At 38.7% G+C, this 288358-nt stretch overlaps 4 pseudogenes; 2 read left to right on the forward strand and 2 right to left on the reverse strand.

Moving 5' to 3' along the window:
- Positions 1-5654: 5654 nt before the first annotated feature.
- On the reverse strand, positions 5655-13044 carry LOC133755048 (NIF3-like protein 1; annotated as a pseudogene).
- Positions 13045-16238: 3194 nt separating this feature from the next.
- Positions 16239-18153, reverse strand: LOC133755335 (la-related protein 4B-like; annotated as a pseudogene).
- A 197-nt stretch (positions 18154-18350) lies between these two features.
- LOC133755049 (zinc finger protein OZF-like) lies at positions 18351-209009 on the forward strand (annotated as a pseudogene).
- A 10671-nt stretch (positions 209010-219680) lies between these two features.
- Positions 219681-222756, forward strand: LOC133755334 (la-related protein 4-like; annotated as a pseudogene).
- The last annotated feature ends 65602 nt before the right edge of the window (positions 222757-288358 follow it).

The raw sequence follows: 288358 nt of genomic DNA on the forward strand, positions 1-288358 counted from the left end.
ACAAAGAGGGAGGGGGAAGAAAAAGAGACAGAGATCTTAAATTAAAAAATATACAGCCCCAAAGAAATAGATCCACTATGGCCTTTTTTATGAAATGCATTTCTCATTCTCATAAACTCCATATTCTTCAAGATTTTTACAACTGTTAAACTGTTTATATTTTCATAGAATGAAAATCATTGGTGTTCATTATTTTCTTTGAGTTCAGACCCAAACACTTGAAGAAAGAAAATATTATGGCAATTTAGGTACAGTTTTTATGCTTGAGAGATTTCAGTATGTTGTGTATACTCAAACTGCTACAGCTTCATGCCTCCTGCTTCTGAAGCAGTGTATGGTGAGCACTTGAGAGAGACTGGTATGTATTTGCACGTGCATTTTTAATATAAATATGTAACTTCCTTTACACTCTATGTTGCTAAGTCATAATTCACATGTATTGGGCCTTGTAATCAAAGAAGGAGGTACCTTTCTCTGAAGGGAGGAGAGAACTTCCACTTTGACTATGACCCTATCGGAATAAGATCAAAGTCAGCCCACTCTGAAGGCTTCCATAGCCCTGGCAACTCATGACTAGAGCCTAGGGAGATTACTGACGCCATGAACAGGAGTGTCAAATTGTTAAGTCAGCAACAGAAGTCACTGTGTACTTACATCCCATGTGGGATCTGTTCCTAACGTGTTGTCTAATGTGAAGTGATGCTATAACTAGTACTGAAACAGTATTTTTACAGTTTGTGTTTCTGCGTGGGTACAAACTGATGAGATCTTTACTAATTATATACTGAAGTGATCTTCTGTATATAAAGATAATTGGAAATGGAAAAAAAAACCTGGTGTTAAATTGGAAATGGCATAGAAAATTAATTTTTAAAAAATATCATGTAGGATCTCTGTCTTTAATGTGCTGTACACTCTTATTTAATGCTATAACTAGTACTCCAACAGAATTTCTTTTCACTTTGTGTTGCTATATGGGGGCAAACTGTTGAAATCTTTACCTAATATATACTAAACTGATCTTCTGTTTATAAAGAGAATTGAAAATTAATCTTGATGTGATTGGAAGGGGAGAGGGAGCAGGAAAGGGGAGGGTTGTGGGTGGGAGGGAAGTTTTGGGAGGGGGGAAGCCATTATAACCCATAAGCTGTACTTTGGAAATTTATATTCATTAAATAAAAGTTTAATCATAAAAAATGGGCCTTGTAATCTTTGAACCATTTGCAATAATAAATATGTACTGCTACATATTAGTAATATTTACTTTTCTTATATTTACTTCTCTTTTGTAAAGACTATTTTACATTCTTATGTAATATTGATGCATACAAAAGAATATAATTGATATGCTGAGATATAAAACACAATAAACTAGCACTCCAAATCACTTAAGATTGGCACTGTATTTGTTTTTGGCAAGTGCTTGTTCTTTTATTATATATATATGTATATATATAATAAAATAAATATTATATAATATATTAATAACAAATGAATATAATATAATATATAATTGTATAAATATAATAACATATATTATATATATATAAAACCTTGTACATTTAGGAAAAAAATCCCTTAAATGACATCTGATTTCCTGTTTATTCTACTTTACTGAGCTGGCATTGAAAGGGATCTCAGCATTTATTCAATCCTCCCATTACTGGCACTTGTGAAGAGCATTATGGTTATAAAATGAAAGCAGCATTCCCACCTGAAAACATAAAACATAGCAAAAAAAGAATCTTTTACTTAATGGAAACAAGTCTGGGAGACATCTGCTGGGAAGGAATGAAAAGCACAAGTGAGCTCCACCTCTTACTGAATTGGGCAGGTTTTGCTATTGAGTTCCTCAGTTTTCATGAACTTACAGTGTCAGCAGCAAATGATAACATCAACACAACACACATTTTATATTATATGAATTCATGGTTGAAAGAAATTTCTACAAATAGTTTTGTCAAAATATTGTGGTTGCTACCAAAATTAAGCATCTAAAAATGTAACCATCTAAACCTTGAATTATGTCTTTAAAATAAATACTCAGGTGAATTTTTACAAACAGCATTTCAGTTACTCTGGATAAATATAATAAGTCCATATAATTCCACAGCATCTGGTTTCAGAGTCAACACAAAGTCAGAAAATTAAACCGCCATGTACACAATAGTGAATTCACTAAAGAAACCAGCGCTGCTTGCTATGACGCAAGTGGTAGGAGAAGGCCAGGAATGGGGGCAGGGAAGCATCAGCACCCTGTCCTACAGCACAGACTTTGGCACCTGGGGAAATCTAGCAGAGCCTGGCAAGATGAGGCACCCCCAGCCTCCAGGACCTGCTTGGAAGCTGAGATACCTCAGCCAGCCCCAGGGTTCTCGGGTCTAATCTCAGAGCTGGACCCCATTGCCGATCTTGATGCCTTCAGTTCTAGCATCTAAGGCAGCCCACAAGGTGACTGTGTCCCCATGCCAACCCACTTCCCAAAGCCAATGCACCACAAGAAGATAAAAAGATAAAGTTATTTTAAAATGGGCAGTTTTGAGAACAGGTGCAAAATCACAGCACCATTAAATCACAAACAGATTTAGGTTTGCTCACTGTTTCTCAGTCCTCCCTTTCCTCTCTGTTCCCATGACTGCATATTTTGCTGCTATTCTGATGGGGAAAAATGCAAAATGCCTGTTTTCTCTTTTGTGGTTTGAAGAGTTATTTAGAGCTGGACTTGGGATCAAATTCAAGGTTTTCTTTTTCTGTGGAGTGTTTTACCCATTACATCTAAATGCTTGACTGTGAGCATCACTTTTCCAGGCCTTCCTGAGAGGATGCAGTTTATTTCCACAAGTACTACTCAGATATTATCTTTCATCATAGAACACAGCCACTGTTGGCATTCAGCTCATTTTTTTTATCTGTAGACAATAAAATTCATTTGATCTGCCTTCTATATTTATTTTTTCACTTACTATGTTTCAAATGATACATTTTCAGCATTTTGTTTGCTTTCCTCCTGTTACAAATTTTATACTAGGACTAGAGGGCCAATCCATTGCAGTTACTCATAAAGTCTCTATTAGTCTTTTTTTTTTTTGACAGGCGGAGTGGATAGTGAGACTGAGAGAGACAGAGAGAAAGGTCTTCCTTTGCCATTGGTTCACCCTCCAATGGCTGCTGTGGCCGGCGCACTGCGCTGATCCAAAGGCAGGAGCCAGATGCTTCTCCTTGTCTCCCATGTGGGTGCAGGGCCCAAGCACTTGGGCCATCCTCCACTGCCTTCCCGGGCCATAGCAGAGAGCTGGCCTGGAAGAGGGGCAACCGGGTTAGAATCCGGTGCCCCGACCAGGACTAGAACCCGGTGTGCCGGCGCCGCAAGGCGGAGGATTAGCCTATTAAACCACGGCGCCGGCCATTGTATGTCTTCAATAACTGATGTTTTCTGAATTTTTTTTTGCCAAGTTGCAGTTTTTCCTCATCCTAAACCACAAGCCTCCCCATATGTATCACCACAGTGACACCTAGAACTTTAACAACCATTTGCTTGAAAATGGGGTGTTTTCAGAATTGGTGACTAATGATGGCACCATTCAAACACAAAAGGGCTTGGGCTCTCTTTCTGTTTCTCTGACCATTTCAGTTACTCAAGTGTATATAAATCCTCACAGTTCATGTGAATGCAAATTCTGTCATTTAGGGTTAGAAGTAAGTGTAGGGCTAGATATAGGATAAGTATTAGGGTTATTATTAGGACTAGGATGAGAGTTAGGACTGGTGTTAAGGTTTAGAATGAACGTTATTATTAAGGCTATTGTTAGGGTTGGGGTTAGGGTAAGATTTAGAGCTAGGTTTATGTTTAGTGTCGGTGCTAGTATTAGGCTTATGGCAAGAGTCAGGGCTAGTTTTAGGATTAGGGTTCTGTTAAGTTTAGGCTTAGGTCTGGGTTAGATTAAAAGCCATTGTTAGGGTTATGGTTAGGGCTAGGCTTAGGGTTAGGGCTAGACATAGAGTTACATTTAGCTTTAGGGTTAGAATAAGGATTAGGTCTAGGACTAGTGTTATATTTAGGATTAGATTTGTGATTACAGTTATAGATAGGGTTGACTATTGTTAGGCCTAGGGATAGAGCTAGGATTAGGGATAAGTTTAGGTGTAGGGCTAGGGATAGAGTTAGAGCTGTGGTTTTATATACATTATATATATAATATATACAATATATATATATATGGTTATAAATGTATATGGTTATATATCTATATATAATATATAGAGAGAGCTCTGGTTATATATAATATAAAGTTGTAGTTGAAGTTAGGGTCATCATCACTAGGATGAGGCTTAGTCTTTGGTTAGCATGATGGTTATTTTAAGGCTAGTGTTAGATATAGCATTAAAGTTAGCTTCAGGAGTATGTTTAAGTTCACACTGAATGCTAGTTTGTTTTATGGTTAGGCCAAAGCAGAAAGATAGGATTAGTGTTGGGGTGAGATTTAAAATTAGTTTAAGATTAGGGTTATATTTAGTTCTATGGTAAATTTTAGAGTTAGAGCCAGAGTTAGGACTATGGTTAGAGCTAGTGTGATAGTTAAAGTTAGGACTATGGATAGGTTTTAGGCCAGGGTTAGGGTTAGGGTTAAGGCAGGGTTAGGTTTAAGTTTTGGTATTAGTGTTACGGTTAGAGGTGGGGCTCATATTAGGATTAAAGTTAATGTTTGAGTTATTAAGGCTAACTTTAGGGATAGGATTAGAGTTTAGATTGGGTTAAAGCACCATGTTAGGATACAGTTAGGATTTTGGCTAAGTATAGAATTAAGGTAAGGTTATGGTTAAGATGAGGGCCAAGTTTAGGGTTAATGCTTTGTCTAGGGATAGACCTAGTATTAGGCTTCAGAATTGGTTTAGATCTAGGATTAGGTTTAGGGTTAGGGCTAGGACTAAGACTAAGGCTAGGGCTAGGGCCAAGGTAAGGATTAGGGCTTGGACTAATGTTATAATTTGGTTTATTTTTATAAAATGAAAAGCAATAAAGACATAGTAATATGAATACCAATCATATTTTTAAAAGTTCCTCCCAATAAATCTCATGTTGATTCTAAAACTGAGGTGAAAGACTGGAATTTAGGTGGATCTACAGAACATGGACACAGAGACAGACCATATCATCCCAAACTGGCTACTGCCTAAAAATAGGTGTTCAATTCCAAGTTTTAAAGGACATTTTAAAACTAACCAATGGCAGAGACATCTACGTTAACATATCCCAACTATAATTAAACTAAGGAGAGAATTACTTGGTTACTTCCCAAGAATCTTTAGTCAACTGATTTTAGTTGATCTTTCTTAATATTTGTTTTTCATTATGGTAGTTCAGTTATTTCCTTATGAACAATAAAACATTTGTTGAACCAGATAAACTAGAAAAGATAATATAAGGGCAGTTCAAAAGGTTTGCAGAAAATGGAGTTAAAAGTTGTTTATTTTGTGAATTTTTTAATGTATGCAGTTTTCTCAAAATAAACATGTCCATGAACTTTTTGAAGCATCCTCATGCATCTTAAGATACTCTTCCAGAATGATATGTCGACTCCACTGACTTATGTTACACATCCACATGAGTGGAGATGCAATCTCTAGGTTGTATCATCTTGATGTTTCTGTATGCCTTATACCACACAAAGAAGATCCCTGTCCATCTCTGACAGGATAATATTGATCTTATTCTCCAAGTGGGCACCCAGAATATCACAAAGGTCAGTAGGAAAGCCTCATTCAGTATTACTGTGTTCACAGAGGATGGCATTTATTCCTTAGGAAGTAGCATCCAGACCATCATAATGGGACATTCCACCTGTTGAGGTACAGGTCTGCTTCCACACACTGCTCTCAGAACCAGCACACAGGGCCAAAGCTTTGACTCATGATGCTAAGGTCCTTCCTACCCCAAGAGCTACTAAGTAAATATGAATTAGTTTGAGGTGTCTTTTGATTCACTCAATCATGGTTGCCAGGGCAACAGATTCATCCAGGGTGCATGATTGACCCATTCCAGTATGTAGAGCAAAGGCTTCTGCTGTGAAAGAATTTCAGTTCTCTGGTAAAGTTATCTGTTTTGAGAGAGCTGAGCCACCACCTGTATCAAAGTCTTCTCTGTACAATCCAGGCTGATCCTTATTTTTCTCTTCATCAATCCTAGCAGAAAAAGAAGTGACAGGAACACCTTCAACTTCTCTCACTGCAGACACAACTTTATCCATATCTTGGGTATGCTTAATGTTGAATTGTACTCAGTGGTACCCTCTATAGGATAGCCATGAGTTTTGGAAGGATATATATGCCTCGATGTGCAGGCTCTAAGCCCTTTGGAAAACCATTTTTTCAATCCCTGGGGTGCAGCATCATAGGCTGTGTGAAGAGAGTAGATGCCAACTGTGATCTCCAAAGCCCAGAACACCAGGTGCTCCTTTCAGGACATCCAGGTAATATGCTTTATGTGTAGGAAAATAGGTGGAAGGTAGGAAAAGATGAGACCTGCCTTCTTATGCAGAGCCTCCTCCATCACCTTCTCAGTCAAGTCATTGGTCAGGAAGAATGTATTTATAGTTTTTGGTGGGCTTGGTTCCACCAGCAATCCAATATTGTCCCAACTCTCAGCAGACGACAGGGATGCAAAGTCATTCAAGGAGGAAATGAGTCTTCAGACCCATGAAGGAACAGGAAGAATTGCAGTTCAGAGATTACATAAACCAGACTGTCATGGGGACCAGGCATTAGCAAGATGAGAGAAACTCCTGTCCATATTGGTCACTTTCTTTCCTCTCTCTCTCTCTTCTAGTTAGCCTGGTGAACTTTTCCCCACGGAGTTTCAAGCCTCGTTCCCTCTAGTCTCCTCTTTCTGCTTGCCCGCCAGTGTCTCAAGCTATTGAGGTTCGGCTCACCTCGTGTTCCAGCGCTGGTGCATTGATTCTGCCGCTGGTGTCCCGAACTTGGGCTCCCACGCTCTCCACGCAGGTCCACTGTGAATCACTAGTTCTGGAAGAGTTTCCTCTGCTGTTTCTTCCCCTACACTTCCTTGAACCTGCAGTATCTCCACTTTTATTAAGCTGTCCTTTCCCGGACTATCAGTGTGCTCCCTTCCTATTCTGCCATCTTGCCGCTCTCCACCTCACAATGTTTTTGGAAAGACATTCTTGAAAGGGCACTCACAATTTATTAATTGGTAAAGATTAAACACAACTTGGTTTCATGAAGACATTCATTTGCTACTGATTTTGTAAAAAGAAATAAAGTTAGTAAAGATAACATAATTTTAAGAATTTTTATCCAAATAAATTACAGAATTCCAAAGAAAGATCATGTGTCACTAACAAATGAACAATTGAAAAATAATTCAATGATATTAACTATGTTCCTCTTAATACAGGGATACTCTTGGGATTCCATGTTAGCATTTTTCAATAGAGTATCTCCAGATTTTATATACCTAAAATTCCATAAAAAGCATGCATGTTGGATGATTCCAAGATGGTGGAATAGGGAAGCACATATACTAGTGGTAACTAGTTTCAAAAAATGTTGGAAGCACATTATTGAGGAAGAGTTAGAGAAAACTGTGGTGGAAATTCTACAGGAGAGAAATGCCATGGATCTGTGTGGAAGATGCAGACATGAAGCATGAACACAGACACAACAGGATGCCAGCAGCCAAGAGGAGGAGAAAGCACCAGCTTTGGAGAGTGAGGTGAGATCAGACTGCAGCAACCCATACCAGTGGTGATATAGACATAGGGAGACTTTGACGTGAGTCTGGCCTGGAGCTCTGAGGGGGAATGTGTACCCACTGACCCAGTAAAAAACAAGGGGGGCATGTTTCTCTCACTACATTCACTAAACAATGGTGCCCAATAATCAGTTGAGAGAAGGTGTGCACCATTTTGGACAGAAACAGAAGATGCAGAAGCTCTTGTGCACATGCTCAGCACCTGGCTGAGACAAGATGCCATCTTCTAACAGTACCAGTGGCAGCAGCTTGAATGCATGCAACTTGCAACTGATGGGGAGAATTGGAAGCATTTGGTTGGTGGCTATTGTGCATGTGTGTGATCCAGAGATTCTAACAGAAGGAAAACTCCATGTTTCCCATTGACTTTGAGTCTGGCTGGGCAAATTGACTAGAGTCTGTGCACCCACATATTACTGAGGTCCCCGCAATCTCTCAGTGCTCAAACTGTCAAGGCTCTGGGAATGTCTCTGCCTCTCTGTGAATGAGACAGTCTAGCAAGGTGGATCAAATCCTCTGCACCCATTGACAGTGGGAGCCCTGTGTAATGAGACTGTGGAAACTCTGACTGCATAAGAAGGCACAGGATATAGCTGGTTCTCTGGACAAACAATGTGAACTGCTCTACAGGCACTTATCAAAAGAGAAAATTTTAGAAACCACAGGCAAGTGAAAAATGCTCAATATCACTAGTCACCAGAGAAATACAAATCACAATCACAGTGAGGTTTGACCTCACCCCTGTCAGAGTGGCTCTCAAACAGAAATCAACAATCAACAAATGCTGGCCAGAATGTGGGGAAAAGGCATCTTAATCCACTATTGGTGGGAAAATAAACTAGCACAGCTATTGTGGAAGACGTATGGAGACACCTCAGAAACTTGAACGTAGATATACCATATGACTCCGCAATCTTAATCCTGGGAATTAATCTAAGTGAAATGAAATAGGCATATAAGGGGCCAGCGCTGTGGTGCAGTAGGTTAATGCCCTGGCCTGAAGTGCTGGCATCCCATATGGGCACCAGTTCTAGTCTTGCCTGCTCCTCTTCCGATCCAGCTCTCTGCTATAGCCTGGGATAGCAGTGGAAGATGTCCCAAGTCCTTGGGCCCCTGCACCACATGGGAGACCTGGAGGAAGCTCCTGGCTTCTGGCTTCAGATCAGTGCAGCTCTGGCCATTGCAGTCATCTGGGGAGCGAACCAGCAGGTAGAAGACCTCTCTCTCTGTCTCTACCTCTCTCTGTAACTCTTTCAAATATTTAAATCTTAAAAAAAGAAATAGGCATATGAAGGAGCTTTCTGTATCCTCATGTTCATTGAGCTCAATTAACAATAGCTAAGATATGGATTCAACCTAGATGTCCATCAACTGATGACTGGATAAAAAATGTATATATGTATATATATATATATGTATATATATATACATACTTATATATGTATTTATAATAAACAACTACTCAGCTATAAAATATAATGAAATCCTTTGTTTTGCAACAAAATGAATACAATTGAAAACCATTAAATTTAGTGAAATAAGCCAATCCCAAAAAGACAAACACCTTATGTTCTCCTTGATCTGTGGTAACTAATAGAGCAGCAAAAAATGGAACGTATAAGAGTGAAATTGACATTTTGAGAGTTTATGATTTTTTACAGCCCTTGTCTCTACTGCTGAACAACAGTGCTGTACTCTTTACTAAGTATAGGGTGAATCTTAAGAGTAAAAAGTCCACTGAAAGTAGATCAGTGTAGGAAGTAGGGCTGACACTGTGGAGTAGTGGGGAGAACTGTGCCCAGTTTCAGTCCCAGAGGCTCCACTTCCAATCCAGCTCCCTGCTAATGTGTCTGGGAAAGATCAGATCACTCAGGGGCTTGAGCCCCTGCAACCACATGGGAAACTTGGAAGAAGCTCCTGGCTCCTGGCTTTGGACCAGCCCATCTCCAGCCATCGCAGCCATGTGGGGTCTAAACCAGTGGATGGAAAATCTTTCTCTGTCTCTTCCTTCCTTTGTCTTTGTAACTTTGCCTTTCAAATAAAAAAATGAATAGATATTTAAGGAAAAATAAGACAGGGAATTAGAGAGAAAGGATGAGTGAGAATGTGTGGGTGGGAGAGAGGATAAGGTGGGAAGTATCACTATGTTCCTAAATCTGTATATATGAAATATGTGAAATCTGTTTACCTTAAATTAAAAAAAATTAAAAACTGACATTTAATTTCAATAGCTGTGAAATAGAATAACTACAATAAAAAATTCTACTTGTAGGCCAAATAAATTTGAATAGTAATAAAAATGCAATATAATTTTTAAAATGGTCTGACTTTAACATGTATCATCCCAGATGATGTATTGGAAACCTAATACCTGGGACTGGTGCTGTGGCACTGTGGGCTGAGCCTCTGCCTGTGGTGCTAGCATCCCATATGCCATCTTACTAGTCAAAGTGATCAGTTTAAGTTCATAATTGATCATAAAGATAGGATTAAGTGTCAAAGAGATTACATAAATAATATCATTGCCTGATAATAATAATTGATAGAATTAAAAAGCAGAGAATGATCCAACATGGGAAGTAGGATACACAGCAGACTCATAGAATTACAAATGCCCTAAACAGCGCTCTGGCCTCAGAATCAGCCCTTAAGGCATTCAGATCTTGCTAAAAAGCCCATGAGAGTTTCTCAGGCATGGAAAGCCAAGACACCGGCAAAAAATGACCTAAATGAAAGATCTCTGTGAGTGAGATCCTGGTGGAAAGAAGGGGCCATCAAAGAAGGAGGTATCTTTCTCTGAAGGGAGGAGAGAACTTCCAGTTTGATTTTGGCCTTGTCTAAATAAGGTCAGAGTTTGTGAACTCAAGAGACTTCCATAGCTTTGGCAGCTCATGACAAGAGCCTCGGGTGATCACTGACATCATAAATGAGAGTGTCAATTGTTAAATCAACAACAGGAGTCACTGTGCACTTGCTCCCCATGTAGGACCTCTGTCATTAATGTGTTGTAATATGAGAATTAACTGTAAAAGTAATCTTCAAACAGTGCTTTATACTCCCCCTGTCTCCCTCTCTCCCCTTCTCCCTCACTCTCTTCTGGAAAGTCTGACTTTCAGATAAGTAAATCAATAATTTTTAAAAAAGAAACTAAGAAAGCAGAACAGATTCAAGAAAAATACAAATAAATATTTTAATAAGGACTCCAGAACAGACTATAAATGTGCTACTACTGCACTTTTGTCACTATGATGTACTAAAAGAAAAATAATTAATGTATATATTTTTTGACAGGCAGAGTGGACAGTGGGAGAGAGAGACAGAGAGAAAGGTCTTCCTTCTCCATTGGTTCACCCTCCAATGGCTGCTGTGGCCGGTGCACTGTAGCCCGCACACCTCGCTGATCTGAAGTCAGGAGCAAGGTGCTTCTCCTGGTCTCCCATGTGGGTGCAGGGCCCCAGGAATTGGGCCATTCTCCACTGCACTCCCAGGCCACAGTAGAGAGCTGGACAGGAAGAGGAGTGACCCGGACAGAATCTGGTGCCCCATCTAGGACTAGAACCCAGTGTGCCAGTGCCGCAGGCGGAAGATTAGCCTATTGAGCTGTGGCGCCAACCAATGTATATTATCATGTACTAATTTGAATGATTAATTATTGGTAATTAGAATTTAGTTTTAAATAAAAATATTTCAAGTGACAATATTCATCAGCCTAGTAGAAAAAGGTTGAAACAGGCTGGCACCACAGCTCACTAGGCTAATCCTCCACCTGCGGCCCTGGCACTCTGCATTCTAGTTCTGGTTGGGGTGCCGGTTCCGTCCCGGCTACTCCTCTTCCAGTCCAGCTCTCTGCTGTGGCCCAGGAAGGCAGTGGAGGATGGCCCAAGTCCTTGGGCCCTGCACCCGCATGGGAGACCAGGAGGAAGCAACTGGCTCCTGGCTTCGGATCGGTGCAACACTGGCCATAGTGGCCATTTAGGGGGAGAACCAATGGAAGGAAGACCTTTCTCTCTGTCTCTCTAACTAACTCTGCCTGTAAAAAAAAGGTTGAAACAAAGCACTCTCTCTTAATCTCACAAAGTAATGTGAATAGAAGGCATATCTGATTTATTCTAATAGGTCTTCCTAAAATTCACAAATTTTTTTCTGACAACAGTGAATTTGGATCATCATAGAAAATTCTTTGAAGGCTCTTGTTAAATGTGTTCCTCTCTGAGAAAGTAAATTTTACTGGATGAATCTACAAGAGGTAAATTTTTGATTTATAGAACATTGGAAAACCAATATACTTAGTCTCCAATTTCTGATTTACTTTATAGAACAGAAATTACACATATAAATTTCACCTTATCTATTTTTTTAAATTTTTACTTACTTATTTGACAGTCAGGAGAGAGACAGAAAAGTCTTCCTGGTTCACTCCCAAATGGCCACAATGGTCAGAGCTGGGCCAATCCAAAGCCAGGAGCCAGAGATTTTTCTGGGTCTCTCACATAGGTGCAGGGGTCCAAGCACTTGGGCCACCATCCTCTGCTTTCCCAGGTCATTATCACAGAGCTGGATTGGAAATGGAGCAGCTGAGACATGAACTGGCACCTGTATGGGATACCAGTGCCACAGGCAGAGGCTTAATGACTATGGCACGCACCGCTTCCCACTTTATCTAAATTTACAGTAAACCCATGAGTTGTACCACAACACAATTTTCCTTCCTTCCTTCCCTCCTTCTCTCCTTCCCTTCTTCCTTCCTTTCTTCCTTCCTACCTTCCTTCCTTCCTTCCTTCTTTTCTTTTTCTTTCTTTCTTCTCTCTTTTCCTTTCTTTCTATTTCTTTTTCTTTCTTTCTTTTTCTTTCTTCCTTTTTGTTAATTTTTCTGTGTCATGAAGCTTGCACATTGCATCTAGGGACATGGACCAGGGAGAGAGGCTTATGATTACTGTGTGCAAATACTCTCCTCTTGAGGGTCAAAGCATCTGACAAAGTAGCTCTCCTAGATTAAGTCCTCAAGTGCCTCTCTCAATAATAAGCGAGAGAAGGTGTGCTAACTGAAGAACATCTTTGGTTTAATTAACTCTAGGAGGTCTGAGTGTTGCTGGGGTCCTCATTGGGCTATAATAATGGATCATGAATCATTTGAGTGTGACTGTTCACCACATGAATCACTGATGCTGAAAGTTTCCTCTTATCTCTTCCAGCAAGAATCCTTAATGGCCCACACTGCTGCTGGTGCTGTAGAAACTTACAGTGTTGAAGGTGCAGTCCAAAATGGAGGCTGTCATGATGAAATTCTCTGAGTGCACTATTTTAATATCAGGCAGTGGGTTAATGCCCTGGCCTGAAGTGCCAGCATCACTTATGTGCGCCACTTCAAGACCAGGCTGCACCACTTTTGATTCAGCTCCTGGCTCTTGGCTTCCAATTGGCACAGCTCTGGCCATTATGGCCAATTAGGGAGTGAACCATTAGATGAAAGACCTCTCTCTGCCTCTCCTCTCTCTGAGTTACTCTGACTTTTGGATAAATATATCTTTTTTTTAAAAAGTTATTTGGCATATCACCTTTACTATAAAAATCACATCTGAGCAAGGTTTCGGCTCTGGATGCAACAGACTGTCACTGGCTAAGTGATAATTACAGTGTACTGACCTCTTCCAGATGGCAGCAGAACCCACAAGCACAGCCCCTTCTCTGTGATGACACCACTCCACATGCCCACTGCTCTCCTGCATGCTGCTCTTGAGCTCTAGCCTTTTAGTTTGCAACCAACCAACCACAGTTGGCTCTAATCACACACATCATGCTGCAAATATCACATGTTTGAGAGAGGACTTACTGTCACAGACCCACTGGTGTTTGGGGACAGGGATGGCTGAGCACACCCTGGCATCTGCTACTAAGAAATGACACAAAGGGCCCCAGATCTCAGAACTTATTCTTTGAGTGTTTACAGCATCTCTTGGTTTGGTTTGAAGAGGTCAATTATTTCTGAGTTTTTGGTCCAGCAGTCTGACAGCTACCAAGAAATTAATTCTCCCATTCCTTAATCAGGCATTTGAAACTTATTAGCAATATGTGTATTTCTTCATCTTTGAATAATGACTACTTCTCTGAAGAAAACAATGAGAGACACCAGGCAGGTTTTCTCTGGTAGGGTAAATCACACTTAGTAATATATGATTCAAATTAGTAGATCATTTTCCATTTTGACTTAAAGATCCTACCAGTTCCTGCTTACTACGTTGTCTTCAGAACTCTTTCACATTAAATATGACTAATATGCATTTCCATATTTTGAAAGAGAGTATAAAAACATCTCACAGCTTTTAATAAAACTTTCCTTTTCCCTTTTGCAGCAAATAGGCAAAGCCAGTTCAACACACCAGTATGAGAGGGGGAAAAAAAAGCTCAACAAATTAAAATAACATTCAAACCACAGCATTAAGTATGTCTACATCCAGCTCAACATCAACATTTATAATATATCAATAATTTTATCAGATTTTCTCTGTAGGGAACCTTTTTTAAATATGTTCAGATTATTTACAACTGTACAAGCAAAGCACACTCCCAAAGTGCACATATCTAATACAGTACCAACTATTTGCATTTACAGGATTTTTCAACAATCAGAAAAAAGATCACCTGTTTAAGATCCTTAAGGTATATTACAAAAACTGCTGCTAGTTCTTGTACTATGGTATGCTTACTCAGTAAAACTAGTGACAAAATACACACACAGAAACTGAGTAATTATGATCCACTCATGTCAACCTGGGGTGTCTCCATGAACTCTTAGCTGTCTTATACAAAAGTTAAAGCAAAGTCATTTTCAAGTTTAAATGCAATTCAAGCCTTTAAATATTGGATGAAAATATTTTTTTAAAAAAACCTCAGTCTTGTTAAATAACATTTTATGGAATAAACTGTATGGTTACATGTAGCAGGAAATATTTTAATGTCTGCTGCTTAGAATAATTAAAGAAAAATGTTGGGGGCCAGCACCGTGGCTCACTTGGTTAATCCTCCACCTGCAGTGCTGGCACCCCATATGGGTGCTGGGTTCTAGTCCCAGTTGCTCCTCTTCCAGTCCAGCTCTCTGCTGTGGCCCAGGAAGGCAGTGGAGGATGGCCCACGTACTTGGGCCCCTGCACCCACATTGGAGACCAGGAGGAGGCACCAGGCTCCTGGCTTCAGGTCAGCATAGCTCTGGTCATGGTGGCCATTTGGGGGATGAACCAATGGAAGGAAGACATTTCTCTCTGTCTCTCTCTTTCACTATATAACTCTATCTGTCAAATAAATAAAGAGAATAATTTTAGGCATTTTAAGACAAAATAATTTATATTTAAATTTATTATAAACTTGATAACTTTAGTGCTTCCTTGTTCAGAAGTACAACACTTCTAGAAGTGAATCAATGAGACCCTCATCTTGGAGGTAAAAAGAGCAACAATTTTTGTCCTCCACCAGCCAAAGAGGGGAATAAAACTACAAACACTACTCTCACACATAACTTTTAAATCCATGTGCTGATGCAGAGGTTCAGGAAGACATTGTCATGGAGTTAAGATGAGAACTCTTCTGAAAGAGTGCCTGGGGGTTGGGGAACATGGACAGAAATGTGCATGGAGCAGGTGCACTAGGCCAAGAGCCAGAGCAGCCAGCTCACAGGGATCCAAACCATTTCATGATACAACATACTGGCAGCATGTCAGTGGCCAAAAAAGTATATTTTCATTTAGGTTCTATTCACTTGTTTTGAATTGATTTTAGGTAATAGCCACTTGCAATTGAGGGGAGAAGCTGGCTACTTGCTGACAGGATGTCAAAACTCAAAGCTTTCAGGTTTCTCTAGGGTGTTCTCTGCAGATTATTTCTGCCCACTGGATCAAAAAAGGCCTATATGTACATTTATATGTATTTTTAAATGCTAGAATTATTTGTTAACAGTTTAGATGAAAGCACAGCTCCCATGCCAGTATGTCAGCGACCTGACACTGCCAACCCCCTTCCACCTTGAGGCTAAGGCCACCCTTGACAGCCCTCATACATCTGCTGGGGCATCTGAGATACGCACTTGTAGATCAATATTATTAAAAAAATAAAGTAGTATAGTTCCCTTAATTTAGAAAAATTCACTATATATAGCTTGCATTCAGAACCACACAGAGGCTTAACAGAAAACACCAATCTGTTGGGATAAATGCATTTTCTATCCTAAAAAATCAGACTTAAACATCACCTCTAGTTAAGCACCAATTAAAAATAAGGTTTCTATTAATTAAATCCTGAAAAATAGTTTTTTTAGAGGGGGAGAATCTGACTCACAGAAGAAAAAATAACTTGCAGGCATTCCATGGGGCTCACAGATACTGCAACTGCCCAACCAGCCACTCATCCTCATACTGAGTGGGAAAAGTGTTTCATTTGTGGCTAACGCAGCTCTTTGCAACCCCTCCCAGACATAGAATTTTTACTGATGAGACTTGGGGGTAGTGTTCTGTCCTCTGTGAAGACACTTTCCAACAGCTGGTGGTGAGGGCCAGTGCCCAGGCTGCTTCCCCTGGTCTTTGGGGACTCTGGGAATGGACTTGAGGACAGGGGGCTCCCTCTATTTCCACACAGGTGCAGAAAGCTTCTTCTCCTCCTTCCTACAACTGCCATCATTTGACTTTTGTTCTTTTGAGGGTTGCAGTGGAGAAGAAGGTGGCTCTCTACTCGTTCTCTGACAAATCTGGGCATTTGCAATTCTGTGGCAGCTCCATGCACCTGCTCTGATTTACACACAGTTGTAGTAAGGACAGAAGGGAGTCTGTCCACACTGAGGGTTTCCCTCTGCTTTTCTGCCACCTTGGGATCCTCAGGTAAATGAGCTAGGGATGGGGATCATTCATACATTGCTGATACAGCACAAGAAGCCAGCGGTGAGGGCTCTCTGGGGACCACTACAGGAATAGTGTTCCTACTTGCATCTGCATGGGGGCTCCTTTCCTTTGATAATCCTATTATCAAGCTAGATAGCCTGTTTTCAAACAAGTCCTCTGTCTTCAAATTGCCTCAGCTCCAGGTAATGGGGGTAAGTTGGACAGCCCCAGTTCAAAGTTTGTGATGGAGGCTTTGGTCGTGTTGGAGACTGAGTTTGGCTGCTTGTAAACTTTTCCTCCCTTTTCTTCTTATAGCCAAAGGAATTTTTCCTGCTTCTGGGAGGATACTGTATGAGTGAAGTCAGAGGAGAGGCTGCAGGCTTGAAGGTTGGAGATGTAAACCCATGTATAAATCCAGTATTTGGAAATAGTTACCAAGGGTGGATTGAAATAGCTATGCATTAATGACAATGTCTGGGAGCAGTCAGGCTGTACAGAGGAAACTCTTGTTGGGGACTGTATACTGGAGGTAAATAAATGATGTGTAACACTGCTATGTATAAAGGTTCATGTAGAGAGACCTAAATCCATTCTTTGGCAAAAATGGGATTATAGCTATTTCCTTTGCTTTTAGCTGCACTTTAATTGGTTTTCCTTGAAAAGTTTTGACTTTTCGCAGGTATTTGTAAGCCTGTTGTGCATCAACTTCTGCTTCAAATGTAATAAATCAATTATCATTATGGGCAAATTCACAGTTTATAAATTTCAGTAAGTTATTTCCTTTAAATAGTGCTTCTATTTCTTCCATAGGGGTAGATTCAGATATTTCTCGCAATATTACTATGCAATGATTTTGATTTGGCCTTACTTTTTCTGCCTTCTCATCCACCTTAGCACTTCAACAATCAAATCCACACTAGTACTGAGTTTCTTGATATGGTCAAGGTTAGCTACCATTGTAATTTGAGCATACTGATCACTATCCATCTGTGATGTAAGATAGATGGCACTAGCAAGAGTCTCCCTAGATAAACAGAATTCCAATTTTTTTAAGTACTTCTTGAGAATCTTCCTGGCTTTCTGGTTGAGATGCATTTCCTCCTGTTTCACTATTTTCAGGTAGAGATTTGTATTCTGCATGATCCAGAGCCAAAGCATTCATGTCTGTTTTGACTCAGGTAAATCTGGTAATGCTTCATTCTCATGACTTTGTCACCATCACCATTGACATCCAATCCCTGCAGGCTGCAGTCTGCACCATGCCCAGCTGTCTCCTCCCATGCAGCACTCAAACCGACAGCTACACTACTTGCTTCCAAATGTAACATAAGTCCCCCACACTTTCGCATTAGGGTTTAGCTCAGAAACCTTAGTTGTCGGTACCTGACTCAAAGCTGGGATGGAACTTGTTTGAGAAGTGGTTTGAGATATAGGACCATTCATCAGATGAGAGCTGCCCTTGCCCTCTTGACCTCACTGTGCCTGCAGTTTAGCCACAACTTTAGCGTCCTGACCAGAAGTCATGGGTTCCACTAGGAGAAGTTTAATGTAAACTTCAGGATGCTGCTAGCTTTGCCCGCCTTGCCCAACTGGCCTCTGGGGGACTCCTTGCTGCAGCCCCGGTGCCCGGCGACCACGCGACATGGAGGGAGAGCTGAGGAGGGAGACTAGGAAGAGGCGGCACTGCAGCACCAGGCTGGACGCAGGAAGCAAGGGCCGGCATGGGCCGGGTGCAGTGGCGGAAGCGGATTCTTCCCCTTTCGGGCCGAAAATGTCTCAACCTTGAGACTCTGGATCTCCAACACTCCTTCCCTTCGCATAAGAACACACTTAAAAAATCCTTAAAAGGTTGTGTGTGAATCAATCTGGCAGAAATTCACTAAATACCAAGTTGATAGCATCCATCATAGCATAGATGGGAGACTGAGCAGAGCCCAGCATCAAACCACCGTGCTTCTGATAATACAGGGCCCACATTTTCTCAGAAAGGAACACTGGAGGGACCCCCCTAAGGTGGGTCAGAGGCAAAAGTGCTAAAAATATAATAACTGGGCATTCTCAATGAATAGGACTCACTCATGGTATTTCTGTAAGTTTGAAATAATTTCAAAATTAACTACTCTTAAAATGACCAATTTGTAAGATGACAATATCCATATCATGTTAGTAAAGCAGGGGCAGCAACAAATACTATGAAAGCTAAACCTTACCCAATTCTTATTAGGCCAAAGTTGTAAAATTTGTCCCCTTCTAAGCATCTACATGCTTGTGTGGAGACTGCACAAAAAATAGAATAACATTCACAATGCATTTCTTTTTTGGGAATATATTTCTGATAGTTTGGAAACAGCTTGATCTTTCTATTTTAAAGGTTTTGAAAACCCTGTTGCTCTTTAAAAATAATTATTTTATTTTTGTACTTGAAAAGTAGAAATGGGGTGTATCTCAAATCTGTTGGTTCACTCCCCAACTTTATGCCACAACTGGGGCAGTACCAAGTTGAAACCAGAAACCTGAAACACAATCTGGGTCTCTACAAGGGTGGCACAGACTCAATTCCTTTAACCCTCATCACTTTCTCTCAGAATGCACACCAACATGAAGCTGGAGTCAGAAGCAGAGCTGGGACTTTTCCCAGGCTCTCTGACATGGGATGCAGGCATCCCAAGCAGTGGTCACACCACTAGGTCAAATGGCCACTCCTTAATTTTTTATTTAGTTTTTATTTGGAAGTCAGAGAGACTGAGAAAGACAAGCAGCAGAAATCACTCATCTGTTGGCTTACTACACAATGCCCACCACAATCACGGCTGAATTTGATGAAAGACAAGAGTCAGGAGCTTCATCCAGGTCTTCCATATGGTTGACAGAAATGCTTGGGCCATTATCCACTGCTTTCTCAGACAAACTAGCAAGAATCTAGACTGTAAGAGGAGTTGCTAGGACTCAAACCTGCACTCCTCTATGGGATGCCAATGTCAGAAGAGCAGCTTAACCTATTGAATCACATGCTAGTTCCTACATCAATTCAAACCAGTTCACTCATTCTATCCTATATGTATTCAAAGAATGCAAAGCTGGGCATCCCCTCCCTTTCCTTATTTTAAAAGTCTCAGTCCTGCTCCACCTCAGAAGAATCATGGTTCACTTTAAACTGAATCTGTCTCCCAATTTGCAATCCTATTCTGCATCTGAAAAAATCTCTCTGATTTTATTTTAATCTCATTTATGACCATTTGCTTTATATAATCCAGGACTCTCTGGTCTTGTCTCCTTGCCTACTGGTAGATTTGAGAAAATGTTTTTTAATATGTATTTTCACTTCCCTTGGGTGAATACCTGAGCATTAAAATGTTAGGTAAGTGAATGCTACATTTTTTTTTCCTAAAAACTCTTCATTGAATTAGAATCCATATGTCTTACTGCTTATAAACGATGTTCTTCAGAATCACATCCTCTACAGCTTTCCCTCAGATGTCTCAAGCGGGGTCTGAGATTCCTTGGTGACATCCATAATCATATCCCTGAATGTGACTAACTCCTACAATATGGACATCCTTGCTCAGCCAAGGCCATCAGGTCATAACTGTACCAAGTGGGTGGCTCTATGGATAGAAAATTTGAACCATGGTTGGGATTACCCTCAAGTATTTCCCTGTGCTGGCCTTCCATGTGTCTTTCCCACACAATCACTGGGATATGTACACAGTCTGAACAGTCAGTCATTTCAATATATGGGAGTGTCACAGCTATGCTGTGAAATAGCCTGTAGATGTCTGAGTAAAGTGAGAAATTATACATGATTATAAATTTTTGAACTTAAGAATACAAAACTCTTTCCTTATCAGTTTCAAATGCATCTCCTAACTCATTATGAAGAAGTTAAATATGAATTAATTCTGACATATCAACTATGACCATGAGTTAACTATTCTCTGATATGAACATTAGGTTCCTCCACAAAATGACTGAACATTGGAAGAGGCAAAGTGCTAAAGTATATGGTGTTCCTTATGTAGAAAATAATAAATGGGATTTATGTCTGTTTGTGTTAAGGTGGAGAGGATGATGAAACAGTGACCAGCACTATTCAGATTGAACAGTCTAAATACAAAACTTGGGGTTCAGCAGGTACAGCTCTTTCACCTCTATCTCCATTGTGTTCACTGTCACAAATAAGAAGCAGTTCTGGACAGGCTTGGATTCCTGAATTGCTGCAATATGATGATCTTAGCCTGATTTCTTCTGTGGTGAGGATTCCCTTCTCTCTTCTCTGGGGTTTCCAATCATCAGTTATCATTTTCCTTGTATCTGTTACTATTATTATTTACTTATTTGAGAGGCAGAGTTTTAGACAGAGAGAAGAGAGAGGGAGCTCCTCCATCATCTAGTCCATTTCCCAAATGGCCACAATGGCCAGAGCTGGGCCAATCCCAAGCCAGAAGCCAGGATCTCCTCTGGGTCTCCCATGTGAGTGCAGAGGCCCATGCATCTGAGCCATCTTCCACTGCTTTTACAGGCCATTATCAGGGAGCTGGATTAGAGGTAGAGCAACCAGGACACCAACCAGTGCCCATATGAGTACCACAGGAAGAGGATTAGCTTCCTATACCATAGTGCCAGTCCCATCTCCTTGTCTCTTAATCCAGTCTATCTGCTAAATGGGAAACAGAATATTTCCAATTTAATGTCATCTCAACAGTCATTCAAAATATTGTCATGTAACATTTTTTTATTGTTACATGCCTTTTAAATCTATAGCCAGGGGGCTAGCATTGTGGCATAGTGGGTAAAGAAACTGCCTGTGACACCAGCATCTCTTATGGGTGCTGGTTCAAGACCTAGCTGCTCCAATTCCAATTCATCTCCCTGATAATATGCCTGGAAATACAGTGGAGGATGGCCCATATGCTTGGGCCCCTGTACCCATGTGAGGGATCTGAAAGAAACTCCTGACTCCTGATTCCAGCCAGAGCATTGTGGCCATTTGAGGCATGAAACAGTGGAAAGAAGATCTCTTGCTCTCTTTCTCTCTCTCTCTCTCTCTTTTTTCTCTGTGTAACTCTGACTTTCAAATAAATAAATAATTCTTTTAAAAAATCTTAAATCCACAGAAAAAAGTAAATAAAATTACTCTTCATATATTATATGTATTTTAAAAATATGGATAAGAGGAGCCAGCAGATCTAGTAGTTACATGCCTGAATCCTACATTACAGTGCATAAGTTTATATCTTCATCCAGAACCATACTCCAGTTTCCTGTTACTGCAGACCCTGGAAAGCAAGGGTGATGGTTCAACTAACTGGGTTCCTGTCACACATTTAGGAAACCTATATAGAGTTCTTGACCCCACCTTAAGTATTGACACAATCTTGACCATTGCAGATATTTGGGAGTGGACCAGTGACAGGGAGCTTTAAGCCTAATAGTTGATTTTATTCTGCAGCCAATCTTTTACAACTACCTTGATACACAGAAATCTTTTCAAAACCAGACCATTCTGAAATATTTAGTTTGCATGCTCACACACTGATGCTTAATGTGATGACCAAATATCTAATTTGGTCACAGTAGTCTGGATAACAAAGGTTACATGTTGGGGTATGCAAATGAAAGGAACAAAGGACATGGGGTCTCTTCCTCCACAAAGTGTGCACAGACTAACCAGGTGTGGTTTCTTTACTGATAAGGATTATAACAGCCTATTGTAGAGCACGTGCATGTGTTCATAGAACTAAGGTTTCTCTGAAACATATTTAGCAAGATACACTAGATAAACATTGTGAGAGTCCTGAATCCACACTGGTCTGAGGTGTCTCCCCCACTCTTTCTTGGCATCAGAAAGCAAAAACCCAGAGGTGCTGTGCTTATGGGGAGCCTCATCATTCCCACAAATCAGGCCTGAGAGACTTTCTGTGCCTCACTGTTCCCGCAACTGCCCCTAGTTATAAATCAGGCAGACATCCCGTGCCTCCTGGTATCAAGTATCTTCTCCAGCTGCTCCAGCCCACATCCCACATCCCTTTGTTTGGCTTCTCCAACTTATCTCCCACCTCCCTTTGTACAAGTTCCCTATAAAACCCCAGCCCTACACCTGAGCCCAGAGCACCTCTCCCTCTGAGGATACTCCTGGCAGTTCTTCGCCCTAAAACTTTTTCTTTGCTCAGCATGGTCTTGGTTGTAGTTCTCAGTCATGGTTACAAACCCTAACAAGCATGTCTGAGAAAGCAGCTGCGTGTTCTTGTGAAGCCTACATTCTCACAAGGGCTCAATGCTCTTCTTGTTAGTAGGTCATAAGCTATCCTTAATCATTATCTGAGGTCACATGCTGTGTACTAGGAAGAAAATGTCTTCACTAAGAGTGCTCTGGCAGAAATCTTATTCTCCACAGTCACACTTTATCATCTTTACAAACCTGCCTGGGAACAACCAGGTTGACCAGATCTGAGTCCACTGTGTGTGTGAATGAACGTGACTTTTTGCTTCATATCTAATGCTGTTCCTCTATTTTGGATTGCATATATGTTTGTGTGCTTATGCTTTGATTCATAGTAATTCCTCATGTTAAACTGTAAATAAAATAAATGAAATGTTGAAAGAGAAAAAAAGAATTTATCCAATTGTTCCTATACATCCAATAATTTTTTAAGTTTAAATTGGTGAACACAAATGAATAACTCCATCTTGCTCTTCTATCCAACACTCTCATTTCTCCCTCACTCAATGTTGCTCAACCTCCCCCAGTACCTTTAACACTGATTCAGCTCACTGCAGGAGTATCTGTCTCCCCACTGCATTGTGAACTTCTGCCTTCACTCAACTCTATCTTCTGTGTTCACCACTCACTTAAATTCACTTCGATCACTCCAATGGTTAATGAGGGAATTATTTCCTTAGCAATTTCATGACATAGAAGAGAAAAATCAGTCTTTCATGTTTTTTCACTGTAGGAAAATTCTTCATGGAGAAAGAAATGTTAATGTATATGTTGGAAAAATATTATTGATCATCCTCTGGCCTGATACACTTGGACAGAGGTCCTACAAAAATAAAACTAGAACTATATTTATTGGATGCATTTCAAAGTCTCAGCCTAAGATGAGAGGCTGCCCATTTTCTTACAAAGGAGGATCCATTCATAGGACTGAACTGCAGTTGCAACATCATAAACTCAGCAGAGACTGGTGTATCTTCCTGTATTCTCACCCAAAGAGAGTGTGATAACTAAGAAGACCAAACTGGAGAGAAAGGAGACAAGATTGCAGTCTTCCCAACATTCCTAGATAACACCAGTCATGAATCTCCACTCTTGGGAATAGCCTGCCATCAGCCCTACTCACAAGCACCTGAAGAGTGATCAAAGACCAACAGAGGGAGCCCTTTTCTTATCCAGGGTCAGGTAGAAGAGGGCTTGAGTACTGTATCTCACAAGGGCAGGTGTCATTCTAAGGTAAGTGACATATACATGTGTCTACACACACACACCAGATCTCTAGGATTTTTTTTATCTAAAAATTCCATTTCTATTGAATAGCATATCCTTCTACCATCCATAACCACTCTTCTACTTTATGTTTCTAGTATTCTGGCTATTTTATTTATTTTAAAGATTTATTTTATTTATTTGAAACACAGAGTTACAGAGAGTGGTAGAGCCAGAGAGAGAGGTCTTTCATCCACTGGTTCACTCCCCAAAATGCCAAGATAACCAGAGCTGAGCCAATCTGAAGCCAGGAGCCAGGAGTTTCTTCCAGGCTTCCCACTCAGGTGCAGGGGCCCAAGGTCTTGGACCATCTTCTCCTGTTTTCCCAGGCCATAGCAGAGTTCTGGATCAGAAGTGGAGCAGCCAGTACTAGAACCAGCAACCATATGGGATGCTGGCACTGTAGGCAGTAGCTTAAACCCACTGCCCCACAGTGCAGGTCCCTCTGACTACTTTATTTATTTCATATGATTAGAATCTTGCAGTATTTTTCCTTTGGGGATGATATTTGTGGGTAATTTCATTTAGTCAAATATATTCAAGGTTCATCCATGTCATAGGATTTCCTTTTCTTCTGTGCCTGCATAACTTTTCACTGAGTACAGGCCACACTAGAAATCTTGGCTACAGTGAATTATGCTGTGGTGAATAATATTTATACTTTGCTTATACTGAACTTTCAATACTTTTAGATGTATACTCAGAAATGAGAGTATCAGATAACATAAAAATTCCATTTTTAATTTAATTAAGACACACTGTTTTCTGTGCTGATTGTGCCATTTTACGTTACAACAAACAATGCACATGAGGCTGAAAATCTTTGTATCTTCACCAACACAATTGGGTGTTCCATTTTTTTAAAGAACAGGAGCAGGAGATCTTTTTTTTTATTAAACTTTTATTTAATGAATATAAATTTCCAAAGTACAGCTTATGGGTTACAATGGCTTCCCCCCTCCCATAACTTCCCTCCCGCCCGCAACCCTCCCCTTTCCCGCTCCCTTTCCCCTTCCATTCATGTAAAGATTCATTTTCAATTCTCTTTGTATACAGAAGATCAGTTTAGTATATATTAGGTAACGATTTCAACATTTTGCCCATATAGCAACATAAAGTGAAAAAACTACCATTGGATTACTAATTATAGCATTAAATAGCAATGTACAGGACATTAATGACAGAGATCCTACATAATTTTTTTTTCAAATTAATTAATTTTCTATGCCATTTCCATTTTAACACCAGGTTGTTTTTTCTTTTTCATTTCCAATTCTCTTTATATACAGAAGATCACTTCAGTATATAATTAGTAAAGACCTCATCAGTTTGTGCCCACACAGAAACACAAAGTATAAAAATACTGTTTCAGTACTAGTTATAGCATCACTTGGCTTTAGACGACACATTAGGGACAGATCCCACATGGGGTGTAAGTACACAGTGACTCCTGTTGCTGACTTAACAATTTGACACTCTTGTTTATGGCGTCAGTAATCTCCCTAGGCTCTAGTCATGAGTTGCCAGGGCTATGGAAGCCTTTAGAGTGGGCTGACTTTGATCTTATTCCGATAGGGTCATAGTCAAAGTGGAAGTTCTCTCCTCCCTTCGGAGAATGGTACCTCCTTCTTTGATGGCCCTGTTCTTTCCACTGGGATCTCACTCACAGAGATCATTCATTTAGGTCTTTTTTTTTCCATGATATCTTGGCTTTCCATGCCTGCTATACTCTCATGGGCACTTCAGCCAGATCTGAATGCCTTGAGGGCTGATTCTGAGGCCAGAGTGTTGTTCAGGACATCTGCCATCCTATGAGTCTGCTGTGTATCCCACTTCCCATGTTGGATCTTTCTCTCCGTTTTTGATTCTATCAGTTAGTATAAGCAGATACTTGTCTTGTTTGTGTGATCTCTTTGACTCTTAGACCTATCAGAGCTATCAATTGTGAGCTGAAATTGATCACTTGGACTAGTGCGATGGCATTGGTACATGCCATCTTGATGAAATTGTGTTGGAATCCCCTGGCACATTTCTAACTCCACCATTTGCGGCCAGTCCGATTGAGCACGTTCCAAATTGTTCATCTCCTCCCTCTCTTTTTCCACTCTTAGATTTAACAGGGATCACTTTTCAGTTAAAATTTAAACACCTAAGAATAATTGTGTGTTAATTACTGAGTTCAACCAATAGTACTAGAACAACAACAACAACAACAAATACTAAAAAGGATAAAGTATTACATTGTACATCTAAAGTCAGGACAGGAGCTGATCAGTTCATTGTTGCTTATAGTGTCCATTTCACTTAACAGGTTTCCCCTTTGGCGCTCAGTTGTCACCGATCAGGGAAAACAAATGATATTTTTCTCTTTGGGACTGGCTTAATTCACTCAGCAGGATGTTTTCCAGATTGCTCCATCTTGTTGCAAATGACTGGGTTTCGTTGTTTCTTACTGCTGTATAGTATTCTATGGAGTACATGTCCCATAATTTCTTTATCCAGTCTACTGTTGATGGGCATTTGGGTTGGTTCCAGGTCTTAGCTATTGTGAATTGAGCTGCAAGAAACATTAATGTGCAGATGGCCTTTTTATTAGCCAAATAAATTTCCTTTGGGTAAATTCCAAGGAGTGGGATGGCTGGGTTGTATGGTAGGGTTATGTTCAGGTTTCTGAGGAATCTCCAGACAGACTTCCATAGTGGCTTAACCAGTTTGCATTCCCACCAACAGTGGGTTAGTGTCCCTTTTTCCCCACATCCTCTCCAGCATCTGTTGTTGGTAGATTTCTGAATGTGAGCCATTCTCACCGGGGTGAGATGGAACCTCATTGTGGTTTTGATTTGCATTTCTCTGATTGCTAGTGATCTTGAACATTTTTTCATGTGTCTGTTGGCCATTTGGATTTCCTCTTTCGAAAAATGTCTATTGAGGTCCTTGGCCCATTTTTAAGTGGGTTGTTTGTTCTGTTGTTGTGGATTTTCTTGATTTCTTTGTAGATTCTGGTTATCAACCCTTTATCTGTAGTATAGTTTGCGAATATTTTTTCCCATTCTGTTGGTTGCCTCTTCACTTTCCTGACTGTTTCTTTTGAAGTACAGAAACTTCTCAATTTGATGAAATCCCAAATGTTAATTTTGGTTTTGACTGCCTGTGCTGTTGGAGTATTTTCCAGGAAGTCTTTGCCTGTGCCTATATCTTGCAGGGTTTCTCCAATGCTCTCTAATAATTTGATGGTTTCGGGTTGTAGATTTAAGTCTTTAATCCATGTTGAGTGAATTTTTGTGTAAGGTGATAGGTATGGGTCTTGCTTCAAGCTTCTGCACGTGGAAATCCAATTTTCCCAGCACCATTTATTGAATAGACTGTCCTTATTCCAGGGATTAGATTTGGATCTTTGGTCAAATATAAGTTGGCTGTAGATGTTTGGATTGATTTCTGGTGTTTCTCTTCTGTTCCATTGGTCTATCCATCTGTTTCTGTACCAGTACCATGCTCTTTTGATAACAACTGCCCTGTAGTATGTCCTAACATCAGGTATTGTGATGCCTCCGGCTTTGTTTTTGTTGTACAGGATTGCTTTGGCTATTCGAGGTCTTCTGTGTCTCCATATGAATTTCAGCATCATTTTTTCCAGATCTGAGAAGAAGGTCTTCGGGATCTTGATGGGTATTGCATTGAATGTATAAATTGCTTTTGGGAGAATAGACATTTTGATGATATTGATTCTTCCAATCCATGAGCATGGAAGATTTCTCCATTTTTTGGTATCCTCTTCTATTTCTTTCTGTAAGGTTTTGTAGTTTTCATCGTAGAGATCTTTAACGTCTTTGGTTAAGTTTATTCCAAGGGATTTGATTGTTTTTGTAGCTATTGTGAATGGGATTGATTTTAGAAGTTCTTCCTTAGCCATGGCAATGCCTGTGTATACAAAGGCTGTTGATTTTTGTGCATTGATTTTATATCCAGGAGCAGGAGATCTTATTGGCCATTTTCAGGCCATGGTTATGAAAATATCTTTGCATGTGCACTCAAAGTGATGCAGCATTGGGTTTCATTGTCAGTGTGGTGCAATTGCTCCTCACCCAGGGAGAAGTATACGACTCTGTTAAGTACATTTTCAACTTCATGAAATGGTTCTTTTTTAAAAATAAGATTTATTTATTGGCCGGCGCCGCTGCTCACTAGGCTAATCCTCCACCTTGCGGTGCCGGCACACCGGGTTCTAGTCCCGGTCAGGGCACCGATCCTGTCCTGGTTGCCCCTCTTCCAGGCCAGCTCTCTGCTGTGGCCAGGGAGTGCAGTGGAGGATGGCCCAAGTCCTTGGGCCCTGCACCCCATGGGAGACCAGGAGAAGCACCTGGCTCCTGCCATCGGATCAGCGCGGTGCGCCAGCCGCAGCGCGCTACCGCAGTGGCCATTGGAGGGTGAACCGACGGCAAAGGAAGACCTTTCTCTCTGTCTCTCTCTCTCTCACTGTCCACTCTGCTTGTCAAAAAAAATAAGATTTATTTATTTATTTATTTGAAAGTCAGAGTTACAAGAGAAAGGAGAAGCAGAGAGGGAGAGAGAGGTCTTCCATCTGACGGTTCACTCCCCAATTGGTCCCAATGGCTGGAGCTGCACTGATCCAAAGCCATGAGACAGGAACTTCTTCCAGTTCTCCCATGTGGGTGTGGGGGCCCAAGGACTTTGGCCATCTTCTAATGCTTTCCCAGGCCATAGCAGAGAACTGGATTGGAAGTGGAGCAGCCAGGACTTGACCCAACATCCATATGGGATGCCAGCACTTCAGGCCAGGGTGTTAACCCACTGTGCCACAGCGCTGGCCCCTGTGCAATGGTTCTAAAGGTAGGTCTGGTGGTATCATAACCCCATCTGGCTAACAATACTGTTTCTGTTCCAGGTAACTTTCTGTTAGCAAGGTCAAACACAGATTTTTGTCTGAACATTTCTCTAGCTTAGGGTTCACATAAAAGATGAGCACAATCACATCATTCTTCTTCCCATCCTGTCTGCCATGACCTAGAGTGTAAACCTAACAGGCTGACCCATATTTTAACTCTTCCAATAAATTGTTCCTATATGGGACAGAACACCCTACATGAGGCTCCAAAAAACACACACAAAAGGGGAAGTAGTGTTGCAATGCCCAAGTGGGATCAGAATGGTGGCCTTGCCTAGAGTTTCCTGCCCAAATGTCCAAGGTATCAATAATGAGAGCTGAGCCAATATCTGCAGAATTTCTTGAGTCTGGGCCCCTGGAAAGTCATGACAGAGCAGAACAGATGGCTTTCTCCAGTGGGTCTTCAGCATAGAAAGCTTGAGTTCCAGGTCCTATTGTAGAGTTTCATCAAAAAATTGATTTCATTTTTTTTGGCATCCACTTTCATGGGATTCCTCAGCAGAAAAGACCTCTCCAAAGTTTCATCCTCCTTCTGCCTCATGCCATGTCCATAATCACACACATGTATGCCACATAGCCTAATCCAAAAAACTCAGGGAGTACCTGGATACAATTAAGACCCAGCTTTGCAGAGACAGAACTGAGTTCCAAGAGGGTTCCCTCTACCCTCTCAGTTATATGACCCTGAAAAATCACTGTACCTCCTAAAAACTCTGTAGCCTGAGCAATGGCAAGTAGAATGGCAGTTACTTGGAGTTAGGGATGTTGGAATTATAAGAATGTTTCATTCATTGGGTAGAGAATTTCAGTCTCATAAGGAAAAACAGTTCTGAATATTGGTCACACAGCACTTTGCTTATACTCAACACTACTCAACATACACTTAGAAATGCTTAAATGAGAGAGCGGCAAGATGGCGGAATAGGCAGGGAGCACACGATTAGTCTGGGGGAGAGACAGTTTAATATAAGTGGAGATACTGCAGGGTCAAGGAAGAGTAGGGGATGAAACAGCAGAGGAAACAGTTCCGGAACTAGTGATTCACAGTGGACCTGCGTGGAGAGTGTGGGAGCCCAAGTTCGGGACACCAGCGGCAGACTCAACACACCAGCGCTGGAACGCGAGGTGAGCCGAACATCAATAGCCCGAGACACCAGCGGGCAAGCGGAAAGAGGAGGCTAGAGGGAACGAGGCTTGAAACTCCGTGGGGAAAAATTCACCAGCCTAACTAGAAGAGAGATAGGAAAAAAATTTAAAAAAGTGACCGATACAGACACAAGTTTCTCTCTCTCCGCTCACCTCTCAAAGGCGAGCAAGACAGAGCAGGTGCCATTTTGGACATACGTCATAAGCAGGGTGACCTCAGGTCTGCACCAGCCCTGAACCTAGCAGAAAAACCTGACTCTGGGGGGAGGGGTGAAATAACAGGAGATTAGCATCTAACTTGGCAACCCAGTGGGAGACTGCAGGAGAATTGGAGCCCACACTGAGGGCAGCACAGATTCCCTGTGTGGTCCTTGGGAAAGAGCTTGGGATCTCTGGCTCCTGTGGGTATATCATTTGCCTGCTAACTACCTCCAATTACGTTCAGCTGTGCGGAATTACTTCCCTTTTGAATCAAAAAAAGAAAGAGAGATTTACCACACCTAACCTGGGAGTGTCATCTTTGACACACCCTCAGCCCTGAGGAACCAAACACAGCTCTCAGTCCACACTCATCTCAAGCCTCTAAGGCTCCACTAAAAGCAGACAGTCCACTTAATATAGAGCCATAGTGTAACAAGAAAAAACACCACAGTGAAGAAACCAAATATCTTCAACATGCCAAACAACAAACGCAAAAACCAAGCTAACAAGAACAAGGAAGACACTATGAAGCCCCCAAATGAAAAAGACACCCCAATTCAAGATTATGAAGATGATGAGATCGAAGAAATGCAAGAAGCAGATCTCAAAAAATTGATAAGAACATTAAGAAGTTCTCAAAAACAAATTCTTGAACTACAGAAATCCTTCATGGACAAGATAGAAAATCTCACTCATGAAAATGAAATATTAAGGAGGAATCAAAATGAAATGAAACAACTAGTGGAACAAGAAACTGTGTTAGTGACGAGAAATCATAATGAAATGAAGAATTCAATAGATCAAATGACAAACACATTAGAGAGCCTTAAAAACAGAATGGGCGAAGCAGAAGAGCGAATATCAGACTTAGAAGACAGAGAACAGGAAAGGAAACAGGCAAACCAAAGAAAAGAAGAAGAAATTAGAAATCTAAAAAATATTGTCAGGAATCTACAGGATACTATTAAAAAAACCAACATTCTGTTCTAGGAGTTCCTGAAGGCATGGAAAGGGAGAAAGGTTTAGAAGGCATTTTCAGTGACATACTAGCAGAACATTTCCCAGGTTTGGAGAAGGACAGAGGCATCTTAGTACAGGAAGCTTATAGAACCCCTAATAAACATGACCAAAAGAAATCCTCACCACGACATGTTGTAATCAAACTCACCACAGTGAAGCATAAAGAAAAGATCCTAAAATATGCAAGAGAGAAACGCCAGATTACTCTCAGAGGATCTACAATTAACTCACAGCTGACTTCTCTTCAGAAACCCTACAAGCTAGAAGGGAATGGTGAGACATAGCCCAGGTACTAAGAGAGAAAAACTGCCAGCCCAGAATACTATATCCTGCAAAGCTCTCATTTGTGAATGAAGGTGAAATTAAGACTTTTCATAGCAAACAGAAACTGAAAGAATTTGTTGCCACTCGTCCTGCCCTGCAAAAGATGCTTAAAGATGTGTTACACACAGAAACACAGAAACATGGTCACCAATATGAAAGAAGGTAAAGGAAGGAAACCTCACAGCAAAAGATCACAGGAAGCTCAATTTCTCTTTGACATAGAATTAAACTCTGATGCTCTGTTAAAGCAATGTGTTAAAGTAATCTATTATGTTCTCTTGATGTCTGTTAAATTCTAATTGTTCAAAAACAGCTGAATTTGATATGTTTATAATTTTAAACATGGCGACTTAAAGTCTTTTGTCATCCATAATTATATATGATGTGCTGCTCATAAAAGTAAGCGTTATTGGTCCTGTGTTTAGCTGTCCTCCTATAGGTTCCTATGGACTTTTTCCAGCCACTTTTATTGTTTTCAGTACTTGGGGATGGCTCTGTAAACAGATGAAGCCAATAATGTATTCACAGTACCAACTGAGAGAAAGTATGGTTAACTGAGGCTACTAAAAACAAAAAGCATTCAAATCAATTGGCAATCTACAAAAAGAGTTAAAGATTTTAAAAGAAGCTATTATTAAAATTGCTATATTGGTCTACTATGCTATGTTATATGTGTGTACACATTGTATGTCCACATGGGGAAATTTTATTAAGAGTTTTATTTTAAATGGCTTATAGCTAAGATTGTCCATAAATTTAAGCTTCTAAAATCAATCAAAAATACATTTTAATTTGTGTGACCTGAATCTGTGTATCATATGTTTTAAACGTGTTGGTAGAAAGAAACTAAAAACATTTTATATGGTTGTGCTTAAGTTTACTGGCTAAACAAACTACACCATGTTAGATATTTATGAGGTGTTTTCAAATACATGATTCTTAAAATTTATAGAAGGCATTGGACCTTCTGGTAAATGTTTTCTTAAGTTGTTATCTAATGGTTGAAACGGTTTGCTAAGTATTCATGTAATATTGCTATTGTCAGCAAGCGATCTAGGACTTGCTCCCTCATTTCTCTATTCTAAGCCCAACTTGTTCTTTCATTTCTCTATTCTCTTCAAGGTAGGAAACTAATTCTATTATGAAGGAATCTGTAGGATGCACAATTTAATCTTTAGACCTTATAAAAGAGATGGCTAACATTTTTCTGTAATAGCATAGCCAAAATAAGAACTTAAGTAATAATCTCATAGCTAGATTCACTTTGCCATCAGCGAAGTATACAGTAAGTAGAAAAAACCTCCCTTTCAGACCAAAGAGAAAGAAAGTTTTAAAGTGAGAATATGATTTTCCTCATGGGCATTGTCTACCTTAGAAAACTACTACAGTGAACTGATCAGCTCCTGTCCTGACTTTAGATGTACAGTGTAATACTTTATCCTTTTTAGTATTTGTTGTTGTTGTTGTTCTAGTACTATTGGTTGAACTCAGTAATTAACACACAATTATCCTTAGGTGTTTAAATTTTAACAGAAAAGTGATCCCTGTTAAATCTAAGAGTGGAAAAAGAGAGGGAGGAGATGAACAATTTGGAACGTGCTCAATCGGACTGGCCGCAAATGGTGTAGTCAGAAATGTGCCAGGGGATTCCAACACAATCCCACCCAGGTGGCATGTACCAATGCCATCGCACTAGTCCAAGTGATCAATATCAGCTCACAATTGATAGCTCTGATAGGTCTAAGAGTCAAAGAGATCACACAAACACGACAAGTAACTGCTAATACTAACTGATAGAATCAAAAAGGGAGAGAAAGATCCAACATGGGAACCGGGATACACAGCAGACTCATAGAATGGCAGATGTCCTAAACAACACTCTGGCCTCAGAATCAGCCCTCAAGGCATTCGGATCTGGCTGAAGAGCCCATGAGAGTATAGCAGGCATGGAAAGCCAAGATATCATGGGAAAAAAAAGACCTAAATGAAAGATCTCTGTGAGTGAGATCCCAGTGGAAAGAACGGGGCCATCAAAGAAGGAGGTACCCTTCTCCGAAGGGAGGAGAGAACCTCCACTTTGACTATGACCCTATCGGAATAAGATCAAAGTCAGCGAACTCTAAAGGCTTCCATAGCCCTGGCAACTCATGACTAGAGCCTAGGGAGATTCCTGACGCCATGAACAGGAGTGTCAAATTGTTAAATCAGCAACAGGAGTCACTGTGTACTTACACCCCATGTGGGATCTGTCCCTAATGTGTCGTCTAAAGCCAAGTGATGCTATAACTAGTGCTGAAACAGTATTTTTATACTATGTGTTTCTGTGTGGGCACAAACTGATGAGGTCTTTACTAATTATATACCGAATTGATCTTCTGTACATAAAGAGAATTGGAAATGAAAAAGAAAAAACAACCTGGTGTTAAAATGGAAATGGCATAGAAAATTAATTAATTTGAAAAAAAATTATGTAGGATCTCTGTCTTTAATGTGCTGTACATTGCTATTTAATGCTATAATTAGTAATCCAATGGTAGTTTATTCACTTTACGTTGCTATGTGGGCACAATGTTGAAATCTTTACCTTATATATAGTAAACTGATCTTCTGTATACAAAGAGAATTGAAAATGAATCTTTACATGAATGGAAGGGGAAAGGGAGCGGGAAAGGGGAGGGTTGCGGGCCGGAGGGAAGTTATGGGAGGGGGGAAGCCATTGTAACCCATAAGCTATACTTTGGAAATTTATATTCATTAAATAAAAGTTTAATAAAAAAATAAAGAGAGATGATGATGTAAGCAATTATGTTTTAGAACCATGTCAAAATTTATTTGCTGTTTAGTATTAATTCATCAGTTTTACTTACCACATCATTAAATTCTAGGATTCTTAAAAAAAGAAAAGAAAAACTACTACAGAACATGGCTGTGACTATAGACTTGTAGTTCAGGCCACCGAAGATTAGAGATGGGACATGGGCACTCTCTTGACTTGCATCCTCTGGTCTGCTTTAACACAAACCAGGAGGAAAAGAAAGCTCAGCATCAGAAACAATGGGTGGCAGGCCTATTAATGGCTGATCTGTACAGTGATCTGCCCTCAAGGAGACCCAACAGGCCAGTCCACTGCAGTGGCTTTCAATGTGGTAAGCCTGGGCTTCAGCAGAAGTCAACTTGTGAAGAGCCCTGGCAGCTCTGCCAAGAGTTGGATCACTGGAAATGGACCTGCCCTGGAGTCGAAGGATGCCCAGGTCAGAGCCACAGATCTTATTGGCTCTAAGCTGAAAAGCCCTTCACTCAGCCCAACTTCCAAAGTGACCACTGCAGCTGAGGGTATGGTCAAGTAGGGTCAGCAACATTGCAGGCAGAACTGTAAATTTCCTGTTAGAGATGCCACCTGCCTTGACCTGGCCAGCTCTCCTCCCAGGCCAGCCAAGTAATGAAAGTCAACAGAGTGCCTTCCCCTAGGAGGTTCACACCTCCCTTAGGATACACCCCATGTGAAGAGATAGATAGGTCTGGGCCTCTTAACTTACAAGGCCTAAAGCCCACCAGATTATTATCAAGCCCCTTCTATCAGGTTCTATTTGCCTCTCAATCAGACAGCACCTTTCTTAGCTCCTCTAATAATGACTCTGTCCTTTGTTCTAGACCCTGTCTAGTGCACTTGGGCCTCATTCCTTTGTAATCATAACCTCTACTCTACCACCAATGGCTCTACTCCCAACCTGTGTGTACTGATGGTCCTCTTCCCCAGTTAATGCTGTATAATTGTTCAGACCTGGTTAACGGCACTCTTAGGATCATTGGTTACTATCCTCACTCTGTCTTTTATGATCTTGTCTAAATATGATCAGAGTCGGTAAACTTGGAAGGCTTCCATAGCCTTGGCAACTCATGACGACAGCCTAGGATGGTTACTGGTGCCATAAACTAGAGTGTCAATTTGTTGGGTCAACAACAGGAGCCACTGTGCAGTTGCTCCTCATGTGGGATCTCTGTCCTTAATGTGCTGTACATTGTGATTTAATGCTATAACTAGTACTCAAACAGTATGTTTCACTTTGTGTTTCTATGTGGGTGCAAACTGTTGAAATCTTTATACTAAATTGATCTTCTGTATATAAAGAGAATTGAAAATGAGAAAAAAAGAAATGCTTAAATGATAAAATTCATCAGCTATATTTTGTTTTGTCAGTACCACACTAAAGTACATTTAAAAAGTGTTCAAATAGAGGATGGGCTATGGCACAGCTCCAGCCTGTGATGCCTACATCTTATATGGCTGCCAGTTTGAGTCTTGGGTGCTCCACTGGGCATCTTACACTTAGGTGCAAGCAGGTGTGCCTTGTTATGAAGATAAAGACTGTTTGTTCACAGCCAGGGCTAAATCCCGGGGCCTGTGCATTTCCTCAAATATGTGCACACTTGAGCCCCAATTCCTCATGTACCAAAAATTCCACAGCAGGAAGAACAAGTATGACCCTTGCCCCTGCAGCAAGAGCTAGTTCTATCCTCACTTAACACTTGCACTGACAGATGGGACGGATCACTCCCTGAAGAAGTCCTGGGACAATGTTCTCAGTAGAAGACATGGTTTTATGCCAGGGAAATGCATCAGAGCTTGAGGATCATACAAATCCAACCTCATTTGTGCATAACAAAATAATCCTTCTGTTGTATTTCCTTGAAGTAGAAGTTTTTATTTTTTTCTTTTTATTCACCATTTTCTACATCTTGAAAATTGATTGATTCTTCTTCATGGCTCTATGCATATTTTGAATTCCTCATTTTGTTCCCATATTATTCTTGATATTCTTGCATTGTTCACCTCTGTACTTTCTTAGGTTGAACAACATGTATACTCAACCTCAGAACACTACAATATATAAAGCAAATGTTGACAGCTCTGAAGGGATAAACGGCAATGGAACAAACAAAATAGGTCAATACTGCACTTTCAAAATAAAAGAGAATAGGTAGGAAATCAATAAAGAGTGGTAGATTTGAACAACACTGTAAATCAAGTTTTCCTAACAGTTACACAGAGAACATTCTACCTGACAGCAGCAGAACATGTGTTTTTCTCAACAGCTGTTAAAAATTCTCCAGGTGGGATTATCTAATTCAGAAAAAAATATGTCAACAATTTTTAGAAAATTGAAGTCATGCCATTGTCTTTCATATCTCCATTGGAATAAAAATAGAGATCTATTCTAGAAAAACTGGAAAAGTCACACATACGTGGATCTCAATTCACACTGTCAAACAGCCATTGGCTTGAAGAAGAAATGAAAAAGAAAATAAAAAAAATATTTCAGTGGGTTCATTTTGAAGTTTTTTTAAAGATTTATTTATTTGTTTGAAAGGCAGAGTTACACAGAGAAAGAAGGAGAGGCAGAGAGGCAGGTTTTCCATCTGCTGGATCATTCCCCAGATGGCCACAATGGCCGAAGCTGAGCCAATCTGGAACCAGGAGCCAGCAGCTTCTTCCGGATTTCCCTCATGGGTCAGGGGCCTGAGAACCTGTGCCATCTTCTGCTGCTTTCTCAGGCCACAGTAGAGAGCTAGATCAGAAGTGGAGCAGCCGGGACTCGAACTGGTATCCATATGGGAAGCCAGCAGTATAGGTGGTGGCTTTACCCACTAAACCACAGTGCCAGCCCCCATTTTAAGTTTTGAGCTGGGATACATATCAACAATCACAATCCTCAAGTCCAGGCTTAGATACAAAGAGAAACCAGGTGGACATGAAAGGTCACCAATAGAAAAGATCTTTGAATACTGAGAACCATGGGGACCTTTAAGCAGAGCAGACAGAAATCTTCTTACTGCCCACAACACATTTAGGAGACCAGGATGCTGATGCTTATGACCAAGTTCAAAGGCAGACTGCAAAGTCATATATATTTTATATAAAATATAAACATTACATAGTCTGCTGAGCTTTATTTTATAAATGGATTGATTATACATGAGCTCCTTCATAACACTTAGTAAATAACTCAGTTTGCTCATTCAGCAATTGTTCTTTACATATCAGGCACTAGACACTCTTCTAAGTATATGGGATGGAGCAGCAAAAAGACACACAATCAGGAAGGCTGCTTTTTAATAGGTCACAGACCAGATATGAGAAAATGAATAAAACACACTGATGCCATAATAAGTGCTATAAAAACATAAGTGTGGGATATAAAAGAGCTGCTTTGAGTACTCTGAACAAATCAATCCATTTCCTGCTAAAGTGTAGTATCTCCAAATGCTTGATCATGATGGAAGATTTTATTTTGCTGAAAGGCAGAGTGACAGGGAAGGAGATTCACATACATGAGGGAGGAGCAAAGAGAGAGAGAGAGAGAGAGAGAGAGAGAGAGAGAGAGAAAGAGAGAGAGAGAGAGAGAGAGAGATTGCCATTCACTGATTCCCTCCCCTAAATGGCTGCAACAGTTGGGCCTGGGCCAGACTGAAGCTAGCAGTCAGGAACCCCATATGGGTCAAGTAATCGAGCCATTATCTGCTAATTCCTACATACAGGTTAGGAGTTTGGATCAGAAAGAACACAGCTAGGATTCAAATTGGCACTCTGATATGGGATGCAGGCATCATAAGTGATAGTTTAATGTGCTGTACCACAATGTCAGTCCCAGCAACTGAATTTTATGTTCATGTTCTTGATGATTATTTCCTATTCCATTTTTGTGTTGAACCTGTGAACTAAACTGCGGTAGAAGGCAGAGAAAAGTTTATTTTTCTGAGAACAAATGTAGGTTTCACTCAGACTTGTTCCTGGAGGCTATTTAACACATCTCAGGTTGTTTCTCTGGTTGACTTTTCTTCTAGATGTTCCAGTGTCTCAGGATCTCTGACATATTAGTCTCCTTGTGCTCTCCTCTCTGGATTGTCTGTTCCAAGCACTCTTGTTTCCTCACCTACTAAAATCCTCCCACTGTCTCTAACTCTCCTCATTGTATAAATGAAGCCATAGGCTTTTGACTTGGTGCAGGAAAAGTGTCACACATGCTACCTTAGTGGCCTCCATGCGATATCACTTATGACTTCCAGCTTTTGCATGACATGGGTAAGCTCCAGTGCAACAAAACAGCCCAACATGGACTGACCCAACAAAGAACCCACAGACAAGTCACACACCATTCAGATGAGATGTGCATATTTGTGGATCAAGACACTAAACATATTGCAAACCCTCAGCAGTGATGTCACTGTTGCATCCCAGAATCATTTCAACAGAAAGATAAGACTCAAGGAGATGTTCTAATTCAAGCTGTTGAAAGCATGTATCTTTCTTAGACAAATACAAAAATTACAGGAATTTCTACTATCCATATCTTTATCCTTCACCAACATTCATCAACTTTTCAAAGCTTGGTTTATACTCTAAAATGCTTAACATCCATTGTAGTGTCATAGTAAATGTTACTATTGTCTGAAATTTTGTGACAGTGGGCATACTTGATGTGAGATTTCTAGTACATCTAAATCTGTATGACAGATTAACATGGTGTCTTTGGAGTGACTGTTTAACTGCTTGTTTCCAAGAAAATAAGCATTCTACATGACATCCATAGTGACCAATAGAAATCTCTGAAAATCAGGGCCAGCACTGTGGTGCAAATATTAGGCCTCAACCTGCAATGCCACCATCTTGTATGAGCATTCATTTGAGTCCTTACTGCTCCTTTTCCAATCCAACACCCTATAAATATATGTTGGAAAGCACCGGAGTCATCACCCAAGTACTTGGGCCCCCTCATCAACATGAAAGACTTTAATGGAGTTCCAGGCTCCTGGATTTGTTCTGGCTCAGCCTCAGCTATTGTGGCCATTTGGAGAGTAGACTAGTAGATGAAAGATCCCATATGGGATGCCAGCACTGCAGGCTGTGGCTTCACTCGCTATGCCACTGTGCTGGCCCCTGGGCCATCTTCTGATGCTTTCCTAGGCACACTAGTATTGAACTGGATCAGAAATGGAGAAGCCAAGACTCAAATTGGCACCCACATGGGATGCTGGCATCACTAGAAGTGGCTTAACCCACTATGCCACAATGGTGCCCCTCCAATATTTTGAGAGTGCTCCTGGGACAGCGAGTATTTGTCAAGGGGTTTTGTATGTGTCAGACTCTACAGTACCTCAACATGTTACAAGTGTCCCTCATATTCTGAAACCTAGTCACTACTCCTCCAAACCTGTTTCCTCTGAGATTCAGTTTCTGAGCAGGAACACTGTTGCCACAAGAGCCCATCCATCCTCCAGGTCACAAGGGATGCTGTGATGACAGCAGCTTTCAGCTAGCAAGGGGTCATAGAAGACTTCAGCACTGGCTGGGAGTGCAAATGAACATTTAAATTTTGTAGAGACCTGGAATCTGGGGCCTGATCCCAGAGGAGAGAAGCAGCCTCTGTACTACTTGGAGGAAACACCACAAGATTTCCCTGCTGGGACCCCCAAGTTACAGAAAGATGCTACTGCTCCCTTTTCTGAACCTCCAAATGACAGGTTTGTCAGCTGCAGTCTCCTAAGCCTTCCTGTGGCTTCCATAACCCACGTGAGTTATGGAAGATCCAACAATTCACTGGATTTGGAGTTTTACTGCACATCACTATTGCTCCCTAGAAAGTCCAATTGACACATTTCAGTAATTTCTCATTGTGGAACACTTGAAGCAAGTTTACTCATCAGTGTAATATATAAACCCACTGAGAGTGGTTCTGAATTGGAGTGCTGAGGAGCCATTGATGTTTAGCCCTACCCAAAAGGTAAAGATGAACCCTGGGATGTATGTCATTTATGTGTGTGTTTACCTGTTCAAATATCCCCAAGATATCAAGCATTACAGTTATCAAAAATATATCTTGGGTCCACTGCCTGCAGTGATGACATCCTATATAGGCACTGCTTCATGTACTAACTGCTACACTTCTTTCTCTTTTTTTAAAAGATTTATTTACTTATTTGAAAGGCAGAGCTACAGAGAGGGAGAAACAGAGAGAAAAAGAGGTCTTTCTTCCATTGATTCACTCTCCAGATGGCTGCAACAGATAGAGCTGAGCTGATCAGAAGCCAGGACCTAGGAACTTTCTCCAGATCTCTCACTCAAGTGTAGCTGCCTGATGACTTGGGCGATCTTCTACTGCTTTCCCAGTCAGAGCAGGATCAGAAGTGGAGCAGCCAGGACTCAAACTGGCATCCATATGGGATGCTGGCACTGTAGGTGGTGGCTTTACCTCCTACAACACAGCAGCAGCCCCTTCTGCACTTCTGATCTAGTTCCCTGCTAATAAGCCTGAGAATGGGGATCCAGTGGATGTGACATAGAGGACCTACAGGGAGCCCACCGCGTGGAAAACCAACCACGGGAGACGAGCCGAGCGGCGGGAGACGAGCCAAAGAATCTCGCCAGCGTGGGAACCAATGGAGGAGGGTAAGACAAAAACCTCAGAAAGCCGAGACAATGTGTGTGTGGGGGGAACAGAGGCCTCTCCCTTCACTCACCAAGCAAAACAAAGAGCACCGCGATTTTACATATGTAAAGCGCAGCCAAACTCAGTAACTTTAGCAAAACGTGAGAACACATTGAGGGCTGCATAAACTCTTCGTGTGGTCCCAGGGGTAGATCAAATGAATACTCACAGAGGCCAGATTTCAACTACCCTCAACTCCACGCCCAACTGAGTCAAAAGAGAGAGAGAGAGAGAGAGAGAGAGAGAGAGAGAGAGAGAGAGCATTCCAGCAAGGAGCAAGGGAGTGAGCACTCTGGGAGAGTTGCTCTTTGCACAGCCTTAAACCTGAAGAATCAAGCGTAGCTCTCTGGCCACAATCATCACAGCCCCTAAGGATCCAACAAAGCAGACAGCTAACTTACAGGCATAGTATAACGAGAAAAAAAACACCACAGCAAACAAACAAACAAACAAACAAAAACACCATAAATTATCTCCAACATGCCAAAAAACAAACATAGAAGCCGAGGTAACAAGAGCAAGGAAGACACTATGACGCCCCAAAATGAGAAAGACACACCAATGCAAGATTATGAAGATGAAGAGATAGAGGAAATGCAAGCAGATCTCAAAAAATTGATAAGAACATAAGAAGTTCTCAAAAACAAATTCTTAAACTACGGAAATCCTTAAAGGACAAGATAGAAAATCTCTCCCGTGAAAATGAAATGTTAAGGAGGAATCAAAATAAAATGAAACAACTAGTAGAACATGAAACTGAGATAGTGACAAAAAACCACAATGAAATGAAGAACTCAATAGATCAAATGACAAACACATTAGAGAGCCTTATAAACAGAATGGGTGAAGCAGAAGAGAGAATATCGGAATTAGAAGACAGAGAACAGGAAAGGAAACAGGCAAATTAAAGAAAAGAAGAAGAAATCAGAAATCTAAAAAATACTGTCAGGAATCTACAGGATACTATTAAAAAACCCAACTTTCAGGTTCTAGGAGTTCCTGAAGGCATGGAAAGGGAGAAAGGATTAGAAGGCATTTTCAGTGAGATACTAGCAGAAAATTTCCCAGGTTTGGAGAAGGACAGAGACATCCTAGTACAGGAAGCTCATAGAACCCCTAATAAACATGACCAAAAGAGATCCTCACCACGACACGTCGTAATCAAACTCACCGCAGTGAAACACAAAGAAAAGATCCTAAAATGTGCAAGAGAGAAACACCAGATTACTCTCAGAGGATCTCCCATTAGACTTACAGCTGAATTCTCATCAGAAACCCTACAAGCTAGAAGGGAATGGCGAGATATAGCCCAGGTACTAAGAGAGAAAAAACTGCCAGCCCAGAATATTATATCCTGCAAAGCTCTCATTTGTGAATGAAGGTGAAATAAAGACCTTTCACAGCAAACAAAAATTGAAAGAATTTACGCCACTCATCCAGCCCTGCAAAAGATGCTTAAAGATGTGTTACATACAGAAACACAGAAACACGGTCACCAATATGAAAGAAGGTAAAGGAAGGAAACCTCACAGCAAAAGATCACAGGAATCTCAAACCAGATACTAGAAAATATCTTTGGCAAATGGCAGGGCAAAGTTACTCCTTATCAATAGTCACATTGAATGTTAATGGCTTGAACTGTCCAGTTAAAAGACAACGATTGGCTGATTGGGTTAAGGAACAAAACCCATCTTTTTGCTGCTTCCAAGAAACTCATCTGTCCAACAATGATCCATACAGGCTGAAAGTGAAAGGCTGGAAAAAGATATACCATGCCAACAGAAATGAAAAAAGAGCGGGCGTAGCCATCTTAATATCGGACAACATAAACTTTACCACAAAAACTGTCAGTAGAGACAAAGAGGGGCACTATTTAATGATTAAGGGATCCATTCAACAGGAAGATATAACAATTATCAATGTATATGCACCTAATCACAGGGCACCAGTTTATTTAAAAGACTTGTTAAGGGACTTAAAGGGAGACTTAGACCCCAATACAATAGTACTGGGGGAATTCAATACTCCACTCTCAGAGATAGACAGATCAACAGGACAGAAGATCAACAAGGAGACAGTAGATTTAAATGACACTATAGCCCAAATGGATCTAACAGATATCTACAGAACATTTCATCCTATATCTAAGGTCTTTACATTCTTCTCAGCAGTATATGAAACCTTCTCTAGGATTGACCACATACTAGGCCATAAAGCAACTCTCAGCAAATTCAAAAGAATTAGATTCATAGCATGCAGCTTCTCCGACCTCAAAGGAATGAAATTGGAAATTAGCAACTAGGGAATCCCCAGAGCACGTGTAAACACATGGAGATTGAACAACATGCTCCTGAATGAACAATGGGTCATAGAAGAAATTAAAAGAGAAATCAAAAATTTTCTGGAAGTAAATGAGGATAACAGCACAACATACCAAGACCTATGGGGTACAACAAAAGCAGTGTTAAGAGGAAAGTTTATATCAATAGGTGCCTACATCAAGAAATTCGAAAGGCACCAAATAGATGAGCTTTCAAGTCATCTCAAGGATCTAGAATATCTGCAGCAAACCAAACCCAAACCCAGTAGAAGAAGGGAAATAATTAAAATCAAAGAAGAAATCAACAGGATTGAATCCAAAAAAACATTACAAAAAATCAGCCAAACAAGGAGCTGGTTTTTTGAAAAAATAAACAAAATTGACACCCCATTGGCCCAACTAACTAAAAAAAGAAGAGAAAAGACCCAAATCAATAGGATCAGAGATGAAAAAGGAAACATAACAACAGACACTACAGAAATAAAAAGAATCATCAGCATCACCTTAATTCCTAAGCCGGAAAAAGATGCAGCATTGAAAGAGAATTACAGACCAATATCCCTGATGAACATAGATGCAAAAATACTCAATAAAATTCTGGCCAATAGAATGCAACAACACATCAGAAAGATCATCCTCCCAGACCAAGTGGGATTTATCCCTGGAATGCAAGGATGGATCAACGTCCACAAAACAATCAACGTAATACACTACATTAACAGACTGCAGAAGAAAAACCATATGATTCTCTCAATAGACACAGAGAAAGCATTTGATAAAATACAACACCCTTTCATGATGAAAACTCTAAGCAAACTGGGTATGGAAGGAACATTCCTCAATACAATCAAAGCACTATATAAAAAACCAACGGCCAAAAACCTATTGAATGGGGAAAAGTTGGAAGCATTTCCGCTGAGATCTGGTACCAGACAGGGATGCCCACTCTCACCACTGCTATTCAATATAGTTCTGGAAGATTTGGCCAGAGCTATTAGGCAAGAAAAAGAAATTAAAGGGATACAAATCAGGAAGGAAGAACTCAAACTATCCCTCTTTGCAGATGATATGATTCTTTATTTAGGGGACCCAAAGAACTCTACTAAGAGACTACTGGAACTCATCGAAGAGTTTGGTAAAGTAGCAGGATATAAAATCAATGCACAAAAATCAATAGCCTTTGTATACACAGGCAATGCCACGGCTGAGGAAGAACTGCTAAGATCAATCCCATTCACAATAGCTACAAAAACAATCAAATACCTTGGAATAAACTTAACCAAAGACGTTAAAGATCTCTACGATGAAAACCACAAAACCTTAAAGAAAGAAATAGAAGAGGATACCAAAAAATGGAGAAATCTTCCATGCTCATGGATTGGAAGAATCAACATCATCAAAATGTCTATTCTCCCAAAAGCAATTTATACATTCAATGCAATACCAATCAAGATACCAAAGACATTCTTCTCAGATCTGGAAAAAATGATGCTGAAATTCACATGGAGACACAGAAGACCTCGAATAGCCAAAGCAACTTTGTACAACAAAAACAAAGCCGGAGGCATCACAATACCAGATTTCAGGGCATACTACAGGGTAGTTGTTATCAAAACAGCATGGTACTGATACAGAAACAGATGGATAGACCAATGGAACAGAATAGAAACACCAGAAATCAATCCAAACATCTATAGCCAACTTATATTTGATCAAAGATCCAAAACTAATCCCTGGAATAAGGACAGTCTATACAATAAATGGTGCTGGGAAAATTGGATTTCCATGTGCAGAAGCTTGAAGCAAGACCCCTACCTTTCACCTTACACAAAAATTCACTCAACGTGGATTAAAGACTTAAATCTACGACCAGAAACCATCAAATTATTAGAGAGCATTGGAGAAACCCTGCAAGATATAGGTACAGGCAAAGACTTCTTGGAAAAGACCCCAGGAGCACAGGCAGTCAAAACCAAAATTAACATTTGGGATTGCATCAAATTGAGAAGTTTCTGTACTTCAAAAGAAACAGTCAGGAAAGTGAAGAGGCAACTGACAGAATGGGAAAAAATATTTGCAAACTATACTACAGATAAAGGATTGATAACCAGAATCTACAAAGAAATCAAGAAAATCCACAACAACAGAACAAACAACCCACTCAAGAGAAGGGCCAAGGACCTCAATAGACATTTTTCAAAAGAGGAAATCCAAATGGCCAATAGACACATGAAAAAATGTTCAAGATCACTAGCAATCAGAGAAATGCAAATCAAAACCACAATGAGGTTTCACCTCACCCCGGTGAGAATGGCTCACATCCAGAAATCTACCAACAATAGATGCTGGAGAGGATGTGGGGGAAAAGGGACACTACCCCACTGTTGGTGGGTATGCAAACTGGTTAAACCACTATGGAAGTCTGTCTGGAGATTCCTCAGAAACCTGAACATAACCCTACCATACAACCCAGCCATCCCACTCCTTGGAATTTACCCAAAGGAAATTAATTTGGCTAATAAAAAGGCCATCTGCACATTAATGTTTATTGCAGCTCAATTCACAATAGCTAAGACCTGGAACCAACCCAAATGCCCATCAACAGTAGACTGGATAAAGAAATTATGGGACATGTACTCCATAGAATACTATACAGCAGTAAGAAATAATGAAACCCAGTCATTTGCAACAAGATGGAGCAATGTGGAAAACATCATGCTGAGTGAATTAAGCCAGTCCCAAAGAGACAAATATCATTTGTTTTCCCTGATCGGCGACCACTGAGCACCAAAGGGGAAACCTGTTGAAGTAAAATGGACATTATAAGAAACAATGACCTGATCAGCTCTTGTCCTGACTCTAGATGTACAATGTAATACTTTATCCTTTTTAGTATTTGTTGTTGTTGTTGTTGTTCTAGTACTAGTGGTTGAACTCTGTAAATAACACACAATTATCCTTAGGTGTTTAAATTTTAACTGAAAAGTGATCCCTGTTAAATTTCAGAGTGGAAGAAGAGAGGGAGGAGATGTACAATTTGGGGCATGCACAATCAGTCTTGCCCCAAATGATGGAGTTAGAAATGTGCCAGGGGATTCCAATACAATCCCATCAAGGTGGCATGTACCAATGCCATCTCACTAGTCCAATTTTCTTCACATTTGATGGCTTAGATAGGTCTAAAAATCAAAGGGATCACACAAATAAGACAAGTGTCTGCTAATACTAACTGATAGAATCAAAAAGGGAGAGAAGGATCCAACATGTGAAGTGGGATAAACAGCAGACTCATAGAATGGCAGATGTCCTAAACAACACTCTGGCCTCAGAATCAGCCCTTAAGGCATTTGGATCTGGCTGAAGAGCCCATGAGAGTATTGTAGGCATGGAAAGCCAAGATACCATGGAAAAGAAAAAAAGAAGAAGACCTAAATGAAAGATCTCTGTTAGTGAGATCCCAGTGGAAAGAACGGGGCCATCAAAGAAGGAGGTACCTTTCTCTGAAGGGAGGAGAGAACTTCCACTTTGACTGTGACCCTATCGGAACTAGATCAAAGTCAGCAAACTCTAAAGGCTTCCATAGCCCTGGCAACTCATGACTAGAGCCTAGGGAGATTACTGATGGCATGAACAGGAGTGTCAAATTGTTAAGTCAGCAACAGAAATCACTGTGTGCTTACATCCCATGTGGGATCTGTCCTTAATGTGTTGTCTAATGTGCAGTGATGCTATAACTAATACTGAAACAGTATTTTTACACTTTGTGTTTCTGCGTGGGTACAAACTGATGAGATCTTTACTAATTACATACTGAATCGATCTTCTGTATATAAAGATAATTGGAAATGAAAAAAAAAAACCTGGTGTTAAATTGGAAATGGCATAGAAAATTAATTAATTTTAAAAAATTATGTAGGATCTCTGTCTTTAATGTGCTGTACACTCTTATTTAATGCTATAACTAGTACTCCAAAAGTATTTTTTTTCCACTTTGTTTTGCTATATGGGGGCAAACTGTTGAAATCGTTACCTAATTTATACTAAACTGATCTTTTGTATATAAAGAGAATTGAAAATGAAACATGACGTGATATGAAGGGGAGAGGGAGCGGGAGGGGGGAGGGTTGTGGGTGGGAGGAAAGTTTTGGGAGGGGGAAGCCATTGTAACCCATAAGCTGTACTTTGGAAATTTATATTCATTAAATAAAAGTTTAATTAAAAATAAGCCTGAGAATGCAGTGAAAGATACCCAAGGCTTTGGGCCTCTGCACCCTTGTGGAGACCCAGATGGAGGTTAAGACTCCTGCTCCAACTTGTCCCAGACCTAGCCATCACTAATAGATTCTCTGTGTGTGTGTGTGTGTGTGTAATGCTGCCCTTCAAATATATATATATATATATATATATATATATATATATATATAGTACATCAAGCTACTGCCTAAAAAAAAAAGAAAATAAAAACACTCAAAATCAGTGGCTGCCCTTGTGGCACAGTGGGTTAACCCAACAGTTGTGATGCTGGAGTCACGTATCAGTGTGCTAAATTCTGAATGATTGACATTTTGCCCAGTTCCCTGCTGTTCCACTTGGGAAAGCAGCAGAAAATGGCCCAAATGCTTGAGTCTCTGACACTCATGTGTGAGATCAGTTGGTATTTCTGTCTAATGGCTTCAGCTATGTACAACTTGGTTGTTGTCATCATTTGAGATGTGAACCAATGGATGAAAGTTCTCTATCAGTGTGCCTTTCAAATAAATCATTAAAAATAAAAAAATGCATGAATATTTAAGCTTAATGCTAGAAAACATTTGATTAAATTCAGCATCTACGCTTTAAAAAACTGTTAGCAGAGAAGTAAAATATCAGAATTTTCTTATTATAATTAAAATTGTCTCTGAGGAGCCTATAACAATCAGTATAATTAAGATAAGACAATTAAAGCTCTTTTCCTTGGAGTTTACACTGACAAAGCTACCTCTTTCAATTCTATTTCTGCAACATTGTACTAGAAGTGTATTCAGGAAAATGAAACAACAAAATAGAAGCATCAGAAAAATGGATCAATTCTTAAAGAACAAAATTTTAATTTATTTTTACACAATTTTATTTAATAAATACAAACTTTGAAAGTACAACTTTTGAATTATTGCAGTTTTTCTTCCCATAACCACCCTCCCACCTATAAAACATCCCATCTCCTACTTCCTCTTCTATCCTATTCTTCATTAAGGTTCATTTTTAATTATCTTTATATACAGAAGATCAACTTAGTATATACTAAGGAAAGATTTCAACAGATTGCACCCACACAGATACACAAAGTGTAAAGTATTGTTTGAATACTAGTTTTACCATTAATTCACATAGTACAACACATTAAGGACAGAGATCCTACATGGAAAGTAAGTGCACAGTAATTCCTGTTGTTGATTTAACAATTGGCACTCTCATTTATAATGTCAGTAATCACCCGAGGCTCTTGTCATGAGCTGCCAAGGCTATGGAAGCCTCTTGAGTAAACAAACTCTGACCTTATTTAGACAAGGCCATAATCAAACTGGAAGCTCCCTCCTCCCTTCAGAGAAAGGTACCTCCTTCTTTAATGGCTCATTCTTTCCACAGTAATCTCACTCACAGAGATCTTTCATTTAGGTCATTTTTTGCCACAGTCTCTTGGCTTTCCATGCCTGAGAAGCTCTAATGGGCTTCTTAGCCAGATCTGAATGCCTTAAGAGCTGATTCTGAGGCCAGAGTTCTGTTTAGGGCATTTGTGATTCTATGAGTCTGCTGTGTATCCTGCTTCCCATGTTGGACCATTCTCTCCTTTTTAATTCTATCAATTATTATTAGCAGGCACTGATCTTATTTATGTGATCCCTTTGACAATTAATCCTATCTTTATGATCAATTATGAACTTAAACTGATCACTTTGACTAGTAAGATGGCATTGGTAAATGTCAACTTAATGGGATTTGGAACCCCATGGCATGTTTCTAGCTCTACCATTAGGGGTAAGTCAGAGTGAACATGTGCCAAACTGTACATCTCCTCCCTCTCTTATTCCCACTCTTATTTTTGACAAGGATCAATTTTCAGTTGAATTTAAACACCTAAGAATAATTGTATGTTAATTAAAGAGTTCAATCAATGATATTAAGTAGAAAAAGGAAATACTAAAAGGAATAAAATAGTAAGTTGTTCCTCAACAGTCAGGACAAGTGCTGATCAAGTCATTGTTTCTCATAGTGTCAGTGTCACTTCTATAGGCTTCCTTTTAGGTGCTCAGTTAGTTGTCACAGATCAGGGAGAACATATGATATTTGTCCCTTTGGGACTGGCTTATTTCACTCAGCATGATGTTTTCCAGATTCCTCCATCTTGTTGCAAATGACCAGTTTTTTTTATTGCTCTGTAGTATTCTATAGAGTACACATCCCATAATTTCTTTATCCAGTCCTCTGTTGATTTGTATTTAGATTGAGTCCAGGTCTTAGCTATTGTGAATTGAGCTGCAACAAACATTGAGGTGCAGATAGCTCTTTTACTTACCAATTTACTTTCCCTTGGGTAAATTCCAAGGAGTGGGATGGCTGGGTCATGTGGTAGGGCTATATTCAGATTTCTGAGGAATCTCCAAACTGACTTACATAATGGTTTTACCAGTTTGCATTCCCACCAACAGTAGATTATTGTGCCTTTTTTCCCATATCCTCACCAGCATCTGTAGTTTGTTGATGTTGATATGTAAACCATTCTAACCTGGGTGAGGTGAAACCTCATTGTGGTTTTGATTTGCATTTCCCTGATGGCTAGTGATCCTGAACATTTTTTTCATGTGTCTGTTGGCCATTTGGATTTCCTCTTTTGAAAAATATATGTTTAAGCCCTTGGCCTATCTTAAATGTGTTGTTTGTTTTGTTGTTGTGGAGTTTCTTGATCTCTTTGTAGATTCTGGTTATTAAACCTTTATCAGTTATAGTATTTCCAAATAATTTCTCCCACTCTGTCAGTTGCTTCTTCACTTTGATGATTATTTATTTTGCTGTACATAAACTTTTCAGTTTGATGTAATCCCAGTTGTTAATTTTGGCTTTAACTGCCTGTGCCTCTGGGGATTTTTCCAAGAAGTCTTTGCCTGTGCCAATATCTTGCAGGGTTTCTCCAATTCTCTCTAATAATGTAATGGTATCAGGTCATAGGTTTAGATACTTAATCAAAGTTGAGTGGATTTTTGTGCAAAGTGTAAGGTGGGGGTTTTTCTTCATACTTCTGCATGTGGAAATCCAGTTTTCCCAGCACCATTTGTTGAATAGAGTGTCCTTGTTCCAAGAATTGGTTTTAGCTCCTTGATCAAATATAAGTTGGTTGTGGATGTTTGGATTGATTTCTAGTGTTTCTATTCTGTTGCATTGGTCTATCCATCTGTTTCTGTACCAGTACCATGCTGTTTTGATTCAACTGCCCTGTAGTATGTCCTGAAATCTGGTATTGTGATGCCTCCGGCTCTGTTTTTGTTGTACAAGATTGCTTTAACTATTCAAGGTCTCCTGTGCCTCTATATGAATTTCAGCATCATTTTTTGCAGATCTGAGAAGAATGTCTTTGGTATTTTGATTAGTATTGCATTGAATCTGTAAATTGCTTTAGGGAGAATGGAAATTTTGATGATGTTGATTCTTCCAATCCATGAGCATTGAAGATTTTTCCATTTTTTGGCATCCTCTTCTATTTCTTTCTTTAAAGTTTTGTAATTCTCATCATAGAGATCTTTGACATCCTTGATTAAGTTTATTTCAAGGTATTTGTTTTTGTAGCTATTGTGAATGGGATTAATCTTAGAAGTTCTTTCTCAGCTGTGGCATTGCCTGTGTATACAAAGGCTGTTGATTTTTCTGCACTGATTTTATATCCTGCTACTTTGCCAAACTCTTCTATGAGTTCCAATAGTCTCTTAGTGGAGTTCTTTGGATCCCCTAAGTAAAATATCATATCATCGGCAAAGAGGGATAGTTTGACTTCTTCCTTCTCAATTTGTATTCCTGTAATTTATTTTTCTTGCCAAATGGCTCTGGCAAAAATTTCCAGAACTATATTGTGAGTGGTGAGAGTGGGCATCCCTGTCTGGTACCAGATCTCAGTGGAAATGCTTCCAACTTTTCCCCAATCAATATGATGCTGGCTGTGGGTTTTTCATAAATTGCCTTGATTGTCTTGAGGAATGTTCCTTCTATACCCAATTAAACAACAAAATTTTCAAAATATGTGATTGAATCTACAATCTACAAAGGTAATTCAAAACAAACTATAAACTGATAAGAATATTAAGTGATATTAGTGAGTATAAGATGAATATATATCAACTGGCTTACCATTAGCAGCAGGAAAAAATAGCCATTTTAACGGACAAAATACAGACTAGAAAACTTCTATAGAGTATCTTTAAATATTTTTCAAATCATTAAAAAATCAAAATGACCTAAAACAAAAATAAGTCAAAAACATGGAGAAAATGAAAAGCTCAGAATTCATTAAATTTTGAGTAAATTTCATTTCTTATAAAGGAGTTTATTGGAAGCTCCAGGTCATAAGATCCCAGCAGAATCACAGACATTGGAGGGTGGGAGAGATCCCCACTCTCATGTGGTTGAGTCATCAGGAAGGTGACAGCAGCCCCTGCTCTTAGGAGAGTGAGGCCCCAGGAGGGTGAGCACCTCCAGACCTGAGCCCAAGACTCAATCCTCACTACCCCCATCAGCCACAGCCTGGATGAATGGCACCCCTGCTCCCCACCCCTCACAGAAATCTAGTAGGCATGACTCTGATTGGCTGCATCTTCTCGGACATGATGCCTGCTCATTGGCTCAGCAAACTGTTCAATTAGACACACTGGATCAACAATGAAGAACAACATGAGGTATTTTTTTCATGCTGCTAAATACAGCTTCTCCAGTCTGCTGCTTATAGGGGTTCCAGGAGGCTCAGTCTTTGTCATTCTGTGAAGTTCTCTCACTAAAAGAGCCAACAGAAGGATGCCTGGACAGCTCAGAATCTGGAATATGGTGTTTGTGGGGTTAGTTGCCTCATGCTTGCAGGATGGCAGCTGGCATGGGACTCTGGATATCTTCTCATTCCTGAATGTGGTGACTTTGGCTCAGCCCTAGAGCTCTGTTTTTTTCCAAATTATGTGGTTAGGATGTGCAGGTTCTCAGGGAGAATCCAGACTTCATGCATGGAATTTGGGGGGTGGGAATCCATGATTTGTGGGATCCCCTGTACCTTGCTTCTCCTCCTGGATAATGTAATTCCCCTCAGCTAGGAAATAGATCACTAAATCCACAACCCAGTGCTCTTGGTACAGCTCTTCCTAAAGGTGTGAGGCTCTCATTTTGTGGTTGCTGGATATGAGCTGACCCTTGGGCAGGGATATCAGCGACAACCCAAGCAGCTGCCAAGAATACTTTTTTGGAGGCTCTCCCTTTTCTCCCAGCCTTAGCATCAGCTCCCTCTGAATATCTGTTGATACAAAGAAATGGTATTTCAGGGGAGTTGAGAGGCTCCAAGATGGCTTAGATCAAATGTGATACCCACTGAAAATCTTCTTTCTCTGGCATTTGGGTTTCATGACATTTGGACCTGATTTAGGTCATTTGTTCCTGTACCAACTGGTGTAGATAATATTTTTAAAAGATTTTTATTTATTTATTTGAGAGGTAGAGTTTCAGACAGAGAGCGAGGGAGAGACAGAGAGAAAGGTCTTTCATCCTCTGGTTCTCTTTCCAAATAGCTGCAACAGCTAGAGATGGGCTGATCTGAAGTCAGGAGCTACAGAAGCCCCTGGTGCAATTGACAACAGAGAATAAGAATCATAAAAATAATGCAACACAAAGAATTTCTGCCAACTGAATCTGAAATGAAGATATGATTTTCTTTTCATATATGTATATTCAACTCCTTTACTAGGACTAAGTTATTTTCCAAACTAAATGCTTAAGTAAAGCTTTTATTCCTGCCAGTTCCAATTGAGAAAAAAATATGGTTAATTAAGATTATTAAGAGCAAGAAATAATTCTGGTATATAGATAATTTTTGAAAGTAGTTAAATATTTTAAATAGCTGTTACAGAAGTGACTTTATTCTGTCTCATGATTTTTGTTACATATGTGTATAAGTATATGTTGCATATTATGTCTTAATGGTAAAAAAATTCCTTTGAGAGCTCTGTTTTAACTGACATAGGTAAATGAGTGCTCACATAAATTAAAACTATTAAATTAACCCAAATATCTTTTGATTCTGTAGAATCAAAATCAAAGTGGAGTAAGTATGACTAACAGCTAATTCCAGATCTCTTGCTTCTGTACATATTACCTTTGCTTGCTAAAGGCTAAGGGTATATCTTGTGAAACTATGTGGGACTAAATTCCAGGAACTGAGAAAGGGTGTGCCCAAGTGGTCTGCCTAAGTTGACAGAAATGCACTCTGCACTGTAAGCTTACTACTATATCTTGGATTTGTTATTGTTCCTGGACTTGTTATTGTTAATTGTTATCTTACAATCATATTCTGGGTTTTTATTGTTCACTGCATACCAGGGGTTCAAAATTGTGAGCCCTAGTGTACGGCATCCTATAAAAAACTGTGTAACTCGCTGTTAGGGCCTGCACTCTGGTAAGGAGTGTCGGTCCTAACCCATTGCCTTGTCTCTCATTTTCAATAAAATTTGTGTTTGACTGTCACTGGTTTTTGTAATATTCTATTTTAGCTGATGAGTAGATTAAACAATTCATGTGACCTAAGTAAGTATCAACTAGGTTGTTTTAACCTTGGTGATAGATATAACTTAAAACTATTTTCAGAGTCATTGACATATTTTGTGCCTAGGTTTGCTGGTCAAGCAAAAGTTAAACATTTTTTTTTGTGGATACTCAACATCATAAAAGTTCAATTTTGACCTAAGAATAAATGATGCGCATTAGTAGAATAATGTAATGTTCATTAATTCTAACCTCTGGGGTTGTTATTTGGCAAGACATGACTCAAGATTATAACCATACCAGTCTAATATTTTAGTTTCTTTAAAAAATCTATAATTGTTAGCAATAAATTGGTAAACATAAAAGAAATCTTTTCAAATTTTTGTACCATTTGCTTTTTTAAGAACTTATTTATTTATTTATTTATTTTTTATTTGAAAGTCAGAATTACACAGAGATAGGAAAGGCAAAGAGAGAGGGAGAGAGAGAGAAGTCTTCCATCCCCTGGTTCACTCCCAAATTGGACACAATGGCTGGAGTTGCACTGATCAGAAGCCATGAACCAGGAGCTTCTTCTGGGTCTTCCATGTAGGTGCAGGGGTCAAAGGCATGCGGTCATCTTCTACTGCTTTCCCAGGCCATAGCAGAGAGCTAGATTGGAAGGGAAGCAGCTGGGTCTCAAACCGGCACCGATAGGAATGCCGGTGCTTCAGACCAGGGCATTAACCTGCTGCACCACAGTGCTGGCCCCTGTAATGTTTCCTTTTTAAAAATTGTAAAAGACAATGGACTTTTTGTTTACATAAATCATTGACATAAGACAAACCATTTTAGACTACTTTAAACTAATTTTAAATTTTATATGTTCTTTTATTAAAATACTTTGCTCTTATATTAGAGGCTTTTTAGGATTATTTTGAAGGACCCAAAGCTGGCGGGGTCCTTGGTAGCACCCTGGGGACCCAGAAATTCAGACTCCTGACACCGGCGATGCAAACAGCAAGAGGCGGTTTATTTACGTTTTGCACAAAACGGACCCCTCCCTCCTGAGAGAGTGAGGTCCTGGACGAGGGATACAGGCAGTATTTAAAGGCAAAAACCACAAAATTATCTTAAGCAAGTGAATACAAAGGGGAAGGGGGTTTTTGTTTACAGTAATTTCACTTATCTTAGTATACAGCAGTTCTACTTGTCTCAGTACACATCAGTTTTACTTATCTTAACCATTGCACAAGGCGGATTTCCAAACTGCTATTCCCTGTTATCTGCTAAGTTGCAGTTTCCCAGAAACTGACCTTTCTTAAAGCTTTTTAACTGACCTTTCTTGAAACGTCCTAGTTTTTTTAGCAGGTTAGTCTGGTAAATTTTCACAATTTTCCACAAGTCCTTCAATTTCAAAATGCAAATTAAGGAACCAATAGATAGGGAAGAGAAAAATGAGAATGAAAATGTGTCTTGGCACATAAGATGTGTTTTAAATAGCAAAGTGGTAGCTTCAAGACTCGCAAGAGAGAAGGCCCACACTTCCAGGAATGAAAAGTCCTTGCCAAGGTCTTGTGTGCAACCTAAAGGTCAACCAATGAAGATCAGACGCACCTCAACCTTTAACCCCCATGTCCTGTATCTATAAAAGGAGCCCTCCCAACCTCTGATGCATGACTTCCCTGGCCCCCACTCTGTTGGAACTGGTGAACCTTGCTCAGGAGTGGAATCCCAATAAAAATCTGTAAACTGATTCATTTGGCTGGGAAGATTTGTTACACACTGGTCTCCTTGCACAAAGAATGCAGCTGGTATTTGTCCTAACATGAAATAAAACTGGTGTTTGGTAAGGAGAGAGAGGAACAAAGCAGAATAAATAACTTGAGGAATATAAGGGAATATAAGAATGTTACAGATTTGTAGCGGATAATTTTGTGTGAGATTGCTTTGGCTGAGATTAGAAAGAAATTATTTCTATGAGTTTCTCACAACTGAGCATTGTTACATAAGTACAAAGACAGAGCTATGGATTTGGCCAATATGCTAAAGCAATAAAGTTATTTAAAATATGTATATATATATATATAGATATATATGTATATATAGATATTTAGATATGCATACATATTGGAAGGGGAGATGCATATATATATATGTATATATACATATATATATAACAGATATATATCTGTAATAAGTCATAGTGCTTCATTGTGAAAACTATATTAATGTAGTTTCCCTTTTAGCAGTTTCCACTTAATTGATGATTTTCTTTGTCAAATTTCTAGGCATCTCCTGTAAGTTATTTCTTCCTCCTTGGTTCTGACTGTTGTGACCTGACATTAAAACTTTTATTTTAGAAACCTAAGGTTATAGGATAACTTGATTCTTCTGCCTTTTTGTTAGGTAGGAAGTCAGAAATTAACCTGTGTGTGACAAGGGTCTAAGGGAATTGACATCTACAGCAGTCCAGCATTAGCATTTCAAAGTCACCCAATAACATTGCAGGTGCTGTCCAGTATCTGCATTTCAAAGTCCTGCCCACAGACTCTGATAACCTTCCAGGGGGTCCTGCCCCTTCTACCTGGCCTGATAAGCATTCTTCCTCTAAGGCAGGCACCCTAGAGAGAAGTCTCTTGGCCAAGTTAGCCAGGCTTCCCCAGTCTGACTTCAGTGGGAAAATCAGAAAGGAATTTTTTGTATTTACACCTAAGAAGTCCTTTGTTCTGGAGAAGATGGGGAGAAAAAAGGCAGAAAGGCAAGACCCAGCCCCTTAAAAACCTTTGCTTAAATGTGAACTAGGCACTCTCTCAGGTTCTGTCTGGAGAGGCACCCATCTGTTCTTATGTATGTCCCAACCCTAAAAAAATTTTGCTACTTTGCTTTCCACTGCTCTCTGTCTCACAGAGAATTCTTTCTTGCATGAATACAAGGGCCCTTAGCTTCTTCTCCAGTGACATTTCCTTAATGTGTTTAATTTTTCCCATGTAATCAGACAATTTCTTAAGCTTTTGTTTCTAATGTTGAGTCGGAATTTCCCAATCAACGCACAAGGCACAGTCGCAGATGCAAAAGCAGAGGTTTATTTGTTACCAGCCGGCTGGGACCGCCTACCCGCACACAGCCATTTAGCAGTGCACAGGCAAGAGGCCCTCTCGTTTGCATAAGAGAGGTTTTTTTTTTTTTTTGACAGGCAGAGTGGATAGTGAGAGAGAGAGACAGAGAGAAAGGTCTTCCTTTGCCATTGGTTCACCCTCCAATGGCCGCTGCGGCCAGCGCATCTCGCTGATCCGAAGTCAGGAGCCAGGTGCTTCTCCTGGTCTCCCATGCAGGTGCAGGGCCCAAGCACTTGGGCCATCCTCCACTGCCTTCCCGGGCCATAGCAGAGAGCTGGCCTGGAAGAGGGGCAACCAGGATAGAATCCGGCGCCCCAACCGGGACTAGAACCCGGTGTGCCAGCGCCGCAAGGTGGAGGATTAGCCTGTTAAGCTATGGCACCAGCCGCATAAGAGAGGTTTTTATAGCCTCACACTTACAAGGGTGCAGGTCATCTCCTTTGCAGGTTACATTCTTATTCTCTATATGGCAATATATTGGGACCTAACGTGTTCATTAGTTCATTTAAACATAAAGACTATCTATGTTATGTGGCGGGAGGGCCACACAAAGGAGATGGCACAAGGAAGAACTGATGGGAAGCATTGGGTCATAAATTCCAGGGGAGCTGGTGGGGGGTAGGAGGTTATAAATTCCAGGGGAGCATAGCAGGCAAGCAAGCAGCCAGAGTACAGAAGCGGAACTGGCATTTAGTAAGCTAGGGACTCCAACTCCTACACTCCACACTTTTACTTCTGGTATATAAGAAAAATTTCTTATAATTTTATTTTAGACTTAACTATGTGTCTAATTAACTTATGTCTAATAATCTATAGCTCTATGTTTAACATTAAACTATTGTATATATTATGACAATGTAAGCTTAACATATAACCATAATCAGTAAACAACAGTTAATTTAACCATAATCAGTAAACAACAGTCAATATAGCCATCAATATCATAGCAATATCACATCATTAATGTCATGATAGAAAATTAAAGACAGAAATTTAACATGAGGACTCTAACTCAGTATGGAACAGTGGCTCATAATCTTGTCTCAAGATCATCCTTTCTCTAAATGAAGTGAGTTTGTGTGAACCCTGGAACCTCACAGCTTTCCAAATTGTGTATGGAGAGCAAGAGAATCCCCATGGAGAATTCAACTTTCATATGTGGCCTGATTTCCCTAAGCAGAGAAACCAGGTGTCCAGCTCACAACTCTCCTCTCAGCACAGCCCTTCTTAGGGTTCTTGGTCAGTTTTCTTGTTGCTAATAACAGAATATCTGAGTCAGTAAATTAATTAAATTTTCTGGCTGCTGAGGTGTGCCTCACTCAGAACCTTGGAGTAGACTTCTTAGTCTGCATCGCCTCAGAATGATCCCCAATGTGTGCAAACCTGGATAATGTTCTGAGTTTGAGTTCCTTTGTGAATTGTGGGATTAACAAGCTGCTTCCCAGAGCTAGTTTTTTTTCATGTCTTTGTAGAAATTTGTTGCCTTTTAATTACACTTTACCCACATATTTAGAAATTATGTGTCATGATTTCAATGTTAGACATTTTCTTGCATAGAAATCTGAGATTATCCAATGATAAAAACTGAAAGGAAAGAGAAGTGTTGACATTGTTTTCTGCTAAATTTGAGTAAGAATGTTAGCATCCATAGAGTCAGTACCCATTAAAATAAATGGGCCTTGGTCAGTTCAGGTTTTTTCCCAGTTTCTTCCCCTTTTCCTCTACAGAGACCACATCCTGACTCTTTTTGGTGTTTTTGATTGCTTACATTCTGTTTATCTAAACCATGAGTTTCCCTTGCTTTGTATTTGATATTTGTGACAATATCTTTCCTGGTTTCCGTTCCTCATGTGACAATTCTTGGTCAATATTATTTTACATGCCAGAAAAATGCTGTCAGGTTATAGATTGTGGGTAAGCTCTGATTTTGTAGGAAACATTGATAGTATGGGTGAATTAATTGTCTATCTTTTCATCCATATATACTATTTTTGTGATTTTGCAGCATTTGGAATTACCTTACTTATTTATTTTCTCCATCAAATTTTAGCTGACATATCTGCACAATGACATATTGATAACTACTAATTAACCCTGGTGGGGCATTTATACCATTTTATTTATCTGTACTGATTAATAGTGGTCTATATTTGCAGTTTTGTAAGCATTTTTCTAATATATTTTGATGGTCTATTTAGGAACACTGATATGAAGCATCGTAATATCCTCATGAAGAACTGCCTGTTCCTCTCACTATATAAACCTTGTAATTTTTCTTACATAAATCCTAATTAACCTAAAATACATATTGCTTTTACAGGCTTCATTGTGCTGGTGTTATAATGAGCTATGTTTCTGCATATTTTTGATTTAATTAGTTTATATCTTCATTTTTCATTTTTGAAATCTGTATATATGTATATTAAGTTAGAATGATTTTTGGAAATATATATATCAAGACAATCACCATATTTATTATACCATATTCCTATTTTACATAATGAAAATACTCAAAACCTAATGTCTTATTGTAATTAACTATCATTATCATGTTACACAGTAGACTACTTGAACTACTATGCAAATGAGATTTGTTCTCCTTTGACCTAAATGAATTTAAATCCCCTCCATATGTATATACATTTCAGTAGTTTTCCTATAGACAGCACAAAGATGGGTCTGGGCTTAAATTTTCCTATATAAGTTGATTTTAATTAGAATATTTAGATAATAAACATTTAAAATGATTATTGATATAGTTGGCATAGTGTATATCATATTTGTTATGGTTTTCTTTCTGTTTGCATTATTTTTATGTCATATTTAGTAATTGCTCATTTTAAATACTAAAATGCACAGGGAAAAGGATCCTCCAGCTACTGTTTTAATCTCTAAAACTCTACCAGAGTTACAGCTTTGCTAGGCTTAAGATATGTGTGACCCATGTGTGACAAGGGTCCAAGCACTTGAGCCATCACCTGCTGCTTCCCATGGTGTTCATTGGCAACAAGTTGAATCAGAATTGGAGCTATTGTACTCAAAATTGACATTTTGATAAAAGATGTGGCCATCACATTTGATGTGCTAACTGTTGCACCAAACACCCATATTAGTTCTTATTTTAATTTTTTACTTTTTCTTATCATTTTATTTTTTAATTTTTATTCATTTATTTTATTTATGCAATGCAGAAAGAGAGTGGTCTATTATCTGCTGGTTTCATGCTCAAATTCCTGTAACAGTGCAAATTGGCCTAGCCAAATAAGGAGCTAGGAACACAATCTCTGTCCAAGATTCAGTTAGCAGATATCTTGAGCAACCACCTGCTTCCTTCCATGGTGAATATTAGTAGGAAGCTGAAATTGGGAGTTTAGTCACAACATAACTTTGGTACCCCAGTGTAGGATGAAGGCACCAAAGGAGCCTCTTGAAAAATTATGCCAAATGCCCAACTTCTCTTTTCCTTTAAATTGAACATAGTGTAAGATCTCACTTAAATGCATTATTAAGGCACCAGGAATCAAGAATGGGAATAAAAGAAGTAAATATATTGCTGTAACTTCATTTGTTTTTGGTCTTTTCCTTACGTGGTCTGACATCCAAACTTATGCTGCTCTTTCTGATGCATTCTTTCCTTATGAGAGAAAGCAAGAAACAGTGAATGAGAGAAAGGGCTCCTACTCACAAGTTCATTTCAGAAATGCTCACTACCTCCGGGGGTATCAGGTCTAAACCAGAGAGCTGGTAACTCAATCCAGGTTTTCCATGTGGGTAGCACAAACTCCATGTCTTGAGTCATCACATTGGCTTCCCAGCATCTGATTTAAGTGGAAGCTGGAATCAGCATCAGAACCATTTATTCCATTGTGGAATAAATTTTCTTAATTGCCACAGTAAGTATTTATCCCAAACCTGTTTTTAAACTGAGTTTTTAAACATGGAACCAAGGTTGAACATTGTGCCTGTATTTTGACAACAGTGTTCAGAATGAATGAAACAGTATAAAGTGGTGAGGTTGTGGGCAGTGGGTTAAGCCACCAGTTGGGCTGCCCTTGTTTCATATATTTGTGCTTCATTCAAGTTTTGAAGAGTTCACCCTTTCAATCCAGATTCCTGCCAATGCATCTGAGGGGCATTGAATGATGGCTTAAGTACTCATATATCTTCCACACACATTGAGGACACAAAAGGAGTACCTGCCTGACCCATCCTCAACATTTGAAAGCATTGATGTGTGAACCAATGGATGCAAGATCTCTGTATCCCACCTCTGTACCCTTTTCAAGTAAGTAAATGAATCTTAAAAACAGTATAACTGTTCTTCCTTCTAGGTTCAAGTTTAGCTTTGCAACAATGGAATTCATAGAATATCAGAAAGTCTAGCTATAAATCATGCAAGGGATGAGTAGAAAGTCAATTGGCAAGGCAGCCTTGATTTTTAAATTGTAAGATTATTTGTATTTAAACCATAATGATACTGGAAATTACTGGCTGTTTTCTCATGCTTTGTAAATGAAGTTGCTTTGTTCATTACTTTTTGTACATAGCTCATTGTGTATAGAGAAACACCTCATTTAAAAAATTGTATTCAATCTTTGATTAACATGTACTAATTGTATATTATTATAAGGTAATGTACAACATTTGAGAAGTTACATAGCATAACTTAATCAATCTTGGAAACCAGGTTTTCCATTTACTTTCTTTGTGTTGATTGCCCACAAGCTCCTCCACTCCAGCTTCTGATAAAATATATCTTTTTGTGAACTACAATCTCAGCGCCATATTATGGCTTATTGCAACTGGTTGCTTCTTTATAACTCTCTTTCTGTATCTGCTATCTTACCTGCCTGTATCCTCAGTAATCACTCTTCCCATCCTGATTAAAAACAATTATAAATTTATATTAGCTGTTTTTAGACACCACATATGAAAGAGAACATGTTAGATTTATTTCTTTCAATGCTGCTCTTATTTCTCTTAAGTGTCTCCAGTTCCATCCATTTTGCTGCAAATAATATTGCATACTTTTTAATCACTGAATGAGGTTATGTTGACCCTTAACCCATTGACAGACACATAGGTTGATCCCATACCATGGCTACTGTGAATAGTACTATAGTCAACACAGGAAGGGAGGTATCTCTTTGATATGCAGATTGAATTTCCTTCTGACACATACACAATTTTTGGAGAGGTTTATCACTTTTCATTTTTTGAGGAATGACCATATTGGTCTCTATAATGCTCAGGCTAATTTGCATTCTCATCAGTAACTTACTAGGTTTTTCTTTTCTTCACATCCCATCAGCATTTGTTTTTTGGAGTGAGGTGATACCCAGTGTATTTCGATTTAAATTTTCCTATAATTAATTATATTGCATGTATTTCCATATTTCTTGACCATGAATATTTCTTCTTTGGAGAGATGCCTGTTCAGGTCCTTTCACAATGTTTAACATTGTTTGTTGTATAATTTGAGCAGTTCCATATATATATTTTGGGTTTCACTGCTTTATCAAATGCAGAATTTCCAAATATTTTATCCCAGTCTTTTGGGTTTTTAAAATACACAAAAACCATAAACAATGATCAAATCTCAAAGGGCCAATTTCACTCATATACACTACATTTTTGTGATCTGTACATTAATTACCACAAATCACAGAAAACATGCAATATTTATCTTTTAGGGGCTGTCTTATTTCACTGAGCACAGTGGTTGCTAGTTCCACATATTTTGTTGCAAATGACAGTGTCTCATTCATTTATACAGCTGAGTAGTATTGCATAGTGTATATATGCCACATTTTCTTTAACCAGTATTCATTTGGTGGACCTCCAGGTTGATTACATCTCTTAGCTTCTGTGAATTGAGCTGCAATAAACATAGGGGTTCAGGTAAGTTTTCTCTATATTTTGTGAATTGCTGGTCTTACATTTAGATCCTTGACTCAGTATCAGTTGATTTTGTATCAGATACTAGTGGAGGTAATTTACGTTTAGTCATGTCCAGATGGACATCCAATTTCCTCTGGACCATTTACTATTTGCATTTGCTTTACAAGTTAATTTTTATTACCTTGTCAAAGATCCATGATCTGTAAATATCTGTGTTTCTTTCTGGAAGCCTCCATCCTCTTACTCTGGTTTATGCATCAGTTTTTATGCCAGCGATTATGTTGCCTCTGTAGTATATATTGAATCCATGTGTTGTGCCTCCAGATTTGTTCTGTTTCTCAAGATTGCTTTGTCTATTTGGGATTTTTTTTAAATCCATATGAATATATGAAGTTTAGGTTTGTTTTTCTAGATATGTGAATCATTTCTTTGAAATTTGATGTAAATTATATTGTATCTGTAAATTGATTTGGATACTATGGAAATCCTGGGAATTACTTCAAGCCATGAACATGAGAGTTTTTGGGCTCTAATTTCTTTTATCATGATTTTGTAATTTTTTTGTAGAGGTATTTCACATCCCAAGTCAAATTTATTCTAGGATATTTTATTCTTATTATGAATTTAATTTCTCCTATACTTTCTTTGTAAATGGGTTCACAATAGTATAGATATATAAAATTGTTTCTGATTTTTTGTATTTACTTTATATCCTGCAAGTCTGCCAATGCCATTTACCAGTTCTAACGTCCTCTTGGTGAACTCATTGTACTTTTTATCAATAGAATTAAGTCATCTGGATATATAAATGATTTGAATTTCTTCTTTCCTATTTCTATATCTTTTATTTCCTTCCCTTGTGTACTTGTTTGGCCCAGAACATACATTGCAATATTGATTTCAAGAAGAGAGTGTGTGCATCACTTTATAGTTCCAGATCATAGAGGAAATACTTTCAGTTTTTAGTCATTCAATAGGATTTGGCTCTGGGCTTCTCTAATGTATTTTTTTCCCTGAAGTAGGTGCAGTCTAAAAATATTCTGCTCAATACTTTTCTCATACATGGATGCATTATTTTATGTGAATATGTTTTCTACATATATTTAGGTGACTATAATGTTTATTTTTTGATTGATGTGAATTATTGGAATTATGATTCACATTCATATTTTCTCTATTCCTAGGTTACATCTGAATTGATTATGATATCTGATCTTGTTTATATGTTTTTGAATTCTAAAATGGAATCTATTATGAGGAGTACGTTGCATCTATATTCATCAGACACTCTGGTCTATATTTTTTATTTGAACCACAGAGAATCAGAGATAAACGTAGATTTTCCAAATGTCAGTTCACTTTAAGAAATGCTGGCCTCATATGATGAGTTTGGAAAGTTTCTTTCCCTATCATTTTTTCAAATAATTTTAGAAAACATGGATTTTTTTTTAATTTGATAGATTTTAGTAGTGGAGATATTTGGTACTGAACTTTTATTTGAACACTTTTGTGAGGTTTTTCAAAATGAAGAAATTGAACACAGGGGCCTCTATCAGAGGAATGTGCCAGAATACAACTTTCAGCCAGCACATTTTATTAGAGGCTACAAGCAATTCAACAAGCTACCAAGCATGTAGGCACAGAAATACACTAACCAAAGTACACCATATGAAAAGGAAAAGTCGAAACCTATGTTCTGAAGGACAACAGTCATGCAGTACCAGTATCCAGAATCTTATTTACAGTCTTGAGCTCCTGAAACCAGTATTTACCATTAGTTACAGATTACCCACCCTGCTGCCTTCTGCCGTCACATTCCATAGGAAGGGTGTGCACTCACCCAGCCTGCACAGGCAAAGACAGAACTGCAGACATGTCCTATTCCAGGGGAATGTGCTCCCCTAAAAACATTTAGGAAGTATCTTCTACACATGTTATTTTTGACTTAATGTTGTTACTCACTATTGGTCTATTCAGGTATTTTATATATTCCTGGCTCAGGTTTGGTAGGTTATATGTATCCACAAAATAAACATTTTTTTTCAATTTTATAATTTACAGTTGCTGTTACTATTCCTTAGTGATCCATTGTATATCTGTGATATGAATTGCAGTGTCTCCTTTTTATTTTATTTACTTGAATCTATTTTATAAAACCTAGCTAAGAACTGTTCTTCTATTAAAAATCAGAACTTTAACACACTTATCTTTTTTTTTTTTTACTTTTTTTTTTTGACAGGCAGAGTGGACAGTGAGAGAGAAAGACAGAGAGAAAGGACTTCATTTTTTCTGTTGGTTCACCCCCTCCAATGGCCACTGTGACCAGTGCATTGCGCTGATCTGAAGCCAGGAGCCAGGCACTTCTCCTGGTCTCCCATGCGGGTGCAGGGCCCAAGGACTTGGGCCATCCTCCACTGCATTCCCGGGCCACAGCAGAGAGTTGCACTGGAAGAGAAGCAACCGGGACAAAATCTGGCACCCTTTCCGGGACTAGAACCCAGGTGCCAGAGCCGCAGGCGGAGGATAAGCCTACTGAGCTGTGCCCCCGGATAATACACTTATCTTTAATATTAATATTCCTTTTATTTCTGCTCTGATCTTTATTGTTCATTTCCTCGTATATTTGGTTTCTTGTTTTCTAGGATCCTCAAGATGGATACTCTGATTTCATATTTGTTTTCTCTGTTTAGATGTTTGGCCACATGAAACCACAGTTTAAATTTCTGTATTTCTGATAACAATACTGGCATACTAGTTGGCTGCCAAAAATGTACGCAGAGACAGGAGGATATTACCATGCTCTGGTTGCCACAACCCAATACTGTAGAATGTGTTGTTTGATCAAAGCAACATTTTTCTTGTGGTTTAGAGAATGAAAATTTAAATGCAAGGTAATAGCAGGTGCAGTTTCTCCTGAAGCTTCTCTAACTATCACACTGCCACTGCCTTGCTGTATCCTTACATGAGATTTCCTCGGTCCATGTATATACCTTTTTATAGGATCTTAGTTCAATTTGAATCAATGCTTCACAATTATAATATCATTTGATGTTAATTACATGCTTAGAGGTCTTTCTGCAAATAGGATCTCATGGATGGTTAGAAATTTATGAAATAAATTTTGGAGACAGCTGCTTTGGGCCATATACACATACACATACTATCATGAAAATGATGGGTGTATATAGATAAAATCAACATAACATTTTATAAATTTAATAAAATTTTATTAAGAATTTTCTTTTAATTGGCTTATAGATAAGATTGTCCATAAATTTAAGCTGCTAAAATTAATCAAAGATACATTTTAATTCATGTGACCTGAATCTCTGCATCATATGTTTTATACTTGTTGGTAGAAAGAAACTAAAAACATTTTATATGGTTGTGCTTAAGTTTACTGGCTAAACAAACTACACCATGTTAGATATTTAAGAGGTGTTTTCAAATACATGATTCTTAAAATTTATAGAAGGCATTGGACCTTCTGGTAAATGTTTTCTTAAGTTGTTATCTCATGGTTGAAACTGTTTGCTAAGTATTCATGTGATATTGCTATTGTCAGCAAGCGATCTAGGACTTGCTCCCTCATTTCTCTATTCTAAGCCCAACTTGTTCTTTCATTTCTCTATTCTCCTCAAGGTAGGAAACTAATTCTATTATGAAGGAATCTGTAGGACACACAATTTAATCTTTAGACCTTATAAAAGAGATGGCTAACATTTTTCTGTAATAGCATAGCCAAAATAAGAGCTTAAATTATAATTTCATAGCTAGATTTACTTCGCCATCAGCGAAGTAAACAGTAAGTAGAAAAAACCTCCCTTTCAGAGCAAAGGGAAAGAAAGTTTTTAAGTGAGAATATAATTTTCCTCATAGGCATTGTCTACCTTAGAAAAAGTACTACAGAACATGCCGGTGACTATAGACTTGTAGTTCAGGCCACTGAAGATTAGAGATGGGACTTGGGCACTCTCTTGACTTGCATCCTCTGGTCTGCTTTAACACAAACCAGGAGGAAAAGAAAGCTAGGCATCAGAAGCAATGGGTGGCAGGCCTATGAATGGCTGATCTGTACAGTGATCTGCCCTCAAGGAGACCCAACAGGCCAGTCCACTGCAGTGGCTTTCAATGTGGTAAGCCTGGGCTTCAGCAGAAGTCAGCTTGTGAAGAGCCCTGGCAGCTCTGCCAAGAGTTGGATCACTGGAAATGGACCTGCCCTGGAGTCGAAGGATGCCCAGGTCAGAGCCACACATCTTATTGGCTCTAAGCTGAAAAGCCCTTCACTCAGCCCAACTTCCAAAGTGACGACTGCAGCTGAGGGGATGGTCAAGTAGGGTCAGCAACTTTGCAGGCAGAACTGTAAATTTCTTGTTAGACATGCCCCCTGCCTTTTCCTGGCCAGCACTCCTCCCAGGCAGCCAAGTAATGAAAGTCAACAGAGTGCCTTCCCCTAGGAGGTTCACACTCCCTTAGGATATATCCCATGTGAAGAGATAGATAGGTCTGGGCCTCTTAACTTACAAGGCCTAAAGCCCACCAGATTATTATCAAGCCCCTTCTGTCAGGTTCTGTTTGCCTCTCAATCAGAAAACTTGATTGTAGCTTAGACAGCACCTTTCTTAGCTCCTCTAATAATGACTCTGTCCTTTGTTCTAGACCCTGTCTAGCGTACTTGGGCCTCATTCCTTTGTAATCATAACCTCTACTCTAACACCAATGGCTCTACTCCCAGCCTGTGTGTACTGATGGTCCTCTTCACCACTTCATGCTGTATAATTGTTCAGACCTGGTTAACGGCACTCTTAGGATCATTGGTTACTATCCTCACCCTGTCTTTTATGACCTTGTCTAAATATGAGCAGAGTCGGCAAACTTGGAAGGCTTCCATAGCCTTGGCAACTCATGACGACAGCCTAGGGTGGTTACTGGCACCATAAACTAGAGTGTCAATTTGTTTGGTCAACAACAGGAGCCACTGTGCACTTTCTCCTCATGTGGGATCTCTGTCCTTAATGTGCTGTACATTGTGATTTAATGCTATAACTAGTACTCAAACAGTATGTTTCACTTTGTGTTTCTATGTGGGTGCAAACTGTTGAAATCTTTATACTAAATTGATCTTCTGTATATAAAGAGAATTGAAAATGAATCTTGATGTGAATGGAAGGGGAGAGGGAGCGTGAAAGGGGAGGGTTGTGGGTGGGAGGGAAGTTATGGGAGGTGGAAGCCATTGTAATCCATAAGCTGTACACTGGAAATTTATATTCATTAAATAAAAGTTAAAAAAAATTGACAACTACTGCCTTAATTTTAGTCCATTCAATTCTGAGCTAATTACTAATATAATTGAAATAATTTCTTTAATTTGATGACTTATTTTCTGTTCCTCTGTTTCTCATTTATTACCTTAGTTTTTTTTTGTGAAAGATTTTAATGATCATTAACCAATTATATTATTTATTCATTGGGATATAAATAAAGAAAGTCTCCCTCAATTGGTTTACTTTCCAAATGTAGACAATTGATGGGTCTGGACCTGACTGGAGCCAAAGGCTGGTAGTTCATTCCAAGACTTCCGCAAAGGTGGCTGAGCCCTGGTTTCTTGAGCCATCACCACTGCCTACCAGTGTCTGTTCATGTAGGAAGCTTGTGTCGAGTCAGAGATGGGAATCAAATTTAGGTACTTCAGTATAGTACACAGGAATCTTAACTAATTCCCTAAGTACAAAGCTAAAAGCTTAGCTAGAACAGAAAAAAAAGTGCCACAGAAAAAACTAAACCTGTAATTAGTTCTTGAACTTTCTTTCTGCAGAATTACAAAAATAAGTATCTGTTTAAAATGCACTATCTATGGCATTGTGTTATAGCATCTTTGGCAAACAAATGCACTGCATTTTTGCATTAGTTTCCTTTGATTTACAAATAATTATGTACTTGAATTTGTTACTTATTGATGTTTGGATTTGCAATATGAATATCACACATGGCACTCTTTCATATACATTATTGGGATATTTCAATTGAATAGTTCTATTTATGACTGCTATACACTGTACTATTTTTATCAAATAATGACCCAATATATGAATATTTCACATGGTGTTATAAATCTTGCTTCAAATATTCATATACCTGAATAAAATAATAGAATAAGAATGCTTGAAGTTCTTTATATTATCCTACACATATGATTACCCTTTTTAATGATCACAATCATTTCCTGTAAATGAGGAGTGGAGGACATCTGACAGTCATTTGTATGGACTTGCCAAAAAAATTTAATGCAGTAAATCTATATCAGGTTAATTTTTAATTTGATACCATTTTATGCCCTGCAAATGTTATAAATCCAAATGGCCCTCACATAAAAGAGGTTCCCCACCATGCAATTCTAAATATTAATCTTGCATCATTTTCTTTCAGACTAGAGGAGTTATTTGATCATCCTATAGCTTAAGTCTGCAATGATTATGAAGCTATTTTATTGTTCTGAAATGTCTTTTACCTGAATCATATATTAATATTTATTTGAAATACTACATAACAAAGAATCTTTTAAATGCTGGTTCATTCCACACATACTTGTAACTGATGGAGCAAGAACAGGGTAAATCCAGGAGACTGGACTCCAATCTAGATCTCCAATCTAGGACCCAGGTACTTGAGCCATGATATATGGCCTTTTGAAGACAGCATTGATACGAAAGTAAAATTTATGCACGGGCAAGTATCTTGACAATGGATGTGAGCATACCAAGTAATAGCTTGATCCATTGTACTCAAGATCCCTGCACCTGTTCATGTAATATTTTATAATAGTACCCACTAGACATAGAATCAGGCATGGAAGGATACTTTCTTTCACTACATTTATGTATTCCCATTGTTTCTGTGAACAAGCCAGCTGCCAAATGTATATTTTTTTGACCTCGTATGTCATAAGCTATTGGGCCTTTAACGATTTAATTGCTTTTTTTTTTGCATTTGGATTCCTTCAATTTGTTGTTATTTGCCTAGAGTAGTTTTCTAGTTATGTATGCTGATATGTTGATTGGGGGTTTATTGAGAATTTTGAATCTCTAAATTTATGTCTTGTAACTTTTGACATGTTTTCTTTTTTCCTTTTTTTTAACAGGCAGAGTTAGTGAGAGAGAGAGAGAGAGACAGAGAAAAAGGTTTTCCTTTTCCATTGTCTCACCCCTCAAACCCCCAGCGGGCTGCGCCAATCCGAAGCCAGGAGCCAGGTGCTTCCTCTTGGTCTCCTACGAGAGTGCAGGGTCCCAAGGACTTGGGCCATCCTCCACTGCCTTCCCTGGCCACAGCAGAGAGCTGGACTGGAAGAGGAGCAACCAGGACAGAACCGGTGCCCCAACCAGACTGGAACCTGGAGTGCCAGCACCACAGGTGGAGGATTAGCCTAGTGAGTTGTGGCATCAGGCAGACATGGTTTCAACAATCATCCTGAATCATAATATGGCAAATCACATCAGAGAGATAAAATAAGAGATGAAACACACAGTCTCAGGCCTTTTAACATTGGTGCCAATGCATCCCTAAAAATAGAAACTGCTACTTTGGTTATTAAATTCCCAACACATGCTATTTGGTGATATATTAGTCATATTTCATTTTGTGTTATATATTGTTTTCCTTTTTTTTTGGACGTGAAATATGTTGATTAGCCTACAAGTAAGTTTTCACTCTAGTAACTGTATTTTAAAATTGTCGGGTTTTTTTTGTTGTTTGTTTGTTTGTTTGTTTTAGTTCTTATCTATCACTCTCAGCTAACTCATGTTATTTTTACGTACTGGAAGAGAGTTGGAAATCATTCAGCTGCCTTGTTTTCTATGTGTAATATCTGTCTTAATTTAATTGTCTTTTTAATGATTTTCCCCCTGGAGTATGAGGCAAATTTTGCTATTTTCTGTGAGTAATTGTTCTAAATATTGCAAACCATGTGTTGTAGAATTTGTGGATACTGTTAGATTCCTCTGAGTGTTTACATTTTCAAGCCTGTAGGCTTCTTTGTTGGCAAATTGTAGCTTTGTAATAATTGTTTTATGGTTCTCAGTGGTCACTTTGATTTTTGATCTACCTTCAAAAATATTATGACTCTTCATGAGGGAGTAATATTATAATACTATAATTCCAGTTATCTTTTTTCAATTTCTCTTATATACTTGTAATGTATTTTATTTCTACCACCCAATTCGTTTTTTACTATCTTTGGTCATATGGCAAATGACTTTAAAAAGTATGATAATTTGAGAGAAAAATATTAGTACCATCACATTTACAATTCTCAGTGTCTATTTTTATCCAGATGTTTATGAGTTTTTTGATTGGAACTTTTTGTAAATTTTGAAAATGGTAATCCTTGTTATAAGGACTTTCTTAGGACTTTCTTGCTTTCTTTTCTTTCTTTCTTTTTTTTTTTTTTGGACAGGCAGAGTTAGACAGTGAGAGAGAGAGAGAGAGAGAGAAAAAGAGAAGGGTCTTGCTTTTCTGTTGGTTCACCCCCAAATGGCTGCTACAGCCAGCGCACTGTAGCTGGTGTGCTGCACCAATCCAAAGGCAGGAGCCAGGTGCTTCCTTCTGGTCTCCCACGTGGGTGCAGGGCCCAAGGACTTGGGCCATCTTCCACTGTTTTCCTGGACCACAGCAGAGAGCTGGACTGGAAGAGGAGCAACTGGGACAGAATCTGGCGCCCCATCTGGGACTGAAATAGGAAAAGAACCTGGGGTGCTGGCTCCACAGATAGAGGATTAGCCTAGTGAGCCATGGCGCCAGCTTCTTATTTTCTTTTGCTTTGTAAAATTTGGATACCCCCCAAAGTTTTCATTATTCTGATATTAAGGACATCCTGACATTCTTAACATGCCTTTCAGGTTCAGGTATTAATTTAGATAAGACTTCAAACTCACATTCCAGTTTACTATTGAAAAGAATCCACAAAGAGTTAAATAGTGAGGCCGGCGCCGTGGCTTAATAGGCTAATCCTCCGCCTTGCGGCGCCAGCACACCGGGTTCTAATCCTGGTCGGGGTGCCGGATTCTATCCCTGTTGCCCCTCTTCCAGGCCAGCTCTCTGCTATGGCCCGGGAAGGCAGTGGAGGATGGCCCAAGTGCTTGGGCCCTGCACCCGCATGGGAGACAAGGAGAAGCACCTGGCTCCTGGCTTTGGATCAGCGTGATGTGCCGGCCGCAGCGGCCATTGGAGGGTGAACCAATGGCAAAAAGGAAGACCTTTCTCTCTGTCTCTCTCTCACTATCCACTCTGCCTGTCCAAAAAAAAAAAAAAAGAGAGAGAGAGTTAAATAGTGAGCTGCATTTCACAAAGACTGATCTATCTAGCTTGGCATTCTACTTGTTTTCCCTTAGTGAACTGGTTCTTTTGTTACCTAGTTCTCCCAATCACAATTCTTGGCAATGCACACAGGAGTTTGAGAGCCAGTGAACTGAAAGACCCTAATCCCCGCTGGGTCCTTTAGATCGCGACCCCAGACTCAAAAATCCTCAGACCAGACGATGCAAATGCAAGAGGTGGCTTTATTTACGTGTAGGGAACCAGACCGGAGGAACCGTGCCCCTAAGATGGCGCCGACTCCCTGCTTCCGGGTTCTTCCTCATCTCAGGGAGTTCCCGCTCTTGCTCGCTCCTTCCCGCCTTAGATTTCCCGCTCTAGCTCGCTCCTTCCCGCCTTGCCACGAGATTGTCCTATCCCCGCGCTTCTAGCCTATCACCTGATTTGTGACGTGTATTGTGCATATAAACCCTTGCTACGCGGGTGTAAGGGTAGTTCCTGCCCAGAAGAGATCGAAGCTGGATCTCCTGCTTGCCGAGCAATAAAGGAACCCCGTGCAAAGTGTTCGGTCTCTGTCTCTTGCTGGACGAGGACGGCGCCGAGCAGCTGGTGGCCCGTACGGGGAACTTCCTCTACGTTGCCCGGTAAGTAGAAGGTAAGCGAGGTCAGTCTTACCGTCTGGGCCCCGCGAGTGAGGTATATCTCGTGGTTGGAGGGTGGACGCACCCTAAGATAGCGGACGTGTTTCCCCGCTTTAAACTGAAAGAATAGCAGACTTGTTCCCCCGCTTTAAACTGAAAATAAGATAGCGGACGTGTCTTCCCGCTTTAAACTGAAAATGGGAAATTCATCTAGCCATTCAATGTTGCTTAATCCGTTAAAAGCATTATTGCGTAGCAAAGGGATTAAGGTTTCTAAGACCACACTTGTCAGGTTCCTTGGAAGTGTTGATTTCTTTGCGCCGTGGCTCACCCACGAGGGCCAAATAACTCTTGAGTCTTGGGAGAAATTAGGAAAGGATCTCCGGCGCACAGTTAACGATCCCCAGGAACCCGATATCGACCCCGTTGTTCTCCCCTTATGGGAACTACTGCGGGCGTGCCTCCAAGAGGAGAGGTCGGTGGGAGCGGACCGCCCGACTCTTACGGCGGTTCGCGAGGCTCTCGAGGAAGTTCGTTCTCAGAGCTCGGACGGCGCCCGGGACCTCATACAATTTAAGGACACGGGATGCCAGACTTCCTCACTGGCCTCAGGCTCCGAATGTGGCTCCGCCTCCTCTGAGTCTGAGGGGGAAGGGGACGGCGATCCTAAATCCCCGCCTCCTACGTATGCGCAGCTGCGGCAAAAGTTAAAAGATGCCTGTTTACGCCCTCTAGTGCCTACGGCTCCTCCTATCGATGTCGTGCCCGCCCATCAGATTAAAGACGCAGCGCCTCCTACTGGCGGTCATGTAGGCGTGCCTCAGCCCCATCTAACACCCGTGCCGCCATGGCCATTAAACGTCCCAAATGTGCCACCTTTTTCAGGCAGACAGTTTCATCAACAAGCCTGGAAACAGTTGCGAACTGGCGCTCCCGCTGCCCCCGCTCAGGCTTACCCTGTTTTGGCTTTGGGCACGCGAGAGGCCCGGCACGAACCATTGGACATGACAGTATTAAAACAACTTAAGGCTGCGGTCCATGACTATGGACCCACAGCCCCATTCACATTGTCACTCCTTGAATCAGTCGGCCAGTCCATTTTAACACCTAGCGACTGGACCCAATTGGCTCGGGCCTGTTTAAGTCCAGGCGGCTTTCTTTTGTGGCAATCTATGAATACAGAGTGCTGTCATGACCAGGCAGATGAAAATGCTGAGGACGGCCACCCTACGTGGAATGCTGATATGCTTTTAGGGCGTGGACCTTATCAGGCTGACCAGACCCAATTCCCTAGACAAGTATACAGGCAAATTTCCAACTGTGCCCAACGTGCGTGGAGGCAGGCGTCCAATCCAAGTGACTCAGCTAGCCACCTCACCAAGATCGTTCAGGGCACGGCCGAACCCTTCGCTGATTTTGTCGCTCGCATACTTGAGGCTGCGTCGCGTATTTTCCCTTCCGAGGTTGACGTTCAGCCACTGGTCAAACAAATTATTTTTGAGCAGGCTAATAAAGAGTGCAAAAACATTCTTCGACAATATAGACATAAATCTCTGGACTCCTGGTTAAAATACTGCAGAGATACCGGTGGGCCACTTACTAATGCGGGCCTAGCTGCGATGCTGGCAAAAGTCAAAGAAAACAGTCCAAAATCTAAATCGACCCGACCCCCCATATCTTCAGGACTTTGCTTCCAATGTCATCAACCGGGTCACAGAAAACGCGATTGCCCCAATCTCAGCCATGGGTATTCCACGGCACAGCCTTCAGGCATAGAGCCTTGTCGCCGTTGCCGCAAGGGCCCTCATAGGGCAGAGGTATGCCGTTCTGCTTTCGATATCGATGGCAACCCACTTACAGGTAGCGCCCAGGGGCCAAAAAACGGCCAGAGGGGGCTCCCCAACCCAGCGAGGAGCCCCCAAAATCAAATCTACTCTCAGGTTCCACCTCCCGTGTCTGCGCTACACCCAGTGCACCCTCAGCCCGTGCCACTCACGGGTCCGCAGGCCTGGACCTCCGCGCCACCTCCCCTCTCCTCTTAACTCCGGAGATGGGGGTACAATTAGTGGAGAGCGACTGCTCCGGTCCTCTGCCCCCGGATTCGGTTGGATTAGTGTTGGGTCGGTCCTCCGCCGCCCTCCGAGGGCTAGCTGTGATCCCCGGGGTAGTTGACTCTGATTTCACTGGTAAAGTAAAGATCATGGTTCAGGCCCCTCAGGGACCTTTAGTAATCAATCCTGGAGACCGTATCGCACAAATGTTATTACTGCCCAGTCTTCACTCTTTAATCCCAGCTAAAAACCACGTTCGCGGCGCTGGTAACTTTGGGTCCTCTGGCATTAATTTTACCGGCTTACATATGCTTTTAAATGAACGTCCCACTTTAGTGTTGCAGATTAATGGCAAGGACATTAAGGGACTTTTAGACACAGGAGCCGACAAATCCATTATAGCAACAAAGGACTGGCCTAGTACATGGCCTACAAATGTGGCGGAACAAACCTTGCAAGGACTTGGTTTTGCTCATTTCCCAAAAATCAGTGCAGCCTTGTTGTCATGGCAGGATAGCGAGGGTCATAGAGGACAGTTTTCTCCATTCATTTTACCTCTACCCATTTCCCTTTGGGGGAGAGACGTCCTGGCCGAAATGGATGTTGCTTTGGTCACCACTTCCCCTGCAGTACGATCTATGCTACAAAATATGGGTTACGTCCCAGGCAAGGGACTCGGTGTCCAGCTCCAGGGCCACCCTTCCCCCATTGAACCAAAACAAAGACCAAGTAAAGTTGGCCTGGGTTTTTCCTAGGGGTCACTGTTTCGCCTCCTAAACCAGTGGAGCCTTTACCCATCTCGTGGCTAACGGACGTACCCGTCTGGGTTCCACAGTGGCCCCTATCTCAGGAGAAACTGGAGGCAGTCAACACTCTGGTCTTGGAGCAGGTCAACGCTGGTCATTTGATCCCATCCACCTCTCCATGGAATACGCCTATTTTTGCCATCCGCAAAAAATTAGGTCAATGGAGACTCTTACATGATCTTAGGGCAGTCAACGCACAGATGCAGCCTATGGGCCCTGTGCAACGTGGTCTTCCTCTGCTTTCGGCACTTCCCAACCAATGGCCTGTTATTGTAATAGATCTTAAGGATTGTTTCTTTTCCATTCCATTGGACAAAAAGGATACCCCACGTTTTGCTTTTACTGTCCCCACCCAGAACCAGAAACAACCGGACAAGCGTTGGGAGTGGACAGTCTTGCCTCAGGGTATGACTAATAGCCCCACCATGTGTCAAGTCTATGTAGCCCAAGTACTAAAACCTCTTAGAGACCGATATTCCGACTGCAGGTGCCTACATTATATGGACGACCTACTGTGTGCAGCCCCCACAGCAGAGAGGCTCCTGGCCTTATACAGTACACTCCAACAAGTGCTGGAAGGGGCAGGGCTGCATATTGCACCTAATAAGGTGCAATTGTCGTCTGTAGTTTCTTATCTTGGGGCTATAGTCGCCCCTACTCAAATTAGACCTCAAAAAATTCAAATAAAAATCAATGCTATCTCCACTCTAAATGACTTACAAAAACTTTTAGGGGATATCAATTGGATTAGGCACTACCTTAACATTCCTAATGCTGCATTGCAGCCCCTCTTTAATATACTTAAAGGAGACCCGGATCTTGCTTCCCCCCGAACCTTCACCTCTGAGGCCAAACAAGCACTGTCAATTGTCAACGATGCCCTTAGTAAAGCTGCCCTAAAACGTTGGGACCCTGCGGGAGACCTTACTCTTTGGGTCCTCGACACCCTTAAACAGCCCACCGCGGTCCTATGGCAGGATGGGCCTCTCCTCTGGATCCATCCCTCAATGTCATCTACTAGATCTATTAGTTACTATCCCGTGGCAGTGGCGGAGATAACTCTCCTAGCCATTCAGAGGGCTATCCAACATTTTGGACGCGAACCATCCACCATTGTTGTCCCCTATTCCATGGAACAGGTACGTGTGCTAATCGCTTGTACTGATGCTTGGGCGGTTTTAGTCTGCTCCACTTCCGCAACTATTACAAACAGAACACCCTCTGATCCTTTGCTAACCTTTGTTCAGTCTCACCCAGTTATTTTTCCAAAGTCCACATCCCAAAAGCCCTTACAGGGAGCCCCAGTAGTGTATACCGACGGTTCTAAAACAGGAGTCGGTGCATATGTTGTTTCAGGATCTGTGCCAAAAACATTCCAATTCGCTACTAACTCCCCCCAGGTAACTGAACTTCTTATAGTTAACCAAGTCTTCTCTGATTTCCCCGGACCTGTCAATATTGTGTCTGATTCACGCTATGTGGTTAATTCTGTGTCTATCCTTGAGGCCGCAGGACTAGTCAATTCTTCATCCTCCGTAGCGACAGTTTTCCTCACCCTGCAAAAATCTATTTGGAATCGGTCTGCTCCTTTCTTTATTACTCATATTAGAGCTCATTCTTCCTTACCTGGACCCATGACCACAGGCAATGCTATAGCTGATCAAGCCACACGCCCCATTTGGATACTCCAATTTTCTTCCCCAGAAGAGCAGGCTATCCAGTTTCATTCAGAGTTCCATGTAAACGCAAAAACCCTTGCCGCCAAATTCGGTCTTTCTCGTGCTGCCGCTCGCGATATTGTTCGCCATTGTGCCGCATGCCCTACTTTAACCCCTGTGCCTTCGGTGGGGGTTAATCCCCGAGGATTACTACCAGGACATATCTGGCAGATGGATGTCACCCACATATCCGAGTTTGGGACCTTAAAGTATGTTCATGTGTCAGTTGACACCTGTTCCCAAGTAATTTTTGCTTCTCTGGAGACGGGTGAGCGTACCACCCATGTCATTAATCACTGCCTTGCTGCATGGGCAGCCTGGGGCAAACCAAAAACTTTAAAAACAGATAATGGTCCTGCATACACAAGTAAATCATTCCAAGATTTCTGCACCCGTATGCAGGTACAACATAAAACTGGAATCCCTTATAACCCTCAGGGACAGGCCATAATTGAAAGGGCTCATCGAACCCTCAAGGCTTTTCTCTTAAAACAAAAGGAGGGAATTGCCACGGGCAAAACCCCTCGAATGCGCCTCTCCCTTGCACTGTTTACTATAAACTTTTTGAATTTGACAGATCATTCTATGTCCCCCGCTGAGAGACACATGTTAAAGGAGCCATCTTCACGAGGCTATGTCCGTTGGAAAGATGTCCTCACGGGAAAGTGGTACGGCCCGGATCCGGTATTATGCTGGAACCGAGGCGCGGTCTGTGTCTTCCCACAGGAATCTGGAAGAGAACCTCTCTGGATACCGGAAAGATTGGTCAGAAAAACAGCCCCGCCGCCACAAGATACACCTCTATCACCTACGGACGACATCTCCCCCGAGATAACCGAGATTACCACGCTCTCACAGGACGACAAATTGCAACAAAACAACGAGACGTGAGATGCACCCCTTCCGCTTCTTCATACTGGCAGCGGCTTTGCTCCCTGGCTCTTATGCGGGCTTTAACTCCAACCCCACTGCTTTACTGCAGAACGTAGGCAACCCTTGCGACTGCAAGGGGGGGACCAGCAACACCGTACTGCAGCGTACTCACATCGCCACAGCTGATTGTGGGGACAAAACTGCATATCTGCCCCTCCAGGGGATCCCCGGCCTACCACGCGGCTACATATGTGTGCCCAAACCCCGCGTTTCTGATCCCCATAGCAAAAACCACTCCTGTCCTTGCTTGACCTTTCAAGAATCCATGCACAGCTCTTGCGATTCCTCATACTTCCAATGCACTTCTGGCGGTCAGTCGTACTATGCCACCCAGTTACAAAGTACTCGCAGGTCCTCTAGTCCTGACCATTTGCCACAGGTAGTCCATTCATCCCCCTACCTCTCAGCCCCCTGTGTTGGTACGCCTGGACAGTGGGCGTGCTGGCGCACTACGGCACCCGTGCATATCTCTGATGGCGGAGGCCCACAGGACCAGCTCCGCCACCAACAGCTAACAAAGCGATTAAAACCCTCGTCCCCCCATCCCTACTCACGCCTCACATATGGACAATGCCTCCATCAGGCACACACCTTCCTCGAGTTGTCTTGTTCCCCCTCTCATTCATTGGGCTGTATCACCCATCCCTGACGGGGAGCGAAAACTGGGTATGCGAGACCAAAGGTACTGCAGCAGGAGTCCACCCGGGGGTTCCGGGGGTCCTGGGAGAGCATATGCATATGCATGCAGGTTCAATTCCCAGCCTGCCCCAGCAAAAGGGAATAAAAACTGATCCCTAACGGAGACATCAGGGGTTGTGGCCAGGCCCTTGAAGTTCCGTAACTAACGGATCACAAGCACGCTGGGTATGCACCTCTACTCTCTGCCTAGTAAATATTCTCCCGGCCCTCATGAGCCAGGGCCGTCGGGGATGTGATTTGTGCAAAAACAAAAGGAGGGAGATGTAGGGAACCAGACCGGAGGAACCGTGCCCCTAAGATGGCGCCGACTCCCTGCTTCCGGGTTCTTCCTCATCTCAGGGAGTTCCCGCTCTTGCTCGCTCCTTCCCGCCTTAGATTTCCCGCTCTAGCTCGCTCCTTCCCGCCTTGCCACGAGATTGTCCTATCCCCGCGCTTCTAGCCTATCACCTGATTTGTGACGTGTATTGTGCATATAAACCCTTGCTACGCGGGTGTAAGGGTAGTTCCTGCCCAGAAGAGATCGAAGCTGGATCTCCTGCTTGCCGAGCAATAAAGGAACCCCGTGCAAAGTGTTCGGTCTCTGTCTCTTGCTGGACGAGGACGGCGCCGAGCATTTACGTTTTGCGCAAAACGGACCCCTCCCTCCTGAGAGAGAGTGAGGGTCCTGGACAAGGGTTACAGGCAGTATTTAAAGGCAAAAACCACAAAGTTATCTTAAGCAAGTGAATACAAAGGGGAAGGGGGTTTTTGTTTAGTATACAGCATTCCTGCTTATCTCAGTACACATCAGGTTTACTTATCTTAACCATTGCACAAGGGGGGTTTCCAAACTGCTATTCCCTGTTATCTGCTAAGTTGCAGTTTCCCAGAAACTAACTGACCTTTCTTGAAACTTCCTAGTTTTTTAGCAGGTAAATTTCTCCCAATCACAATTCTTGGCAATGCACACAGGAGTTTGAGAGCCAGTGAACCTCATTTGAATCTGTATTAGCATCCTTTTTAACATTTTGTCTCATAGAAGTGAATGAGGAGCCATTTATTGTTGTCTTTTTTCTGCAGATTATTCAGAGTGAGCAGGTACCACAAGAACAAGTACCTGCCACCATAAATCACATTATAAAAGTGCACACAATGTGGCTTAAAGTCATGATGTAGATGAAAACATTGATTTCCAGTGAGACTTTCTAAGTATTGTGAGAACTATCCTGGCTTGGGATCAGCTCAGCTCTGGCTTTTGTGGTCACTTGGGGAGTGAACCAGTGGATGGAGGATTTCTTTCTCTCTCAGTCTCTACCTCTCTCTGCAACTCTGCCTTTCAAATAAATAAAAATAAATCTTTAAAAAATTTGGAATGAAAGATTTTCCTTGGAACAATTGCAGCCTGAATGAAAAGGAACTGATTGGGTGTTGGTTTTTTTTTTTTTTTTTCCATCTCAGTGCAGCTAAATTACAGGGATCTTCTGCTCTTACACACCTATAAAGAATTATAACTCTATGCACCCTAGTTTTCAGACTCAGCCATAGAATAATTCTGCCTACTTTGTGAGTCAATTGAGCAACTCAAATATATCTTTTAAAGGCTGAAAGATAAAAATAGTTCTTGCTTTTGATGTACACTTCTCCCTTAATAGAGACTAGGTTGCTGCACATTCCAGCTGATATTCTTTTCCTACTTCTACTTTTATTGGGAAATATCTATTGACAGGAAAAACCTTTCTATCATAATGTGAAAAAAATTCTTAATATTTAACAGGAAGTTGCTCTTAAAAACTTACCCATTGCTTTGAATTACTTAACTCAGGCATTTCCAACACCTACAGCAGTTTCATGGTTCTTTATATTCACTTGCTAAAAGGGTAATTTACAACTGATTAACTCTAGAATACCTGCTGGTATGTAGTTACCTATGACAAAGCCAAATATATACAGTGACTAATAAAACCTGCTGCACTAGCAATAAAGCAGTGAGATCACACAAACACATATCAGAAGGATTTATGATCAAACCAGATAGTTCCACAATCTTCATAAGGGAGCACCCATCACCTCCACCATGTGGGAATTTGTGATAATGATCTGCCTTCTCTTACAGTGCTCTTACCCTTGATCTATTTTTGCCCAATTGCACTTTTCTCTAATGGTGAAATCTACTTCTTCCAGAACTCAACATTTTAATGTAGAATGATGGTGTTAGGTAGGAAGTCAGTTATGAGCTTATGTGTGTGTGACAGGCCTAAAGAGAAGACATCTATATGCATCTGCATCTCAAAGTCATCCTAACAATGTTTCAGGGGAAGCCCAGATTTCGCATCCTGCCTGCCCTGCCCCCTTCTACCTGATAACCTGCCAGGTGGAGGCCCTCACCCCTCCTGCTTCCTGCCTGATAAATCTTCCACAATCTCCCAGGTGCAGCCCAGTATCTGCATCTCAAACACCCTGCTCCCTTCCTCAGGTCTGATAACATTTGCATCCATAAAGTCCTTTGTTTCAGACCTTCCACAGGAAGAAGCTTCTTAACATTTACATCCATTAAGTCTTTCTTTCCAGGTGGAAGCATGTGAAGACAAAGACCTACTTCTTTAAAAACCCCAGCCTAAATGTAGACTGGGCACTCTCTCTCAGGTCCTGTCTGGAGAGATGCCCATCCATTTTTATGGATGTCCCTACCCTAATAAACTTTGCTACTTTTACCTCCCACTACTCTCTGTCTCACGCCTGAATTCTTTCTTGCGCCAAGACAAGAGCCCTGCAATTTCTCCGGTAACAATGGTAATGTGGGAATTCTATCCATTGTCAATGACTAGAAGCTAACCTCTAGCTCCTCAAATGAAATTTGCCAATGAATTAACAAGAAATTTTAATTCCAGGCCTAGGCAGAGACCAAAAACTGACACAGCTTAAAGTTACAGAAGACTGACATTCCTCCCTTGAACTCCCTTAAAAACTAAGTGTTCTGAACATTTTTTCGTGTGTCTTTTGGCCATTTGGATTTCCTCTTTTGAAAAATGTCTATTGACATTGCCCCATCTCTTAAGTGGGTTGTTTGTTTTGTTGTTATGGAGTTTCTTGATCTCTTTGTAGATTCTAGTTATTAATCTTTTATCTGTTGCATAGTTTACAAATATTGTTCCCATTCTGTTGGTTGCCTCTTCACTTTCCTGACTGTTTCTTTTGCAGTACAGAAACTTCTCAATTTGATGCAACCCCAATTGTCAATTTTGGCTTTGACTATCTGTGCCTCCAGGGTCTTTTCCAAGAAGTCTCTGCCTGTGCCTATATCTTGCAGGGTTTCTCCAATGTTCTCTAAAAATTTGATGGTGTCAGGTCATAGATTTAGATCTTTAATTCATGTAGAGTGGATTTTTGTGTAATGTGTAAAGTGGGGGCCTTCCTTCATGCTTCTGCATGTGGAAATCCAGTTTTCTCAGCACCATTTGTTGAATAGAATGTCCTTGCTCCAGGAATTGGTTTCAGACCCTTGAGCAAATATAAGTTGGCTGTAGATGTTTGGATTGATTTCTGGTGTTTCTATTCAGGTCTATTGCAGTATCCATCTGTTTCTGTACCAGTACCATGATGTTTTGATTTAACTGCCCTGTAGTATGTCCTGAAATCTGGTATTGTGATGCCTCCAGCTTATTTTTTGTTGAACAAGATTGCTTTAGCTATTTGAGGTCTCCTGTGCCTCCATATGAATTTCAGCATCATTTTTTCTAGATCTGAGAAGAATGTCTTTGATATTTTGATTGGTGTCTCATTGAATCTATAAATTGCTTTTGAAGAATGGGCATTTTGATGATATTGATTCTTCCAATCCATGAGCATCGAAGATTTTTCATTTTTTTGGTTTCCTCTTCTATTTCATTCTTTAAGATTTTGTAATTCTCATCATAGAGATCTTTGACATCCTTGGTTAAGTTTATTCCAAGGTATTTGATTGTTTTTGTGGCTATTGTGAATGGGATTGATCATCTTAGAAGTTCTTTCTCAGCCATGGCATGGCATGTGTATACAAATGCTATTGATTTTTGTGCATTGATTTTATATCCTGCTACTTTTCCAAACTCTTCTATGAGTTCCAACAGTCTCTTAGAGTTCTTTGTATCCCTTATAAAAAATCATATCATCTTCAGCCTGGCTGAAGAGATCATGAGAGTATTGTAGGCATGGAAAGCCAAGACACCATGGAAAAGAAAAAAAAGAAGAAGACCTAAATGAAAGATCTCTGCGAGTGAGATCCCAGTGGAAAGAATGGGGCCATCAAATATGGAGGTACCTTTCTCTGAAGGGAGGAGAGAACTTCCACTTTGACTATGAGCCTATCGGAATAAGATCAAAGTCAGCGAACTCTAAAGGCTTCCATAGCCTTGGAAACTCATGACTAGAGCCTAGGGAGATTACTGATGCCATAAACAAGAGTGTCAAATTGTTAAGTCAACAACATGAGTCACTGTGGACTTACATCTCATGTGGGATCTGTCCTTAATGTGTTGTCTAATGTGCAATGATGCTATAACTAATACTGAAACAGTATTTTTACACTTTGTGTTACTGTGTGGATGCAAACTGATGAGATCTTTACTAATTATATACTGAATTGATCTTCTGTATATAAAGATAATTGGAAATAAAAAAAAACTGGTGTTAAGTTGGAAATGGCATAGAAAATTAATTAATTTTTAAAAAATATCATGTAGGATCTCCGTCTTTAATGTGCTGTACACTCTTATTTAATGCTATAACTAGTACTCCAACAGTATTTTTTTTTCACTTTGTGTTGCTATATGGGGGCAAACTGTTGAAATCTTTACTTAATATACTTAATATATACTAAACTGATCTTCTGTATATAAAGAGAATTGAAAATGAATCTTGATGTGAATGAAAGGGGAGAGGGAGCGGGAAAGGGGAGGGTTGCAGGTGGGAGGGAAGTTATGGGGGGGAAGCCATTGTAATCCATAAGCTGTACTTTGGAAATTTTTATTCATTAAATAAAAGTTTAATAAAAAAGAATCATATCATCTGCAAAGAGGGATTATTTGACTACTTCCTTCCATATTTGTATCCTTTTAAATACATTTCTTGCCTAATGGCTCTGGCTGAAACTTCCAGTGCTGTATTGAATAATAATGGTGAGAGTGGGCATCTCTGTCTGGTACCAGATCTCAGTGGAAATGCTTCCAACTTTTCCCCATTCAATAGAATGCAAACAACCCACTGAAGAGAAGGGCCAAGGACCTCAATAGACATTTTTCAAAAGAGGAAATCCAAATGGCCAACAGGCACATGAAAAAATGTTCAGGATCATTAGCAATCAGGGAAATGTAAATCAAAACCACAATGAGGTTTCATCTCACCCCAGTTAGAATGGCTCACATTCAGAAATCTACTAACTACAGATGCTGGCAAGGATGTAGGAAAAAGGGACACTAACCCATGTTGGTGGGAATGCAAACTGTAAAGCTACTATGGAAGTTAGTCTGGAGAGTCCACAGAAACCTGAATATAACCCTACCATACAACCCAGCCATCTCACTCCTTGGAATTTACCCAAAGGGAATTAAATTGGCAATCAAAAAAGCCATCTGCACCTTAATGTTTATTGCAGCTCAATTCACAATAGCTATGACCTGGAATCAACCTAAATGCCCATCAACAGTAGACTGGATAAAAAAATTATGGGATTTGTACTTTATAGAATACTATGTAGCAAAAGTAATGAAATCCAGTCATTTGCAACAAAACGGAGGAATCTGGAAAACATGTTGAGTGAAATATGCCAGTCCCATAGGGACAAATATATTTCCTCCCTGATTGGTAACAACTAACTGAGCACCAAAAAGAAAACCTATTGGAGTGAAATGGACACTATGAGAAACAATGGCTTTATCAGCCCTTGTCCTGACTGTCGAGGGACAACTTAATACTTTATCCCTTTTAATATTTTTTGTTCTACTTAATACTATTGGTTGAACTCTTTAATTGACACAAAATTATCCTTAGGTGTTTATTTTAACTGAAGATCCCTGTTAAATACAAAAGTGGGAATAAGAGAGTGAGGATATGTACAGTTTGTCAATGCTCAATTGGACTTGCCCCTAATGGTAGAGTTGGAAACGTGCCAGGGGATTCCAATACAATCCCATATATTGGCATGTACTAATGCTATCTCACTAGTCAAAGTGATCAGTTTCAGTTCATAGTTGACCATAATGATAGGATTAAGAGTCAAAGTGTTCACATAAAGAAGACTAATGTATGTTAATACCAGCTGATAGAATTAAAAAGGAAAGATCCAACATGGGAAGTGGTATACACAGCAGACTCATAGAATGGCAGACGTAATAAACAACACTCTGGCCTCAGAATCAGCTCTTAAGGCATTCGGATCAGGCTGAAAAGCCCATGAGAGTATTTCAGGCATGGAAAGCCAAGACACTCTGTCAAAAAAAAAAAAGAAGACCTAAATGAAATATCTCTGCGATTGAGATCCCAGTGGAAAGAACGGGGCCATCAAAGAAGGAGGTACCTTTCTCTGAAGGGAGGAGAGAACTTCCACTTTGACTATGAGCTTGTCTAAATAAGATCAGAGTGGTCAAATCAAAAGGCTTCCACAGCCTTGGAACTCATGACAAGGGCCTAGCGTGATTACTGACACCATAAACAAGAGGATGGGAGAGGGAGTGGGAGTTGGGAGGTTTGCAGGTGGAACGGAAGTTATGGGAGGGGAAAGCCACTGTAATCCAAAAGCTGTACTTTAGAAATTTATATTTATTTAAAAAATAAATATACTACACTACACTACCTAAGCCCACAACTGCCATTCAGCTACCAGGGTTTTGCTGACCAGAATTATCCAACATGGCTGAAGGCTTGAAACCCTTACTTTATATTGGTCACCTGTTCCTCACTTGGCTCTCTGGTTTCTATTTGGGCATACTAAGCATTTCCTTAACCATAGGTCAAATGTTTACACTGAATTGTGATCAGAGAAAATTATTTCAGTCAATAAGATATATGCTATTTGTGACCTAGCATATGGTTTTCTGTGGAAAATGTTGTGTGCACATTTCAGTAGAATGCTTGTTTTCTTGAATGGTGTGATATCAGTCAATTAATTGTGTCATTTTATAATGCTCAAGTCTTCATTATCCTATTCAGGCTTTTTCATAGTTTTTTTTTTAAGATTTATTTATTTATTTGAAAGTCATATTTACACAGAGAGGAGAGGCAGAGAGAGAGAGGTCTTCCCTCCGATGGTTCACTCCCTAACTGGCTGCAATGGCTGGAGCTGCACGGATCTGAAGGCAAGAGCCAGGAGCTTCTTACAGGTCTCCCACACCAATGCATAGACCCAAGGACCTGGGCCATCTTCCACTGCCTTCCCAGGCCATAGCAGAGAGCTGTATCAGAAGAGGAGCAAAAGGGACTAGAACCGGTGCCCATATGGTATGCTGGCGCTTCAGGCCAGGGCATTAACCCACTGAGCCACAGTACTGGCCCACATTGTTTTTCTGTCCATTATTGAAAATAGGATATTGGCATCTCCAAATACTGTTTTAGAATGACATTTGTCTTCTTTTTCATAAAAAAGCTGGGCATTTTTGTTAACAAAATATATATTTGTAATTTTATCTAAACTTTTGTTACTATGAAGTGCCCACTATATATCTGCTGTACCACCTTTAATTTTAAAGTCCTTGGTCTATTGTTGAGGTGGCCACCAGTATAGCCATCTATTATATTTTTGTATGTCTTTGCTTTACCTTTGAACTTTTCAACTCTTTGTACCTGTTTTTCAGATTTTTTTCCTCCTTTATGCACTATATGATTTTATCTTTTTTGTTATCTGAAACCGACATGAAAGCATCTGACTTTTTGTAAGATTTCTGTCTTTTTTAAAATGCATAGTAAGAAATAAGTATGTTGGGAACAGATATTTTTAAATCCATGATTTAATTTCTCAAATCCCCACAAAATAAGACAAGCCACATTAAAATAAGGACCTAGGAATCCCTACCAAGTCTCCCACATGGGTAACCATGCAAACACTTTGACCATCAAGCATTGCATACCTGTCACATTAGCAGGAAAATTAACCAAACCAGAGAGTCCCATATGGGATTCAGACATCTCAAGCAGTGACTTAACGCACTGTGACAAATTTATCACCCAAATCTTTGCTTTTTTTTAAAAAAATCTGATAGCAGTTTCACATAGTTAGAGACAGGGTGTAATTTTATTAGATAAAGAAGCATATTTGTAAATTTAGTAAATATATTTAATTGAGCTGGAAACTTCAATAAAAAAAAACCACTTGGAATTCCACTTCTTGAAAAATTATTTTCACTGGACATTAATCAAATGTAGCTTAACCAGATATCTTCTTAATGGCAGGGCCCAATAAGCTGGAGATATGTGCTCATCTCACAAAACAAGTTTATACAAAGGTCTATAATATAAACTCTACAATGAAAAAGACCATTTGCATTTTTCCTCTTGCTAGAGTTGAAAAAACCTACCTACAAAACCAATTACAACATAATTAAAAGGTGTAATAACTAGCTTAGACTATTAGGAACAGATGATGCTGGTATGAATAACATATATTATTCTGTAACTCTTATAAAAAGAATCTTCCAGTTGGTGTTTGTGTTATCAGCAAGAGGGTTAGTTAACATGTGATAGAATGAGTACTTAGGCAAGGTAGAATGCACAGAGCATTTTGCTACTATGAAAACAAATACCATCTATTCACAAGAGAACCAATCAGACTGTTACACAAAGCTTAATGAAAAGACTCACCACACTTGTGAATGTAAAACATTTAATTTAAAAATGTTAACACATTATATGATAGTGGTTATAAAAGCACAGAGTATACTCTGTATTTACTTATTTATTTAACAAACCTATAAATTCACAATGCTTAAGACCAGTATCTTCAACATTGAAAAACCAGACATTCTGTCATAGTGATATATCATCAGATTTAACAGCCCAAATTATTAAACACTTGATCAAAGTCACAACAAGTTTTATTAGAAAAGGATACTGTACAGCTTTATTTATCAATTCCAGCAGCTAATAGCCACCCACAATGTCATTAACATACAGAAATATTCATCATGTGGAGCAGGAAATATGTATGCCTAATGCATAGTAATAACTTGTCACTCCTGAGCAACAGCTCTGAACACTTTTCACATTCATCCTGAGTGAAAAATGGAATTACTTTTCACAATACAAATACAACACATTATAAAAAATCTGCTGCAAAAAGTTATAATTAATTAAAATGCTTTACAGATTTTACTATAAAATGTCATGAAAAAACTACCTACACTGAAACTCTCTCTCCATATCTAGTGAGCCAATCCAATGTCTTTTTGACATAAGCTAACTCTCTTAGTATGGATGGAACACAGGTTAGTATTTCCAAACAAACCCATCAGGTATGCATCCTGGTCTCCTGAAGCATACAACTCTGAAATCTGTGCTATAAAATTTCAGGTCAGTCAAGAAATCCTGGACAATATTTCACCAACTTTGGCAAAGACAGCTTTCAGATGAATAACTTAGCTGATTTCTGTAACAATTTATCTCTTGAAGTGCCAGAGTCCCATGTCCATATCAATGAGGTTTCTTCACCCTATTAGTAGAGGGAAAACTTCCTGGCAGCTATAGTTTGCAGTTATCTGCAGGGGGCTTTCCTACCAGTGCACTTATAAACAGTTTTCTTGGTTTTATCTATGTTCTTTTAACTAACACCAAAATCTCAGGCTGCTTCTAGGACTACCATAGCATTTCTGCTGCCCAGGGAAGTGCCACAGTCACCAAATAAAGAAAAGACAAGCTCCCAATGAACACAACCTCGCTGCATTCAAAATGTGTTGTTTTGATGAGTGTATACATTCTGGATTGATCAGCTCAGGAAAATTATCATATCTATTAGTTCTTGTACTTTTAAAAGCAATTCTTTTTAAGAAGCTATTTGTTTACTTATTTATTTGAAAGTTGCAGTTACAGTGAGAGGGAGGGAGGAAGGGGGGGAGAGAGCAAGAATGAGAGAGATCTTGCATTCACTGGCTCAATCTCCAAATGGCTGCACTTACCAGGGCTGGGCCAGGCCAAATCTAGGAACCAGGAATTTTATCTGGGCCTCCCACATGGGTACAGGGGTCCACACACTTGGACTATCCTCCACTGATTTCCTAGGAACCCTAGCATTTGGCTGGGTCAGAAGTGGAACAGCTGCATTCTAACCAGTGCTGCCTTTAATGGTATATAGATGAAGATTGTATCCAAGGATGGTTTCAAACATACAGGCTAGGAATTTCAGTCCGTGTGTTAGAGTGGTTAAGTTGCAATGTTGAATGTTCATGTATAAGATAAAGACTTATGCCCACCCAGACTCCTAAGGCCAGTCAAGGACCCTTGAGTACTCTGTTCTGGAATGTTTCTGAATAACATTTAAGAAAGAACTCAATGCTAGACTAAGACCTGTATGTTCTTGTCCCAAAATAAAGTCTCCTTAGATAAATAAAAACATACACATATAGCTAATAATGGTCCCAATATATATTGCATAGATAGGTGAATGGGTCTGACATAGTGAAACATAGAAATAAGTATTGCAAATAATCATATTTATTTATATATAAAGTCATTTGTATCTAAAGAATGTGCAGTCTCTTGCCATAGGGAATACAGGAAATCCATGAATGACATTTTGTAAGTGTGTCATGCATTGACATATGCATTATTGAAAAAAATGTAAAATATTTACAAATCTCTAAAACAAGAATATAAAAAATAGAAGCATACACACAAAAATTACAGAGCAACAACACAAACAAATAATATGTAATATCTATGATAAGCATCTTTTTTCATTCAGGAAATTGTTTTATGGGTCCTGTTTCCCTCTACTGAGCGCCATTGAGGTAGAGAATAACTAGGGTGGGGGTCATTTGTTGTCAGTTCCAGCTGTGACCTGGCTGACAAGACACTCTATGACCCAATCTCTTACCCAAGTCCCATATTGAGATAGTGGAGTTTGTGAACCACTCAGCTGAATCAATAGTAAATCCTTATCCCCCTCCACAGATTCTAGTAAAACTAGTTTTTTGTTTTCTGTTTTTGCGTGAGCCCTAACTTCACATTTCTTTTATATACCCTTATCTTGACATAGAGTCATAAAATCACGCACCCAAGGATTCCCTTCCATGATTAGTTTTTCAGCACAAATCCAGTTGTAAAATGATCTTATAATTCAGATAGCCATTTTATGGTCAAGCTTCCCAAATTCAAGGGGGCCCCGGGGCCAAGCATTGTGGCAGAAATATAACCTTCTTCTTTTATCATAGGTTCATAAGTAATGATAGACCAAATTCTCTAGAATGCAGTCAAACAGCTGTATTCAGGGATAGAGTTATCATTTATCACAATGGCAAACTCATAAAAAACAAACAGGACAATTAATGAAAAAAGCACTAAAAAGACTAATACTGGGAATGAAACCAATGCTTGATTATCATATCCTAGTTAATTGTAAGCCAAGTAATATGAGTAACCTGGCCCTCTGGTGATGAAAATAACTACATCCAACCAGAAGTCCTTCAAGGAGACAGAAAAAGGCAATTGCTTTTTATGGATCAGTCACTTCCACTGCACTTACTGTAAACACATTAAAGCTACATGGGCCTGACCTAGAACTTGCTGTTAGTTAAGAACACCAGGAATGGGTAGCTAAATGAATCTCCAGGTGTTTCTTTACCCACAGTTTGCAGAAGATCACAGTTTCCTGTAGAGACTTGATGGTTTCTGTCTGAAAAAATCTATATGCCTGTGTCAGGTTTTGCATGTTTCCTTGGACTATTTTATAGATATTTTATATAGCTAGATACACATTAACTACATAGTTCTATTTTGGGGATTTAAAAGCTATTTTTACCCATATGATTTATTTGAAAGTAAGACGTGTACTTATCCATATGTACCTATACATAATATAGGTACATATATAGGTACTTATGGGTGCCTTACATAGTATGAATAACCTCATATCCCTGATTCAGAAACATATGTTTGAATAAATTTGTATATTTCATGGACTCCTCTGCATATTTACATTTTATGTATAAATTTATGGTACTTCCATTTATATAAATGTACCAGCATATACAAATATATGCATATCTATAAGTTGTACACTTACTTATTTATAATTATTTACGTATGAGTTTACACAGTGTGACCATTTTATAGCAAAAGCCCATGCAGGTCTCTCATTAAATCTGAAGCTGTAGGATTGTAGACAAAAGGACCTTTAGAGTAAGTCCTCTGCCTATGTGTCTAATTCTTTGTCTTGTGTGTGCACATCAGCATCCTAACACTGATGGAGGATTCAAAATGGTCATATAGAGAAAACTAATGTTTACCTCTTCATCTAGTGGAGAAACTCCAAAGCAGCTGTTTGAATAGATGAATTCCTGAGGAAGATCACCTAAATATAGTAATAAAACTATAGAAATACAGTAGGACTGAGAGTAGTCACAGCAAAACACAAAGAACAGGAAGAGAATGAAGTGAAACTGCAGTGTCTGTAGCCCTTGGCCATGGGACTGGGGAATCTCAGTTGCAGGGGGAAAGGATGATTGGGACAAGATAAGTGGAGCTCATTTGTGTGAACCCCTGACATGAGCATCCCTCCTTAGATTAAAATCCAGTCACTGTAGTCACGTAGTTAGGTAAGGAAGGCCTCCTGAAAAACTCACAGCTCCTTTATTTCAGAGAAGGAATTTTCATTGGCCCTTCCCCCAGCTCTCAGAGCAAGGCAGTATTATTGAGGCACCACCTTGAGAGGAGTCACTGTTATTATCCATGCTGTGCTGGAAGACAGCAGCCCTCCCCTATCCCCTTCCCATGGCCTCCAAGGTCATTCCTCTATTCTAGCAAGGCCAACTGAGCCCAACATGTCCAACTGTGACCAACAGAACAACAGTGCTTCCAGCACCCTAACCTATACAGTGATATGCAGTGCTTCAGACAGTGTGGGGCAGAATATCTAAGAAAGGCAGGCTCTGAGACTCTGGAAGTAGAGAAGCCTGCTCCCTCAGACCTGGGCTCCATCTCCTTCCACTGATTCCTTCCCACGGCCACTTCATGTTCTTGCTAAAACCAGGAATTCGATCAGGGTTCTCATGTATGGATCCTCATAGCTCTCTGCACACTGAAATCTGATCTGGTGGCAAGAGTTCAGTGTACAATAGGGAATTGTCAGTGCTGTGAATGGTGTGCACAGCTGGGTGCTCATCCATGGCATTGTGTGCTTACTCTGAACAGTGAAGCAGCCTATTCCTATTGGTATGGTCAGTGGCTTGAGAATAAACTCCCCATGTATCACCTCCAGCAGCCCTCTCAATTGATAGTAAACTGGGATGCTGCCCCTTCCTCTTTTGGGTGTCACTTTGTAGCCCTGCCTCTCATGTAGTGACTGGAGTTCTCCGCCTTATGCAGAGAACTCATGTTCACATTCAGTTACCCACTGCATGTCCTTGTTGCCCTGGATTATGCCTTCTGTGCCTTTAATTCCTTGTTATCTGGGATTTGAAAATTGGCTCTCCAGACCATGATTAACACAGCTTATCACTACAGTTTGCTAGGTTCTATAACCCACTTTCTGTACTCTGCCAGGCACAACACAGCACAAGTAAGGCCTGCCACCAACACCTTAGACATTCTTCACACCAGTCCCCCCTCATGAGACAGTGTGGCATCTATGTAACATGGGTCTTAGTGACAGCACTGAGACACAGAAACAACCAAGAATACTATATAACAACAATCAACTGTAGCAAATAAAGGCATAAGGAGATTATACCACAAAATCTACCAAGAACTAAAGTTAAAACAGTGTACCAAATCAATACTTAGAGACACATCTCCAGGAAAAGCCTTCAACCAGCAAAATACATTCTCTAAAAGCAATGGAAACAACAACGCCCCAGATACATAAAAATCAATGTAGAAACACAAGGGTCATATTCTGCTGCAGTAGCCAACCTTGTGTAAAAATGACTATCAGGGGCCAGCGCTGTAGTGTACAAGGTAAAGCCACTGCCTCCAGGGCTGGCATCCCATCTGGGCCCCAGTTTGGGTCCCAGCTGCTCCATTTCTGATCCAGCTCCCTGCTATGGCCTGGGAAAGCAGTAGAAGAAAAATGTTCAGATCAGGATTCAGATTTAAGTCTGTCCCATGCCAGCAATATGCTCTATTGATTACTTCATTTATGTAGTCTGTTTTGAAATCAACTTTATTTTTTTAAGGTTGTTTTGGTTGTTCTTGGATTACTTTGCCAATTTCTGTAAAAAAATCTTAACAGATTTTAAAGATACTGTATTAAGTCTATAGATTAATATCATCTTAACAATGTTAAGTGTGTAAATCCATAAACATGGTCTTCATTATTTATTTATTTAGTTCTTCATTAACATTTTTTCAGAAATATCTTGCAGTGTTCATTATTTTTCTTGTACTTTTAATTCCTAATATAGCTCATTTGGTGTTCCACTAAATCCAATTGTTTTAATTCCATATTTCAGAAATTTCATTGCTAATGTATGGAGATGAAATTCATTTTTGTATCCTCACTGAAACTTATGACACGTAGTTTTAGGAGATATTTCCCAATCTGAATGTCTTTCATTTTCTTGCTCTATTGTGTTGGATAGTACTTTCAATATAAAGTTGAATAAAGGTAGTGAGGGCAAATATCCTTGTCAAATTTCAGACTATACAAGATAACTACTCAGTGTTTCAGCATGGAAACTTAATATTGGCTTGAGGGGAGGGGGTTGTTGTTTCTGTTTTGCTTTGTTTTGTTTTTGGTATCCCTCATCAGATTGAGGAAGCCCCTTTTTATTTGTCATGAATACAACATTTTTTATTATGAAGGATATTAAATTTTGATAAATACTTTTGTGAATCAATTAAGATAGCCATAGATCTTTTCAAAATCATTTTTATATCTATATGGTGTATTCCATTTTCAGATTTTAAATCATGACCTGAATGTAAATCCCATGTAATGTACAATTCTCATTGTTATTGCTAGGTTTCATTTGCTAGCTGTATTTAAGATTCTTTAATCTATATTCAAAAGAGATGTTGATCTAAATTTACTTATGAATTTTTGTCAAATTTTGACATTAAAGAAATGTTGGCATTATCCAATAAAGTTTGAAAATATTCCCTTCTTTGGGCCAGCTCTGTGGTTTAGTGGATAAAGCCACTGTCTACTGTGTCAGCATCCCATATGGGCACAGGTTCAAGTCCCGGCTGCCCCACCTCTAAACAAGCTCCTTGCTAGTGAGACAGGGAAAGCCGTGAAAGATGATACAAGTTTTTGGGCCCCTGCACCCACATGGGTGACCTGGAAGAAGCTCCTGGCTTCTGTCTTCATATTGGCTTAACTCTGGCCATTGTGTCCAGCAAATGGAAGGCTTTTCTCTCTCTCTCTCTCTCTCTCTCTCTCTCTCTCTCTCTTTCTCTTACTACCTCTCTCTGTAACTCAGTCTTTCAAATAACTAACTAAATAGATAAATCTGAAAAAAAAGGAAAATGTTCCCTTCTCTCTGATCTTCTTTATTTTATAGAAACTTAATTATACTTACATATGGAAATCTTTCTCCTATGAAGTTTTACTTCTTCTTCACCACGTTGACACTATTCTTGCTATATTCTTAATAGTTCTATTCATATTACTAACCCCAAAATACATTGTTAAGTCTATTTGTGCATTATGTGTATATTAAACATAATAAGAACAATTATGTTTAGAGTTTGTTACATTAGACTTATTACTCATGATTTTTGTCTTCTATATGTATTCATTAGATTCAAGTTACCACCTGATGTCCTTTTCCTAGTCAAATAAAGCTTTACTCCTGCCCTCCTTCCTAAGACTGTTATTGTTGAATAGATCACATTTCTGTTCTGGTCGAACAATGCAATTAAATACATGATATTTTAGACAACTGTATTTAAAGCATCAGTAAAGAGATGAGATGGAAACAAATGTGGTTTTATACTTTAATAACAAAATTTATTATAATTTATAATTTAACTATAGTTAAATAATTCAGGCAGAGATCATTTTTGAATGATTCATTCTGACTTCAAGAAGGCATTTGTTTTTTATTCATTTGAAAGGCAGAGTTCCAGAGAGGCAGAGGGAGAGAGAGAGAGAGAAAGAGAGAGAGGTCTTCCATCCACTAGTCCACTCCCCAAATGGCTGCAATGGGCAGAGTTGGGCCAATCAAAAGCCAGGAGTCAGGAGCCAGGGGCTTATTCTGGGTCTCCCATGTGGATGGATGCAGGCATATAAGGACTTGGACCATCTTCCACCACATTCTCAGACACGTCAACAGGGAGGGTGATCAGAAGTGGAGTAGCTGAGATTGAAACTGGCTGCCCATATGGGATGACAGCACTGCAGGCAGTGGCTTTACTTGCTACACCACAGCCTTGGATCACACACCTCTAGCTTTTCTCCATTGATTCTTTTTAAGTTGGCTGGCCTATAACCCAGCACATTGTTCTTACCTAAGAACTAATTTTAGGGACGATATTTTGGTACCATGGGTTAAGTCATTGTTTGCAATTCTGATACCCCATATCAAAGTGCTAGTTTATGCCCCTACTGCTCACTAATAAGTAAATGAATAAAAGTTAAAACAATAAATTACTTATCAGATTGTAGAAAATCTAGAAGTATGACAAAACATGTTTTTGGCCAATTTGCGAACAGATATATACAATCTTTTATATTGCTAGTAATGCAAACCAGAACAAACCTGGATGGGTAATTTGGTAAATGGTAATAATGCTTTATATATATTTCTGCCCACATAAGAGAGCGTTTCAATAGCTATGGGACATACAGTAAAGTACTGTGCAGCAGCATAAAGAATAAAGGTATTTTTATTTTGGTGCAGTGAGTTAAGTCACAATGTATGCCATCAATATCCAATATTGGAATCCCTATTCAAGCCTCAACACCTCTCCTTATGATCCAATTTCCTGTCACTGTGCCTGGGAATGCAGTGGAAGATGGCCTAAATATTTGGGACCCTGTCACTCAAATGGAAAAGCAGAATCATGTTCCTCACTCCTGACTTTAGTCTGACACAGAGCTGGTTGTGTTGTTGTGGCTATATGTGTGTGTGTGTATATATATGTATATGTATATACACACAATATTATATATAACAATATATAACATGTACAATATATAATTTATTTATAATATAATATATTATAATATTATATATTACAATCTATAACATAATCTATAACATATAATCTATAACATATATTATATATATATAATCTATCGCTGTCTATACTTTTCAAAAAAGTTCTATAAAAATAAGGACAATAACTGACATATAAGGTGATTTTCAGGATTTATTGCTAAATACAGAAAATTTATTGCAAAAGATTATCCATAATGCACTTGTTTTCATTAAGAAATCAAAGGGGAGCAGTTGGTTAGCTTAGCAGTTAAGACAATAATTATGATGCCTTCAACCCATATCTGAGTACCAGGGTTTGATATCAGAGATATCATCCAAGTTTGGTTTATTCCCTAAATATCCATAAAAACCAGAGCTGACCCAGGACAAAATCTGGTGTGAGGAACTCATCCAGGCCTTCCATGTGGGTGGTAAGAACCCAAATAATTAATTTGTCCCCTGATGTTTCACAGGGTACAATTATTAGGAAGCTAGACTCAGGAATACAACCAGGACTAAATTTTTAAACACTCTAATATGGGATCAAGGTATCATAAAGGCATCCTAATTGCTAAACACAATACCTGCTCCAAAGTTTCTTTCTTTCAAAAACATAAGGAAAATTAATGAATTCTTATCCAGAATAACAGTGAAAAATGTGTGAAAAATGAAAAAAAAATCATAGTGAAAAGGGAGACATTACAACTGATGCTACAGGGATACAAAAGATCATAAGAGAATATCATAAATGAATATAAACCAACAAAATTGATAATCTAGAGGGAATGGGTGTACCTCTAGGAACATGCAGCCTAACAAAGCTGAGTCAGAATGAAATAGAGAACATGAACAGAACACCACCCTTGTAAGAGACTAAACAAACAATAAGACTAAAGTAAATCTAGAACCTGTACACTCTGTACTGGATTCTATAAAATATATAAATAAGAAATTATAACAATCCTGTAATTTTTCTGAAAGAGCCAGAGTAGAATGTAATTACACATTCACTTTTTGAGATCAGCTATTCTGATTCAAAGGCCAAGTGACAGGGCTGACATTTCCAGGTAGTAAGTTAAGCCCACACTAGCTGTGCAGGCATTACTAAGAGAAGAAAGCTGCAGGCCAGCTTCATTGACACAGATGGAACATTTTTTACAAAGGCTGAACAAATTCAACAGCACGTTAAAAAACATGCTCAAATCAGATTTTCAGAAACGCAACAATTACTCACCATCTGTAAATCAATTAACATAAACATTAACATAGTAAAGAGCAACACACATGATTATCTCAATAAATGCACAAAATACATTTGACAGGATTAATTTTACTCATAAGAACTTCTTTAAAAATAGCTGCAGAAGGAACTTGACAGATTCTGCTAGCTTCAACTCCTCCATCTCTGGACACCCATTCCCACACACTGACAATTTCACGGCTTCTGAGTCCTCTTGCTTCCGCTTCACAGAGCAAGGGACCCTGAGCCACTCCAGAGTGCCCTGTGCAATTGCCTGGATACTTCTGTTATATGAAGATCTAGCATGGTTACATATGGAGGCCCCAGCACACTTGATTGTAGTTTAAAAACTCAGTGACAATTTGTAACATCCCAGCTGCTGTAGTCAATGCACAACCACCTTCACAAAGTGGGGGGTAGTCAATAAGAGTTGTGCCAGGTCACAGGAGTCAGCTACCATGGCTCAGGTCTGAAGCAGGCTCCTCCAAATATGGATTCTTCTGACTGTGGGGAGCTCTTCAGTTCTATGTTCCTGCAGGGATATTCTTATGCAGAGTTTGCAATGCATTTGCAGAAATTCTGCTTCAGGTGTGTTACAATGTACTGGCCATAAATATTTTCTAATTAATTATATTGGTGCACATATATTGGCGCTTTAGGAATTGCTTAATCATAAGATATGATATTCAGCTTTAACAGATATTGTCAACAGTTTCCCAAATGAGTTTCACCAATTTACTCTCCTATTAGCAGCATTGGGTTATTCCAGTTGCTTCATCCTTACTATTTCCATGATTATTTTGTATGCACCTGCTGTCTAATTTTTCTGTTGCCATATTTGTGTTATTTTCCATACAATCTAAAAATACAGAAGTTTGCATAGGCAACAATTGAAATGTTAATGCCATTTTAAATTTTTTCACTTAAAAATATAAACTAAAGGTTATTGCTCGGTAGTTTAAATGTTCCTTGTTTCTTACTTATGTCTTTGAATTAGCAGAAACTCCTAATTTTAATAAAATTCAGTTTATTGATACTTTCTGTTTAAAAAAAACTTAGTATTCTGTATAACCTTTTACAAAGTTGTAGCCCTCTGTGCAAGATGTACTAAGTAATTTTCTCGAACACTGCTGTTCAATAGAACTTTCTGACATTGGAAATTTTCATAAATAAGATTTAATGTTCAAATATGGCTAGTGAAATGGAGGGATTTTATTTCAAACACTGATAATTTTAATTAATTTAAGCTTAAATTTAGATAGATACATTTGGTTACTGCCTGCTGTAGGTTTAGAACCTTTCTTGTTTTAATTTACACAGTTAGATATTCGATCCCTTAAATAGTTTTTTTTTTTTTGGACAGGCAGAGTGGACAGTGAGAGAGAGAGAGAAAGGTCTTCCTTTACCGTTGGTTCACCCTCCATTGGCCGCTGTGGCCCGTGTGCTGTGCTGATACAAAGGCAGGAGCCAGGTGCTTCTCCTGGTCTCCCATGCAGGTGCAGGGCCCAAGCACTTGGGCCATCCTCCACTGCACTCCTGGGCCACAGCAGAGAGCTGGCCTGGAAGAGGGACAACTGGGACAGAATCCGGCACACCGACCGGGACTAGAACCCGTTGTGCCGGTGCCACAGGTGGAGATTAGCCTATTGAGCCACGGTGCCAGCCTCCTTAAATAGCTTTTTGAATATTGTATAACATAGGAGTCAGTATTGATTTTCCCATTTTTACATCTAGTTGAATTTTCCATATATACATCATTATTTAATAAAAAGACTACCGTTATTTCACTATGTACTGTAAGTGACATCTGTGTTACAAAGGAAGTGACCATATACATTTTCTCTGCTTCTCAGCTACTGTATTCCTTAGGTCCATGTGTCTATTTTAGTACCAACTGCATTCTCTGTTAACTACAGCAACTTTCAATCTGAAATCACTTGCACTTGTGTAAGGTCACTAGTTTTCTTCTTCTGCTTCCTGGTTATCATAGGTATTTTGTACCTTTGTACTGTAGAAATAACTTGTCATTTTTTCCCAAAATTCCTTTTCTGATTTTAATTGGCACTATATTGAATCTGTAGATAATCTTGGTTTTAACTACAACGTTTTAATTGCATTTTATTGAATGTATAACATGGGCTTTACTGACATATTGCTAATATTCTTCCATTTATTATATTCATTATTTTCTCTCAATTATTAAATATGCTTGTAGGAGAATGTTGTAGAAATATTGTAAGATTTCATTAGCTATCATATTTAGTACTACTTTTTTAAATTTTTATTTATTTCTTTATTTTTTTATTATTTGACAGGTAGAATTATAGACAGTGATAGAGAGAGACAGAGAGAAAGGTCTTCCTTCCATTGGTCGACTCCCCAAATGGCTACTATGGCTGGTGTTGTGCTGATCCAAATCCAGGAGCCGGGTGCTTCCTCCCAGTCTCCCCAAAGGGTGCAGGGACCCAAGCACCTGGACCATCCTCCACTGCCCTTCTGGGCCACAGCAGAGAGCTGGACTGGAAGAGGAGCAACTGGTACTAGTACCTGGCACCCCAACTGGGACTAGAACCCGGAGTGCTGGCGCTTCAGGCAGAGGAGTAGCCTAGTGAGCCACGGCACCAGCCTATTTAGTACTACTTTAAAAGGAATTTTTAAATATTTATTATTTCAAATATCTGAAAGACAGAGACAGATCTTCTATCTGTTGATTCACTCCTAAACTGCCTGCAACAGGCTAACCTCAGAAGACTGTAACTCATTTTGGGTCTCTCACATTGGTGATAGGGACCCATATACTTGATCCATCAACACTGCCTCCCAAGGCACATGTTAGCAGGCACCTGGAATTAGAAAAGGAGCTGGAATCTGAATCCATACACTTGGATATAGTGTATGGGTATCATAACTACACCACTAAATCTCTCTTCATTATTTGGCAATATAATCACAAAATTTGTATTGTAGGCATATAGAAATAAAATTGAGTTTTTATTAATTTGTATCCATGGTACCTGCTAAACTTCCTTAAAATATTTTAGCTTATTATTTTATTTTTAAAAGATTTTATTTATTTATTTGAGAGGTAGAGTTACAGATAGTGAGAGGGAGAGACAGAGAGAGGTCTTCCGTCCTTTGGTTCACTCCCCAGATGGCCTCAATGACCAGAGCTGTGCCGATCTGAAGCCAGGAGCCAGGTGCCTCTTCCTGGTCTCCCATGCGGGTGCAGGGGGCCAAGGACTTGGGCCATCTTCTACTTTATCCCCAGGCCACAGAAGAGAGCTGGATCTTAAGAGGAGCAGCTGAGACTAGAACAGGCACACATACGGGATGCTGGCACTGCAGGTGGAGAATTAACCTACTGCACTACTGTGCCGGCTGTTAGCTTATTATTTTAGATTTGCTACATATACTGTCATGACATATCCACATGATTTTAATTTAACTATCGTTGCTTTTACTTTCTTACCATATATTTTCTTTGTTAAGGGCTCTGTATTGTAATATAGAATAATGATAATGGGTAGTCATGTAATATTCTTGGCTTTAGAGAGGATTTTTTTAAATATTTAAAATAAAATATTAGGTTAGGTTTTCTTCAAAGTTATTTTACAACATTAGGGATCCCTGTCCTATTCTAGTTACTAAAGACTTTTTTTTCAATTTATCATGTTTTTCTGTTAATGGAAGTGGCTGTATGATTTTGTTCTTTTATTAATATCATGATTTATACTGGTTAATTACAAATTGTAAAATATTTTGTTGGTTAATATTTAAACCCATCTTCTAATATATCCATGTTGATTGTTACTAAGTAACCTTTGTGTAGTCGTCATTATGGCATACTTGGTAAAGCCAGTGCCTATGATGCCGGCATCCCATACGGGCACCAGTTCCTACCCCAGCTGCTCTACTTGCAATGCAGCTCTGGGCTACTGGCCTGAGAAGAGTGGTGGAAGATGGCCCAAGTTCTTGGGACACTGCCACATGAGTGGAAGATCCGGATGAAGCTTCTGGCTCTGAGCATCAGCTTGCTCCAGCCCTGGTTGTTGTGGTTGTGTAGGGAGAGAACCAATGGATGAAAGATACCTTTATGTCTCTTCTTACCTCTCTGTTCCTCTTACTTTCAAAATAAATAAATAAATATTAAAATTAACCTTTGTATCATGGAATTTAGTTTCCTAATGTTTTGAATTCTAAAAATCAATGTTGGGCCCAACACTATGGTATAGTATGTTAAGAGTCCACCTGCAGCACTGGCATCCTGGATCAGTGCCAATTTATGTCTTGATTGCTCCACTTCCAATCCAGCTGTCTGCTCTGGTCTGGGAAACAGAGAAGATTGGCTCAGATACTTGGGCATCTGCACCCACATAGGAAACCAGGAAGAAGCTCCTGGCTACAAATTGGCTCACCTCCAGCTGTTGTAACCATTTCTGAATGAACTCACAGATGGAAGACCATTTTTTCTGCCTCTCCCTTTCTCTGTGTATAACTCTATCTCTAAAAATAAATAAAAATAAAACATGTATACAATACAAAGTGGCTTATAATTGTTTGGTATCAAGGCTCTGTTGACCTCATACAATAAATTAAGAAGGGCTGCTGCATGTTTTTAAGATTTATTTATTTGAAAAGTAGAGTTCCAGAGAGACAGAGGCAGAAAGAGAAAAATAGAGAGAGAAGAGAGAAATAAAGAGAGACAGAGAGATATCTTCCATTCACTGGCTCTCTCCCCAAATGTATGCAAAGGCCAGAGATAGGCCAACCCAAAGCCAGGCCCGGGAGCTTATTTCAGGTCTCCCACACAAGTTCAGGGGCCCAAGGACTTGGGCCATCTTCTACTGCTTTTCCAAGCCATAGCAGAGAGCTGGATGGAAGGGGAACAACCAGGACTTGAACCAGTGCCCTTATGGGATGCTGGCACTGTTGCTTTACCCACTATGTCATAGCACCAGTCCAATGGCTAATGTGTTTTTGATTGATTAGAACTTTCCTTGTTGTGGGGTGCACAGATTAAAAACACATTGAGGCTAAGATCGGCAAGATGGCGGAATAGGCAGGGAGCACACTTTTAGTCCGGGGGGAGAGAAAGTTTAATATAAGTGGAGATACTGCAGGGTCAAGGAAGAGTAGGGGATGAAACAGCAGACGAAACTCTTCCGGAACTAGTGATTCACAGTGGACCTGCGTGGAGAGCGTGGGAGCCCAAGTTCGGGACACCAGCGGCAGACTCAACACACCAGTGCTGGAACGCGAGGTGAGCCTAACCACAATAGCCCGAGACACCAGCGGGCAAGCGGAAAGAGGAGACTAGAGAGAACGAGGCTTGAAACTCCGTGGGGAAAAGTTCACCAGGCTAACTAGAAGAGAGATAGGAAAAAAATAAAAAAGTGACCGATACAGACACAAGTTTCTCTCTCTCCGCTCACGTCTCAAAGGCGAGCAAGACACAGCAGGTGCCATTTTGGACATACGTCATAAACAGGGTGACCTCAGGTCTGCACCAGCCCTGAGCCTAGCAGGAAAACCTGACTCTGGGGGGAGGGGTGAAATAACAGGAGATTAGCATCTAACTTGGCAACCCAGTGGGAGACTGCAGGAGAATTGGAGCCCACACTGAGGGCAGCAGACATTCCCTGTGTGGTCCTTGGGAAAGAGCTTCTGATCTCTGGCTCCTGTGGGTATATCATTTGCCTGCTAACTACCTCCAATTACGTTCAGCTGTGCAGAATTACTTCCCTTTTAAATCAAAAAAAGAAAGAGAGATTTACCACACCTAACCTGGGAGTGTCATCTTTGACACACCCTCAACACTGAGGAACCAAACACAGCTCTCAGTCCACACTCACCTCAAGCCTCTAAGGCTCCACTGAAAGCAGACAGTCCACTTAATATAGAGCCATAGTGTAACAAGAAAAAACCCCACAGTGAAGAAACCAAATATCTCCAACATGCCAAACAACAAACGCAAAAACCGAGGTAACAAGAACAAGGAAGACACTATGACGCCCCCAAATGAAAAAGACACCCCAATTCAAGATTATGAAGATGATGAGATCGAAGAAATGCAAGAAGCAGATCTCAAAAAATGGATAAGAACATTAAGAAGTTCTCAAAAACAAATTCTTGAACTACAGAAATCCTTAATGGACAAGATAGAAAATCTGTCTCGTGAAAGTGAAATATTAAGGAGGAATCAAAATGAAATGAAACAACTAGTAGAACAAGAAACTCTGATAGTGACGAGAAATCATAATGAAATGAAGAATTCAATAGATCAAATGACAAACACATTAGAGAGCCTTAAAAACAGAATGGGTGAAGCAGAAGAGAGAATATCAGACTTAGAAGACAGAGAACAGGAAAGGAAATAGGCAAACCAAAGAAAAGAAGAAGAAATTAGAAATCTAAAAAATATTGTCAGGAATCTACAGGATACTATTAAAAAACCCAACATTCGGGTTCTAGGAGTTCCTGAAGGCATGGAGAGGGAGAAAGGATTAGAAGGCATTTTCAGTGAGATACTAGCAGAAAATTTCCCAGGTTTGGAGAAGGACAGAGGCATCTTAGTACAGGAAGCTTATAGAACCCCTAATAAACATGACCAAAAGAAATCCTCACCACGACATGTTGTAATCAAACTCACCACAGTGAAACATAAAGAAAAGATTCTAAAAGGTGCAAGAGAGAAATGTCAGATTACTCTTAGAGGATCTCCAATTAGACTCACAGCAGACTTCTCATCAGAAACCCTACAAGCTAGAAGGGAATGGCAAGACATAGCCCAGGTACTAAGAGAGAAAAACTGCCAGCCCAGAATACTATATCCTGCAAAGCTCTCACTTGTGAATGAAGGTGAAATTAAGACTTTTCATAGCAAACAGAAACTGAAAGAATTTGTTGCCACTCATCCTGCCCTGCAAAAGATGCTTAAAGATGTCTTACACACAGAAACACAGAAACATGGTCACCAATATGAAAGAAGGTAAAGGAAGGAAACCTCACAGCAAAAGATCACAGGAAGCTCAATTTCTCTTTGACATAGGATTAAACTCTGATGCTCTGTTACAGCAATGTGTTAAAGTAATCTATTATGTTCTCTTGATGTCTGTTAAATTCTAAGTGTTCAAAAACAGCTGAATTTTTATTAAGAGCTATGGGTTATTTAAATATGTGCTTATTTTGAAAGATTTGAATAATCACCTTGTAACAATGATCAAATTTGGTCTATGTTATGTCATGATTTTAAGAAATCTTATTTCAAACAGATAGTTTGGATTTTGAGCCTTCTTGGCATTCTTGACAGGCATTCAAAAATTCAAAGTTTCAAACAATCTGGTCTCTAAAATTTCCAGTAAATCCTGGACTTTGGTTTTTCCAGTTTGGGCCCAACTGAAAAAATCGAAGGACCTATGTCTCTCATCTTATAGAGACACCAACTAATCAGGCTATTTGGATTATATTAGAAGGACTGTCAAGATGTGATGTGGTACCAGACTTTAAGTTTCTATAATGGAAAATGCTATTAATACAAATGTTTGAGAATTAAAAAGTCTAATGATCTTGTGTTACTAGACATGATTGTTATCTTAATGAGAAAGCCCCAGAGGCCTAAAGGGTTAAATACTTGTAAAATCCTACAGGTGCTTTCAAAAATACTGTGAAGTAAGCAAGTGCCTCTTGTTGGTTGATGAGTTTATAATTTTAAACATGGCGACTTAAAGTCTTTTGTCATCCACAGTTATATATGATGTGCTGCTCATAAAACTAAAGCGTTGTTGGTTCTGTGTTTAGCTGTCCTCCTATAGGTTCCTATGGACTTTTTCCAGCCACTTTTATTGTTTTCAGTACTTGGGGATGGCTCTGTAAACAGATGAAGCCAATAATGTATTCACAGTACCAACTGAGAGAAAGTATGGTTAACTGAGGTTACTAAAAACAAAAAGCATTCAAATCAATTGGCAATCTACAAAAAGAGTTAAAGATTTTAAAAGCTATTATTAAAATTGCTATACTGGTCTATTATGCTATGTTATATGTGTGTACATATTGTATGTCCACATGGGGAAATTTTATTAAGAGTTTTATTTTAAATGGCTTATGGATAAGATTGTCCATAAATTTAAGCTGCTAAAATCAATCAAAGATACATTTTAATTTGTGTGACTTGAATCTGTGTATCATATGTTTTAAACGTGTTGGTAGAAAGAAACTAAAACATTTTAGATGGTTGTGCTTAAGTTTACTGGCTAAACAAACTACACCATGTTAGATATTTAAGAGGTGTTTTCAAATATATGATTCTTAAAATTTATAGAAGGCATTGGACCCTCTGGTAAATGTTTTCTTAAGTTGTTATCTCATGGTTGAAACTGTTTGCTAAGTATTCATGTGATATTGCTATTGTCAGCAAGCGATCTAGGACTTGCTCCCTCATTTCTCTATTCTAAGCCCAACTTGTTCTTTCATTTCTCTATTCTCTTCAAGGGAGGAAACTAATTCTATTATGAAGGAATCTGTAGGATGCACAATTTAATCTTTAGACCTTATAAAAGAGATGGCTAACATTTTTCTGTAATAGCATAGCCAAATAAGAATTTAAATAATAATCTCATAGCTAGATTCACTTCGCCATCAGCGAAGTATACAGTAAGTAGAAAAAACCTCCCTTTCAGACCAAAGGGAAAGAAAGTTTTAAAGTGAGAATATAATTATCCTCATGGGCATTGTCTACCTTAGAAAAACTACTACAGAACATGCCTGTGACTATAGACTTGTAGTTCAGGCCACCGAGACCAGAGATGGGACACGGGCACTCCCTTGACTTGCATCCTCTGGTCTGCTTGAACACAAACCAGGAGGAAAAGAAAGCTAGGCATCAGAAGCAATGGGTGGCAGGCCTATTAATGGCTGATCTGTACAGTGATCTGCCCTCAAGGAGACCCAACAGGCCAGTCCACTGCAGTGGCTTTCAATGTGGTAAGCCTGGGCTTCAGCAGAAGTCAGCTTGTGAAGAGCCCTGGCAGCTCTGCCAAGAGTTGGATCACTGGAAATGGACCTGCCCTGGAGTCGAAGGATGCCCAGGTCAGAGCCACAGATCTTATTGGCTCTAAGCTGAAAAGCCCTTCACTCAGCCCAACTTCCAAAGTGACCACTGCAGCTGAGGAGATGGTCAAGTAGGGTCAGCAACATTGCAGGCAGAACTGTAAATTTCTTGTTAGAGATGCCCCCTGCCTTTACCTGGCCAGCTCCCCTCCCAGGCCAGCCAAGTAATGAAAGTTTACAGAGTGCCTTCCCCTAGGAGGTTCACACCTCCCTTAGGATATACCCCAAGTGAAGAGATAGATAGGTCTGGGCCTCTTAACTTACAAGGCCTAAAGCCCACCAGATTATTATCAAGCCCCTTCTATCAGGTTCTATTTGCCTCTCAATCAGAAAACTTGATTGTAGCTTAGACAGCACCTTTCTTAGCTCCTCTAATAATGACTCTGTCCTTTGTTCTAGGTCCTGTCTAGTGCACTTGGGCCTCATTCCTTTGTAATCATAACCTCTACTCTACCACCAATGGCTCTACTCCCAACCTGTGTGTACTGATGGTCCTCTTCCCCACTGAATGCTGTATAATTGTTCAAACCTGGTAAATGCCACTCTTAGGATCATTGGTTACTATCCTCACTCTGTCTTTTATGACCTTGTCTAAATATGAGCAGAGTCAGTAAACGTGGAAGGCTTCCATAGCCTTGGCAACTCATGACGACAGCCTAGGGTGGTAACTGGCGCCATAAACTAGAGTGTCAATTTGTTGGGTCAACAACAGGAGCCACTGTGCAGTTGCTCCTCATGTGGGATCTCTGTCCTTAATGTGCTGTCCATTGTGATTTAATGCTTTAACTAGTACTCAAACAGTATGTTTCACTTTGTGTTTCTATGTGGGTGCAAACTGTTGAAATCTTTATACTAAATTGATCTTCTGTATATAAAGAGAATTGAAAATGAATCTTGATGCAAATGGAAGGGGAGAGGTAGCGGGAGAGGGGAGGGTTGCGGGTGGGAGGGAAGTTATGGGAGGGGGAAGCCATTGCAATCCATAAGCTGTACACTGGAAATTTATATTCATTAAATAAAAGTTAAAAAAAAAACACATTGAGACTTTTGAGGTCAAACTAGGAGTTTTTATTAGCCATCTGGCAGCTGCCTTTTTAGAGAACAAGTCTGGAGAAGACAGCACTGAGTTGGAGTGGCAGGAGGTTTTTAAAGGCAAAACCTACTTTTTATCAGTCATTTAATCATGTGCCTGGGCTTGTGCAAGTAGAAAGAAGGCATACAGAAGCCAGAAGTAGTTAGCCAATCAGCCAGTTTCTTTGTAACCTTATTGAAAAATTTAACAATTCAATTATTCAATTGTTCCTGGTCAGGGTCAGGCATGGTGTCACTGACCTTGGTGCTACCTGTGTTATCTTGTGGCTTTGTCATTATAAAGCAAGCAGATGTACAGAAGCCTGAACTGGGCCAGTTACAAAGTAACATTTATTTTTATGAAGTATAGGCCCTGTTTTTAAAACAACCAAGCAAAATAACCTAGAGTCTATAACCTCTCAGGTGAGCTATACCTTGTAGAAAGTTTAAACTTTTGAGTCACCTGTCACAGCCTTGGTCCATGTAGATGCCAATAGCCAAATGCTACAAACTGGGAGACTTAAACCAGCAGAAATTTATTTCTTAGAGCTCCTTTTTCTTAGAGTTGGGATGGCAACAACCAACTTTGGCAGGTTCCTTTATAGTGAGGGCTTGTTGCTAGGTTCTTCTTAATGTGCTGTCCCAATGTGAAAGAATCAAGGTAGCTCTTAAAGCATCTTAAATCAGGCCATTAATCTAATCCATGATACCTCTGCACTTGAGACCTTATCACCTCACTAAAACCTAAACTCTTCCTACTGTAATAGTGGGAGGTTAGGATTGCAGCATATAGAACATACTGCAAAATGACAGCTACTTTGTGTAAATCACTATTTGGTTTTCCTCCCATAATCTGGAAGAACTAAGAGTAATGTAGCTTTAGAATTCTCTTCTAGAAATGTTTTAAATTTAAATTTCAATATCTGTAATAATTATACAACTAAATCAAATTACGTTTTTTATATTTGTTTTGTAGTATTTTCCTATAAGTTTGTGCATTTAGTCTAAAGTATAAAATTCATGGGTTAAATATGTTCATATTTCTTATTGTGTTAATGTATTCTTTTTGTTTACATATGAGGTATTGAAAAACTTATACTGAAGTGTTCAGCTATCAAAAGTGACTTGATTATTTCTACTTGGAGTCTTGCTTCATATGTTTGAGGCCTATTTTATCTACAGTGTTAATCAAATTTAAATTTGTAATAGCTTTCTGCAAAATTTAAAATTATGAGATTATTCATTCATTTCTGCTTCTGCTGATAGTTCTTGTTTGACTTAAATATCATTCTTGAAAAACATTTTCTGTGGGTCAAGAACTATAGGATAGCATTTATTTCTTTTTTATATATTGAAACAAAATTATCTGTATTTCCATTTTGCCTTAATCAGCTGCTATATAGGTAATTCTTTTTATCTTCCATTTTTACTAATTTTGTTTTCTTGTATGTCAATATTCTGTTAAATGTATCCTTTCAGCTTTAACCTTTGGTTACCTGATTTTTATTTAAAATATACTAATTAGTGTTCTGCATTTCCATTTTTGTCTCATTTTGCCAATTTATCAGTAATTTCTTTTAAAAATATTTTATTTATTTATTAGAGAGGTAAACTTACAGAGACGGAGAGAGGTAAACTTACAGAAAGATGGAGAGACAGAGAGAAAAGTCTTCCATCTGCTCCATTTGCTGGTTCACTCCCCAAAGGGCCACAATAGCCAGAGCTGAACTGATCCAAAACCAATTGGTAGGAGCTTCCTCTGGGTCTCCCACTTGGGTGCAGGGTCCAAAGCACTTGGGCCAACTTCTACTGCTTTCCCAGGCCTTAGCAGAGAGCTGGATCAGAAGAGGAGCAGCCAGGACCCAAACCAGAGCCCATATGGAATATCAGTGATGCAGGTGGAGGCTTATCCTACTATAGAACCGCATCAGCCCCTCAATAATTTCTTTTTATCTCCTAGTTTGAGTAATTTTGTTTTCTTGTATGTCAAGATGCTGTTAAAGTATCCTTTGAGTTTTTAAATTTGATCATGTTTTCTATTTAAAATGTTCTAATTAGAGTGTGTTTAGCATAGTGAATATGATACCTGTCTTCCACATTGGACTACCTAGGTTTTATTCCTGACTCTAGCTTCCTTTTCTTTAGGATTTATTTATATGATGGACAGAGTGACAAACCAAAGGAAAGATACAGAATCTTCCTTCTACTGGTTCACTCACCCAGATGATTCCAATGGCTAATGCTTTGTCCAGGCTGAGACCAGGAGGCTGGAACACTATCCAGGTCTCCAATATGGATGGCAGGGATCCAAGCACTCAGGCTATCTTCTACTGTTTTCTTGGGTGAATCACCAGGGATCTGGATAGGAAGAGGAGAAGCTTAGGTTTCAATCAGCACTCAGATATGAGATGTGAGCATTACAGGCAATCACTTAACCTGTTGCACCACAATGGCTTGTCCCCTTGGCTCCAAATTTTGAATCCAGCTTCCTGCTAATGCAGACCCTGAGATGCAGAGGTAATGGTTCACATAATTGGGTTGTAAGCTCTCAAACTTTTTAAACATAATTGGGTTGTAAGCTCTCAAACTTTTTAAATAGAAACCTTAATCATTCAAAGTTCTATATATTTAGTTTTTTTGTTTCCTGCAAATACTTTTAAGACTGCTTTTTTATTTTTTAATCATTTTAAATGTCCATCTGATAATTTCAGTCTGACTTCTACCAATGTGTTTCTGCTGGGCATTGTTGTGACTCAGTCTGCTCATGTGTCCATATTTTCATATGTGCCAGGTTTTCTTTGACTTCTAATGGTCATTACCCTGAACATAATGTTTTGGGATGTCCTGATATCTTGTATGAATAGTGTTTGCCTTGGAGATAGATTTTTGTTACTTATGCCAGAGCTTAAATCCTACTTCTTGTACTCCACTTTGGTTGAACTTCAAGAGTTGATGATCCTTGGATGCTTAGGCTATGTATTCTCAGCTGTAAATATGTAGGGGCTCAGTATCCAGATACCAATTTTTGAAACTCTTTTACCAATTCAAACTTCTCAGGAGTTACTTAGGCTGAATAATAGATGAGCTTCCTATTGGTATACCTTTACCTGGAGAGCTTTGTCCTTTAGGTTTCCAAATGAATGTGGTTTGGGAATTCTGTTAGACTCCTCACCTTAGGTACATACTACTACTTAATTTCCATCTTCCTTACCCAACATGTTATCTGAATGTATGTCCAAGTGTGTGTTGACAAATAGTTTCAAAACAAAAAGTAAGCTCTATATTCATTCCTTTTTTTAAAGATTTATTTATCTATTTAAAATGCAGAGTTATACAGAGGGAGAGAGAGAGAGAGAGAGAGAGAGAGAGAGAGAGAGAGAGAGAGAGAATCTTCAATCTACTGGTTCACTCCCTAGATGGCTGCAACAGCCAGAGCTGCACCATTCCAAATCCAGAAGCCAGGAGCTTTTTCCATGTCTCCCACATGGGTATAGGGGCTCAAGGACTTGGACCATCTTCTACTGCTTTCCAAGGCCATAGCAGAGAGCCGGATCAGAGGTGGAGCAACTGGCACTTGAACAGGTGCCCATATGGGATGCCAGCACTGCAGGCAGTGGCTTAACCCACTGTGCCATACTGCTGGCCCATCTATATTCTTCTAATCTGAGAGCTACATTACTCCAATCCTAGCAGTTCCCCATTCTCTTGTCAGATTTTTCTATGGTTTAAGGCTGATTGTTTTATGGGGCCAGCACTGTGGCATGTTATGCTAAGCCTCTGGGATGCCAGCATCCCATATCAGGTCCTATACTGTTTGTTCCTCTTTCAATCCAGCTGTTGACTGATGGCCAAGTACCATCAGTGGAAGATGGTCCAAATGTTTGGGCCCCTGTACCCACATGGGAGATCCAGAATTAACTCCTGTCTCTTGGCTTCAGATCATCCCAGTTCTGGCAGTTGTGGCCATTTGGGGAGTGAATAACACATATGAAGAAATTGGCAAATGCTAGCACTTCTTAGGTTTACAGTGTCCTGAATATACATGATATGTAAAAGGAATAATGGGTACAGATTTTAGAATCTGTAAATACCATCTCCCACTAAAAGTAATCAAGAATCTTCAAAGAAATAACTGACTCTAGGTATGGACAGGAAGTACACTAGAACATTGTGTGATTTCTGAAACCAGGGAAACTTTCAAAAACCTCATGGCTTGCTTGGGGCCACCACTGTGGTGTAGCAGGTAAAGCTGCTGCTGCCTGCAGTGCAAGCATCCCATATGGGTGCTGGTTTTTGTCCAAGCTGCTCCACTTCTGATCCAGTTCTATGGCCTGAGAAAGCAGTAGAAGATGGCCCAAGTGCTTGGGACCCTGCACCCAGAAGAATCTCCTGGCTCCTAGCTTCAGATCTGGCACAGCTCTGGCTGTTGTGGCCAGTTGGGGAGTGAAATAGTGGATGGAAGAATTCTCTCTCTCTCTCCCTCTTTCTGCTTCTCCTTCTCTCTGTGTGTAACTCTGACTTTCAATTAAATTAAGAAAAATCTTTAAAAAAATCCTCATGGCTCGTGACAAATAATAGACAGAAACCAACTATAAGAGGTTCCAACTGGTCTGAGAATTATGCAAATAAGGAGAATAATGATGACAATGAATTAAGATACATTATATATTCATAAATATCAGTTATATAATTTCATAATGAGACTGTATAAAAAACACCACCACCAAAACAACTCAAAGGTACCTGCAAATGAAATTAGATATCAACTTAAAGTTTTGTCGCTTAATAAATAAATAAAACCTTTTCTCATGTATTTTTTGCTGATAAAGGAAAAATTAGCTAAAATAGAAATGTAAAAATTGGACAGCTATCCTTTCACAATCCATGCAATAATTCTTTTTTTAAAGAATATTTATTTTACTTGAAAGTAAAGAGTTACACAGAAAGAGAAGGAAAGGCAGAAGGAGATAGAGGTCTTCCATCCACTGGTTCACTCTCCAAATGGTCACAACAGTCAGAGTTATGCCGATCTGAAGCCAGGAGCCGGGAGCTTCTTCTAGGTTTCCCCCAGGGGTGCAGGAGCCCAAGGACTTGGGCCATTTTCCACTGCTTTCTCAAGCCATAGCAGAGAGCTGGATTGGAACTGGAGCAGCTGATTCTTGAATTGGAGCCCATATATGATGCTGGCAATGCAGGTGGTGGCTTTACCCACTATGCCACAGCACCGGCCCTAGCAATTAATTCTTAATGGATTAATTCTTAATGGATAACATTAAATGAAAGGCTGTGATAGAACTTTATGATAGTTGGATTAGAATGGTTCACAAACCCACTGGTCCATGTTAATATCACTAATATTCAAACGACCTGTTATTGCATTACTTTAACAGTAATATAAGGGACTTACACAACACTGTACCTGTAATCCTTTTGAAAAAAATAACTTGAATCATATTGAGTCTCTATGTCTAAATATTAGATTACAAGAATTACAGACTACAAGGGAACATTAAAGGACACAATCAACCAAGATCAGCATATGAGAATTCCTACAAATGATCCAATTTGATTAGTAAATAGAATGAAAAATAAGAGGGGGCATGCATTGTGGTGCAGTGGGTTAAGCCACTGGCTGAAATGCCAGTATCCCATATGGATGCTGTTTTGTGTACCAGTTGCTCTACTGCCATACTTCTGATCTAGGACCCTGCTTATATGCCTCAGAAGGAAGCAGAAATTGGCCTAAGTTCTTGGGTCTCTGCCACTCATGTGGAAAATCTGTATGGAGAACTGGGATCCTTGCTTCAGACTGTACTAGCCTTGACTTTGCAGCTATTTGGGGAGTGAACCAACAGAAGTGTTCTCTCCCCCCCCCCTCATTAGTCATCAACAGAGGCTAAACTCTATATAAAACATAGAATTCAAAATCATATTCCTGATTCACCAGTTTTGAAATAAAACTAGATCAATAAGAAAAAATGCAGGATGGCTTAGGAGAACATAAGAAGTAAGGTCACCAAATCTGGTAGATATTGCTTATAAGCACCTTCATTCTAGCAGAACACTCTCTCTCCCTGTAGCATTGAAAGCCTGCCATCCTGTAATTTGTAACTATCATGATGACTTACAGTACAAAGGCAGAAATATTTTCTAACATAAACCACCAACATGTCCTGGAATACAAAGCAGACAGACCACTAAGTCAGGACCTACACTGGGGAGAATACAGAAGGAGATTAGGAATTAAGACTATAAATTCTACTGTAACTTAAAAAGACTTACTCTCTAGTCATGATTTGTTTACTTAAGATCCTGACTGAGTCTGATTTTGAGCCTGAAAGTGGCAGTTATCACAGCCAAACCATTAAGGCTGCCCAGTTTGTCTCTGACTCCCTGAGAACAGTCAGGCTGGCAGAAAAGAGAGTTGGATAGTAATCAGATGAAACCACCATTCCCATCAGTGGAACTCAGGAGAATGCCTATGATAGAGAATACCATTAACAATTGAATGGGGAAGAATCATTCCTGCTTTGACTCTTTGATTTCATTAGTATAGAGATACTGGTTCCATGAGAGAGCCCAATATAATCAAGTGGTGGGCTAACATGGTGAAGCTGGAACCTAAGCATGGGACCCTGGGATTTTTTTCCAAGGTCCAAGCAGAGGTTGTAGTAATAATATGTCTAATAAGGGGGAGAAAGTGAGTGAAAAGCAAGAGTTAGTTTTTCTATGCACTGAGCTGATAGCACCAGGTTCTGTCGATTACCTGAGGTTTCTTTACTTTAATGATCCAGGACTACAACACCAGCATGGGCCCCCAGGGTGCAGGGTTCCTTAAGTTGATGCAGCACAAAACAAGTCACCTTACAGTGAAACTGAGGAGAAAAACAGGTCAATAAATAATTCTAGGCAAAGGGTAATGTTGAAACAAGAAGTACAGTTACACATGCACACATCCCTGCATGTGCTAACACATGCATATCCCAGGCACATATTAAGGACACAACCAGCCTTCTGGGAGCCCCTTCTGGGAGCTCAGAGACAAAATTTTGTATTTATTGCAGTTTACAAACTTGTAAGACTTCAAAATAACAGGAAAAGATCTGCTAAACTTTCTGTATAAAGGAATATATATATATACACACACATATGTCAGAGTCTTGGAGGGTTTTGTTAATACTAACTGCATACATTGGCTTTTCTCTTCACTTGATACTGGACATAGAGTCAGTTGCTTAGAATTCTCATCAAAAGGAAAATGAAGCCAAGCAAAATGGCAATGCCTACCATCTTCTCCTTCTTTCCCTATCACAGATGTAAATCCTTCCAGGTAGTCTTTCCAGTTCATTGAAGCCAGGAAAGAAGGAGGATGTTTCTTCTGGAGAGTGGCTGATTTCAAAGGTAACAAAGGATAAGGAAAACAAAGAACAAACCTCTTGGCTGACGCTGCAGCTCACTAGGCTAATCCTCTGCCTGTGGCGCCGGCACCCCAGGTTCTAGTCCTGGTCGGGGTGACAGATTCTGTCCTGGTTGCTCTTCTTCCAGTCTAGCTCTCTGTGGCCTGGGAAGGCAGTGGAGGATGGCCCAAGTGCTTGGGCCCTGCACCCACTTGGGAGACCAGGAGAAGCACCTGGCTCCTGGTTTCGGATTGGCGTGATGCGCAGGCTGCCTTTTGGGGGGTAAACCAATGGAAAAAGGAAGACTTTTCTCTCTGTCTCTCTCTCTCACTGTCCACTCTGCCTGTCAATAAAAAAAAAAAAAAACAAACCTCTAATGAGTTTGACTAAAAATTAAAATGGTACTTTTACACTTGGCAAGTCTAAAGTGCTTTTATTTGGTTTTTGATAGGAAGGAAGTAAATATAGACTAATGACTAAAAGAAACCTCCATATTGGGAGATTAATTCCAAACCTGACTATAATCCTCAATCTTCAGACCTAACCTTTTGTTAGGTCAATTATGTTTTCAATCACGTTTGGTGGAACTATAAAGTGATAGGGATGGGCGGGACTGTTTATTTTTAGCACACTATGCAGTAATAAAGGGCCTTCAGTTTTAATCATATTTAATCATATTTTTTAAATTACTATCAGGTTCTACTTGGATTGTACTTAAAGTGGCCACATAATTTATCATTTTCACTGCAATAATTTTAAGAATGAAAGAGATCCATTATGTTGGAATGAGAGTCATAAATTAGTGTTGTGTGAGGAAAACACTTATATTAATTCCCTAATTAGCATTATTGGCAGAAGGATATTTGTTCCTGCATATCTTCAAAATCTATGGTGATCTAGTGGCTAGTTACTTATGAAGTACAAAATACTAATATAATAATTAATAATTTTACTTGCCATCAGTTCTTTGTGATCTGCAATTAAATATATGAGGGAAATGCTATTTGACTGACCTTTTTAAAACATTTATTTATGTATTTGAACGTCAGAGTTACACAGAGAGAGTAGGAGAGGCAGAGATAGAATCTTCTATCTGCTGGTTCATTCCCCCATTGGATAAAATGGCCGGAGGTGCACTGATCTGAAGCCAGGAGCCAGGAGCTTCTTCCAGGTATCCTATGTGGATGCAGGAGCCCAAGGACTTAAGCCATCTTCTACTGCTTTCCAAGGCTATAGCAGGGAGCTGTATCTGAAGTGGAGCAGCCAGGACTAGAACTGGTGCCTATATGGGATGCTGCATTGAAGGTGGCATCTTTACCCACTACACCACAGCGCCAGCCTCAAATATATGCCATTTCATTTCTAAAATGGTAGACGTCTCTGACTGCATATATCAACTCAAATTACACTTTAGTAACTTCTAAACTATAGATTGAGAAGTATGTCTGAGATAACACAGCATTTAAATGGTGGAGTCAGGTCCAGAAAACAGGAAACCAACTTCCTAAACCTAGTGTTCTTTCTCCTGCCTCATGGAAGGTCACTTATTTCTTTCTTTGACCTTAAATCTCCTAGAAAGAATTGCTTGTATTGTTGCAGAACATCACCACAGTAATCTGTGTTAAAACATTTTGTATTTATAGTCTTTGAAAAATTGCTTTCTATATTTGGAGAACTCAAAAACATGTGGAATTGATCAAAGTTCTGCCACAAGGTTCAAGTGGAATGTCGAGGAAAATATTTTTTTTCTTAATGAAAATAGGACTGGGAATGGTAGAGGGAGGAGGGGATGGGGTGAGAGTTGAGGTGAGAGGGTGGGTATGTTTGGAAGAATAACTACATTCCTAAAGTTGTACTTATGAAATTTGAACTCATTATAAAAAAAGATTTTTTGGGGGAAAAATGCAAAATTGAAGCTTCAATCTCTACAGTGATTAAATTTAATATCAAACAACCTAAAATATTGAACAAACTCAGTAAAACTGTGAAACTAATGAAAGTCTGAGTCCTGATTGCACATATAGGATCATAGCTTTTTTTTTTTTTTTTGACAGGCAGAGTGGACAGTGAGAGAGAGAGACAGAATGAAAGGTCTTCCTTTGCCATTGGTTCACCCTCCAATGGCCACAGTGGTCAGTGCACTGTGGCCAGCTCACCACACTGAACTGAAGGCAGGAGCCAGGTGCTTCTCCTGGTCTCCCATGCGCGTGCATGGCCCAAGCACTTGGGCCATCCTCCACTGCACTCCCGGGCCACAGCAGAGAGCTGGCCTGGAAGAGGGGCAGCCGGGACAGAATCCAGTGCCCCAACCGGGACTAGAACCCGGTGTGCCAGCACTGCTAGGTGGAGGATTAGCCTGTTGAGCCATGGCACCGGCCCAGGATCATAGCTTTATAGGTTTATTTGCAGATAGTGTGATCCATGTGACTGTAAGAGATTATATCAACTTGCCCCAAGTTTAATCTTTCCCTCTGTCTGTTTATAACCTGTTGCTTATGGAATTGTCTTCTAGCACAAAACACAGGCTCTAGAACCCAGTGAGTCACCTCAATTTTTTTATTCAATAAACTCTTCAGTCACTAATAAATATAGGCTATAGGTTAATGAAAAGAGAATAAGTGTATTCATTCTATGGTGTAAATGAGTTTCCAGAATAAGTGATCCTTGACAAACTATCTCACACAGTCTGATTGCTACAACAGCAGGAATAAACTCAGTGTAAGTGCTGAGTACATTGCCCATGAAGCTGTCGCACCATTGCGCTCTCATCAGGTCAGGGAAATTAGCAGCATGGATATTGTTAGAGATATCTGGACACTTAATCTGCTTCTTCCTCCCCAGGTGGATATATTGACTTGATATTAAGAGTTCCATTCGAGAACTAAGAAGGACATGTATGTCAACATGTTCTTAAACAGAAGTGCAAAGACTATTATCAACAATCTGAAGAGAGATGGAAATGCCAATAATAAAACCTGTCGGAGGATGCTGGCACTGAGCCTTGCAGACCAGTGAGTCCCTACCAGTGACAGCAGGTTCTTCTGACAGGTGAGAACATAAGAAAATTATGTGAGGTGGATTACTGTATTGAAACATAAAGAATTGCATAAATCAAATGATATTGACCCACAAGAAGTCAAATTCATATGCTTCCAATAAAACTGTTTCAGCCTCATTGCCCAGATAGTGAGTTTAATCTGATGTGTATAGAGGGATTAGGTTTCCTGAAAAATCTTAACCCTGCTGAAACACCATATCCATTTCTTTTTCATCTATTGTTCAATGAAGGGTTGATATAAACTAATTCACAAACTTAAAAGTAAAATAGACTAAGATACCAGAACAGAGCTTAGCAATCATTTTCTACATCAGGTGTGTGGGTTTATCTGTCTGTGTTATGATTTCTCACTCTGCCATAGTAACCTGAAATCAGCCATAATTAGTCCTAAGCAATACATAAATAGGTGTGCAATGTTCTGTTCTGATAAAACTTTATTAATAAAATAGGTGCTAGTCAGATCTAACCTACAGGCCACGGTTTGCCAACCCCTAAATTAGAGTTTACATGATTCAGCAAAAGAGAGCAGATACATCATCAAACATGTGGGGAAACGTAACATTTGGTTGTGACAGAGGAGTTAGATAATAAAAAAATGTGGGAATATAGATAAAGGGGAAAAAGTGAGTGGGAGTAATTATCATCAAATTCTAATGAATACAAATGTTCAAACCTAATAACTACCTTCAATAATCACACAGATGCTTAGTTACAGCTTACAAACTTACAAACGGACAGTCACCCTCATTTTAAAAGGTCACCTACATCAAAGATGAAAGAACCAAGATGCTTGGATGCTTGTGTTAGAGTGTTCTTGCATATTGCTTTGTTCCTAAAGTTGTACCTTCCCACCACAGGAGGGGTTCTCTGCCATCTTGAGGAATAGGAAAAACAATATGCCCTGGGAGTGAGAAACCCTCAAGTAGAGTCCTACACTTAGGAACGGAAGATAATTTTCTAGTCCATGATTCCAAGTTTCCATGTAAAAAATGAAGGGGTTAATTAATTGCCATAGTTTCTCTCAGCTCATATACACTACTGTTTGGTAGTCTGTCTCTCTTTCTTGTTCCAGGAATCCTATATGAGAAAAGCAACACTAAATTAGGATAATTCCCACTTCCAAATAGGAACTCAAGGAATGAAATTCTTTTCATTTTTTGATAAAACATAAGCCCACGTTGTTTTATTGCTTCCCAAACATATTATCTGCTGGCACCAGGAAGAACATAGCCCACAATATCTTTACTGTGTAGGGAGAAATTCTGCTGGAAGCCTGGGACATTATGACAAGAGACAGAATTTAAAACCACATTACTCACAGCACACATTGGCCCTCCTGAAGTTCAACTAAGGGAATAAGGACAGAATTGCCACCCAGCACTAGAGATGATTAGAACTCCAAATGTCACATTCAGAAAACTTGCACCAGGATCCTTGTGTCATGCAATGAATTTCCATTGTTGAGCCAATTGGAGTGACAGAGAGGGGGCACTAGAATTTTCTACACTACTCAGCCACAGAACTTTCTTTCTTTAAAAAGATTTATTTATTTGAAAGGCAGAGTTACTGAGAGGCAGAGGCAGAGGAAGAGAACTTTCATCCATTGGTTCTCTCCCCAAATGGCCAATAGCTCAAACTTGGCTGATCTGCCACATGGGTACAGGGTTCCAAGAACTTGGGCCATCTTCTACTACTTTCCCAGGCCATAGAAAGAGCTGGATCAGAAGTAGAGCACCTGGGTCTCAAATGGGTACTCATAATGTATACCAGCACTTCAGGCATTGCCACTATACCATAGCACCATCCCTAGAACTTTCTTTAAAATAATAAATGTAAGCAAAAGAAAAGTTGTTTTTGGTCCATATGGTCCTATATACACTGAGACTTCAAGAAGTTCATAAAAAAATGGACTTATTTTGGTGCAAAATTTTTGAAATCCATGCATAGCTTGTACTTCATTCTATTTGAGCACTACTGCTAGGTAAAATGGTGCTGTTTCTGGTCAAAAGCTAGGAGAATCTTCCAGGTATCCCATGTGGGTGTAGGGGCCCAAGCACTTCAGCCAAGCTCTGCAACTTTCCCAGGCACATTAGCAGGGGGACAGATCAGAAATGGAATAACTGGGACTCAAATGGGCACCCATATGAAATGTCAACAATACAGGAGATGTCTTTACATGCTGCACCACAGTGTCAGCCCCCACTTTTTATACATTTTATATTTCATCTCTAAAATGTTCATTATAAGTTTAATCATGGGGTGGCACTGTGGCATAGCAGGTAAAGCTGATACATGCAGTGATGGCATCCCATATGGGCACCAGTTCGAGTCCCAGCTGCTCCACTTACAATCCAGCTCATGGCAATAGCTGGGAAAAGCAGTAGAATATAGCCCAAGTACTTGGGCACCTGCATCCATGTGAGAGACCTGGAAGAATCTCCTGGCTCCTGACCTTGGATCAGCACAGTTCCAGCTGTTGTAGCCAAATGGGAAGTGAACCAGCAGATGGAAGACCCCCTTTCTCTCTGCCTCTGCTTCTCTGTCTGTGTAACTCTCTCTGTGTAACCCATGTGATTTGGTGCTTATTAATGTAAGAGGAATTTTTTCCACTTTGATTAGCAGTTTTTGAACTGGCTATATTGTCTATTGAGTTTAATTATTATACACTTTATGTGATTTTTTTAAACATTTATTTAATGAATATAAATTTCCAGTGTACAGCTTACGGATTACAATGGCTTCCCCCTCCCATAACTTCCCTCCCACCCGCAACCCTCCCCTCTCCCGCTCCCTATCCCCTTCCATTCACATCAAGATTCATTTTCAATTCTCTTTATATACAGAAGATCAATTTAGTATAAAGATTTCAACAGTTTGCAACCACATAGAAACACAAAGTGAAACATACTGTTTGAGTACTAGTTATAGCATTAAATCACAATGTACAGCACATTAAGGACAGAGATCCCACTTGAGGAGCAAGTGCACAGTGACTCCTGTTGTTGACCCAACAAATTGACACTCTACTTTATGGCGCTAGTAACCACCCTAGGCTGTCGTCATGAGTTGCCAAGGCTATGGAAGCCTTCCAAGTTTGCCGACTCTGCTCATATTTAGACAAGGTCATAAAAGACAGAGTGAGGATAGTAACCAATGATCCTAAGAGTGGCATTAACCTGGTCTGAACAATTATACAGCATTAAGTGGGGAAGAGGACCATCAGTACACACAGGTTGGGAGTAGAGCCATTGGTGGTAGAGTAGAGGTTATGATTACAAAGGAATGAGGCCAAAGTGCACTAGACAGGGTCTAGAACAAAGGACAGAGTCATTATTAGAGGAGCTAAGAAAGGTCCTGTCTAAGCTACAATTAAGTTTTCTGATTGAGAGGCAAATAGAACCTGACAGAAGGGGCTTGATAATAATCTGGTGGGCCTTAGGCCTTGTAAGTTGAGAGGCCCAGACCTATCTATCTCTTCACATGGGGTATATCCTAAGGGAGGTGTGAACCTCCTAGGGGAAAGCACTCTGTTGACTTTCATTACTTGGCTGGCCTGGGAGGAGAGCTGGCCAGGTAAAGGCAGGTGGCATCTCTAACAGGAAATTTACAGTTCTGCCTGCATTGTTGCTGACCCTACTTGGCCGTCCCCTCAGCTGCAGTGGTCACTTTGGAAGTTGGGCTGAGTGAAGGGCTTTTCAGCTTAGAGCCAATAAGATCTGTGGCTCTGACCTGGGCATCCTTCGACTCCAGGGCAGGTCCATTTCCAGTGATCCAACTCTTGGCAGAGCTGCCAGGGCTCTTCACAAGCTGACTTCTGCTGAAGCCCAGGCTTACCACATTGAAAGCCACTACAGTGGACTGGTCTGTTGGGTCTCCTTGAGGGCAGATCACTGTACAGATCAGCCATTAATAGGCCTGCCACCCATTGCTTCTGATGCCGAGCTTTCTTTTCCTCCTGGTTTGTGTTCAAGCAGACCAGAGGATGCAAGTCAAGGGAGTGCCCAAGTCCCATCTCTAATCTTCGGTGGCCTGAACTAGAAGTCTATAGTCAAAGGCATGTTCTGTAGTAGTTTTTCTAAGGTAGACAATGCCCATGAGGATAATTATATTCTCACTATAAAACTTTCTTTCCCTTTGGTCTGAAATGGAGGTTTTTTTCTACTTACTGTATACTTCACTGATGGCAAAATGAATCTAGCTATGAGATTATTACTTAAGTTCTTATTTTGGCTATGCTATTACAGAAAAATGTTAGCCATCTCTTTGATAAGGTCTAAAGATTAAATTGTGCATCCTACAGATTCCTTCATAATAGAATTAGTTTCCTACCTTGAGGAGAATAGAGAAATGAAAGAACAAGTTGGGCTTAGAATAGAGAAATGAGGGAGGAAGTCCTAGATCGCTTGCTGACAATAGCAATATCACATGAATACTTAGCAAACAGTTTCAACCATGAGATAACAACTTAAGAAAACATTTACCAGAAGGTCCAATGCCTTCTATAAATTTTAAGAATCATGTATTTGAAAACACCTCTTAAATATCTAACATGGTGTAGTTTGTTTAGCCAGTAAACTTAATCACAACCATCTAAAATGTTTTTAGTTTCTTTCTACCAACACGTTTAAAACATATGATACACAGATTCAAGTCACACAAATTAAAATGTATCTTTGATTGATTTTAGCAACTTAAATTTATTGACAATCTTATCTATAAGCCATTTAAAATAAAACCTTTAATAAAATTTCCCCATGTGGACATACAATATGTACACACATATAATATAGCATAATGGACCAATATAGCAATTTTAATAATAGCTTTTAAAATCTTTAACTCGTTTTGTAGATTGCCAATTGATTTGAATTGCTTTTTCTTTTTAGTAACCTCAGTTAACCATACTTTCTCTCAGTTGGTACTGTGAATACATTATTGGCTTCATCTGTTTGCAGAGCCATCCCAAAGTACTGAATGCAATAAAAGTGGCTGGAAAAAGTCCCTAGGAACCTATAGGAGGACAGCTAAACACAGAACCAACAACACTTTAGTTTTATGAGCAGCAAATTATATATAACTGTGGATGACAAAAGACTTTAAGTCGCCATGTTTAAAATTATAAACTCATCAACCAACAAGAGGCACTTGCTTACTTCACAGTATTTTTGAAAGCACCTGTAGGATTTCACAAGTATTTAACCCTTTAGGCCTCTGGGGCTTTCTCATTAAGATAACAATCATGTCTAGTAACACAAAATCATTAGACTTTTTAATTCTCAAACATTTGTATTAATAGCATTTTCCATTATAGAAACTTAAAGTCTGGTACCACATCACATCTTGACAGTACCTCTAATATAATCCAAATAGCCTGGTTAGTTGGTGTCTCTATAAGATGAGAGACATAGGTCCTTTGATTTTTTCAGTTGGGCCCAAACTGGAAAAACCAAAGTCCAGGATTTACTGGAAATTTTAGAGACCAGATTGTTTGAAACTTTGATTTTTTGAATGCCTGTCAAGAATGCCAAGAAGGCTCAAAATCCAAAATATATGGTTGAAATAAGATTCCTTAAAATCATGACATAATATAGACCAAATTTGATCATTGTTACAGGTGATTATTCAAATCTTTGAAAATAAGCACATATTTAAATAACCCATAGCTCTTAATAAAAATTCAGCTGTTTTGAACATTTAGAATTTAACAGACATCAAGAGAACATAATAGATTACTTTAACACATTGCTTTAACAGAGCATCAGAGTTTAATTCTATGTCAAAGAGAAATTGAGCTTCCTGTGATCTTTTGCTGTGAGGTTTCCTTCCTTTACCTTCTTTCATATTGGTGACCATGTTTCTGTGTTTCTGTGTGTAAGACATCTTTAAGCATCTTTTGCAGGGCAGGATGAGTGGCAACAAATTCTTTCAGTTTCTGTTTGCTATGAAAAGTCTTATTTTCACCTTCATTCACAAATGAGAGCTTTGCAGGATATAGTATTCTGGGCTGGCAGTTTTTCTCTCTTAGTACCTGGGCTATGTCTCGCCATTCCCTTCTAGCTTGTAGGGTTTCTGATGAGAAGTCTGCTGTGAGTCTAATTGGAGATCCTCTAAGAGTAATCTGACATTTCTCTCTTGCACCTTTTAGAATCTTTTCTTTATGTTTCACTGTGGTGAGTTTGATTACAATGTGTCATGGTGAGGATCTCTTTTGGTCATGTTTATTAGGGGTTCTATAAGCTTCCTGTACTAAGATGCCTCTGTCCTTCTCCAAACCTGGGAAATTTTCTGCTAGTATCTCACTGAAAAGGCCTTCTAATCCTTTCTCCCTCTCCATGCCTTCAGGAACTCCTAGAACCCGAATGTTGGTTTTTTTAATAGTATCCTGTAGATTCCCGACAATATTTTTTAGATTTCTAATTTCCTCTTCTTTTCTTTGGTTTGCCTGTTTCCTGTTCTGTCTTCTAAGTCATATTTTCTCCCTTCTGCTTCGTCCATTCTGTTTTTAAGGCTCTCTAATGTGTTTGTCATTTGATCTATTGAATTCTTCATTTCATTATGATTTCTCATCACTATCACAGTTTCTTGTTCTACTAGTTGTTTCATTTCATTGTGATTCCTCCTTAATATTTCATTTTCACGAGAGAGATTTTCTATCTTGTCCATTAAGTATTTCTGTAGTTCAAGAATTTGTTTTTGAGAACTTCTTAATGTTCTTATCAATTTTTTGAGATCTGCTTCTTGCATTTCTTCGATCTCATCATCTTCATAATCTTGAATTGGGGTGTCTTTTTCATTTGGGGGCGTCATAGTGTCTTCCTTGTTCTTGTTACCTCGGTTTTTGCGTTTGTTGTTTGGCATGTTGGAGATATTTGGTTTCTTCGCTGTGGTGTTTTTTCTTGTTACACTATGGCTCTATATTAAGTGGAGTGTCTGCTTTCAGTGGAGCCTTAGAGGCTTGAGATGAGTGTGGACTGAGAGCTGTGATTGGTTCCTTAGGGTTGAGGGTGTCAAAGATTACACTCCCAGGTTAGGCTTGGTAAATCTCTTTCTTTCTTTCTTTCTTTCTTTCTTTCTTTCTTTCTTTCTTTCTTTCTTTCTTTCTTTCTTTCTTTTTATTCAAAAGGGAAGTAATTCCACACAGCTGAACGTAATTGGAGGTAGTTAGCAGGCAAATGATATACCCACAGGAGCCAGAGATTGGAAGCTCTTTCCCAAGGACCACACATGGAATCTCTGCTACCCTCGGTGTGGGCTCCAATTCTCCTGCAGTCTCCCACTGGGTTGCCAAGTTAGATGCTAATCTCCTGTTATTTCATCCCTCCCCCCACAGTCAACTTTTTCTGCTAGGCTCAGGGCTGGTGCAGACCTGAGGTCGCCCTGCTTATGACGTATGTCCAAAATGGCGCCTGCTCTTTGTCTTGCTCGCCTTTGAGGGGTGAGTGGAGAGAGAGAAACTTGTGTCCGTGTCGGTCACTTTTTTTTTCTCTCTCTCTTCTAGTTACCCTGGTGAACTTTTCCCCACAGAGTTTCAACCCTCGTTCCCTCTAGTCTCCTCTTTCTGCTTGCCCACTGGTGTCTCGGGCTATTGAGGTTCGGCTCACCTCGCGTTCCAGCGCTGGTGCGTTGAGTCTGCCGCTGGTGTCCCGAACTTGGGCTCCCACACTCTCCACGCAGGTCCACTGTGAATCACTAGTTCCGGAAGAGTTTCCTCTGCTGTTTCTTCCCCTACTCTTCCTTGACCCTGCAGTACCTCCACTATTATTAACCTGTGTCTTGCCGAACTATCAATGTGCTCCCTTCCTATTCCGCCATCTTGCCTTCACCCTAATTATTATACACTTTATGTGATTAATTGAAAACTTGCAAATATGTTGATGCTCATATTGTCCACAACATGTTCCACCACCAGGGATTCACTGAGATACATCCATGATTCATTACTCCTCAACAGAGCATTGAGTTCTCCTTTTTAGTGATGTTTATGATTGGAATATGTTAATCACAGCATGTTTTATCATATTAAGATCATTTATGCTCTATGCAGAAACATTTTGCTATGAGCAATCAATTAAAAATAGAGTATTTGAAAGGGGAATAAGTAGTAAGTTTAGAGTGTAGGTTTCTTAGGAATTTTGACACTGTTAGCACAATTCCAGTGGAGTATATAAACAGTCTAGGACATCATGTACAGGACTTGTTCTCTTCTGAATCAGATGACTTGCTAGAATTATATAGCATAACTCAGATCCTTGAAATTCAGATAGACAACTGCACCAATGAATATTGACTTATAGTTTAATGTATATGTTAAGCACTTTTAGCTGTAATATTTATATTGCACATTTTTATGATCATCCTGTTTCTAGGACATAACACACTTTATGCACATTGTTATATGCAATAAGGACAAAACTGTATATTAAACTTTAATTTTTGGTTTTATAAATTTGTCCTAGAAGAGCAGAAAGCTTCGAAATGATTCAGCTAGCTACAATTGTGATAATGCACACCCATGAAAGTTAGTTTACATCTCGGATTAATCTAAAATTAATAACTGACTATAAAGCATTTTAACATAACTATGATTTTAATGTTGATAATATTAACTGAACAGGTGGTTATGGGGGTAAAGCAAGAAAGGTTATTAAAAAAAGACTAAATTATGATAGTACTCCAATGAAGCCTTATAATGTACTCACATAATCCTGATGATAGTATAACCTGCTATGCTCCTTTCTCTTGAGGGAAATGGTCTTTGGCTGGTAGAATTAACTATACTCTCTTGCCTAACTAGTCCCCAGACAATGGACTTTCTAAAATTGCTCAAATTGTGGCCATTCTTAATTCATGAACTTATGTCAATATAGTATTATAATATCACATATGTCTTAGGGATAGAAAGGAGTTTGCTACCCAGAAATAGATTTGATTTTGGGATTTCACTGCATCTACTCTTCCTAACAGTAGCTTTCAAGACCAAATAATCTTTTCATGCTAATGGGCCCAGCTATGAGAAAAAGTGCTCTGTCTCAAAAGAAATAGTTGCAAGGCCTAGCCAATATGTATTATCAGGAGTGGCAGAGTGTGCATGAGACTGAGTCTGGAGGGTAGAGGAAAAAAGTTAGAAAAGGGAGGATTTCTCAATGTGAGAACACTCATCCACAACAAAGGTTTTAACCCATTATCAAAGGTCCCAAAAGGTGATGGTAATACTAGGATGACATTTGAAAACTTGAACCAAAAACACTCCGTGTTAAGGGAGGTGGAAATACCTGAATTTCTGTGATAGAGAAAGAAACAATCAAAATCTCACAGGAATTATGGTACAGTTCCTAAATTGAGACAGCTGAAAATGTCATAAAATGACTATGTTCTACAAGAGGCCCAAAGACATTCCATTTACAAAAGCAATAAAATTGGCCAGTGCTGTTGCTCAATAGGCTAATCCTCCACCTGCAGCACTTGCACCCGGGTTCTAGTCCTGGTTGGGGTGCCAGATTCTGTCCCGGTTGCCCCTCTTCCAGGCCAGCTCTCTGCTGTGGCCTGGGAGTGCAGTGGAGGATGGCCCAAGTGCTTGGGCCCTGCACCTGCATGGAAGACCAGGAGAAGCACCTGGCTCCTGGCTTCAGATCAGCGTGGTGCGCTGGCCGCAGCGTGCCAGCCACAGTGGCCATTGGTGGGTGAACCAACAGTAAAGGAAGACCTTTCTCTCTGTCTCTCTCACTGTCCACTCTGCCTGTCAAAAAAAAGGCAATAAAATTGGTGTTCATGAGAATGGCACTGTTACTGCTGAGAAGCACAGAGGTGGATCTTTTCTGTGGGTCATTCCTCATGGTAGGGAACATCATAAACACTGGGAACTCAAACAGCAATTTGAATGTTAAGATTCCAAAATAATAGTGACTATGGTAGAAAACAGTGCTCTAGTCCAAGGTAAGTTTTTAAAGAGTCTACCAGTTCCCCTAACCCAAAATGGTTAACCTCTTTGCTCTCAAATTGTAAAATGGAGGCAAAATACTTGGTAATGGGAAGGACCACAACATTGGTTCTGTGGCCTCCAGTGTTAAGAGTAGCTACAAATGAAACCCTCTAACCATCCTTCCAACTATACCTAAGTCAGAATCTATGTTACATGTCAGAAGCAATGGATATTAGATAATATTATCAATTTTGAAAGTTGGTAAATGATACTGGGTTTATATTTTAAATAGTATTATCTGTTTGAGGTCTTCTCTTAAAAATAAATGAAGCAGGAATCAGAGATTGTGAACTCCATCATATCTAGATTTACTTCAACAGTTTAGATAGTTAAAATCAGACAAATACTGGAGAATGATGTTAGACTATCACAAATTCAATGCATGCCAAGGATCAGAAATGGTAAATGTGATGTGAGGAGGAACAATGCCAGATTTCATGGGAAAACATGGGTCCTGCATTAATAATGTTGACCATGAAATTATCCTAAGTCTGTCAGTGACCCAGCAGGGCTTATGTACTGCAATAATGAATTGAAGAGAGCATGCTCTATAATTCAGTGCCCAATCAGGCCACAATTATCTATGTCATGAGTCAGTAAAAGGTAACTGTCATCCAGAGGAGTGCCTGTGGGGTTTCAGACCTAGTATGCCAGTGGGACTACCACTGGTGACTATCTGGTGATTATATGGGTGGATGAGCCTAATCAGTGTTAAGGAAGATCCAGAGGAACCCATGAGATTTCCCTGAAATGCATCAACTTAGGAGCCTCCTTCAGGACAGCATCAAGTAGAGTTTTCTGCTTTTGTTGTGCATGGACAGATTGGGTACCAGCCGGCGGATAATGGACAAAGGGAAGTCAGGGAGAACATCACGTGGTACACTTAGTAATGTGGCAGAAAGCTGCTGCTGTGAACACTCCTTGAATGCTTGTGCTTGGGTATTTTCCAGGGCAGTGAGATAGTGAGAGCTTAATTTCAGGGGCTATTAGACATCAGAGCCAGGAGATTTGGTTTGACCTGCAACGAGGGTTCTTTTAAAAATAATAGCTAAGTCAGCATTTTGGCATAGCACTTAATATAGCTCCTTGGAGGCCAACATCCTAAGTCTGAGTGCACAGGTTTGAGACCCCACTCTACTACCAATACAGCTTCTTGCTAAAATGTACCCTAGGAGGCAGCAGATGATAGCTCTACAACTTGGGTCTCTGCTACCCAGACTGAGTTCTGGGATCTTCACTTCAGAATGGCTCAATCCCAGCTGTTGTCAGCATTTGAGGATAGACAGTGGATGAAAGGTGAGGGAATGAATACAATGAGCTTTTTAAAGTTTTAATAAACCCCCTGGGCCCTTTCTTGTGATAACTAATAGATTACCTAAAAGGCAATGTACCAAAGGGAAATATGAGTTTGAGAACCAATGACTTTGAAAAGCCCTTGTCTTGACTGTTAAGGGAAAGGTCTTTTTATACTATTTTTTGAAATCTTAACATAAAATATAAATTAAAAATCACTTTGTAATCTAAGTTATGCCTTATATATTTGTGATTGTGAAGGTTATCACAGAACAGAAAATAATTTTGAAACACTTATAAATTTGACTAGCTAAACTTTTTATTTTGAAAGTTCCAATACAGATGACACCCTGTCAAAGTAATGTGTAAGGACCGTGATGACATCCCAGTACCAAATTACAGAGTCCTCCTGTCCCCCTAAGACTTGCACCAAAAACTTTGATCCTAATAAAATGCTTTGTTGTTTGCTTGCCTAGTCTCTAACACTATTATTGGCAACAGAAAATGGAGTCAGACCCCCAGAAAGAGGTTTGCTGAGAGGTCAAGGTCTACGCACTGAGACCTTGCTTCCAACAAAATCAGAAAACTCAGAGGAATAAGGTCAACTCTTGGAAGAAAAGAGGAACCAAGGACCACATAAGCAACAGCTCCCTGCCTGCATGAACCATCTGGCCACCAGTCCGGATCCTCCCCATTGCACAATTTGAAAAGCCAAGTGACAATAGCCACACAGCTGCCTAAAGACAGCTCCTGGGCTGACAAGTCCCTGCAAGAAAGCACAGGGAGCCTGGAGTCCCAGGTGCCAGTCCAGGCCCCACACTGCAGACCAGAGCAGGGTGAAGGAAGTGAGGAGCTAGTAGTGAGAGGGGGCCCAGAGAGGACCTCTGTGAGCTCTGTTAGTCTTATGAGGCTTTTCCATCAAATTCTGCCGACTTTGCCTTCCCCCACCCCGCACTCCCTGTCCCCCAGACTCACCATTGCCACGTGTCCTAAGGTGAAGGGAGATCAGGAAACGGCAGACTTTGGTTACCTTGGGAGTTTCCCAGCCATGGAACCTTCTCCCTGGACCTCTCTTTTCAGCCAAAACTGGAAGACTACTCTGGCGCCAACATCCTGCCTGATTGTGTATTGTTCTCCCAATTGCTCCTGAGTGGACAGTTTGGATAGCTGCGGGCAAGCACAATGTCATAAAGAGCACAGCCAATCAGCATCCTCTGTAGGGCAGACATGTACCTTTAGGGCAGGATAGGTGGGAAAAGCAGGGTTGAGTCCTGGGTTCAGTTTCAAAGCTGTGTCCTCCAGGATGCCACCCTCCCAGCTGAGGGAGGGATTTTCACCTGCTGGTCCTGCCACCTGCTGGGCTCCCTTCTTCCTCCTGGGTCTGTGCTCCTGAGAGGATCCTTCCTGAAGGTTGCAGCAGCCTACTTCAGGTCAGTTACAATTTGGTAGCTGTTTCTCGACTTCTGAGTCTTTTTCTTATGATATATTGACACGTTTTTCTTTTCAGTCATGTGTTTTCATTTTGATTTGAAGAATATTTAAGGATGTCACATATTTTAGTCCTTTTTTCCATTTCTCTTGCAGATTTTCCTTCTAGTCTGCCTATTGCCCTTTAATATTGTTTTCTATTAGTTCCCTGCTGCACTTAGTAATCCAATGGATTTTATATATTTTGTGTATTATGAATATGTTGATCTTTTTTTCATCATCAGTTTGTTTTTAGATTTCATGGATCATCTCTGCATATAAACATAATCCAATATATTCTTATTTTGTTGCAAATAAATTGATCTTTGAGCCATATAATTTCTTCTTACTGTTATAGCTCTCTTACTCCTGCACTAGAAAGTTGAAGAATGATAGTGCTGGTATTGTGTTCTAGGCTTATTCCCAGGATGGGGGAGGGGGCATCCAATGATCCTGTATTAGTTACATTGTCCATTGTAGGTTCCTTTCAGTCTTGATCAGAGTAAGGAAGTCACTGGCTTTTATTTTCTTAATGTTCTGCTAGCAGTTTATTTTTTCCTAGAATCTGAACGTTATTAATGGTTTACATGATCTTATGATTTTCCTCTTGTAATTTTTACCTATTTGGATGACTTGCACAAGAACCTTTACTATTGTTGCATTTTTATTACATTTCTCTTGCTATTGACATATTTTCTTATGTAATTTAATTTATTACGTTAATATGTTGCTTAGGATACCTATAGCTTGGCTTATGAAATGGATGCTTTTAAAAAACTTGATTTTTATTTCATGTCCTGGTCAGCATCAATGTTATGCTGATTTTCCAACAGAAATTTTAAAATGTTCTCTGATTTTCTACTTTGTGTAGGTCTGGGAAATGTAGATTTTTTTTCCTGAAAAGTTTGGATCATTCTGTAAGGCTGGGCCTGAAAACTTGATTGTGTGTTTTTCTTGGTTGGTTCTTCAAAATGTGACTCAAGTTTCTGGGTTTAAAAAGGGGTTTTCCTGTTTTATGTTGTGCTTGTGTTTTGTAAATTTGATTTTCAAAATATGGTGGATTTTCATCTTTTCAGTCAAAATTTATTTTCAAGAATTTCACACATTTCTCCTAGTATCTCTATAAAACAGTGATTCTGTTTCAATTACTCAAACTAGTTATTGGTATTACTTTTGTTTTTCTTTCCTCAATTTTATTACTAATGATTTATTAACTTTGTTAACATTTTTTTAAAAAAAAAATCATTGGATCCTATTTATGTGTGATACTTTTTGATGCCATTTCATAGATGTTTGTTTTATTTTTCTTGCCTCTGTTAAATATTATTTCATTGTTTTAATTCATTTTTAGAGATTTATTTATTTATTTGAAATGCAGAGGAACAGATAAGCAGAGGCAAAGAGAGAGAGAGAGAGAGAGAGAGAGAGAGGTTTTCCATCTGCTGGTTCACTCTCCAGAGGGCCACATACCATACAGCTCTTATGCTACTACAGAATTTGTTGTCAGTTTTCCTTTTTCTTTTTTTTTACTTTTTGACAGGCAGAGTGGACAGTGAGAGAGAGAGACAGAGAGAAAGGTCTTTCTTTTGCCGTTGGTTCACCCTTCAATGGCCGCCGCAGCCGGCGCACCGCACTGTTGCGAAGGCAGGAGCCAGGTGCTTCTCCTGGTCTCCCATGCGCGTGCAGGACCCAAGCACTTGGGCCATCCTCCACTGCACTCCCAGGCCACAGCAGAGAGCTGGCCTGGAAGAGAGGCAACTGGGACAGAATCCGGTGCCCCGACCAGGACTAGAACCCGGTGTGCCGGCACCGCTAGGCGGAGGATTAGCCTGTTGAGCCACGGCGCTGGCTGTTGTCAGTTTTTCTATTGCTCATCATTTTTAATGTTTTCTAATATCCCATCTTATGTAGACTATATTAAAGATGCACACAAGCATCAAACAAATTCATTCTAGTGTGTATGTGTACACAGCTGTGTGTGTCTCTGTGCATGTCCCCATGCTTGGCAGAGATAATAATAATGTGAGAACTTCATTTTCATGCATAAGTGTATATGTAAAACTGAACTATGCAAATCTCATGTCTTTCCATAAACTGTCAAATATATACTTATATTCAAAATCCAGTATTTATTTATTTATTTTTTATTTGACAGGTAGAGTTATAGACAGTGAGAGAGAGAGAGACAGAGAGAAAGGTCTTTCTTCCATTGGTTCACTCCACACATGGCTGCTATGGCTGGTACTGTGCAGATCCAAAGCCAGGAGCCAGGTGCTTCTTCCTGGTCTCCCATGTGGGTGCAGGGGCACAAGCACTTGGGCCATCCTCCACTGCCCTCCTGGGCCACAGCAGAGAACTGGACTGGAAGAGGAGCAACTGGGACTAGAACCTGGGGCCCAAATGTGATGCCAGTGTCACAGGCAGAGGATTAACCAAGTGAGCCATGGTGCCAGCCCCAAAATCCAATGTTTAAATTGGTTATATTTTGAATATCTATTTTGCACAGTTGTCCATTCAATAAGTGGTTTCTGTTTCCTTGTTGCAGGGAAGGCATTGTTCATGGTTATGCCATTTGTATGTAACATTAGCATTTTGTTTTGAAAAATCTGAAAGGACACTGCAGCAGTACTGATCGTGAATATCTGTGTGATTTCTCAGCTCATTGTCCACCAACTGACTTCCAAGCCAGGCAGTAATTCTCAATATATTTGCAACAGTGAGACAAATATTGCAAACCAATTGGGAATTTTAGCCTCCAGGAATTAGGGGTGAAGTCAATCTGTATAAAGGAATAGAGACACAGGTGTCCTGGCATGGCTATATGGATCAGGGAGGTCAGCATGTGAAGGGAAGATAATGGCTTCATGCAGAGGGGCTGGAGACTCATGAGGATTGGCATAGGATGCAAGCACACTAGGAGCCACTTGAGGAAAGATGGATGTAAACAAAAGAGATGGAGACCCTGCAGCCAGCCCTTGCTGCAGGCACAAGGATAGGCTTCTAAGAGAAGGCTTGGATGTCAGATTTTTAAATGACAAAATTACAAGGATGAACATCAGTCCCAGCCACATAGGATGGTAAAATTGCTGATAATATATGGGTTTTAGGAGCAAGATCAGAGATACATAAAATCTGGCATAGCTGGAAGACACATGGAGCTTGAGACATCACGAGGCAGGTAGTTGGCAGGGTGTTGGTACAGGACTGGCAAACACAGAAAGGAATAGGGGAGATGTAATATAAATCAGTGCACAGATAAATTTATAGGCTCAAGAGACTATGTGGGAAGACAGAGACCTAATCATTGTGACACCTTTCTTAAGAACTAAGATGAACGATACAGTAATATATGATAGTGAAAATGGAGAATATCATCAATATAATACCTTTAGTAAGACTGTATGACAGAAACAAATAAACAAGGAAAAGTGTTTTTAAAACATATGAGCAGAGGGGTTGGCACTGTGGCATATCAGGTAAAGCTGCCGCCTGCAGTGCTGGCATCCAATACGGGTGCCACTTCAAGTCCCAACTGCACCACTTCCAATACAGCTCTCTTCTATGGCCTGGAAAAGCAGTAGAAGATGGCTCATGTCCTTGGGCCCCTGCACCCACATGTGAGTGCCAGAAGAAGCTCCTGACTCCTTGTTTCAGGCTTGCACAGCTCTGGCCATTACAGCCATTTGGGGAATAAACCAGAGGATGGAATACATCTCTCTCTCTGCCTCTGCTTCTTTGTAACTCTTCCTTTCAAATAAATATTTTTAATGAATTGAGTAGAATTAATAAAGACTAGTAAAATCTTAAGAAAAAGTAAAAATATGCATCACAGATAACCAGTGACAGTAATTCAAACAGCATTGTTCTTGATAAAATTTAGCAAGACAGTTAAAGGATATTCTGAAATGCATATAAATAAGTTTTTTTAAACTTAAACCCAGAGCCACCACATTATTAAATAAATTTATCAAAAATCTCGCATAACATAGGAATCTGCTACAAAAACAAAATAAGTTGAATCAGTGTTTGAAAAATCAAGGGGGACAGCAAGATGGCAGAATAGGGAGGGAGCACACCGATAGTCCGGGAAAAGAAAGTTCAATAAAGGTGGAGATGATGTAGTTTTGGGGAAAAGTTAGAGAAAAAACTGCAGAGGAAACTTTTCTGGAGCTAGGAGGACACGGTGGACATGCAAGGACACGGGCATCCATGGTGCAGGAACCCAGCTGACGAGTCTATGCACCAGCGCTGGAGAGGGAGGTGAGACAAGCCAGCCCCCACAGCTGCAGCAGCCGCCCGCAGCCACCACTGCACTCACTTCCGCCCCCCCAACCCACCCTGGGTTGGGCAGGTGAGACATGCACAAATGAGCAGGGGAGGAAATTGAAATCAAAACAAAGTGAACAGTTCCCACGGGAAGAAGGCACAATCTAGGGGGATGAACTGAGGAATTGAACACACCAGGATCCTTTGGTGTCACCGCCCTCCCCCCAATCAGAGCTGCAGCAGGTGGAAAGCAGCCATCTTGTTTGTTTACATTTGGGCATAAAGGAGAACTCTGAAGGAGGAAACTTCAGGGGTGGAGTCCAAAGGTGGTTGGGAGCTACTCCTCACTCCTTGTGCGGGGGACACAGTGAGGGAGAACTGCTGACCAACGAGACCCAGGCACAGACAGGCATATCAGGGTGAACAAAGGAACAGGGAAACCGGCCACAAGGGGCAGAGCTTGGCACCTCAAAGCCCTGACACCAGCCCACTCAAGTTACCAAAAAGAAAATAACTAAATAAATAAAAATAAATTAATTAATAAACAAACACTAGAAGGTAGAGCAGCCTGCTTACACTGGATTTTGGTACAGACCCACAGCAGCACATAGCAGAGGGAAATCAACCTGAAAATCAAGACAAATGAAAATATCAAAGAACAAAGGAAATAACCAGAATAAGTATATAAAAGAACCTATAAACATGCCAATGGATCAGGTTAAACCATCCATAATAGAGGCTGAAGAAGAAGAATTTGAAACCATGCCAGAAAAAGAATTCAGAAAATTAATAATCAGATTACTTAGAAATAATGAGAAACAGTTTCAAGCTCTGAATGAAAAGCAAGTCCAAGGATTAGAGATCCTAAAGAGAAGCCAGAATGAAATACTGGAAATGAAAAACTCAATTGACCATATAAAAAACACCATGGAATCCCTCAGAAATCGAACAGATGAAATAGAAGAGCGAATGTCAGAATTCAAAGACAAACTTCCAGAAATAATACAATCAGTTCAAACACAGGAAGAAGAAATTAGAAAATTAAAAAATATGGTTGGAGACCTATAAGATTCAATCAAGCATTATAATATTCAGATAATAGGAGTCCCAGATGATGTGGAAAGAGAGAATGGATTGGAAGGCATTTTCAATGAAATAATATCAGAAAATTTCCAACAGAGGCAAATGGATAACAACAGACAAATTCAACTAATAGCCAGAGCCCCAACAGGTTAGACCAGAAGAGAAATTCACTGTGACACATTGTGGCAACACTCAGCTCAGTGACACACATAGAACAAATCCTAAAATGTGCCAGAGAGAAATGACAAATCACATTCAGGGGTAAGTTAATCAGACTCACCCAAGACTTCTCAGTGCAAACACTACAGGCAGGAGACAATGGCATGATATATTCCAAGTTTTAAAAGACAAACAATGCCAACCTAGAATACTATATCCTGCAAAGCTATCATTTATGAATGAAGGGGAAATAAAGACCTTCCATGACAAATAGAAACTGAAAGAATTTGTATCCTCATGTCCAACCCTGCAACACTGGCTCAAAGATGTGCTGCACACAGAAATACAAAAACAAGAACTTCACTACAAAAAAAGCAAAAGTAGAATAAGCTACAAATGAATTTCAAAATACATCAACAGCTCATTTCAGGAAACATGACTTGGAAAAGACAGTACCTAACAGTAGTCACATTGAATGTGAATGGCCTTAACTCTACTACCAAGATGCAGACTAGCCGATTGGATCAAAAAAGAGAATACATCTATATGCTGCCTTCAGGAAACACACCTTATCAGCAAAGATGCACACAGACTGAAAGTAAAAGGATGGAAAAAGATACTCCAAGCTAACAGAAATCAAAAAAGAGCTGGTGTGGCCATTCTAATATCAGACAAAATAGACTTTAACATAAAAACTTTTAAAAGAGACAAATAAGGCATTATACAATGATTAAAGGATCTATCGAACATGAAGACATTACTATTATAAATGTATATGCACCTAATTACAGGGCACCTGGCTACTTGAAAGAATTACTAAAGGACTTAAAGGGAGATATAGATTCAAATATAATAGTAACAGGGGACTTTGACACCCCACTCTCACCAATGGACAGATCAACCAGACAGAAAATCAACAAGGAAACAACAGATCTAATTGACTATAGACCAAATAGACATAGTAGATATCTTCAGAACCTTCCACCCCACAGCCACAGAATTCACATATTTCTCCCCAGTACATGGAACATAACCTAGGATTGACCATATGCTAGGCCATAAAGGGAGCCTCAAAAATTCAAAAAAATTGAAACTATACCATGCAGCTTCTCAGACCATAGCACAGTGAAACTCGAAATCAACAACTGAAGAATCTCTACACCATATGCAAACACATGGAGAATGGACATGATTCTGAATAAACAGTGGATCATCAAAGAAATCAAAAGATTTCTAGAAACAAATGAAAATGATAACACAACCTATCAAAACCTGTGGGATACAGCAAAAGCAGTGCTAAGAGGAAAGTTATAGCAATTGGTGCCTATATCAAGAAATGGGAAAAGAACCAAACAAATGAACTCTCCATGCACCTCAAGGATTTAGAAAAATAGCAGCAAATGAAGCCCAAACCCAGCAGAAGGAAAGAAATACCAAGATTAGAGAAGAAATAAACAGAATTGAAACCCAAAAAAACAATACAAAATATCAACAAAACCAAGAGCTGGTTCTTTGAAGAAATATACAAAATAGACACACCATTGGCCCAACTAACCAAAAAAAGGAGAGAGAAGACCCAAATCCATAAAATCAAAGATAGTAATGGAAATGTAACAACACACAACAGAAATAAAAAAGAATCATCAGAAACCACTACAAAGAGATGTATGCTAACAAATTGGGGAATCTGGAAGAAATGGATAGATTCCTGGACACATACAACCTTCCTAAACTGAGCCGTGAAGATATAGAAGACCTAAACAGACCCCTAACCATGAAAGAAATTGAATCAGTAATAAATGCACTACCAAAAAAGAAGAGCCCAGGACTGGATGGCTTCACTGCTGAATTCTACCAGACATTTAAAGAACAACTAACTCCAGTCCTTTTCAAATTATTCAAAACAATTGAAAGGGAGGGAATCCTCCCAAATTATTTCTATGAAGCCAATATCACCTCAATTCCTAAGCCCGGAAAAGACACAATAGAGAAAGAAAACTACATACCTATCTCCCTGATGAACATAGATGCAAAAATATTCAACAAAATTCTGGCAAACTGAATCCAACTGCATATTAGAAAGATCATTCTCCCAGACTAAGTGGGATTTATCCCTGGTATGCTGAGATGGTTCAATATTCAAAAGTCAATCAATGTGATACATCACATTAACAAATTGAGAAACAAAAATCATATGATTATCTCAATAGGTGCGGAGAAAGCATTTGACAAAATACAATACCCTTTCATGCTGAAAACTCTCAGCAAATTGGGGTTAGAAGGAACATTCCTCAACACAATTAAGGCAATCTATGATAAACCAATGGCCAGCATCCTATTGAATGGGGAAAAGTTGGAGGCATTTCCATTGAAAACTGGCACCAAACAGGGATGCCCACTCTCACCATTGCTTTTCAATATAGTCCTAGAAGAGTTAGCCAGAGCCATTAGGCAAGAAAAAGAAATTAAAGGGATACAAATGGGAAAGGAGGAAGTTAAACTATCCCTATTTGCAGATGACATGATCCTGTATATAGGGGATCCAATGAATTCCTATAAGAGACTATTGGAACTCATAAAAGAGTTTGGTAAAGTAGCAGGATAAAAAGTCAATGCTCAGAAATCAACAGCCTTTGTTTACACAGACAATGCCGTGGCCAATGAAGAACTTCTAAGATCAATCCCATTCACAATAGCTACAAAAACAAGAATCTTGGAATAAATTTAACCAAGGATTTCAAAGACCTCTATGATGAAAATTACAAAACATTAAAGAATGAAATAGAAGAAGACACAAAAAAATGGAAAAATTTGCCATGCTCATGGATTGGAAGAATCAATATCATCAAAATGTCTATTCTCCCAAAAGCAATTTATAAGTTCAATGCAATACCATCCAAATACCAAAGTCATTCTTCAAAGACCTAGAAAAAAATGATGCTGAAATTCATATGGAGAAACAGGAGACCATGGATAGCTAAAACAATCCTTTACAATAAAAATGAAGCCAGAGGCATCACAATTCCAGGCTTCAAGACATACTACTGGGCAGTTATAATCAAAACAGCCTGGTACTGGTACAAAAACAGATAGGCAGACCAATGGAACAGACTAGAAACACCGGAGATCAATCCAAGTATCTATAACGAACTCATATTCAACAAAGGACCTAAAACCAACCCCTCTTCAACAAATGGTGCTGGGAAAACTGGATGTCCACATGTTGAAGTATGAAGCAAGACCCCAACCTTACACCTTGTGCAAAAATCCACTCAGCGTGGATCAAAGAACTAGAGATATGCCACAACACAATGAAACTAATTGAGAGCATAGGGGAAACCCTTCAAGATATTGGAACAGGCGAAGAATTCCTGGAGAAGACCCCAGAGGCACAGGTGATCAAAAATAAGATAAACAAATGGGATTACCTCAAATTGAAAAGTTTCTTTACAGCAAAAGAAACAGTCAGGAAAGTGAAGAGGCAACCAACAGAATGGGAGACATTATTCACAAACTACACAACTGATAAAGGATTAACAACTAGAATCTATAAAATAATCAAGAAACTCCACAGCAACAAAACAAACAATCCAATAAAAAGATGGGCCAAAGACCTTAACAGACATTTTTCAAAAGAGGAAATCCAAATGGCCAAAAGGCACATGAAAAAAATGCTCAGGATCATTATCAATCAGGGAAATGCAAATCAAAACCACAATGAGGTTTCACCTCACTCCAGTTAGATTGGCTTAAATACAGAAATCAACTAACAATAGATGCTGGTGAGGATGTGGGGAAAAAGGAACACTAATCCACTGTTGGTGGGAATGCAAACTGGTAAAGCCACTATGGAAGACAGTTTGGAGGGTCCTCATAAACCTGAATACAGCCCTACCACATGACCCAGAGATCCCACTCCTTGGAATTTACCCAAATAGAATTAAATGGGAAAAAAAGAGCTGTTTACACCTCAATGTCTGTTGCAGCTCAATTCACATTAGCTAAGACATGGAATCAACCTAAATGCCCATCAATGGATGACTGGATAAAAAATTATGGGATATGCACTCTATGGAATAATACACAGCAGTAAAGAAATCTGGTCATTTGCAACAAAATGGAGGAATCTGGAAAATATCATGCTGAGTGAAGTAAGCCAGTCCAAAAGGGACAAATATCATATGTTCTCCCTGATCGATGACAACTAACTGAGCACCTAAAAGGAAACCTGTTGAAGTGAAATGGACACCATGAGAAACAATGACATGATTAGCCCTTGTCTTGACTGTTGAGGAACAACTTACTATTTTATTCCCTTTAGTATTTTTTGTTGTTGTTGTTCTGTTTGTTCTACTTAATACCACTGGTTGAATAATTAATACACAATTATTCTTAGGTATTTAAAATCAACAGAAAAGTGATCTCTGTTAAATATAAGAGTGGGAATCAGAGAGGGAGGAGATATACAGGTCGGCACATGCTCACTCGGACTTACCTCCAAAGGTAAAGCCATCTCACTTTTTAAAGTGATAAGTTTAAGTACATAATTGATCAAAAAGATAGAGTAAGCACCAAAGAGATTTCACAAATAAGACCAGTGTCTGCAAATAATGAAGGATAGAACTAAAAGGGAGAGAATGATCCTGCGGGGGAAGCGGGACACACAGCAGACTCATAGAATGGCAAATGCCCTAAACAGCACTCCAGCCTCAGAATCAACCCTTGGGGCATTCAGATCTGGCTAAAAGGCCCAAGAGAGTCTCACAGGCATGGAAAGCCAAGACACTGTGGCAAAAACAACCTGAATGAAGGGTCTCAGTGACCAAGACCCCAGCAGAAAGAACAGGCCATCAAAGAAGGAGGCACCTTTCTCTGAAGGGAGGAAGGAACCTCCATGGTGATATGGCCTTGACTAAACAAGTTCAGGGTTGGGAAACTCAAGGAGCCTCCATAGCCTTGACAGCTCATGGCAAGAGCCTTGGGTGATTACTGACATCATAAATAAGTGTCAATTGTTAAATCAACAATGAGAGTCACTGGGCACATGCTCCCCACGTAGGATCTCTGTCCTAAATGTGTTTTGCTATGAGAGTTAACGATAACACTACTAGTTGAACAGCATTCTATATCTTGTGCAGTTGTGTGGGTGCAGTCTGTTGAAACCTTTGCTTAGTATATACTAAGTTGATCTTCTGTATATAAAGATAATTGAAAATGAAACTTGATGAAGAGCAGGATAGGAGAGGGAGTGGGAGATGAGAGGGCTGTGGGGGGGAGGGAGATTGGGGGGAAAGCTGCAACAATGCAAGAGTTGCACTTTGTAAATTCACATTTATTAAATAAAAAAGTGTACTATGAAAAAATAAGTGCCGGTGCCGTGGCTCACTAGGCTAATCCTCCGCCTTGCGGCGCTGGCACACCAGGTTCTAGTCCAGGTCGGGGCACCGGATTCTGTCTCGGTTGCCCCTCTTCCAGGCCAGCTCTCTGCTGTGGCCCGGGAAGGCAGTGGAGGATGGCCCAAGTGCTTGTGCCCTGCACTCCATGGGAGACCAGGAGAAGCACCTGGCTCCTGCCATTGGATCAGCGTGCTGCACTGGCCGTGGCGGCTATTGGAGGGTGAATCAACAGCAAAAAAGAAGACCTTTCTCTCTGTGTCTCTCTCACTGTCCATTCTGCCTGTCAAAAAAAAAAAGAAAGAAAAAATAAGAAAGAAAAATCAAAATAATCAATAAACAAATTTGAAAAGCAAAATTTCTGGCCTAGATTTATAGAATTTCTCAAATATACAAGGCAGTAAGAGATGTTGAGGAATGGCAAGATGGCAGAATAGGAAGGGAGCACACTGATAGTTTGGGAAGACACAGGTTAATAAAAGTGGAGATACTGCAGGGTCAAGGAAGAGTAGGGGAAGAAACTGAGGGTTTGGTCAAGTAGGGTCAGCAACATTGCAGGCAGAACTGTAAATGTCTTGTTAGAGATGCCACCTGCCTTTACCTGGCCAGCTCTCCTCCCAGGCCAGCCAAGTAATGAAAGTCAACAGAGTGCCTTCCCCTAGGAGGTTCATACCTCCCTTAGGATATACCCCATGTGAAGAGATAGATAGGTCTGGGCCTCTTAACTTACAAGGCTTAAAGCCCACCAGATTATTATCAAGCCCCTTCTATCAGGTTCTATTTGCCTCTCAATCAGAAAACTTAATTGTAGCTTAGACAGCACCTTTCTTAGCTCCTCTAATAATGACTCTGTCCTTTGTTCTAGACCCTGTCTAGTGCACTTGGGCCTCATTCCTTTGTAATCATAACCTCTACTCTACCACCAATGGCTCTACTCCCAACCTGTGTGTACTGATGGTCTTCTTCCCCACTTAATGCTGTATAATTTTTCAGACCAGGTTAATGCCACTCTTAGGATCATTGGTTACTATCCTCACTCTGTCTTTTATGACCTTGTCTAAATATGAGCAGAGTCGGCAAACTTGGAAGGCTTCCATTGCCTTGGCAACTCATGACGACAGCCTAGGGTGGTTACTGGCGCCATAAACTAGAGTGTCAATTTGTTGGGTCAACAACAGGAGCCACTGTGCACTTGCTCCTCATGTGGGATCTGTCCTTAATGTGCTGTACATTTTGATTTAATGTTATAACTAGTACTCAAACAGTATGTTTCACTTTGTGTTTCTATGTGGGTGCAAACTGTTGAAATCTTTATACTAAATTGATCTTCTGTATATAAAGAGAATTGAAAATGAATCTTGATGTGAATGGAAGGCGAGAAGGAGCTGGAGAGGGGAGGGTTGTGGGTGGGAGGGAAGTTATGGGGGGGTAAGCCATTGTAATCCATAAGCTGTACACTGGAAATTTATATTTATTAAATAAAAGTTAAAAAAATATACAAGGCAGTAAAACACTTCTCAATTTCCCAGATTCATGAAAAGTGGTAGTAAATAGGGAATATGATTGAATTTCTTATCTGAATGCAGTATTACATTGATGCCACAGTCAGATCAAGACATGAACTAAAAAGGAGCTTAAAGAACATATCTTTGGGCCGGTGCCGTGGCTCACTAGGCTAATCCTCCGCCTGTGGCGCTGGCACACCGGGTTCTAGTCCCAGTCGGGGCACCGATCCTGTCCCGGTTGCCCCTCTTCCAGGCCAGCTCTCTGCTGTGGCCCAGGAGTGCAGTGGAGGATGGCCCAAGTGCTTGGGCCCTGCACCCGCATGGGAGACCAGGAAAAGCACCTGGCTCCTGGCTTCAGATCAGTGTGGTGCGCCGGCCGCAGCATGCTGACCACAGAGGCCATTGGAGTGTGAACCAATGGTAAAGGAAGACCTTTCTTTCTGTCTCTCTCTCTCACTGTCCACTCTGCCTGTCTAAAAAACAAAAATAAAAACAAAAACAAAAAAACATCTTTATAAAAAGAGGTATAAATATTTTAAGCAAAATATTAATATGAAGCAAAATATGAAATCACAAGACATCAATAAAAAGCAAAAATGCCAAGGTGTTTAACATTTCTAAATAAATCATGTAAATAAATCATGTGGAAGAGGAACAAAAAAATCACATGGTAACTGCAATTGAAATATAAAAAGCTTTGAATAAAATTAAGCATCTAATCACAAAAATAAATTGTGAGTAAAGCAGTAAAATAGCTATTATTAAAATTAAGATGGGCTGCAAGGCACCTCGAATATAAAGCATAATTGTCATAGAACACTGAAAGCTATTTCCCTGGGAACACAGCTGTACAAGCCACTCTTTTTTTTTACTTTCTGACTCCAACAATGTCCTAGATGTGCAGTAAGGAAATTTGAAAAACAAAAGACAATTTTATGTATAAGGATATGCTTTTAAGCAGCAAACCCATCAATAAATGTTAGTTAAACTATTATATACAGAGATAATCCCATAAAATTCAAAACAAATAAAAACTGACCAGAGAATTATGCAGGATTTCTGTGTGTAAGATCAATATAAAAACCCAGTGTGTTATGACATACCAGTAAGAACAAAAAAGACAAAAATATTTAATTACAGAATACAGAACTACAAGTAAATATCTGTAAGAGAAACAAGATAAAGAGAGGTCAATCTATGTAATGTAATTTTTAGTATCTTAAAAGAGTCCTGGAATCAATATTTTTTTAAAAGTCAAATGAGCTTAAAAAAGAGCCAAGAATATAAATAATATAAAGACCCAGAATACCGGAAAGATTCAGCACTTTGTTACACATGAGAAGATTATTGAAAGTCCAAGGGTCACAAGATTTTAATAGGGTCCTGGAAAAAAGAGGGAGGGGCAGTGCTCTGAGGTGATCATCAGGAAGGTGAGAGCGGCCCCTTCTGTTGGGAAGATCAAGCTGCAAAGATGAGGCAGTTTCAGACATGAGACCACATAGAGCTCCTCTCTTTCCCCACCTGCCACAACCCCAAGCTACTTCCCTCATGCTAGGAGCATTTTGATTGGCTGTGTGTTCTCTGACGTAATTCGTGCTCATGGTTAGGGCAGACTTTAAAATCAGGTGTTCACAGGCAACACTGCTGAACCACATAGCATCTTTTCTGGCGTCCCAATACTAGGCTTTCTGGGTTTGTTCCTGAGAAAGGTCTCAGGTGTTTCACCCATTGCTGCTCTGTGAACTTCCCTCACCACCCTCAGGATCCCTCAGGAGGACGCTGGGATGCCTTGGACGTTGGAAAGTGGTGAGTGTCAGAGATCAGTAGTCTGCGGTCACAGGATGTGAGCTGGGCCAGAAGCCAGGACCCTGATGTCCTATCTTGTGTCTAAATGAAACCTGGGGTGTCACATCTTTCCAAATTGATGGTTATTACAGAAGCCCCATGGAGAAATGAACTTCCACATATGATCTGATATCCTTTGGTTGAGAAATGAGGTCCTGTCAGCACAGCTCTTCCTAGGTTCTGAGTCAGGTTTTTTTTTTTTTTTTTTTTTGATGCTAATAACAGAATAGTACAGACTCAGTAATTTAGAAAGAAATGGTATTTCTCATGGCTTTGGTCCAAGGTCAGAGGGCAGTATCTATTGATGGTCACTTTGTTGGTGGAGGCTTGGGTGGCACAGAGACCATATGAGCAAATAATGCATTTGCAGGAGATTCAAATATGAAGTAGTTTCTATAGCACACACCTGGGAATAAGCAGTAACTCAACAATCACATGAATTGATTTAGCCTAATCACTTCTATAGGGTCCCACCTGTTCCCAATGATTAATCTCTCCTAATTGGGATTAAATGTCTCCACACCCTTGCATGGAGAGTAAAGTCTTTGTAAAGGCCAATCATCCTTCACTGCTCAACCCAAGCTAACAGGTGTGAGAGCTGAAAATCAAATAAACTGTTGAACACACAGTGGTTTCATTGTGCATCCAGATTTGGTTTAGTCAAATGATAGTTTGTAGCATTTGAGAATATCTCAGAAGATCAGATCCTGCTGGCAATAAAATGGTTTATAAATTTGAGAGTTTATTTGTGACTGGTAAAAGAAAAAAATTCTTTTCTCCTCATTTCCTGTCCCTTTAAGACTCAGATATTTCGTGGGCAATATGAGTGGCTATGATTCTGTTGAATACACAAATTTCAGGCCATAGCTAAGTTAATGCTAATAAGATAGCTTTAGAGGGGGATCTCTGGATAACTTCATAACTTTGGAGCCAGAAAATCAAATATGTTCTTTCATTGGTATATGGCTGGGGTGTGTTTAGACTAAGATATTAATCTCTTATGTCTACTAACTCTATATAATGTCAGAATTGAACTGTTGGAAAATCATAGGTGTTATAGATGTGTTGTTTGAAATTAAGCAAACAAACACATTTGGTGTTATGATGGAAATAACCACAGAGGTCACATACTTAAAGTGATTTTAAGTGTTTGATTTCTGGTGAGAATTAAGATCCTGGAGGAGGGAGCCAGTGCAGACTATTGGGAGGGAAAAGTAAAACGTTTAGAACTCTCAGAATTAAATTTTCTGGCTGCTGAGGTTTGCTTTATTCAGTTCCTGAGAGTGAATCCCCTTAGTCTGCATCTCCTGAAAGTGATCCCCAAAGTCTGCGAACCTGGGTAGCCTTTTGAGTTTGGGGTCCCTTGTTACTTTGGGATAAACAGGTTGTTTCCAAGAGCTGAGATTTTTAATATCTTTGTCAAAACTTATTGCCTTTTAATTGCACTTAGTCCACCAATTCAGAAATTGTGTGCCATGATTTCATGTTAGACATATACTCTTGCATAGATCCCAACTATACAGTAATAAAACCTGAAAGGAAAATGAATTGTTGACATCTTTGTTTTCTGCTAAATTTGAATAAGAATGTTAACATCCGTAGAGTCAATATTCAGGAAAATATAGGGGCCTTGGTCAGTTCAGGTGTTTTCCCAATCTCTTCTACTTCTGCCCCCAAGAGCACCAGTCCTGGTTCTTTGATGTTTTTGTTTGCTTACTTTCTGTTTCTCTAAACCATGAGTTTTGCTAGCTTCCACCCACAAACCATCCCATCTTCTACTCACTCTCCTATCCAATTCTTCATTAAGATTCATTTTAATTATCTTTATATACAGAAGATCAACTCTATACTAAGTAAATATTTCAACAGGTTGCAACCACACAGAAACACAAAGTATAAAGTGCTGTTTGAAGATTAGATTTTCTGTTAATTCTCATAGTAAAAAACATTAAGTACAGAGGTCCTGACATTTGAGTAAGTGCTCAGATGTCCAGATTTAATTTTTTTACCACTGTATAGTATTACAGAGTACATATCCCATAATTTCTTTATCCAGTCTTCTGTTGATGGGCATTTAGGTCGATTCCATGTCTTAGCCATTGTGAATTGAGCTTCAATTAACATTGAGGTGCAGACAGCTCTTTTATTTGTCAATTTAATTTCCCTTGGTTAAATTCTAAAGAGTGGAATTGCTGGATCATGTGGTAGGGATACATTCAGATTTCTGGTGTATCTCCAAACTCTCTTACATAGTGGCTTTTCCAGTTTGCATTCCCACCAACAGTGGAATATTGTGCCTTTTCCCCACATCCTCACCATCATCTATTATTGGTTGATTTCTGTATATAAACCATTCTAACCAGAGTGAGGTTAATCCTCATTGTGGTTTTGATTTGAATTTCCCTGATTGCTAGTGATCTTGAACGTTTTTTCATGTGTTTGTTGGCCATTTGGATTTCCTCTTTTGAAAAATGTCTATTGAGATTCTTGGCCCATCTCTTAAGTGGGTTGTTTGTTCTGTTGTGGAGTTTCTTGATTTTTTTTGTAGATTCTGGTTATTAATCCTTTATCAGTTGCATAATTCGCAAATATTTTCTCCCATTCTGTCGGTTGCCTCTTCACTTTCCTGACTTTTTTTTTGCAGTACAGAAACTTTTCAGTTTGATGTATTTCCAATTAATTTTGGCTTTGGTTGCCTATGCCACTGGAGTTTTTTCTAAGAATTCTTTGCCTGTGCCCACAGCTTGCAGGCTTTCTCTGATGTTCTCTAATAATTTTATGTTGTTGGGTCATATATTTAGATCTTTAACCCATGTTGAGTGGATTTTTGTGTAAAGTATAAGTTAGGGGTCTTGCTTCATGCTTCTGCATGTGGAAATCCAGTTTTCCCAACATGATTTTTTGAAAAGACTGTCCTTCCTCCAGGAATTGGCTTTAACTCCTTGATCAAATGTAAGTTGGTTGTAGATGTTTGGATTGATTTCTGGTGCTCCTATTCTGTTCAATTTGTCTATCCATCTGTTTCTGTACAGTACTATGCTCTTTTGATTATAACTGCCCTGTAGTATATCTTGAAATCTGGTATTGTGATGCCTTCAGCTCTGTTTGTTGTATTAGACTCTTTTACCTATTTGAGGTCTCCTGTGCCTCAATATGTGTTTCTATATGAATATCAGCATTGATTTTTCTAGATCTGATAAGAATGTGTTTGATATTTTCATTGGTGTCACACTGAACCTGTAAATTGCTTTTGGAAGATTGGACATTTTGATGATAGTGATTCTTCCAATCCATGAATATGGATGATTTTTCCATTCTTTTGTATCTTCTTCAATTTATTTCTTTAAAGTTTTGTAATTCTCATCATAGAGGTCTTTGACATTCTTGGTTAATTTTTCCCAAGGTATTTGTGGTTTATTTTTTTGGAACTTTTATGAATGGGATTGATCTTAGAAGTTATTTCTCTGTGGCAGTGTCTGGGTATACAAAGGCTGTTGATTTTTGTGTATTGATTTTATATCCTGCTACTTTTCCAAAATCTTCTATGAGTTCCAATAGTCTCTTAGTGAAGTCATGTTGTCTGAAAAGAGGGATAGTTTGACTTTTTCTTTCCTTTTGTATCTCTTTGATTACTTTTTCTTGCCTAATGGCTTTGCTAGAACTTCAGTGCTATATTGAACAGCAATTGTGAGAGTTGGCATCCCTGTGTGGGACTGGATCTCAGTGGAAATGCTTCCAACTATTCCCCATTCAATAGGATGCTGGCCATGGGTTTTTCATGAATTGCCTTAATTGTATTGAGGAATGTTCCTTCTATATACAATTTGCTTAGAGTTAATGACATGAAAGGGTATTGTATTTTATCAAATTCTTTCTCTGCATCTATTGAGATAATATATGATTTTTCTTCTGCAGTTTGTTAATATGGTGTATCACATTGATTGATTTGTGGATGTTGAACCATCCCTGCATACCAAGGATAAATCCCACTTGGTCAGGTTGGATGATCTTTCTAATGTGTTGTTGGATTATTTTGGCTTGAATTTTATCGAGTATTTTTTCTCTATGTTGTTTAGGGAAATTGGTCTGTAATTCTCATTCCCTGCTACATCATTCTCAGGTTTAGGAATTAAGTGGTGCTGGCTTTGTAGAAAGAATTTGGGAGGATTCCCTTTCTTTCAATTGTTTTGAATAGCTTGAGGAGAATTGGAGTTATTTCTTCTGTAAAGGTCTGATAGAATGCAGCAGTGAATGCATCTTGTCCTGGGCTTTTCTTTGTTGGGAGTGCCTTTTTTTACTGATTCAATTTCTGACTTTGTTATGGGTCTGTTCTTGGTTCAATTTTTGTAGGTTGTATGTGTCCAGGAATTTATCCATTTCTCATCGATTTCCCAGTTTCTTGGCATACAAATCTTTTTAGTAATTCCTGATGACTCTTTTTGTTTCTGCGGTGTCTGCTGTTAAATTCCCTTTTTCATGTCTAATTTTATTGATTTGGGTCTACTCTCTCCTTTTTTTTTGGTTAGTTGGGCCAATGGTGAGTCAATTTTGTTTATTTTTTTCAAAAAACCCACTCATGATTTTGCTGATATTTTGTAATTTTTGGATTCAATTTTGTTGATTTCTTCTCAAATTTTAATTATTTATTTTCTCCTAATAGTTTTGGGTTTGGTTTGCTATAGTTTTTCTAATCCTTGAGATACATTGATAGCTCATAAATTTGGTGCCTTTCCAATTACTTGATGTAGGCACTTATTGCTATAAACTTTCCCCTTAAGACTAATTTTGCTGTACCTCATATATTTTGGTAGGTTCTGTTGTTATCTTCATTTGATTCCTGAAAGCTTTTGATTTCTTCTATGACCCACTGTTCATTCAGGAGCATGTTGACAGTCTCTATGTATTTCCTTATGCTCTAGGGGTTCCTGAGTTGCGGATTTCCAGCTTCATTACATTGTGGTCTGAGAAAATGCATGTTATGATTTTGATTTTTTTTAAATTTGCTGAGACTTGCTTTATACACCAGTATTTGGTCAATCCTAGAGAAAGTTCCATGAACTAGAGAGAAGAATATGTATTCTGTAACATTAGGGTGAATATTTCTGTACATATCTCTTAGATCTGTTTTTTTATTTTAATTTTTATTAAACTTTTATTTAATGAATATAAATTTCCAAGGTACAGCTTATGGGTTACAATGGCTTCCCCCTCCCAAAACTTCCCTCCCACCCAAAACCCTCCCCTTTCCCGCTTCCTCTCCCCTTCCAATCATATCATGATACATTTTCAATTCTCTTTATATACAGAAGATCAGTTTAGTATATATTTGGTGAAGATTTCAACAGTTTGCCCCCATATAGCAACACAAAGTGAAAAAAATACTGTTGGAGTACTAGTTATAGCATTAAATAACAGTGTACAGCACATTAAAGACAGAGATCCTACATAATATTTTTTTTAAAAATTAATTAATTTTCTATGCCATTTCCAATTTAACACCAGTTTTTTTTTCCATTTCCAATTATCTTTATATACAGAAGATCAATTCAGTATATAATTAGTAAAGATCTCATCAATTTGTACCCACGCAGAAACACAAAGTGTAAAAATACTGTTTCAGTACTAGTTATAGCATCACTGCACATTAGACAACACATTAAGGACGGATACAACATGAGATGTAAGTACACAGTGACTTCTGTTGCTGACTTAACAATTTGACACTCCTGTTCATGGCCTCAGTAATCTCCCTAGGCTCTAGTCATGAGTTGCCAGGGCTATGGAAGCCTTTAGGGGTCGCCAACTTCGAGCTTATTCTAACAGGGTCATAGTCAAAGTGGAAGTTCTCTCCTCCCTTCAGAGAAAGGTACCTCCTTCTGTGATGGCCGCATTCTTTCCACAGGGATCTCACTCACAGAGGTCTTTCATTTATGTCTTCTTCTTCTTTTTTTTTTCTTTTCCATGGTATCTTGGCTTTCCATGCCTACAATACTCTCATGGGCTCTTCAGCCAGATACGAATGCCTTAAGGGCTGATTTTGAGGCCAGAGTGTTGTTTAGGACGTCTGCCATTCTATGAGTCTGCTGTTTATCCCACTTCACATGTTGGATCTTTCTCCCCATTTTTGATTCTATCAGTTAGTATTAGCAGACACTTGTCTTGTTTGTGTGATCCCTTTGACTCTTAGACCTATCAGAGTCATCAATTGTGAACTGAAATTGATCACTTGGACTAGTGAGTTGGCATTGGTACATGCCACCTTGATGGGATTGTATTGGAATCCCCTGGCACAAATTTAACTCCACCATTTGCAGCAAGTCCGATTGAGTATGTCCCCAATTGTACATCTCCTCCCTCTTGTTTCCACTCTTAAATTTAACAGGGATCACTTTTCAGTTAAAATTTAAACACCTAAGAATAATTGTGTGTTAATTACAGAGTTCAACCACTAGTACTAGAACAACAACAACAACAACAACAACAATAACAAATACTAAAAAGGATTAAGTATTACATTGTACATCAACAGTCAGGACAAGAGCTGATCAAGTCATTGTTTCTTGTAGTGTCCATTTCACTTCAACAGGTTTCCCCTTTTGTGCTCAGTTGTCATTGATCAGGGAAAACAAATGATATTTGTCTCTTTGGGACTGGCTTAATTCACTCAGCATGATGTTTTCCAGATTCCTCCATCTTGTTGCAAATGACTGGGTTTCATTGTTTCTTACTGCTGTATAGTATTCTATGGAGTACATGTCCCATAATTTCTTTATCCAGTCTACTGTTGATGGGCATTTGGGTTGGTTCCAGGTCTTAGCTATTGTGAATTGAGCTGCAATAAACATTAATGTGCAGATGGCTTTTTATTTGCCAAATTAATTTCCTTTGGGTAAATTCCAAGGAGTGGGATGGCTGGGTTGTATGGTAGGGTTATGTTCAGGTTTCTGAGGAATCTCCAGACTGACTTCCATAGTAGCTTAACCAGTTTGCATTCCCACCAACAGTGGGTTAGTGTCCCTTTTTCCTATATCCTTGCCAGCATCTGTAGTTAGTAGATTTCTGAATGTGAGCCATTCTCACCGGGGTGAGGTGAAACATCATTGTGGTTTTGATTTGCATTTCTCTGATTGCTAGTGATCTTGAACATTTTTTCATGTGTCTGTTGGCCATTTGGATTTCCTCTTTTGAAAAAAATCTATTGAGGTCCTTGGCCCATCTCTTCAGTGGGTTGTTTGTTCTGTTGTTGTGGATTTTCTTGATTTCTTTGTAGATTCTGGTTATCAACCCTTTATCTGTAGTATAGTTTGCGAATATTTTTTCCCATTCTCTAGGTTGCCTCTTCACTTTCCTGACTGTTTCTTTTGAAGTACAGAAACTTCTCAATTTGATGCAATCCCAAATGTTAATTTTGGTTTTGACTGCCTGTGCTGCTGGAGTCTTTTCCAAGAAATCTTTGCCTGTACCTATATCTTGCAGGGTTTCTCCAATGCTCTCTAATAATTTGATTGTTTCGGGTTGTAGGTTTAAGTCTTTAATCCATGTTGAGTGGATATTTGTGTAAGGTGAAAGGTAGTGTTCTTTCTTCAAGCTGCTGCACGTGGAAATCCAGTTTTCCCAGCACCATTTATTGAATAGACTGTCCTTATTCCAGGGATTAGATTTGGATTTTTGGTCGAATATAAGTTGGCTGTAGATGTTTGGATTGATTTCTGGTGTTTCTATTCTGTTCCATTGGTCTATCCATCTGTTTCTGTACCAGTACCATGCTGTTTTGATACCAACTGCCCTGTAGTATGCCCTGAAATCTGGTATTGTGATGCCTCCGGCTTTGTTTTTGTTGTAGGATTGCTTTGGCTATTCGAGGTCTTCTGTATCTCCATATGAATTTCAGCATCATTTTTTTTCAGATCCGAAAAGAAGGTCTTCGGTATCTTGATTGGTATTGCATTGAATGTATAAATTGCTTTTGGGAGAATAGACATTTTGATTATATTGATTCTTCCAATCCATGAGCATGGAAGATTCCTCCATTTTTTGGTATCCTCTTCTATTTCTTTCTTTAAGGTTTTGTAGTTTTCATCGTAGAGATCTTTAACGTGCTTGGTTAAGTTTATTCCAAGGGATTTGTTTGTTTTTGTAGCTATTGTGAATGGGATTGATCTTAGAAGTTCTTCCTCAGCCGTGGCATTGCCTGTGTATACAAAGGCTGTTGATTTTTGTGCATTGATTTTATATCCTGCTACTTTGCCAAACTCTTCGATGAGTTCCAGTAGTGTCTTAGTAGATTTCTTTGGGTACCCTAAATAAAGAATCATATCATCTGCAAAGAGGGATAGTTTGAGTTCTTCCTTCCCAATTTGTATCCCTTTAATTTCTTTTTCTTGCCTAATAGCTCTGGGTAACACTTCCAGCACTATATTGAATAGCAGTGGTGAGAGTGGGCATCCCTGTCTGGTACCAGATCTCAGCGGAAATGCTTCCAACTTTTCCCCATTCAATAGGATGTGGCCGTGGGTTTTTTATATATTGCTTTGATTGTATTGAGGAACGTTCCTTCCATAACCAGCTTGCTTAGAGTTTTCATCATGAAAGGGTGTTGTATTTTATCAAATGCTTTCTCTGTGTCTATTGAGAGAATCATATGGTTTTTCTTCTGCAGTCTGTTAATGTAGTGTATTACGTTGATTGTTTTGCGAATGTTGAACCATCCCTGCATACCGGGGATGAATCCCACTTGGTCTGGGTGGATGATCTTTCTGATGTGTTGTTAAATTCTATTGGCCAGAATTTTATTGAGTATTTTTGCAACTATGTTCATCAGGGATATTCGTCTGTAATTCTCTTTCAATGCTGCATCTTTTTCTGGCTTAGGAATTAAGGTGATGCTGGCTTCATAGAAAGAATTTGGGAGGATTCCCTCTTTTTCGATTGTTTTGAATAGTTTGAGAAGAATTGGAGTTAGTTCTTCTCTAAATGTCTGGTAGAACTCAGCAGTGAATCCATCTGGTCCTGGGCTTTTCTTTGTTGGGAGGGCCTTTATTACTGTTTCAATTTCTGTGTCAGTTATGGGTCTGTTTAGGTTTCCTATGTCTTCCTGGCTCAATTTAGGTAGGTTGTATGTGTCCAAGAATCTGTCCATTTCTGATAGATTTCCCTGTTTGCTGGCATACAAGTCCTTGTAGTAATTTCTGATGATTCTTTTGATTTCTGTGGTGTCTGTTGTTACGTTTCCATTTTCATCTCTGATCCTGTAGATTTGGGTCTTTTCTCTTCTTTTTTTAGTTAGCTGGGCCAATGGGATGTCAATTTTGTTTATTTTTTCAAAAAACCAGCTCCTTGTTTGGCTGATTTATTTTCATGTCATTTTGGATTCAATCCTGTTGATTTTTTCTTTGATTTTATTATTTCTCTTCTCCTACTGGGTTTGGGTTTTGTTTGCTGCAGATTTTCTATATTCTTGAGATGATTTGAAAGCTCATCTATTTGGTGCCTTTCCAATGTCTTGATGTAGGCACCTATTGATATAAACTTTCCTCTTAACACTGCTTTTGTTGTATCCCATAGGTTTTGGTATGTTGTGCTGTTATCCTCATTTACTTCCAGAAAATTTTTGATTTCTCTTTTAATTTCTTCTATGACTCATTGTTCATTCAGGAGCATGTTGTTCAATCTGCATGTGTTTGCACGTGCTCTAGGGATTCTTGAGTTGCTAATTTCCAATTTCATTCCTTTGTGGTCTGAGAAGCTGCATGGTATGATTCTAATTCTTTTGAATTTGCTGAGACTTGCTTTATGGCCTAGTATGTGGTCAATCCTAGAGAAGGTTCCATGTACTGCTGAGAAGAATGTAAAGTCTTTAGATGTAGGATGAAATGTTCTGTAGATATCTGTTAGATCCATTTGGGCTCAAGTGTCATTTAAATCTGCTGTCTCCTTGTTGATCTTCTATCCTGTTGATCTGTCTATATCTGAGAGTGGAGTATTGAATTCCCCTGTACTATTGTATTGGGGTCTAAGTCTCCCTTTAAGTCCCTTAACAAGTCTTTTAAATAAGCTGATGCCCTGTAATTAGGTGCATATACGTTGATAATCATTATATCTTCCTGTTGAATGGATCCCTTAATCATTATGTAGTGCCCCTCTTGTCTCTCCTAACAATTTTTGTGGTAAAGTTTATGTTGTCCGATATTAAGATGGCTACATCCGCTCTTTTTTCATTTCTGCTGGCATGGTAAATATTTTTCCAGCCTTTCACTTTCAGTCTGTACGCATCATTGTTGGAAAGATGAGTTTCTTGTAAGCAGCAAAAAGATGGGTTTTGTTCCTTAACCCAATCAGCCAATCGGTGTCTTTTAACTGGACAGTTCAGGCCATTAACGTTCAATGTGACTATTGAGAAGGAGTAACTTTGCCCTATCATTTGCCAAAGATTTTTTCTAATATATGGTTTGAGACTCCTGTGAACTTTTGCTGTGAGGTTTCCTTCCTTTACCTTCTTTCATATTGGTTACCGTGTTTCTGTGTTTCTGTATGTAACACATCTTTAAGCATCTTTTGCAGGGTTGGTTGAGTGGCAACAAATTCTTTCCATTTCTGTTTGCTGTGAAAGGTCTTTCTTTCACCTTCATTCACAAATGAGAGCTTTGCAGAATATAATAATCTGGGCTGGCAGTTTTTCTCTCTTAGTACCTGGGCTATATCTCGCCATTCTCTCCTAGCTTGTAGGGTTTCTGTTGAGAAGTCAGGTGTGAGTCTAATTGGAGATCCTCTAAGAGTAATCTGGCGTTTCTCTCTTGCACATTTTAGGATCTTTTCTTTATTTTTCACTGTGGTGAGTTTGATTACGACGCGTTGTGGTGAGCATCTCTTTTGGTCATGTTTATTAGGGGTTCTATAAGCTTCCTGTACTAAGATGCCTCTGTCCTTCTCCAAACCTGGGAAATTTTCTGCTAGTATCTCACTGAAAATGCCTTCTAATCCTTTCTCCCTTTCCATGCCTTCAGGAACTCCTAGAACCCGAATGTTGGGTTTTTTAATAGTATCCTGTAGATTCCTGACAGTATTTTTTAGATTTCTGATTTCTTCTTCTTTTCTTTGATTTGCCTGTTTCCTTTCCTGTTGTCTGTCTTCTAATTCCGATATTCTCTCTTCTGCTTCACCCATTCTGTTTTTAAGGCTCTCTAATGTGTTTGTCATTTGATCTATTGAGTTCTTCATTTCATTGTGGTTTTTTGTCACCATCACAGTTTCATGTTCTACTAGTTGTTTCATTTCATTTTGATTCCTCCTTAATATTTCATTTTCACAAGAGAGATTATCTATCTTGTCCATTAAGGATTTCTGTAGTTCAAGAATTTGTTTTTGAGAACTTCTTAATGTTTTATCAATTTTTTGAGATCCGCTTCTTGCATTTGCTCTATCTCTTCATCTTCATAATCTTGGATTGGGGTGTCTTGTTCATTTGGGGGCATCATAGTGTCTTCCTTGCTCTTGTTACCTCGGTTTCTACGTTTGTTGTTTGGCATGTTGGAGAGAATTTATGTTTTTTTTTTTTTTGCTGTGGTGTTTTTTTTTTTTTCTCATGATACTATGCCTCTAAATGGGCTGTGTGCTTTGATGGATCCTTAGAGGCTGTGATGGGTGTGGCCAGAGAGCTCTGCTTGATTCTTCAGGTTTAAGGCTGTGAAAAAAGTGACTCACCCAGATTGATCTCTCCCTTGCTCCTTGCTGGATTGCGCTCTCTCTCTCTTTTTTTTTTTTTTTTTTTGACTCCGTTGGGAAGTAATTCCGCACAGGTGAGTGGAATTGAGGGTAGTTGAAATCTGGCCTCTGTGAGTATTCGTTTGATCTACCCCTGGGACCACACGAAGAGTTTATGCAGCCCTCAATGTGTTCTCAAGTTTCACCAAAGTTCCAAAGTTACTGAGTTTGTGTACTCGTTGGCGGTGCTTTACATATGTAAAATGGCGCCTGCTCTTTGTTTTGCTCGGTGAGTGGAGAGAGAGGCCTCTGCCTTTCCCTACCAATGTCTCGGGTTTCTGATGTCTTTGTCTTACGTTCGTTCCCGCACTGGCGAGATTCTGCGGCTCGGCTCCCGCAGTTGGGTTTCCATGCGGTGTGCTCCCTGTAGGTCCTCTGTGTCACATCCACTAGATCCGGAAGCGTTTCCTCTGCATTTTTTGTCGTGAGTATTTTCCTGAGGCTACAGTAATTCCACTTTTATGAAACTTTATTTTCCCAAACTACAGTGCACGTCCTCACTATCCTCCATCTTGGCTCCGCCTCCCAGATCTGTTTGTTTTATAGTGTCCTCTAAATCTGCTGTTTCCTTGTTGATTCTGTCTGGTTGATCTGTCTATTGCTAAAATGGAGTGTTGAAGTCCCCCAATATCATTGTATTGGAGTCTAAGTCTCCCTTTAACTCTCTTGATATGTCTTTTAAATAGCCAAGTGCCCTGTAATTAGGTGCATGCATGCTTATAATAGTTACATCTTCCTGTTTATTGGATCCCTTAATCATTATATGGTGCCCCTCTTTGTCTGTCTTTACAGTTTTTATGTTAATGTCTATTTTGTCTGATATTAAGACGGCTATACCAGCTCCTTTTTGTTTTCTTTTGGCATGGAATATCTTTTTTCCAACCTTTCACTTTCAGTCCACATGCATCTCTGTTAGAAAGATGTGTTTCTTGTAAGCAGCTAATAGGTTGGTTTTGTTTTTTAATCCATTCAGCAAGTATGTGTCTTTTAACTGGAGAGTTGAGGCCATTAACATTCAATGCAACTATTGATACATGGTGACTTTGCCCTGCCATTTTCCCAAAGTTTTTTTTTTTTTGACAGGCAGAGTGGACAGTGAGAGAGAGACAGAGAGAAAGGTCTTCCTTTGCTGTTGGTTCACCCTCCAATGGCCACCACAGCCAGCGCACTGTGGCCAGCGCACCGTGCTGATCCAAAGCCAGGAGCCAGGTGCTTCTCCTGGTCTCCCATGGTGTGCAGGGCCCAAGCACTTGGGCCATCCTCCACTGCACTCCCTGGCCACGGCAGAGAGCTGGCCTGGAAGAGGGGCAACCGGGACAGAATCGGCGCCCCGACCTGGACTAGAACCCAGTGTGCTGGCACCGCAAGGCGGAGGATTAGCCTATTGAGCCACAGTTCTGGCCCAAAGATATTTCTAATATATAGTTTAAATGTGCTGTGACTTTTTACTGAGAGGTATTCTTCCTTTATCCTCTTTCATGTTGATGACCGTGCTTCTGTGTTTCTGTTTGTAACATATCTTCAGCATCTTTTGCAGGACTGAACAAGTGGTGACAAATTCTCCCAAAATCTGTTATGAAAGGTCTTTATTTCACCTTTATTCACAAATGAAATCTTTGCAGGGTATAATATTCTGGTATGAGAGTTTTTTAATCTAAGTCTTGGGCTGTATCTCACCATTCTCTTCTAGCTTGCAGGGCTTATGATGAGAAGTCTGCTGTGTGTCTAATTGGAGATCCTTGAAAGTAATCAGGTATTTCTCTTTTGTACATTTTAGAATCTTCTTTTTTTTTACACTTCACTGTGGTGAGTTTGATTACAATGTGTTGTGTCGAGGGTCTTTTCTGGTCATGTCTATTGGGAGTTCTGTGTGCCTCCAATACTTGTGTGTCTCTTTCTTTCTCCAAACCCGGGAAGTTTCTGCTAGTATTTCACTAAAAAAGGCCTTCTAATCCTTTCTCTATCCATACCTTCAGGAACTCTGAGAACCTGAATTCTGTTTTTATATATATATATATATATATATATATATATATATATATATACATAGTATCCTGCAGATTCTCAACAATGTTTTTTAGATTTCTAATTTTCTCTTCCAGTCTTTGGTTAGGCTGTGTACTTTCCTGTGCTCTGTCTTCTATATCTGATATTCTCTTCTGCCTCACTGATTCTGTTTTTAAGGCTCTCAAATGCATATTTATTTGTTCTGTTGAATTCTTCATTTTGATTTCTCTTCAATGTCTCAATTTCATGTGCTTTTTGTTTTTAAACTTTTATTTAATGAATATAAATTTACAAAGTACAGCTTATGGATTACAATGGCTCCCCCACCATAACTTCCCTCCCACCCACAACCCTCCCCTTGCCCCCACATAGCAACACAAAGTGAAAAAATACTGTTGGAGGACTACTTATAGCATTAAATAACAGTGTACAGCACATTAAAGACAGAGATCCTACATAATATATTTTTTAAAAAATTATTAATTTTCTATGCTATTTCAAATTTAACACCAGGTTTTTTTTCATTTCCAATTATCTTTATATACAGAAGATCAATTCTGTATATACTAAGTAAAGATTTCAACAGTTTGCACCCACACAGAAACACAAAGTGTAAAAATACTGTTTCAGTACTAGTTATAGCATCACTGCACATTAGACAACACATTAAGGACATATCCAACATGAGATGTAAGTACACAGTGACTCCTGTTGCTGATTTAACAATTTGACACTCTTGTTTATGGCGTCAGTAATCTCCCTAGGCTCTAGTCATGAGTTGCCAAGGCTATGGAAGTCTTTAGGTTTCGCCGACTTTGATCTTATTCTGATAGGGTCATAGTCAAAGTGGAAGTTTTCTCCTCCCTTCAGAGAAAGGTAAGAAAGGTACCTCCTTCTTTGATGGCCCCATTCTTTCCACTGGGATCTCACTCGCAGAGATCTTTCATTTAGGTCTTCTTTTTTTTTTCTTTTCAATGGTATCTTGGCTTTCCATGCCTACAATACTCTCATGGGCTCTTCAGCCAGATCCGAATGCCTTAAGGGCTGATTCTGAGGCCAGAGTGTTGTTTAGGATGTCTGCCATTCTATGAGTCTGCTGTGTATCCTGCTTCCCATGTTGGATCCTTCTCTCCTTTTTTGATTCTATCAGTTAGCACTAGCAGGTACTAGTCTTGTTTGTGTGATCCCTTTGACTCTTAGACCTATCAGAGTCATTAATTGTGAACTGAAATTGATCACTTGGACTAGTGAGATGGTATTGGTACATGCCACCTTGGTGGGATTGTATTGAGATCCCCGGCACATTTCTAACTCCACCATTTGAGGCAAGTCCGATTGAGCATGTCCCAAATTGTACATCTACTCCCTCTCTTTTTCCCACTCTTATATTTAACAGGGATCACTGTTCTATTGAATTATTCATTTCATTTTGATTCCTCCTTAAGATTTCAATTTCATGAGAGAGATTTTCTTTCAAGTCCTCCATGGATTTTAGTAGTCCATGCATTTGCTTTTGATAATCTTATCAATTTTTTGAATTCCATTTCTTGCATTTCTTCTATCTCATCACCTTCATAAACTTGTATTGAAGTATCCTGTTCTTTTGGGAGCAGGATGTTGTCTTCCTTATTCTTGTCTGTTTGGTTGTTGCATTTGTTGTTCGGCATTTGTGGAGGTAGTCATTGGTTTCTTCTTTTTTCCTTCCACTTTGGTGGCTTTTATCATTGTATTATGATTCTGTAGATAAATGAATGCCTGTTTTCAGTGTACCTATAGAGGCTTGTAGTGGATGTGGCCAGAGAGCTCTGTTCAGTTTTCAGGGTTAAGGGCATGCCTAAGGTGATACACTCACGTTTGGCATGGTAAATCTTCACTCTATTTTTTAATAAGCGAAATATTTCTGCTCAGCTGAGCTCTTTGATGGAGACCAGTGCCTGAGTGCTAGCCAAAGTGGATGTAATATTCATCTACTCTGTCCCAAGGACCACACAAAGGATCTGTGCAATCCTCAGTGTAAGTTCAGATCTTACAGCAATGTCTCTCACCAGGTGTCCAGGACTTCTCGAGCTTATGGTGTTTCCCTTGAGACTGCTCAAAGTCTCATCCACACCATGAGTTCTCCCACACACCCTCATTTTTTTTCACAGTCCCAGTTCAGAAGCTTCACAAATTCACAAGCTCCTAGCCCTCTGTTATTTCTCCCTACTGGAGTCAGGAATCTCCTGTTGGCTGATTGCTAGGCACAGAAATGAGCTGGTGCATGGCCGGCGCCGCGGCTCACTAGGCTAATCCTCCGCCTTGCGGCACCGGCACACCGGGTTCTAGTCCCGGTTGGGGCACCGATCCTGTCCCGGTTGCCCCTCTTCCAGGCCAGCTCTCTGCTGTGGCTAGGGAGTGCAGTGGAGGATGGCCCAAGTCCGTGGGTCCTGCACCCCATGGGAGACCAGGAGAAGCACCTGGCTCCTGCCATCGGAACAGCGTGGTGCGCCGGCCGCAGCGCGCTACCGCGGCGGCCATTGGAGGGTGAACCAACGGCAAAAGGAAGACCTTTCTCTCTGTCTCTCTCTCTCACTGTCCACTCTGCCTGTCAAAAAAAAAAGAAAGAAATGAGCTGGTGCAGCTGTTATGTATTTCCAAAATGTCACCGGCTCTATTGGCTTGTATGGCTTTATAAGGTGATCAGAAAGATATGTGTTCATACCCTCCTTTTTTTCTCCTCTAGTTAGGCTGGTGCACTTTCCCCCATGGAGCTTCAAGTCTCATTTCCTCTAGGATCTTCCTGCCACTTTTTCACCAGAGTCTCAGGCTACTGTGGTGTTGTCTCACCTCACTTTCCAGTGCTGGTGCATAGGCTCTTGGATATTGGAGTCCTGAGCCATGGGTGCCTATGCCTTCCACATAGTAGAGTTTCCTCTGCCATTTTTTCCATAACTCTTCCCCAAGACTACATAATCTCCACTTTTTTAAACTGTTTTCCTCTGGGCTAGAGAAAAAAGCTCCATTCCTATTCTGCTATTTTGTTACTGCCACCGGCTTGCTGATAGGCTTTTTCCAAAGGGCATTTGTAGATCGGCAGCAACATCAAGCAGAAAGTAAGGTCACCATGTACTTCCTATACTGCCTGCTATCAGGTGGCTTCCTCCATGACCAGTGCACGTTGGCTCCAGCAGAATAACAACATTCATACATGATCATCACCCAAAGCCACACCCCCATGGGAGACCTGGATTCTCAGATGTGTTATATCTTCCTGGCTCAGTTTTGGTAGGTTATATGTATCCACAAATAAATAATTTTTAACTTTTCTCATTTATACTTGTTACTATACATTAGTGATGCATATTATATCTGTGCTATGCATTGTAGTAACTCCTTTTTTAATTTTATTTACTTGAACCACTTTTTAAAACCTAGCTAAAGGACTGTTTCTTCTATTAAAAATCAAAACTTTATTTCACTAATCTTTAATGTTAACATCCCATTTGTGATCTATGCTATTAATTTCACCTTGCATTTGGCTAATTCTTATTTTCTAGGATTCTTGAGATGGATATGTAGGTTGTTTATTGAAAATCTTTCTGTTTAGATGTTTGGACATGGCATTGTCTGTGTATAGAAAGGCTATTGACTTTTGTGTATTAATATTATATTCTACTACTTTACCATACTCTTTTACAAATTTCAATCATCTATTAGTGGACTCTTTTGATTTCCCTATATTGAGAACCAAGTCATTTGCAAATAGGAATAGTCTCAATTCCCAGTTTTTAATTTTTATCCCTTTGATTTCTTCTTCTTATTGAGTGGTCCTGTCTGAAACTTCCAGGAGTATATTTTTTGTGTTTTTAAGCAATAAAATTATGAGCTGAATTAATACAAAATTACATGATGATACAACAGATGTGTATGACTAAATATTCTTAATGATGGATCTGAAATGACTAGTGTTTGTGGCAGACATTATTTTGCGATGGGATTGGCCACTGCTTGCAATGCTGGCATCTCTTGTAGTGCAATTTTGTGTCTAATCTATTAATGTACCTGTGAAGGCAATGGAACATGACCTAAATTCTTTGATATGTGCCCATATAGTAGATATAAATAGAATTACTTGCTCCTGGCTCTGTCTTCACCAAGACCTGTTTATTTTAGCATGTTGGGAAGCGAGCCAAAAAAGATGCTTCATGTGTCTGTCTCTGTTTCTTTCATTTCTCTGCCTTTCAAATAATTAAATATTTAAAAAGAAAATGGTAAATTCAGTTCATAATCCTTGAGGTTGTCTTAATTAGCTAGACTCATTCTTTGCTCATCACTCCCCTTATTTATACCACTTGGACTATATAATCTTCTATATTTAGTACAAATTAGTCACTATAGCTTGCTTATTGACTCAGAAGAGTTGACAAAGGAGTAGCTTATGCCAATTATTGGTGAGTATGGTGTTCACAACTTTTCTCATATTGGAATTCCCCATGGAATCTATATCTCCATTCCCAGAAGGAACAACTTCTGTTGGCAGAGGTGTGTGATGATCAGAAAGAACAATTCCTAGGAAATGACATGTAAACTCACAAAGTCCATGGTGCTGAGCTAGCTCATTGATCCCTGAAATTTCATTTTTATCTCAAGAAATATGACATTGAGACCTATTTTTTCATCATGTACTTGTTTCTGAGATCTGAGATGAGGGAACCAAGCTTGGAAGCTCAAATTTAAGGTTCCCACCTTTGAAGAATATCACTTAGGATAATGGCAGTATAGAGAAAACACAGGAATTTGAACAGGGCAAATCATATCTGAGAAATAGAGAAAACCAGGGAGAGGTTGTGGGCCTAAAACCAGTTTGCTGTCTTACTCCCACTGAAGTTCACATTAGCCATGGCCATTCCCCTTTGGAGAGGAACATCATTGGCAGTAGGGGCTCTATGTAATCCTTGTGTTTATATCTTTGCATAATTTATAGAAGAAACTAGCAATCAGAGAAAAAAGTTTAGATCCCCCTCTCAGAACTGTAAATAAAGATTTGATAGATCATCAGATGAATGTGTGGACAGACAGATGGATTTCAAGAAGTTTGAACTAATTCCCAGAGACTGGGAGTTTTGTTTTGTGCAATGAATTTAAATACACTCACATTAAGACTCATTATTTTTATTTCAGTAAATGTACTATAGTAGTTTTCTGAACCCTAAAATGTGTCCCATAAATGGCACACTAATTATTTGATTAGATAATAGCAAATATCTTGATGGATTAGATATAAGTTGCCATAGGAATATTAGCTTTTTATGTGTGGGTGCAAACTGATGAAATCTTTACTTAGTATATACTGAATTGATCATCTGTATATAAAGATAATTGAAAATGAAAAAAAAAACAAATCTTGGTGTTAAATTGGAAATTACATAGAAAATTAATTAAAAAAAATATCATGCAGGATCTCTGTCATTAATGTGCTGTACACTGTTATTTAATGTATAACTAGTACTCCAACAGTATTTTTCACTTTGTGTTGCTATGTGAAGGCAAACTGTTGAAATCTTTATATATACTAAACTGATTTTCTGTATATAAAGAGAATTGAAAATGAATCTTGATGTGAATGGAAGGGGAGAGCAAGTGGGAAAGGGGAGGGTTGCAGGTGAGAGGGAAGTAAAGGGGGTGGCATTGTAATCCATAAGCTGTACTTTGGAAATTTATATTCATTAAATAAAAGATAGGCCAGTGCCATGGCTTAACAGGCTACTCCTTCATCTTGCAGCGCCAGCATACCAGGTTCTAGTCCCGGTTGGGGCGCCAGATTCTATCCCAGTTGCCCCTCTTCCAGGCCAGCTCTCTGCTGTGGCCCGGGAAGGCAGTGGAAGACGGCCCAAGTCCTTGGGCCCTGCACCCACAAGGGAGACCAGGAGAAGCACCTGGCTCCTGGCTTCAGATCAGCAAGATGCACTGTCCGCAGTGGCCATTAGAGGGTGAACCAATGGCAAAAAGGAAGACCTCTCTCTCTCTCTCTCTCTCTCTCTCACTAGCCACTCTGCCTGTCAAAAAAAAGATAAATAAAATGAATAAATAAATAAACAAATAAATATCTTAAAGTAGAATAGCAGCATTTTCTTCTATATTTTATATCTGCATCTGTAACAACCAGATGTGTGTTTAGAAATACAGTATAATTATCAGAACTTAAAGGTAAGCAAATAAGGATCATCATAAAAACCTGTACCCACATTTGAATTTATCCATTTTTAACACATGCCTTTCAAATATAAGTTTGTCACCCTAAGATTTAACCACCAGAGTTCCACTTGGTTAGTGTGTGATTGAAGATGAATTCTTTTGTATCATTCATTTTGTCCTGAGAGTGAAGCTGATTACCGAGGAAACATACAAATCATTTTTTTTGTTTCTTTTTTTTATCTCAAAGAATCATTTTATTTAATGAGTACAAATCTCATCAGTACAACTTTAGGAATATAGTGATTCTTCTTACTATACCACCCTCCCTCCTCCATTCTCACCCCACTCTTCCTCCCTTGCCCATTCCCAGTTTCATTATCCATTAAGATGCATTTTCATTTAACTTTATACATAGAAGACCAACTTTTACAAAGTATGCATTTCAACAATTTACATGCACTCACAAATTGAGAACTGGTTTTACAGTTAATTCTCATAATACAACTCATTGCAGACAGAAGTCCTGCATAGGGAGTATGTATACAGTGACTCCCGTTGTTAATTTAACAAATAACTCTCTTGTGTATGATATCAGTTATCACCCAAGATTCTTATCATAAGCTGCCTAGACTGTAGAAGACTTTTGAATCCCAATCTTTGTCAGTATCTAGACAAGTCTGAAAGCAAAGTGAAGTACTCTCCATCTGTCAGGCAAAAGTACATCCTTCTTTTATGGCCACTTTTTTCCATTGGGGTGTCTCTCACAGAGATCCTTCATGAGAACATTTTTTTTACCACACTGTCTTGGCTTTTGATGCCTGAATTGCTCTCATGGGACTTCAGCCCAACCAGAATGACTTATGGGCTGATTCTGAGGACAGAGTGTTATTTAATGTGATTCTCATTCTATGTGTCTGCTTTGTGGACTGCTTCCCATGTTGGAATATTCTATCCTTTTTAATTCTATTATTACTACCAGACATTTGATATTATTTATATGATCCATTTAACATGTAAGCCTATCTAAATTATCACTTTAACATTTAATATGTTCACTTTAACAATTAAGATGGCATTTTTACCATCCAGTTTAATGGGATTTGGGCTCCCATGCCAAGATTTTAAACTGCACCCTTAGAAATAATCTGTAGATGGCTGGCGCCATGGCTCAATAAGCTAATCCTCTGCCTGCAGTGCTGGCAAACTGGGTTCTAGTCCCAGTTGGGGCACTGGATTCTGTCCCGGTTGCTCCTTTTCCAGGCCAGCTCTCTGCTATGGTCCAGGAGTGCAGTGGAGGATGGCCCAAGTCCTTGGGCCCTGCACCCCATGGGAGATCAGGAGAAGCACCTGGCTCCTGGCTTCAGATCAGCGCATTGTGCCAGCCACAGTGCGCCAGCCATGGTGGCCATTGGAGGGTGAACCAATGGCAAAGGAAGACCTTTCTCTCTGTCTCTCTCTCTCTCACTGTCCACTCTGCCTGTCAAAAAAAAGACTCATCATCCCACTCGGCCCCTGAGCTCCACAGGCTGACCCTGAGGAGCTCTATCGGACCTGCTGCCCCGTAATGAGTAGCATTTCTCTACAGATCTGTATCCATGCAACTGTGTAGGAATGAGATAACACATCTAACCCAGCACTCAAATAAGCTTTCTTGTGAAGGAGAAAAAGAGATGATGCCCATCAGATGTTAATCAGGACCAGTCTCATGTCCTTCACCAAATCAACATTCATTGTGTGGGATCCTGGACAATGCATTTCATATGTACATGATCAAAATGACACTTAACAAATGTACAAGCAAAGTAATCCGAAGAGAACAATGACTTTTGTCAGTAACTGATTTCTTGTCACCTAACTTAGTCTGTCCCCTAATTATCCAATTATCTTCCCATTCAAGGCAACAAGAGGCACCAGTTCTATAGGGTCAGAATAAATGTGTCAAATCATTGGCTTTTGCCACTAGCATTGTGAATTCCATCTGAAACTAGTGTCTCAGAGCACTGAGACCTGCACACTTCTCAGTCTCCATCTAGAATATCTCTTGACTACTTTATACTGCCTACGCCCAGAAAATGTGTAAATTTTCCTTTCACTAAGTATGAAATAATTTCCGTCCACTGGTCAAAGACAACTATTCTGGACTTGAGACACTTTTTGGTTCCCAACAAAATGAGGGGTCTTCACCACCCGCTTCCCTACCTCCAGTATGGGTAAAAGTAGGGTCTTAGACCCATGCTGGTGCACTGGTACATCTTTGTTTCCTTATTTTTTTTAAAAAGGATTTATTTCTTTATTTGAAAGGCATAGTTACAGAGAGAGAAAGAGAGATCTTTCATCCACTGGTTCACTCCCTGAATGGCCTTCCAAAACTAGGAGCCAGGAGCTCCATCTGAATTTCCCACGTGTATGGCTGGGGCACGAGGACTTGGGCATCCTCTGCTGCTTTTCCATAATATTAGCAGGAAGTTGGAACAGAAGACAAGCAGCTGGGATTCAAACCAGCAACCATATGGGAATCCGGTGTCCCAGGCAGTAGCTTTACCCACTGTGCCATAGCAACAGTCCCTGGTTGGTCTTTCTAAAGTGATGCTAGACAAATAAATTCAACTTTTTTTTTGAGCCTGAAGTGCAGCGCCCATTACCAGCCCTTACTCAGCTCTCTCTTGGATGGAACTTCTCTGTGATGTGAATGTGGTTTTTGCTTCTGAGATTTCAGTTCCACTATGCACACACCTGCTCTGTCTGCAGTGACTTGTGCCTTTCCACAATGGAAAGAGTAATTTTACTGTGGCTTGAAATTCTTGTTTATTTGATTAGCACGTTTACAAGTAAATAGCTGGTAATTAGCAGGTAAACTTTGGAAAGAAGCTATAAGGTCCATTGGATACATTGCAGAAATCTATTTTTCTGATATAGTAACTGATTGGCTGGTTATGGCACATTGGTCTCTGGAAAGTTTCTCAAGAAAAATGTGGAGGTTATCTACATTAGTGCTCTTTTAATGATGTTGCCTAAATAAAGGCATTCATGTTGGAGCAATGAGGTGGAATAAGCATTTAAAGGATAAATCTTTTTTTACCTTGATAAATAGGATTAAGTATGGATGGTTGGATCTGAGAGGCAGCACAGCGATCACATTGGGAAGAGTTTTAACTCCTAAGGGTAGATGCTGAGTACAGTGTGGTGAGATGGTCAGTGGAGTGAATGGGAAAACACACTATAAGACTATCTGGATTTTATTCCAATCTAAATATCTGCATCATATCTAGCATATAACTTAATAGCTCTTTTCCTCCTTTTCTTTACAAGGAGGACCATTAGTAGAAAGATCTAGTCACCAAAGTGATTTTAGGGTTGCCAGATAAAATACAGTGTACCAAATTACATCTGAATTTGAAACAGTTATTTTTAGTACAAGTATGCCCCATGAGGGCATGAGAAATACTTATCATGGAAACAAAAATATGGTTTATATTAGACTCTAGCATTACTAAGAATCCCAACTTTTATTTGCTTAATCTGGAAATCATAAGTATCAGATGACAAAGTGAATGTGAAGTCCTTAAGGGAAGTAGAGGAAGTACAAGGTGAGTATGGTTGATCTTTTTGTGTTAGCTTTCAGGCTGTCTACCTAAGATGAGGGATAGGTAATAATCTAGATGCATCACTACCATAAGACCTCATTTCTTTGTATTACCAGTTTTTAAAATTGTCTTCATCCTGGATTGAAACAGAGGACAGATTTCCATATACTTAGTACCATCTATTGACCTGTAGAAGCCTTACAAAAGACAAGCACACTTTTATTCTGAGATTTGAAAAGAATATTAGATGAAAGCGATATATACATCAATACACCCACAAAAATAGGATGCTTCAAATCCTGTATGTGATTTGTGCTTTATCTGCTTTAGGCAGGTTATTGTCTGACATTATCCCTATTTACCAGCTGGAGCAAACAAAACTTGATTATAAGTAATAGCCCCCAGAAGCAGTTATATCCCATTTACTCGTGTTAGAAGATTATTTTTAATTCAGATGCTTTAGTCATCCAGTATAATTGCATCTGATATATTAATTCCATAGACCTGGCATTGTGCTGCAATAATAGCATCTCCTTTCTTGTCTCTTAAAAGACAACCTACAAGGAAACCTAGAGTAGCAAAAAATTATGAATGTGGATAACATAAGTCAAAATACTTGGGTTGGATATACAGAAACATAGAGCATTGGAAGGAGAAAAAGATGAGTGTGCATGACAGGAGAGAAGGAACTGTTTGGGCTGTGGAAAGAAGCTGATGTGTGTCCTATTCCCTACTCTCCCCATGGCCTCGGAAAAGGAGCCTTTCTCCATTAAGAGGAAGGAGACTGGGATTGGCCCAGGAAAGTACTTGTGGGCTTCATGGTGTTGAGCAGGAAATGAAGTTATGCAAAATCATTTTGTCTTGGGAAAGTCATGGGGTTCCTGGCCTGTAAGTCAGTATTCAGTTATACTGCACATGTTGGGGGAACCAGAGGGGCATGTGGTTTTATTGTCCTGAGTGTTGGAGTTTACTTACATTAGGGAAAAAAGTGGTAAATTTTGTGTAGAGGCTGATGTACAGTAAATGGTCAATGTGAATTAGGTCCCATTTCTTTTCACTTATTTCATGTAATAGAAAAGAAGCTCATTGAAAAATATTTTCCTGTTACAATTTTATCATATGTCATCTAATATTTATTGAATGTATATCCAAAACTGTTGTCTGTATTTTCACAGATATTCTCATTGCCACAAGATTTTTCTAAATTGATATTGTATCTCCGATTTCTAGATGAGACTTGTAATAATTGTCAGCATCATTAACGGATTCATGTTCTCTCAGCCAGAATTTGAAAAGCGAGACTCATTGGTGGGCCTGTCCCACTCCACACTTTACCCTTTGCCACTTCATCAGCCCCCACTACCTGTTTTATGCAATATTAAAAACTAACTAATGTGCCTCAGATAAGAAAAATTACATTCTTAAATTTTTATTATATATTTTCATGGTATTTGAAAAGGAGAGTGAGATATACATACAGAGAGAGAAAGAGAGAAGAGAGGAGAAGAGAGGAGGGGAGGGAAGGGGAGGGGAGGAGTGACCCGTACATGATGGCTCACACCACTTACGCTGGTGTATGTGGTGGGAGAGTACTTCATGCTACTCTACAAGAATCATTCTATCATGTACTTTCCTCATTCATCTTATCCTGCACTACTAAGTAATTTTTATCTTAAGGAAACTGTTGGGAATGATTCAGAGGATAGCACAGAATGTCTTTATTCTTCATTTCTTTGTCAGCATTGTAGTTGGCATACATCAGTGGTGGAAAAAAGCCAAGAACCTATTTAACTGTGAATAACTCCACTCCCTCACTATTGAAGTATTGAAACTGTCTGATTTTTTTTCCATTTTCTACACCATCTAAACTTTACTATTTTGGGAAAAAATACTCTATGCACTTACCTGAATGACCAAGAATCAGAAGCAACTTAACCTGCAAACTAGCCTTTATGTACAATTTCAAGAGAACTTGAATCAGTTAATGATGCTGACAATTATTTCTCTGAAGAATGAAAAAACATTAATACCATTTCTTTCTATATGGCAATTTAAAATGAGGCACTAATGTGTAAATGTAAGAGAGAACACATTATTTATATGTTCATAAAACTTTTAAAACTTTGTGCACAGGTAATATAACTCACGTGGGCTCTGGGTAAATTGATTTTGTGAATTCTGTGTCACCTGATGGTGGTGCCCTCATCTGTGAAGAAAGCAGTTCTGTCACCTGAGCTTGAGTCTTGACTTCTCCAGCCTTCTATGACTCGGACACTGCTGGGGATGACTGGGCACCCCCTCTTCCTGCCATCACCAGCCTACCCTCATCTCTTCACCCTCTTCCTAACGTACTCTGTCTCCTTGTGCCTTGGATCCAGGACTCCGACCTTAACCTCTCACTTCTAACTGGAAGAGGGACCCCTGGAGATGCTGAATTCAAGCACCCTATGATGGGTTTGAGGACTTCCATGAGACTTCATGCAAAAAGCAACATGCATTTCAATGTAAATTGTTCAGATCTTTGCATTGGGTAGCCTCTGGCTTCTCTTGGGGATGGCAGTCTTGACCTCCACTTCTGATAGAAAAGACAAATAGCAAAACAAAATGACAACTACAAAGTAATAAATCTTCAAGCACCTAAGACTGATAAGCCTATGTGAACCCTATCACAAACAATGACAATGAAAGTCTTTAGCCAGAAAACTAAAAAAAAAAAAGGAGTTTAGCTTTTATTTTTAACTCCACAGCTTTGTGTAATGTTCCACAATGTTTCCTTTAATATGATAATATCCCACATCATTACAGATTCAAACCCAAAATGAGGAGGTTTATAAAAAGAAAAGAAGAATAACAATTTAAGTATAATTGTTGCCTATTTAAAAGATATTCAAGAAAATAATCTTTAAATAAACATTTGACTGTTTAACTGTACATTTCCCTAATCCTTGTTTTGTTTGGAATAAAGCTTACACTTGATAAGTCAAGAAAAAAAAATAATCTGTAGGAATGTATGCAGAACGATAGAGCTTCACAAATTTCCTCCTTCCTGTCTTGTTCTCACTATTATATTTAGTGAAGTCTATTTTCAATTGACTTCATACAGATATGATTAACTGAATAGTAAGAAAAGAGTTCAACAAATAGTATGATGTAGAGAAAAAAAATTCCTCAACAGTCAAGACCAGGGCTGTTCAAGTCATTGCTTCTCAAAGTGTCAAGCTCACTTTTACAGATTTCCTTTTAGGTACTCTCTTAGTTATCACAGATCAGGGAGAAAAAATATAAAGTATATATATTTATATATATATATATATATATATATATATATATATATAATTTTACTTTGGGTCTGGCTTATTTCACTCAGTATGTTTTCCAGATTCATTCAATTTGTTGCAAATGACCAGATTTCATTGTTTTTAACCATTGTGTAGTATTCGATAGAGTACATATCCATAATTTCCTTATCCAGTCTTTAGTTGAAGGGCATTTAGGTCAATTCTATGTCTTAGCTATTGTAAATGCAGCTTTAATAAACATCAAGGTACGGATAAAATTTTTCATTTGCTGATTTCATTTCCATTGGGTAAATTCGCAGGAATGAACTGGCTGGTTTGTATACTAGGTCTATACTCAGATTTCTGAGGTATCTCTGAACTGTCTTTCATAGTGGTTTTACCAGTTTACATTCCCAACAGCAATGGGTTGGGGTACCTTTTGCCCCCCATTCTCTTCAGCATTTGTTGTTTGTTGATTTCTTTATGAAAGCCATTCTAACTGGAATGAGGTGAAACCTCATTGTGTTCTTTTTAAAGATTTATTTAATTTATTTGAAAGAGTTACAGAGAAAGGTACAAAGGTAGAAGTCTTCCACCGGCCAGTTTACTCTCCAGAGGGCCACAATGCCTGGAGATGTGCTGGTCCAAAGCCAGGTGCCAGAAGCTTCTTCAGGGACTCCCACATGGGTATAAGGGCTCAAGGACATACACCATATTCTACTGTTTCCCAGGCCATAGCAGTGAGCTGGATTGGAAGAGGAGCAGCTGGGACTAGAACCGGCACCCATATGGGATACTATACTTCAGGCCAGGGATTTAACCTGCTGTGCCACAGTGCTGGCCCCATTACTGTGGTTTTAACTTGCATTTCCCTGATGGCTATTGATTCTGCACATTTTTTCATATGTCTGTTGGCCATTTGGAATTCTTATTTTGAAAAATGTCTATTTAAATCCTTGGTTCATTTCTTCACTGGGTTGTTTTGTTGTTGTGGAGTTTTTTTTTTTATATTGTAGTACTTGTTTCTTTTTATTTTTTATTTCATAAATGTGAATTTACAAAGTGCAACTTTTGTATTGTTGTGGCTTCCCCCCCAACCTCCCTCCCTCCCGTGGCCCTCCCCTCTCCCTTTCCTATCCCGCCCTTTATCGAGTTTCATTTTCAATTACCTTCATATACTGAAGATCAACTTAGTATGTACTAAGCAAGGATTTCAACAGGCTGCATTCACACAACCGCACGAGGTATAGGGTATTGTTCGACTAGTAGTGTTTTTAAGTTTCATAGTAAAACACATTAAGGACAGAGATCCTACGTGGGGAGCATGTACCCAGTGACTCCCGTTGTTGATTTAACAATTGGCACTCTTATTTATGACGTCAGCAATCACCCGAGACTCTTGCTATGAGCTGTCTAGGCTATGGAAGTTCCTTGAGTTCACCGACTCTGAACTTGTTTAGTCAAGGCCGTGTCACAGTGGAGGTTCCTTCCTCCCTTCAGAGAAAGGCGCCTCTCTCCTTGATGGCCTGTTCCTTCTGCTGGGGTCTTGTTCACCAGGGTCTTTCATTTAGATTGTTTTTTTGCCATCGTGTCATGGCTTTCCATGCCTGTGAGACGCTCATGGACCTTTTAGCCAGATCCAAATGTGTGGAGTTTCTTGATCTCTTTATATATTCTGGTTATAAACCTTTCATCAGCTGCATAATTTGCAAATACTTTCTCCCATTCTATCAGTTGCCTCTTCACTTTCTTGAGGGTTTTTATTTTTTTTTAGTAGAGAAGCTTCTCCATTTCATGTAATCCCATTTGTTAATTATGGCTTTCATTTCCAGTGTCTCTGATTTCTTTTCTAAGAACTCTTTGCCTGAGCCAATTATCTTGCAGGTTTTCCCCAATGTTCTCTAATAAGGTGCTGTTATCAGCTCAAAGATTTATGTCTTAGATCATTTTGAATGGATTTTTGTGTACAGTGTAAAGTAGGGGTTTTGCTTCATATTTTTGCATGTGGAAATCCAGTTTTCCCAGCACCACTTGCTGAAGAGACTGCCCTTGCTCCAGGGATGTGTTTGTACTCCTTGGTTGAATATAAGTTGGTTGAAGATGCTTAGATTAATTTTGGTGGTTTTTTTTTTGTTGTTGTTCCTTTGGTCTATCCATCATTTTTTCCACAATTGCTAGGCTGCTTTTATTATAACTGTCTTGAAGCATGTCTTGATATCTCATATTATGATGCCTCTGGCTTTGTTTTATAATATTGCTTTAGCTATGCAAGGTCTCCTGTGTTTCTATATGAAGTTCAGCATCATTTTCCTAGTCCTTAGAAGAATGTCTGCTATTTTGATTGGTATCACATTGAATCTGTTAATTGCATTTAGAATAATGGACATTTTGATGATATTGCTTCTTATGAACAGGGAAATTTTTTCCATTTTTTATCTTCTATTTCTTTTTTAAAGTTTTATAATTCATATCATAGTAATCTTTGATAACCTTGGTTAAATTTACCCCAAGGTATTTGATTTTTTGTAGCTATTGTGGACAGGAATGATATTAGAAGTTCTTTCTCAGCCATGGCATTGTCTGTTTATACAAAGGCTGTTTTAATTTCTGTGTATTGGTTATATATCCTCCTATATTACCAAACTCTTCCATGAGTTCAAATAGTCTCTTGGTGGAGTCTTTTGGATCCATCTGCAAATAGAGATGTCATCTGCAAATAGAGATAGTTTGATGTTATCTTTACCAATTTGTATCCCTTGATTTCTTTTTCTGGCTAATGGCTCTGGTTAAAACTTCCAGGATTATTTTGGATAGCAATGTTAAGAGTGTGCATTCTTGTCTAGTTCCAGATCTCAGTGGGAATGCTTCCAACTTTTCCTCATTCAATAGGATGCTGGCTATGTTTTTGTCATAAATTTCCTTGATTGTGTCAAGGGATTTTGTTCTATACCCAATTTGCTCAGAGTTTTCATCATGAAAGGGTGTTGTATTTTACCAAATGCTTTCCCTGTGTATATTGAGATAATCATTTGGTTTTTGTTCTTAAATTTGTTAATGTGATGTATTATATTGATTGATTTGTAAATATTGAACCATCCTTGCATACCAAGGATAAATTCTACTTGGTCTGGATGAATGATCTTTTAGATGTGTTGTTGGATTCCATTGGCTAGAATTTTATTGAGGATGTTTGAATCTGTTTCCATCAGAGAAACTGGTGTTTAGTTCTTTTTCTCTGTTGTGTCTTTTTCTGGGTTTAGAAATTAAGGTGATGCTGGCTTCATAGAAAGATTTTGTGATATTCCCTCTCTTTCAATTGTTTCGAATAACTTGAGAAAAATTGATGTTAGTAATCTTTTAAATTTCTGTTAAAATTCAGCAATGAAGCCATCGGGACCTGGGCTTTTCTTTATTAAGAGGGTCTTTATTATTGATTCAATTTCCATCTTGGTGATTTGTACATTTAGGTTTTCCATGTATTCATGGCTCAATGTAGCTAGGTTTTATGTTTCCAGGAACCTGTCAATTTCATTTGTGTTTCCAATTTTTTCGCATGCAGCTCTTTGTATTAATTTCTTGTTATTCTTTTTATGGTGTCTATTGTTACATTTCCTTTTTCATCTCTAATTTCATTTATTTGCATCTTTTTTTCTTTTTTTGGTTAGTTGTTCAATTACGTGTCAATCTTGTTTATTTTTCAAAGAAAAAAACCAGGTCTTTATTTTGCTGATCTTTTGTGTTGTTTTTTGGATTCCTTTATTTAATTTATTCTCTAATTTTGATATTACTTTTCTCCAGTTAGTTTTGGGTTTGGTTTGCTGTTTTTCTCAATCCTTGACATGCATGATAGCTCATTTATGTAGTGTATTTCCAATTTCTTTATGTAGGCCTAGTTGTTACAAATTTTCCTCTTAACACTGCTTTTGCTGTACCCCATATGTTTTGATATATTGTATTGTTGTCTTCATTTGTTTCCAGGATTTTTTTATTTCAATTTTGATTTCTTCTATGAGCCACTGTTTATTCAGGAGCATGTTGTACAGTCTCCATATGTATGCACATGCTTTACAGATTGTTGAGTTGCTGATTTCCAGTATCATTCCATTGTCATGTGAGAAGAAGCGTAGTGTGATTTTGATTTTTTTGGAATTTGCTGAGGTTTGCTTTATGGCTTAGTATGTGGTCAATCCTATAAAAAGTTTCATATAATCCTGAGAATAATATGTAACCTGGAACTGTAAAATAAAAATTTTTGTAGATATCTGTTAGATCCATTTGGTCTATAGTGTTGATTACCTCTGCTGTTTCCTAACTGATTTTCTGTCTGGTGGATCTGTCCATTCCTGAACATAGGGTATTGAAGTCCCCATTACTATTGTATTTGAATCTATGTCTCCCTTTTGATCCCTTAATGTTTATTTTAAATATTCAGGTCCCCTGTAATTAGGTATATATGCATTTATAATAGAGACATTCTCTCCTAGGCTGTAGGATTTCTGATGAGAAATCAGCTCTGAATCTAACTGGAGATCTATGAAAGTAATCTAGTGTTTCTCTTGTGAAGATGTTAGAATCTTTTCTTTATGTTTTACTGTGGAGAGTTTGATTATAATGTATCATGGTGAATATCTTTTTTGGTCTTAGGAGTTCTATGTACTCCTTGTATTTAGATGTCCCTTTATTTCTCCAAATTAGGGAAGTTTTCTGTTATTATTTCACTAAAAAGGCCTTCTAATCCGTTCCATGTTTCCAAAACTTCAGGAACTCCTAGAGCTTTTATGTTCAGTCATTTGATAGTATCCTACAAATTACCAACAGTATATTTTAACTTTCTAATTTCTTTTTATGTTTGATATTTCTGTATGATTTCCTTGTCTTTGTCTTCTAAGTCAGATATTCTTTCTTCTGATGCACTGATTCTGTTGTTAAGGCATTCCACTGCATTTTCTAATTTGCTGTATTGAATTCTTCATTTCCAAGATTTCATTTTTATTTCTCCTTAAGTTCCCAATTTCATGGGAGAAATTTTCTTTCATGTCATGTGTAGATTTCATTAGTTCATGCATTTTCTTCTGATTATTTTTAAGCAATCCTGTGATCAATATTTTGAATTCAGTTTTGGATATTCTTCAATCTTATCATCTTCACAATCTAGTATTGTAGTGTTGTGTTCTTTGCAGAACATCATGTTGTCTTATTCTTATTTGGTTCATTTGTTACTTAGCATTTGTGGAGATACTCACTGTTTTCTGCTAATTTTTTTTTTTTGCTTTGGCTGCTTTTATCTGTGGACTATGTCTGCATTCACTACTGGAGTGTCTGCTTTCAGGAAAGACCTATAGGCATGTGGTGGTTGTAGCCAGGGAGCTCTGTTCATTGCTTCAGAATGAAGGGTGTGTCTGAGGTGACACACCCAATTTTGGCATCTTAAATCTCTTTTTCTTTTTTTTTATCAGAGGAGAGGTTTCTTCTTGTATGTTGGTGTAGATTCATCTGAGCTCCTCTCCTCAAAAGAGACCAGTTCCTTGGTGCTAGCCCCAGTGGGTATGTTATTTGTTGACACTGCTACAAGGACCACACAAAGGATCTGTGCAGTTCTCAGTGTAAGCTCTGATTCCCCAGCAATGACCCTCACCTGGTAGCCAGGGAACCCTGATTGTGTGGAGCTTCCCATGACGACTGCCCAAAGTCCCCAGTGACACCCTGAGTCCTCCCACACAGCCTCAGTCTTCACAGAGCCCTGGCACACAAGCCTCACACAGTCTCAAGCACCATGCTCCCCTTCCTGATCTTCCCACCAGATTCAGGATTCTCTGCTTGGCTGCTTTCAAGATGCTGTCACAAGCTAGCACAGCTGTGCTATGTGTCAAAATGGCATCTGTTCTATATCAGTTTCTTACCTGATGCAGTTGCAGGGTGATATGGACAGAGAAAATATGCCCTCTCTTTGTTTTTTCTCCTCTACTTTGGCAGGTACACTATTCCCCAATTGGCTCCAAGTCAGATTCTCTCTATGTTCTTCCTGTAGCTTTTTCACCCATGGATTTGGCTTCTGAAGTCTTGTCTCATTATACTCTCCTCTCTTATGCAGAGTCTCTTGGCTTCTGGGGTCCTGAGTTGTGAATCCCTCCACATAGGTCCACTTTGTTCCTCCAATTTGTGTAGTGCTTCCTCTGCTCTTTTCCCCAAAACTCTTGCCTGAATATTCACTCTTTCCACTTTTTAAAAACTATCTTCTCCAAGAACAGAGCATCAAGCTCCCTCCTTACTCTGCAATCTTGCCCTGATCCCTATTGTTTTCTAATGGGAGAGCTTACACATATCTGTTGGTTTGTTCAACATCAAATGTTAATATACCTGATGAGTTGAGAAGAATTAAATTCCATGCCAAGTTAAATCAGAAGTTAACATATATATTTTCAGGTACAGGACTCCATCCTTTATTACTGTGTGAGTGGTAGGAACCCAAGTGCTTATGCACCACCCATTGCCTCACTAACACCTAAGCAGGATGCTTCCTTGAATATGTGGAATACAAATCGTGCAACTGGGCATGTTGGTATTAGATATGGTATGTCCCAAGCAGCAGACTAACCTGCATCACAACATTTAACATTCCCAAGTCTGATGGTTTGCTATGAAATTTTGCCTGGGTCCTGTATCTCCAACAGGAAGTTCTCAGGCTTCTTCATAATATAACTTTTCAAAACATATTGGTGTTATATTCACTGAATGCCAAGGAGCATTTTAGAAAACAACTATGTGAATATTTGGAAACTGGGAGGTGTCTTTTGCAATAATTACTATAAAATATAGTATAATAAATGTGTATTATATTCATTTTCTACACAGCTGTGGAAAAAATACCCTGGTTGCAAGAAGAATATATTCTATAGAATTTTCAGTGTATATCCCATCAAGGTGGCATGTACCAATGCCATCTCACTAGTCCAAGTGATCAATTTCAGCTCACATTCGATGGCTCCGATAGGTCTAAGAATCAAAGGGATCACACAAACAGGACAAGTGTCTGCTAATACTAAATGATAGAATCAAAAAGGGAAAAAACGATCCAACATGGGAAGTGGGATACACAGCAGACTCATAGAATGGCAGACGTCCTAATCAACACTCTAGCCTCAGAATCAGCCCTTAAGGCATTCGGATCTGGCTGAAGAGCCCATGAGAGAATTGTAGGCATGGAAAGCCAAGATACCATGGAAAAGAAAAAAAAGAAGAAGACCTAAATGAAAGATCTCTGTGAGTGAGAGCCCAGTGGAAAGAACAGGGCCATCAAAGAAGGAGGTACCCTTCTCTGAAGGAAGGAGAGAACTTCCACTTTGACTATGACCCTATCGGAATAAGACCAAAGTCAGCGAACTCTAAAGGCTTCCATAGCCCTGACAACTCATGACTAGAGCCTAGGGAGATTACTGAGGCCATGAACAGGAGTGTCAAATTGTTAAGTCAGCAACAGAAGTCACTGTGTACTTACATCCCATGTGAGATCTGTCCTTAATGTGTTGTCTAATGTGCAGTGATGCTATAACTAGTACTGAAACAGTATTTTTACACTTTGTGTTTCTGCGTGGGTACAAACTGATGAGATCTTTACTAATTATATACCGAATCGATCTTCTGTATATAAAGATAATTGGAAATGAAAAAAAAAACCTGGTGTTAAATTGGAAATGGCATAGAAAAAAAACCTGGTGTTAAAATGGAAATGGCATAGAAAGTTAATTAATTTGAAAAAAAATTATGTAGGATCTCTGTCTTTAATGTGCTGTACATTGCTATTTAATGCTATAATTAGTAATCCAATGGTAGTTTATTCACTTTACGCTGCTATGTGGGCAAAATGTTGAAATCTTTACCTAATACATACTAAACTGATCTTCTGTATATAAAGAGAATTGAAAATGAATCTTTACATGAATGGAAGGGGAGAGGGAGCGGGAAAGGGGAGGGTTGCGGGCGGGAGGGAAGTTATGGGAGGGGGGAAGCCATTGTAACCCACAAGCTATACTTTGGAAATTTATATTCATTAAATAAAAGTTTAATAAAAAAAAAACCTCCACTGCAGTCAACAATTCAAAAAAAAATATTATGTAGGATCTCTGTCTTTAATGTGCTGTACACTGTTATTTAATGCTATAACTAGTACTCCAACAGTATTTCTTTTCACTTTGTGTTGCTATATGGGGGCAAACTGTTGAAATTGTTACCTAATATATACTAAACTGATGTTCTGTATATAAAGAGAATTGAAAATGAATCATGATGTGATTGGAAGGGGAGAGGGAGCGGGAAGGGGGAGGGTTGTGGGTGGGAGGGAAGTTTTGGGAGGGGGAAGCCATTTTAACCCATAAGCTGTACTTTGGATATTTATATTCATTAAATAAATGTTTAATTAAAATAAAGAATTTTCAGTGTATAACATCAAAATATGTTCTAGAGAAACTAATAATATGAAGTGCAATGCAGTATATTTGTAGTAATAGAACAATAGTTAACATTACCCAAGTGTTTTTCTATAGGGTAGATTTTAGGGACAGCATTTGTTTCTTTCTATGGTATTTTGCAACTTGACTCAACAAGCATTCTTAAAATTAAATTACTTCTTGACAGTACATTTTAAACAAAATAAGTGTCAAGTACATGTTTCTTTTAAAATAAGGATTACTTGTTCCTAATCACTGCCAATCAGTATAATTGTTGGTGTTCTTTCCAGGAGGTCTTCCTTGGCCCTTGTCATGTATAAGGCAGTATTACTACTGAGGGAAGCTGACTGGTTTTTTTTCTACAGCTAATGAATTTGGTATTTTATATTCACTTCTATCATGACATTGCTCTGAGTCTAGGAGCAAATCACATCAGTTCTCTCACACTTCCATTTTTCTCATCCAGGTACAGTCCTAACGCCCACTGCATGTTTCCAAGGCCAAAGAAAATGAACACACCACCAGTAAGTTGTTTATTTCTGTTTGTATTATATTGTAATATAGCAGCTTTATGAGTATATTTTATAAAAATGGTGAAATAAATATTTGATAACATAAAGTTGTCATGATTATAAAGCATTAGAGATATCAAACCTGATATCAAATTTGTTTCCAGTATATGATGATACTATAAGTGACATGTTTATCACATTATTCAAATTGGAACATAGAATATCCTAAATTATTGTAGAATATGAAGCGTTAATTTGTATTTATTGGTCTTATCAATGATATAGTGGAGGTGGTTTAGTACTAACACAGAAATAAACACTGAACTAGGAAAAAGTTGGGGCTGGCGCTGTGGCACAGTGGGTTAAGGCCCTGGCCTGAAGCACCTGCGTCCCATATGGGTGCCAGTTTGAAATCTAGCTGCTCCACTTCTGACCCAGCTCTCTCCTTTGGCCTGGGAAAGCAGTAGAGGATGGCCCAAGCTCATGGTCCCCTGCACCCACATGGAAGATCCAGAAGCTCCTGGCTACTGGCTTCCGATCAGCGCAGCTCCGGCTGTTGCGGCCAATTGGGGAGTGAACCATCAGATGGCAAATCCTTCTCCCCCCCCCTCTCCCTGCCTCTCCTCTCTCTGTGTAACTCTGATTTTAAATAAATAAATCTTTAAAAAATTAAAAAAAAAAACTAGGAAAATTTACCTAATGTTCAGAAAACAAATTACTGAATATGATGTTTTTTTGTGGGTGAGATGCTTGAATAGTGGGGTTCATAATAGTGTCTTGGAGGCTGAATGGGATTCATGGGCAAGAATAAGAATGCATAGGGAACATAATCTGTAGAAGCTTCTGGTTTTTTAAGGGTTTATTTCTTTATTTTAAGACAGAGTTACAAGAATAAAAGAAGGGGAGAGAGAATGAATCTCAGAATATTCCATCTGCTGGTTCACTCCCCAAGAGTCATGATGGCCATGGTTGAGCAAGGTGAAAGCCAGGAGGCAAGAGATTCATTTGGGTCTCCCACCCAAAGACATGGCCCATCTCCCAATGCTTACCCTGGCACATTATCAGAGCTTGGCTTTGAAGTGGAATTGCTAGGACTGGAAAGCACCATCCATATGAGATGCCAGCCTTGCAGGTGGTAGTGTAACCTGTTATTTCTTAATGCCAGCTCCCATGGCAGGTCCTAAAAGAGCTCTCCATACTTTTCTTCTGGCCTGTCTATAGATTCATGTTGTGTTGCAGTCTTTCCAAACTAATATCTTAAGGCAAATTATTCCATACTTAAATTATTACTTTATGCTACTGAAGGTAATTTTGATTAAATTACTCATCAATATTATAAGATGTAGTCAAAGCCAAAGATTATTTTATAATTTTTCTGTAGTTGAAATTTTGTTTTGTTTTGCTTTTATTTATTTGAAAAATAGAGTTAGGACAGTGAGAGAGACAGAGAGAAAGGTCTTCCTTCCATTGGTTCACTCCCAATATGGCCACCAAGGCCAGCACTGTGCCAAACAAAGCCAGGATCACATTATCAGCTTCTTCCTGGTTTCCCAGGTGGGTGCAAGGGCCCAAGTACTTGGACCATCCTCCACTGCCCTTCTGGGCCAGCAGAGAGCTGGACTTGAAGAGGAACAACTGGGACTAGAACCTGGTGCCCATACAGGATGATGGTGCCGCAGGTGGAGCATTAACCAAGTGAGCCATGGCACCAGCCCCTGTACTTGAATTTTTTAGGCAATAAAGTAAATTATGTATTTGGCAGGTAGAAAGACACAAAGAGAGTGAAGTAAGCTAAGAAAGACAATAGTGGGGACAGCACTGTGGTATAATGAGTTATACCACTGCCTACAATGTGGACACTCCATATTTAGGCTGGTTCAAGTTCTTTCTGCTTCAATCCAATCCAGTTCCCTGCTAATGCACCTTTTGAAGTAGAAGATGGCAAAATGTTTGGGACCCTGCCACCTACCTGGGAAGCCTGGATGAAGCTACTGGCTCCAGACTTCAGTCTGGCCAAGCCCTGAACTTTGCAACCATTTGAGGTTGAACCAGTAGCTAGAAAATCTCTCTCTCTCAACCTCAACACTGTCTTCCAAATAAATAAAATAAAATAAACCTCACTAAAGAAAAAATCATTTATAAATTGATTCACTCCTTATAAATACCCAAAATACTCAAGCAGGAACTAGGCAGAAGCCAAGACAGAAATATAGATTTGGATTCCAACATGGGTGCAAAAGCAAAATTAATTGAGTCACCACTAATGCCTCACAACATCTGTATTAACAAGAACCTGGAATCAGAAATGAATGCTGAGAGTCAAACTAAGTCATCTGAAGTAGAATTGGAGGATTTAAACTTTTATCATAAACCTGAATGCCTGTCTTCCATTTTTTCTCAACTACTGTATATGAACTTCACCTGAATATTATTTTCTATTTCTATCATGACACCAGGGATGGTTTATTGTCATTTTCTTGTATAATTCTACTTTCTTCTCAGTATTACCCATCCAAATATTCCGTACACTCTCCCATTCACAACATACTGTAGTTCTTTGCAGATATTACCCTCTCAGTTATGACATTCCTGCTTCCTTCCCAGACTAGCCTTTCCCACAGGTTTCAGGACATAGTTTCTATTCCTTGTTTAGTACTTGTTTGTATCTATCCAATTTGAATTTATGCTGAACATATCTAAAATGAAAGCCACATTATTTATTTCACCATTTACTAGTATAAGATATTACTATGAGCTAGCCTTGGCCAAATCATCAAAATGAGATTTTTTTTCTAAACTCCTCCCACGTTCTCATTTTCAAAGTTATCTGGTTTCAAGTCCTGGTACTTTTGCTTTTTTGTTTTAAAATATTTTATATCTGAATACACTCTGTAAAAATGGAAGTAAACATATATATATGTTGTAGTCTTAGAATTGTCTGAGAACTACATTAAATCTATCCTCTTGATATTTGTAAAATAGAATATAAATAATAACTACTGCTTTCAGTTTAAAAATTGAGAATTATTAATTTTGGCAAACATCTTGAAGAATGTATTAGCTCAGTGCTGAGCTTTTATCTCTCCTCAGAGGGGGTGACAGGCTTAGGAGTCAGTAGGGGAAAGCAGTCAGTAGCTAGGACATGTGAGTGAACCAGACTCAAAATCAAGTACATAAATAAAGGAGACATAGATCATGAACATTTCCCTGGTTACTAAGATGGTGAGTCTTTGTCATTAACTTAAGTCGCCATTCTGAATACCCACATTTAGAGTCTCACTACTCTCCTTTTTCTCCATTTCCTGTGAAGTGTGTCCTGGGAGGCAGTAGATGCCTAAAATATTTGAATCCCTACCTCCCAAATGGTTGACCAAATTAAATTGTGGTACCCTGGTGTATTTTTGGATGAAGTGATTTTGGGAGGAATGAATTGGAAAATGAAATACTCCCTCTCCCTCTTCTTTCTCTCTTCATTTGAATCAAAATGAAAACAAATCAATAAAATTTTAGCAAATATACCTCTGTCATCTCCTGAATTCCATATAGAGTGTGTGTGTTTATGTCATGAATCTGCTTCTAATTCTAGCTTCCTGCTAATACAGATACTAGGAGACTGCAGGTGATAATTCAATGCTTGAGTCTCTGTCATCTACGTAAGATACCAAGCCTGGCACAGCCTTGGTTGTTTGTAGACATTTGGGGAATAAAGAAGATGATGGGATTTCTATGCCTCTGTGTCTATTTCTCTCTCTCTCTCTCTCTGTGTGTGTGTGTATTTAAAATAAATTAATAAGGATATTTTTAGATATGCCTTGTATATTTTGCATACACACATATATATATATATGATTCTTTCTGTATTTTGAAATAATATAAAATTGCATATTTCTACCCTGTCCCAATAAAATGGCTTGTCATGTTTTCAAGCACTTTCAAATGTTGTATCATATTTCATTGGTTACATCTAAATTTACATCTATATTAGTATTAAAATAGATGTATGCATCTATAATTGCAAGATTATGGATGAGGACTCTGGTTAATAGTTTTTTAAAATCAAGTATTATATGATAAAGGTATAACTACCATTTAACATTTTAAAGTGTGAATGTCTGTGTCAGTAAGACTATACACATTCTTCTGTAATAATAAATACCATACATCTAATTTTTTTAATCTCCCCAGGCAAAACTTTGTGTGCCTCAAAAACTAAATCTCCATCTCTCTCCACCACAGACCATGACAGTCAATTCTCTACTTTATATATCAATTGTCTCCGCTTATAACCTCATAGAAGTTGAATCACAAAGTAATTATCATTTTGTAATGGCTTATTTCATGTACCAGTATGCATTTATGCTTAGTCCATATTGTATTACATTGTACCATATTATACTTCACTGTATGCTGAAATGGTTTGAATATCATTTATTGTAAATAAATCCAACTTGAAACATGAAGAAGTTGGAAATTTAATCTTACAATAGTGTTCAGAGTTAGAGCCTTTGCTAGATGAGTAAGGATTAAATGGGGTAACCCTGTTAGGTCCTCAGAATTGCTTGGATACGAACAGTTTTAAAAGAAGATGGAGACCATTGAAACATGTCCACACTCTATCTCCTGTCTGATGTCCTGCCCTGCCTCTGAACTTTGAGTGAGAAAGTGAATGCCATCAGCTGGTCTTCAGAACTGTCAGCCATATTATCTGCATCATTTTACATTTACACCAGTAATGTATGAGGATTTCATCTCTCTAATATTGTGGGCACTTGTTTTATAGTGGACATTGGATACAAAATAAGTGGTATTTCACTATGATTGCTACTTGCATTCGCCTAATAAGTAATGTTGACAATCTTGTGTGGTAATTAGTCATTTGTAAATCTTCTTTGTAAGAATGTCTGTTTCTCCATTTTGGAATATGGTTTATTGCTTTTTATTTGTAGGATTTTCTTATATATTGCCAATAATATTCTCTATGCAATATAAATCTTTTTCATCATGATTGATTCCCTTTTTTTCTGTTTTTGTGAGTCTTTTGATATCCAAAATGTTTTAATTTCATAGTTACTCTTAACACTATCTTCTGTTATGCATGCTATCTTAAATTCACAATCTATCTTTATAAGATAAAATATAAATTGTTATTTAGAAACTGATACAGAAATTAAACTTAAGATGTCTGGTAACTGAGTATCCTTTGAGTATAATGACTTTTTAATATTCCTAAAAGTGCTAAATGTTCATGGATAAGTTCCTAAGACCATACTATACTGAACTTGCCCTTAGATTCTACCTCAAAGGTGGGAACAGGAGAGAAGTTTGGATGACCACAACTCTACCTAAAATGCCATCGTTATGGTAAAATGTGTCAAATATATTTTTAATTTCTCTTGATCATTTTTTCTCTCACAGATTGTTTAGGAGAATGGTTATCTCATTTTTAAATATTGAAAGCGCTTTTTAAAATTTTATTTCTTTATTTATTTTTTGACAGGCAGAGTGGACAGTCAGAGAGAGAGAGAGAGAGAGACAGAAAGAAAGGTCTTCCTTTTCTGTTGGTTCACTCTCCAATGGCCACTGCGACAAGCGTGCTGTGGCCGGTGTACCACACTAATCTGAAGCCAGGAGCCAGGTGCTTCACCTGGTCTCCCATGTGGGTACAGGGCCCAAGCACTTGGGCCATCTCCACTGCACTCCCAGGCCACAGCAGAGAACTGAACTGGTAGAGGAGCAACCAGGACAGAATCCGGTGCCCCGACTGGGACTAGAACCCAGGGTGCTGGCGCCGCAGGTGGAGGATTAGCCTAGTGAGCCACAACACCAGCTGAAAGCTCTTTTTTAATTTAAAAAATCTGTACTTAATTCCATGTGGTCATAGACTATGTTATCATTTTAATCTCTTTAAAAATATTGTAGTTTTTATGTTATCTCTTGAAACATTATTCTTTTTTTACATTTTTTTAAACTTTCATTTAATGAATATAAATTTCCAGTGTACAGCTTATGGATTACAATGGCTTCCCCCTCCCATAAATTCCCTCCCACCGACAACCCTCCCCTCTCCCGCTCCCTCTCCCCATCCATTTGCATCAAGATTCATTTTCAATTCTCTTTATATACAGAAGATCAATTTAGTATAAAGATTTCAACAGTTTGCACCCACATAGAAACACAAAGTGAAACATACTGTTTGAGTACTAGTTATAGCATTAAATCACAATGGACAGCACATTAAGGACAGAGATCCCACATGAGGAACAAATGCACAGTGACTCCTGTTCTTGACCCAACAAATTGACACTCTAGTTTATGGCGACAGTAACCTTCCTAGGCTGTCGTCATGAGTTGCCAAGGCTATGGAAGCCTTCCAAGTTTACCGATTCTGATCATATTTAGACAAGGTCATAAAAGACAGAGTGAGGATAGTAACCAATGATCCTAAGAGTGGCATTTACCAGGTTTGAACAATTATACAGCATTAAGTGGGGAAGCGGTCCATCAGTACACACAGGTTGGGAGTAGAGCCATTGGTGGTAGAGTAGAGGTTATGATTACAAAGGAATGAGGCCCAAGTGCGCTAGACAGGGTCTAGAACAAAGGACAGAGTCATTATTAGAGGAGCTAAGAAAGGTGCTGTCTAAGCTACAAGTAATTTTTCTGATTGAGAGGCAAATAGAACCTGATAGAAGGGGCTTGATAATAATCTGGTGGGCTTTAGGCCTTGTAAATTCAGAGGCCCAGACCTATCTATCTCTTCACATGGGGTATATCCTAAGGGAGGTATGAACCTCCTAGGGGAAGGCACTCTGTTGACTTTCATTACTTGGCTGGCCTGGGAGGAGAGCTGGCCAGGTAAAGGCAGGTGGCATCTCTAACAAGAAATTTACAGTTCTGCCTGCAATGTTGCTGACCCTACTTGACCATACCCTCAGCTGCAGTGGACACTTTGGAAGTTGAGCTGAGTGAAGGGCTTTTCAGCTTAGAGCCAATAAGATCTGTGGCTCTGACGTGAGCATCCTTCGACTCCAGGGCAGGTCCATTTCCAGTGATCCAACTCTTGGCAGAGCTGCCAGGGCTCTTCACAAGCTGACTTCTGCTGAAGCCCAGGCTTACCACATTGAAAGCCACTGCAGTGGACTGGCCTGTTGGGTCTCCTTGAGGGCAGATCACTGTACAGATCAGCCATTAATAGGCCTGCCACCCATTGCTGACAATAGCAATATTACATGAATACTTAGAAAACCATTTCAACAATTAGATAACAACTTAAGAAAACATTTACCAGAAGGTCCAATGCCTGCTATAAATTTTAAGAATCATGTATTTGAAAACACCTCTTAAATATCTAACATGGTGTAGTTTGTTTAGCCAGTGAACTTAAGCACAACCATCTAAAATGTTTTTAGTTTCTTTCTACCAACACGTTTAAAACATATGATACACAGATTCAGGTCACACAAATTAAAATGTATCTTTGATTGATTTTAGCAGCTTAAATTTATTGACAATCTTATCTATAAGCCATTTAAAATAAAACTCTTAATAAAATTTCCCTATGTGGACATACAATATGTACACACATATAACATAGCATAATAGACCAATATAGCAATTTTAATACTAGCTTTTAAAATCTTTAACTCTTTGTAGATTGCCAATTGATTTGAATTGCTTTTTGATTTTAGTAACCTCAGTTAACCATACTTTCTCTCAGTTGGTACTGTTAATACATTATTGGCTTCATCTGTTTACAGAGCCATCCCAAAGTACTGAATACAATAGAAGTGGCTGGAAAAAGTCCATAGGAACCTATAGGAGGACAGCTAAACACAGAACCAACAACACTTTAGTTTTATGAGCAGCAAATCATATATAACTATGGATGACAAAAGACTTTATGTCGCCATGTTTAAAATTATAAACTCATCAACCAACAAGAGGCACTTGCTTACTTCACAGTATTTTTGAAAGCACCTGTAGGATTGTACAAGTATTTAACCCTTTAGGCCTCTGGGGCTTTCTCATTAAGATAACTATCATGTCTAGTAACACAAGATCATTAGACTTTTTAATTCTCAAACATTTGTATTAATAGCATTTTACATTATAGAAACTTAAAGTCTGGTACCACATCACATCTTGACAGTACTTCTAATATAATCCAAATAGTTGGATGTTAGTTGGTGTCTCTATAAGATGAGAGACATAGGTCCTTCGACTTTTTCAGTTGGGCCCAAACTGGAAAAACCAAAGTCCAGGATTTACTGGAAATTTTAGAGACCAGATTGTTTGAAACTTTGAATTTTTGAATGCCTGTCAAGAATGCCCAAAATCCAAAATATCTGGTTGAAATAAGATTCCTTAAAATCATGACATAACATAGACCAAATTTGATCATTGTTACAGGTGATTATTCAAATCTTTGAAAATAAGCACATATTTAAATAACCCATAGCTCTTAATAAAAATTCAGCTGTTTTTGAACAATTAGAATTTAACAGACATCAAGAGAACATAATAGATTACTTTAACACATTGCTGTAACAGTGCATCAGAGTTTAATTCTATGTCAAAGAGAAATTGAGCTTCCTGTGATCTTTTGCTGTGAGGTTTCCTTCCTTTACCTTCTTTCATATTGGTGACCATGTTTCTGTGTTTCTGTGTGTAACACATCTTTAAGCATCTTTTGCAGGGCAGGACGAGTGGCAACAAATTCTTTCAGTTTCTGTTTGCTATGAAAAGTCTTAATTTCACCTTCATTCACAAATGAGAGCTTTGCAGGATATAGTATTCTGGGCTGGCAGTTTTTCTCTCTTAGTACCTGGGCTATGTCTCACCATTCCCTTCTAGCTTGTAGGGTTTCTGATGAGAAGTCTGCTGTGAGTCTAATTGGAGATCCTCTAAGAGTAATCTGGCGTTTCTCTCTTGCACATTTTAGGATCTTTTCTTTATGTTTCACTGTGGTGAGTTTGATTACAACATGTCGTGGTGAGGATCTCATTTGGTCATGTTTATTAGGGGTTCTATAAGCTTCCTGTACTAAGATGCCTCTGTCCTTCTCCAAACCTGGAAAATTTTCTGCTAGTATCTCACTGAAAATGCCTTCTAATCCTTTCTCCCTCTCCATGCCTTCAGGAACTCGTAGAACCCAAATGTTGGGTTTTTTAATAGTATCCTATAGATTCCCAACAATATTTTTTAGATTTCTAATTTCTTCTTGTTTTCTTTGGTTTGCCTGTTTCCTTCCTGTTCTCTGTCTTCTAAGTCTGATATTCTCTCTTCTGCTTCGCCCATTCTGTTTTTAAGGCTCTCTTATGTGTTTGCCATTTGATCTATTGAATTCTTCATTTCATTATGATTTCTCGTCACTATCACAGTTTCTTGTTCTACTAGTTGTTTCATTTCATTTTGATTCCTCCTTAATATTTCACTTTCACGAGAGAGATTTTCTATCTTGTCCATTAAGGATTTCTGTAGTTCAAGAATTTGTTTTTGAGAACTTCTTAATGTTCTTATCCATTTTTTGAGATCTGCTTCTTGCATTTCTTCGATCTCATCATCTTCATAATCTTGAATTGGGGTGTCTTTTTCATTTGGGGGCGTCATAGTGTCTTCCTTGTTCTTGTTACCTTGGTTTTTGCGTTTGTTGTTTGGCATGTTGGAGATATTTGGTTTCTTCACTGTGGTGTTTTTTCTTGTTACACTATGGCTCTATATTACGTGGACTGTCTGCTTTCAGTGGAGCCTTAGAGGCTTGAGGTGAGTGTGGACTGAGAGCTGTGTTTGGTTCCTCAGTGTTGAGGGTGTGTCAAAGATGACACTCCCAGGTTAGGTGTGGTAAATCTCTCTTTCTTTTTTTGATTTAAAAGGGAAGTAATTCCACACAGCTGAACGTAATTGGAGGTAGTTAGCAGGCAAATGATATACCCACAGGAGCCAGAGATCCCAAGCTCTTTCCCAAGGACCACACAGGGAATGTCTGCTGCCCTCAGTGTGGGCTCCAATTCTCCTGCAGTCCCCCACTGGGTTGCCAAGTTAGATGCTAATCTCCTGTTATTTCACCCCTCCCCCCAGAGTCAGGTTTTTCTGCTAGGCTCAGGGCCGGTGCAGACCTGAGGTCGCCCTGCTTATGACGTATGTCCAAAATGGTGCCTGCTCTGTCTTGCTCGCCTTTGAGAGGTGAGCAGAGAGAGAGAAACTTGTGTCCGTATCGGTCACTTTTTTTTATTTTTTTCCTCTCTCTCTTCTAGTTAGCCTGGTGAATTTTTCCCCATGGAGTTTCAAGCCTTGTTCCCTCTAGCCTCCTCTTTCCGCTTGCCCGCTGGTGTCTTGGGCTATTGAGGTTCAGCTCACCTTGCATTCCAGCGCTGGTGTGTTGAGTCTGCCGCTGGTGTCCCGAACTTGGGCTCCCACGCTCTCCATGCAGGTACACTGTGAATCACTAGTTCTGGAAGATTTTCCTCTGCTGTTTCATCCCCTACTCTTCCTTGACCCTGCAGTATCTCCACTTATATTAAACTGTCTCTCCCCCGGAATAATAGTGTGCTCCCTGCCTATTCCGCCATCTTGCCGCTCTCGAAACATTATTCTTTTTCTATAGATTTTTTTATTTTTTGAAAGAGTTTCAGAAAGGGAGGGATAGAGAGAGAATTATTCCAACCACCAATTTACTTCCCAGATGGCTTTAATGGCCAGGGTTTTGCCAAATGGAAGCCAGGAGCCAGAAGTTTTTTTTTTTCTTTTCCATTTGTCCATGTGGTTATCAGTGTCTCAAGCCCTTGGTCCATCTTATTTTGCGATTCTCAGGCCTTTACAGGGAGATGGATCAATGTGGAACACCCAAAGCATACACCAGTGTCTATAGGGAATGCTGGTGATTCAGGCAATTGATTTACCTGCTAAGCAAAATTTCCAGCCTCCTGATTTTAGTCTTGGATTATGGATCAGCAGGTGTTATATCTTGGTTCTATAGTGATGTACACATATTACTTAGATTATTATGCTGTAATTTATGCTAATAATTGACTGATTTTTATCAATTTGTTTCATCAATTACTATAACATGAGTGTAAATAGTCTAACACTATTTGTAATTTCTTTTAAGTGCCTTGTTTAATTGTGTGTACTTTGCTTATTGTCTTTTGAGACTGTTTTTTTAGGTTCATCAAAACTGATTATACCATTCTGATGTATAATTTATGCAGTACACCCTACTCTTTGTAGGTATCTTTTTACATCCTTTCAGTTTCAGTCTGTTTTTTGTCTTAGTTTTTAAATGTGGCACTTTCAGATAGCAAACTGAAATCTCTTGTTTCATGCATACATGTGTTTTGTAGTAGTCCTCCAATAATTTTGGTGAATTTTCTACTGCAACTCAGATACCTAAGTTATTTGGCTTTCTCTCTGGCAGTACTGATTTTTGTCATTTCCTCTTTTCTTTTCATCTATATCCTGATGTCTTCTCTATAACATTCCAGTTGATTAAATTTACAGATTTTACATCTGTGATCAGAATGTTAGTAGGAGAGTGTCTTATTGTAAAATATCCCAAGTGGCTGAGGTTCTCTTCCACAAATTATTTCAATCCACTTTCTACCCCTTAGTTTGATTGCTCAACAACCCCCAAATATTCATGCTATAGCTATTGTTCAAATTTCAGAATTTTCTTTTGTTTTAGGAGTTCAGATTTTCAAATGTCTTGCCATTGCCATGATACTTTTTTTAAAAAGATAATAATTTATTTTTATCAAATCAAATTGAGATAAGGTAGAGAAAACAATGCTCCTTATGTAGAGATATTACCTCTCACTGTGTTTTTCTACTTTTATTTAATAAATATAAATTTCCAAAGTGCAACTTTTGAATTATAGCAGCTTTTCCCCCATAACCTCCCTCCCACCCACAACCATCCCATCTCCCACTCCCTCTCCCATCCCATTCTTCATCAAGATTCATTTTCAATTATCTTCATATACAGAAGATCAATTTAGTATATACTAAGTAAAGATTTCAACAGTTTGCACCCACACAGAAACACAAAGTGTAAAGTACTGTTTAAGTAGTAGTTTTACCATTAATTTGTATAGTACAACACATTAAAGAAAGAGATCCTACATGGGGAGTAGGTGCACAGTGACTCCCATTGTTGATTTAAAAATTGACACTCTTATTTATGACGTCAGCAATCACCCAAGATGCTTGTTATGAGCTGCAAAGGCTATGGAAGCCTCTTGAGTTAGTCTGTTATAGAAAAAATATATCTTCTGCAGTTAATCTCACTTTTCTACATGTATAGTTTGATATAGTTGTCAGTCTTTTTTACTATGCAAGTCAGGTCTTTCTTGCATAGGAAAGCTGCCTATGCAATTTAGCTCAGTCCCTATTTTAGAATGTTTTGTAGGCTCTTTTGTTGGCCAATTGTAATATTATAATAATTGTTTATGCTTCTCTGTGGTCAGCTTTGATTTCTGGTCTACCTTTGAAAATTATTATATCTCTTTATCAGGGGGTAAAGATATAGTATTATAATTGGTTATTTTTTCAATTTCTCTACTATTCTGGTAATATATTTTATTCTTATCCTCAACTCATTTTTAGTATCTTTCTTCAAATGGTAAATGAATTTAAAGTCTGAAAATATGAGAGAAAGATATCTGTAATCTATTTGCCATTCACAGTGTATGTATTTACCGAGATTTTTATGTTTTTGATTGAGATTTTTTGAAAGGCTTTCTTATTTTCTTTTGCTGTGTTATTTGGGTATCCACAAAGTTTTGATTATTCAGATATCAAGTATATGCTTAAATTCTTGACATAAATTTCAATTACAAGGATATCACAAATATATTAAATAATTCAGAAAAGACATCAAACTCATGTTCCAATTTATTCCCAAAATGAATCTTCTGAAATGAGTCAAATAATGAGTTGCATAGGGCAAAGACTGATCCATCCAGCTTGAAATTTTAGTTGTTTGCCCTTAGTGAACACTTCCTTTTGTTATCTAGTTCTCCCAATCACAATTTATAGCAATACATATAGGACATTGATAGTCAGTGACCTCATTTGAATATGTGTTTAGCATCTTTTTTGACATTTTGCCACTTAGACACAGGTAAGCATCCATAAATTGCTGCCTTTATTTTCCAGTTTACTCAGAGATTGAGCAGATACCACATGACAGAGGACTTGTCACCATAAATCACATTGTCAGAGTATACTGTCAGTGTTGCCTAAAGTGCTGATGTAAATGAAAAGATTCATTTCCAATGAGACAGTCTATGTTTGGTGAGAACCATCTTGGGACAGTGCTGTGGCACGATGAGTGAAGGTGCTGCTTGTGTTGTTGGCATTCCATATCAGAATGCCAATTTGAAACCTGAAAGCTCTACTTCTAATCCAGTTTCCTCTAGATGCACCAAAGAAAGCAGTGGGAGTTATCCCAAATGACTGGACTCTTGCCATCTATGTGGTTGACCAACATGGATTTCCCAGCTCCTGGATTCAGCCTACCAGTCTTGCCTCTTCTGATTATTTGGGGATTGGAACAGCTGTTGGAAGAATTTTTCTTTCTCTGTCTTCCTCTCTCTCTGTCTCTCTGGCTTTCAAATAAATAAATCTTAAATAAGGAGACAGAAAACTCCAAAGATTTGGAAAAAGGGAAACATTTCTTAAGGAAATATTACCTTTTCACTTTGCAGCTTGTGATTTGTAGCATTGCATTCTTAGAATAATTGGATTGCTATTTTTACTGGGTTTGGAAAACATTGAGTTTTAACATCCTTAAATATTGCATTGATCCCACTCCCAGTGTGGTTACAATTATAGTTGTGTCATCATTTGCTATCACCTCACAAATCTCCAATGCTTTCATTAGTTACTCATATTAATGGAATCCTATCCCCTAGTGTATCATTTCATACTAAACAAGATGAGAATGAAGTCTAATTCTACTTTTAACACTTTCAACATTGGATTTAACTTTATATTATGCACATAAAAATGGTCAAATGTTGTGACACAAAAAGGTCTCTGTGTTGTTCAATTTGCCAGTTTTGTCAACTCATCTTTATGTGACCTATACAACATAAAAATCACCAATTCAGTTTTGAAAAGATCAAAGGAACGTGATAGACAATTCTCAAAAGAAGAAATAGAGAAGACCAGAAAATATATGGAGAAATACTCATCACTAGCCATGAGGAAAATTAAAATCAAAATGACAATGAGATAGCAATTCAACCATGTCAGAATGGATATTATGGAATAGGCAGAGTAACAAATGTTGGACAAGGGGATACTTATACCTTGTTGAAGGGATTTTGAATTAGTTCAGTCATTGTGGAAAATAGTATGTATATGTGTAAAAATATTAAAAATAGACTTGCTATATGATCCAGGAATCCAACTACTAGGTATCTGCCCAAAAGACATGACCACATTGTATCTAAGAGTTATCTTCACAACCAATCTTATACCAGTACTGTTTGCAATACCCAGTATATATAATGAAAAGTGCCTGACATCAAGTGAATCAATAAAATATATGTAGTATATGCATACAGTGGAATACTACTCTGCTCTGTAAAGAATGACATTCTATAATTTATATAAAATGATGCAACTGGAGGGCAAGTTGTTGAGTGAAATATGATGGACACAGAAAGAAAAATACTACATGTTCTCTCTTATATATGATATCTTAAAAGAGGTAACAATCAGAAAACAAAAATAAAAATGAAAAAAATTCATATATTTATCAGTATTGCCACAAGTAGAGTTGTTTTCACTTTGCTTTATATCTTTTCAAATGAGTGATAAAGATGAATAACAATACAGTTTGGATGATCTGTGATTGTTCTAAAGTTGCATATGAATGAAATTGATATATTTTCATTCCATTATTATATGTAGCCCTTGCCTATATTCCTGAAGAACTATGTTCCTTTCCCTTTGTTGAAGAACTCTTTATTTAATAGAGAATTAAGCTCTTGACTGTAATGTAAATTAAAAACACACTATCTCAAAAATTTTATAAATAAAAGGGAATAAAAATGAGAGGACATAATAGAAGTAACATATTTTTATTTTTATTATTTTTTATTAAACTTTTATTTAATGAATATAAATTTCCAAAGTACAGCTTATGGGTTACAATGGCTTCCCCCTCCCAAAATTTCCCTCCCACCCACAACCCTCCCTTTCCCGCTCCCTCTTCCCTTCCAATCACATCATGATTCATTTTCAATTCTCTTTATATACAGAAGATCAGTTTAGTATATATTAGGTAACAATTTCAACAGTTTGCCCCCATATAGCAACACAAAGTGAAAAAAAATATTGTTGGAGTACAAGTTATAGCATTAAAAAACAGTGTACAGCATATTAAAGACAGATCCTACATATTTTTTAAATTAATTAATTTTATATGCCATTTCCAATTTAACACCAGGTTTTTTTTTCATTTACAATTATCTTTATATACAGAAGATCGATTCAGTATATAATTAGTAAAGATCTCATCAGTTTGTACCCACACAGAAACACAAAGTGTAAAAATACTGTTTCACTACTAGTTATAGCATCACTGCACATTGGACAACACATTAAGGACAGATCTCACATGGGATGTAAGTACACAGTGACTTCTGTTGCTGACTTAACAATTTGACACTCCTGTTCATGGCCTCAGTAATCTCCCTAGGCTCTAGTCATGAGTTGCCAGGGATTTGGAAGCCTTTAGAGTTCGCTGACTTTGATCTTATTCCGATAGGGTCATAGTCAAAGTGGAAGTTCTCTCCTCCCTTCAGAGAAAGGTACCTCCTTCTTTGATGGCCCTGTTCTTTCCACTGGGATCTCACTCACAGAGATCTTTCATTTAGGTCTTCTTCTTTTTTTTTTCTTTTCCAAGGTGTCTTGGCTTTCCATGCCTACAATACTCTCATGGGCTCTTCAGCCAGATGGGAATGCCTTAAGGGCTGATTCTGAGGCCAGAGTGTTGTTTAGAACATCTGCCATTGTGTGAGTCTGCTGTGTATCCCACTTCACATGTTGGATCCTTCTCTCCCTTTTTGATTCTATCAGTTAGTATTAGCAGACACTTGTCTTGTTTGTGTGATCCCATTGACTCTTAGACCTTATAGAGCCATCGGTTGTGAACTGAAATTGATCACTTGGACTAGTGAGATGGCATTGGTACATGCCACCTTGATGGGATTGTGTTGGAATCCCCTGGCACATTTCTAACTCCATCATTTGGGGCAAGTCTGATTGAGAATGTCCCAAATTGTACATCTCCTCCCTCTCTATTTCCACTCTGAAATTTAACAGGGATCACTTTTCAGTTAAAATTTAAATACCTAAGAATAATTGTGTGTTAACTACAGATTTCAACCACTAGTACTAGAACAACAACAACAACAACAACAAATACTAAAAAGGATAAAGTATTACATTGTACATCAACAGTCAGGACAAGAGCTGATCAGGTCATTGTTTCTTATAGTGTCCATTTCACTTCAACAGCTTTTCCCTTTGGTGCTCAGTTGTCGCCGATATGGGAAAACAAATGATATTTGTCTCTTTGGGATTGGCTTAATTCACTCAGCATGATGTTTTCCAGATTCCTCCATCTTGTTGCAAATGCCTGGGTTTCATTTTTTTCTTACTGCTGCATAGTAGTCTATGGAGTACATGTCCCATAATTTCTTTATCCAGTTTATTGTTGATGGGCATTTGGGTTGGTTCCAGGTCTTAGCTATTGTGAATTGAGCTGCAATAAACATTAATGTGCAGATGGCTTTTTATTTGCCAAATTAATTTCCTTTGGGTAAATTCCAAGGAGTGGGATGGCTGGGCTGTATGGTAGGGTTATGTTCAGGTTTCTGAGGAATCTCCAGCCTGAATTCCATAGTGGCTTAACCAGTTTTCATTCCCACCAACAGTGGGTTAGTGTCCCTTTTTCCCCACATCCTCTCCAGCATCTGCTGTTGGTAGATTTCTAAATGTGAGCCATTCTCACCGGGGTGAGGTGAAACCTCATTGTGGTTTTGATTTCTATTTCTCTGATTGCTAGTGATCTTGAACATTTTTTCATGTGTCTGTTGGCCATTTGGATTTCCTCTTTCGAAAAATGTCTATTGAGCTCCTTGGCCCATCTCCTAAGTGGGTTGTTTGTTCTGTTGTTGTGGATTTTCTTGATTTTTTGTAGATTCTGGTTATCAACCCTTTATCTGTAGTATAGTTTGCAAATATTTTTTCCCATTCTGTTGGTTGCCTCTTCACTTTCCTGACTGTTTCTTTTGACGTACAGAAACTTCTCAATTTGATGCAATCTCAAATGTTAATTTTGGTTTTGACTGCCTGTGCTGCTGGAGTCTTTTCCAAGAAGTATTTTCCTGTACCTATATCTTGCAGGGTTTCTCCAATGCTCTCTAATAATTTGATGGTTTCGGGTCTTAGATTTAAGTCTTTAATCCATGTTTAGTGAATTTCTGTGTAAGGTGAAAGATATGGGTCTTTCTTCAAGCTTCTGCACATGGAAATCCAATTTTCCCAGCACCATTTATTGAATAGACTGTCCTTATTCCAGGGATTAGTTTTGGATCTTTGATCAAATATAAGTTGGATGTAGATGTTTGGGTTGATTTCTGATGTTTCTATTCTGATCCATTGGTCTATCCATCTGTTTCTGTACCAGTACCATGCTGTTTTGATGACAACTGCCCTATAGTATGCCCTGAAATCTGGGATTGTGATGCCTCTGGCTTTGTTTTTGTTTTACAAGATTGCTTTGGCTATTCGAGGTCTTCTGTGTCTCCATGTGAATTTCAGCATCATTTTTTCCAGATCTGAGAAGAATGTCTTCGGTATCTTGATTGGTATTGCATTGAATGTATAAATTGCTCTTGGGAGAATAGACATTTTGATGATATTGATTCTTCTAATCCATGAGCATGGAAGATTCCTCCATTTTTTGGTATCCTCTTCTATTTCTTTCTTTAAGGTTTTGTAGTTTTCGTCATAGAGATCTTTAACGTCCTTGGTTAAGTTTATTCCAAGGTATTTGATTGTTTTTGTAGCTATTGTGAATAGGATTGAACTTAGAAGTTCTTCCTCAGCCATGGCATTGCCTGTGTATACAAAGGCTCTTGATTTTTGTGCATTGATTTTATATCCTGCTACTTTGCCAAACTCTTCGATGAGTTCCAGTATTCTCTTAGTAGATTTCTTTGGGTCCCCTAAATAAAGAATCATATCATCTGCAAAGAGGGATAGTTTGAGTTCTTCCTTCCCAATTTGTATCCTTTTAATTTCTTTTTCTTTCCTAATAGCTCTGGCTAACCTTCCAGCACTATATTGAATAGCAGTGGTGAGAGTGGGCAACCCTGTCTGGTACCAGATCTCAGTGGAAATGCTTCCAACTTTTCCCCATTCAATAGGTTTTTGGCCGTGTGTTTTTCATATATTGCTTTGATTGTATTGAGGAATGTTCCTTCCATACCCAGCTTGCTTAGATTTTTCATCATGAAAGGGTGTTGTATTTTATCAAAGGCTCTCTCTGTGTCTATTGAGAGAATCATATGGTTTTTCTTCTGCAGTGTGTTAATGTAGTGTATTACGTTGATTGTTTTGCGAACGTTGAGCCATCCCTGCATAGCAGGGATAAATCCCACTTGGTCTGGGTGGATGATCTTTGTGATGTGTTGTTGCATTCTATTGGCCAGAATTTTATTGAGTATTTTTGCATCTATGTTCATCAGGGATATTGGTCTGTAATTCTCTTTCAATGCTGCATCTTTTTCTGGCTTAGGAATTAAGGTGATGCTGGCTTCATAGAAAGAATTTGGGAGGATTCCCTCTTTTTCGATTGTTTTGAATAGTTTGAGAAGAATTGGAGTTAGTTCTTCTCTAAATGTCTGGTAGAATTCACAGTGAATCCATCGGGTCCTGGGCTTTTCTTTGTTGGGAAGGCCTTTATTACTGTTTCAATTTCTGTGTCAGTTATGGGTCTGTTTAGGTTTTCTATGTCTTCCTGGTTCAATTTAGGTAGGTTGTATGTGTCCAAGAATCTGTCCATTTCTGATAGATTTCCCTGTTTGCTGGCATACAAGTCCTTGTAGTAATTTCTGATGATTCTTTTGATTTCTGTGGTGTCTGTTGTTACGTCTCCCTGTTCATCTCTCATCCTATTGATTTGGGTCTTTTCTCTCCTTTTTTTAGTCAGTTGGGCCAATGGGGTGTCAATTTTGTTTATTTCTTCAAAAAAAAAAAAACCAGCTCCTCGTTTGGCTGATTTTTTGTAATTTTTTTTTGATTCATTCCTATTGATTTCTTCTTTGATTTTAATTATTTCTGTTCTCCTACTGGGTTTGGGTTTGGTTTGCAACAGATTTTCTAGATCCTTGAGATGACTTGAAAGCTCATCTATTTGGTGCCTTTCGAATTTCTTGATGTAGGCACCTATTGATATAAACGTTCCTCTTAACACTGCTTTTGTTGTATCCCATAGGTTTTGGTATGTTGTGCTTTTATCCTCATTTACTTCCAGAAAATTTTTGATTTCTCTTTTAATTTCTTCTATGACCCATTGTTCATTCAGGAGCATGTTGTTCAATCTCCATGTGTTTGCACGCGCTCTTGGGATTCTCGAGTTGCTAATTTCCAATTTCATTCCTTTGTGGTCTGAGAAGCTGCATGGTATCATTCTAATACTTTTGAATTTGCTGAGACTTGCTTTATGGCCTAGTATATGGTCAATCCTAGAGAAGGTTCCATGTACTGCTGAGAAGAATGTAAAGTCCTTAGATGTAGGATGAAATGTTCTGTAGATACCTGTTAGATCCATTTGGGCTATAGTGTCATTTAAATCTACTGTCTCCTTGTTGATCTTCTGTCCTGTTGATCTATCTCTGAGAGTGGGGTATTGTAGTCCCCCAGTACTATTGTATTGGAGTCTAAGTCTCCCTTTAAGTCCCTTAACAAGTCTTTTAAATAAGCTGGTGCCCTGTGATTAGGTGCATATACATTGATAATCGTTATATCTTCCTGTTGAATGGATCCCTTAATCATTAAATAGTGCCCCTCTTTGTCTCTCCTAACAGTTTTTGTGGTAAAGTTTATGTTGTCTGATATTAAGATGGCTACGCCCGCTCTTTTTTCATTTCTGTTGGCATGGTATATCTTTTTCCAGCCTTTCACTTTCAGTCTGTACGCATCATTGTTGGAAAGATGAGTTTCTTGTAAGCAGCAAAAAGATGGGTTTTCTTCCTTAACCCAATCAGCCAATCGGTGTCTTTTAACTGGACAGTTCAGGCCATTAACGTTCAATGTGACTATTGAGAAGGAGTAACTTTGCCCTGTCATTTGCCAAAGATATTTTCTAATATATGGTTTGAGACTCCTGTGATCTTTTGGTGTGAGGTTTGCTTCCTTTATCTTCTTTCATATTGGTGACCATGTTTCTGTGTTTCTGTATGTAACACATCTTTAAGCATCTTTTGCAGGGCTGGATGAGTGGCGACAAATTCTTTCAATTTCTGTTTGCTGTGAAAGGTCTTTCTTTCACCTTCATTCACAAATGAGAGCTTTGCAGGATATAATATTCTGGGCTGGCAGTTTTTCTCTCTTAGTACCTGGGCTATGTCTCGCCATTCTCTCCTAGCTTGTAGGGTTTCTGATGAGAAGTCCACTGTGAGTCTAATTGGAGATCCTCTGAGAGTAATCTGGCATTTCTCTCTTGCACATTTTAGGATCTTTTCTTTGTGTTTCACTGTGGTGAGTTTGATTACGACGTGTCGTGGTGAGTATCTCTTTTGATCATGTTTACTAGGGATTCTATGAGCTTCCTGTACTAGGATGTCTCTGTCCTTCTCCAAACCTTGGAGAATGGGTGAAGCAGAAGATAGAATATCGGAATTAGAAGACAGAGAACAGGAAAGGAAACAGTCAAATCAAAGAAAAGAAGAAGAAATCAGAAATCTAAAAAATACTCTCAGGAATCTGCAGGATACTATTGAAAAAACCAACATTCGGGTTCAAGGAGTTCCTGAAAGCATGGAGAGGGAGAAAGGATTAGAAGGCCTTTTTAGTGAGATACTAGTAACGCGGCCACAGTGGCCATTGGAGGGTGAACCAACGGCAAAGGAAGACCTTTCTCTCTGTATCTGTCTCTCTCTCACTGTCCACTCTGCCTGTCACAAAAAATAAAGGATAACAAGAAGGAGGGAGGGAGGGAAAGACAGAGAGACAGAGAGGGAGAGAGAGAAGAGACTTGATCTGCTTTTTCGCTCTGCAGTTGGCTTCAATTAGTGACTTTAGGCAAAGCCAAATCAGTTTCCAGGATCTTCATCTGGAACTCCAACTTGGGTACAAGGATCCAAGAACCTAGGAGGTCCTCTGCCGTATTTCCAGGCCAACTGATTGGGACATGGATTAAAAGTGAAACAGCTGGGTTTTGAATCAGCACACATATGGAATTCTAGTGCCGCAGACAGTAGTTTAACTCTCCTGGTGTGCCACAACACTAACCCCAATATTTTCTTAGATTAAAAAAAATTTGAATACTCTCAGTTTCCAATAAATTCATTTCTTAGGTTCTATAGATCACACACATACTAATTTATCCTTCTCTCTACATTCATATCCTGGGGTTCCTTCAGAAATGTATCAATTATTTTAAGTCTTCCATTGCTTACTAATTGGCTGGAACATAAGCACTGCTTTCTTTGGCTTGCTGAGTTCAATTCCTCACTCCTTTATTTGATTAGGCATCATCCATGCTATTGCATAAATATGAGGGCTAAGCCAGTGAATAGAAGCTCTCTTACTTCTCTCTCTTTCTTCATTGTCTATTGTTTAATTATCTTCTCTAAAATGACAATGAAAATGTATAATATGATAGTCTTTGCAATTTTTTGAAAAATAATCCAGTGAATGAGTTCTATTTGTCTCTGCTTATGTATCTCTGAAACAATGAAATAAATAAGAAAATTACAAAAGATGGTTCATAGCAAGCCTGTTTGTGACATCAGAAATCATGGTGCTAAGTAGAAACTGTAATAGTAATATGGAAATATGTGGTTATCTGCTACATAAATGAATCAGTTGATTTTGGTTTCCAAGCCCAAACAAACCCATGGAATAATGTTAAATTCCTTACATTTGTTGAGAGGGAGCTTGTACTTAGACATATATTTTTCTATATCTTTTTAAAAGATTGTAATAATGACAGAGACAAGGAGAGCCAGAAGGAAAAAAAAAAACCTTCCGTTTCCTGGTTTACTTCAACAAATGTCCACAATGCTCAGGATCATGCCAGGTGAAGCCAACAGCCTTGAACTCCATCTAGGTTCCCACAGAAGTGGAAGGGGCCCAAGTAATGGGGCCATCTTCCACTGTTTTCTATTTTATGAGCCAGGATCTGGAAGAACAGTTTTATTTATTTTTTTAAACTTTTATTTAATGAATATAAATTTCCAAAGTACAGCTTATGGATTACAATGGGGAAGAACAGTTTTAAACCAGTACTTCATTATGGGATGCCAGTGTTAAAGGCTATCAGTTTATATTATTTTGCCACATAATCATCTACTATCTCTTTAAATATAATTAAAAACATGAAAGAAATTATATATATATATATATATATAGTTATATATATATAATTAAGACTTAGACACCTGTGAAAATAGAAGCATACTAACCTTCCAACACAGAAATTAACAGCCTTCACTTTATATTTTCAACATTTGTATGCATACACCAAGAAGCGAAAGGATAATACAAGGTCTGTTAATCTCAGAATGAGGTAGAAAATGATTTTCAAGAAGTGGTGCACAACTTGAGTTGCAGAAGCATTTTCCCTAAACTTGGATGGAGAGCATCCCCCTGATGGTGCATTGGGATATTTCTCTCTTTTATGATAATGAAAATATCAAGATCTCAGGTTTCTTTAGAAAGATGGAGAAAGCAGTAATAATAGAGTACATGTAAAATGATTTGTCTCACATGAATAATTCCACGGATGCCTATGCGCATTCCCCTGCAAAAACTGAACACGAAACAATCATAGACAGAGATCATGCTTTTAGCCAATGGATCTGATTGAGGGATAGTCGTATTCTGCACTTGCAAGTAAGTGATCCAGAAAGTCATTTCCATCTTCAAAGCTGAAAGATCATCAGAGAGGCGCAACACATGACATTTAAATCAGAAAAAAAACTGCAGAAAAAAAATAGGGAAAACAAATGACTGTTGAGAGCACTCAGTTTACTGCTGCCACCAGAGAGAGAACATTTTTGCTCATTGTCTTCCTACTTATTAAAATACTTGCATGTTATAATTTAATTGAAAGGCATAGTGGCAGTAAGAGATAGAGAAATGACAGAGTTATATCTTTTGTATACAAGTTAATTTCTCAAATGTCTTCAACAGTTAGATTTAGGCCACCCTGAAGAAAAAAAATCTGGAACTGTATATTAATCTTTCATGTTTGGATGATTGCCACAAACCTCCATGAACCTGAATCATAATCTGGTGTCTCCCAGAATATAATAGCAGTTTGCTATATTGAAAGAAGAGTAGCGAGGAGTCAAACTGGCACTGTTACAAGATGCAGGCATGCTAAGCAGTGGCTTGGCCAACTGTAACACATCCTCAGCTGCTCCAGCCACTTAAATAAAAAGTTCAGGAAGTTAAAATGTTATTTAGCATTGCGAGAACCGTTTGTATAGTTGATTATATTATTATATTAAGGGGAAATCATCTAATGGTAATAAATGTGTACATTTTACTGTTATATTAAAATTTTATGATTATATAGGGTAGAAACAAACTTAACTGTCTTCTATGAGCATTCCCAAAACACTTACATGTGGTTCAGGAGTATGGTTGCTTTTTTTCTCATTTCAGTTGTCCACAGAAAATATACACTGTTTGGAGCCACAAAGAAAAATCAAGAGATAAGCTTCAGGCAAGCTATAAACACAAAAAGTAGTATATCAAATAATAAAATAGCTGAATTAACAAAAAAATTAATCTATGGCCATATGTAAACCTGATAAAAAAGGTAAGTTGTCCAGTAAAGAAACCTGAAAGATATAATTTATTTCAGAATGTACTTCTCCTTAGGAAGCCTGATGAAATGCCAGCTAGAGAGAAACACGCCGACCCTGAGGCACATGTGGACTCACTCCAATGCTGGGAAGATTTTAGTCAGCATAAAAAGATTCACACAGTGCAGCATGTTGTTGAATACAGGGGGAAAGAGAAATCCTTTCACAGGAAGAGGATATTATTTCAATGTGAGAATCTTTGTATCAGAGATGCTTGCAACAAATTAACTGTCCTTGTTGGAAAAACAACTCAGGCTGAAAAAAAAAACTTTGCTTAAAAATACATATTTCAGTAAGCATCAACCAACATACTCAGGAGAGAAATTCCACAAATATTTGAACTGTGAGGAATCTCTCAATAACAAATCAGATCTTACAGGAAATCAATTACTGCACAAAGCAAAAAGTCATTATGGATGTATCCACTGTGGTAAATCTTTCATTTGTAAATCTAGCCTTACCATCCATCACAGAATTCAAATAGGCGAAAATCTCTATGGGTGCAATGAATGTAGAAAAATAATTTCCAAGGAGCTAGATCTCACTAGAATTCACACAGGACAAAAGATTTATGATTGCAGTGCATATGGAAGAACATATTGCAGGAAATCCCACCTCAAAGCGCCTCAGAGAATTAACACACAGAATAAATCTTATGAATTCAATAAGTGTGGAAAAGCCTTTGACCCCAACTCACACCTGATAATGCATCAGAGAATTCACACAGGGGAGAAGCCTTATGAATGCTATGAGTGTGGAAAAGCCTTTTGCTCAAAATCCAACCTCATAATTCATCAGAGAATTCATACAGGGGAGAAGCCTTTTGAATGTAATGAGTGTGGAAAAGCCTTTGGATATCAATCATACCTCATAGTGCATCAGAGAATTCACACAAGGGAGAAACCTCATGCATGTAAAGAGTGTGGAAAAACTTTTGGCCAGAAGTCACACCTCATAATGCATCAGAGAATTCACACAAGGGAGAAGCCTTATGAATGTAGTGAGTGTGGAAAAGCTTATGGCCAGAAGTCACAACTCATAAATCATCAGAGAATTCACACAGGGGAGAAGCCTTTTGAATGTAATGAGTGTGGAAAAGCCTTTGGATATCAATCATACCTCATAGTGCATCGGAGAATTCACACAAGGGAGAAACCTCATGAATGTAATGAGTGTGGAAAAACTTTTGGCCAGAAGTCACACCTCATAAATCATCAGAGAATTCACACAGGGGAGAAGCCTCATGAATGTAATGAGTGTGGAAAAGCATTTTGCTCAAAATTCAACCTCATAAATCATCAGAGAATTCACAGGGGAGCAGCCTTATGAATGTAATGAGTGTGGAAAAGCATTTTGCTCAAAATCCAACCTCTTAAAGCATCAGAGAATTCACACAGGTGAGAAGCCTTATGAATGTAATGAGTGTGGAAAAGCTTATGGCTGTAAGTCACAACTCATAGTGCATCAGAAAATTCACACAGGGGAGAAGCTTTATGAATGTAATGGTTGTGGAAAAGCCGTTTGCTCAAACTCTGACCTCATACATCATCAGAATTCACACAGGGGAGAAGCCTTATGAATGTAATAAGTGTGGGAAAGCTTATGGCTGTAAGTCACAACTCATAGTGCAACAGAGAATTCACACAAGATCGAAAACTCATAAATGTAGTGAGTCTGGAAAAGTCTTTACCCAAAGGTCAGAACTCATTACACACCAGGAATTTACCCAAGGCAGAAACCTCATGTATGTTGTGAGTGTGGAAAAGCCTTTTTATGGAGGTCAGCTCTCATTGCACATCAGCGAGTTCACATGGGCAAGAAACCTTAGGAATGCAGCGTGTGTGGAAAAGCCTTCAGTTCAAAGTCCAATCCCTTAAAGCATCATAGAACTCACACAAGTGAGAAACCTTATGAGTATAATAAATGTGGAAAAACCTTTTTGCAAAGGTCAGTATTCATTACACAACAGAGAGTTAGCACTGATTAGACATCAGAAAATTCACACAGTGGAGAAACCATATGAATCTAGTGAGTGTGAAAGTGTATTTTCACATAACTCAAGCCTCACAGAGTCTCAAAATTAACACATGAAATAAATTTTTGGATGCAATATTTTGCCAAGTGTTATACTGCAATGGACATCAAATCCACAGAAATGAAAAGCAAGTATTCACTGCAATGACTGAAAAATTCTTCCTCAGCAATTGCTCTTCAGCATATTTTAAGGAAATCAGAGATGCAAAAGCATATAAATATAGAAAAAATTCATTATCATAGATCAGCTATCACCATATACCAGAGAACTGATATGGAGGGAAAACCCTATGAAAGCATTAGCAAGACACATAGAAAACAATGTAAAAGTGTAATGAATCTGGGGAACTCTGTATTGAATGTCACACCTCAGCAAGTACTAAGAAATTCACATGAGAGAGTAACATTGTATATCAGAATCATACAATTTTCTTAGAACCTAACTTCTCTTTGACATGCACACTGCACCTGGTTTCCCATTGTTGAGTGGAAAAATGTAAATGAGCTCTGATTTCACATTTTAATTTTGATAACAAATAAACATGAATTCTTTAACACTCTTGTGTTTGAAATGTGATCTTTATCATTTACAATGTTATTAAATGATGTTGCCATTTTTCTGTCTTTCCAAACACTAGTCTACTACAGACTAGTAATGTAACCACAGGCATTTCTATTAACTCATTTGATGACTACAAAACAAAACACTCACTTTGAGTGATGGACCTTTTGTCCAGATGGGTCAGTGACACTTGTGACATCTGTAGTCTTGACAATCACTTATTTGCCTCTCTGAAGGCCTTCTAATTTTGCTCAGATTACTATATCTGTGTATCAGTTGCAGAGAAGACGCTGTCAGTGTTTGGGTGACATATGGCCCACAAAAGTCTCCCTGAGATTAGCCTGTGTTTATTTTTTAAAAAAATTTACAGCTAGCAATGTGTCATACATGGTTAAATCTGTTACCTGTGCTATGAGCATCCCATGTAAGCTCCTGTTCAATTCCTCACTGTTCTACTTCTGATCCAGATCCCTGATAATGCATTTGGGGAACCAAGTGCTGATCCTATCACACACACTAGATTCAAGGGTGGGGTACCAAACTCTTGCATTTGGCCTATCCCAATTCTATCCATTGTGATTATTTTGGGAGTGAGCCAGAAAACAGAATCACTTTCTACTTTGTCTCTGTCTCTCTCTGCCTCTCTCTCTCTGTCTCTCTCTCTCTGTGTGTGTGTGTGTGTGTAGGTCTATATATTTTTCAAATAATCAAATCAATGTTTTTTAAAAAAATTGTCTCTAAAGGAAAAGTGAGAGTGGAAAATAAATACACATATATATCATCCCTCCAGTGTTTCACTCCCCAGATGGCTGCAAAAACCAGATCTCCACCAGACCAAAGCCAGGATTCCTGATTTCCATCTGTGTCTTTGACACAATTGTTATTAGAACAATTATGTGATATCTTTCCCAGGTACATTTGTAGGGATCAGGCTCATGAAGCCCATTAGCACTCTGATATGGGATTCCAGTATGCATTCTAAGTAGGAGCTTATTTTTTTTTTGGTTATAATTCCGACCCCATCAGTATTTACTTTCACTTTTGTTCCTTGGACAATTTTCTTTCCACCTTATTGTAGTGATTTACTCCTTTTTTGTAACTAAATTCTGACTTGATTGGATTCATTTGGCATGTTTCTGACCTGTTTTATTTCGATGAATTCCTTGGAAATGATACACACAGTTAGTAGCACCACGAACAGAGGACTTCCATACTTGCATTGCAGCTCCACATTACTCAAACTCCAGCCCTTCATTGCATCTCCCAGGATTATGCCAGCAAGAACTACCTAACACTGCTACAGAGTCATCTCATCCATCAGAAATCTAAGCCTTCCCCTCATAACCAAATGCCATAACAATTTGCAGAATTCATCATGTGTGTGCTAGTCACAGATACATAAGATGCCATGATATTACTGAGAATTTGAAAAAAATGAGGGAACTGAAAAAGCATCCATACATTGATTGAGGATTCTTTTTATTACCATTGCCCCTCTTACAGCTAGACATTTCTATTTCTTCTAATGTCTACCTCCAATTTTTTATTCTAATGGCCCATTGATCCATAATCCAGTGACATTCTGATTATTGGGAAGAAGTCAAAACAATCTGAAATCTGCTGTGGACATTGGTGATGTCTTAAGTAAAATGTCAGACTTATTTTGTTTCTGCCATAATTATTAGTTGAATCCTAAACTCTTGCAGAGGGGAGGTAACATATGGAACTACTACTAGGAGTAAATCACATGTAGATACGATGTGTGCCAGATGAAGGGAAGAAAAACACACCATGGAAAAATCATTAAGACCTTTTTACTCCTGCCACAAGAGATCTTTTCATCTACCACTTCTGGTGCCAGGCCTCATAGTTCCACCCATTGATTGTGCTGTGGTGTGGTAAGGCATTGTTTCGTGCATCCCGTATGTGTGTGAGTTATTGTCCGTGCTTGAATCCCCAAACATGTAAGCATGGTGAGGATCACAAGCTCCTGAATCTATCACTTCCTCAAACATACTAGCACAACAGAGGGAGCCTGAAACCTGTCTCCTGCTTCTGAATATGCAGGCCCTCTAGGGTATTTGGATTCTGACCTCTTGTCTCATGGGACATGCTGGCATCTGGACGCCAATCACCATAACCATTCATGGGGGGCTCTGTATAGTGGGCCTGGATCAACAATGTCAGGGCACTGTAGCACACTCTGTTCCCCAGACATGTCTCAGTTTGTGTTTCATTATTTCCTTTGCCACTTAATTACTGTAGCCCCTGCTCTGTTCCTACCACACCTCTTGTCTCAGCCCTATGCTGTTGGTCTGAGGCACAAGGCTTTGCAGACAATTGCTTACCAACATTTGAACAAACATGGGTGGTGACTAGTCACTGTCTCTCACCTTGGGTATTGTATGAGGTACATCCTTTCAAGAGAGTTGTTTAACAGCACACCCCTGGGGCATGTTAATGGCTACCGGAAGTTGGGAAGCAGCTGAAATAACTGCTAAGATTCCCACTGAGTTCATTCATAATTAACACCTGGAGCATTACATTATTTCCCACCACTGGGATAAGTCAGCCCTGGAAACCTTTGGATACCAATCTGTGCCTCAACCCTGCAACTTCCAACCACAAAAATAGATAATTTTGTATATGAAAATTGTCAGCTTACTTGTGGGTGTTAAAGTCTTCAAACTGGCCTCCAACACAATGCTATAACCAAGACTCTGCACATCCATTTGAGAGAGTTATAGGATCATCTACCCTGCATGACTATCCTTGGTCCCATAATGGAAATTCCTTCCAGCAGAGGAATCATTTCCCATTGAATCTTTCTCAGTCAGCAAAAGTTCCAAATATCAAAGAGAATCAACCAATGATGGAGGAGGGTAGTGTGCATTTGGGCATAGTTGTCCCTTGCTCACAAGAGAGTGATGCCACTACATAACTTTTAGTTGCATCTCAGTTTATGAGGATGAAAACTTCATAAATAAGAGGACAGGGTGTATTTTGGAGTATTGGATGATTTGACACACTCTTCATGGTGTTAAAATAATGCATTAGACTTCACAGATCTTATCCTATGTTTCTTCTCTGAATTTTGATGCAGAAACTGTATTCCTTGGCAGCCCAGCTAGAGCAGGAAGCACCAATGGAGATGGGTATTTAAGTCTACAAGGATGTGCATGAGAGAAACACCACATTACATTCCAATGACCTCCAGTTAGATGCATAGATAATATGCATCAGTCCCTATTAGATCAACATGATCTTTTTATAATGTAATTTCGCTTTTAATCACACCCTAATGTTCCCATCTTCTCTTGTGATTTTTCCATAATCCATTTAACATTTAAGAACATGATGCTTATTTTCCACATATTTTTCTATTTCTTAATTATCCTTCTGTTTTTGGTTTTCTAGATTTAAAAAATATGAATAATTTTAAGGGTTTTGATTTTATTTTTTGAAAGAGTTACACACACACACAGAGAGAGAGATAGAGAGAGAGAGAGAGAGAGAGAGAGAGAGAGGTCTTCCATCCACTGGTTTGCTCCGTAATTGGCTGCAACAGCTAGAGCTGTGTCATTCTGAAGTCAGGAGACTGGAGCTTTTTCCAGGTATCTCATGAATGTACAGGAGCACAAGGTCTCAGGCCATCTTCTACTGCTTTTCCAGGCCAAAACAGAGATCTGGATTAGAAATTGAGCAGCTGGAACTCTAACTGGCACCCGTATGGGATGCTGGAAATTGAGGTGGCAGCTTTACCCACTATGCCAATGTGCTGGCCCCTATAAATACTTAATTGAAAACCTGAGAGGGAGGTAGGGGGAAGGAGGTAGGAAAAGATAAAGATAAAAAAAGGAGAAGGAGAGAGAGGTTTTGCCCAGCTAATGATTTGATCTTTGGGATATCTACCACAGGTGAGGTTGGTCTGGGAAAACTTCAAATCCAGAAATTTATTCCATTTCCCTCACATGGCAGAGACCAGGCTACTTGAGACATTACCTGCTTCCTCTCAACACTCACCTTAACAGGACGGCAATAGAGCCAAGACTTGAACTCTGCCACTCTGGTTTCTACTTAGGCATACCAAGAATTTTCATAAAAACAGGCCAAATGTTCACACTTCTGTTCAGAAAATATTTTCAATTATTTTAGTCATTGAAAAGTATGCCATATATGACCTAGCATATTGTTTCCTGTGAAAAATGTTGCATGCATATTTGAATAGAATGCTTGTTTTCTTGAATGGTGTGATATTGGTCAATTAACTGTGTTGTTTTATATTTTCAAGTTTTCATTATCCTATTCAGTATTTTTCATAGTTATTCTGTTCATTATTGAAGGTAGGATATTGGCATCTCCAAATACTGTTTCTGAAGAATTTTTCTCCTCTTTTCATATAAAGCTGAGCATTTCTGTTAAGGAAATATACATATATATGTATATAATATATATAATTTTATCTAAAAATTTGTTATTATGAAGTGTCCCTTATATATCTGTAGTAACACCACTGATTTTAAAGTTATTGGGTCCATTGTTAAAGTGGGTATTCTTTATGACCATCTCTTACATTTTTGTATATTTGCTTTATCTTTTTATTTTTCAGCACTTTGCATTTTTTTCAAATTTTATTCTCCAGGGCAGAGTATATGATGTGATCTTATTATTTGAAACCCACACGAAGCTCTCTGATTTTTATAAGATTTCTGTCTTTATTTAAAAGGCACAGTAAGATATAAATAGGGAGGGAAACAGAGTTTTTTTTTTTAAATACATGACTTCACTTCTCAAATGCTCACAAAATTTAAGACATATCACACAAAATCAGGACCCAGGAATTCCTTCCAAGACTCTCACATGGGTAATAGCTATGCAAACACTTTGGCCATCATCCATTGCCTATCAGGCACATTAGCAGGAAGGTTCATCAAAGATGCAGAATTACCACTAGAACTCAAACCAAACAGTAGCATATGGGATTCAGATATCTCAAGCACTGAATTAAACTGCTATGACAAAATGGTCACCACAATTGGAGTCTTTTTTTAAAAAAGTATAGTAGTTACACACAGTTGGAGACAAGATGAGATTATGTTAGATAAAGAAGCCTATTTATAAATTTAGTCAACATACATAATTGAACTTCATCAGAAAACTTCAATAGAAAAAACTTAAAACCACTTGTAATGCCACTTTTAGAAAAAAAAACATTTTCCCAGGACATTATCCAAGTGTAACCTAACCAGATATCATCTGAATGTTAGAGATCCAGTAACCTTGATATTTGTGCTCTTGTGAAGCAGTAACTTTATGCAAAGGTCTATAATCGAAACTCAAATTGAAAATGAATGACCATTTGCATTTTTAGTCTTCCCTAGAGTTGAAAAAACTTAACTACAAGACCAACCAAAACACAATGCAAAGATACATTAACTAGTTTAGTATGTTAGTAGAAGATGATGCTGAAGTGAATATCTTGTGTATTATTCTATAAATGTTATAAATAATATGTCAGTTAGTGTTGCCTTAACAGGTAGAGTGTTATTTGATAGAATAAGTACTTAGGCAATGTATAATGCACAGAACATTTTGCTACTATGAAAACAAGTACAGTGTAGGTAGAAGAAAACCAATCAGACTCTACATTACAAAAATCTATGTGAAGACTCATCATCATTTGTGAATATAAAATATTAATATAAAATGCTAACATAATATATGAGAGTTATTAGTGCACATAATATTTTTTTATTTAACAAAACGATAAATTACACAATGATTAAGAGCTGTAGTGTCATTACTAAAAAACTACATATTCTGTCATACAGTTTTATCATCAGACTTAGCAGCCTCAACCGTTAAACAATTGAACAAATCCATAAGCAGTTTTATTAGAAAAGGATAAGTACATATTTATTTATCAATTCCAGTAAGTTGATAGTCAACAAACATGTCATTAACATGCAGAAATAAGCATCATGAAGAGCAGGAAATATCATATATCCCTTGTGCATATGAATAACTTTTTACTCTTGAGCAATACTGCTCATATCACAATGCGATACCAATCAAAATACCAAAGACATTCTTCTCAGATCTGGAAAACATGATGCTGAAATTCATATGGAGACACAGGAGACCTCAAAAGGCTAAAGCAATCATGTACAACAAAAACAAAGTGAGAGGCATCACAAAACCAGATTTTAGGACATACACAGGGCAGTTGTAATCAAAACAGCATGGTACAGAAACAGATGGATAGAACAATGGAGCAGAATAGAAACACCAGAAATCAACCCAAACATCTACAGCCAACTTATATTTGATCAAGGATCTAAAACCAATTCCTCGAGCAAGGACAAAACTTTTCAACAAATGGTGATGAGAAAACTGGATTTCCACATGCAAAAAATGAAGCAAGACACCTACGTTACACCTTACACAAAAATCCACACAACATGGATTAAAGATCTAAATCTATGACCCAACACCATCAAATTATTATAGAAAATTGGAGAAACCCTGCAAAATTTAGGCACTGGCAAAGACTTCTTGGAAAAGACCCTGGAGGCACAGGTAGTCAAAGCAAAATTAACTATTGGGATTGCTTCAAATTGAGAAGTTTCTGTATTGCTAAAGAAACAGGATAGTCAAGAGGCAACTAACCGGATGGGAAAAATATTTGCAAACTATGCTACAGGTAAAGGATTAATAGCCAGAATCTACAAAGAGATCAAGAAACTCCACAACAACAAAACAAACAACCCACTCAAGAGATGGGCCAAAGACCTCAACAGACATCTTTCCAAAGAGGAAATCCAAATGGCCAACAGACACATGAAAAAATGTTCAAGATCACTAGCAATCAAGGAAATGCAAATCAAAACCTCACCCCAGTTAGAATGGCTCACATTCAGAAATCTGAATGAGTAAGTTTAATATCCCATAATTGACAAAAATGATTGAATATTGGATAGTTATGTCCCACATCATTGGTCAGTTTTGGTAACAAAGTGATACACATAAAGCGTTTGACATAATTCCATCTTGTTCGATATTTTTCAAATGGTTTGAAAAGTATTGCACTTATTTCTTCTGAATATTTTCTATAATTCAGTAGTAAAAACCTCAGGTCCCAGTCATTTCCAGGAAGAAAGATGTTGGATTTATGCTTCCATTTCATTACTTTTTATGAATCTGTTTAGATTGCCTATACTTTTCTGTCTTAATATTTGTAGGTTATATGTTTCCAGGAATTTATCCATTTCTTAATGGTTTTCCAGTTTATTAGCATATAGTTCTAAGTGTTTCTTATGATCCTTTGCATTTCTGTGCTTTCAGTTGTAATGTCTTCTTTTTCAACTCCAATATAACTTATTTGAGTTTTGCCTCACGTTTTCTTGTTAGTCTGGCTAGAGGTTTATCTATTTTGTTTAACTTTTCATTGAAGTTTTGATGGAAGAAAAGTGGAAGGACTTTATTCCTAGAGTATAGTTACAGAGAAGTTTGCAGTGGAAAATCTACATAAAGGAGAGAGACACTGTGGAGCAGTGTGGATGGTACAAATTTGCAGCAATGAGTTGAGACACCACTGTTGACTCTTTCAGCCTGTGGAAAGGGGAGATGCCGTCTTCTTATAGCAAGTTGAGAGGTGCATGAGGCAGAAGGTGTCACTTGTGATATTATCTGAGTAACAACTGACAGACTGACTTTGGGTTCAACTTGGAAGACAAACAGGAGTCCGGATGGCCAGATAACTGCAAGAAGGGAGAGCACAGAGCTCTGTTTCCCTCACCCATTAGGGAAGCTTAGAAAAGCAAATATAAAGAATAAAGATATTCAATCATGGCATCAATGAAAAATGCTATCAAAAGCTAGAGGTATAGAAGGTAAATCAAACTGAATTATTAGAAAAGACTTAATATATCAAATAGAAAATAGAGTAGGAAGCCTTACCAGAACATTAGGTATGGGAAAAGAAAGAATATTCAAGTTAGAAGACAAATCTGAGGGGGCGGAGCCAAGATGGCGGATAGTGAGGATGTGCGCCTTTAGTTTGGGAGAATAAAGTTTCATAAAAGTGGAATTACTGTAGCCTCAGGAAAAGACTCAAGAAAAAACCTGCGGAGGAAACGCTTCCGGATTTTGTGGATGGGACACAGAGGACTTACAGGGAGCCCACCGCGTGGAAAACCAACCAACACGAGCCGAGCGGCGGGAGAGGAGCCAGAGCCACAGATTCTCGCCAGCGCGGGAACCGAGGAGGGGGACCCAAAGAACTCTACTAAGAGACTACTGGAACTCATCGAAGAGTTTGGCAAAGTAGCAGGATATAAAATCAATCCACAAAAATCAAGAGCCTTTGTATACACAGACAATGCCACGGCCGAGGAAGAACTTCTAAGATCTATCCTATTCACAATAGCTACAAAAACAATCAAATACCTTGGAATAAACTTAACCAAGGACGTTAAAGATCTCTACGATGAAAACTACAAAACCTTAAAGAAAGAAATAGAAGAGGATACCAAAAAATGGAGAAATCTTCCATGCTCATGGATTGGAAGAATCAATATCATCAAAATGTCTATTCTCCCAAGAGCAATTTATACATTCAATGCAATACCAATCAAGATACCGAAGACATTCTTCTCAGATCTGGAAAAAATAATGTTGAAATTCATATGGAGACACAGAAGACCTCGAATAGCCAAAGCAATCTTGTACAACAAAAACAAAGCCGGAGGCATCACAATCCCAGATTTCAGGGCATACTACAGGGCAGTTGTCATCAAAACAGCATGGTACTGGTACAGAAACAGATGGATAGACCAATGGAACAGAATAGAAACACCAGAAATCAATCCAAACATCGACAGCCAACTTATATTTGATCAAAGATCCAAAACTAATCCCTGGAATAAGGACAGTCTATTCAATAAATGGTGCTGGGAAAATTGGATTTCCATGTGCAGAAGCTTGAAGCAAGACCCATACCTTTCACCTTACACAAAAATTCACTCAACGTGGATTAAAGACATAAATCTACGACCCGAAACCATCAAATTATTAGAGAGCATTGGAGAAACCCTGTAAGATATAGGTACAGGAAAAGGTTTCTTGGAAAAGACCCCAGGAGCACAGGCAGTCAAAACCAAAATTAACATTTGGGATTGCATCAAATTGAGAAGTTTCTGTACTTCAAAAGAAACAGTCAGGAAAGTGAAGAGGCAACCGACAGAATGGGAAAAAATATTTGCAAACTATACTACAGATAAAGGGTTGATAACCAGAATCTACATAGAAATCAAGAAAATCCACAACAACAGAACAACCCACCCACTGAAGAGATGGGCCAAGGACCTCAATAGTCATTTTTCAAAAGAGGAAATGCAAATGGCCAACAGACACATGAAAAAATGTTCAAGATCACTAGCAATCAGAGAAATGCAAATCAAAACCACAATGAGGTTTCACCTCACCCCGGTGAGAATGGCTCACATCCAGAAATCTACCAACAATAGATGCTCGAGAAGATGTGGGGAAAAAGGGACACTAACCCACTGTTGGTGGGAATGCAAACTGGTTAGGCCACTATGGAATTCAGTCTGGAGATTCCTCAGAACCCTGAACATAACCCTACCATACAACCCAGCCATCCCACTCCTTGGAATTTACCCAAAGGAAATTAATTTGGCTAATAAAAAGGCCATCTGCACATTAATGTTTATTGCAGCCCAATTCACAATAGCTAAGACCTGGAACCAACCCAAATGCCCATCAACAGTAGACTGGATAAGGAAATTATGGGACATGTACTCCATAGAATACTATGCAGCAGTAAGGAACAATGAAACCCAGGCATTTGCAACAAGATGGATGAATCTGGAAAACATCATGCTGAGTGAATTAAGCCAGTCCCAAAGAGACAAATATCATTTGTTTTCCCATATCGGCGACAACTGAGCACCAAAGGGGAAACCTGTTAAGTGAAATGGACACTATAAGAAACAATGACCTGATCAGCTTTTGTCCTGACTCTAGATGTACAATGTAATACTTTATCCTTTTTAGTATTTGTTGTTGTTGTTGTTGTTGTTCTAGTACTAGTGGTTGAACTCTGTAATTAATACACAATTATTCTTAGGTGTTTAAATTTTAACTGAAAAGTGATCCCTGTTAAATTTCAGAGTGGGAAAAGAGAGGGAGGAGATGCACAGTTTGGGACATGCACAATCAGTCTTGCCCCAAATGATGGAGTTAGAAATGTGCCAGGGGATTCCAACACAATCCCATCAAGGAGGCATGTACCAATGCCGTCTCACTAGTCCAAGTGATCAATTTCAGTTCACATTCGATGGCTTGGATAGGTCTAAGAAACAAAGGGATCACACAAACAAGACTACTGTCTGCTAATACTAACTGATAGGATCAAGTAGGGAGAGAAGGATCCAGCATGGGAAGTGGGATACACAGCAGACTCATAGAATGGCAGATGTCCTAGATGACACTCTGGCCTCAGAATCAGCCCTTAAGGCCTTCGAATCTGGCTGAAGAGCCCATGAGAGCATTGTAGGCATGGAAAGCCAAGATACCATGGAAAAGAAAAAAAGAAGAAGACCTAAATGAAAGATCTCTGTGAGTGAGATCCCAGTGGAAAGAACGGGGCCATCAAAGAAGGAGGAACTTTTCTCTGAAGGGAGGAGTGAACTTCCACATTGACTGTGACCCTATCGGGATAAGATCAAAGTCAGCGAACTCTAAAGGCTTCCATAGCCCTGGCAACTCATGACTAGAGCCTAGGAAGATTACTGACGCCATGAACAAGAGTGTCAAATTGTTAAGTCAGCAACAGGAGTCACTGTGTACTTACATCCCATGTGGGATCTGTCCTTAATATGTTATCTAATGTGCAGTGATGCCATAACTAGAACTGAAACAGTATTTTTACACTTTGTGTTTCTGCGTGGGTACAAACTGATGAGATCTTTACTAATTATATACTGAATCAATCTCCTGTATATAAAGATAATTGGAAATGAAAAAAAAAAAACCTGGTGTTAAATTGGAAATGGCATAGAAAATTAATTAATTTTTTAAAAAATAATATGTAAGATCTCTGCCTTTAATGTGCTGTACACTCTTATTTAATGCTATAACTAGTACTCCAACAGTATTTTTTTTTTCACTTTGTGTTGCTATATGGTGGCAAACTGTTGAAATCGATACCTAATTTATACTAAACTGATATTTTGTATATAAAGAGAATTGAAAATGAATCATGACGTGATTGGAAGGGGAGAGGGAGCGGGAAAGGGGAGGGTTGTGGGTGGGAGGGAAGTTTTGGGAGAGGGAAGCCATTGTAACCCATGAGCTGTACTTTGGAAATTTATATTCATTAAATAAAAGTTAAAAAAAAGAAATTAAACTAAATACCACTTAAAAAAAAAAGAAGACAAATCTTTGGAAATATATCTGCCAGATGAAAAGAGAAGGCAAAATTAGAAACAGTGAACTACCATTTGGGATTTATGTGATACTATCAAATGTTGAAATATGTGTGCCTAGAAGTACTTGAAGGTGTGAAAGGATAGAATGGAATAGAATGCCGGGGTCCACTGCCGGGTGCAGGGGCGAGAGACGAGTGTCCTTATCCTAGGGATTGAGGCTCGGGGCCTGTGAGCCGGTTGGAGTCTCGGCGGCGGGAACGATCGAGCCGAGCCGAGGGAGACATGTTGCTCTTCGTGGAGCAGGTAACATCTAAAGGAACTGGTTTAAATCCCAATGCCAAAGTATGGCAAGAAATTCCTCCTGGAAATCCTGATGCCACTCCTGTAACTCATGGAACTGAAGGTTCTTGGCCTGATAGAGCAGCCACATCAGGGTCCCCTCCTGAAGGAAATACAGAGCTTTCAGAAGATATGTGTAAGGAATATGAAGTAATGTATTCTTCATCTTGTGAAACCACAAGAAATTCTACAGGCATTGAAGAGTCCACTGATGGAATGATTTTAGGACCAGAAGATCTGAGTTACCAAATATATGATGTTTCTGAGGAAGGCAATTCAGCAATTTCCACAGAAGAGCTAAAAGAATGTCTGAGGAAACAATTAGAATTCTGTTTCTCACGAGAAAATTTGTCAAAGGATCTTTACTTGATATCTCAGATGGATAGTGATCAATTTGTCCCAATTTGGACATGGAAGAAATAAAAAAGCTGACCACAGACCCAGATTTAATTCTTGAAGTATTGAGATCTTCTCCCATGGTTCAAGTTGATGAGAAGGGCGAGAAAGTGAAACCAAGTCATAAGCGCTGTATTGTGATCCTCAGAGAGATTCCTGAAACAACACCAGTAGAGGAAGTGAAAGCTCTGTTCAAAAATGAAAACTGTCCCAAATTGATAAGCTGTGAATTTGCACACAATAGCAACTGGTATATCACCTTCCAGTCAGACACAGATGCACAGCAGGCTTTTAAATACTTAAGAGAAGAAGTTAAAACTTTTCAGGGCAAGCCAATCATGGCAAGGATAAAAGCCATCAATACTTTTTTTGCAAAGAATGGTTATCGATTAATGGATGCTAGTATGTATAATCAGCCCATTCAAACTCAAGCACAATATGCCTCACCAGTCTTTATGCAGCCTGTATATAATCCTCACCAGCAGTACTCAGTCTACAGTATTGTGCCTCAGTCTTGGTCTCCAAATCCTGCACCTTACTTTGAAACACCACTGGCTCCCTTTCCCAATGGTAGTTTTATGAATGGCTTTAATTCACCAGGATCTTTTAAAACAAATGCTGCTGCTATGAATATGGGTCAACCATTCCAAAAAAATCGTGTGAAGCCTCATTTTAGGTCATCTAGTGGTTCAGAACACTCAACAGATGGCTCTGTGTCATTGGGGGATGGACCATTGAACAGGTCTAGTTCAAGGAACTTTACAACTGAACGGCCTACCCCTGTAGTAACAGGGCACCAGGAGCAAACTTTCCTTCCAAAGGAGGCTCCCACTTTGCAGGTGAAACAGAATGGGGACTTTGGTAGAGGCAGGAGAACACTTTTCAGAGGTCGGAGACAACGAGAAGAAGACAGGATCCCAAGACCCCATTCCTCCAGCACGGAAGCAAAGCCTCCCACACCGAAATTTGACTTACTAGCCTCAAATTTCCCTCCTTTACCTGGAAGTTCATCAAGAATGTCAGGTGAACTTGTTTTGGAGAATAGGATGTCTGATGTCGTTAAAGGTGTCTACAAAGAAAAGGATAATGACGACTTGAGAGTGAGTTGCCCAGTGCCTGCAGAAGATGAGCAGACAGACTGCACTCCTGCCCAGCAGCTCAGTAGGAATCCAGTCCTCCGAGTACAGCTGAGCCTCCTGTGTTAAGCACAACTCAGAAAGAAAAAGGATCTAATAGAAGACTCCACTGTTCAGAAGGATGTTGTCAACCAGACAAATATACCAGGTTCTTCCCCAAGTACTGCAAAGCCATCCAGGGCAAATGCTTCTTCACCTTGTAGCAGTAACATAAATTCAGCTGTCACTGTGGCTCTACAGGAACCCCGAAAATTAAGTTATGCTGAAGTGTGCCAGAAGCCCCCTAAAGAGCCATCTCCAGTTCTTGTGCAGCCACTACGGGAACTTCGCTCCAATGTGGTATCTCCACCAAAAATGAAGAGAATGGAGCTCCTGAGAAGTCTGTTGAGAAAGCACATGAAAAACCAGAAGCGAGGGCTAGTAAGGATTATTCTGGCTTCCGAGGCAATACCATTCCCAAGGGAACAGCTGGAAAAATCAGGGAACAGAGACTCCAGTTTAGCCATAGGGCTATACCTCAGGGAGTGACTCGATGTAATGGTAAAGAGCAATATGTGCCACCCAGATCACCAAAGTAAAAAAAAAAAAGAAAAAGAAAAAGAAACAAAACAGAAAAACAAGAAACTATTTGGAAACTTCTCTCTCTTCCCATTAAACTTGAGCCGGATATTTTGAACTGTTTTGGAGGGGAGGGGGGAGACAAGAAGGAAACAAGAGAAAGAATGTCCTTAAATCATTGTGGATTTTGGAGTTGTGAGCAGTAGAATCCCAAAATTCATCTCTAAAATGATTTTAAAATGCTGGAGGATTCCAATCAGTATAAATATAAATATATATATAGAGAGAGAGATAGATATATATACGCATATAAAAATATAATTTTTCTATTTTTGTTTTTGATTTTAATTTGCAGAGATTTTCTGCCTGGAATCAATTTTGAGGGTTCAGATTCAGCTTGGAAAAAAAAAAAAAAAACATTGTACATCCTTCGGTATAGGAGTTGAGGGAGTGAGAGAAAATATTTTTTGAAGAAGTGTTTCTGTAAAATTAGAAATTACTTTTTTTAATCTATTTAAAGTTTGGCTTGAAGAATGCCATCTCTGACTCTATGGCCTTGTGTTGCAAAGCAGATCAGTGGCTGGGGTGCCTGTTGTGGGTGTGAGTGTGTGCAAGATTGATTTAAGCCAAATCTGTTGTCATGTTCATAAATGATTTGAAAATTGAATGTAATACTTGAGTAGATTTTTTAGTTTGAAAAATTTAGTTTGTCTTTTTGACCTTACTAATATTTCTTTCAACAAGTTGTTAAGCTCTGATTGTACTTGGAGATGTGACTACCAATCAGTTTGATACTCAAGGAAAGAGTGGGGATTATTTTTTTTCTTTTTTTTTTTTTGACAGGCAGAGTGGACAGTGAGAGAGAGAGACAGAGAGAAAGGTCTTCCTTTTGCCGTTGGTTCACCCTCCAATGGCTGCCGCGGTAGCGCGCTGCGGCCGGTGCACCATGCTGTTCTGATGGCAGGAGCCAGTTGCTTCTCCTGGTCTCCCATGGGGTGCAGGACCCAAGGACTTGGGACATCCTCCACTGCACTCCCTAGCCACAGCAGAGAGCTGGCCTGGAAGAGGGGCAACCGGGACAGGATCGGTGCCCCGACCGGGACTAGAACCCGGTGTGCCGGCGCCACAAGGCAGAGGATTAGCCTAGTGAGCCGCGGCGCCGGCATGTGGGGATTATTTTAAAATGGAAAATTTCATCTTCGATCTGAGTGGACGTGTCAGGTGGACTGAAGACATTTGAACTGTTCTGTGGTTTTTCTTTTCCTCTTAAAATGAGAAACAAAAAAAAAAATTGCTATTCTGTATTCTTTGCCTACCCCAAAAAACAAAATAACTAACCACTTACTGAATTGTATGTTTCTATCTACTTTGACCAGTCTAGTCAAATCATATAACTGTTATACATTTCAGAATTCCATGTTGAAGTATTTTTCTCTTCTGTTCACATATTTAGAATTTTAGGTTCTAGAGTGATAAGGGCAGATTGACCCTACAGTAATTTATTTGTGTTAGTGTTAAAGGTGAAAGAAGCATTATAACTGACTTTTCAAAGTGTTAAATAGTGTAGTAGAAGAGAATTTTTTTAAAGGCTTAATTTGAGGAGAACTTTTTTCTGTTTACACTCTATTTGCCACCTTCTTTCCCTCCCTCTAAAAAAAAAACAAACACACACAGTTTGGAATTCACTCGGACAGAACATGCAAGTCATGAAATTTTTGAGTTACGAAAGGTGGTTGAGCAAAATTAATGCATAATTCTCAGACAATAAAGTTGTAGCTCTCAGATAGGCAAGTTTACATGCTGGTATTTAGAAAATAGCTAAAATATTAAAAACCATGTTGCATTAATCTGTTTTAAGTCACACCATGTTCAGAGTTCTATGTAAGATGGAATTTTGTTTTTCATTTTAGGGGATAGTTTGGAATAGTAGTAACTATCTCTTAGTGAGTTACATATGTACAAATGGAAACTGTAAATTGTGAACACTGGAAAGTACCATTGTGACATAGCATAAACATCTTAGTAATATATTAATGAATGTAAATGGAGGTTAAAATTACGTTACTGTGAAACTCATCTTCCAGCTCTATGCTTTGGAGATCTGTATTATTGGGTAACTAACTGTTAAGAGCTTTGAAAACTCTGCACATTTCTTTACAGGCTAGAATTTTTATTTCTTTGTAACTTATTCAGCTTGGCAGTTGCTTTTGATTTGGTGGGTTGATAACATGGTATAATATATTTACAAAGTTTGAAACTATTCATTTCTATACACTATTTGTTTTTAGTCATCTACTAAATGAAACATACAATACTACCTGTGCTGAAATTTGGGGGAAGTTTAGGTCCTTCACAAAAAAAGCTATTATTGATCATTGACTACACCTATGAAAAAAGTGCTTATTTTGGTTTACTTAGATAATGCTCGACTGGTGGAAATGAGAAACATTAGAAGTGTTAACACCCTGTGAATGCATTGGATTTAAGAGAATAAACTTTTTTTAAACTTTAAAAAAAAAAGAATGGAATAGAATGCCTAGTCAGTAGAATAATAACAGATCATTTCCCTTAATTGGAAAAAGGGACAACCAAGTAGAGGAAGCACATAGAAATCCTCATAGAGATGATCAGAAACATTCCTCACAATGACCCAGTATAGTCAAACTTTCAAGTAAATAAATGTGAAGATTCTTAAATGCACATGAGAGAAATATTACATTACCTACAGAGCATCTCCAATTACATTAATCATTGATTTCTCATCAGAAATCCTAAAGGCTAGAAATAATGGAGAGATATAGTCAAAGTGAAAAAAAAAGCAAAAAGCACTACTGTCAACCCAGTGCACTGTACCAAAAACCTCTCATTTATAAATGAAGGTGAATTTCTTGAGTACCAAAAAATTCAATAGTAAATTAACAATCTAGTTAAGAAATGGACAAAGGGCATGAACAGAATTTTTTTCCAGAATTTGAATTCGAACGGCCAGCAGACAGTTGAAAAAGTTATCAGGATGGCTATCCATCATTGAAATGCCAATCAAAATAACAATGAGTTTTCATTTCACCCCAGTTAGAATGGCTCCCAGGCAATAATCAACAAAAAACACATGGTGACAAGGATGTAGTCAAAAAGATACCTTAATCTGGCCGGTGCCGCGGCTCACTAGGCTAATCCTCTGCCTTGCGGCGCTGGCACACCGGGTTCTAGTCCCGGTTGGGGCACTGATCCTGTCCCAGTTGCTCCTCTTCCGGGCCAGCTCTCAGCTGTAGCCAGGGAGTGCAGTGGAGGATGGCCCAAGTGCTTGGGCCCTGCACCCCATGGGAGACCAGGATAAGCACCTGGCTCCTGCCATCAGAATGGCGCAGTGCACCAGCCACAGCGCGCCTACCGCGGTGGCCATTGGAGGGTGAACCAATGGCAAAGGAAGACCTTTCTCTCTGTCTCTCTCACTGTCCAGTCTGCCTGTCAAAAAAAAAAAGATACCTTAATCTACTGTTTGCGGTAATATAACTTGTTGGCCACTTTGCAAGTTAGGATGGAAATAACTCAGAAATCTGAATTTAGGTATAAAAAATAACTCAGCAATCCAAGTCCTGGGAATTTATTCAAAGAAAATAACACATGAAAGTGTTATCTGTACCTCCATGTCCACTGCAGATTAATTCACAAAACCTAAGATTTGGAATCAAACCAGATTCCAACAACAGATGACTGGATAAAAAATTATTGTATATATGCGTTATAGAGTACTATTCAGTGATGTAAACTGAGATCTGAATTTTATAACCATAATATGTAAATAAGTCAGTACCCCAAAGACAGAGATTTTTGTTTGCTCTGAACTGTGTTAACTAACAGAATACCTGCAATGCAATGTTTTGTAGTGAAAATGATATTTTTAGATTCCATGATTGTTTGCATTCCCTTGTCTCTTCTGGTGAGGTACAGTTTTTCTTTTTCTCCATACTCTTTTTGAACTCGTTACTTAGCACAGGTCTAACCTTTGGATTTGACTGTCATTTTTTTTGCTCATATTTAGAATCCTGTATAACTGTTGTCGTTTTATATTTTACTTGTTGAATATCATGATAAGTGGTGAAGTAAGCCTGTGAACATAGAGTGGATTAAAACTGTTTTTGAGAACCCTGATGAAGACATGTGATAGATGGAGGGGTATTGGGTAAGCAGGGTATCAAGGGAAGTCTGATTTTCTCCTTGGAACTGTACCAATGGAATGCATAAAATTGCTCTCATTATTTTAATAAAAATGATAAGCAAGAAAAAATAAATTATGTAGCCCAACTTGGACCTTGTGGCAAATTCCACTGCCAAAATATATTGTTTTCATTGTTTTCTGTCAAGTCCTGATATTATATGAGATCAGGCATGTTCAGTGCTGCATGGTTGTAAACAAGACTAGAATATAGGGGATGGTCATTCATGAAATCAAATAACAAAAGCCATTTAAGTGCCCCAGCATTGTGGCTCAATGGATTGTTCCTTCATGTGGTGCCTGCAACCCAGATGTGCACCAATTCATGTCCTGATGCTCCACTTCTGATATAGATTCCTTCTCATGTGCCTTGGAGAGTAGGGGGGATGGCCAAAGTACTAGGACACTAACACACATATGGGAGACCTACATTGTGTTTCAGCCTCTGGGATTCAATCTGATCAAGCCTTGTGTATTCCAAGTATTTGGGGAGTGAACCAGTAAATGATGAATGATTCTCTCTCTCTCTCTCTCTCTCTCTCTCTCTCTCTCTCTCTCTCTCTCTCTCTCTCTCTTTCTCTTTCTCTCTCCTTAAATCTACTGCTAAAGCCACTGTGGAAGTCTGCTGGAGATTCCTCAGAAACTTGAATATAACCCTACCATACAACCCAGCCATCCCACTCCTTGGAATTTGCCCAAAGGAAATTAAATTGACAAATAAAAGAGCTGTCTGCACCTCAATGTTTATTGCAGCTCAATTCACAATAGCTAAAACCTGGAATCAACCTAAATGCCCATCAACAGTAGACTAGATAAAGAAATTATGGGATATGTAATCTACAGAATACTATACAGCAGTAAAAACAATGAAATATGGTCATTTGCAACAAGATGGAGGAATCTGGAAAACATCATGTTAAGTGAATTAAGCCAATCCCAAAGGGACAAATATCATGTGTTATCCCTGATCAGTGACAACTAACTGAGCACCAAAAAGGGAATATGTTGAAATGAAATGGACACTATGAGAAACAATGACTTGATCAGTCCTTTTCCTGACTGTCAAGGAACAAGTTAATACTTTATCCCCTTTAGTACTTTTTTTGTTCTACTTAATACTATTGGTTGAACTCTTTAATTGACATGCAATTATCCTAGGTGTTTAAATTTAACTGAAAAGTGATCCCTGTTAAGTATAAGAGTGGGAATAAGAGAGGGAGGAGATGTACAGTTTGGCACAGGCTCAATTGGACTTGCCCCAAACGGTAGAGTTAGAAACATGCCAGGGGATTCCAATTTAATCCCATCAAGGTGGCATGTACCAATGCCATCTCACTAGTCCAAGTGATCAATTTCAGTTCACAATTGATGGCTCTGATAGGTCGAAGAGTCAAAGGGATCACATAAGCAAGACTAGTGTCTCCAAATACTAACTGGTAGAATAAAAAAGGAGAGAATGATCCAACATGGGAAGAGGGATTACACAGCAGACTCATGGAATGGTAGATGTCCTAAACAGCACTCTGGCCTCAGAATCAGCCCTTAAGGCATCCGGATCTCACTAAAAAGTCCATGAGAATATTTCAGGCATGGAAACCCAATACACTCTGGCAAAAAAACCAAAAGACCTAAATGAAAGATCGCTGTGAGTGAGATCCCAGAGGAAATAACAGGCCATCAAAAAAGGAGGTACCTTTCTCTGAAGGGAGGAGAGAACTTCCACTTTGACTATGACCTTGTCTAAATAAGATCAGAGTTGGCCAACTCAAAAGGCTTCCATAGCCTTGGCAACTAATGACAAGAGCCTAGAGTGATTACTGACGCCATGAACAGGAGTGTCAATTGTTAAGTCAACAATAGGAGTCACTGTGCACTTACTCCCCATGTAGGATCTCTTTCCTTAATGTGCTGTACTATGTAAATTAATGGTATAACTAGTACTCAAACAGTACTTTACACTTTGTGTTTCTTTGTGGGTACAAGCTGTTGAAATCTTTACTTAATATACACTAAACTGATCTTCTGTATATAAAGATAATTGAAAATGAATCTTTATGTGAATGGAATGGGTGAGTGAGTGGAAGTTGGGATGGCTGTGGGTGGGAGGGAGGTTATGGTGGGTAAAAGCCACTATAATTCAAAAGCTGTACTTTGGAAATTTATATTTATTAAATAAAGATTAAAAATCTACTTTCCAAGTAAATAAGACAAATAATAAGAAAAAACTATCCAATGCAGCTGCACACCATTCTGCTGAATTTGAGCCTATTATTGTTGGTTTGAATGCATGCATTTGGTTGTCATCCAGAAACACAAACCTTAAAGTGAAGCCATGTAATTAAGAAATGGTGACAAATGATGTGACCCACAGTTCAATATTTTTGGCTAATACCACCATTGGCATCTAGATATATTGTGACCAGACTGACAACCCCATCAATGAGCCCTAATAACTAGCGTTAATTATGAGATCAACTTTTAAACTACTGCTGGAACTCTGATATCAGCTATGGGTATTTTCATTGGCAAATAACTTGTCACTAAATTAGCATATGCTTAAATAAGTCATTATCTTTCAAAAATATAATTGCATCAAAATTTCATCATCTACCTTGGCCAAAATTATACCTCAGGGATTCTGGTGCCTTAACTACAATGACAGTACTTCAGATACCAATACCATCTTGGCTGCTGCTTCACTGCCCCCAAACCACTGAATGTAAGAGAACTATAGGGGCCAGCACTATAGCATATAGGATATGCCTCTGCCTGTGGCACCAGCATCCCGTATGTGTGCCAGGTGGAATACTAGCTGCCCCATATTTTATCAAGCTTCTAGCTAATGGTTGAGAAAGCAGTGGGTGATAGAACAAGCCCCTGCACATACTCAGAAAAAGATCCTGGCTCCTGTATTCAGATTGTCTCAGCTCCAGTCATAGCAGCTATTTGGGGAATGAAACAGTAGTTGGAAGATCTCTCTATCTCTGAGTCTCTCTTTGTCTGTAACTGTGCCTCAAAAATAAATAAATTTTTAATAAAAATAATTGCAAATCAGTCTCCCCAAAACTGTGCTGTCATCATGTTACACAAAGAGTTGATCTTAGAATTCTCCCAAAATAGACACCCTATGCTTCCATTCCTAAAGGAATAATCACATAGAGGAAACTACTAGCAATGTCATTATAATAATCAATGGAGATTATTTAGTTTACCAAATGAAAGCTATCTCATATCTGTTAATATTTAATTCCATGATAATATAAAATTTTTTCAGCTCTTCTCCAATCTTGATTTTGATTTTGATTTTGAAAACCAAACCTAAGACATTTGCTATGAACCTCACAAATACATATTTCTTTCATGCTAATACATGAATGTCTCTGTACTCTACACTTCAATATATATATATATATACATATATAATGAAAAACCACATGTAGTTTAAAAATTCTTTGCACCAAAATAAACACATACTATAGTTTTCTTTTTCTACCATTTTCTGTAGTATTTTCATATATTTGTTCATCTTTTCCCTCAATAGTTTTGACATTTTAGAAATGAGGTCATTGAAAGGTAATGAGTGTGTGACTTCTATTTTTTTAATATTTTATTTATTTATTTGAAAGCTAGAGTTAGAGACAGTGAGAGGGAGAGACATAGAGAAATGTTTTCCATCTGTTGGTTCACTCCCCAGATAGCTGCAATGGCCCAAACTGTGCCGATTTGAAGCCAGGAGCCAGATGCTTCTTCCTAGTCTCCCACATGGATACAGGAGTCCAAGGACTTGGGCCATTTTCCACTGCTTTCCCAGGCCACAGCAGGGAGCAGATTGGAAATGGAGCAGCTGCGACAAGAACTGGTGACCATATGTGATACCATCGCTGCAGATGGAGGATTAACCTACTGCACATGGTGCAGGCCCCGTGACTTCTGTTATAATTAGTGGATTTGAAGGAAATGATTTATTTTATTTATTTTCAAGACAGAGTTACAGAGAGAGGTAGAGACAGAAAGAGAGGTCTTCCATCCACTGGTTCACTACCTAGTTGGCCACAACACCTGGAGCTGCGCTGATCCGAAGCCAGAAGCCAGGAGCTTTTTCTGGATCTCTCATGCAGGTACAGGGGCCCAAGGACTTGAGCCATGTTCTACTGCTTTGTCAGGCCATAGCAGAGAGCTGGATCTGAAGAGGAGCAGTTGGGTCTAGGATCAGTGCCCAAATGGGATGCCAGTGCTCTAAGCCAAGGCCTTAGCCAGCTGAATCACAGCGCCAGTCCTGGTGCATTAGATTTTTAAAATATATTGCCTAATTTGATTCAGTGATGACTTATTTGCCAATGAAAACACCCATGGTTGACATTAGAGATCCAGCATTTGCTTAAAGTTTGATCTTATAATTACACCTATTTTAATGGCTGAATTTGGACAGTTTTTTTTTCTATTTATCTTATGTTTTGAAAAGTAGATTTAAGAGAGAGAGAAAGAGAGCGAGAGTGAGAGCGAGAGAGAGAGAGAGAGAGAGAAAGAGAAAGAGAAAGAGAAAGAGAAAGAGAAAGAGAAAGAGAAAGAGAAAGAGAAAGAGAAAGAGAAAGAGAGATCTTCTACTGGCTCACTCCCCAAATTCTTGCAATAACCAAGCCTGGAACAGATTGAATCCTGGAAGCTGGAATTCCATCTAAGCCTCCCATATGTGTGGTAGTGTCCCAGTACTTTGGCCATCCTCCACTGCTCTCTCAGTCACATGAGAAGGGATCTGGATCAGAAGTGGAGCAGCAAGAACATGAATTGGTGCGCATATGGGATGCTGGCATCACATGAAGAATGTTAACCCACTGAGCCACAATTCTGGGCTCCTTAAATAGCTTTTGTCCTTTGATTCTTAATTAAAATTAAATTTAAAAAATTATATGGAAACATGACAGACCCTGAATAGCTAAAGCAATTTTGCACAGCAAAAACAAAACTGGGGATACCACAAATCAGATTTAAAGACATATTACAGGGAAATTATCATCAAAACAGCCTGGTAATGAACAAAAATACACATGTAGATAAGTGAGACAGCACGGAAACTCCAGAAATATACTAACACATCTTCAACCAACTAATCTTTGAGAAAGGAGTTAAAATAAATCCATGGTGAAAGCTCAGGCTCTTCAACAAATAATGTTGGAAAAATAGGATATCTGCCTAAAAATGTGAAAAAATATCCTATTTACATTTTGTAACAAATCAACTCAAAATGGATTGAGGATCCAAATCTGTGATGTGATATTATCAAATTAGTGGAGGAGAACACTGAGGAAAGTCTGCAAACATTAGCATTGTCAGTGCAAATGATGACAGAAGAATAGGCATTCAAAACCAAATTAGATGAATGGGATTACATCAAGCTGAGGAGCTTCTTCACTGCAAAGGAAATACTAAGAAAAGAAAGAGGCAACTGGAAGAATGGGAGAAATTATTTGGAAACTTTGCAACCAATAAAGGATTAATATCCAAAATATATAAAGAGCTCAAGAAATTCAAAAAAAGACCCCAAATCATCCAGGTAAGAAATGGGAGAACTTCAACAAGCATTTTTCAAAAGAGGAAATTCAAATGGTCAACAGGCACATGAAAAACATGCTCAGACTCACTAACCATCAGGGAAATGCAAATCAAAACCACAATGAGTTTTCACCTAAGCCCAGTTAAAACTATTATCATGCAGAAATAAAAAAAGAATAATAAATTCTGGCAAGAACATGGGGAAAATGAATCCAAATTCACTGTTGGTATGATAAACTAGTCCAGCCATTGTGGAGGACAGTATGGAGTCACCTCAGAATGCATATGATGCAGCATTCCCACTCCTGGGAATTTTCCCATGGAACTGTAATCAACATATGAAGGAGTTATCTATGCTTATTGCAGCTCAGTTCACACTAGCTTAGATATGGAATCAAACCTGATGTTTATCACTGAATGATGGAATAAAGAAATTATGGTATGTATACACTATGAAAGTCTACTGAACTGTAAAAAAATGGGTTTCTGTTATTTAAAATGAAATGGGTACAACTGGAAACCATCATACGTTGTGAACTAAGCTAGTTCCAAAAAGAAATTACCATGCTTTCCCTGATCTGTAGTAACTAATAGAGTACCAAGACATAGAACCTAGGAATGAAATTGACATTTTAAGCTTTTGGCAATTTCTTACAGCCTTGAATAGTATTTTCTTTTATTTATTACTATTTGTTGAACTATTTAATTAGTGTAGAGTTAATAGTATGACTGTGATGTAAACTGATGTGCTATTTTGAGTCTTTTGGGGTTTCATTTGCATTTAGTATTTTGCAACTATTTTGTTCTGTTTAGCAGCTTTGTCCTTTGTAGTGCCATCCTTGTATATTCTCAATTGCACATGTGGAAAAGTATTTCTTAAGTAAAAGGATGTAGGAAATGGGTGGATAATTTGATGGAATGATGGATGGATACAGGGATGGATGGGCAGACATGGTCAATCGAACTAATGGGCGAAATCATGACTACATGAATGGATGGACTGAGAAAAGATAGAAACACTGGACATAGTGATAAAATGGAGAAATAGAGGCATTAGATAGATAGATGAATGGGGAGACTGGACGGATGCATTCACAGAATATCTGGGGAAAAATCAAGTAAGTAATTGAGTACAAAATATAATTGAATATTCTTTCTTATTCTATATGTTGTCTAATAAAATTCATTGCACATTTTGAATATTACAAACTGTGCTTCTCTTTAAGACCTACGTAAACCTCATATTTGACAAAAAATAATCTACAAAAAGTAGATTTCTCCTTCCCCCCTAGGCAAGCTCCTAATAGAAAGTATTTCAGTGCTTTGCATAAAAGACACATGTAAACATTTTGAAATAGTATTTTCCACATGAAGAATATGTTTTAAACAGAAAGTGTTGGAAATCACCATTGAGAAAGAAAAGGAAACTCTGAGCACTATATCTATACATCTACATATGAATGTGTATATAAGAATATACACACACATATATATTTAACAAATGGCTCTTATCACTAAAAAGAGAATGTTATCTAAAAGTCTGGAAATATATTTCACTAAACAGCAAATAGTCAAGAAAATGTATAAAAAGCCCCAATTTCACTAACCACAATAAAATTAGTATTAAATTCTTAAGGAAGTAACATGACATATAAACTAGAATAGATAAAAAGCAATATAAAGAAAATACTAATTATTGTGGGATTATGAAGCAGAGTCACCTCATTTATACATTTATGAATGATAAAATTGATTCTCCTTTTCTTTAGTCCATGATTTCTACTTTAACTACAATTTATTTCACATTGTTTCCTCCATTTTGCTTTTGATCCCTCTGATTTCTTTAAAGTCTTATGTCCATCCTATGTTTATGCATTTCATTGTAAGCCAGTTGAAACTGGTAGAATATTAGATTATAAAGGATATATAAGTATTCTGGAATAGTATTTTTCCATAAATATATGGTTTTTAAGAAGAGGAATGGAAGTTAGCATTGAGGAAGTAAAGAAACCTCTGCATGCTATACGTATATTTGACAAATGTCTTCTATCATTGAAAATAGAACATTATCTAGAAGTCTTCAAAAGACCTTTCACCAAAAAGCATCTATAAATGGTCAGAAAATGTATTAAACATTTCCAACTTCATTAATCACAATAAAATTAATATTAAATATTCAAGGACATAACTTTATAAATGAACTAGAATATCGAAACATACATAACACATAAGAAAATACTAATTATTATGAAATTATAGAGCAATGAGTCATTTTATTTAGATCTAGTGAGAATTTAATTTCAAAAATTCAAAAAACTAATTTCAGGATACTTATTAAAACCAAACACGTCCATATTTAGGGTCCAGTAATTCTTCCCCCAGATTCATATATTTGATCATCCATAGATATATTTTCCAAAACAATGTGATAGAGGAACACTCTTCTTTTTATTTTTTGTTGATTTTTTAAATTTATTTGTTTGACAGGTAGAGTTACAGTGAGAGAGACTGAGAGAAAGATCTTCCTTCCATTGGTTCACTCCACAAATGACTGCAATGGCCGGCGCTGTGCCGATCCAAATCCCAGAGCCAGGTGCTTCTTCCTGGTCTCCCATGTGCATGCAGAAGCCCAAGCACTTGGGCCATCTTCCACTGCCCTCCCAGGCCACAGCAGAGAGCTGGACTGGAAGAGGAGCAACCAGGACTAAAACCTGGCACCCTTATGGGATTTTGGCGCCACTGGCAGAGGATTAACCAAGTGAGCCATGGCACCAGTCCCAAGGGGAGAAACACTCTTCTGAACAGTCCATAATTCATGCCACACAATTACTCATTATGAGATAAAGAGATAAATGAGAATGTGCAATGTGGCATATTTTCTCACAAATATGATATAAGAATGAATATGAAAAATTCATGCAAGTAACAATTTTATGCAACAATGTGGGTAAATCTCACAAGCAATTTTGATGACAGAAAACAAATACAAAATAATTACATACTTTATGAGTTTGTGCATATAATTACAAAACAGAAAACACTGATCTGGTGATAGAAGCCAGAACAAGATTATCCTGAAGCTGTGTTTGGGTAGTGACTAGAAAGGGATGATGGGCGGTGGGAGACCTGGATGGAGCTCCTGGATCCTGGCTTTGGCCTGGCCCAGCCCTGGCTGCTGTGGCCATTCGGGGAGGGAAGCAGTGGATGGAAGACCTCTCATTCTCTCTTTCAAAATAAAACTTTAAATTTTTTTTTTAAAAAGGGACTGATGATAAAAAATTGAATGAGCTCCTTGAAGGTGCAAGTTGACTGTACGTCATAGAGATATTAAAAGCAGGCTTTCATTAACAATCAAGGCATGTAAAAATGATCCATGTTGAACATACTGAGTTCTTTTTTTTATTTTTTATTAAACTTTTATTTAATGAATATAAATTTCCAAAGTACAGCTCATGGGTTACAATGGCTTCCCCCTCCCAAAACTTCCCTCCCACCCACAACCCTCCCCTTTTCCGCTCCCTCTCCCCTTCCAATCACATCATGATTCAATTTCAATTCTCTTTATATACAAAAGATCAGTTTAGTATAAATTAGGTAATGATTTCAACAGTTTGCCACCATATAGCAACACAAAGTGAAAAAAAAAATACTGTTGGAGTACTAGTTATAGCATTAAGAGTGTACAGCACATTAAAGGCAGAGATCCTACATAATATTTTTTTAAAAATTAATTTTCTATGCCATTTCCAATTTAACACCAGGTTTTTTTTTTCATTTCCAATTATCTTTATATACAGGAGATTGATTCAGTATATAATTAGTAAAGATCTCATCAGTTTGTACCCACACAGAAACACAAAGTGTAAAAATACTGTTTCAGTATTAGTTATAGCATAACTGCTCATTAGAGAACACATTAAGGACAGATCCCACATGGGATGTAAGTACACAGTGACTCCTATTGCTGACTTAACAATTTGACACTCCTGTTCATGGCGTCAGTAATCTCCCTAGGCTCTAGTCATGAGTTGCCAGGGCTATGGAAGCCTTCAGAGTTCGCTGACTTCGATCTTATTCTGATAGGGTCACAGTCAAAGTGGAAGTTCTCTCCTCCCTTCAGAGAAAGGTACCTCCTTCTTTGATGGCCCCGTTCTTTCCACTGGGATCTCACTCACAGAGATCTTTCATTTAGGTCTTCTTCTTTTTTTCTTTTCCATGGTATCTTGGCTTTCCATGCCTACAATGCTCTCATGGGCTCTTCAGCCAGATCCGAAGGCCTTAAGGGCTGATTCTGAGGCCAGAGTGTTGTTTAGGACATCTGCCATTCTATGTGTCTGCTCTGTATCTCACTTCCCATGCTGGATATTTCTCTCCCTTTTTGATCCTATCAGTTAGTATTAGCAGACAGTAGTCTTGTTTGTGTGATCCCTTTGTTTCTTAGACCTATTCAAGCCATCTAATGTGAACTGAAATTGATCACTTGGACTAGTGAGATGGCATTGGTACATGCCACCTTGATGGGATTGTATTGGAATCCCCTGGCACATTTCTAACTCCATCATTTGGGGCAAGACTGATTGTGCATGTCCCAAACTGTGCATCTCCTCCCTCTCTTTTTCCACTCTGAAATTTAACAGGGATCACTTTTCAGTTAAAATTTAAACACCTAAGAATAATTGTGTGTTAATTACAGAGTTCAAACACTAGTACTAGAACAACAACAGCAACAAATACTAAAAAGGATAAAGTATTACATTGTACATCTAGAGTCAAGAAAAAAGCTGATCAGGTCATTGTTTCTTATAGTGTCCATTTCACTTCAACAGGTTTCCCCTTTGGTGCTCAATTGTCGCCGATATGGGAAAACAAATGATATTTGTCTCTTTGGGATTGGCTTAATTCACTCAGCATGATGTTTTCCAGATCCCTCCATCTTGTTGCAAATGCCTGGGTTTCATTTTTCCTTACTGCTGCATAGTATTCTATGGAGTACATGTCCCATAATTTCTTTATCCAGTCTACTCTTGATGGGCATTTGGGTTGGTTCCAGGTCTTAGCTATTGTGAATTGGGCTGCAATAAACATTAATGTGCAGATGGCTTTTTTATTAGCCAAATTAATTTCCTTTGGGTAAATTCCAAGGAGTGGGATGGCTGGGTTGTATGGTAGGGTTATGTTCAGGGTTCTGAGGAATCTCCAGACTGAATTCCATAGTGGCCTAACCAGTTTGCATTTCCACCAACAGTGGGTTAGTGTCCCTTTTTCCCCACATCTTCTCCAGCATCTGTAGTTAGTAGATTTCTGGATGTGAGCCATTCTCACCGGGGTGAGGTGAAACCTCATTGTGGTTTTGATTTGCATTTCTCTGATTGCTAGTGATCTTGAACATTTTTTCATGTGTCTGTTGGCCATTTGGATTTCCTCTTTTGAAAAATGTCTATTGAGGTCCTTGGCCCATCTCTTCAGTGGGTGGGTTGTTCTGTTGTTGTGGATTTTCTTGATTTCTATGTAGATTCTGGTTATCAACCCTTTATCTGTAGTATAGTTTGCAAATATTTTTTCCCATTCTGTCGGTTGCCTCTTCACTTTCCTGACTGTTTCTTTTGAAGTACAGAAACTTCTCAATTTGATGCAATCTCAAATGTTAATTTTGGTTTTGACTGCCTGTGCTCCTGGGGTCTTTTCCAAGAAGTCTTTGCCTGTACCTATATCTTGCAGAGTTTCTCCACTAATAATTTGATGGTTTCTGGTCATAGATTTAAGTCTTTAATCCACGTTGAGTGAATTTTTGTGTAAGGTTAAAGGTATGGGTCTTGCTTCAAGCTTCTGCACATGGAAATCCAATTTACCCAGTACCATTTATTGAATAAGCTGTCCTTATTCCAGGGATTATATTTGGATCTTTGGTCGAATATAAGTTGGCTGTAGATGTTTGGATTGATTTCTGGTGTTTCTATTCTGTTCCATTGGTCTATCCATCTGTTTCTGTACCAGTACCATGCTGTTTTGATACTAACTGCCCTGTAGTATGTCCTGAAATCTGGGATTGTGATGCCTCCGGCTTTGTTTTTGTTGTACAAGATTGCTTTGGCTATTCGAGGTCTTCTGTGACTCCATATGCATTTCAGCATCATTTTTTCCAGATCTGAGAAGAATGTCTTCGGTATTTTGATTGGTATTGCATTGAATGTATAAATTGCTTTTGGGAGAATGGACGTTTTGATGATATTGATTCTTCCAATCCATGAGCATGGAAGATTTCTCCATTTTTTGGTATCCTCTTCTATTTCTTTCTTTAAGGTTTTGTAGTTTTCATCGTAGAGATCTTTAACATCCTTGGTTAAGTTTATTCCAAGGTATTTGATTGTTTTTGTAGCTATTGTGAATGTGATTAATCTTAGAAGTTCTTCCTCAGCCGTGGCATTGCCTGTGTATACAAAGGCTGTTGATTTTTGTGCATTGATTTTATATCCTGCTACTTTGCCAAACTCTTCAATGAGTTCCAGTAGACTCTTAATAGAGTTCTATGGGTCCCCTAAATAAAGAATCATATCATCTGCAAAGAGGGATAGTTTGAGTTCTTCCTTCCCGATTTGTATCCATTTAATTTCTTTTTCTTTCCTAATAGCTCTGGCTAAGACTTCCAGGACTATATTGAATAGCAGTGGTGAGAGTGGGCATCCCTGTCTGGTACGAGGTCTTAGCGGAAATGCTTCCAACTTTTCCCCATTCAATAGGATGTTGGCCATGGGTTTTTCATATATTGCTTGGATTGTATTGAGGAGTGTTCCTTCCATAACCAGTTTGCTTAGATTTCATCATGAAAGGGTATTGTATTTTATCAAATGCTTTCTCTGTGTCTATTGAGAGAATCATATGGTTTTTCTTCTGCAGTCTGTTAATGTAGTGTATTACGTTGATTGTTTTGCGGACGTTGAACCGGTCTGGGTGGATGATCTTTCTGATGTGTTGTTGCATTCTATTGGCCAGAATTTTATTGAGTATTTTTGCATCTATGTTCATCAGGGATATTGGTCTGTAATTCTCTTTCAATGCTGCATCTTTCTCCGGCTTAGGAATTAAGGTGATGCTGGCTTCACAGAAAGAATTTGGGAGGATTCCCAAGAATCTGTCCATTTCTGATAGATTTCCCTGTTTGCTGGCATACAAGTCCTTGTAGTAATTTCTGATGATTCTTTTTATTTCTGTGGTGTCTGTTGTTATGTTTCCCTTTTCATCTCTGATCATATTGATTTGGGTCTTTTCTCTCCTTTTTTTAGTGAGTTGGGCCAATGGGGTGTCAATTTTGTTTATTTTTTCAAAAAACCAGCTCCTCGTTAGGCTGATTTTTTTGTAACGTTTTTTTGGATTCAATCCTGTTGATTTCTTCTTTGATTTTAATTATTTCCCTTCTTCTACTGGGTTTGGGTTTGGTTTGCTGCAGATTTTCTAGATCCTTGAGATGACTTGAAAGCTCATCTATTTCGTGCCTCTCCAATTTCTTGATGTAGGCACCTATTCATATAAACTTTCCTCTTAACACTGCTTTTGTTGTACCCCATAGGTTTTGGTATGTTGTGCTGTTATCCTCACTTACTTCCAGAAAATTTTTGATTTCTCTTTTAATTTCTTCTATGACCCATTGTTCATTCAGGAGCATGTTGTTCAATCTGCATGTGTTTGCATGTGCTCTAGGGATTCCCGAGTTGCTAATTTCCAATTTCATTCCTTTGTGGTCTGAGAATCTGCATGGTATGATTCTAATTCTCTTGAATTTGCTGAGACTTGCTTTATGGCCTAGTATGTGGTCAATCCTAGAGAAGGTTCCATGTACTGCTGAGAAGAATGTAAAGTCCTTAGATGTAGGATGAAATGTTCTGTAGATATCTGTTAGATCCATTTGGGCTATAGTGTAATTTAAATCTGCTGTCTCCTTGTTGATCTTCTGTCCTGTTGATCTGTCTATCTCTGCGCGTGGAGTATTGAATTCCCCCAGTACTATTGTATTGGGGTCTAAGTCTCCCTTTAAGTCCCTTAACAAGTTTTTAAATAAGCTGGTGCCCTGTGATTAGGTGCATATACATTGATAATCGTTATATCTCCTGTTGAATGGATCCCTTAATCATTAAATAGTGCCCCTCTTTGTCTCTCCTGACAGTTTTTGTGGTAAAGTTTATGTTGTCCGATATTAAGATGGCTATGCCCGCTCTTTTTTCATTTCTGTTGGCATGGTATATCTTTTTCCAGCCTTTCACTTTCAGTCTGTATGGATCATTGTTGGAAAGATGAGTTTCTTGTAAGCAGCAAAAAGGTGGGTTTTCTTCCTTAACCCAATCAGCCAATCTTTGTCTTTTAACTGGACAGTTCAAGCCATTAACATTCATTGTGACTATTGAGAAGGAGTAACTTTGCCCTGCCATTTGCCAAAGATATTTTCTAGTATCTGGTTTGAGATTCCTGTGATCTTTTGCTGTGAGGTTTCCTTCCTTTACCTTCTTTCATATTGGTGACCGTGTTTCTGTGTTTCTGTATGTAACACACATTTAAGCATCTTTTGCAGGGCTGGACGAGTGGCGACAAATTCTTTCAATTTCTGTTTGCTGTGGAAGGTCTTTATTTCACCTTCATTCACAAATGAGAGCTTTGCAGGATATAATATTCTGGGCTGGCACTTTTTCTCTCTTAGTACCTGGGCTATATCTTGCCATTCTCTCCTGGCTTGTAGGGTTTCTGATGAGAAGTCAGCTGTGAGTCTAATTGGAGATCCTCTGAGAGTAATCTGGCGTTTCTCTCTTGCACATTTTAGGATCTTTTCTTTGTGTTTCACTGTGGTGAGTTTGATTACAACGTGTCATGGTGAGGATCTCTTTTGATCATGTTTATTAGGGGTTCTATGAGCTTCCTGTACTAGGATGTCTCTGTCCTTCTCCAAACCTGGGAAATTTTCTGCTAGTATCTCACTGAAAATGCCTTCTAATCCTTTCTCCCTTTCCATGCCTTCAGGAACTCCTAGAACCCGAATTTTGGGTTTTTTAATAGTATCCTGTAGATTCCTGACAGTATTTTTTAGATTTCTGATTTCTTCTTCTTTTCTTTGATTTGACTGTTTCCTTTCCTGTTCTCTGTCTTCTAATTCCGATATTCTCTCTTCTGCTTCACCCATTCTGTTTTTAAGGCTCTCTAATGTGTTTGCCATTTGTCTATTGAGTTCTTCATTTCATTGTGGTTTTTTGTCACTATCTCTGTTTCATGTTCTACTAGTTGTTTCATTTCATTTTGATTCCTCCTTAATATTTCATTTTCATGAGAGAGATTTTCTATCTTGTCCATTAAGGATTTCTGTAGTTCAAGAATTTGTTTTTGAGAACTTCTTAATGTTCTTATCAATTTTTTGAGATCTGCTTCTTGCATTTCCTCTATCTCTTCATCTTCATAGTCTTGCATTGGCGTGTCTTGTTCACTTGGGGGCATCATAGTGTCTTCCTTGCTCTTGTTACCTCGGTTTCTACGTTTGTTGTTTGGCATGTTGGAGATAATTTATGGTGTTTTTTTTTTTTTTTTGCTGTGGTGTTTTTTTTTTTTTTCTCGTTATACTATGCCTCTAAGTGGGCTGTCTGCTTTGTTGGAGCCTTAGGGGCTGTGATGGGTGTGGCCAGAGATCTATGCTTGTTTCTTCAGGTTTAAGGCTGTGCAAAGAGTGACTCTCCCAGATTGCTCACTCACTTGCTCCTTGCTTGCTCGCTTTCTCTCTTTTTTTTTTTTTGACTCAGTTGGGAGTGGAGTTGAGGGTAGTTGAAATCTGGCCTCTGTGAGTATTCGTTTGATCTACCCCTGGGACCACACACAGAGTTTATGCAGCCCTCAATGTGTTCTCCAGTTTTGCTAAAGTTACTGAGTTTGGCTGCGCTTTACATATGTAAAATGGCGCCTGCTCTTTGTTTTGCTTGGTGAGTGAAGGGAGAGGCCTCTGTTCCCCCCACCCCAATGTCTTGGGTTTCTGAGTTCTTTGTCTTACCCTCCTCCGTTCCCGCACTGGCGAGATTCTGTGGCTCTGGCTTGTCTCCCACCGCTCGGCTCGTCTTGGTTGGTTTTCCACGCGATGGGCTCCCTGTAAGTCCTCTGTGTCACGTCCACAAGATCTGGAAGCGTTTCCTCTGCAGTTTTTTCTTGAGTCTTTTCCTGAGGCTACAGTAATTCCACTTTTATGAAATTTTATTTTCGCAAACTAAGGTGCACGTCCTCACTATCCGCCATCTTCTATACTGAGTTCTTTAGGTCAGTTTCTTGGGTTCTAGGGCTGTGGAGCACATAGATACTAGATTTATAAATTGTTCGAGGTTACTCTACATTTCTAGATGGTTCTTATCTGCAAGGTGGGGTAATGGTCCCATAAACAAGTTTCTTGTGGTTTGTACAGATTTGTTAAAATGTGAACATTTCCCAGCTGCCTTGTGTGGTAGAAACCGATCTTTTTCAGGATGCTGTTTTTTCACTTCTCTAAGGATTTCTTTCTTTGTCATATCTGTGATGCTTACCTGTAAGCTGTCCATGTTGCCAAAAAAGGAGGCTATACTTACCACCGATGCTCCTTAATATTGTACAGTTTAACTGTGACTCTTATTTCCAATGTTGCAAGCCATTTTGTTTTTTCATTGTACATAGACACATTTTCTAAGATGCTGCTGAAATTGTAGAGAATATAGCCAAAACAGTAATAAACAATGACAGTTAAAATGTAAAGACTATGAAAATTACATCAAAAGGAGCTTTCAAGATTTAGGATATTGACTGTCTTAGCTCCTTTACTTAAGAATCAGCTGAATAAATTCTTTTAAGTATAAAAAAAAGGGACTGATGAGAGATTTTGTGGTGTTGGTAATATTTTTTGACCTATGTGCTAGTTATATCATTGTGGTGGGTGTGCATTCACCAAGTGGTTCACTCAAGCTATGTTTATTTTGTATCCATATGAATGCATCCACCACAGTCTAAAAAAATTTCAAGACAGGACATATCTGAGTCAGAAAAATCTGACTTGCCTTGCTTTGAAATGTAATAAGTATCACTAATCACTAATATGTTGATATTTGTATAGTAACTGAAAAAAATACCCTTCCCTGTGTGAGAGGCCAGAGCCATGCCATGACAGGTTGGTACAAGAAGGCGAAACCTGGCATGAGAAGATGAAACCTGACAATGGGCAGTCCTTGGTCCAGCAGGGCCAGGTGGGAGCAACCAATGGGGGGGGGGTGCCTGATATATGGCCATATGAGGAAAGAAGGAATGCGGACGTAATACCTGTTTGCCCAGGAACTATAAAAACCCAGGGAACAAAGAAAGGGGGTCTTGGTCTCCCAGCACTCTCATTGTTTAACAGACTATTTGGAAAAGTTTAATTAAAAACTATTATTAAATTCTGAGCAGTGGGATCTGAGAAAAAGTGGGGTGCAGTCCCTGAGTCATGCTTATAGTTGGCAGCCCTTGGCTTCCTCTTCCTCCTTCCTGATGGTGATATTTGGTCCTGTTGGCGATAAGTCCACCTTTATTCAGGCTTTATCCCGTAGTCCACAATACAGAAGGGTCCTGTGCCTCTGTACATATGTCATGGGGAAAACTGTCTAAACTCCTGGGATTACCTATAAACTTGAAATATGATTTATTGATAATATGACACTCCAGGGTAGCATGAACATCACTATGGCCAGGGGTATGTAGACACTTATGGGCATATCTTGAGTACATCCATAGGGGTGGGACAGCATAAACAACCAAAGAAGATATTTCACAAGTAACATTTCATATCCAGACTTTTGGGATTCTTTCAACTCAAGCCTTTTAGATTCTCAAGCTGACTCCAAGTAGAAATGACCTTTGAATATACTTTTAATTTCTTTCAGTAAGTCAGTATAACAAATTAGATCAGGGTATGAAATAAAATAAAGTAAAAGAGCATATTCCATAAACAGATATACAGATATTCTAAACAAAATACCTTTACATGAATTAAACCATATACGAATAACTAGTAGATAAATTAAAAAGAAGATACACTAAAATTCCAGAGGTATTTATCATTCTCAAAAATCATGTAAATCACCCAGATTGATGAAAATAGAAGGAACTACATAATAGATTAAATAAATTTAAACAGGGATTTAATTAAATTTAATAAAATGCATCATCCAGCCATAAAAATCCAACTATCAGAAAAATAATAAAAAAATTTCAATACACTCATAAACATTGTCTTGAAAAATTGAACTATTTAACACAGGATCATAGAAAACTATCTTTTTTCCAATCCCAGACAAGCCTGCCTCCTCGCATCATCTCCAAGATTATCCTGGAGCTGTAGTCAATGAAGTGAAATAACAAAAAAGAAATCAACTTTTAAGCAGTAGAACTCTCAATATATGTAGATGACACAATTATACATACAGAGATTATTCAGTATAAATCAAAAACAAATACAAACTAATAAATTAATTTTGTAAGATTACTGGGTAGAAGATAATAGAATAGATTTGGTTACTAAGTACAAGCAGAAGACAAATAGAAAATATAGATGGGCAAAAGACAGATTATGAAACACATTACAAAGTAAATTAATGAAAATCATTCAATTATATAATATTTTATAAAGTTGTCCCAATTTTGTTATTTTTATTTATATAAAGTGAATAAATTTCATGTATTTTGTATATTCAAATTTAGAATACTGATATTTCCCATGGAACACTCTCTCATGCCCATGCCCCCACCCTTCCTCTTCCTTCTTTTCTTACTCTTTTAAAAATGACACACTTTCAGATTATTTCATAATCATAACCTTAACCTCCACTAAATAAATAATTCAATAAATTATGTGGAGAATAATCCACTGTTCCTCAACTTTGGAGACAAGGAATTTAAACATAAATAAATCTCAAATGGTCAATTTGACTCATATGTTTTCCCTGATCTGTGGTAACTAGCAGAGTACAAAAATGTAATATAGTTGCTATAGTTTTCAACAAAAATAATGAGAGGAACAAAAAGAAAACAGAACTTATGTTATATTCATATAAAATAATAGACGTTGTACATGAAGATTTGCAGACATTACAGTGGGATCACTTATTATGCTTCATTGGCATATGTGTCTGTTTTAAAGCTAGCATAATGGTGTCATGTGTACCATGGTTTTGCATGTTTTTGTTTTTTTAAGAAAATATTATATTAAAATTATATTAAATTATATTTAAATTATATATTATATTTATATTTAAATTATATTAAATTCAACTTTATGAATTTCATAATGGCTAATAGAGGAACATGGTGATTCTTCCCACCCTACACGCTCTGTTTTATGCAATCCCACCATATTTCTTCTTCCCATTCCTGTTCTCATTCTTATTTGTGACAATGATCTATTTTCATTTTTTTTATTTTTAAAATTTTATGGTCCTTTATTGTCAGTGGTGGAGAATGGGCTCATGTCTTAACTCTCAACCTAAAGCTCAAATCAACAGAGCTTACAAAGGCAAAAACACAAGGATGGGAGGGTAAGTACATGGTTCCTAGGATTGGGGGGAATGCATGTTTACCAGGGTCAAGTTGGCCTAAGACCTATGAAAAACTAACATTTTTTTCATTTTCAATTATCTTTATATACAGAAGATCAGTTTAGTGAATACTAAGTAAAGATTTCAACAGTTTGCACCCACACGGAAACACAGAATGTAAAGTACTGTATGAGTACACTGTTAATTCACATAATACAACACATTAAGGACAGAGATCCTACATGAGGAGTAAGTGCACAGTGACTCCAGTTGTTGATTTAACAATTGACACTCTTGTTTCTGGCATCAGTAATCACCTGAGGTTCTTGTCATGAGCTGCCAAGGCTATGGAAGCCTCTTGAGTTTGCCAACCCCTATCTTATTTAGACAAGACCAAAGTGAAAGTGGAAGTTCTCTCCTCCCTTCAGAGAAAGGTACCTCCTTTTTGATGGCCCATTTTTTCATCTGGGATCTCACAGAGATTTTTCATTTAGCTCAATTTTTTTTTCCAGAGTGTCTTGGCTTTCCATGCCTGAAATACTCTCATGGGCTTTTTAGCCAGATCAGACTGCCATAAGGGCTGATTCTGAGGACAAAGTGCTATTTCTTTTGCAGTACAGAAACTTCTCAATTTGATGTAATCCCAATTGTTAACTTTGGCTTTGACTACCTGTGCCTCTGGGGTCTTTTCCAAGAAGTCTTTCCAGTGCCTATATCTTGCAGGGTTTCTCAGATGTTCTCTAATAATTTGATGGTGTCGGGTCATAGGTTTAGATCGTTAATCCATGTTGAGTGGATTTTTGTGTAAGGTGTAAGGTAGGAGTCTTGCTTCATGCTTCTGCTGTTAGAAATCCAGTTTTCCCAGCACCATTTATTGAAAAGGCTGTCCTTGCTCCAGGAATTGGTTTTAGATCTTTGAGCAAATATAAGTTGGCTGTAGATGTTTGGATTGATTTCTGGTGTTTCTATTCTGTTCCATTGGTCTATCCATCTGTTTCTGTGCCAGTACTATGCTGTTTTGATTATAACTGCCCTGTAGTATGTCCTGAAATCTGGTATTGTCATACCTCTGGATTTTTTAATAATTTTCAAAATCTTATTTAAGTTATTTAAGTTTCATGTCATTCATATGTAGATTAGGAACATAGTGACACTTTTCCTATTACCTTTGCTATTTGTCAATTAACTTTATACACATAAGATGTGAGCTGTAAAATTTATAATATCTTTAATCATTCCTCAAATCCATACATTTTTTGAAAAGTTCCACCAGAATATGTTCTAAGAATAATGAACAACAAAAACAGACAACAACAGCAATAAAAACCCACAAAATCTTGGGAATCAAACAACAGTCAGTGAATTGTAACTCATCTGAATTAGTTTATTACAAGCTGTGGATCAAGGGGCACCTGCAGGAAAATGAAAGCAGCAGCAACCGCAGCAGTGAGTAGAGTCAGGGCCCTGGACTACTAGGCTCCAGACCTGAGTCCTAGCCATGCCTCTCAATCTTCTAACTTTGTACAATGACAAGTGATAGCCTCCCCTGCTATAGATGATGCTGATTGGCTATGGCTTTGTGTTGGTATGCATGCTCATTTGCTTTGCAAACTGTCCAATCAGGTGCCTGGGTAGCAACAAGACAAAATGGCCCAATGTCTTCACATCACTTTCTGATCCATGCTATGCTGATGAGAGGAGCCTGTGGTGGTCCAAGCTCTGCCACCATGTGGAGAGCAAGCCAAATACCTTGGAAGCTGGACATGGTGAGTATGGGGGCCCAGTTGTTCCACAAAGGGGTAGGTGTAGTGTGCAGACCAACTGAAACTTGGCAGGTTCAAATCTCAGATGCTGCTCTTACAATCCAGCACTCTGCTTAAATGTGTCTTGGAAATCAACAGAATACGGCCCAATTATTTGTTCCTTGACACCAGTGGAAAGCTCTAGATGGAGCTCCATGCTTCAGCCTGGATCACTACCAGCCATTGCAGTAACTTGGGGAGTAAACCAGCCATTTGGCAAAAGAATCAGAAGATGGAAGATACACCCCTTTCAAAAAATAACACTTAAATAACACTGAATATAAAGAACTTACAACAAAGGAATTCATGTTGCTTTAGGAAACATGCATTTAAATAACAACAAGACACAAGGTGTTAGTATTATTATCTTTCACAAATAAACATGTGAAAATATAAATGCTTTACAAGGATATAGAAAAGCAGGAAATTGCATTTCTTACTTACAAGAAAACATTGTTTATAAGTCTTCTTGCCGGCCTTAGAATCACCATATAATACAGCATATATGTTCCTACATATTTATCAGCTAGTGTGAAAATGTGTGTCCATATAAAATACAGAATGGTGGCTAGAATTGTGTCATTGTAGCTAAAACCTAAAATTGCCACCTGCATTGCTAACATACAATATGGGTGCAATTTCAGTCCCAGCTCCTACACATATGAATCTTCCCTGCTGATAGCTTGGGGAAAGGAGTGTGGGATGGTTCCAGTGATTAGGCCTCTACCACCCACATGGGAAACCTGGAAGAAGCTCCTGGCTCCTGGGTTCAGCCTGCCCCAGCCCTGGCTATGGTGGATATCTAGTGAGTGAACCACTTGATGGAGGATCTCTCTCTCTGACATTCAAATAAATATATCTTTAAATTAAAACATGAAAACATACAAAATAGTTATACGTAATTCTAAATCTTGTTTGAAACCAAGCCATCTTTCAGTAGTTAAATAGATATTCAAATTGCCACAGTCAATGGAGACCCTTGAGGCATAACAACAGAAGACATGAAATGCACAGGCTGAAGGCTCTGGGATTGAGAACACAATACAAAAGCCTGAACTGCAGTCAGAGGGGCTTTAGAGACATAAAGAAGGTAAGTTACAGTAAGAGGTATGGAAACATCTGAAGCAAGGTATAACCTCAAACAAAATGCTGTGTAGTACCCAAATGTTGCCATGAGCTAGAAGCACAGGCATTAAGACACTCCAGTGTAGCAACAACATCACTCTGGCAAGGGGATGTAGACACTTAAGGGACCATCATGAGCACATTCAGAGGTGAGGGACAGCATAAACACTGACAAAGGGTGAAGGCAAAAAGAAGACACTCAAGAAAATATGAGGTGGAGGCACAATGGGTGGTGGAGACTCATGAAGATGGCACATGATGCAGGCACAAGCAGTAGACTTTGAAAGCTAACATGGATGAGAGATTTTACAATTTACAACACATAAGGGAAAACATGAGTCAAAGTTATATGAGCGAACATGAGTTCCAGATTCAGGAATGTACACACATGAAGACTGGAATGTCTGCAGGCAAATGAGTGAAGAGACACTGGGGCAGAGTCTGTGCATACAGGGTTTAGAAATCCATTAGGAAATAAAAGGAATGAATATAAATGATATTTACAGATTTACATCTTTACATGAATATACTTTATATTCAGTATTATAATGCTGAAAACAGTCATTTTAGAAATGATTTAATAATATAATAAAGACAGAAAAACAGAATAGCAGAAATCAATGAAATTCTAGTAGTCACAAAAATACTACAGAAACAAATAAACAAGGATAAAATTTATTTTAAAAATGTATTAAGAAGATTAATACTTCATTAGTAAAAGTGATTAAATCAAGAAAAAAGAGGAACACAAGTAACCAATTTCAGGAAATTTACAGAGCATACAAAACTCCCCAAGATAGTAAGATAATTTTTTTAGGATTCTTAGAAATAAAATTTTGACTCCATAGATCAAAGTCTACCTTATTTTGAAAACTTGTTTTCCAAAATACAGATACATCTAAAAATTAGAAAGCTCCTAGATAATCTAAGTAACTTAAAGCAATTTTTGTAAAACCAAACAAACCAATGAAGAAGTTTCACAATTAAAATTTCATGTCTAGACTTGTGGAATTCTTTCAAGTCTTTAAGGTTCTCAAGCTCACTACAAGTAGAAATAAACAGGGAATACTTTTAAATTTATTTTGGGAAGTCAGTATATCACAAGTTGGACCAAGATATGAAAAAAAGTTGAAATTAAAGAACATCTTATATAAACAGATATATAGATATTCTAAACAAAATACCTTTATATGAATTAAACCATATATGAAAACCTAGCAGATCAATTAAAAAAAGATACATTAAAAATGAAAGTGTACTGGCCAGTGCCATGGCTCAACAGGCTAATCCTCCACCCAGCGGTGCCAGCACACCAGGTTCTAGTCCTGGTTGCAACATCAGATTCTGTCCCGGTTGCCCCTCTTCCAGGCCAGCTCTCTGCTGTGGCTCAGGAGTGCAATGGAGGATGGCCCAAGTGCTTGGGCCCTGCACCCCATGGGAGACCAGGAGAAGCACCTGGCTCCTGCCTTCGGATCAGCGCAGTGCAATTGAAGGGTGAACCAATGGCAAAGGAAGACCTTTCTCTCTGTCTCTCTCTCTCACTGTCCATTTTGCCTGTCAAAATTTTTTTAAAAAATTTAAAAAAAAGAAAAATGAAAGTGCATTTAATATTCTCAAAAATGACTTGAATCTCTCAGGTAGGTGAATAATATAAGAGCTAAATAATAATTTACATAAATTCAAACAGGGATTTAATAAAAATAATCATCCAGTCATAAAAAAATCAGTTGTCAGAAAAATAATCAAAAATAGATTTCCTTATACTCATAAGATTGCCTTCAAAACATACAACAAACAACTTAACACAGGATCTTAGAAAACTATCTCCTTCCAATTCCAGACAAGGCTGCCTCTTCTCATCATCTCCAAGATTGTACCGAATATAAAATCAGGGAAGTGATTGTAGTAGTAATACAGGTAGTCAGGGAAGTGAAATGACAAAAAAGAAATATCAGGTATAAGAATCAACTTTAAGCAGTAGAACTCTTAGTATATATGGATGACACAATTATATATACAGAGAATATTCAGTATACTCCAGAAACAAATATGAATCAATAAGTGAATTTAGCAAGATCACTGTGTAGAAGATAATCTACTGGATTGGGCTGCTAATTTTGAGCAAGAAGCAAATAGAAACTATTGATGGACAAAAATAGACTATGAAAAGTATAACTACAAGAGAAACTAATGAAAATGATCCAATTATGTAGTATCTTTTAAAAATCTGTCCCAGTTATTTTCTTATATAAAGTGAACAAATTTCATGTATTTCATCTATTCAGATTTAGGAGAATACTGACACTTCTCATCAATCCTCCCTCACACCTCCTACCCTTCCTCCTCCTTCCTTCCTTAGTTTTCTCTTACAGTGAGTTACTTTTAGCTGATTTTGTAATCATTATCTTAACCCTCTAATAAGAGAAGTCAACAAATAGTATGAAGAATAAACCACTGTTCCTCAACAATGGAAAAAAGGAATGTAACATAAAAAATCTCAAAATGTCAATTTACTCATGATTCCTTTGATCTGTGGTAGCTAACAGAGTACAAAAAATGTAATATAGTTGCCCCTGTTTTCAACAAAAGTGATGAGAGGAACACAAAGAAAACAGAAAGTATGTTATTTTCATATAGAAATAATAGAAATCGTACATGAAGGATTGCAGATTATTATACTGGGATCACTTATTACATTTCATGTCATATGTGTCTGTTTTCAAGCTAGCATCATACTGACCTGCATACTATGATTTTGCATTGTATTTTTTTGTTTTTTCCCCATAAATACTTTAAGTTACATTAACTTTATGCATTTCATAAATACAAATTTAGGAAAATACTGATTTTTCCCACCATACTCTCCTTCCCACATGCAATCCCAAACTTGTACTTTCTCCCCTTCTATTCTCGTTCTCATTTTTTATAAGATGTAAATTTTCTTTTTTTATTAATTTTAAAAATGTTATTATGTCACATAAACAAGACTAGTGTCTGCAAATACTAAGGCCGGTGCCGTGGCTTAACAGGCTAATCCTCCGCCTTGCGGCGCCGACACACCGGGTTCTAGTCCCAGTTGGGGCGCCAGATTCTATCCCGGTTGCCCCTCTTCCAGGCCAGCTCTCTGCTATGGCCCGGGAAGGCAGTGGAGGATGGTCCAAGTCCTTGGGCCCTGCACCCGCATGGGAGACCAGGATAAGCACCTGGCTCCTGCCTTGAGATCAGTATGATGCTCCGGCCGCAGCAGCCATTGGAGGGTGAAAGAATGGCAAAAAGGAAGACCTTTCTCTCTGTCTCTCTCAGGAACCACTCTGCCTGTCAAAAAAAAAAAAAGACTAGCGTCTGCAAATATTAACTGATAGAATAAAAATGGGAGGGAGGCCGGCACCCTGGCTTAACAGGCTAATCCTCCACCTAGCGGTGCCAGCACACCGGGTTCTATTCCCGGTCAGGGCACCGGATTCTGTCCCGGTTGCCCCTCTTCCAGGCCAGCTCTCTGCTGTGGCTCAGGAGTGCAATGGAGGATGGCTCAAGTGCTTGGGCCCTGCACCCCATGGGAGACCAGGAGAAGCACCTGGCTCCTGCCTTTGGAACAGCACGGTGCACTGTCATTGGAGGGTGAACCAATAGCAAAAGGAAGACGATTCTCTCTGTCTCTCTCACTGTCCACTCTGCCTGTCAAAAAAAAAAAAAGGGAGAGAATGATCCAACATGGGAAGCGAGATACACAGCAGACTCATAGAATGGCAGATGTCCTAAACAGCACTCCGGCTTCAGAACCAGCTCTTAAGGCATTTGGATCTGGCTGAAGAGCCCATGAGAGTATTTTAGGCATGGAAAGCCAAGACACTCTGGCAAAAAAAGAACCTAAATGAAGATCTCTGTGAGTGAGATCCCAGTAGAAAGAACGGGCCATCAAAGAAAGAGATACCTTTCTCTGAAAGGAGAAGTGAACGTCCACTTTGACTATGACCTTGTCTAAATAAGATCAGAGTTGGTGAACTCAAAAGGCTTCCATAGCCTTGACAACTCATGACAAGAGCCTAGAGTGATTACTGATGCCATAAACAAGAGTGTCACTTTGTTAAGTCAACAACAGGGGTCACTGTGCACTTACTCCTCATGTAGAATCTCTGTTCTTAATGTGCTGTACATTGTGATTTAATGCTATAACTAGTACTCGCTTTGTGTTTCTTTGTGGGTGCAAACTGTTGAAATCTTTACTTAATATATGCTAAACTGATCTTTTGTATATAAAGAGAATTGAAAATGAATCTTGATGTGAATGGAAGGGGAGAGGAAGCATGAAAAGGGAGGGTTGTGGGTGGGAGGGAGTTTTGGGGGGGAAGCCATTGTAATCCATAAGCTGTACTTTGGAAATGTATATTCATTAAATAAAAGTTAAAAAATGTTATTATGTTATATAAGTTTTATGTACCTCATATATATATATATATATATATGAAGATATTTATATGAACATAGTGACACTTCCCCTACTATCTTATCTATTGTCAATTAACTTTCTATATATAAGATTTAAGAGTTATGAAATTATGTAATATCTTTAAACATTTCTCAATTCATCAAATTTTTTAAAATGATCCAACAGGAAAATGTTCTGAGAATAATTAAAAACAGCAATAACAATAAAACCCCACAAATTCCCAGGAATCAACCAACAGATTGTAAATTGTAACTCATCTGAAGTAGGTTATTAGAGGCTCAAGATCCTGGAACTCCTGCAGGAACATGGAAACAGCAGCAACTATGGCTGCCAGAAGAGTCAGGGCCCTGGACTACTAGGCTCCAGACCCGAGTCCCAGCCATGCCTCTCAATCTGCTGACTTGGTACAATCACAAGTGATCACCTCCCCTGCTGTGGAGATGCTGATTGGCTATGGCTTGGTGTCGGCATGTGTACACATGGGCTTTGCAAACTGTCCAATCAGGTGCCCAGGGAGCAACAAAACATATTACCCAAGGCCATTATATCACAATTGTATCCATGCTACGCTGATGAGAGATGCTTGTGGTGGTTCAGGCTCTTCCACTGTGTCAAGAGGAAGCCAGTACTTTGGAAGCTGGACTTGGTGTGTATGTGGGGCCAGTTGTCCCAAGAGGGGTAGGCGTAGTGGGCAGACTGACTGAAACTGGCTGTAGGGGAACCTGGACTTCTCCATGGTTAGCTCTGGAATTTGGGGACCTCAGTCTAGCACTGGGGCAGCTTTTCCCTGTCCTCTGTAGCTGCTGGGTGAGGATTAGGCCAGCCATAGGACTCCCAGTGACCTGTCCCTTCACCATGCACCCATCCAAGCATGTGAGTCATCACCAGCTGCCTCCTAGAATGCGTATCACCAGGAAGCTGGAATCAGAAGGGGATCTGAGACTTAAAATGCACATTTTCATATGGGATGTGGGTATTCTCAGTGGTGCCAAAACCACTATGCCAAATTCTCACCTCATCTGCCTATTGTAAATAAGCCTGATTAAGCAACTGCCTAATTTTCGTCATAAATAAATTATATTGTTTAATATTAATATATATGTCTGTAATTTTTGGCTGAAAATAAGCTATGTGTAATTAATAACTTAGAATAAAGTGCAAGACTTTATTTGTATAGAGCTTTTTTTAAAAAATAATTCCTGTTATATAACAAAACTAATGAATTCCATTCAGCCTAATCCATGGAATTCAAATTACATAAACTTCAAGCAACGCATGTATTTCTTAAAGTCATAATCAAAACTTTGTCATGAATCTCAGGCCAATTAGGAAAACAATTATGCATAAATAGTGAACATATAAAATTAAAAAGCAAATATAAAATTACATATCTTTTTAAAAAACAAGAATATGTTTTTCTATTAAAAATAAATATGGAGTGGGCATTTGACACACTAGTTAAGATGCTGCTTCAGACCCTAATATTGCATTTCAGAGTGCCTGGACTTGATTCCTAGTTCAATTCCTGATTGCAGCTTCCTGATAATGCATTCCTTGTGAGGCGACATGTGGTGGTCCAAGTAGTTGAGTCACTAGCACTCATGAGAGATACTTGGCTCCTAGTTTGGCCCAGTCCAGTATTCTGTGTTGAGAAATACCAGATGGGGAACATGCTATCTATCTGTTTCTCTGTTTTCAAAAATTGAAAAATAAATAAAATAATAAAATGAATTAATGGTGACACCAATAAACAATCCAAGGAAAACTCAATTATAGTTAGAAATAGAAAATAAAATAAGAGAAATTAAATAAAAAAATCTGTTATTGAAACCAGAAGAATAAATATATTCTCTCATGTTCAGGAGATGATAAAGAACAAGAGAAACAAAGAGTGAAACAAAGTATAAATAAAATTAATCAAAATAAAATAAAATTACTAAGTTGGCAATGAAAATATATTGGTAGATACTGAATTACATGACTCTAAGTTTTCCAAAGAAAACCATGCACTGATGTGGAAATAACTCGAGAATAGCTTCAAGATTTATTTTTTCTGGGATGGCTCTGTAAACAGATGAAGCCAATAATGTATTAACAGTACCAACTCAGTGAAAGTATGGTTAACTGAGGTTAATAAAAACAAAAAGCAATTCAAATCAATTGGCAATCTACAAAAAGAGTTCAAGATTTTAAAAGCTATTATGAAAATCGCTATATTGGTCTATTATGCTATGTTATATGTGTGTACATATTGTATGTCCACATGGGGAAATTTTATTAAGAGTATTATTTTAAATGGCTTATAGATAAGATTGTCCATAAATTTAAGCTGCTAAAATCAATCAAAGATACATTTTAATTTGTGTGACCTGAATCTGGGTATCATATGTTTTAAATTTGTTGGTAGAAAGAAACTAAAAACATTTTAGATGGTTGTGCTTAAGTTCACTGGCTAAACAAACTACACCATGTTAGATATTTAAGAGGTGTTTTCAAATACATGATTCTTAAAATTTATAGAAGGCATTGGACCTTCTGGTAAATGTTTTCTTCAGTTGTATCTCATGGTTAAAACAGTTTGCTAAGTATTCATGTAATATTGCTATTGTCAGCAAGCAATCTAGGACTTGCTCCCTCATTTCTCTATTCTAAGCCCAACTTGTTCTTTCATTTCTCTATTCTCTTCAAGGTAGGAAACTAATTCTATTCTGAAGGAATCTGTAGGATGCACAATTTAATCTTTAGACCTTATAAAAGAGATGGCTAACATTTTTCTGTAATAGCATAGCCAAAATAAGAACTTAAATAATAATCTCATAGCTAGATTCACTTCGCCATCAAAGAGGTATACAGTAAGTAGAAAAAAACCTCCCTTTCAGACCAAAGGGAAAGAAAGTTTTAAAGTGAGAATATAATTATCCTCATGGGCATTGTCTACCTTAGAAAAACTACCACAGAACATGCCTGTGACTATAGACTTGTAGTTCAGGCCACCGAAGATTAGAGATGGGACACGGGCACTCCCTTGACTTGCATCCTCTGGTCTGATTTAACACAAACCAGGAGGAAAAGGAAGCTAGGCATCAGAAGCAATGGGTGGCAGGCCTATTCATGGCTGATCTGTACAGTGATCTGCCCTCAAGGAGACCAAACAGACCAGTCTACTGCAGTGGCTTTCAATGTGGTAAGCCTGGGCTTCAGCAGAAGTCAGCTTGTGAAGCACCCTGGCAGCTGTGCCAAGAGTTGGATCACTGGAAATGGACCTGCCCTGGAGTCGAAGGATGCTCACGTCAGAGCCACAGATCTTATTGGCTCTAAGCTGAAAAGCCCTTCACTCAGCCCAACTTCCAAAGTGACCACTGCAGCTGAGGGGACAGCCAAGTAGGGTCAGCAACATTGCAGGCAGAACTGTAAATTTCTTGTTAGAGATGCCACCTGCCTTTACCTGGCCAGCTCTCCTCCCAGGCCAGCCAAGTAATGAAAGTCAACAGAGTGCCTTCCCCTAGGAGGTTCACACCTCCCTTAGTATTTACCCCATGTGAAGAGATAGATAGGTCTGGGCCTCTTAACTTACAAGGCCTAAAGCCCACCAGATTATTATCAAGCCCCTTCTGTCAGGTTCTATTTGCCTCTCAATCAGAAAAATTACTTGTAGCTTAGCACCTTTTTAGCTCCTCTAATAATGATTCTGTCCTTTGTTCTCGGCCCTGTCTAGTGCACTTGGGCCTCATTCCTTTGTAATCATAACCTCTAGTCTACCACCAATGGCTCTACTCCCAACCTGTGTACTGATGGTCCTCTTCTCCACTTAATGCTGTATAATTGTTTAAAGCTGGTAAATGCCACTCTTAGGATAATTGGTTACTATCCTCACCATGAATTTTATGACCTTGTCTAAATATGATCAGAGTCGGCAAACTTGGAAGGCTTCCATAGCCTTGGCAACTCATGATGACAGCCTAGGATAGTTACTGGTGCCATAAACTAGAGTGTCAATTTGTTGGGTCAACAACAGGAACCACTGTGCAATTGCTCCTCATGGGATCTCTGTCCTTAATGTGCTGTATATTGTGATTTAATGCTATAACTCATACTCAAACAGTATGTTTCACTTTGTGTTTCTATGTGGGTGCAAACTGTTGAAATCTTTATACTAAATTGATCTTCTGTATATAAAGAGAATTGAAAATGAATCTTGAGGCAAATGGATGGGGAGAGGGAGCGGGAGAGGGGAGAGTTGCGGGTGGGAAGGAAGTTATGGGAGGGGGAAGCCATTGTAATCCATAAGGTGTACACTGGAAATTTATATTCATTAAATAAATGTTAAAAAAAACTAAAAAAAAATTTAAAAAAAGATTTATTTTTTCGGCCGGCGCCGCGGCTCACTAGGCTAATCCTCCGCCTTGCGGCGCCGGCACACCGGGTTCTAGTCCCGGTCAGGGCACTGATCCTGTCCCGTTTGCCCCTCTTCCAGGCCAGCTCCATGCTGTGGCCAGGGAGTTCAGTGTAGGATGGCCCAAGTCCTTGGGCCCTGTACCTCATGGGAGACCAGGAGAAGCACCTGGCTCCTGCCATCGGATCAGCGCGGTGCGCCGGCCGCAGCGCGCCTACCGCGGCGGCCATTGGAGGGTGAACCAACGGCAAAAGGAAGACCTTTCTCTCTCTCTCTCTCTCTCACTGTCCACTCTGCCTGTCAAAAAAATGATTTATTTTTTCTGTCTTATGTATTCTCCTAAGACTCAACATTAGAATTTTCATAACGAAATAATGGTTTTATAAACAAAATACAAAAGGACAACATGAAGTCAAACAACTCAGTAGAAAGAAAGCAAAGTTATTAAAAGCGTGGAAAAGACAGTTGTAACAAGAAGACACAGAAATGCTCAACAGGTACATGAAAACATGCTTAATATCAAAAGGGAAATGGAATTCAAAATACAAGCAGATTTTCAAACCTGATAAAATGGCTATTATCAAAAGAAAAAAGATGATGTTTATTAAGATATGGAGAAGAAGGAAAAGTAAAGTAAAATAAAAAAAAGGTTTGTTGTGGGAAACAGTATAGAAGACTCAGAAACATTAAAAATAAAACCACCAAAATAGTATCCACATCATGGTGCGGAGCCAAGATGGCGGATAGTTAGGACGAACGCAGATAGTCTGGGAAAATAAAGTTTCATAAAAGTGGAATTACTGTAGCCTCAGGAAAAGACTCAAGAAAAAAACTGCAGAGGAAACACTTCTGGATCTAGTGGATGTGAAACAGTGGACCTACAGGGAGCCCACTGCGTGGAAGCCCATCCGCGAGAGCCGAGCCGCAGAATCTCGCCAACGCGGGAATGAACAGGAGGTAAGACAAAAGCCTCAGAAACCCGAGACATTGGTGGGGAAAGGCAGAGGCCTCTCTCTCCAATCACCAAGCAAAACAAAGAGCAGGCGCCATTTTACATATGTAAAGTGCCAAAGAGTACACAAACTCAGTAACTTTGGAACTATGGTGAAACTTAAGAACACATTGAGTGCTGCATAAACTCTTTGTGTGGTCCCAGGGGTAGATCAAATGAATACTCACAGAGGCCAGATTTCAACTACACTCAATTCCACTCAGCTGTGCGGAATTACTTCCCAACTGAGTCAAAAAAAAGAGAGAGAGATAGAGAGAGAGATCCAGCAAGAAGCAATGGAGAGAACAATCTGGGTGAGTCACTTTTTGCACAGCCTTAAACCTGAAGAATCAAGCAGAGCTCTCTGGCCACACCCATCACAGCCTCTAAGGATCCATCAAAGCAGACAGCCCACTTAGAGGCATAGTACAACTAGAAAAAAACACCACAGCAAAAAAAAAAACCAAAAAACCATAAATTATCTCCAACATGCCAAACAACAAACGTAGAAACCGAGTTAACAAGAGCAAGGAAAACACTATGATGCCCCCAAGTGAACAAGGCACCCCAATCCGAGATTATGAAGATGAAGAGATAGAGGAAATGCAAGAAGTGGATCTCAAAAAATAGATAAGAACATTAAGAAGTTCTCAAAAACAAATTCTTGAACTACAGAAATCCTTAATGGACAAGATAGAAAATCTCTCTTGTGAAAATGAAATATTAAAGAGGAATCAAAATGAAATGAAACAACTAGTAGAACATGAAACTGTGATAATGATGAGAAATCATACTGAAATGAAGAATTCAATAGATCAAATGACAAACACATTAGAGAGCCTTAAAAACAGAATTGGTAAAGCAGAGGAGAGAATATTGGAATTAGAAGACAGAACAGGAAAGGAAACAGTCAAATCACAGAAAAGAAGAAGAAATCAGAAATCTAAAAAATACTGTCATGAATCTACAGGACACTATTAAAAAACCCAACATTCTGGTTTTAGCAGTTCCTGAAGGCATGGAGAGGGAGAAAGGATTAGAAGGCCTTTTTAGTGAGATACTAGTAGAAAATTTCCCAGGTTTGGAGAAGCACACAGACATCCTAGTACAGGAAGCTCATAGAACCCCTAATAAACATGATCAAAAGAGATCCTCACCACGACACGTCATAATCAAACTCACCGCAGTGAAACACAAAGAAAAGATCCTAAAATGTGCAAGAGAGAAATGCCAGATTACTCTCAGAGGATCTCCAATTAGACTCACAGCTGACTTCTCATCAGAAACCCTACAAGCTAGGAGAGAATGGCGAGATATAGCCCAGGTACTAAGAGAGAAAAACTGCCAGCCCAGAATATTATATCCTGCAAAGCTTTCATTTGTGAATGAAGGTGAAATAAAGACCTTCCACAGCAAACAGAAATTGAAAGAATTTGTCAACACTCGTCCAGCCCTGCAAAAGATGCTTAAAGATGTGTTACATACAGAAACACAGAAACACGGTCACCAATATGAAAGAAGGTAAAGGAAGGAAACCTCACAGCAAAAGATCACAGGAATCTCAAACCATATATTAGAAAATACCTTTGGCAAATTGCAGGGCAAAGTTACTCCTTCTCAATAGTCACAATGAATGTTAATGGCCTGAACCATCCAGTTAAAAGACACCAATTACGGATTGGGTTAAGGAACAAAACCCACCTTTTTGCTGCTTACAAGAAACTCATCTTTCCAACAATGATCCATACAGACTGAAAGTGAAAGGCTGGAAAAAGATATACCATGCCAACAGAAATGAAAAAAGAGCGGCCATAGCCATCTTAATATTGGACAACATAAACTTTAGCACAAAAACTGTTAAGAGAGACAAAGAGGGGCACTATTTAATGATTAAGGGATCCATTCAACAGGAAGATATAACGATTATCAATGTATATGCACCTAATCACAGGGCACCAGCTTATTTAAAAACTTGTTAAGGGACTTAAAGGGAGACTTAGACCCCAATACACTAGTACTGCGGGACTTCAACACTCCTCTCTCAGAGATAGACAGATCAACAGGACAGAAGATTAACAAGGAGACAGTAGATTTAAATGACACTATAGCCCAAATGGATCTAACAGATATCTACAGAACATTTCATCCTACATCTAAAGACTTTACATTCTTCTCAGCAGTACATGGAACCTTCTCTAGGATTGACCACATACTAAGCCATAAAGCAAGTCTCAACAAATTCAAAAGAATTAGAATCATACCATGCAGATTCTCAGACCACAAAGGAATGAAATTGGAAATTAGCAACTCGGGAATCCCTAGAGCATGTGCAAACACATGCAGATTGAACAAAATTCTCCTGAATGAACAATGGGTCATAGAAGAAATTAAAAGAGAAAACAAAAATTTTCTGGAAGTAAATGAGGATAAAAGCACAACATACCAAAACCTATGGGATACAACAAAAGCAGTGTTAAGAGGAAAGTTTATATCAATAGGTGCCTACATCAAGAAATTGGAAAGGCACCAAATAGATGAGCTTTCAAGTCATCTCAAGGATCTAGAAAATCTGCAGCAAACCAAACCCAAACCCAGTAGAAGAATGGAAATAATTAAATCAAAGAAGAAATCAACAGGATTGAATCCAAAAAAAAACATTACAAAAAAAAAAAAAACAGCCAAACGAGGAACTGGTTTTTTGAAAAAATAAACAAAATTGACACCCCATTGTCTCAACTAACTAAAAAAAGAAGAGAAAAGACCCAAATCAATAGGATCAGAGATGAAAAGGGAAACGTAACAACAGACACCACAGAAATAAAAAAGAATCATCAGAAATTACTACAAGAAATTGTATGCCAGCAAACAGGGAAATCTATCAGAAATGGACAGATTCTTGGACACATACAACCTACCTAAATTGAACCAGGAAGACATAGGAAACCTAAACAGACCCATAACTGAACAGAAATTGAAACAGTAATAAAGGCCCTCCCAACAAAGAAAAGCCCAGGAACAGATGGATTCACTGCTGAGTTCTACCAGACATTTAGAGAAGAACTAACTCCAATTCTTCTCAAACTATTCAGAACAATCGAAAAGAGGGAATCCTCCCAAATTCTTTCTGTGAAGCCAGCATCACCTTAATTCCTAAGCCAGAAAAAGATGCAGCATTGAAAGAGAATTACAGACCAATATCCCTGATGAACATAGATGCAAAAATACTCAATAAAATTCTGGCCAATAGAATACAACAACACATCAGAAAGATCATCCACCCAGACCAAGTGGGATTTATCCCTGGTATGCAGGGATGGTTCAACGTTCGCAAAACAATCAACATAATACACTACATTAACAGACTGCAGAAGAAAAACCATATGATTCTCTCAATAGACGCAGAGAAAGCATTTGATAAAATACAATACCCTTTCATGATGAAAACTCTAAGCAACCTGGGTGTGGAAGGAACATTCCTCAATACAATCCAAGCAATTTATGAAACACCTACGGCCAGTATCCAATTGAATGGGAAAAAGTTGGAAGCATTTCTGCTGAGATCTGGTACCATACAGGGATGCCCACTCTCACCACTGCTATTCAATATAGTCCTGGAAGTCTTAGCCAGAGCTATTAGGAAAGAAAAAGAAATTAAAGGGATACAAATCGGGAAGGAAGAACTCAAACTATCCCTCTTTGCAGATGATATGTTTCTTTATTTAGGGGACCCAAAGAACTCTACTAAGAGTCAACTGGAACTCATCGAAGAATATGGCAAAGTAGCAGGATATAAAATCAATGCACAAAAATAAAAAATCAATAGCCTTTGTATACACAGGCAATGCCACGGCCGAGGAAGAACTTCTAGATCAATTCACAATAGCTACAAAAACAATCAAATACCTTGGAATAAACTTAACCAAGAATGTTAAAGATCTCTACGATGAAAAGTACAAAACCTTAGAGAAAGAAATAGAAGAGGATACCAAAAAATGGAGAAATCTTCCATGCTCATGGATTGGAAGAATCAACATCATCAAAATATCTATTCTCCCAAAAGCAATTTATACATTCAATGCAATACCAATCAAGATACCGCAGACCTTCTTCTCAGATCTGGAAAAAATGATGCTAAAATTCATATGGAGAGAGAGAAGACCTCGAATAGCCAAAGCAATCTTGTAAAACAAAAACAAAGCTGGAGGCATCACAATAGCAGATTTCAGGACATACTACAGGGCAGTTGTTATCAAACCAGCATGGTACTGGTAGAGAAACAGATGGATAGACCAATGGAACAGAATAGAAACATCAGAAATCAATCCAAACATCGACAGCCAACTTATATTTGATCAAAGATCCAAAACTAATCCCTGCAATAATGACAGCCTATTCAATAAATGGTGTTGGGAAAATGGATTTCCACGTGCAGAAGCTTGAAACAAGACCGCTACCTTTCATCTTACACAAAAATTCACTCAACGTGGATTAAAGACTTAAATCTACGACCAGAAACCATCAAATTATTAGAGCGCATTGGAGAAACCCTTCAAGATATAGGTACAGGCAAAGACTTCTTGGAAAAGACCCCAGGAGCACAGGCAGTCAAAACCAAAATTAACATTTGGGATTGCATCAAATTGAAAAGTTTCTGTACTTCAAAAGAAGCAGTCAGGAAAGTGAAGAGGCAACCGACAGAATGGGAAAAAATATTTGCAAACTATGCTACAGATAAAGGGTTGAGAACCAGAACCTACAAAGAAATCAAGAAAATCCACAACAACAGAACAAACAACCCACTGAAGAGATGGGCCAAGGACCTCAATAGACATTTTTCAAAAGAGGAAATCCAAATGGCCAACAGACAGATGAAAAAATGTTCAAGATCACTAGCAATCAGAGAAATGCAAATCAAAACCACAATGAGGTTTCACCTCACCCTGGTGAGAATGGCTCACATCCAGAAATCTACCAACAACAGATTCCCACTGTTGGTGGGAATGCAAACTGGTTAAGCCACTATGGAAGTCAGTCTGGAGATTCCTCATAAACCTGACCTTAACCCTACCATACAACCGAACCATCCCACTCCTTGGAATTTACCCAAAGGAAATTAATTTGGCAAATAAAAAAGCCATCTGCATATTAATGTTTACTGTAGCTCAACTCACAATAGCTAAGACCTGGAACCAACCCAAATGCCCATCAACAGTAGACTGGATAAAGAAATTATGGGACATGTACTCCATAGAATACTATACAGCAGTAAGAAGAAATGAAACCTGGTCATTTGCAACAAGATGGAGAAATCTGGAAAACATCATGCTGAATGAATTAAGCCAGTCCCAAATAGATAATATCATTTGTTTTCCCTGATCGGTGACAACTGAACACCAAAAGGCAATCCTATTGAAGTGAATTGGACACTATAAGAAACAATGACCTGATCAGCTGTTGTCCTGACTCCAGATGAACAATGTAATATGTTATCCTTTTTAGTATTTGTTGTTGTTGTTGTTGTTGTTCTAGTACTAGTGGTTGAACTCTGTAATTAATACACAATTATTCTTAGGTGTTTAAATTTTAACTGAAAAGTGATCCCTGTTAAATTTCAGAGTGGAAAAAGAGAGGGAGGAGATGTACAATTTGGGACATGCTCAGTCGGACTTGCCCCAAATGGTGGAGTTAGAAATGTGTCAGGGGATTCCAATACAATCCCATCAAGGTGGCATGTACCAATGCCATCTCACTAGTCCAAGTGATCAATTTCAGTTCACAATTGATGGCTCTGATAGGTCTAAGAGTCAAAGGGATCACACAAACAAGACAAGTGTCTCCTAATACTAACTGATAGAATCAAAAAGGGAGAGAAAGATCCAACATGTGAAGTGGGATACACAGCAGACTCATAGAATGGCAGATGTCCTAAACAACACTCTGGCCTCAGAATCAGGCCTTAAGGTATTCGGATCTGGCTGAAGAGCCCATGAGAGTATTGTAGGCATGGAAAGCCAAGATACCATGGAAAAGAAAAAAAAGAAGAAGACCTAAATGACAGATCTCTGTGCGTGAGATCCCAGTGGAAAGAATGGGGCCATCACAGAAGGAGGTACCTTTCTCTGAAGGGAGGAGAGAACTTCCACTTTGACTATGACCCTGTTAGAATAAGATCGAAGTCAGCGAACTCTGAAGGCTTCCAAACCCCTGGCAACTCATGACTAGAGCCTAGGGAGATTACGGACACCATGAACAGGAGTGTCAAATTGTTAAGTCAGCAACAGGAGTCACTGTGTACTTACGTCCCATGTGGGATCTGTCCTTAATGTGTTTTCTAATGTGCAGTGATGCTATAACTAATACTGAAACAGTATTTTTACACTTTGTGTTTCTGCGTGGGTACAAACTGATGAGATCTTTACTAATTATATACTGAATCGATCTTCTGTATATAAAGATAATTGGAAATGAAAAAAAAAACCTGGTGTTAAATTGGAAATGGTATAGAAAATTGATTAATTTTTTTAAAAAAAAATATTATGTACTTAAGAAATATATTTATACTTTGTGTTTCTGTGTGGGTACAAACTGATGAGGTCTTTACTAATTATATACTGAATCGATCTTCTGTATATAAAGATAATTGGAAATAAAAAAAAACAACCTGGTGTTATATTGGAAATGGCATAGAAAATTAATTAATTTAAAAAATATTATGTAGGATCTCTGTCTTTAATGTGCTGTACACTGTTATTTAATGCTATAACTAGTACTCCAACGGTAGTTTTTTCACTTTGTGTTGCTATATGGGGGCAAACAGTTGAAATCTTTACCTAATATATACTAAACTGATCTTCTGTATATAAAGAGAATTGAAAATGAATCTTGATGTGAATGGAAGGATCTCTGTCTTTAATATGCTCTACACTGTTATTTAATGCTATAGCTAGTACTCCAACCATATTTTTTTTCACTTGTGTTGCTATATGTGGGCAAAATGTTGAAATCTTTACCTAATATTTACTAAACTGATCTTCTGTATATAAAGAGAATTGAAAATGAATCTTGATGTGAATGGAAGGGGAGAGGGAGCGGGAAAGGGAAGGGTTGTGGTGGGAGGGAAGTTATGGGAGGGGGGAAGCCATTGTAACCCATAAGCTGTACTTTGGAAATTTGTATTCATTAAATAAAAGTTTAATAAATGGAAAAAATATAAAATAAAATAGTATCCACATCACTAATAGCAGGTACCAATGATGTTATCTTGTTTCAGGGAAATAAAAAGCAAAAAAAAATAGAACCACCAATAATTTTGACAAATATTAATGAATATAAACTGCCACAGATTTCAAAAGTGAAAATATCAATCGTGTAGCAGCAATTCACTCAGATCTTTAAGGTTACAGCTTAGGGACAAGGTTTTCAAAACACAGAATTAAAACTAACAGTGTGACATTGGGAAACAACAAGTCATCATTTAACAGACGAGTTGGCATAAAATGCATATTTGCTCCCAGGTTGTAAATAATATAGATTTGACAATTGTATTTGTTATTTAGTGTCTGATTCTCACTCAGGTGTGTACTCAGTATGCCAGATTTAATAATAGCTAAATAATAGAAATGGTTTTAAGTATTATATAACATAATACAACCTGATATACATTCAGCTAAAGCATATGAATATTGTAAATATTTTTTCTTAACCATACTGAGAGTAATTTTTATTACCACAACAACAAAAAAGGAAGATGAATTGTAATAAAAGGCAAAGATGCCTGAAATAAATATTAGGTTGTTTAAAAGCCCATCAGGAGATAGGTTTCATATGGAGTTGGCTTTCAGTACTTTCACAGGCTGTTACTATTGTATAAGAATGTTGGCACAATAAGCACTAGGATTCCCTAAAAAATCCTACATTAAATAGATGAAATTGCATAATGTAGATGATTTAATGAGTTTGTGTTCTCACTCATTATCAGTTCATGCTAATTTTGCAAGTTCATCAAAGATAACTTTTTTCTATTAGGTCTTTTGCTGAGTGGGGTAGTTGTGGAACTAACATGGAATGGGAGTGTCTTTTTGCTCACAGCTTAAGAGTAATTTTGGCATGATCTCTAAACCATGAGTTATTAGGAAGGTGCTTGTATATGAGTGTAGTCCATCACCTGCCCAAGATCCTTTCTAACAATTTAGCCTGACCTCCACACACCACTGAGCAAGAATAATTACCATTGTTGGGCAATAAGCCCGAGAAAAGGATTTCAGCATTCTGTACAAGAGGACTCCAAAAGGTTTATGAAAAATGGGACTGAAAGATAAAATGAATTTTACATAAACTTTTGGAAGTCCACTCGTATATCAAAATATCAGGTTGAATGCCTTGAATATGTATTATGTTGTCATATTATATTCCAATTATTATATTTCAATGTTTTCATATTATATTCCAATAATCTTGAAAAACTACCCTATGTGAAAATATAATTTAAAAATAACTTGAGAATCTAAGCCATACCATATATCTTTGGGATTGGGAAGGTTATAGAACAAAAATAAATTTTAAAATACTCATAATTGTGACTAGCTAAACTTCCTATTTTGAAAGTGAAAAGACAGATGACAGCCCGACAAGGTAATTAGTAAGAACCAAGATGACATCCCAGTACCAAATTATAGAGCCTTCCTGACCCCTAAGACCTTGACCAAAAACCTTGATCATAACGAAATGCTTTGTTGTTTGCTTGCCTAGTAGCTAACAGTGTTATTGGCGACAGAAAATGGAGTCAGACTCCCAGAAAGAGCTATGCTGAGAGCTCAGGGTCTGCGAACTGAGACCCTGCTTCCGACAGAATCAGAAAACTAGGGGGGTTAAGGCAACCCTAGGAAGAAAAAAGGAACCGAGGACTCAGTAAACAACAGCTCCTCACCTGCGTGAACCTTCCTACCTTCAGCGGGGATTCTCCCCACCACACGATCTGGAAAGCCAAGAGACACCGTACACAGTGCCTAGAGAAGGCTCCAGGCTGACAGGTCTCTGAGAGGAAGCACAGGAATCGAGTCCCAGATGCCAGTCCAGGCCCCACACTGAGGACCAGAGTGGGAGAAGGAAATGAGGAGTTAACAGTAAGAAAGGACCCAGACACAACATCTGGGAGCTCTGCGAGTCCTGTGAGGCTTTTCCATCAACTCCTGTCAACTTTGCCTTCCCCTCCGCTCACTCCCTGCCCCCAGACTCACCATTGCCAGGTGTCCTGCAGTGAAGGAGATCAGAAAACAGCAGACACTGGTTACCTCCAGAGTTTCCCAGCCACAGAACCTCCTCCCTGGACCTCTCTTCTCAGCGGAGACTGGAAGATTACTCTAGTGCCAACACCCTGCCTGACTGTGTATTGTTATGCAATCGCCCCTGATTGGACAGTTTGAATAGCGGTGAGCACACACAATGTCATAAAGAACGCAGCCAATCAGCTTCCTCTGTAGGACAGACACTTAAAAGAGGGCAGAGTTGAGTCCTGCCTTCAGTTTCAAAGCTGTGTCTTCCATGGCGCCACCCTCCCAGCGGAGGGAGGGATTTTCACCTGCTGGTCCTGCCACCTGCTGGGCTCCTTCCTTCCACCTGGGCCTGTGTTCCTGAGAGGATCCTTCCTGGAGGTTGGAGCAGTCTATTTCAGGTCAGTTACAATTTAGTGGCTGTTTCTCAACTTCTGAGCCTTTCTTTTTCATGATATATTGACACGATTTTCTTTTGAGTCACCTGTTTTTATTTTGATTTGAAAAATATTTAATAATGTCAAATATTTTAGTCCTTTTTTTCATTTCTCTTGTAGGTTTTCTTTCTAGTCTGCCTATTCCCTTTAATATTGTTTTCTATTAGTTTCTCATTGCACTTAGTAATCTAGTTGATTCACTATATTTTTGTATTATTTATATATTGATCTTTCCAGTACTCTCATCATCAGTTATATTTGTTTTTAGATTTCATGGATTATCTCTGCATATAAATATCATCCAATATATTCACATTTTGCTTCTTAGAAATTGTTATTTAATGCTATAACTAGTACTCCAACAGCAATTTTTTCACTTTGTGTTGCTCTATGGGGGCAAACTGTTGAAATTGTTACCTAATATATACTAAACTGATCTTCTGTATATAAAGAGAATTGAAAATGAATCTTGATGTGAATGGAAGGGGAGAGGGAGCAGGAAAGGGGAGGGTTGCGGGTGAGAGGGAAGTTATGGGAGGGGGGAAGCCATTGTAACCCATAAGCTGTACTTTGGAAATTTATATTCATTAAATAAAAGTTTAATAAATGAAAAAAAAATTGGTCTCCATGCCTTAGAGTTTCTCTTGCTCTTTTCTCTCTCTTACTCCTGCACTGGGAATTTGAAGCACAACAGTGTCAGTATTGAGGTCTAGGTTTACTCCCAGTATAGTTGGGGGGCATCCAATGATCATGTATTTGTTGTATTGTTTTTGTACATTGCTTTCAATCTTCATCAGAGTAAGGAAGTCACTGGATTTATTTTTTTTAATGTTCTGCTAGCAGTTTTTTTTTTTTTACTAGATGATGAACCAAATTAAATGTTTTACTAATCTAAATGATCAAGTGATATTCTTCTTGTAATTTTTACCTACCTGCATGACTTGTCTGAGAACCTTAACCATCGGTCCATTTTAAAAATTATCTCCTTCTTCCTATTGATATGTTTTCTTATGTAATTTATTTTATTGCATTAATATTTTGCTTAGGATACCTATAGCTTGGCTTATGAAATGGATGCTTTTAAATAACTTGATTTTTATTTCATGTCCTGGTACCTTGCATCAACATCAATGTAATACCGGTTTCCCAAAATAAATTTTAAAATATTCTTTGTGTTTTCTACTTTGTGTAGGTATGGGAAATGTATAATTATTTTTCTTCCTTAAAAGTTTGGAGTGTTCTGTATGTCTGGACCTGAAATTTTGATTCTGTGGTTTTGTTTCGCTTGGTTCTTTGGAATTTTCAAAATGTGATTCAATTTTCTGGGTTTATGTATGGGTTTTCCTGTTTTATGTTGTGCTTGTATTTTGTAAATTTGATTTTCAAAATATGGTGGATTTTGATCTTTGTAGTCAAATTTTTATTAAGAATTTCCAGTATTTCTCCTAGTATCTCTATAAAGCAATGATTCTGTTTTACTTACTGAAACTAGTCATTTGTGTTATTTTTCTCTTTGTTTCCTTAATTTCCTTTACTAATGATTTATTAAATTTGTTAACATATTTGTTAAAAAATCACTGGATCCTGCTTTACTTGTTATACTTTTTAATGGCATTTCATCAATTTCTGCCTTTATTTTTTGTTACCTATATTCAAAATTCTGTCATTTTTTATTTTTGTTTTTTTTTAAAGATTCATTTATTTATTTTTTTAGGAAGAGGTACAGAGAGGCAGAGGCAGAAAATGAGTGAGAGAGAGAGGTATTTTTCTGGTTGATTCAATGACCAGAGGCCCACACTGGCTGGAGTTATGCTGATATGGAGCCTGGACCCTGGAGCTTCCTCTAGGTCTCCCATGTGGGTGCAGGGACCCAAGGGCCATCTTCTAATACTTTCCCAGGCCACAGTAGAGAGCTGGATTAGAGTGGAGCAGCTGGGACTTGAACTGTCACCCATATTGGATGATGGATCTGCAGATGGCTGCTTTACCGCTAAGCCACAGTAATGGCCCTTTCTTTTTAATTCTTGACAAGGAAGCCATAATGATTGATTTTCTGTGTTTTATTCTAACATAATCATTTAAGACTAAATTATCTCTAAGCACTGGTTTATCTGCATCTTCTTCATTCCATCATGTGTTTCCAAACCCTATATGTGCAGGCCCTGACTCCCAGTGTCTCCACCGACATGTGCCTGCAGCCATCACAGGCTATACATGTCTCCATTTTGGTTCCTGAAACCACCTGTTCTGATTGGTAAATTTGTGCATTAGCCATTCTATACACTTATATACCCAGGAAATCACAGCCCATTAATCCCCTTTCCATGTCTGCAAAAGGAATATGGCCCCTCAAAATATGTCATATCCTCATCCAGCCACGTCACTCCTGCTTTCTTTTAGAAATACTACTGATGATTTCTGAATTGTCAGCTCATAAATCAGTCTTTCATAACACATAGAACATATTGTGACCATTTTGGAGTAAACTAAAGGATGGGGGATTGATCTCCCTCTCTCTCTGCCTCTCGGAAACACCATTTTTCAAATAAATAAATATTTTTTAAAAATTTAAAAAGGTAGTTTGGAAGATTAAACTGAGAAGTTGTTAAAGTTTAGAATGGATATTCTGTATATGAATTAACAGGAAAATAACATCTCTAATTCTAAACCATATCACCAAGCTATAATAATTAGAACTAAGTGATATTTGTTAAAAATTTTTCTCAAATATTCTATCTTGATTATACCTGATTTTAAAATAATCTGCAAAGCAATTAGTATGGAACATTGTTCAATACATGTTTCTGGAAAACCTGAACAGCTATCTGTAAATGGTATTTGGAGATAGTTCTATCATACTATTTACACAAATATTACCAATCCTGAATTTATGTCTGATTTAATAAACCTAAGAAAAATTAGACAATTTAAATAGAAAGTGTTCAGGCTGGGACCAGGAATCAAGGTTTTTAAGCTTTCCAGGTGATTCAAATTAGCATCCTGAGACCCACATCCTTAGTTGTCTCCAACCCATTTCTGACAAGTGGTATGAATGGTATGCAGAGGGGCTGAGATTCCTGCCTTGATACTGGATAGATAGGGAGGTAGAAAGGAAGCAGGCCCTGTAGTCAAAACCCCAACAATAGGCACATTCAAACACTGAAGATGGACATATATACCAAACATTTCCTGGAGTCAAGATTCTTGATATCACTTACTTATTAATTCTACTTGAGATCTACATTATAAGTAAATATTTTAAATTTATTATAACACCTTAATGCAGATATTCATTACACATTTATTTGTAATAGGAAAAAACTGAAAACAACTTGGGTAAAAGACTAAGTATACTGTGGTGTATTTAGGGGGACAGAAATACAGGAAGTTTTTGAAATATCTAATAAATTTACAATTACGTGTAAAATTTTAACATACTATAAGGAATCCACACATTTTCCTACTAGGATAATTATATAAAAGTCAGCCTATACAATGTTCACACACACATTTTTTTCATAAAGTAGATACATATTCTCTACATATGAGTATATATATGTAGTATAAACTTCATGCAATTTAAATAATTTAATAATTAATAAAATAATTGGAATTAATTACATGATGAGTTTTGAGAAAAAAGGCAAAAATTAACAACTGACTAGGAAGACTGGTGGGTCTCACCTCAGCTTTTGTGCATGCTCTTACCTCCTCACCCAGGCTCTCTTCTGTTACATTTTGCCAATCACAGTTCCCTCAGGGAAGTCTTCCCATGACTAGACTCTTTCAGTTCATTTGCCCTGTACGTTCACATCATCACATGTTTCCTCTCTGCTAACTTAGAACAGCAGCTTTCTCTCAAGGCACAATGAACTAGGATCCAGAATTAACATTCCTGTGGGTATTGTGCATTGTATTCCTGAATTAAATTGTCTGCCAAAAGCGTACATACATACATTCTATCACTTTAATCTCATGCAAATCCGGGATACATTTCAACACTGCTTCCTTGGTCCTTGCTGAAATCTTTTCAGAATGAAATTTGAAATTGTATTTCTTGTAACAAAAAAATGTAGTAGCATCCTTAAATATAGTTTAAAGGCCACTTGAACAACTTCTACAAGAATACAGCGTATAAAGTGTATAGAAAGCTTTAGTTGGTTTTAAGGACTGATGGACATTTTATTTTGTGATAATAAGAAGTGTATAATGCTCCTTTTCAGTGATAGATGCCAAGGTGCTCACAAATATGAACATCAATCAATAAATATACTGAACTTTATGAAATATAAGATTGATTCTCCTTTTCTTTAGCCCAGGGTTTCTACTTCAACTACTATTTTATTTCACCATAACATGTTCTGTGTTGTCTCTGATCATTCTGATTTGTTTTCAATGGCTTGTGTGCCAATGATTATGTATTTCATTGTAAAGAAATTGGAACTGGTGGAACAATAATTTATAAAGATACATATAAATATCTTTGAAATAATAATTTACACAAAAAGTATAATCTAAGAAAAGAAAGGGGTGGAAATCACCATTGAGAAAGAAAAGAAAATTTAAGAGTGTTATTTGTGTGTGGGTTTGTGTGTGTGTACATGTGTGTGTATTTAACTAATGGCTCCTATATTGGAAATGGAATAATATCTAAAATTTGGAAAGGACATTTCACTAAGGAACATCTTGAAATAAATAGAAAATGTATAAAAAGTTCTAACTTCATTAATCACAATAATACTAATATTAAATTCTCAAGAAGATAGCATTATATATAAACTAGAAAATACAAAATGCAACATAAAGAAAATACTATTTATTGTAAGATTATAGAGCTAAGAGCCTTCTCATTTAGATCCAGTAAGAATTTAAATTTTTTTAAAAAATTGAAGAAATAATTTCAGGATACTTATTAAAAGCAAACATATCCATACTTAGTGCCCAACAGTTCCTCCTCAAGCTTTCTATCCTTGGTCATTCATAGATATATTTTCCAAAACAGTGTGATAGAGGAGCAGTATTTTAAACCATCCAGAATTGCATGCCTCGCAGTACACATGAAGTGATAAAGAAATAAATGAGTAAGTGAAGTGTGGCATATTCACACATAAAAATACCATAAAAGAATAAATATGAAAGATTCATGGTCAACTACAATTTTATGCAACAGGGTGGGTGAATCTCACAAACACTATTCTAATGAAATAAAATACAGGCAAAATAATTACATACTTTATGAGTCTGTGTATGTAATTATATTACAGGCAAAACAAGACAAAGTTAACCTGAGGATATGTTTGGATAGTAGCTAGAAAAGGACTGCTGAGAGTTTTTATGGTATTGCTGATCTTTTGATCTGCATCCTGGTAATATCATTGTGATGGTTGAACATTCACTAATAGATTTACATAAGATGTGTGCATTTCGAATGCATACAATTCATCTACCACAGTCTAAAAATTATTTTTAAATAGGACATATCTGAGACAGAAAAATCTAAAAATCTATTTTCTTTGTGTTGCCTTGAAATTCAATGTGTCTTTAAACAACAAAAGTACATTGAGATTTGTATGCTAAATGGAAAGAAAATAGCCTCCCCCCCGCCTTCTCATAGACTTGGTTGGACAAGTTAAATGTAATAGACACGACTCTCCCTATCATATATTACCACATTAGTATGTGATATTACTTATCAACTAAACTATTTTAACTAACATATATTTAGTCCTGATATATCATCTGAATTAAACAAGAAGTCCTAAACAAAAATGAAGATATTTTATACAATATTTAACTTACAAACGGTCATGTAACAACATTGTAGGAATTTGGAAAAAAATAAGAATTGCCACCTCACTTTCAAATCAAGTTGATTTAAAATTAGAAAATGAAAAATATAATTCATAACAGGCAGAGAAAAATACATTTTTATTATTATATGTAAGAGAAAGCTTGTCTAATCAAAATCCCTTTAACTTTTAAGAATGAGTATGTATATCTTATGTTAAGCTCATAAAATTGTAACATACAGTATTTGTAAATTACTCATACTTCTATATTAAATATCTATATCAGTGGAATTTTGTTTGCAACTGGTGACTTAAAGGTGATTGTCTACCTTTAGTATAAAATATTTATCAATTATTTCCATTATATAAAGGATAATAACAAGGCTATCTGTCAGGGATATTTCCTGTGCTGTGGAGGCAGCAGTGAGTGAAACAATACAATTCTCTGCCTTCAAGAAGCTCACTCTCTAGTGGAAGAAAACATAGGATTAGTAAAATTAGTATCAGAATATAAAACAAGAAAGGGAGATGAGGGATTTGGATCAGGGGCAGAGGGTTTAAAATAGAAGTTTAAAATTTTCAACACAGAATTCAGGAAAGTATTCACTAAAAGGTTAATTTATGAACAAAAATTTGAAACATCAGAGATCTTGATACGGAGGAAATGCATTTCAGATAGAGGGGCCTGGAAGAGTAGAAACATGGAAACAGCTATGCAATGGCTACATACAAGGCACAGCAAGGGTGCCATTGTTATAGACAATTAAGGAGTGAGGGAGGAGGGTCTAGTGCATGTGCATAAGGAATCTCAGGTGGCTAAGTCACATAGTGCTTCACAGGAATGGAAGAACTTGACCTTTTACCCTGAGAGAGATGGGAGTTACCTGAGGGGATGTGCTGAGGAACACCATTATCTGAGTTTTATTTTTTTTTTTGATTTTCAATTCTCTTTATATACAGAAGATCAGTTTAGTATAAAGATTTCAACGGTTTGTACCCACATAGAAACACAAAGTGAAACATACTGTTTGAGTACTAGTTATAGCATTAAATCACAATGTACAGCACATTAAGGACAGAGATCCCACATGAGGAGCAAGTGCACAGTGACTCCTGTGGTTGACTCAACAAATTGACACTCTAGTTTAGGGTGCCAGTAACCACCCTAGGCTGTCTTCATGAGTTGCCAAGGCTATGGAAGCCTTCCAAGTTTGCCGACTCTGATCATATTTAGACAATGTCATAAAAGACAGAGTGAGGATAGTAACCAATGTTCCTAAGAGTGGAATTTACCATGTTTGAACAATTATACAGCATTAAGTGGGGAAGAGGACCATCAGTACACACAGGTTGGGAGTAGAGCCATTGGTGGTAGAGTAGAGGTTATGATTACAAAGGAATGAGGCCCAAGTGTGCTAGATAGGGTCTAGAACAAAGGACAGAGTCATTATTAGAGGAGCTAAGAAAGGTGCTGTCTAAGCTACAATTAAGTTTTCTGATTGAGAGGCAAATAGAACCTGACAGAAGGGGCTTGATAATAATCTGTTGGGTTTTAGGCCTTGTAAGTTGAGAGGCCCAGACCTATCTATCTCTTCACATGGGGTATATCCTAAGGGAGGTGTGAACCTCCTAGGGGAAGGCACTCTGTTGACTTTCATTACTTAGCTGGCCTGGGAGGAGTGCTGGCCAGGAAAAGGCAGGTGGCATCTCTAACAAGAAATTTACAGTTCTGCCTGCAATGTTGCTGACCCTACTTGACCATACCCTCAGCTGCAGTGGACACTTTGGAAGTTGAGCTGAGTGAAGGGCTTTTCAGCTTGGAGCCAATAAGATCTGTGGCTCTGACGTGAGCATCCTTCGACTCCAGGGCAGGTCCATTTCCAGTGATCCAACTCTTGGCAGAGCTGCCAGGGCTCTTCACAAGCTGACTTCTGCTGAAGCCCAGGCTTACCACATTGAAAGCCACTGCAGTGGACTGGTCTGTTGGGTCTCCTTGAGGGCAGATCACTGTACAGATCAGCCATTCATAGGCCTGCCACCCATTGCTTCTGATGTCTAGCTTTCTTTTCCTCCTGGTTTGTGTTAAAGCAGACCAGAGGATGCAAGTCAAGGGAGTGCCCAAGTCCCATCTCTAATCTTCGGTGGCCTGAACTACAAGTCTATAGTCACAGGCATGTTCTGTAGTAGTTTTTCTAAGGTAGACAATGCCCATGAGGAAAATTATATTCTCACTTTAAAACTTTCTTTCCCTTTGGTCTGAAAGGGAGGTTTTTTTCTACTTACTGTATATCTCGCTGATGGCGAAGTAAATCTAGCTATGAGATTATTATTTAAGTTCTTATTTGGCTATGCTATTACAGAAAAATGTTAGCCATCTCTTTTATAAGGTCTAAAGATTAAATTGTGCATCCTACAGATTCCTTCATAATAGAATTAGTTTCCTACCTTGAGGAGAATAGAGAAATGAAAGAACAAATTGGACTTAGAATAGAGAAATGAGGGAGCAAGTCCTAGATCGCTTGCTGACAAAAGCAATATTACATGAGTACTTAGCAAACTGTTTCAACCATTAAATAACAACTTAAGAAAACATTTACCAGAAGGTCCAATGCCTTCTATAAATTTTAAGAATCATGTATTTGGAAACACCTCTTAAATCTCTAACATGGTGTAGTTTGTTTAACCAGTTAACTTAAGCACAACCATCTAAAATGTTTTTAGTTTCTTTCTACCAATACGTTTAAAACATATGATACATAGATTCAGGTCACACAAATTAAAATGTATCTTTGATTGATTTTAGCAGCTTAAATTTATGGACAATCTTATCTATAAGCCATTTAAATAAAACTCTTAATAAAATTTTCCCATGTGGACATACCATATGTACACACATATAACATAGCATAATAGACCAATATAGGAATTTTAATAATAGATTTTAAAATCTTTAACTCTTTTTGTCGATTGCCAATTGATTTGAATTGCTTTTTGTTTTTAGTAACCTCAGTTAACCATACTTTCTCTCAGTTGGTACTGTGAATACATTATTGGCTTCATCTGTTTACAGAGCCATCTCAAAGTACTGAATACAATAGAAGTGGCTGGGAAATGTCCATAGGAACCTATAGGAGGACAGCTAAACACAGAACCAACAACGCTTTAGTTTTATGAGCAGCAAATCATATATAACTATGGATGACAAAAGACTTTAAGTTGCCATGTTTAAAATTATAAACTCATCAACCAACAAGAGGCACTTGCTTACTTCACAGTTTTTTTGAAAGCACCTCTAGGATTTTACAAGTATTTAACCATTTAGGCCTCTGGGGCTTTCTCATTAAGATAACTATCATGTCTAGTAACACAAGATCATTAGACTTTTCAATTCTCAAACATTTGTATTAATAGCATTTTCCATTATAGAAACTTAAAGTTTGGTACCACATCACATCTTGACAGTCCTTCTAATATAATCCAAATAGCCTGATTAGTTGGTGTCTCTATAAGATGAGAGACATAGGTCCTTCGATTTTTTCAGTTGGGCCCAAACTGGAAAATCCAAAGTCCAGGATTTACTGGAAATTTTAGAGTCCAGATTGTTTGGAACTTTGATTTTTTGAATGCCTGTCAAAAATGCCAAGAAGGTTCAAAATCTAAAATATCTGGTTGAAATAAGATTCCTTAAAATCATGACATAACATAGACCAAATTTGATCATTGTTACAAGGTGATTATTCAAATCTTTGAAAATAAGCACATATTTAAATAACCCATAGCTCTTAATAAAAATTCAGCTGTTTTTGAACAATTAGAATTTAACAGACATCAAGAGAACATAATAGATTACTTTAACACATTGCTTTAACAGAGCATCAGAGTTTAATTCTATGTCAAAGAGAAATTGAGCTTCCTGTGATCTTTTGCTTTGAGGTTTCCTTCCTTTACCTTCTTTCATATTGATGACAATGTTTCTGTGTTTCTGTGTATAACACATCTTTAAGCATCTTTTGCGGGGCTGGACGAGTGGCAACAAATTCTTTCAGTTTCTGTTTGCTATGAAAAGTCTTATTTTCACCTTCATTCACAAATGAGAGCTTTGCAGGATATAATATTCTGGGCTGGCAGTTTTTCTCTCTCAGTACCTGGGCTATGTCTCACCATTCCCTTCTAGCTTGTAGGGTTTCTGATGAGAAGTCTGCTGTGATTCTAATTGGAGATCCTCTGAGAGTAATCTGACGTTTCTCTCTTGCACCTTTTAGAATCTTTTCTTTATGTTTCACTGTGGTGACTTTTATTACAACATGTCATCGTGAGGAACTCTTTTGGTCATGTTTATTAGGGGTTCTATAAGCTTCCTGTACTAAGATGCCTCTTTCCTTCTCCAATCCTGGGAAATTTTCTACTAGTATCTCACTGAAAATGCATTCTAATCCTTTCTTCCTCTCCATGCCTTCAGGTACTCCTAGAACCTGAATGTTAGGTTTTTTAATAGTATCCTCTAGATTCCCGACAATATTTTTTAGATTTCTAATTTCCTCTTCTTTTCTTTGGTTTGCCTGTTTCCTTTCCTGTTCTCTGTCTTCTAAGTCTGATATTCTCTCTTCTGCTTCACCCATTCTATTTTTAAGGCTCTCTAATGTGTTTGTCATTTGATCTATGAGTTCTTCATTTCATTATGGTTTCTTGTCACTATCACATTTTCATGTTCTACTAGTTGTTTCATTTCATTTTGATTCCTCCTTAATATTTCATTTTCGCGCAAGAGATTTTCTATCTTGTCCATAAGGATTTCTGTAGTTCAAGAATTTGTTTTTGAGAACTTCTTAATGTTCTTATCAATTTTTGAGATCTTCTTCTTGCATTTCTTCGATCTCATCATCTTCATAATCTTGAATTGGGGTGTCTTTTTCATTTGGGGGCGTCATAGTGTCTTCCTTGTTCTTGTTACCTCGGTTTCTGCGTTTGTTGTTTGGCATGTTGGAGATATTTGTTTTCTTAACTGTGGTGTTTTTTCTTGTTACACTATGGCTCTATATTAAGTGGACTGTCTGCTTTCGGTGGAGCCTTAGAGGCTTGAGATGAGTGTGGACTGAGAGCTGTGTTTGGTTCCTCAGGGTTGAGGGTGTGTCAAAGATGACACTCCCAGGTTAGGCGTGGTAAATCTCTCTCTCTTTCTTTCTTTCTCTCTCTCTCTCTTTTGATTCAAAAGGGAAGTAATTCCGCACAGCTGAACATAATTGGAGGTAGTTAGCAGGCAAATGATATACCCACAGGAGCCAGAGATCCCAAGCTCTTTCCCAAGGACCACATAGGGAATCTGTGCTGCCCTCAGTGTGGGCTCCAATTCTCCTGCAGTCTCCCACTGGGTTGCCAAGTTAGATCCTAATCTCCTGTTATTTCACCCCTCCCCCCAGAGTCAGGTTTTTCTGCTAGGCTCAGGGCCGGTGCAGACCTGAGGTCGCCCTGTTTATGACGTATGTCCAAAATGGCGCCTGCTCTTTGTCTTGCTAGCCTTTGAGGGGTGAGCAGAGAGAGAGAAACTCGTGTCTGTATTGGTCACTTTTTTTTCCCTCTCTCTCTTCTAGTTAGCCTGGTGAACTCTTCCCCACGGAGTTTCAAGCCTCGTTCCCTCTAGTCTTCTCTTTCTGCTTGCCCACCTGTGTCTCGGGCTATTGAGGTTCGGCTCACCTCGCGTTCCAGCGCTGGTGTGTTGAGTTTGCCGCTGGTGTCCCGAACTTGGGCTCCCACGCTCTCCACGCAGGTCCACTGTGAATCACTAGTTCCGGAAGAGTTTCCTCTGCTGTTTCTTCCCCTACTCTTCCTTGAACCTGCAGTATCTCCACTTTTATTAACCTGTGTCTTCCCGAACTATCAGTGTGCTCTCTACCTATTCTGCCGTCTTGCCGCTCTCCCCATTATCTGAGTTTTAAAGCAATCTTATCTGGATTCTAGAATTCAGGAAAGTGTTTCTTAAAATTTCACAATGCAGAATAGCAATGATGGAAACATGGAAGAGAAAGAAAATGAGACAAGAATAAAGAGTAGAATCACTTCCCTTCTCTGGTCAAAAATCTATTGAGTACATTGTAAAGATATGTTGTGCATTTTTTTAAATGATCTAGTTTTAGATTTCTGCCTTCACAGTGCATTTACATTAGGAGGTAAAACATGAGAAGAAATAATTACATCACAAATAGGAAACAAGGGATATAGAATAACTTTCTGTCTTGGGTGACAGGGAGAATTAAGAATGCTCACTTAAAGCTGTTGACATTTTGCTCATCAGAATGCTGAACCTCTTAACATGCACTAGATCTCTTGTAAACTGCTAGATTGCTAACATTTAAAGTAGCTTTTTGCACATGATCAGCAATCAGTATGTATTTGGTACTTATTGACAAAATGAAAGTGCATATGTAGCTAGGTTCAGAGAAAAGCATTCAAGCAAAGACAATAACATAAGATAAAAAATGCAACAATTGGAGCTGGTTTTCTCAGTCATATCTGCTGAAGCTAATGAAAATAGTGGTAGATAAAATTAATAGCAAAGACTAGGGTCACAGAAGATTATATGGAGCTGTGGAAGTACCATATTCAGTTTTTTAAGAATTGTTGAGCTCCAGAAGATTTTAATACTGCTAGGACTACAATTTTGTACAGGAAAAAAACAGTCTAGTTGTACCGATCATTGACTGAGCTGGAATACGGAGACTAGTTTGGGTAAGCTATCCAAATCAAGAAAAAGATGAAGGGGGCCTTGATCACATTATTCTCACTTGATCTTTTCATCATTACTACTTCCACTGTACTGGGTAGGTATTCCTAAGTCTTACTATGTTCATATAATTATTTAACTTAAACTATTTTAATGATTTTTATTGATAATATAACATGTTTAGCACTTGTAGGAGACCGTTCTACTTATCCCCAGGCACGTTTTCCCTCATTTTATGCAGCAAACACTTTATGTTTGGGCTGGAACCAGAGCTACCAGTAGGATACTATTTCCCAATCTATTTCAACTAACCATGGACACAAAGTGAAATTTTGAAAATGGATTCAAAATAAGTTCTGATGGCACAATTCAGGAAAACTACCCTCATAATAATGAAGCTGCCTGTGCTCCTGTCCAGCTTGCCTCATTCTTACAGCTTGCTCCTCACTCACTTCTTCCATTTCCTGCCAGGAGTAGGTATTGGGGAGTACACTTGTTGAAACTACTGAGTTGTCTTAGCTACTTTCTTGAGGAGACAGGTATGCACACCTGGAAGATCTTCAAGAGTCATTGTTTAACAAGCTTTTTAGAAAAAGTTTAAAAAGCCTATTATTAAATTCTGACCAGTGGAGTAAGAGAAAGTAGGGTGCAGTCCCTGAGTCATGCTCACAGTTGGAAGTTCTTGGCTTCCTCTTCCTCCTTCCTGAGGGTGGCATTTAGTCCTGTTGGTGATAAGCCCACCTTTGTCCAGGCTTTATCACATAGTCCACCAGAATATAGAGTAGTCCTATGCTCCTGGACCTATTTCATGGGGAAAACTGTCCAACCTCCTGGGGTTACATACAAACTTGAAATATGATTGATTGATAATATGACATTGCAGGGTAGCATCAACATCACTAAGGCCAGAGTATGTAGACATTTATGGGCATATCATGAGTACATTCATAGGGGCAGGTCAACATAAACATTGATAAAGGATGCAAGTAAAAGAAGAAGACACTCAAGAAAAATGTGGTGTAGACAAAGGTGGTGGAGGCTCATGAAGATGGCATATGATGCAGGCACAAGGAGTAGACTTTGCAAGTTATCACAGATGACAGCGATTTTATAAATTACAACATGCAAGTTTAAACATGTCATAGTTATGTGAGAGAATGTATGGGTTCCATAAACAGGAATGAACACACACAAAGATTGGATTGGCTTTAGGCATATGAGTGAGATGATATTTGGGCAGATAGGGTATGTGCATACAAGACTAGAAATCCATAAGAAAATAAAGAGAATGAAGACAAATAGTATTTATAAATTTACATCTTTAAGTGAATATAATATTGAAAATAGTCATTTTAAATTCTTTCTGTAAAAAAAGTAAATACTAGAATAATATAATAAAGGCAGGATAGACATACTAACAAAAATCAGCAACATTCTAGTGGTCTCAAAAATACCAGAGTAACAAAAAAACAAGGATAAAACTTTTAGCTTCTCAAGCTCACTCTAAGTAGAAGTAAACAGTGAATATATTTTTAATTTTTTTTATGCTGAAAATACATTTTATTCTCATAGTCTTCTTGTCCCTTTGTGAATGAACACTTTATAAATTTCCAAAGTATAGCTTATGGGTTACAATGCCTTCCCCCCTCCCATAACTTCCCTCCCGCCCGCAACCCTCCCCTTTCCCGCTCCCTTTCCCCTTCCATTCATGTAAAGATTCATTTTCAATTCTCTTTGTATACAGAAGATCAGTTTAGTATATATTAGGTAAAGATTTCAACATTTTGCCCATATAGCAACATAAAGTGAAAAAACTACCATTGGATTACTAATTATAGCATTAAATAGCAATGTACAGCACATTAAAGACAGAGATCCTACATAATTTTTTTTCAAATTAATTAATTTTCTATGCCATTTCCATTTGAACACCAGGTTGTTTTTTTTTTTTCATTTCCAATTCTCTTTATATACAGAAGATCACTTCAGTATATAATTAGTAGAGACCTCATCAGTTTGTGCCCACACAGAAATGCAAAGTGAAAAATACTGTTTCAGTACTAGTTATAGCATCACTTGGCTTTAGACGACACATTAGGGACAGATCCCACATGGGGTGTAAGTACACAGTGACTCCTGTTGCTGATTTAACAATTTGACACTCCTATTCATGGCTTCAGTAATCTCCCTAGGCTCTAGTCATGAGTTGCCAGGGCTATGGAAGCCTTTAGAGTTCATTGACTTTGATCTTATTCCGATAGGGTCATAGTCAAAGTGGAAGTTCTCTCCTCCCTTCGGAGAAGGGTACCTCCTTCTTTGATGGCCCCGTTCTTTCCACTGGGATCTCACTCACAGAGATCATGCATTTAGGTCTTTTTTTTTCCATGATATCTTGGCTTTCCATGCCTGCTATACTCTCATGGGCTCTTCAGCCAGATCTGAATGCCTTGAGGGCTGATTCTGAGGCCAGAGTGCTGTTTAGGACATCTGCCATCCTATGAGTCTGCTGTGTATCCCACTTCCCATGTTGGATCTTTCTCTCCCTTTTTGATTCTATCAGTTAGTATTAGTAGATACTTGTCTTGTTTGTGTGATCTCTTTGACTCTTAGACCTATCAGAGCTATCAATTGTGAGCTGAAATTGATCACTTGGACTAGTGCGATGGCATTGGTACATGCCATCTTGATGGGATTGTGTTGGAATCCCCTGGCACATTTCTAACTCCACCATTTGCGGCCAGTCCGATTGAGCATGTTCCAAATTGTTCATCTCCTCCCTCTCTTTTTCCACTCTTAGATTTAACAGGGATCACTTTTCAGTTAAAATTTAAACACCTAAGAATAATTGTGTGTTAATTACTGAGTTCAACCAATAGTACTAGAACAACAACAACAACAACAAATACTAAAAAGGATAAAGTATTACATTGTACATCTAAAGTCAGGACAGGAGCTGATCAGTTCATTGTTGCTTATAGTGTCCATTTCACTTAACAGGTTTCCCCTTTGGCGCTCAGTTGTCGCCGATCAGGGAAAACAAATGATATTTTTCTCTTTGGGACTGGCTTAATTCACTCAGCATGATGTTTTCCAGATTGCTCCATCTTGTTGCAAATGACTGGGTTTCGTTGTTTCTTACTGCTGTATAGTATTCTATGGAGTACATGTCCCATAATTTCTTTATCCAGTCTACTGTTGATGGGCATTTGGGTTGGTTCCAGGTCTTAGCTATTGTGAATTGAGCTGCAATAAACATTAGTGTGCAGATGGCTTTTTTATTTGCCAAATTAATTTCCTTTGGGTAAATTCCAAGGAGTGGGAATTTAAAGAGCATCTTCTATAAACAGATATATAGATATTATAAACAAAATACCTTTATATGAGTTAAACCATATGTGAATAACTAGTAGATCAATTAAAAAGAAGATACACTAGGCCCGGCAGTGTGGCTCACTTGGTTAATTCTCTGCCTGCGGCACCAGCATTCCATATGGGCACCGGGTTCTAGTCCCGGCTGCTCCTCTTCCAGTCCAGCTCTCTGCTGTAGCCTGGGAGGATAGAGGAGGATGCCCCTAGTGCTTGGGTAACTGCACTTGCATGGAAGACCAGGAGGAGGCACCTGGATCCTGGCTTCAGACCAGCATAACTCTAGCCATAGTGGCCATCCAAAGGGTGAACCAACAGAAGGAAGACCTTTCTGTCTCTCTTTCTCACTATCTATAACTTTGCTGTCAAATAAATCAAAAAAGAAGATACACTAAAAATCCAGAGGTATTTAACATTCTCATAAATCATGTAAATCACCCAGATTGATGAAAAAGAGGAACTACATAATAATTTACATAAATTTAAAAAGGATTTAATAAAATTCAGCATCCAGCAACAAAAATTCAACTGTCAGAAAAGATAAACAAAATGATTTCCTTATACTTATCAAGATTGTCTTTAAAAACCTATAGCAAAATATTTAACACAGGATCATTGAAAAGTATCTCCTTCCAATCCCAGACACAGCTGTCTCCTCTCATCATCTCCAAGATTGTCCTGGAGTTGTAGTCAGTGAAGTGAAGTAACAAAATCAATTTTTAAGCAGAACTCTCAATATATGTGGATGACACAATTATATCTACAAAAATTATTCAGTATAATCCAAAAACAAATACAAGCCGTTAAATGAATTTAGCAAGATTACAGGGTAGGAGATAATCAACTGGATTTGGTTGCTAAGTACAAGCAAGAAACAAATGGAAGATAAATATGGGTAGAAGATAGACGATGAAATGCATATTTACAAGAGAAATTAATGAAAATCATTCAGTTTTGTAATACCTTTTATAAAGTTTTCCCAATATTATTTTTTATTTACAGCGAATTAATTTCATGTATTGTGTATGTTCAGATTTAGAATACTGATATCTCCCATGGAATCCTCTCTCATGCCCATGCTCCCACACTCCCTCCTCTTTGTTTTCTATTCTTTCTTTTACACACTTTAAGATTATTTCATAATCATAAGCTTAACCTCCACTAAGTAAAGAATTCAACAAATAGAATGGAGAATAACCCACTGTTCCTCAACATTGGAGACAATGAATATAAACATAAATAAATCTCAAAAGGTCATTTTGACTCATAGGTTTTCCCTGTTCTGTGATAACTAATAGAGAACAAAAGTATAATATAGTTGCTATAGTTTTCAACAAAAATAATGAGAGGAACAAAAAGAAAACAGAACTAATGTTATATTCATATAAAATAATAGACATTGTTATATGAAGGATTGCAGACATTGTACTGGGATCATTTATTATGCTTCATTGGCATACATGTCTGTTTTAAAACTAGCATATGCTGTCTTTTTTAAATTTTTTTTTATTTTTTGACAGGCAGAGTGGACAGAGAGAGAGACAGAGAGAAAGGTCTTCTTTTTGCCGTTGGTTCACCCTCCAATGGCCGCCACAGCCGGCGCGCTGCGGCTGGCGCATCGCGTTGATCGGTAGCCAGGAGCCAGGTGTTTCTCCTGGTCTCCCGTAATGCTGTCTTGAGTACTATGGTTTTGCATTTTTTTCCAGAGAAATATTATATTTAAGGTATACAAACTTGATGAATTTCATAAATACAAATTTAGGAACATAGTGATTCTTCCCGTCGTACCCTCCCTCCCACACGCAATACCACCCTTCTTCTTCCTTACAATCCTGTTCTCATTCTTGTTTTCTAACAAGATCTATTTTCGTTTTTATTAACTTTCAAAATATTATTTAAGTTATTCAAGTTTCATGTCCTTCATATACAGATTTAGGAACATAATGACATTTCCCTATTACCATATCTATTGTCAATAAACTTCATACACATAGGAATTAAGAGCCATAAAATTATGTAATAATTTTAATTATTTTTCAAATCAATACATTTTTGAAAAGATCCAACAGGAAAATGTTCTGAGAATAATGAAAAACAAGAACAAACAACAAGAACAAAAAAAACCCACAAATTCCCAGGAATCAAACAACTGTCAATAAATTGCAATTCATCTTAAGTAGGTTATTATAAGCTCAGATCAAGGGGAACCTGCAGGAACATGGAAACAGCAGCAACTATGGCTGCCAGAAGAGTCAGGGCCCTGGACTACTAGGCTCCAGACCCGAGTCCCAGCCATGTGTCTCAAACTGCTGACTTGGTACAATGACAAGTGATCACCTCCCCTGCTATAGATAATGGTGATTGGATATGGCTTTGTGTTGGCATGCGTGCTCACTGGCTTTGCAAATTGTTCAATCAGGTGCCCTGATACCAATAAAAAAAATGGCCCAATGCCTTCATATCACAATTGTATCCACACTATGCTTATGGGAGATGTCTGTGGTGATTCAGGCTCTGGCACCCTATGAAAAGCAAGCCATATAATTTGGCAGCTGGACATGGGAGTCTGGGGCCCTATTGTCCCATGAAGGGGTAGGTGAAGTGGGTAGTGGGGCTTGGCAGGTACAAGTCTCAGATGCTGCTGTTACAATCCAACACTCTGGTTAAACCTGCCTGGGAAATCATCAGAAGATGGCTCAAGTATTTGTTCCCTGACACCAGTGGAAAGCTCTGGATGGAGCACCGTGCTCCTAACTTCAGCCTGGACCACTACCAACCATTATAGCCCCTTGGGGAGTAAATCCGCCATTTAGCAAATGAACCAGAAGACAGAAGATATATGCCTTTCAAAAATTAACACAAAAAGACACTGAATATTAGGAGCATATAAGAAAGTAATTCATGTTGCTTTAGGAAACATGCATTTAAATATCAGCAAGACACAAAATGTTCGTATGATTGCCTTTCAAAAATAAACATGTGAAAATATTAATGTTTTACAAGAGTACAGAAAAGCAGGAAATAGCATGTATTACTTAGGAAAAAACAAGTCTTCTTGCTGGTCTTAGAATCACAATATAATAAAGCATATGCGTACCTACATATTTATCAGCTGGTATGAAAATTTATGTCCACATAAAAACCAGCATGATCCCTGGAATTGTGTCATTGTGGCTAATGAAAAATTATTCAATTATGTAAAATCTTCTAAAAATCTGCCCCAGTTATTTTTTTATTTATACCAAGTGAACAATTTCATGTAATTCATCTATTCATATTTAGGAGAAATCTGACACTTCTCACTGACCCTCTCACACATCCATGCTTCTACCCTCCTCTTCCTTCCTTTCTTAATTTTTCTCTTACAGTAAGATACTTTTACCCTCTGCTAAGTTAAGAAGTCAACAAATAGTATGAAGAAGAAACCACTGTCCCTCAACAATGGAAACAAGGAATGTAAACATAATCAAATCTCAAAATGTCAATTTCACTCATAATTTTTCAATGATCTGTGGTAATTAACAGAGCACAAAAAATGTAATGTAGTTGTCCCTGTTTCAACAACAATAATGAGGGTAATACAAAGAAAGCAGAAAGTATGTTATATTCGCATAGAAATAACAGAAATTTCACATGAAGGATTGCAGACATTATACTAGGATCATTTATTATGTTTTATTGGCATATGTGTTTTCAAGCTACCATCATGCTGTCCTGCACACTATGATTTTGCATTATATTTTTCCCCAGAAATACTTTAAGTTACACAAACTTGCATTTAATAAATGCAAATTTAGGAACATAGTGATTCTTCTTACCATACCCTCCTTCCCACATGCAATCCCAGGATCCCGTCTCCTCCCTTTCATATTCTCATTCTGATTTTTTACTAAGATTTATTTTCCTTTTTTAATTTTTAAAATTTTATTTAATTTATACAAGTTTCATGTACTCATATAGCTAGCTAGCTAGATAGATAGATAGATAACAGAACATAGTGACACTTCCCCAACGAACCCAATCTATTGTCAATTAACTTTATACACATAAGATTTAAGAGTCATAAAATTATGTAATATCTTTCAACATTTCTCAATTCAATAGATTTTTGAAAAAGATACAACAGAAAAAAATTATGAGAATAATGATAAACAAAAATAAATAAACAAAAACAATAAAAACCACAAGTTTTGATTGCATGGCTTTTCTCTGTTGCTTGGTACCTCATATTTTAAAGAGGCTTTGGAAAATAGATTTAATTCTGTTAGACATCTATATCACATAACTAACTGTGAATTGCAATAAAGGTGTAGGACAATGAAATTGGAGTCCCTTAAGGACTGTATACAAAATAAATTAATAAATTCTTCCAATAATGGAGGGCATTGTGATGTATAGCAGGGAAGGCTGCTTCCTGGGATGCCAGGGTCAATATGTTTTCTGGTTTGGGTCCAGCTGTTCCACTACCAATCTAACTCCTTGATAATGCACCTGGGCATGCAGTGGAAGATGGCCCAATACTTGGAGCCCCTGTCACCCGCCCAAATGGGAGACTTAGATGAAGCTCGTTCCTCCTGCTTTGAACTGACCTGAACCTAGCCATTTTGGCTTTTTGGAGAGTGAATCAGAAGATGTAAATTCTCTTTATTTTTCTGTCTCTTTCTCACTCTACCTTTCATATCAAATACATAATCTTTTCAAAAAAGGACTAATGTGAACATGTATAATCTCAGTTAATTATTTGTTCAGATTCAGCCATTTAGGTT

The sequence above is a fragment of the Lepus europaeus genome, unplaced genomic scaffold (assembly GCF_033115175.1).
Source record: "Lepus europaeus isolate LE1 unplaced genomic scaffold, mLepTim1.pri SCAFFOLD_3_1, whole genome shotgun sequence".
Taxonomy (NCBI): domain Eukaryota; kingdom Metazoa; phylum Chordata; class Mammalia; order Lagomorpha; family Leporidae; genus Lepus; species Lepus europaeus.